The sequence below is a fragment of the Musca domestica genome, unplaced genomic scaffold, assembly GCF_030504385.1.
Source record: "Musca domestica strain aabys unplaced genomic scaffold, Musca_domestica.polishedcontigs.V.1.1 21, whole genome shotgun sequence".
Classification (NCBI taxonomy): domain Eukaryota; kingdom Metazoa; phylum Arthropoda; class Insecta; order Diptera; family Muscidae; genus Musca; species Musca domestica.
This window is the reverse complement of record NW_026712258.1, coordinates 11,986,582-12,273,686: the sequence shown is the minus strand read 5'-3', so window position 1 is coordinate 12,273,686 and position 287,105 is coordinate 11,986,582. Positions and strand designations below refer to the sequence as shown.

Genomic DNA, 287,105 nt, shown 5'->3' with positions numbered 1-287,105 from the left:
GTCCCCATATAACGGTACCTTCCGATATTCGGTATTTTGATGATTTAAGCTACATTATTCACCGATTTTTTTTGTTAAGTTTCGCATTTGAATATTATAATGGCTTATGACAAAAGTTACCTATGCAGGTATATGTCGTCGTATAGACCCTAATGTAACAGCTACATTCGGTATTTTAAAGATTTAACAGAATTTTTAACGAATTTTATTATTTTTGAGAATTGCCAAATTCGTTCCAAATGGTGGAGGGTATTCAAAGTTCGGCCCGGCCAACTTACAGCTTTTTTACTTGTTAACGTTGGTATGAAATTAATCCTACCGATGAAAATCTCATTCTTGAGTGATCTCAACGTTGATATGACTCCGTCGCATTTACCCTATCGTTGCGACGGTACCATGTGGTACCACTTTCACCTTCCACTACGTCAAGGTGATAATTTCATTACATACATTAGGCAGAACACTGAACAGCTTCAACCAACCACCTCAGTTTACCTTGACCGTCTAATGGACAATTCAGCTTTCGGTAATAAGCCGTTAACGCATTTGGCAAATAATTTTCATTAACTTGGTAATGACGTTCACATATAGCGTTCGTTGCAGGGGATAGCTACTGCAGGGGATAGTTAATGATTTTCTGTCCTTCGACTGACTATGAATGGCTCTCATAAAGTTAATTGTCCGCCTAATCATTTACACAGGGGCCTCAGCTCTTTTCTCTGCAGGAGTTTTAGCTCGCATTGCTCGCTCGCAAACATTGGTAGTGGGTTAGAGGTAGTAATAAACCGTAGTGCTAACTTGAATTTTTTAGTAGCCGTGACCGTTGCAGACGACCTAAGTGGCTTAATCCGAATATACCCACAGTGAAGTACCAAACCCGAAGGAGACCCGATCCATCTACGAATGCCTACGTGACGTCACTAAGAGCACCAACCTCGCAATTATAGCTTAAGCTGTATGGCTACAGAGGGTATATATCATTTGACACGGCCAAAACGTGCCTCATCGAAATAACGGTTTTAGATTCTAGGTATCTTTGGACCAAATTCGTTTCAGACATTTGGAGTCGATCTAGCGATGTCCGTCCGTTTTTCTGGATGGTGTGCACTATAACTTTTGAAGGCAGTATACGGTACATCGTAAAATTATTATCAAACTTAGATCGAGTTCGGATATGGACAATATCGGTCCACTCCCTCTGGAACCTACCAAACAAAATGTCAACATTTTCAAAGAAAATAATATACTACACAAAAAGAGAAAGGATAATCCGATTTTGCTCCAACTTTCCTAATATTTGCATCACGGCTAGGTCAGATGCGAAAATGGACATTGTCGGTTTACTCCATCAAGTACCTCTCCCACAAATGGTTAAAAATTTGAATAATTATAACTCTTATAAAATGTGACGTATGTATCCGAATGTCTTCTACTTACGCACATCATAATATTTTTATTAACTCAAGGTCTGGTGTGAAGATGGAATTTATCGGTCCACTCCTCTTGGTACCTCCTCCACAAAGGGTCAACATTGTAAATATCTACGAAGCATATAAAACGAAAAATTAACATCTGATTCCGTTCAGACCTATTATAAAGATAATAGAGATCGGAACATTTCTTTTGGTACCTCCCTACATAGGGTTCCAGATTTTAAAAAACAAAACGCTAAAAGAAACCGAAAAGCATCCAACTCTCCAACTATTATTTACCATAACTTACGAAATAAGTCAGCGATTTTTCTAAAAATTATCACATATCTCATATAAGTGAAGGAAGTAACCAAAAAATTCCAAACCTGGCACAACACAATATTTATATCATATTTATTTAGGTTTGATTCGAAATGGAAAATATTGACCCATTCCTTCGGAACTTACTCCATGGTGGCTCAATAATGTGAATAATCATAACTGATGTCAAAATATATTTAAATAGACGAACATGTGCTGTCAGTATACACCTGTCGGAAAAAACCGATTGCTTCTTATAAACTTGTTATAATAAAATAAGACAAAATCGAGACAGATTTTCCTAGTCAAGTTCAGGGATTTTAAGAATTTTCCTGAAAATAAATTATGAAGTGGAGTAATCACCATATTAATAATTGACAAATTGGACCTATGCTTTCGTGTAGTTTTATGCAATATTTGTACCAAACCATCTTATGGTGGATATAAAGAAATACCTATACAGTGGTCAAGTCAATAAAGTGATTATGACGTCAAAGGACAAATTTCAGGTCAATATGCCTATTTTACTTTACACGTATATATTTTTGTATGTAACAAAATATTTAAATTTTTAAATTATATATACAGACTGCGAATTTAAAATGGCGACTATATATTATACACATATTTACTATATGCAACATACATACGTGTATATACTATACTACTATACGACTATATACTATACGCATCATATTTTTTTTCGGTGGCAATAACCAACTTTACTTGGTTACTTCAAAAACTTCCTATTCTTTACTGCAATTAAGACGCCATCCATCATCGTTCAACCCTTTGAAACCTACAACTTTGGCTCGGCAAATGTTTACTTAAAGTTTCATCAAAACTTTTTAATAATTTCACCCTCCATCGGCTGTTCTTCTTGGCAAAGGGACAAAAAATTGGAATTATTTGACGATGTTTCTTCGCCAAATTGAAAATTGTATTTTTGACAACATGTGTGGAAGAAGTAAAAACTTAAAATTTTGTTAACATTATTCGTTGTAGTAGATACGTGAAGCTGGCATTTTGCAAATATTTCCTTATTAGTTTTAAGCATTCAAATAAATTAGCATACTTTTAGGATGAATATTTAAATGCGTAATCAACAGGGTGGTACCAAACTAAAACAAATACGAAGTAACAAATATTAATTAGTTTATTGTTAAGGGTGACAAAATAAATAAGGAAATAAATATTCAAATTAAATTAGTTAAGACATTTTTAGAAAAATTCCTTCGTTTCCTCTTCAATTCGTCAACGAAAACGCACAGTTTGTTGAGTTTTACAAAATTTGTGCATCAAAAGTTCATACTAAATTATAAGTCTTTTAACGTTTTATAAACTTTTTAGTTTTTTCCTTTTTCGGAAAGAGTAAAAGGAAATTGTTTACCTCTATTACAGCAAAAAGTTTTCAAAATCGTTCATTTTATGCTTACCGAGGATAATATTAGTAATACCATTGCATAATGAACCCACTTACAGTTTTTATGTCCAAAACTAGTTCAAAGCCTGCATATGTTAATCCTAGACACCAACAGCGACATCAATGTCAAATTTCAAAATTTCAGCTCATATTTTTTAATATATGTACATATTTTTAAAAACCATCTAGATACAGATACCCCTAGAGAGCTCAATATCAAATTTAACGGTTCCAACCCCATCAATACCACTTAGTACTTTTCGTACAAATATAAGACGCATTTTCAAACTACCGTCAAATCTCAAACACAGATATAATCAGTTGTCTAAATACCAAGTTTCAGAATGGCATCTCTATCCCTTCACCCAACACCAAATATAGTACCATTCAGTCCATATGTCGAGACTACGTATAAATAGCGATCTAATGTCAAATTTCAGATTTAAAGCATTATTTGTTTACCAAATACAAAATTAAGTACACATAAGTACGAAACTCCAAAATTCCTACATTCCCCAATTCTACACTCCAACGGAAACCTTAATTTCGAAGATTTCCACCCCTATTGGTTCACTGAAATCCAAGTGTAGTACTATTTAGTACACAGTATGGATTTCCAAAGCTTCCTACATTCCCTAATCCTTCAATCCAACAGAAACCTTAATTCCGAATTCCTACCAGGATACCAGCTCTATTGGTTCACCCAAATCCAAATTGTACCAAGTTTAGTACATATAAGTACAACTTTCTAAAACTACCTACATCATACAAACCAAAATACTACAAATTCTACCAAATTTAGTACCATTGAGTACACAAACATACCACAAACCTCCTACACTCCCATAGAAATTCCAATTATAAAGTTCAGTATTCCATCCTTGTCGTTTCGCCTAAATACAAATTGTATCAAATTTAGTACCATATAGCACAGATAAGTACGAATTTCCAAAACTTCCTACATAACACTCCAACAGTAATCTCAAATTTCGGGATTCCATCTCGGATAAAATGTAGCACATATAAGTACAAATTTTTACAACTATCTACATATTTCATTCCTACACTCTGTCATTAATCTTATTTTTAAATTTCAGGATTCCTGGTTCTCCCAAGAATGTTATTGTACCAAACAGTTATCTTATTTCTAAATTCAAGAATTGCAGTTCTATCGGTTAAACCAAATCGAAATTGTACCAAATTTAGTACTTTTTGTGCGCATAAGTACAAATTTCGAAAATTACCTCCATATTCAAATCCCACTCTCCGCCAGAAATGTTAAATTCAAATTCCATTTCTCCAAATTGAAATTGTTCTAAATTTAGTACTTTTCGTATACACGAGTACACACTTCCAAAACTATCTACTATTGGTCACCTTTGGCACGAATTATGGCCTTCAAACGGTCAATAAAACCGTCACACGCTGCCCGAATGTCGCTCTGTGGTATTTTGGGCCATTCCCGGCGAAGCGCTTGCTTGAGGTGATCAACACTTTGGTATTTTTTGTGCCAACCTTGGTGCTGAGTCTTGTTGGAATGCGTGCCCAAGGCTTTAATGCACCCTCCAAAAATTTTTTGCGATAATATTCGGGCGATCATCTGTTGTTATGGCGGCCCACACCATCAACATGGACGGCGCTTGAGTTCTGGTGGCCAACCGAAGGTGCACATTTTCAGCTGAACGATCATTTTGTTTGTTTACAATTGGCAGTTGAGTTCGGCGGTTCACCACTTTCGGCCAAGCGAAGCAACTCTTTAGCTCTTTTGAGTCTATTTTTTTTCTATTGCGGTGTAAGTCCTTGCACTTTTTGGAATTTCAATGCTTCACCCCGAGCTGTTTTCAAAATTTTCCGTATGGAATATTGCGATATGTTCAGCTCACGAGCCATTTTTCGGCCACTGCGACGCGGGTTTCGAAGTCGAAGTCGCTTCTTTACTTTTCGAAGCATTTGCTGATGTTGCTGTTTTTTCCCTCCACTTCCTTGATGTCGGGCTACGCTACCAGTATCACGATAACGAGCGGTGGTACGAGACACTAAAGATTTATTAACATTTAAATGCTGGAGTGCTCTAAGGATAGCCACTTGTGGTTTTCCAGCCAAATATAAAGAAATCACACTATCACACTTGAATTCCATCACGAATAACTTTTATTCTGGAAAAATCTCACCAAAATGCTTTTGTACGCTTGCAAACAATGTAATGAGCTATCACTGGAATAATTTTAGGAGCTGTCGGACGAGTAGCTTAGAAATGACAGCAGTCTGAAATTGGTTGCAATTGGATTGGTTGCAGTTGCAATTGGTTTTAATCTCACCCTGTACTTACATCGACTCTACTCCTCAACCTTGATGCCCATTCCAATTTTTAGCTCCAACCATTCACATGATACCAAATTGTACAAAATGTAGTACATTTTAATACTTTTCGTACACTTAGAGTGTGGATTTCATGGAAATGAGTTTTAAAATTTTATTTCTAACGGTAAACTTCACCTCTGCGCCAAAAATTAGCAATTTCAATATGCTATTTTGACCGGATTATTACAAAATCTTATCATAACAATCTTAGAATGAGTTTTGTACTTACATGAAATTAACTTTTTCAAATTTATGCCACTTTCTAGGGGATCTACTGGTGGGAGTAAATCTTTCTATTTAATCTTGAGTATAGTAGTATGTTTATTGTATCATTGTTTATATAATGGAAGTTATTAAACCCCAAAATATACATTATCACTTTTTTCAAGCTTTAATATATTTAATATATTTATATTTTTTTTTTGCTGGCCTACCTTAATCGCTGAACATTTTAATGTGTCCCGCAACAGCTTCATATCGTAAAATTACTTCATGAAATTTTTCCAACAGAAATTATTGATGAGAAATCAATACTGTCTCGCAATTTTAATAGGCGGCTGCTATAAATGTTAATGTTTATTGCTGTCACGTGTAAACGATGTGTGTTTTGCGAATGTCGTGCATGGTTAGAATGAATATTTTACTCCTTTTCCCCCCTCTTTCCCCTTTTTGGATTGCCTGCACAATCAAATATTGAAAAACATGATTTTGAACATTTAATCGGAAATCTTAAACAAAACAAAAACATGGAATGTGGTTTGACATTCCATTTTTGTGGTTTCTATAACATTTTATTGATTGCCAGGTGCACACACATACTGAGAGAATGGGACAGCCTCTAATTGGAGGGAGATGTGAATACATGTGTATATAAAAGGACAGGAAACGTGCAGTAATTGCACAAATGCTCTTAACTGAGATTGTGTGGCAGTAAAAAGCCATAGGAAATAAAGAAGGTTATTTAAGTAAACCTAGAATAAACTCTGAACTTCTACATTAGTCTTCTGAAGAGTAAGGTTTATTTTACTGAAACGTTTAAATAATTTCATGATTATAGTTTTATTCCTCTGCGACGCAGGTGAATTAGGAATGACAAATTCTTTTGACTTTTAAAGTACTTAATTTATTATTGGTTGAAGGGATATGGCTGGAATCCCTAAAGTATTTTTAATTCCAATTTTATGGATTTTAAGAATACAGATTTCAAATGGATGCCTTTCGGTCCGTTGTGATCACCCTGCTTGAAAAGAAAACCAGTAAACAAAGACTTAAAGTCGGGCGGGGCCGACTTTATGATACCCTACACCACTTTGCTAATTTAGTAGAGCTGCGCATAACAAATAAAAGTTTTTGTGGGAGAATTTAATCATACACGCTGTGATTATGATTTAATTTAAAGTTCAAAGGACTAAATATGCCGAAGCATTTGTATCTTTTAAATTCGGACTTGTATTGCCCATTTGGCGCACAATTAATTTGAAATCGGAATTCGGTGGTAAGTGTCAAATTTCATCCAATTTGGACAAATATTAGACGTTTGGTGCACAATCAAAGGTAAATCGTACGAAGTTATATATGGGAGCTATATCCAAATCTGAACCGATCTCTATAAAATTTAGCAAATGTATTTCTGAGCTGTATTTGATATATTTTCCCAAATATTGTTGTTACAGAGTGCATATTACTACTGCGGGGGACAAAAATAACAAATCGGATGAACAATATATATATCTGAACCGATTTTGATCAAATTTGGCATACTTATTTTCAGGTCCAATGAGCGTACGTGCAAAATTCCATACTGTTCGGACTTATATTACACATTTGATGCACAATAAAAGGTAAATCGGGCGAAGATATATATGGGAGCTATTTGTAAATTTTGACCGATTATCTCCAATTTCAATAGGGTCCGTCCTTGGGCCAAACAAATGATTTGTGTAAAATTTCATTTGGATAGGGCAATGAATGCGAACTGTACTTTGTTTACAAAAATACATGGACAGACGGACGAACAGACGGACGGACGGACAATCGACTCAGAATGTGATTCTATGCAGATCATCAAAAGGAACTATGGGTCTATCTCGTTTCCTTTTGCCTGTTACAAACAAATACACAAAGACATAATACCCTGACCACCTTGTGGTGTAGGGTATTAAAAGGGAGGAATAAAAGTTGAGAGAGATAAATGGTAATAGTTTTGCTCTCGCTAAAGTCATTATCTGCTAGTGTAAGTAAATCGTATGATTTCTTGTGTAGGAAGTTAAGGACTTTGACGACCTTGTATACAAAGGCCCTGCCGAACTGCTTATCCCTTTGGTTTGTCTACAACCATGGCTTTCTTCAGACTTCCTGCGTAACCAATGACTTTTACCGATTTCCCCATCGGGTCAGATCTAGTAGGAGAACGTTTCTTTCTATTTGGACCCGTGGGTAACGAAGCTGACATTCCTGTAGTAGCCTTGGCTTTTACAGTACTCCTACTTTCCTTACCACTTTTTCCAAAAGATCGTGCATAGGAGACAAATGGAGTGATGGGGTAATTGATCTGATAGGGTCATATATATAAATAGGCTTAAAAAACTAAAGCAATAACCCCCAAATCATTAATGATCTGAAAATGGCAATTTATAGAGATTTTTCAAACGTAAATGGCATTAGGTTGGCTTAGACAAATCAATTTAATTTAAAGATTGGGTGAGTAATACCTATGCTATTCAAATGTCCAATGTCTGAAATAAGTACCCAAGTGAAGGGTGGCGTTTTACGCCAACGACATCCAAAGACGGACTAAACCTACATAATGAGGAAATACCAGACCTCATGGATGAGATGCTACCGAGCGATTCCAGCTAACTGACCCACCCAATGAACTAATGAAAAATCTGATCTTCGCAGACGACGTCCTGAATGAGATAAGTCAGCGAAAGGTGGAATTTGAGGAGGACTGTCTGGACTAGCGAATTGTGAAGATCTCAAATCCTGTGGTCCTATATCGGCAGTAGCCCAGCCGCGTCTACGCCTAAGGGAATCAATTTAGCCAAATAGGAATCAATTTAGCACCAAATGCGGAACAGCACCTCTTCACGCAGAAAAGCTGCAAAACGGATCGTCCATAACGACTATAAAATCCGAAATGAGCATCCGGATCTCTTCATATTTTACATATCCCATTATTTCTACTAACACAAAATTTGCTGTGAAGGTGGGATATATCGGCCCATTTCCTGTGGTACCTCCCCCACAAAGGGTCAACATTTTGAATATCCATGAAGCTCATAAAACGCGAAATTAACATCCGATTCCATTCGGACTTGGTACATCTGAATATTTCCATCAACACAAGATCTGTTATAAAACTGGTAGAGATCGGACCATTTCTTCTGGTACCTCCCCCACATAGGGTTTAAGGTTCTAAAAAAACAAAATAAGCATCTCTTAAAATTTCACACATACAAACATTTTTGCTAACACAAGATATGTTGTGAAGTTGATATATAACGGCGCACCCAATTTCAACACTTATCTGTCATAACAAGTCAGCGATTCTTTACAACTCACTATATCTAAATATTTCTCTTAAACAGAAATCTGATATGAATATGTAATTTATCGGAATTAATGATTTCGCATTAAAGTGGATATAAATGCTCGATTTCCTTCAAAATTTGCACACACTCAAATGGAATACTTCGGTCCGCTGCATCTGTTACCTCACGCATGTTTCCACATTTTCCAAAAATGTGCACATATCTCATATAAAGTATAGGAAGTAGCCGATATAGTCCAAATCTGGAAATGTTGTAATTTTTATATCAGTTTTAGGTCTGATACGAGTTTATCAATATTGGCCAACTGCTTCGGAAGGGTAAACAGTTTGAATAATCATAACTCAAGATTTGGGGGTATACATCTGTCGGCAAAACGGACTGATACTATTTTACTTGTTAAGTTTTTTATTAGCATATTTTTTCTGTAGCTTGAAGGTTTAGTTCACCGAATCGGTAGAAACTTCTGAAATAAATCCAATGATATGGGCTGTATGACCTCAACCATTAGATGGGGTAAATTATTTTACCATTATTTATCATATCACAAAATATTCTTTGGTGAAATAGAGAGTAGGTCCCTTGAGGTTATAAAAGAAGGTCCCATATTTAAACAGATTTTTGAAAATAGTAGAGACATATACAAAATTCCTATACCCATTTATATAATTTCACCGCCTTCGTCAATTTGCAAGTTTCTGCCACAACTTCCGAACGAGTTAACTCTAATATCCAGTTTTTATACCCTCCACCTTGGAAAGGAGGATTTATTAACTTTGTCATTCCGTTTGTATAATCCTTAAATATTCGTCGTAGATCCCATAAAGTATATATATATTCATAATCAGCACAAAATTCTAAGTCGATTTAACGATGTTCGTCTGTCTGTTGAAATAACGATGCAGCCCACATTATTTGACGTAGAGTGCCAAAATTTAGAAGGGCAATTTGTATTGTCTAGGATGGTTGGTATTGAAAATGAGATATATCGGTCCACGTTTTGGTATAGCCGCCATATAACGGTACTTCCCGATATTCGGTATTTTAATGGTTTTTGCCAAATTTCTTCGCGGATTTGTCTAGAAATTGGTATTTTTTTGGTCTTAATGGGTTCTAGCTCTTTTGGCGAAACACTGTATGTATAGGTTTTTGTATAGCCCTATATAGCCTATTTCCCGATATTCGGTATTTTGATGATTTTTGGCCCATTTTCCCATGAATATGTCAAAAAATTGGTATATAGGCTCTAATGTTTCCTTTACCCTAAGTTGCAGGGTATTAAAGGTTTGGCCTGGCCGAACATAATGCTTTTTTACTTGTTTTATATCATTCTCTTAATTATGGTATATGTTGATGCACTGACATTGCCAGAAATACCTTTCGCGATCATTTTCAAGGGTCCAACAGAAAAAATACGACAAAAGAAATACAAGAAAATTATTTTAAAGTTTACCTGACTACGAGGGTGTGCTGCTTTCCTTTTTGGCATAGCCTCCAATTATCGGTGCCTGCAGATTTTAAGTATCTTGATGCTTCGAGGAATATTGTCCAAATTAGTATTTAAGCCTTCCAGGTTCACAGAGGTGCATTTATTTTTTATGGCTCTCTTGGTATCCTTTATGATATCCGTCACTTCACTAATACCATTCCATCCCAATTTCCAACCAAATGAGCTGCAGTCAAGTATTATGGTTTCTCATTGGATGAAAGAAGGCCCATGTTTTCATCTATTTATAGATGCGTCGGTCCTTTTAGTATTGAAATCACAATTACCATCTCCATGTGCAATAATTTTTGTTTTTTTTTTTTTTTAATTTTTTAATATGAATTCAAAACCGAATTAAAACAAAATTTAAAATTCAAAAGTAAAATTGAAAAAATTTGATGTGATATAAAAAAATGACATAAAATATAAGTGACAAATTGTAACAAAAATTATTCACATTTTTAATGTCGTATTTTATGTGATTTTTATACCCTACAGACTATTTGTTAGGGGTTTTATAAGTTTGATTGGGCCAAAAATTATGTAACACCTCGAAATACCTGTGGGTTGTTTTATGTGAGCACCTATCTTGCGGTCTATCTCACAGTGGTCTTAGCACCGGGTGAATACAATGCGTCTACCAACGCCCCCATAAAAGTGAGTGCCAATTCGCTCGCACATTATTTGGACGCGGTCGCCTCCTTGGTTAGGAGCGGAGCCTATCTAAAACCCCTGCCTTTCTATGGGTCAGGCACCCGGTTGATAATGCAACTCCACATTCGAGCAACACACTCTCCCTGCGATTTGGGTTAAAACCACAGCCACCGCGATGCTCCCACAAGGGGGCCAACACCAACTGCCAGGCTAGATCCGAAGATCTAGGGGTACCTGGCACCCGCGTTACCAGAATATAGCCTCCGGTCAGGCTTCGTAGCATCGCTACTACCAGTTGAACTCCAAACAGTCCGGGACTGGTCACCCACCAACAAAAAATCAGCAGAGAACACACACTCAAAGCACGACAATTAACATGCTGTCCTCACGGACTGCACAAAGGGCCCACTGGGACTACCCTCACGGATAGCCCACACAACATACACAGAGGAACACCAACACTCGTCCCAAAGGTCCAAGGACCAAAAAGGACCAACAGCCAACGGCCCACCGTCCACTATGTGCGGGGACCTCCTCCACTAAGTCTTGTCCTTCTACTAAATACTTCACGCGCAAAATTAATTAAACATCTAAAGGTCCGATCGTCTTCAAGGACACTATTGAAATCCCATCTTGCCCCTCCATACGTAATACCCATATTAGCCGTCAGTACATGCACCCAGTACTCGGTCATCCCGCACCCACATGTAAATTATGTAACACCTCGAAACCGACATATGAAACTATATAAAGGTTAAGAGGAAAAAACTGCAACAAAATTTAGACTGCTGTCATTTCCAAGCCACGCGTCCGACAGCTGTTAAAATTATTTCAGTAACAGCTTATTATATTGTTTACAAGCGTACAAAAGCATTGTGGTGAGAATTTTCCAGAAAAAAGTTATTCGTGATAGAATCCAAGCGTGATAGTGTGATTTCTTTATATTTGGCTGGAAAACCACAAGTGGCTATCGTTAGAGCACTCCAGTATTTAAATGTGGATAAAGCACTTGTGTCTCGTACCATGGCACATTACCGTGATACTGGTAGCGTAGACCGACGTCAAGGAAGTGGACGGAAGAAAACAGCAACATCAGCATAAATGGTTGGAAAAGTAAAGAAACGACTTGATCGAAACACCCCGCGTCGCAGTGGCCGAAAAATGGCTCGTTAACTGAACATATCGCAATATTCCATTCGGCAAATATTGACAAATCGGGATAAAGCCATTGAAATTCCAAAAAGTGCAAGAACTTACACCGCAACAGAAAGAAAATAGGCTCAAAAGAGCTAAAGAGTTGGTTCGCTTGGCCGAAAGTGGTGAACTGCCGAATTTGGTTTTCTTCGATGAGAAAATATTCGTTGTCCAGCAGTTTGTGACCAAAGACCATTTTCAAAGGTCAGCTGAAAATGTCCACCTTCGGTTGGCAACCAGAACTCAAGAGCCAGCCATGGTGATGGTGATGGTATGGGCCGCTATAACAGCCGATGTTCGTTCTCCGCTCGTATTAATCGACCGTGACATCAGAATAAATGCCGAATATTATCGCGAAAATATTCTGGAGGGTGTATTAAAGCCTTGGGCACGCAAATATTTTGGCCGCAGACCCTTGGGCATTCCAACAGGACTCAGCACCATCGCACTCAGCACGAATGGTTACAAAATGAGGTTCCTCGCTTTATTTCCAGCGCACAATGGCCACCAAAATCTCCAGATACCAATCCGTTGGACTATTGTGTCTGGAGTATTTTGGAAAGCAAGGTTGGCACTAAAAAATACCAAAGTGTAGATCACCTCAAGCAAGCGCTTTGCCGGGAATGGACCAAAATACCGCAGAACAAAATTCGGGCAACGTGTGACGGTTTCATTGGCCATTTAAAGGCCAAAATTCGTGCCAAAGGTGACCAGTTCGAACGAATCTAAACTTTTTCTAAAATATGTTTTTTTTATAAAAACAACGTTTGTTTATTAGTGGAGAACGATTGTGATGTTTACCAGGTGGTAAGGCAGGTATGCCTATGTTTCGGAAATAGCCACCAATCCTCATCAGTACCCTTGATTTTTGTCTGGGATATTCTCCTGGGATATTCTCTTTTTTTACCCAAGTGACGAGATCGTAAGCTCAATAAAAGAGGAATCAAAGAATTAAATAAAACTAAAATTCTTTTGGAAAATCTTCTAAATCTTACAACCGCGCTTATAAATATTTTCATCCTTCTCCACTTGTTATGCTTTCGTTCAACCTGAACGAAGTAGCACAACCATGTAAGTTGGTTTTGTCTGTTATAACAAAACCCCTTTCGTCGACCGTGCCTTGTCTATTAATAGAAGTAATAATAAACAAACTTTGTTTTTATAAAAACCACAATAATCCCTTAAGCCTGACCATTTTGCAACAACAAAAAAATGTAAAAATTATGGCGTTTGACTTTGTGAATGTTTTTTTTATCTCACCCTGTAATCTGTCGGAAAAACCGACTGATACAACGGGTCAACATTTTGAATAATTATATCTCTCATTAAACGGGGAATAAGCAACCGACTCTTTTCAATTTTTATACCCTACACCACAAGGTTGTCAGGGTATTATGTCATTGTGCATTTGTTTGTAACAGGCAAAAGGAAACGAGATAGACCCATAGTTCCTTTTGATGATCTGCATAGAATCTCTTTCTGAATTGATTTATGCTTGTCAGTCCGTCTGTCCGTCCGTCTGTCCATGCATTCTTGTGAACAAAATGCAGGTCGCATTTATTATCCGATTGAGATGAAATTTTGCAAACGACATTTATTTGGCCCAAGGACGAACCCTATTGAAATTGGAGATAATCGGTAAAAATTTAGATATAGCTCCCATATATATCTTCGTCCGATTTGCCTTTTATTGTGCACCAAACGTGTAATATCTGTCCGAATTGTATGGAACTACCAGATACGATCAGATTGGACCTGAAAATAAGTATGCCAAATTTGTCCTCCGCAGCCGTAATATGCACTCTGTAACAACAATATTTGGGGAAATATATCAAATGCAGCTCAGAAATACCTTTGCTAAATTTTATCGAGGTCGGTTCAGATTTGGATATAGCTCCCATATATAACTTCGTCCGATTTACCATTTATTGTGCACCAAACGTCTAATATTTGTCCAAATGGGATGGACGACCGAATTTAGACATACGACCGAATTTAGTCTAGAAGGTAGTATGCCAAATTTGGTGAAGATCGGTTCAGATATAGTTATAGCTCCCATATATATTGTTCATCCGATTTATTGTATTTGTTACCCACAGCCGTAATATGCACTCCGTTACAACGATATTTAGGGAAATATATTAAATACACTTCAGAAATATCTTTGCCAAATTCTTGGATATAGTTCCCATATATATTTTTATCCGATTTCAAATTAATTTCGCACCAAATGGGCAATACAAATCCGAATTTAAAAGATACAAATGCTTCGGTATATTTAGTCCTTTGAATTTTTAAATTATAATTATAATCATAGCGTGTATGATTGAATTCTCCCATAATTATTAAGTGGAGCTCAACTAAATAAGCAAAGTGGTGTAGGGTATCATAAAATCGGCCCCGCCCGACTTTAGGATTTTCTTTACTGGTCACTTATTCAAATATTTCTACTAACACAAGACGTGGTGTGAAAATGAAATATATCGGTCCAGTCCTTCTGGTACCTCCCCCACAAAGGATCAACATTTTGAATCATCATGAAGCTCATTTAATTCAAAATTAGCATCCGATACGTTCTAAACTTCACACATTATAATATTTCTAGCAACACACGATATGTTGTGAATATGGGATATATCGCCTCATTGCTTCTGGTACTTCCCCTCAACGGGTCAAAATTTTGAATAACCAAAACTCACATACATTAGAAGCAGGCATCCTATTCAATTCAAATTTCACTGATCTCAATATTTTTTATTGACACAAGATCTGGTGTGAAGATGATAGATATCGGCCCACACCTTCTGGTACTTCCCCCACAAAGGGTTACAATTTCCAATACTTATATCTCTAATAATTTGCGAAACAAGTCAGCTATTCTTTTAAAATTTGGTAATCAGAAATGTGATGTGAATATATACTTCATCGGCTCATTCCCTCTAGTAACTCCCCCACAAAAGGATTCAATTTTTGTTAACAATTGTACGCACAAACTTGGAAATAAATGTAGATATTCTATAAATTCTGCTCATCCCAATATTTTTATCAGTTTATTAGACGAAGTGAAATGCTTCAGTCCACTGTATCTGGTACATTTCTACATTTCCCGAAAAAGATTACATATCTCATGTAAAGGTGAATGAAATGAAATAGTCGATATTGTGAAAATCTGGCACATTTATATTAGATTTAAGTTAGATACGTTATGGACAACATTGGTCTACTCCTTAAAAACGTCCTATAAAGGGTAAACAGTTATTTAAACATAAGTCAAACTATATTTTTAAATAAACGTACAGTTGCTGAGGTTATACATCTGTTGAATAAACCGACAGATACTTTTTAACTTGTTTGAATAGTAATAACTCGCAAAAAACATGAAATTAGTGCCTGACTGTTTATATTATATCCTGTTAAGATCCATCCTGTAAAGATGGTATATATCGATCCAATCTTCAAACGAGCCCACGAATTATTGCTTACATTGCTTATCGCACTATAAGAAAACTATGGTTGAAACATACTTTTGGGTCGCATATGGTTCGCATATATACATAAAAAAGTGGTCGTATGCCGTACCTGTACAAAATCTGGCAATTGTTCTAGCTATGCTTTGCATCTACAATAAAAATATCCCTCCATTTTATGGCAAAAAATATAAAAACAATCGACTTACCTTTTGTGTTTGCATTATTCTTGGGTTAACCGGATTTGTGTGGAATTTTACGGCACGACATGCTGCAAAAACATATTTCATTGTTAATATTATTTTTCCCAATAACAACGAGAATTTTCCTCATTTGTTTTTGGCCAAGAAAAAAAAAACAGTGACGAGAAAAACGGCATAGTTGTGTGCCGACAATTTATGGTATTGTTATGGTCCAGATAGTTGTTATTCGACTAAATGGAAAGAAGAAGGAGACGGCGATGCGCACAACCACCATCACCACCACTTTGGACTGAAGTTAAACAAACAGGAGGCTGGACCGAGCACTTAACACACGTTGAAAATGAAAACAAATGTCCGATACAACAACAGCCACGGACAACAACATGGAGCGAATACAAACGAAAAATATCTTTTGTTGGCCAAGGATGTGGAAAACAAACAGAAAATGTTTAAATCACTTTCAGTGTCGTTATTGTCTTTCCCGAAGATAGGTAGTTTGGCACACACGCCGATGGAGGTGAGCAATGCTTCTGGGCTGGATTCTTCTACCTGAATGGCTTTAATTTTTGTTTTTTTGCAGAAATTTATATTCGCCGAAACATCCAAATAGTTGGACTGCGCTTCGTAAAGACAAAGAATATTGGCGTAGATTTGTATGTGATTAAATCGGGGATGGTAAAGAGATATACTACTACACTCAAATTGAACTCATACCAAAAAAGCGCCAAAGTGTTATAGCCAGTGTGTCCTTCGGTGTTAATCTGAATTTGTATGAATTGCCAAGTAAATATTCCAAAACAAAATAAAGGTAAATGATTTCCTTGAGTTGAGGTGCTTAAATCCCGTACACGTGCACATCTTTCTTAAATATATTCATTTCGCTTTCCACAGAACTACTAAGACCAAGTAGGTGGTCGGAGTCACTTGAAATTGGCGGATAATAACCCTTGCATAGGCATTGCGACATGAAATGTAAAATAAATATGGAACCTATATCCAAACTTGAACCCATCTCGACAAAATTTGGTACAATTTTGGTAAATTTAAAAATTTGCAATAAAGGTGCATTTTAACCGATTTTCAAAAAGTTATCATATTTGTTTAGAGGCTATGGACGTATGTGTAAAAATGTATCAAACTTTGGTATATATTACACATGTGGTGCAAAAAAACCTCAAACCGGTTGAATATAAATAGGAGAAATCGGAGTCTGAACCGATTTTTATATCCCCAGCCATGTGGTTAAAGACGGCCAAAATGTGCCTCTTCGAAACAACGGTTTTAGGCCCCAGGCCTCTTTGAACCAAATCCGTTTCAGGACATTTGGAGTCGATCTAGGGTGTCCGTCCGTCCGTCTATCTGTCTGGCTGGCTGGTGCGCACAATAACCCTTGAAGCGAGTATCCGATTTGATATAAACATCGAAATATTATTATTAAACTTAGATAGAGTTCGGAGATGGGCAATATCGGGCCACTCCTTTTGATAACTCCACACAAAAGGTTGAAATTTTAAAAAAATATTTTTCTGCACAGAAAGAGAAAGCATAATCCGATTTTGCTCCAATTTTGAAAATTCTAATATTTGCATCAGTGCTAGGTCATGTGTGAAAATGGACAATATCCTCTACTCCATCAACTACTTCCCCTTATAACTATCTCTTGTAAGATGTGATGTAAGTGTCCAATTATCTTCAAATTACACACATCACAATACTCTTATTAACCCAAAGTCTGGTATGAAGATGGAATATATCGATCCTCTCCTTATGGGTCTACACAAAGCCTCAACATTTTAAATACCCAATAAAACGTGAAATTAACATATGATTCCATTTAGACTTCGCACATATCAATATTTCAATATTTCCATCAACACAAAATCTCTTATAAAGATGTTAGAGATCGGGCCATCCCTTCATCATAAAGGGTCGAAGTTTGGAATAACTGAAAGGATCATAAAATCCGAAATAAGACTCCGGTTCTCCTCATATTTCACACTTCTCATTATTTCTACTAACACAAGATCTACCGCGATGATCGGATATATCTGTCTATTCCTTCAATTACCTCCCCTACAACGGGTCAACATTTTTAGTCGCTATAAAGCTCATAAAACGCGAAATTACCATTCGATATCATTTAAATATGAAGCAATATGTCCATAAACATAATATCTGTTATAAAGATGGTAGAGGTCGGATCATTTTTTCTGGTACCTCCCCAACATAGGTTTCTAGATTTTGGAAAAAAAGAAAGAAAGAAAGAAAGCGAAATAAGCATCCAACACTCTTCAAATTTCATACAGACAAACATTTTTGTAAGACTAGATATGTTGTGAAGATAATATATACATCTGTCGGCAAAACCGACTGATAATTTTTATTTGTTTTATCAGTATTAGATGAATTATGAAAATACTTCAGCCCTCTAAATCTGGTCCCTAATACCCATTTCAGCATTTTGTAAACATTATCACATATCTATAAAAGCGGAAAATGTTTGTATGTTTGTTTGTAATTTATGAACTCCAAGACTTTATGAACTCCAAGACCGCCGCAGAGATTTTCCTGAAAATTTCCAAGTATACTACAACATCGCCTGAAACATTTTTTAATTTTGATATGGTATCAGAGTCGGAGGTACCTCCCAAAAATTTAGATTTTATATGCACAAATCTATTGATCGATTACAGATAAGGTCTCCAAATTTGGTATGGGTAACAGAATTTGAAACAAAAATAAATTTGCAAAATTATATTGAAATCGGTTTGGATATGGATATAGTTCCCATATATATTTTCGGCCGATTTAATGTATCTGAGGTATTTAACACGCTGTGTACGTTGCATTTCAATGAAATTTGAAATGTGTGATGCAATTTGTCTAAAAAAAATATTCCCCAAATTATATTGAAATCGGTACAGATTTGGATACAGATCCCATATATATTTTCGGCCAATTTCACATATTTGATGATGAAAACACAAATACGTATGTCCGATTCCAATTAAATTTGGGATGACTGACTAAATTTGGTACAAAAACAAATGTGTCAAATTATTTTCAAATCGGTTCAGACTTGGATATAGCTTCCATCTATATTTTAGGCCGATTTTACATATTTGATGCACCCAACGCGATATGGATGTCAGGTTCCAATGAAATTCAAAAAAATAGATGAAATTTGGTACAAAAAAATTGCCAAATTATATTTAAATCTCTTGAGGTTTGGGTATAGCTCCCATATATATTTTGGCCGATTTCATGTATGTTATGCGGAATTTGGTTACAATTATAAATTTGCAAATTAATTAGAAATCGGTTGTGATTTGGATATAAATTCGGCGAATTCACATATTGGATGCACCAAACACGGTATGTACCTGCAATGGTATTAGGCTAACACAAAAAAACTACACAACAATTTAATTGAGGTTACGATTATTACGGGGAAGTATGTTGCTACCTCAAATTCTCTAATTTCAGCAGAAATGCTACCCAACTTTTAAAGGTTCGAGTTTCCTGCACACTTATCATTAGCTATGAAATTAATAAATCCGTAGGACAAACCCGAACGAAATATGCGGACTAAATTTGGCATATTTCTGCTTTTCTCATGGTCAGCTGTTCCGGACATGTTCACGCGTTGGTAGACCTAGCTAATTGTTTGAAGAAAGTAGTGGAAATTTTGTCATATATACTTCAGACTTAGATCAGATATAAAATGGACATTATTGGTCCACTCTTGTTGACCTTCCCACGAAGGGTCTACATTTTGAATAATCATAACGGAATATTTAAAAAAACCAACATAGACTTAGGGTATATATCTGTCGGCAAAACCGGCTAATACCTTTTTTCCTTAAAACACTCTAAAAATCTCACTATTTGTCCAATCAAGAGTTGCTGTTGAAACCAAAATTTTGCCAATGCCATTCTGTTCATTTTTTTGTAAAAAAAATTGTTTAACATGGCTGGATAAAGTTGATTTTCAAAGAAGAATGATTCAATTATGCTTCTGGGTCGAAATCCGCACTAAACAGTGGCTCGTTTTGGCTTTTTAATGTATCCATGCGAGTTTTCTGTGTCCCAAATTTGACACAGCGTTGTTCAAGCATGTACACAACAATTTTCATTCAGCAGAAGGATAAAACTATTTATCTTTCAAATCAGACATGAATTAAGTGTTAGCATTCACAAAATAAGCACTACTTAAAAAAAACCGAGAGATTGCGGACCCTATGTTACAAACTTGCGACCGCGATTCACTTAGAGACTAGAATCTATTCTTTCACTCAGATTAGTACAAAGTTCAGACATAATTGAGACTAAAGTTACATTTGTTGGTTTTTTGTCTTCCAAATTGTCTGTGCAAAAAAATTTCTTAAATTTGTTGTTTAACCTAAAATATTTTTGAGTTTTGCCTTGTTAAGGCGAAGATCATATGTTTTATGATTTATGTGTTTGTTTTCTCTTTCGAGACGAGCTTAATGATCTGAAATTTGCAGTGAAAAGGAAAGCCAGATAGACACTATCACACACTCACCACTATGCGACGCGTTTCGCCGTTGGTTAAGCGGCTCATCAGGCATATTTGGTGTGGATGATGGCTTACAAGGGCCGTTCTCTGGAAAGTAGTATATATTTCGAACTTATTGCAAATTAGCATATGCGAATTTTACACTAGAAACTCTCCAGGTTCGACTCAAGTTCTATTGGCAGATCTTTTTCACAGCAAAGTTTTGTTTTTGTTGTGATGGATTTTTTGTCCACAACAACTACATTGCTTCCAATGCATACACTTGTTTTAGTGCTGCTTTAGGAAGACGGGTTAATGGCTCTGAACGTAGAGACGGCAACTTTTAGTTGGCTGCACACCGAGGTCCTTTTCACTGCAAATTTTAGATCATTAAGGTCGTCTCGAAAGAGAAAACAAACATAAACTAAAATATTTTTGTCTATCCCTTATTCCCTTTTCCCCAAACCAAACATTTTCTTTACCAATTGTTTGAGCAACATTAAATGCCTTTTTACAAAGCCGAATGTTCTGTGGACGTGTGACCAATAACTCAAATAAATCATTCAATATTCACTTCAATCTTTTGACAAATTGGGCACCAACGCCATAAAATTGGCATTCTTGGTCAGTGACTCTGACCAGTTGATGCGTTGCAGTTATCTACCGTTCCCAAAAGGTGTAAATTCGAGAAATGACTCTGACCGTTACTCCAATGGCATAAATCATTCAATACAGTGGAGATGTCAGCCACAGATAGTTCGTAACAAAGGACACGATGGCGGAATAATATTGAAAGAAAAACAATTCTCACCTTGCTATGGTTCGGTGTTTATCTCCGTATTTTGGTATTCAGTAAAGAATTGCGGGCAACCGTTTGTCAATAAAAGAGTTCGTGGTAAATAAAAAGGATTGTGTTTTTAGCAGTTGTGTGCGTGTGTTTCTTCAACAATTTAAATTTTAATGGTACAGCTGACAATCCGAAAAGAAATATTATTAGTTAAGTCGAATTGGTTGTTTTCAACAATTCATTCAATTCATTTAAAATCCATACAAATAATTGAATCTATCTAAGATAGTTGAAGACCAAATAAAGTCTATATGAATGTTTACATTAACTAATACGGAATAGTGCCAATATATGCTGGCTAATTATGTAATATTTTTGAAGCATCAAAGATTTTGATGCTTTTTTGTTGAATTTATAATTAACTAGCTGAGCCGATCCACATTACGGGCTCACTGTTTTAGTTTTTATACCCTACAACACCATGTGTTGGGGGTATTATAAGTTTGATTGGGCCAAAAATTATGTAACACCTCAAAATAATGGCTTCCCACATAGGAAAGTATATATGGATCTTCCTATCTCGCCGAGCTAATTCGATCTAGCTATGTATGTCCGTCCGTCCGTCTGTCCATGATGATTGCATAATATTTAGGGGTTAAAATGGAGCAAAAAGTGAAGTTAGCATGGGGCTAGAGCTTTGGGCTGGGCAGAAGCCTTCCAATTTTGATGGTCATCGGGCAATATTTAGTGGGTGAAATAGACCATAACATTTGTGATAAATAAAAGTCAAGTTTACCATTAAACCGCGAATAATTTTGATCCCTGCGAAACCACAAATAGACAAACAGGTCAATTTTGACCGTTACGTCGATGCCGATAGTAAATATATGGGATATATATAGAGATATATGTACAATGTGTTGTTAGCTAGAATGCTTATATCTCAAGAATGGCTGGTGTGATTTTGGCAAATTTTGTCAATTCAGAATGCCCTCTTGCCATAAAAGAGTAAAATCTAAATAAATCACATAAAAAGATGCCTAAAATGATGATAATATTTTTGTGATATTTTTTTACCATACAACACAGGTTGGGATCTGTATATAATACAGATTTCAATTATCGTCCGATCCTCAAAGATGCCCGCAATATATTTAGGGGTTGAAATGGACCAACAACTAAAAATGTTTCTGATTTTGTAGCCGTTAAAAAGGTCACAAATAAATAAATGAAACTATTATAACTAAATGTATTTTGTTTACTTCAAATATATTGTCAGCTATCTTTGTGTACAATTTCGCTAAGCAAAGATGATTTATTCTAATAAAAATTAAATTTTTGTCTGTGAAGGTCCTCAACAATCCATATTCTTAAAAAAAGTACAATAAAGACGTCGAATCAATTTAACTAAACAAAAATATTATATTTTAATGAATTAATTTATTATTATTATTATTAATTATTCTTACAAAAAAATTTGTATGCCGACTTTCGGAAAATGCCATACCGACAATTGGCAAGTGGTGCCGACTGCTGGCAAAAAAGCATTGTTTTATTAAACCTACAAATTTATGAAATTTAATAAAAAGTTATTAAAACTTTATTTATTATTGCAAAAACTATACAAAATTTCGAATCTGAATAAATTAACTTTGTAATAATTGAAAAGTTCCACTCAGAATGGTGAGCGATTAAAAACGCGAAAATACTAAAAGTGCCGACTACTGGTACACTTACCCTACTTCGCTTTTCCGAATGTGGTGAACTGCCGAATTTGGTTTTCTCCGATGAGAAAACATTCGTTGTCCAGTAGTTTGTAAACAAACAAAATGATCGTGTTTACTTGGTCGCTCTCCGCTCGTATTAATCGGCCGTAGCACCAGAATAAATGCCAAATATTATCGCGAAAATATTCTGGAGGGTGTATCAAAGCCTTGGGCACGTTTATATTTTGGCCGCAGACATTTCCAACAGGACTCAGCACTATCGCACTCAGCACGCGCCACTCAAGAATGGTTACAAAATGAGGTTCTTCGCTTCATTTCCAGCGCACAATGGCCACCAAAATCTCCGGATACCAATCCGTTGGACTATTGTGTCTGGAGTATTTTGGAAAGTATTTTAAAATTTAAAAAAATTAAAATTTATGGCGTTTGACTTTGTTGCAGTTTTTTTATCTCACCCTGAATATCAACATGCAGGTCCGCATCATCGTACAGCTCCAATATAACTCTGCAACTCTATATCCAGTATTTAGATAATTTTATCCATACTTTCCACAGAATTATTTAAAATTCTGGATTTGAACTTCGCAGTGAAAACTACTTCCTATGACAGAAAATTGTACATGTAAATTAAGGACTTCGTGAAGTCCCCATATAACGATACATCCCAATATTCGGTATTTTGATAATTTTAGCTTAACAATTTTCCAACAGAATTATATTAAACTTGGTACTTGGATTTTTTTCTCTGGCAGATGATTGGCTGATAGAAATTCGGAAATTTTAAAATTATAGCGATAAATTTCAAAGGATTTTCTTTTTTCAACTTTTGCAAGTTCCTTCCAACGGGTGGAGGGCAATAAAAGCTCTCCCTAGCTTAACTGCTTTTTACTTGTTATACCCTCAGCCATATGGCTACTACTATATATCATTTTAAACGGTCAAAACGTGCCTCATCGAAAAAACGGCCTCTTTGGTCCCAATTCATTTTAGAACATGCTTGTCTGGCTAATGCGTACCATAACTTTTGAAGGGAGTATCCGATTTGATCCAAACATGGTACTTCGTAATATTATTGTCAAACTAAGATTGAGTTCGGAGGTAGACAATATCGGTTCACCCCTTCTGGTACCTCCCCCACAAAAGGTCAACTTTTTCACAGAAAATAATTTACTTCATAGAAAGAGAAAGGATCATTCGAAATTGTGCAAACTTTGCAAATCACAGTAGTATTGTAAGTCCTAGGTCAGGTGTGAAAATGGACAATATCCGCCACGTCATCAAGTACCTCCCCCACAAAGAGCCAAAAATTTGGAATAATTAAAAAATGTTAAATGAGTAAGACACTTTCAGAAATCCCAATATTTTTGATGACCCATGATCCGGTGTAAAGGTGGGATGTATAGGTCTACTTCTTTTGGTACCTCCCCATCAACGGTTCAAAATTTTGAATAATGACATCTCTCATAAAATGCGACATAATCATCCGATTCAAATCGCTCGAATCCCCGCATTTCTATTAACACAAGATCTGTTGTGAAGATGGTAGATATAGGCCAATTTCTTCTTGTACCTCCCCCACAAAATTTTGAATCAGATTTTCACTAAATTTCACACATCTAAATATCTTATATATCGGCACACCCCTTGTGGTTCCTCCCCCACAAAGTGGTCAAACGAAACACACATTCGAAGCAATTCTCTATATGTTTCACACATCCCAATATTTTTACTACATAAAAATATGTACCTTTCGGTACCTCCCCCCAAAGGGGGTAAATTTTTGAATAGCCGAATGCTCATAGCATTTGATTCCTTCTAAACTCACACATTCCAATATTTATGCTAACACAAAATTTAGCGTGCAGATGATAGATATCGGTCAACTTCTTCTGATACCCCCCACAAAAAGGAAGACAGTTTCCAGTATTTATCTCTCTCTCTCTCTTTCTTTCATTATAATCTGAATTAGCCAATCGATATAGTCGTTTACTGATTTTAAATAAATCAAAGAAAGTGGGCGTAGAAAGAAGTAAGCGTGGTAAATTTTTCATTTCATAAAAACCTAATTTGGGGTATGGCGAAAATTTGGAAATAAGGTTATACAAATCGGTTCAGCCGTTCCCAACAGATTCAATTACTAACGAAAAAACAGTTGATTCTTATACATGTAGATAATATGCTAAACAAGTGATTCCAAATTATCGTATATCTAAATAAATCTCCCAACCCTATGTTTTATCTAATTTATTGGACATGTCGATCCATTACTTCCGATACCTCCACTACAAACGGCCAAAATTTTTATTAACCACGTAAATTGTAGTTATACTTTTTGTACGAATTCGCATCATTTCTATAAAATTTATCAAATTTTAATAGACTAGTGTGTGGATATAGGAACCGCTCATTAATAGGTCTTGTCATCAACTCCATTTCTGCACCCACTTTCAAAACATTGTCTTTTAATCACATCATTCAGAATTGGCCTTTTCGCTCCATCTTTATTATACAATCACAACCTCTTTTGGACCTAATATCTTTTAACATGTATTTCGGTAAGCTAGTTTATTTGTAATATAATGACCCCTTCCCCCCATTCCGCCTTTAATATCTCCTCTGGTGGCAAATAAAAAAAGACACCGACATGAACATGAAAACGTTACCATTCCCATGAGTATCCATACCAGCAGCCGAGTAGTAGGTAGGTAGTCCCGGCAGGTTGTTTATTGATGCTGGTGTTTTTATTTTCCCTGCAACCCCCCCCGCTTTGTGGCCGCCATATGTTTTTACTTTTTTTTCCAAACAAAACGAAATTAAAGTTTCACTTTACGTGTTGTTGACTTTAATTGAATTTCGTGCAATTCCATTCAGATTTCTTTTGATTCGCATGAGACGAGTGACTGGCTGGCTGACTGTCGTTGTCGTTGTGGCAGTGGTAGTGGCTGGTTAGGCTGTTTTCCTTTTCCTTAATGCTTTCAGCGTTAACTTCGAGCGTTGAGCACGTGAACCTAAAAAAAGAAATGGAAAACGAAATGAAACGAAGAACCATGTGCAAATAATGTGATTAAGTGGATGTCTTTTTTTCTTGCCTTTTTTCCCCATTTCAGTTCATTGTTGAATTATAAATAAATGGAGTACTGCAGTGCGGTTCCAGGGCTTTGCGGCGACGGCGGCTTATTGGCATTAATGAAAAGCAATGAAATGCCTGTTATTAACAATTATCAGGAAACAGCTACGTCGGTACGTCTTTTGGTGCGTCTTATTAACATTTTAATAAGACTTTTTGTAAATGTGTGGGCATTTTATAAATGTCACTTGCATCTGGAGTTGTGTCAATCCAGTTCATGGTACACCAGCACCTGAACGTATGAGTGATTTCGTAAAGTTCATATCACTCATACGTAGAGTTTTCATAGAAACGGCCGCAGACCACTGAACTAGATAATGAACTAGTTTGTTCGATCGAACTAGATTGACACAACTCTGCCTATTTCATAGAAATATAGGTTTGGGGTGAAATCTATTTCAGGACATTTTGAGTAAATCTAGCCATGTGATATAAATTTAGCCATTTTTGTAAAGAGTGTTCAAAGTAGAAAGAAGTTTTTAAATTTTAAATAAAACACAGAAATTAAAACAAAAATCGTGGAGCTTTATTATTTCGCAAAGTAGACAGATTGAGGTTATGTATGGAACAAGATAACGTGCAGATGGCCCCTTTGGCTTTGCTGGCACATACCCAATCTTTAGCTAAATTTATACTGATCGTTTTGCATATATATTGCATATTTCAATAATTCAGCGTCTAATTTCCCTTTTTAAGGCATGAGTCGTCGTCAGCTTAATCGCGTAAACAATCGACTTCAAAAATACCCAAAGAAAAAATCTAAACGTGGCAAAAATCTGAAACAACACAACCGGGAAATTTTGAAACCACATACCCTCCACATTCATTTCTTCAATTTTAGGAAAGAACAAAATTGGTTATTATTTAACGATGCCGATTTCCACACTTTAATATGGCTTTGCTTCTAACTACAAATTAAACAATTTAAAATGTATCTGTCGGTTTTGCTGTATACCCTCAGTCTTGCGTTATGGTTGTTCAAACTGTTGACCCGTTATGGGGGTGATTCCGAAGGAGTGGGCCAATAGATTCTATATTCACGCCAAATCTTGTTTTAGTACGAATATTAAAATGTGTGATTTTTAGAAAGTATCAGATCTTGTGTTGGTAAACATTTAGAGATGTGCCAAATTTAAAGAAATTTGAATTATTATTTTGCATTTTATAGCAACTGAAATTTTAACCGTTTGTGGGGGAGGTACGAGAAAGAGAGGGCCAATAAATTCAGATCAGATCTCTGGTTAAAAAAAAAAAAAATATTGAGACATACCAAGTTTGAAAAGAATCACTGAATTATTTCCCAAGTTATGAGAGATACAAATAATCACAGTGACCCTTTAAGGGAAAGGTACCAATATATCCCATCCAAACACAAGCTATTGTGTTGCTATAAATATTGAAATGTACGAAATTTAGAAGGAATCAGCTGCTTATTTCGCATTTTTGCTATTCAAAATTGTAACCCCTTTGTGGGGGATGTAACAGAAGGAGTTGACCAATACATCCCATATTCACGCCAGATTCTTCGTTAGTAAAAATAGTGGGATGCGTGAGCGTTTTGTTATTCAAAATATTGACACATTTGTGAAAGAAGTACCAGAAGAAGTAGGCCGATACCTATGATTTTTAAAATAGGTCTTGTGTTCGTGGGAATTTGGAAGTCTGACGTTTGAAGAGAATCTGGTACTTATTTCGAATTTCATGAGAGATGTAATTATACAAAATTTTTGTCCGTTGTGTTTGAGGTACCAAAAGTAGTGGATCCATATATCCTATACCCACACCAGATCTTGTGTTGGTAAAAATATTGGGATGTGCAAATTTGCAAAAAATACAAAAACAATCACATTTTATAAGAGTCATAATTATTCAATTTGATCCCTTTTCGGGGGGAGGGGGGGTACTTGATGGACTTGGCCGATGTTGCCCATTTTCGTACCTAACCTGGAACTGATGCAAGTATTAGGATTTGCAAAGTTGAAGCAAATTCGGATATCCTTTCACTTTTAATTAAGTAAAATATTTTCTTTGAAAAATACGACCTTTGTGCGGGAGATACCAGAAGAAGTGGGCCGTTCTATCCGTTCTTTATAGAATTGGTAGAAATAATTAGGTGTGCAAAACTTGAAGACAATCGGACTCTTATTTCACATTTTATATAATAATTCAAAATTTTGATCCTTGGAGATGTTACTTGATGGAAAGGGGTTGATGGCTGGGCCTAGTATTGGTAAAAATATTAGGATTTGCAAAGTTTGCACAAGATAAATTATTTTCTGTAAAAATTTTGAGGAGTGGACCGATATTGTCCTTCTTCAATCTCGATCTAAGTTTGACAACAATATTACGATGTACCAAGCTTGGGACAAATTGGATATTCTCTTCGACGGACGGACAACTCTACATCTCTTCAAAATATCCTGAAATGAATTTGGTCCAAAGAGACCTAGGGTCTAAAATCGTTATTTCCATGTGGGAGATTCTGTAGCCATATAGAAGCCATATGTTGCCAATGTATAGACCTGTATTATTTTCGTTCATAGCGATACGGGTGTTATGTGAGTGGTTTTTGCTGGGCATTTAAATAGAAGCAGTTTGTCAGGTGTTAATCACATTGTTGTCAATTCGAATCACATTGTTGTCAATTCAGATCTCATTTGTGCCAAAACTACTACTGTTTTCGAGACAGCTCTCGTTCTTCAGCTACGATGGGAGGTGGATGATCTCCGAGTATCACATTCACTCTGAAGTTTTCCTCTATAACTTCTGTCACCGCATTAGATATCAGATCGGATAGTATTCACTATTCAGTCCTGCTTGATAGGTCTGTCGATATAGAGCAGGGATACCTAACCACTACCAACACAAAAGTTTTGATTTTGATTGTTTCACAGACATGAACATCGAGAAAGTAACTCTCCCTCTCTCGGTAAAAATCAAGCGACCGAACTTCTATTTCGTTGAATGCTGAAAAGCTTCTTTCTGTCTGCAAAGCAAATATGTTCTTGACAAACAAACGAGCAGATCTGGTTGCAGTTTTAACGGCGATGTTCTGGCAGGACTGAATGTTTTGAATGTAGAAGTTAATTGGTTCCGGAGATATAACCCCATATAGCTGGAATTACGAAATTTGATACCGAGGTATCTGTTGGTATCAGGAATTAAGATATTGAGGTGGTTTTGGAAGTATGTACTATAATTGTACGAAAAGTACTAAATTTTGTATTGGGTGAAGGAAAATGTGGAGGAGGTTTATTAAATGCGTTCGATATTTTTACGGAATGTTCTAAGTGGTACTGAAGTATTGGGTGAGGGGATAGACGTTGTGATATGCAGGTGGTTTTGGACATGGTACAATGAAGAGAAGGTAGGTCAACTTTGAAAAAATTGCAAGTATAGAGGTCTACCTGTTTGGCTTGTAATGTCAGAAATAGTATCAAAACAATAACAAAATCAAACAACTTGTTGAATTTATTTTGAATAAATAATTGAAAACCGCGAAAACTGAATGAAAGGTCAACGCTTCTTCATCATTCAAAACCATGTTCTATATATCTTTAAGTGATTATTTCGCTACAAAAAGTCTAGATTTTGTCGATGCATACGATGAAAAAAACATTTTGAAAACATCCGAATTTGAATGTTTTCTGAACAATTTTTTTGTTATTGAAAAGAAAACACATACATAAACAAATAAAGATGACATTAAGCCAAGAAAATAAAAAAAGTTGAAATCATATGGTATCATAGCCCTACCTTAATATCATTGTACCATGGTTTTGGAAATGTGTACTACAACTGTACAAAAAGTATTAAATGGTACTAAGTAGGGTATTGGGTGGAGGAATAGAGCGGAAATCCTGAAATTTGATATAGATGTAACTGCTGGTGTTTGTTTTGAAGATATTAAGGAGGTTATGGAAATGCGTCCTATATTTTTACGAAATGTACTAAATGGCACTTAATTTCATATTGGTGAATTTGGAATAGAGCCCAAATTTGACATAGAAGTCACAGTTTTGGAAATGTCTTTTACAATTGTTCGAAAAGTATTAAATGGTACCAAATTTGGTATTGGGCCAAGGTGTAGAATTCTTCATTTTGCCCTGTTATTCTCGGGTTCTCTATAAACTTTAAACAATTAGCGCTGTCACTTTTAAGCCGTTGAATGAGACAAATCATACATTTTTTCAGGGTTCGATAGCAAATAGACAGTTGGTCTCAGTTTACTTTATACGGTACTGATTTTGCAGTGCTTCTGATGTTCTTTCAAGTTTTTCCGTTTTATCTCCAGAGTTAATTGCCTGACTATGGGAACATGGAGTTTAGTACACAGCTCAGTTGCTAGTTCCGCTGTCACTGCTAGGAAAATTGGTCTTGTTTTGTGTATTACACTAACAGGTATATAGCGATGGCTATAACTTTGATGGTGTCCCAGAAACACCTATCTGCTACCTAAACTTCAAATGGGTTGGGCAGTTCTCTGAAGTAGCGATTTGTGTATTCTCTGAATTCTTGTCAATTGGCTTTCAAGAATTGACGTCTCTAATTAGAATCAAAAATACCAAATTTTAGCTTATTATCATTGAAAATATAGTCAACATCTTTAAAATATTTGAAATTGGATGATTCTGGTATATCGGGGCTATAAAAAAGTGTACCGATTTAATTTTTTTGTACAAACTTAACATATATTGTGAAAACCTCGAATACCAAATCTAAACCATCAAAAGACTTGTTGTTGGGTGTTGGAGCTATACCAAAACGTGGATCTATTTCGAATTATTTTCGTACAGAGTTGATGATCCCAATGCAAATACTAAATTATATATATATATATATATATATATATATATATATATATATATATATATATATATATATATAATGCTTTTTGGAAAGTGGAGTCAAATCCTTAAAAATAACTAAATTTGGGTGATAACATTTCGCCAAGTAGACAGAAATGCATTTCTAAACCATTTTGAGCGGTAGTAAAAAAATAGTTTTCCATGTAAAATATATAAATATTGACAAAAAAGCAACCAATTCGGAGAAGGCCCGGTCCCACACTGTGGATTGGATTTAAAATTCCATTCTGAAATACCCGTATTAAAGAGAAATTTTAAAAAATATGATTAGAAATTATTCAAGACTGCTAATAATTGCTAAAAATCCATTATTTTTGTACTCTCTGCTGGGGAGAATAAAACTTCAAATATTCAAATCAAATCTTCGAAATCAACTTTTCATTGATGTACCAACAAGAATTTGGTTTTCACTTCTGTAGCCCCCTTCCCCAGAATTAAAACCAAATATGCGAAAATCTCTAAAAGGTAACCGACTGCCAACTGACACAGAAATCTATTTCCATTGTACTTCACAGTTTCATTGCATTTGTTGGCTACATTGAGAACCGACACCTTCTTCCCTCCCTTGCATTCATCACCGCTGGCCAACCTTTAACTTCAACCGCACATACACAGGTATATGAAAAATGCATTCCATGCGCACACTTTGCAGGAAATGCACAGTAACAAAAGCAAGAACAACAGCAACAACTGAATCACAAGAAAGAGTTAAAAGTGTCTTAAATTCTTGTTGTTCCTTACTAGGCCAAGACAACAAACGAACGAACGAACAAACAAAACCGAAGGGAAAAAAGGCAGCTGTTGAGAATACCCAAGTGAAGAGCATGAAACCGAAAAAGTGAATAAAAATGGAAACATTCCACTCGAAGATCTGTGACAAATTCCAGGGTCTAGAATGTACAGTATTGGACCATTGAATATTCGAAAGTGGTATTTTGCAGATGGCAGCAAATTTATAGAAAAACAAGGTAAAAAATATCTCTCAGCTAATGTTCGGTAATTAAAAAAAATATATTTTGAATTTCGTTATGATTATTCAAACTGTTGACCCTTTATGGGTGGAGTGGGCCAATGTTGTCCATTACTTATCTGACCTAAGTCTGATATAAATGTGTCAGATTTGGGTTATATCGACTATTCACATTTGCATGAGAAATGTAATAATTTTCCAAAAATTAAGAAATGTGCGTGATTCAACACATGCAGGGTGAGATGAAAAAACTGCAACCAACTTCAGACTGCTGTCATTTCCAAGCCACTCGTCCGACAGCTGTTAAAATTATTCCAGTGACAGCTCATTATATTGTTTACAAGCGTACAAAAGCATTTTGGTGAGAATTTTCCAGAAAAAAAGTTATTCGTGATGGAATTCAAGCGTGATAGTGTGTTTTCTTTATATTTGGCTGGAAAACCAGAAGTGGCTATCGTTAGAGCAATCCAGCATTTGAATGTGAATAAATCTTTTGTGTCTCGTATCATCGCTCGTTACCGTGATAATGGTAGCGTAGCCCGATGTCAAGGAAGTGGACGGTAGAAAACAACAACATCAGCAGAAATGGTTCGAAAAGTAAAGAAGCGACTTGATCGAAATCCGCGTCGCAGTGCAGATAAATAGCACGTGAGCTGAACATATCGCAATATTCCATTCGGCAAATATTAAAAAAATGAGCTCGGGGTAAAGCCATTGAAATTCCAAAAATGCAAGAACTTACACCGCAACAGAAAGAAAATAGACTCAAAAGAGCTAAGGAGTTGCTTCGCTTGTCCGAATTTGGCTTACTCTGTTGAGAAAACATTCGTTGTCCAGAAGTTTGTAAAAAAGCAAAATGATCGGATTTACTTGCCAAAGAGGTCAGCTGAAAATGTGCACCTTCATGGTCATGGTATGGGCCGCCATAACAGCCGATGGTCGCTCTCCGCTCGTATTAATCGACCGTGGCATCAGAATAAATGCCGAATATTATCGCGAAAATATTCTGGAGGGTGTATTAAAGCCTTGGGCACGCAAACATTTTGGCCGCAGAGCTTGGACATTCCAACAGGACTCAGCACCATCGCACTCAGCCCGCGCCATCCAAGAATGGTTACAAAATGAGGTTCCGCGCTTCATTTGATGCTATTTCTGACATTTTTTGCTTTCAATCAATAAAATTTAAACAAAAAATGTAAAAAATATGGCGTTTGGCACTTTGTTGCAGTTTTTTTTTTATCTCACCCTGTATAGTGGACTGAAGAATTCCACTTCATCCAATATAAAAAAAAAAAAACATTGGGATGAGTTTCTAACATTTAATTCTATGTTTATGCAAATAATTAATCAAAATTTAAACCTTTTGTGGGGAGGTACTAGAGAAATGAATTTTACATTCAAATCAGATCTCATAAAGAGATCTTATAAAAGAATCGCTGACTGGTTTCGCAAAAATATAAGAGAAAATTGTGACTTATTGTGGGGAGATACCAAAATGGGTGAGCCAATATCTATCTATATTCACACCAGATCTAGTTTTAATAGAAATATTGGGATGTGTGAATTTTGAAGAGAACCGAAGCTTATTTCGTATTTATTATGCGTTTTGGTTATTCAAACTGTTGGCCCCTTTGTGGGGAAGGTACCAGAAGGTGTGGCCCGATACATTCCATCTTCACGCCAGGCCTCGAGTTAGTAGAAATATTGGGATTTTTAAATTTTGAATAGAATCGAGTGCTTATTTTAAAAATTTTATGAGATATAACTATTCAAAATCTTAACATTAGACCTTGCGATGGTAGAAATATTCGGATGGGTCAACTTTGAAAATTGTCGGATGCTAATTTCGCGTTTTATGAGCTTCATAGTTATTCACATTTTTTACCCCGTTGTGGGGGGTACCAGAAGTAGTGGATCAAAAAAATTGGGATGTGTGAAATTTGAAGAGAATCGGAAGCTTTTTTCGTAGATTATTAAATATATAATTTTTATTTATTGACCTTTTGTGGGGTGGGGGGTGTGGCCGGAAGAAGTGGACCTATATATTCCATCTTCATATCAAGCCTTATATAAGTGGAAATATTGGGATGTGTAACATTTGAAGATAATCGGATGCTTATTTCGTATTTTATTAGAGTTATAATCATTCAAAATTTCGACACTTTGTGTGGGAGGTACATTATGTAGTGGGTCGATATTGTCCATTTTCGCACCTTACATAACACGGATACAAATATTGGGATTTACAAACTTTGAACAGAATTGGATGATCCGTTCTTGTTGTATACGAAAAATTATTTTCTGACTTTTTGAATCATATCGGAAACCATTCGAGAGGAAACTCCCGTACTAGTACCGACAGATAGAGAGACAGACGGGCGGACAACTATAGATAGACTCCAAATTTAATGAAACGAATTTGAGCCAAAGCGACCTAGGGTCTACAACCGATATTTCAATGAAGCAGGTTTCGGCCGTATCAAAAAATATACATATACCCTCTGTCGCCACGTGGCTAAGGGTAATTGCAGACATAGTTCGACTTTCGGAGTTGATTTTTATATTGTCTGTATGAGTTATTTAATCGGCTATAAATATTATAAATGACGTAATAAGTGCAGTTGAGGATGTTTGATAGAGAGCAATATTAGGAAACCTATTGTGATCTGTTGGTATCCGAAAATATGATATTTTTATCACAATGAAATCGTGTAGATTTCGTCTGCATTTCAAATAAATGCCTTTTATAGATTGGTGATGCAATCTACGAACGAGGGCATAATCCAAAAAAATCAGATAATTCACTTTTGGTCAAATAATTCGCATTTGGAATGATAGTACTTTAATGGGAGGGGAAAATTGAAAATTTTTAATAACTTGTATCTACCTGTACTCTTTTCACGTATATTTTTAAAATTGCAACAACAAAATAAGTACGGCATCCAACAAATGAATGCCAACATTTTTATACCCTCAGCCATATGGCTACAGAGGGTATATATCATTTGATACGGTCAAAACGTGCCTAGTCGAAATAACGGTTTTAGACCCTAGGTCTCTTTGGACCAAATCCGTTTCAGAACATTTGGAGTCGATCTAGCGATGTCCGTCCGTCCGTCCGTCCGTCCGTCCGTCCGTCCGTCTGTCTGTCTGGCTGGTGCGCACGATAACTCTCGAAGGAAGTACTCGATTTGGTCCACACTTTGTACATCGTAATATTTTTGTCAAACTTAGATCGAGTTCGGAGATGGGCAATATCGGTCCACTCCTTCTGGTACCTCCCCCACAAAAGGTCGAAATTTTCAAAAAATATATTTTCTGCATAGAAAGAGAAATGATGATCCGATTTTGCTCCAACTTTGCGAATTCTAATATTTTTATCAGTGCTAGGTCAAGTGCGAAAATGGACAATATCGGTCCACTCTATCAAGTACCTCCCCCACAAAGGGTCAACATTTTGAATAATAACAACTCTTATAAAATGTGAAGTAAGAGTCCGATGGTCTTCAAATTTCACACATCCCAATATTTTTATTAACCCAAGGTCTGGTTTGAAGGTGGAATACATCGATCCACTCCTTCTGGTACCTTCCCCACAAATGGTCGAAATTTTCAAAAAATATATTTTCTGCACAGAAAGAGAAAGGATGATCCGATTTTGCTCGAACTTTGCGAATCCTAATATTTGCTTAAGTACTAGGCCCGGTGCGAAAATGGACAATATCGGTTTACTCCATCAGGGACCTCCCCCACAAAGGGTCAAAATTTTGGATAATTATAACTCTTATAAAATGTAATGTAAGGATCGGAACATCTTAAAATTTCACACATTCCAATATTTTTATAAACCCAAGATCTGGCGTCAACATGGAATGTATCGGTCTACTCCACCTGGTACCTCCCCCACAAAGTGTCGAAATTTTGAATACCCAGAAAGCTCATAAAACGCCAAATTAATATCCGATTCCATTTAGACTCTCAATATTTCTATCAACACAAGATCTGTTATAAAGGTGATATAGATCGAACCATTTCATCTCCCCCAAACATAGGGTTCAAGATTTTGGAAAACCAACCCCTTCTGGGGTCACAATTTTCAATAATTCTATCTGTCATAACTTTCGAAACAATTAGAAAATTCTTTACTACTTGCTATGCTCAAATATTTCTCCCAATAAGAAGCCTGATATAAATATGAATTTTATCGGAACTTACGATTTCGCATAAAATTGGACATAAATATCCTTTGCAATGTTGCCCAAGATTCCGCTCAATATTTTTATTTTTATCAGATGAAGTATAAATGTGGAATATTTCGGTAGATTCTATCTTGTAACATTTTAACATTTTCTAAAAATTATTACATATTTCCTATAAAGTGAAGGAGTTAGTCGATATAATCCATACCAGGTCCGATACGAAATATACAATATTGGCCCATTCTTCCGGAACCTGCTCCATAGAGGGTCAAACGTTTGAATAATTGTAACACTAGTCAAATTATATTTAAATAATCGAACACAGGCTGAGGGTATATATCTGTCGGCAATACCGACTGATACTTTTTAACTTGTACTTTTTATTTAATTTATTTTTTAATTTTTTTCTTTAAAGTTTCAACTGAATTACAAACATGAAGGAAGTCAAGTAAAGCCATGTCTTCTGAGGACTTAAGCTAACCGTAAAAGTCCGGAAAAGAAGTCAAAATGACAACGCAAACATTGGAGGGATCTCATCATTTTTAGGTGGCAAAAAAGAAGCATTCCATTTACCAATAATCATTGTTGAATTGTTATTAAGAGTTCATAATACAATAGTCAAATACTGTATAACGTAGAAACGGTTCATTCTTCACACACTTTGTGGCATATGTGTTCTAGTTTAAGTACTTTAAATAAAATCAAAAAGTAACAAGTAAGCAAAGGCTACAGTCGAGCGGGGCCGACCGTTGAATACCCTACAACACTATAATAAACGATACAGTTTATATAGGCACAAGATATTGTGACAAATAATAAAAGAAAACCATCAGGTTTCGTTGTCTAATTTTCGAATAATAGCAACTTAAACTAATTTGCTCATTTCCAATTTATTGGTAGATGTTGCACCTAAACGGTCTTCCTAGATCTGGAACCAATATTTCCCAAAGACCTATAATCCCTCAGAAGTGGCAAAAGATTAACATTTATTATTGGTTTTTGACTGAAACGCATCTATATGGAATACAGCCATTTGACTATATTCTTCAACGAAATCAGCGTTAAGGAAATAGTCAGAAGTGCGTCTTTCCTGCATTTGTGAATTCTCCAAAAAGTCGCTGGAATGGACATTTTCGTATTTAGTCTACAAAAGTTGGCAAACTATTTCACACATTGAATATTTTTGGATGGCCATCCGAAATTGCTTGGCTTTTGCAATGTGCGTTAACCCCCATTCAAATGTGCGTGAGGATCGAGCGATAATTACGACCTGCCGACAATTTTGCAGTTTTTTGGTCCATTTCAACCCCTAAATATACGGCGATAATCTCCAAAAAGAGTAGGTTTCTATTCTGACCCTCATCTTATCCCCAAGCAAAATTTCATAAGGATCGGGCCATAAATGAGATCTGTATATGATATCCTGATATCCTAACTACTTAGTTTTGTTAACTGTAGAAATATTACCAAATGTTTAATTCAAAATGAAAATATGCCAAAAATATGACAAAATTGAAAAAATATGAGAAAATGTTACAAAATCAATATTTTCATCATTAGAGAGATATTTTTATGCGATTTTTTTAGACATTTTTTCTTTCCTGCCAAGAGGCCATTCTGAATTAATGAGAACTGTCGAAATCAGTTCAGCCGTTCTCGACATATAAGAGATCTTTCAAGCATACCTCCTTTGATAGACATATATATCGCACATATTTTGCTATATATCCGATTTGTTGGATAATAACATCAACGTAAAGGTCAGAAGTAACCTTGATGGCTTTGTGATTTCGCCGGGATTTAAAATATTCGCGGTTTAATGAAAATTTTTGAATTTTTTCAACACAAAATATATGGTCTATTTTACCCGCTAAATATTATCCGATGACCACCCAAATTGGTAGGCTTCTTCCCCGCCCTAAACTCTAGCTACATGCGAAATTCCGCGTCAATTGGTCTATAATTGCGACCTGTATAGCTACTGCAAAATCCGAAATTTTTTCAGTATTTGGTCCATTTCAACCCCTAAACATTTGGCGATCATCTCCAAAAGAAATAGGGTTCTATTCTGGCCCCAGACCCACCTACATTCTAAATTTCGTGAAGATCGGGCCATAATTGCGACCTGTAGAGTGATTACAAATTAACATGGACAGACGGACAGACGGACAGACGGACAGACGGACGGACGGACATACATAGCTAGATCGACTCAGCTCGGCGAGCTAGGAAGATCCATATATACTTTCCTATGTGGGAAACCAATATTTCGAGGTGTTACATAATTTTTGGCCCAATCAAACTTATAATACCCCCAACACATAGTGTTGTAGGGTATAAAAAATGAAAACAACATTACGATGGACAACAAATATTCAATAAATTCTTTCTATAAATTTTAATTCATTGGATTTAATATTGTAAACCACTATAGAAGCAACACGTATTGGATTTGGATTCACAATTTGGGAACAAATTAAGTTGTTGTATACAATTTTACTCAAAAATAGCACTGAGTGACAAATTTCAACATTTTCAGTAATTACAGGGAAAATCCAGCAGATTATGAAAGTAGAGTAAACAAAAGAAGACACTTGCATTGCATTTGAAGGTTTACATCGCGAAGTAAATAAAATAGAGGAGGCAAGTTCCCCTCTTTTTGACAATTTTCAGAATTTGCTGATTTTAGGTATAAAGTGTTTCAGAAATATTGCAAATAAAAACACGAAAGCTATTTTTGTTGAAGATTTTAACCCTCAAACGAGTCAACAAACGAGTCAACAAACGGGTCTTTTTGGTTCTTCTTTGAAAATATGGTTAAAAAATCCCTTTGAAAATATTCTACCAGGAAGCCATACCTTTTTGTAAGTTTATACAAAAATCTTCAACAAATCTTGATTTTAAAAGGATAACGTCAAAGATAAAAATATTTTCCATTAAATTTTGCTGTAAGTCACCAACGAAAATATTTTCTAATTTTATTTATCAATTTTTTCTTTTGACTTTCGAGTTGACACCTGGAAGAAACATAAAATTTCGTTTAGGCGAAAGATGTAAAAAGAAGCTATATTCTGCATAAAATGTCACTATAAATTTTAGAATGAGCTGTGTATATTAAATATATGTGAAAATTATGTCTTTACTTTTTTATACCCTCCACCATAGTGTGGAGACGTTGAGACGTTGTTAAGTTTGACATTCCGTTTGTAGCACCTCGAAATATACATTTTATGGCCCACAAAGTATATATATTTTTGATAAGTATAAAATTCTATGTCAATTTAGCTGTGTCCGTCTGTCTGTGGAAAACACTCTAGACTCCGAACAAATTGAAGTAGGTTGATACAATTTTTCTCCGACGTGTGTTTGGTCTGCAGGACTTTTGGTATTTAAATAGGCTATATAGGTCCACGTTTTACATTGGATGATTTTGGCGACATTATTCACCGTAACTGTTTCAAATTTCTTAATGGGTACTACAGCCTGTTGCAGAAAATTGCCTATGCTGGTCCAGGTCTTCGTATAGCCCCCATATAACGATACCTCTATATATTCGGTATTTTTTTAATTTTAACGTTATTTTTCAAGGTTTTTTTTTTTTGTAATTTCCAAATTCGTTCCAAGTAGTGGAGGGTATTGAAAGTTTGGCCCGGTAAACATACTATTTTTATACCCTACCTCACATAGTGGTAAGGGTATTAAGTCTATGTGCATTTGTTTGTAACATGGAGAGGGAAGCTAGATAGATCCATAGTTACTTCCGTCCGTCTGTCCATGTATTCTTGTGAACAAAATGCAGGTCGCATTTATTATCCGATTTAAATGAAATTTTCCAAACAACATTTGTTTGGCCCAAAGACGAACCCTATTGAAATTGGAGATAATCGGTCAAAATTTAGATATAGCTTCCATATATATCTTCGTCCGATTTGCCTTTTATTGTGCACCAAATGTGTAATATCAGCCCGAATAGTATGGAATTTTGCACATATGTACAACCAAATTAGGTCTGAAAATAAATATGTCAAATTTGATCGAAATCGGTTCAGATATAGCTATAGCTCCAATATATATTGCTCATCCGATTTGTTATTTTTGTCCTTCGCAGCCGTAATATGCACTCTGTAACAACAATATTTGGGCAAATAAATCAAATGCAGCTCAGAAATACCTTTGCCAAATTTTATCGAGATCGGTTCAGATTTGGATATAGCTGCCATATATATCTTTATCTGATTTCAAATTAATTTTGCACCAAACGGGCAATACAAATCCGCATTTAAAAGATTCAAATGCTTCGGCATTTTTAGTCATTTGAACTTTAAATTATAATCATAGCGTGTATGATTGAATTCTCCCATAAAAAATTTTAATTGTTATGTGGAGCTCTACTAAATTAGCAAAGTGGTGTATGGTATCATAAATTTGGCCCCGCCCGACTTTAGGACTTTCTTTACTGGTTCTTACTTGTTTACTATTAATTTAACATTTATCCAATCTGAGTGAAAATCTCCCTTTATTCTTATTATACCCTACAACACTATGTGGTGGGGGTATTGTAAGTTTAATTGAGCCAAAAACACTTCGAAATATTGGTTTCCCACATAGGAAAGTATATATAGATCTTCCTATCTCGCCGAGCTGAGTCGATCTAGCTATGCATGTCCGTCCGTCTGTCCATGTTAATTTGTAATCAATCTACAGGACGCAATTATGGCCCGATTTTCAAATTTAGAATGGAGGTGGGGCTGGAGCCAAAATATTGTTTTTGAATGATAATATTTAGGGATTGAGATGGACCAAAAACTGACAAATTTCCTGAATTTGCAGTTGCTCTACAGGTCGCAATTATAGACCAAACAAGGCAAATGTTAGAATGGGGCTACAACTTAGGGCTTGGTAGAAGCCTTCCAGTTTTGGTCAACAGGTCAATTCTTACCGTTACGTAGATGCCGACAGTAAATATATCGGATATGTATGGCGAAATATATAAAATTTATATATAAAGGAAGGGGATGTTACCTAAAATGCTTATATCTCAAGAATAGCTGGACCGATGTTGACAAATGTTGTCAATTCGGAATGCCTTCATGGCATAAGAGTATAAAAAATCGCATAAAAATATGCCAATAATGATATTAATATAGATTTTATAGTATTTTGTGACATTTTTTTTTTATTTTTTCAAATGTTTATCGCATGCGATTTTTTCAATTTGACTGTAATATTGAAATGTATATTTTGTAATATTTTTTCACCTTACAACATAGGTTGGGGTTATTATATACAGATTGCAATTATGGTCCGATCCTCACGAAATTTTCATAAGGGTAGGTTTAGGCTCAAAAGGGCTAACCCTTTTGTTTTTAAATATGTCCGAAATATATTTGGACCAATGGACCAACAGCGAGAAATGTTACTGATTTTGCAGCTTTATAAAGGTCACAAATATAAACCAAAGGAAACGAAATCTCGCATGAAGTTAGAGTTTAAGACAGGGAGTAGAATGGACCACTACTTTTGTGTGAAAAATTCCAACATTACTTACAGGCGATATCCGAAATACACAAGAGGTGAACTTCTGGCTTGTTTATGCTGGCATATATTTTTGTTATATTCTCGAAGAATTTTAGCACTTTTCGCCAATTTGTTTTTAAATCAAAACTCTTAAAGAGTTCTGGGTTCTGACGTCAAATGTTGTTAAGGGTCCAATATAGTTTTGACAACATCTATAGTTTAAGATAACTCGCAATATTTAGGATATATCTTTGAAATTTGATAGATATCTTTGGGTAACATCTAGAATCATTGGTTTCCAAAAGTGTGGAAGAGGGGGAACTTGCCCCCACTATTTAAGTTATTTTGCGTCATACGTGTATTCTACTTTTAGCTCTACTTTCATAATCCGATAGATTTTCCCCGTAGTTACTGAAAAAAATTAATTTTGCCGAACAGTGTAATCATATGACCGTTATAAACGTTTGATAATCTGTTCACACAAGTATTGCGGAATGGGAATCGTAGTCTTTGAGTCGGATTCGGACATTCTTGCTGGAATCGGAGTCTGTGATAACCATGTATATGCTTGTTCAATAATTTTTTTCTAAGGATGAAGGAGGTGTTGAACGTAGGGGTATTTTAGTTTGCAGCAGAGCTCGATAAAATTTTAAGACAAAATTCTAAGAAAATCGTCTCCGATATAGCTATAGCTCCCATATATATTTTATCCGATTTGATGTTTGAGTTTCTGTAATACAGCTTGAAAATATCTCTACCAAATTTTATCAAGATCAGTTCAGATTTTCATATACTTTGCATATACATTGTCATCGACATCGATTTCACGGTTATTATTCACCATATATGTAATATCAGCCTAATTTGAATAGATTTTTTATATTCAACCGAATTTTTCCATTTGGTGAAGCTCGGTCCGTTATATATATATATATATATATATATTGCTCCAATAAATATCATTTAATATAATTCTTATCGCAGCCATATCATGCCCTATACAGCAATGTCATATAGAGGTACAAAAACTCCCGTCAAATTTGTTGAAAATCGATTCAGAGTTGGATACAGTTTCCAAATTGTGACTACTCTAAAACTATGGTACGCATTCAACTAAGGCATGATCGAGTTCATATAAATTCGCAATTGTAACGGGAGCTCTACTAAATACGAATCCTTACTAGTTTCCAACTAAATTAGATATAATTTGGTGATTCAAATTCTCCAAAAATAAAAGCTCTCTCAAAAATGTTCAATATTGGTTAACTATTTGGTATAGATATTATATCCTGATATTCGATACTTTATGTTCCAGCCCCCAATTTCCATTTTGGATAAATTTTCGCTATACGAAAGTATTTCAATGGCGGTCCATGTTTTGACATTAGCTTCATATTTTTTCTAAATTCGGCATTAATTTTTACAGACAAGGTAGTTTTAATTTGAATTCTGGAATCATAAAAGGACATATCCTTGACAAATATATTTAGGGTAGACGGGATTTGGTATTGCCCCAATGTAATAGTATTGTCCAATTATTGGAATTACTAAGAGCTGACTGAAAATTGTCTGAATATGTTTGACTGGAATTGTTAACAATAATACATGCATTTTTTATATTTACATGTATAAACGGATAACTAGTGCAAAAATCGGAAAACTGAAAAAGATATGAGTTATTTTAAAATAACTTCTGGAAGACAAAAAACAAGGGAACTGATGAGGATTGGTGGCTCATTCCGAAAACTAGATATTCCTTGCCTTACCCCCTGGTAAACATTACCATCGCTCTCAACTAATAAATAAACGTTGTTTTTATAAAACCAACAATAAAGGGATCAAGCCTGATCATTTTGCAACAGCAAAAAAAACTCACTGGAAACTTTAGAAATTACTTATTTCTCAAATAGTTAACTATGGAACACCTAAGCATGACACCGACGATGTATTGCTGCCGATTTAAGTTCAAAGCTACCGAACGCCGTAAAATGTTTGGCACGAGAGACTTTATAAAAACCCAACAAATGCCACTGTAAAATCATTTCAGAGACATAATTATATGTTTTGTACCTAAATGGTTTGTTGCGGATTCTAGACAATTCAGTAGAGCTTAAATCCTGAAGTATTAAGAATGAACATTAAAAGGACAAAAACTCCAGATGTTTGTAGCTCTTAACATTATTTTTTTCCAAAAACTATAAAACAAATATCCATACATTTGTTATACCCTACAACACTATGTGTTGGGGGTATTATAAGTTTGATTGGGGCAGAATTTATGTAACACCTCGAAATATTGGTTTCCCATATAGGAAAGTATATATGGATCTTCCTAGCTCGCCGAGCTGAGTCGATCTAGCTATGTATGTCCGTCCGTCCGTCTGTCCGTCTGTCCAAGTTAATTTGTAATCACTCTACAGGTCGCAATTATGGCCCTATCTTTACGAAATTTAGAATGTCGGTGGGGTTAAGGTCAGAATAGAACCCTATTTCTTTTGGAGATTATCGCATAATATTTAGGGGTTGAAATGGACCAAAAACTGAAAAAAATCCTGATTTTGCAGTTGCTCTACAGGTCGCAATTATAGACCAATCGACGCGGAATTTCGCATGTAGCTAGAGTTTAGGGCGGGGAAGAAGCCTACCAATTAGGGTGGTCATCGGATAATATTTAGCGAGTAAAATAGACCATATCTTTTGTGTTGAAAAAATTCAAAATTTTTCATTAAACCGCGAATATTTTAAATCCCGGCGAAATCAAAAGCCATGACAAGGTTACTTCTGATCTTTACATTGATGTTAACATCCATCAAATCGGATATACATATAGCAAAATATGTGCGATATATATGTCTATCAAAGAAGATATGCTTGAAAGATCTCTTATATGTCGAGAACGGCTGAACTGATTTCGACAGTTCTCATTAATTCAAAATGGCGTCTTGGTAGGAAAGAAAAAACGTCTAAAAAATATCTCTCTAAAGATGAAAATATTGATTTTGTAACATTTTCTCATATTTTTTCAATTTTGTCATATTTTCATTTTGAATTAAACATTTGGTAATATTTCGACAGCTAACAAAACTAAGTAGTTAGGATATCAGGATATCATATACAGATCGCATTTATGGCCCGATCCTTACGAAATTTTGCATGGGGATAAGATGAGGGTCAGAGTAGAAGCCTGGAGATGATCGTCATATATTTAGGGGTTGAAATGGACCAAAAAACTGCAAAATTGTCAGCAGGTCGTAATTATCGCCCGATCCTCACGCACATTTGAATGGGGGTTTCCGGACATTGCAAAATCCAAGCAGTTTTGGATGGCCATCTAAAAATATTCAATGTGTGAAATAGTTTGCCAACTTTTGTAGACAAAGTACGAAAATGTCAATTCCAGTGACTGTTTTGCAAATCTCAAATACAGGAAAGACGCACTTCTGGCTATTTCGTTAACGCTGATTTCGTTGAAGAATATAGTCAAATGTCTGTATCTCACATAGATGCGTTTCAGTCAAAAACCAATAATAAATGTTAATCTTTTGCCACTTCTGAGAGATTATAGGTCTTTGGGAAATATTGGTTCCAGATCTAGGAAGACCATTTACGTGCAACATCTACCTATAAATTGGAAATGAGAAAATTAGTTCAAGTTTCTATTATTCGAAAATTAGAGAACGAAACCTGATGGTTTTCTTTTATTATTTGTCACAATATCTTGTAGAATTCTTTCGAGTATCTGGCCTATATAAACTGTATCATTTATTATAGTGTTGTAGGGTATTCAACGGTCGGCCTCGCTCGACTGTAGCCTTTGCTTACTTGTTTATATTTACATTTATACATTGCTAAGTAGTGCGAAAATCGGAAAACTGAAAACAAAAAAGCAAAAAAAAAAAAAAAAACAATTAAAAAACCTGTAAGTTCGGCCGGGCCGAACTTTTAATACCCTCCACCATTTGGTACAAATTTGTCGATTTTCAAAAAAAAAAAAAAATAAATAAAAATAAAATAAAATCCGTTAAAGATTCTGTTAAAATATTAAAAATACCGAATGCCTTTTGTCATAAGTTATCACAATATTTAAATGCGAAACTTGAAGAAAAATCTGTTTATAATGTAGCTAATATCATCAAAATACCGAATATCGGGGGGTACGGTATATGGGGGCTATATGAAGACGTGGACCTACATGGCCCATTTTCAGTTTTATGCTGCAGTATCTATTATGAACTTAAAATACCAAATTTTAAACGATTCCGGTAAATAATGTCGCTAAAATCATCAAAATATCGAATATCGGGGGGACCGTTATATGGGGTCTATACGAAGACGTGGATCTGCACAGATAATTTTCTGTCTTAAGCTGTAGTATCTATTACGAACTTCAAATGCCAACAATAACTTGGACCTACATGGCCCATTTACGAACTTAACCTGCCTACTTGCAAAGTATACATGTGTGCAAAATTTTAGCCTTCTATCTCAATTTGTTCGAAAGATAGCGTGATTACAACAGACAGATGGACAGACAGACAGACACACAGACGGACATGGCTAAATCGTCTTAGAATTTTACGCTGATCAAGAATATATATACTTTGTTGGGTCTGACATGAGTATTTCGAGGAGTTACAAACGGAATGACAAAATTAATATACCCTCCATAGTATGGTGGAGGGTATAAAAAACTACGCACCGGAAAACTTTAGAAATAACTATGAACTATTACTATTAGAAATAACTATGAAACACCAAAGCATGACACCGAAAAACTACCGAACGCCGTAAAATGCTTGGTACGACACTTTATAAAAACTCAACAAATGCCACTGTAAAATCATTTCAGAGACATCATTATATGTTTTGTACCTAAATGGTTTGTAGATGATTTTTAGAAAATTCAGTGGGTTATTAAGGCGTTCATCATGCCATTGGATTCTATATACTTGCCCAATGATGAGACCTGCCACATTTAGATAATACCGGTAAACATATATAAATTAAGGTGACTGACTTGTAGCTACGGCAGAGCTAAAACCCTGAAGTATTAAAAATGAACATTAAAAGGGACAAAACTCCAGATGTTTGTAGCTCTTAACATTATTTCTCCAAAAATTATAAAACATAATGCTTCCAAATGTCCATACATTTGTTTTAACATAAAATTGTAGAATTTCAAACAACCCGTCCAGTGAATGAAATAAAAAAAAACTTCTTTGTCCAGCATTCAAATACTTCCTAACACTATGCTTGTGTCAAATCAAGTGCAACACTGACTGAATTGGACTGCTGACATTGTCCATTTAGGCAGCTGATAGACCACCCACTCAAAAAGCAAACAAAAAATTTATATGATTTCGTTGTTGTTGTTTATATTGTGAATGTGTGCGTGTGTATGTGTGCCAAATGTTTTTAATGGTCTGTTTGTTACTTCGTCAAGACCACAGTGGCAAGTGTCCACGCGAGTTACAGAAACAACATCAACAACAACAACATTAACACAAGCACCTACAAAGCCACCAAGGTTAAATCAAGCAAATAAATAATAAAAATTATTAAGAATTGCTAATAAGTCAATAACCGTATGAATTGCTACATATAAAATTAGTAAGAATTTTAAATAGTTCAACAGACCGAAAAAGAACTGTAAAATAAAGAATTGTTCAATAAAAGAATTGTTAAATAAGCATATATTTAAATTTCAAAGAATTGTAAACAGGCCACCAGCTATAGAATTACTAATAATTTTATAAATTGTCAAAATGCAATTATTGCAATTTTCACTTTAAATAAGTTTATAATCGTAACTTTCATTTTTAATTATTGTTTTCAATAAAGAGGAGTAATTTTTGAGCAACCAACGAATAAACTTGTGTTTTTTTTTTAATACTCGGATTACTACAAGAATTAACTGGCGCAGTCGGGTAGTTCTGGTTCCTGCGCTACAAAAAAAAAAAAAAAAAAAATTAAATAAGTGTTGTGACGGTTTATCGCAAACGAAAAAAAAAAAAAAAGCGCACGGAATTACATAGAAGACGAAGGATAATCGTCTGAAAAGAACAGAACAGAACCAGCATCCGTGACGGATCATCACGAGGAAAAGCAGAACCAACAAGAGAGGACATCTGTACGGACATCTGCCAAGGAAAACTACTTTAAGGACAACCGATTCCAGTCAACGTTACCAACAATAATGTCAATAAGAACTATAATTTTAATATTGTAAGTGAAAATTTCTATTATTACCAAATTTATTGTGGAAAAGTGCTAGAAACAAGCAATACTATTAAATATTTTACTAAAAGATAAAATAGAAACATATTTTAAAGATTCAAGATTCAGTTTAAAGACTAATAAAAGTAAAAGTGAAAACTTATATTGTGAACAAATATAAAACAATTTAACCGTGTTTTTCAAAGAAAAGAAAAAATAGATAATATTTTAAATAATTTACCTATTAAATATTATTTAAGTGAATATATTTAAATATAAACATATATATTTCGATATTATAAAATAATTTTGCTTTCTAAAGAAAATAATTGATTGAATTAAAGAGAAAAAATAAGCATATGCGTAAATTTCGTCCTTATACTATCCCAAGAACCCTTATTCCTATCCCAGAATCTGAAACCGATATGAGTATCAGTCAAAATAATCAAAGTGGTGTAATGAATTCTACGAACAGTTCACCCTCGACAGAAAGAAATATACTGGATTCCTTAAGAATCCCAGATGCTGTCAAGGATCTTCCAAAATTTGATGGAAATCCGAGATTGCTATACGATTTCATAAGCAATGTGGAGGAAATACTTACAGTATTAACACCCATTGATGGCACCCCTCTTGGCAAGATGATTTTAAGGTCTATACGTAACAAAATTGAAGGAGAAGCAAATGAGATTTTGAATATGTATAGCACAGACTTGAGCTGGCAGAGCATTAAAAATAATCTCATATTACATTACTCTGATAAACGAAATGAAACTTCATTGATTCGAGACTTACACCTACTAAAACAAAATAATAAGACACTTGAGGAGTTTTATAGTTCAGTTGTAGAGATCCAAGCTTCAATTAACAATAATCTGATGATACACGAGGTAGATGCCAACATAATAAAAGCTAAACGAGATTTATTTGATAAAATGTGCCTTAACACATTTTTATCTGGACTTAGAGAACCATTAGGCTCTTCCATTAGGGCTATGAAGCCAGATACTTTACCGATAGCTTTTTCATACTGTATTACCGAACAAAACATGTTTTATATAAGACAAGAAAACAGGAACATTTTGAAAAGGCAAGAAACTCATAGACAGTACAATTCACAACATTCTTACCCTAACATTAAAAAACCATTCACTCCAAATCATTATAGACAACAAAACGCGATTTATAGTCCACCTATGCATTTCAATAGACCACAATTACCAATGAATCAACCATTTAATAGACCCCAATTAAATTTACCAACACCAATTAATAGACCTCAGTTAGCACAGAGTTTTTTACCAACACCTATGCAAACACAATACCCTACAGCCACAAACAATCAAAACCAATTTAGCAATTTTAGACAACAACGTTTAGACAGTAACACAAATCTTCCACCACCAGAACCCATGGACACTAGTTCAGGCTATACTCATCTAAGGAATAATAGTGGACAAACACGTAGATTTCCAAGAGAAGTACATCATATTGACCATAACTATAGGAACTTTAATACCTATTCAGATCCTGTAAACTATAACATTCCTAATTATTTACCTGAGTTGGACAATTACAACGAGATAGAGGATGTACAAAATTTTCAATTAGATGCCTCCAAAACCCAACAGGATACCTAGACATAAACAAACATGGCACTAACCTGCCTTACATAAACATTTCATCTCCATTTGGGCGTCCACTCCGTTTTCTTATAGACACAGGCGCATCAGCATCCTTTATAAACCCAGAATATACAGGAAAATTAAACATAGAAAACTGTGCACCAATAATCATAACCACTGTGTTAAACAAACACCAATTGAATACAAAAGTTAACATCCCTATGTTCATAGAATTCCGAGAATGTGGAATCCTGGAATTCTTTGTCTTTAAATTTCATAACTATTTCGATGGTCTCATTGGACTCGATATACTTACTAATTTAGGTGCAAAAATAGACCTCGAGAAAAAGCAATTAATTACAAACAATTGCTGCATCCCTTTGTCTTTTAAACCAAACTTAACTTCCGGTAAATTTCTTATATCACCAAAAACTAAAGCAATTATGAAAATTCCTGTAGATTTAGAAAGTGGCGATTTCCTAATCCCCGCAATATCAATTAACCCAGAAGTAACCATTTCACCTGGTATGTACAAGGCTGAAAACTGGTACAGCTTCGTTGAAATAAATAATAAGTCAAACTCGGACAAAATAATTTTAATCGAAAACCCAATTAAAGTAGATCCAATAAAAAATTCATATTATAGGGAAATTAATAATATAAGCTTCGAACATATTCCTGAATTTCAAAGCCCTCAGTTACTGGACAATCTTAGAATTGATCATTTGAATATGGAAGAACAAAAGGTTATCACAAAACTATGTAAAGAATTTGAAGATATTTTTCTTCAAGATAATCAGTCCCTTACCTTCACCAATAAAATCAAACACAACATTGTCACAAGAGACGACATTCCTATTTACACAAAATCATATAGATACCCCCATATCCACAAAGAAGAAGTAAAAAAACAAATTTCAGACATGTTAAATCAGGGTATCATACGGGAAAGCTACTCACCATGGAGTGCACCTGTTTGGATAGTCCCAAAAAAAGCAGATGCTAGTGGGAAAAAAAAGTGGCGTTTAGTTATTGATTACAGGAAACTAAACGATAAAACAATATCAGATAGATACCCAATACCAAACATAAATGAAATACTGGACAAACTTGGCAAGTGCATGTATTTTACCACATTGGACTTGGCTAGCGGATTCCATCAAATAGAAATGAATCCAAAAGATATTCCCAAGACAGCATTTACAGTAGAAAATGGGCACTACGAATTTGTGAGAATGCCCTTCGGCTTAAAAAATGCACCATCAACATTTCAACGGGTGATGGATTGCGTTCTTAAAGATTTGATAGGAACAGTGTGTCTTGTCTATTTAGACGACATCATTGTCTATTCAACCTCACTCCAAGAACATTCGGAAAATTTAAGAAAAGTTTTTGAAGCCCTTAGAGAAGCTAATCTTAAGATTCAATTAGATAAGTCTGAATTCTTACATAAGGAATGCGCATTTTTGGGCCATTTAGTGACCACAGAAGGAGTAAAACCAAATCCTGACAAAATAAAGGCGATCCAAAACTTTCCTATACCCACAAATCAAAAAGAAATAAAATCGTTTTTAGGTCTACTAGGTTATTACCGTAAATTTATTAAAGATTTTGCCAAAATAACAAAGCCATTTACAGCTTGTCTGAAGAAAAATAAAACTGTTATAGTCGACGATAACTATAAAAAAACGTTTGAAATTTGTAAACAACTCTTGGTAAATGACCCTATCTTACAATATCCAGATTTTTCTAAGCCTTTCAATCTTACGACAGACGCAAGTAATTTTGCGCTAGGAGCCATTCTTTCGCAAGGACCTATAGGGAACGACAAACCGATTTGTTACGCAAGTCGCACACTCACGACATCGGAAATCAATTACTCAACAATAGAAAAAGAGCTCTTAGCCATAGTTTGGGCTACAAAATATTTTCGACCATACCTATTTGGTCACCAGTTCAGAATCATAACAGATCATAAACCACTCACATGGATTATGAGCCTGAAAGAGCCAAACTCTAAATTAATAAGATGGCGACTGAAATTAGAAGAATTCGATTATGAAATTATATACAAAAAAGGCAAACTAAACACAAACGCCGATGCCCTTAGTCGCATAAAGACTGACACATCAGTCAATCTAAACATAAATGCATTTGATACAACGTCAAATCAAGCCACTTCTGGTAGTACTATTCACTCTGCAGAGGAAAACTGCGATGATGGTATTCCGATTTCGGAAAAACCAATAAATGATTTTAATTTACAAACATTATTTAAGACAGGAAACTCTAATTCTCACATAAAACAAGAAGTAGTTTTTAAAAACAAATATAGAAAAACATTTACATACCCCAATTATACAGAGGAAATTATAACACAAATTTTTAAAAATCATCTAGCGCCCAATAAAACCACGGCAATTTTTACAGATAATGAAACTTTTCGCATTATTCAAAATGTATATTCCAAACATTTTGCACAAAGCAAAATTTTTCTTTTAGTTAGGTGTACTGAAATAGTAAAGGACATAAAAGAAAACGATAATCAGGATAAAATCATTCAAGACTATCACGAAAACAATAATCACAGAGGCATACAAGAAACCTATGACCACCTAAAACGCGAATATTACTTTCCATACATGAAATCAAAGATAGCTCAAACAATAAATAATTGTACTTCATGCCAAAGACTAAAATATGATAGACATCCTCCGAAGAATAAGTTTGAAAAACCTCCCACACCTGTAAAACCATTAGATATAATACATATAGACATTTACACGATTAACAGCAAAAATATTTTAACCATTATAGACAAATTTTCCAAATTCGCCGCAGCATATACTCTAACAGCGAGAAACAGCCTTTGCGTTATTAAATCTTTAAAACATTTTCTTAGCCTGCATGGCATACCTAACAAAATAGTTTGTGACCAAGGAACCGAATTCACATCAAACATATTTAAAGACTTTTGTCAGCAATACCAAATTGACCTACACTTTACATCTTTTCAACAATCTTCTAGCAATTCCCCCGTAGAAAGACTCCATTCAACATTAACTGAAACTTACAGATTAATAGTCGAGAAAATTAAAGAAAAAAAGTTAGAAATGGATCATGACGACATCCTAACAGAAGTTCTTATAACCTATAATAACGCAATACATTCTTCTACTAAAATTACACCTTTCGAACTTTTCTATGGAAGAACCTATAAAATTAACCGTCAAATTACATTTAACAATGAACACGAATATCTTTCTAAAATTAATCAATTTCGAACACAACTCTACGAATCTATTAAGGAAAAATTGGAAACCGACACGGACAAACGCATAGAAAAACTTAATGCAGACAGACAAGATCCACTAAATTATGATGTAGATAACTATATATACAGGAAGGAATGTAGGAGAAACAAATTAACACCGAGATTTTCTAGGCACAAAGTGAAACAAAACAACAAAGCAACATTACTTACTACACAAAACACGAAACTTCACAAATCAAAAATAAGAAAAAAACAATTTTCATAATCTTTTATTTCAGATTAATACCCATGATACACACACAAACACTGGAGATACACAATTTAAAAGACACCCAGGGATTATTACAAATAAAACTGGGAACTGCTAAAACAATAATTGACTATATCAACCTTATACATATAATAAAATTAGATTCTTATAAAGATAATGTCATGAAAATTGAGGAATCTGTCAAACAATTTACTCCCACATATTACAACAGAGATTCCTTAAAGGTAACAAAATTTAAACTTAAAGACCTTAAGGATAAATTGAATTCAATAACTCCTAAATACCGCAGGAAAAGAGGATTATTTAATGGTATAGGTTCAGCAGTTAAATTTATCACAGGTAATATGGACGATAATGATGCTCTCCGTATTAACCAGGCTATATTTAATCTAACAAATAAATTACAAACTGAAACCAGTAAACAGAATATACTTAGTACTAGAATCATTGAAAGAATAGAAAATATCACAGACCACATAAATAAAGAACAAGATATAATAGTAGAGTCAATAAAGAATTCTCAAAATAGCATAAATTCCAACTCAAGACTTATAAATGATATGCAGTATTTAAATCAGATTAATTTCCACATTGATTTACTGACAAATCATATTAAAGATGTTTCTGAAGCGATGACATTGTCTAGCCTCGGAATTATACCCAAGATGATATTAAATACGCAAGAGTTAGAAGAAATAGGGAACAATTTAGAGAATCAGTCAATTAAAATTGATACAACAGAACATTTATATGAACTCTTACAATTACAGGCATTTTACAATGATACCAATATCGTTTTCAACATTCAAATTCCCCACATCCCATTAACCAATTACACAATTTCCCATACAATTCCTATACCAATTAATAAAACAAAAGAAATAGTTATAAAACCTTACACAATTTATAATAATAATAAAATTCAATATTTCGAAAATTTATGTAAGAAAATCGAAAACATATATTATTGTAAAGAAAGTTCACTACAAGAAACTATGGAAAATTCTTCATGCTTTGGAAAAATCATAAGTAATTTAGAAGCTAATTGTAATCTCAATAATATAGGCCAAATTACAGAAATATCACAACCTGAACAAGGACTTGTGTTAATAAAAAAATTTACCGACCACAGAAATGAAAACATCATGTAACTCCGAAAAACATAATATTGAAGGCAACTTATTAATAAATTTTAAAAACTGTAATGTTATTATTAACGGAATTATCTACGAAGATAACCCAAACATATATTGGGACGATTTTATTGTAAAACTACCCACAGAAATAAACATAAAACCTTTGTCTACAATAGAAACTTTAAATATACCTAAACTCAAAGAGTACCATCTAGAAAATAAGTTAGCCATCGAAGAGTTATCAAACAATACAGAACTTCACAGACACATAAATTATGGAACTTTAATGTTAATAATTGGAATTGTAATTTTCACCTATATAATGAAACAGAAGACAAAATTAGTGGTAAATGAACTTCCCGCCAATACTGTTGTCGCTTCTGACCATCAATTCTTTTGGCCATCGCTCCATACTAAGGGGGGAGGAGTTACAGAAACAACATCAACAACAACAACATTAACACAAGCACCTACAAAGCCACCAAGGTTAAATCAAGCAAATAAATAATAAAAATTATTAAGAATTGCTAATAAGTCAATAACCGTATGAATTGCTACATATAAAATTAGTAAGAATTTTAAATAGTTCAACAGACCGAAAAAGAACTGTAAAATAAAGAATTGTTCAATAAAAGAATTGTTAAATAAGCATATATTTAAATTTCAAAGAATTGTAAACAGGCCACCAGCTATAGAATTACTAATAATTTTATAAATTGTCAAAATGCAATTATTGCAATTTTCACTTTAAATAAGTTTATAATCGTAACTTTCATTTTTAATTATTGTTTTCAATAAAGAGGAGTAATTTTTGAGCAACCAACGAATAAACTTGTGTTTTTTTTTAATACTCGGATTACTACAAGAATTAACTCGCGCGTGTCCTAGTCTAGTGCCATTGTTAACATAACAGCTGCCAGTGATTCCTGACAAATTGATTTGACATGTGCTCCCGAAAATAAAATCGGATAAAGGGGGGGAAATCCGAAACAAATACAGGAGTTGTTGTTTGTGATGAGAGGCAAACGAGAATGGCGAAGAGAAGAGAGATACACAGTCGGAGAAAATCCATATGGTGGTGTATTTGTAACATTACAAAGGATAACAGTCATGTTTAAGAGCCTGCCATTTCTCTTTGTAACCCTCTTTATAAAGTTTCTCTCTTTCGTGTTTGTGGTTTTGCCACCAATGTTCGTTTGAAAACGTATGGCCTTTTTTAAATTTGCTGTTTTCTTTTTTTAAATCCGTGTCGCTGCCCTTAAAAGTCCCCACAGAGTCTGAGTTGAGTGTTTAACCAACAACACGACACGACACAACAGAACACAAAAAAGCTTTGCTGTCAAACAAAAGTAACAGAGCATTGCCGAATGCCAAGAGAGCAATAAATTCGTGGAAAAGGACGGACGACTAAGTTCAAAGCTCTTGTTTTGGTTTCTCAGCTGCTGTTGTTGTTCAACATTTGTGGGTGATTTGTTTTGTGTTTCTGTTGATGGGCTATTTACACACACACATCTTGCTCTTCTTGTACTTTCAATGTTTGTTCTTTTCTTGATTTTGTTTTCGTCCTTTGCTCTTCTTGGGCTCTTTGCATCATTTTGTTATCGTTGATATTCGTCGTCTTTTGCTTCGTCGTGTGTGTGTGTGTGTGTGTTTGTTTATTTATTGATACACCGAAAATTGACTGTTATTGACATATGTATGTACGTATGTAGGTATGTTGCTATTTTATTTGTTTGTTTCTTGTTGTTGTTCACAATTTCTTCGTGAATTTCCATTATTCTTCGGCTGCTACTTCACAATACGACTTTCGTTGATGTTTCCTTAGTGAAAATATCTACACACGTATTTATTTTTAAACACTCACACATACACACACACAAATAAAACGAATTTGAGACTGCTGCCATTTCAGTCATCTTAAAGAGTAATCTTGGCGGCTCATCTTTAAAATTGGATCACAAGAAACAACTTTATTTATTTTTTATGGTTGGGCAAGCTGATGTCTTAATTTTTTGATTAGAAAAATATAAAGAGTTATGGAATTCAACTAGAATTTTATAAAAACTTGAGAGTATAAAGTTGGTTATGTTCGGATTTTTTTTTGGATTTTTGCGCGATTTTTGCGAAAAGACGGGCGGGACCGACTATATAAAACTCTACAACACTACGCGTTTTTAATAGAGCTCCCGTAACAAAAAAGTTTATATTAAGAATTTTTGTGAAGTAAATCATACCGACTATGAACCTTATTTGAATGCGTATCACGGCTTTAGAGTAGTCACAATTTGGGGGCTATATGCAACTTTGAATCGACTTTTGCGCCTCTAATGCGAAGTGTGCCTCTAGTGCATGATATGACTTCTATAAGAATTATATTAAAAACCAGTAAGGAAAAGTCAAAATTCGGGCGGGTCGAATCTATGATACCCTACATCACCATGCGTATTTAGTAAAAAGATAATTTATATTGGAGTAGATCTACCACCTATCAACCTTTGGCTTTAAATTAGTTATAATTTAGTTTCAGAGAATCGATTTTCACCAAATTTTGATGGAGACATTTTTATACCCAATAACATTGCAATAGAGTGCATGATATCACTTCGAGAAGGATTATATTAAAACAATATATATCGGAACCGATTTTCACCAAATGTTAACTTATGTCCCGAAATCCACTACATTTGGGCTGATATAAGCCATTATTTGAACAACAAACCTAAAATCGCATTAAATCTAAACCCATCTTAAAAAGATTTGGCCGAGGTATTTCTGATATCTGGAACCAAATATCATTCTGGTGCAGTGCATATTACGAATGTGAGGGAGATATAGCTATATCTGAACCGATTTTTACCAAATTTGATATTAGGTAATTTGGACTTATATTGGCCATTTGGTGCACAATTAACTCGAAATCGGTTGAAGATTTATGTGTGACCTATATCTAAATTTAAATCGATTTTCACCAATTTCAGTAGGGTTCGTCTTGGGCCAAACAAATATTGTTTGGAAAATTTCAGCTCAATCGGATAATAAATGCGACCTGCATTTTTTCAGAAGAATACATGGACGGATGGACAGACGGTCTGACATGCAAAAATCGATTCAGAAAGTTATTCCATGAAGATCCTCAAAAGTAACTATGAGTCTATCTCGCTTCCTTATCCTCGTTACAAACAAATGCACAAAGGCATAATACCCCTACCACTATGTGGTGTAGGTTATAAATAGATATGCCAAATCCGAGTATATGGTTACATACTTAACACCAAAGTTTCAATAAAATCGGCTACTTCCTACAATTGATATGAGATGTGATATTGGACTTTTTCCAATAATTTTCAGAATTTCGAAACAAATCAGTCAACTTTTTTCCAATTTTTGGATAAGCCTATCAAAAATACTCAGATTTCTTCCGAATTCCGGACTAAACATCGGAAATTTGTCAGAATTTCGTATCAAACATCCTATATTTCTAAGATTTTCGGATAATAATTAATCAAATTTGTCCCGATAACAGAAGAAAACATGTTAAATAATATCAGTCAGTTTTATCCCAGTCTTGCGTTATGATTATTTAAATATTATTACGCTGTGGGCAAATTTTCAATTTTTTCAATAATTACGAAGAAACCCAATCAGATTATAAAAGTAGTTAAAAATCAGCCAATATCTCTTCGTTTACATATATATTAACTTGCATTATGTGGAGGTTTCGGAAAGGGTTAGCCAATATTTTTCATTTCGTATTTGACCTAAGTCTGATATAAATATTACAAGGTGCCAGATTTCGTCTATATTTAATGAAAATCTCTGTCTTTTGTTCGCCTCTTATAAGGGTTATAATTATCTATGGTGTTGAACGCTTGTGAGGGAGGTCCAAGAAAGAGTGGACCGATCTCTACCTTCTTTACAACAGATCGTGTGTTGATGGAAATGTTGAAATGAACTAAGTCTGAATGGGATCGGATTTTTTTATGTTTTATGAGCTTCGTGGATATTCAAAATTTGAATAATCATAACAGAAGTCAAAATATTATATTTAAACTAGTCAAATAGTAGTAGATGTATACCCTCAGCCTTGACTTATGATCATTCAAACTCTTGACTCTTTATAGGGGAGGTTCCGAAGCAGTTAGCCAATATTGACAAATTCGTATCTGACCTAGGATTAATATAAATATTACAACGTGACAAATTTGGACTATATCGACTACTTCCCGAGCTTTAAATGATTTACGTGATCATTTTTGGAAAAATGTTGAAATATGTGTGAGGAGGATATAGCGGACCGAAGTATTCCGTTTTTATACCCTCCACCTTGGAAAGGAGGTATATTAATTTTGTCATTCCGTTTGTAACATCCTTAAATATTCGTCTTAGACCCTAAATTCTAAGTCGATTTAACGATGTCCGTCTGTCTGTCTGTCCGTCTGTCCGTCTGTCTGTCTGTCTGTCTGTCTGTCTGTCTGTCCGTCTGTTGAAATCACGATACAGCCCACATTATTTCACGTAGAGCGCCAAAATTTAGCAGAGCTATTTGCATTGTGTCTAGGATGGTTGGTATTGAAAATGAGATATATCGGTCCACGTTCTGGTATAGTCCCCATATAACGGTACCTCCCGATATTCGGTATTTTGATGATTTATGCCACATTTTTTCACGGATTTGTCTGGAAATTGGTATTTGTAGGTCATAACGGGTCCCTGAGCGTGTGGCAAAACATTGCATGTATTGGTCCACGTTGTGGTATAGCCCCCATATAAAGGTACCTCCCGATATTCGGTATTTTAGTTTTTTTGCCACATTTTTTCACGGATTTGTCTAAAAATTGGTATCTGTGGGTCATAATGGTTTCCAGCTCCTTTGGCAAAACATTGCATGTATGGGTCCATGATTTGGTATAGCCCCCATATAACGGTGCCTACTGATATTCGGTAATTTGATGATTTTTGCAACATTTTTTCACCGATTTGTCTAAAAATTGGTATTTGTGGGTCATAAAGGGTCCTAGTTCATGTGGATAAACATTGTAATTATAGGTCCACGTTTTGGTGTAGCCCCCATATAACGGTACCTCCCGATATTCGGCATTTTAATGGTTTTTGCAACATTTCTTCTAATGTATCTTTTACCCTAAGGTGGAGGGTATTAAAAGTTTGGCCCGGCCGAACTTAATGTTTTTTTACTTGGTCCGATCCTTATCATCTTTATAACAGATCTTGTGTTGATGGAAATATTAAGATGTACTAAGTCTAAATGGAATCGAATGTTAATTTAACGTTTTATGAGCTTCGTTGATATTGACAATTTTGACACTTTGTGAAGGACATACCTGAAGGAGTGGAGCGAATATGTGATCACCTCAAGCAAGCGCTTCGCCGGGAATGGGCCAAAACAAAACCGCAGAGAAACATTCAGGCAGCGTGGGACGGTTTCATTTGCCGTTTGTAGGCCACAAATCGTGCCAAAGGTGACCAATTCGAACAAATCTAAAATTTGATGATTTCCGACATTTTTCGCTTTCATTCAATAAAAATTAAAAAAAAAATATGTAAAAATTATGGCGTTTGACTTTGTTGCAGTTTTTTTATCTCACCCTGTATATACGTAAAATGCAAGGAATCTTAATCCGAAAATTTCCAAATGTGTTGAAGGTTACTTGCTATGCTAAACGCCGATACAGGTATATTTTATTTGTAGCTCCACTTTCACAATCTGCTGGATAATCCTTCGCTTATTGAAAAAACTGAATTTTGCCACACAGTGTAATAGGTTTACAACAATGAATACTTAGCAGAAATACTTAATTGAATACTATGATTAAGGATTTCTGCTAATCAAAGAAAACCCGGTTGCCACGCTAGAACAAGAAACCGTTTGTTCATATTGTTATGGAAAATTCCTTTGCCAAAAAAATGGATATTAGATTCTGGTGGAAAACCATATCCATTAGTCTCTAACATTTTCTAAATTTCATTTTTATCTTTTTTTTTTTTTTAATGGAATTCCTTAGTGAATAAAACTGCTCTTAAAGTATGCTGTATATTAAAATATGAATCATTTTAAATGAACCAAACAAAATTGCAATTTAATATTATTTATTTTCAACGGAAAATATACACAAATTAAGGACGACGACGGGATCCATTCCTCAGAGACGACCCTATTTTATTGAAATCGACATCATTAACGATAACGCTTTGAGTGACTACTTTCATCATCACCATCAGCAGCGGCAGCAGCACCGAATTTATTTTGTCTGAGACACCAAGGAGGAAGAGGACGACACTGGCGAAGAAGTTGCCGGCCTTCGGTGTAGGCTACCAGCCATCATTCTTATCAATGTCAGTCAATTTTCATAGATGAATAAATAAATAAAACGAGATGGCAAGCAAGCAAACACCAAACAAAAGAGCACGAAAAAAAACGAAACGAAACGATGAAAATAAATAAAAAAAGAATGAAAACATCAGCATTAACTACATTACCATAAACATCTGCTGATATGATATTCCCTCCACTTTGAGGACTCGACAAACTGCCAAAATCAAAGAGACGAAAGCAATTATTAAAGAAACGCACATTTCGTAGGATACCGAAACGAACTTGGGTCGATTTTTGAGAGTTTACATTCCCATGTCCCACCCATTTTTGGGAAACAATTTATGTATGTACGTATGTGTGTATTCACACACTTAAATAATGTTCAGAATCGCAGAATTGCTTTAACAATTTTAATAGATTCCATTCAATTTACAACTACAGCACCAACAATATCAACAACAACAACAACATCTCCACGCACACGCACACGCACACACAAACCCATACATCAACACTAACAACGACAACAATGTCAGCAGCAACTTCCGCTGAACAGTAGTTGGCAACTTCCGTTTAAACATAAAAAATAATTTAAATCAAATCTGTGTGTGTATGTGTGTTTGTATTGCGTGGCACAGTGTTGCGATGTAGAAAAAGTGACACACATTAATTACATTGGGAGTCGTAGTCAAGTTTAAAAAATTATATATTTGTGTCATATTTGCATATGTCTAAAGAAGTGTCAGTAGACGTGACGCGAAATTAAAAACCTTAGCCAAGAATTGGAATCGGATCAAATATAAACTTTTCTATATAAAATACTACCTGGCTCGGCCGGCAGCGTGGACATAATAATTCAAAGATCTTGCTCATATAAGTGGCACAATTTTTATACCCTCCACCATTCCATGGAGGGTATATTAACCTTGTCATTCCGTTTGCAACTCCTCGAAATATTCATAATAGACTCTACAAAGTATATATTCTGGATCAGCGTAGAATTAGACGATCTAGTGATGTCCGTCTGTCTGTCTGTTGTAATCACGATATCTTTCGAACGAATTGAGATAGAAGGCTAAAATTTTGCATATGTGCATAGTTTTCAAGTAGAAAGTTTAAGTTCGTAAATGGGCCATGGCTGTCCACTTTTTTGTATAGCCCCCATACAACGGTACATCCCGATTGTCGGTATTTTGATGTTTTCTGCAACATTATTCACCATAATCGTTTCAAATTTCTTATTTGAAGTTCGCATTGGGTACTACAACCTATGATGGGAAATTTTTTATACAGGTCTAAGTCTTCGTATAGCTCCCATATAACGGCACCTCCCGATATTCGGCATTTTGATAATTTTAGCCACATTTTTTAATGGAATTATCTGAAATTGTACACTAGGAGTTTCTTGTGAGTACTTTATCCCCTGGAAGAGAATTATGTATATAGGTCCACGATATCGTATATCCCCATGTATCGGCACCTCAGGCATTCGGCATTTTGATGATTTTAGCCACATTTTTCAACGGAATTGTCCGAAAATTCACACAACGAGTTCCTTGTGAGTACTTTATCCCCTGGAAGAGAATTATCTATATAGGTCCACGATATCGTAAATCCCCCATACAACGGTGACATTTTTCAATGAAATTGTCTGAAATTGTACCAAAGGAGTTCTTTATGAACACTTTCCCCATGGCAGAGAATTGTCTATATAGATCCACGATATCGTATATCCCTATGTAACGGCACCTCAGGCATTCGGCATTTTGATAATTTAAGCCACATTTTTTAATGGAATTGTCTAAAATTGTACACAAGGAGTTTTTATGAGCACCCTCTGGCACACTTTACCCCATATATCGGCACCTTCCGATATTTGGTATTTTTAAGATTTTAACAGAATTTTTAATGGATTTTATTTATTTATTTATTTTTTTTTTTTTTAATGTTCCTAATTCCTCCCAAATGGTGGAGGGTATTCAAAGTTCGGCCCGGCCGAACTTACTGCTTTTTTACTTGTCATACCTGACATAGCGCTGATAAAATATTGAGATTTGCAAAATGTTAACAAGATTGGATGACGCGTTCTTGTTGTACACGGACAATTATTTTCTGTGAAAATTTTGACATTTTGTGGGGGATTACCAGAAGGTCTTGACCGATAATGCCCATCTCCGAACTCGATTCGAGCTTGTTAATTATGTAACGATGTACCAAGTTAAGATTAAAGCAGATACTCCCTTCGAGAGTTATCGTATGAACCAGCCAGACAAACAGACGGACGGACGGACATCGCTAGATCTACTCCAAATGTCCTAATACGGATTTGGTCCAAAGAGACCTAGGGTCTAAAACCGTAAATCCGATAAGGTACGTTTTGGCCGTATCAAATGATATATACTCTCTGTAGCCATGTGGCTGAGGGTATAAAAACGGATCCTTTTTTCCATTCAAGAGCTCAGCTTTATTTATATACCCTCCACCATTCTATGGAGAAATACTCATATACCCTAAAAAGTACATATATTCTGGATCAACGTAAAATTCTAAGTTGATTTAGGGATGTCCCTCGGTCTGTCTGTTTTAATTACGCTATCTCTGCAACGAATCGAGGTAAAAGGCTAAAATTTTGCACATATGTATGCGTATTTTTTCAGGTAACAGGTTAGGTTCGTAAATGGGCCAGGTCAGTCCACGTTTATATAGCCCCCACATAACGGTACTTCCCTATATATTTTAGCGAAATTATGCGCCGGAAAGGTTTAACATTTCGTATGTGAAGTTCCTATTGTCAAAAAATTGCCTATGCAGGGTTACGTCTTTGTATAGCCCAGATATAGCGGTACTTTCCTTTTTTACGATATCAGCGACATTTTCACCGAAATTGTTTCAAAATTTTGCATTTGAAGTTCGGAATCTGAATTACAGCCTATTACAGAAAACAATTTATGCAGGTCTAGTATTTTTCGACGGTTTTTTTATATATTTTTTTTTAAATTGTGAAGTTCCTTCCACGTGGCCTGAAACTTGGCTGCTTTATTACTTGTTAGTATTGTAAAAGAGCTAAACAACTCCTTCCATTCAAATGAGCTGTAATTTGGAATTTGCAGCGCTTGAAAGATCGTGTAACATGGCATTTAGTTTTGCTCACCTCATTCTTGAGGAGCCAAGGTTAATATGTTAAAAATCAAGAGGTACCTTTATATGGGCGTTACTCCGAAACATTTTTTTACAATGAAATTTTTCTGCGAAGATTTTATTTGCCCCCTTAGAAGCAAAAATGAGGAGCAAATCAATTGAAAAATATCGGCAAGACCCTGGAAGGCAGAGAATACATTCATGTGAGGTGTGTGCCAGTATTTTTTTGAAAGGACGTTTTCTTCTTTCTAGAAACTCAAATAACCAAATTTGCCAGAATTGGTTTAAAAATATGGCTAAATTATAAAAAAATCTTGAAAACGTGGTATAACCCCTATATATGGGGGCCACACCATAACGTAGACCGACATGACACATATTTTGTTCAAATGATTCCACCTGTAACCCATAAAGCTATATCAAATTTAAGACCCTATTGTAAATTTTGCGAAGTTAAGAGCAAAATATTTTAAGTCATTTGTGCATGGTTAAGGCTATAAAATGGACCCTAAAATGTTTGGTCTGAGAACTGAGATTTTTATTTGGAATTTTTATCTTCTAGGCACCTACTATCTACTTAGAATTTCCCAACCCCAATGTAATTACTCGCTATTTCGCACAGTCATACGGTGGAACAGTGACTGCGATTTCAGTATCTTCAAGGTTTCGGAAGCATTTTCGGAGAATATGAGTTTTTTTTGCTAAATTTTCGATTCGCACAATTTGTATAGTTTACATGTTGCACGGCCTCTTTATACCCTCAACCATATGGCTTCCTGGGGTACATATCATGTGATACGGCGAAAACGTGCGCCTTAGATCTCTTTGGGAACATTAGTTTCAAGATCTAGAGGTGTCCGTCCGTCGGTATGTCTGTCTGGCTGGTGCTAACGATAACTTTCAAAGAAAATATTTGACTGCACAGAAGGAGAAATAATCTTCCGATTTTGTTGTTGTTCAACATTTGTGGGTGATTTGTTTTGTGTTTCTGTTGATGGGCTATTTACACACACACATCTTGCTCTTCTTGTACTTTCAATGTTTGTTCTTTTCTTGATTTTGTTTTCGTCCTTTGCTCTTCTTGGGCTCTTTGCATCATTTTGTTATCGTTGATATTCGTCGTCTTTTGCTTCGTCGTGTGTGTGTGTGTGTGTGTTTGTTTATTTATTGATACACCGAAAATTGACTGTTATTGACATATGTATGTACGTATGTAGGTATGTTGCTATTTTATTTGTTTGTTTCTTGTTGTTGTTCACAATTTCTTCGTGAATTTCCATTATTCTTCGGCTGCTACTTCACAATACGACTTTCGTTGATGTTTCCTTAGTGAAAATATCTACACACGTATTTATTTTTAAACACTCACACATACACACACACAAATAAAACGAATTTGAGACTGCTGCCATTTCAGTCATCTTAAAGAGTAATCTTGGCGGCTCATCTTTAAAATTGGATCACAAGAAACAACTTTATTTATTTTTTATGGTTGGGCAAGCTGATGTCTTAATTTTTTGATTAGAAAAATATAAAGAGTTATGGAATTCAACTAGAATTTTATAAAAACTTGAGAGTATAAAGTTGGTTATGTTCGGATTTTTTTTTTGGATTTTTGCGCGATTTTTGCGAAAAGACGGGCGGGACCGACTATATAAAACTCTACAACACTACGCGTTTTTAATAGAGCTCCCGTAACAAAAAAGTTTATATTAAGAATTTTTGTGAAGTAAATCATACCGACTATGAACCTTATTTGAATGCGTATCACGGCTTTAGAGTAGTCACAATTTGGGGGCTATATGCAACTTTGAATCGACTTTTGCGCCTCTAATGCGAAGTGTGCCTCTAGTGCATGATATGACTTCTATAAGAATTATATTAAAAACCAGTAAGGAAAAGTCAAAATTCGGGCGGGTCGAATCTATGATACCCTACATCACCATGCGTATTTAGTAAAAAGTTAATTTATATTGGAGTAGATCTACCACCTATCAACCTTTGGCTTTAAATTAGTTATAATTTAGTTTCAGAGAATCGATTTTCACCAAATTTTGATGGAGACATTTTTATACCCAATAACATTGCAATAGAGTGCATGATATCACTTCGAGAAGGATTATATTAAAACAATATATATCGGAACCGATTTTCACCAAATGTTAACTTATGTCCCGAAATCCACTACATTTGGGCTGATATAAGCCATTATTTGAACAACAAACCTAAAATCGCATTAAATCTAAACCCATCTTAAAAAGATTTGGCCGAGGTATTTCTGATATCTGGAACCAAATATCATTCTGGTGCAGTGCATATTACGAATGTGAGGGAGATATAGCTATATCTGAACCGATTTTTACCAAATTTGATATTAGGTAATTTGGACTTATATTGGCCATTTGGTGCACAATTAACTCGAAATCGGTTGAAGATTTATGTGTGACCTATATCTAAATTTAAATCGATTTTCACCAATTTCAGTAGGGTTCGTCTTGGGCCAAACAAATATTGTTTGGAAAATTTCAGCTCAATCGGATAATAAATGCGACCTGCATTTTTTCAGAAGAATACATGGACGGATGGACAGACGGTCTGACATGCAAAAATCGATTCAGAAAGTTATTCCATGAAGATCCTCAAAAGTAACTATGAGTCTATCTCGCTTCCTTATCCTCGTTACAAACAAATGCACAAAGGCATAATACCCCTACCACTATGTGGTGTAGGTTATAAATAGATATGCCAAATCCGAGTATATGGTTACATACTTAACACCAAAGTTTCAATAAAATCGGCTACTTCCTACAATTGATATGAGATGTGATATTGGACTTTTTCCAATAATTTTCAGAATTTCGAAACAAATCAGTCAACTTTTTTCCAATTTTTGGATAAGCCTATCAAAAATACTCAGATTTCTTCCGAATTCCGGACTAAACATCGGAAATTTGTCAGAATTTCGTATCAAACATCCTATATTTCTAAGATTTTCGGATAATAATTAATCAAATTTGTCCCGATAACAGAAGAAAACATGTTAAATAATATCAGTCAGTTTTATCCCAGTCTTGCGTTATGATTATTTAAATATTATTACGCTGTGGGCAAATTTTCAATTTTTTCAATAATTACGAAGAAACCCAATCAGATTATAAAAGTAGTTAAAAATCAGCCAATATCTCTTCGTTTACATATATATTAACTTGCATTATGTGGAGGTTTCGGAAAGGGTTAGCCAATATTTTTCATTTCGTATTTGACCTAAGTCTGATATAAATATTACAAGGTGCCAGATTTCGTCTATATTTAATGAAAATCTCTGTCTTTTGTTCGCCTCTTATAAGGGTTATAATTATCTATGGTGTTGAACGCTTGTGAGGGAGGTCCAAGAAAGAGTGGACCGATCTCTACCTTCTTTACAACAGATCGTGTGTTGATGGAAATGTTGAAATGAACTAAGTCTGAATGGGATCGGATTTTTTTATGTTTTATGAGCTTCGTGGATATTCAAAATTTGAATAATCATAACAGAAGTCAAAATATTATATTTAAACTAGTCAAATAGTAGTAGATGTATACCCTCAGCCTTGACTTATGATCATTCAAACTCTTGACTCTTTATAGGGGAGGTTCCGAAGCAGTTAGCCAATATTGACAAATTCGTATCTGACCTAGGATTAATATAAATATTACAACGTGACAAATTTGGACTATATCGACTACTTCCCGAGCTTTAAATGATTTACGTGATCATTTTTGGAAAAATGTTGAAATATGTGTGAGGAGGATATAGCGGACCGAAGTATTCCGTTTTTATACCCTCCACCTTGGAAAGGAGGTATATTAATTTTGTCATTCCGTTTGTAACATCCTTAAATATTCGTCTTAGACCCTAAATTCTAAGTCGATTTAACGATGTCCGTCTGTCTGTCTGTCCGTCTGTCCGTCTGTCTGTCTGTCTGTCTGTCTGTCTGTCCGTCTGTTGAAATCACGATACAGCCCACATTATTTCACGTAGAGCGCCAAAATTTAGCAGAGCTATTTGCATTGTGTCTAGGATGGTTGGTATTGAAAATGAGATATATCGGTCCACGTTCTGGTATAGTCCCCATATAACGGTACCTCCCGATATTCGGTATTTTGATGATTTATGCCACATTTTTTCACGGATTTGTCTGGAAATTGGTATTTGTAGGTCATAACGGGTCCCTGAGCGTGTGGCAAAACATTGCATGTATTGGTCCACGTTGTGGTATAGCCCCCATATAAAGGTACCTCCCGATATTCGGTATTTTAGTTTTTTTGCCACATTTTTTCACGGATTTGTCTAAAAATTGGTATCTGTGGGTCATAATGGTTTCCAGCTCCTTTGGCAAAACATTGCATGTATGGGTCCATGATTTGGTATAGCCCCCATATAACGGTGCCTACTGATATTCGGTAATTTGATGATTTTTGCAACATTTTTTCACCGATTTGTCTAAAAATTGGTATTTGTGGGTCATAAAGGGTCCTAGTTCATGTGGATAAACATTGTAATTATAGGTCCACGTTTTGGTGTAGCCCCCATATAACGGTACCTCCCGATATTCGGCATTTTAATGGTTTTTGCAACATTTCTTCTAATGTATCTTTTACCCTAAGGTGGAGGGTATTAAAAGTTTGGCCCGGCCGAACTTAATGTTTTTTTACTTGGTCCGATCCTTATCATCTTTATAACAGATCTTGTGTTGATGGAAATATTAAGATGTACTAAGTCTAAATGGAATCGAATGTTAATTTAACGTTTTATGAGCTTCGTTGATATTGACAATTTTGACACTTTGTGAAGGACATACCTGAAGGAGTGGAGCGAATATGTGATCACCTCAAGCAAGCGCTTCGCCGGGAATGGGCCAAAACAAAACCGCAGAGAAACATTCAGGCAGCGTGGGACGGTTTCATTTGCCGTTTGTAGGCCACAAATCGTGCCAAAGGTGACCAATTCGAACAAATCTAAAATTTGATGATTTCCGACATTTTTCGCTTTCATTCAATAAAAATTAAAAAAAAAATATGTAAAAATTATGGCGTTTGACTTTGTTGCAGTTTTTTTTATCTCACCCTGTATATACGTAAAATGCAAGGAATCTTAATCCGAAAATTTCCAAATGTGTTGAAGGTTACTTGCTATGCTAAACGCCGATACAGGTATATTTTATTTGTAGCTCCACTTTCACAATCTGCTGGATAATCCTTCGCTTATTGAAAAAACTGAATTTTGCCACACAGTGTAATAGGTTTACAACAATGAATACTTAGCAGAAATACTTAATTGAATACTATGATTAAGGATTTCTGCTAATCAAAGAAAACCCGGTTGCCACGCTAGAACAAGAAACCGTTTGTTCATATTGTTATGGAAAATTCCTTTGCCAAAAAAATGGATATTAGATTCTGGTGGAAAACCATATCCATTAGTCTCTAACATTTTCTAAATTTCATTTTTATCTTTTTTTTTTTTTTAATGGAATTCCTTAGTGAATAAAAACTGCTCTTAAAGTATGCTGTATATTAAAATATGAATCATTTTAAATGAACCAAACAAAATTGCAATTTAATATTATTTATTTTCAACGGAAAATATACACAAATTAAGGACGACGACGGGATCCATTCCTCAGAGACGACCCTATTTTATTGAAATCGACATCATTAACGATAACGCTTTGAGTGACTACTTTCATCATCACCATCAGCAGCGGCAGCAGCACCGAATTTATTTTGTCTGAGACACCAAGGAGGAAGAGGACGACACTGGCGAAGAAGTTGCCGGCCTTCGGTGTAGGCTACCAGCCATCATTCTTATCAATGTCAGTCAATTTTCATAGATGAATAAATAAATAAAACGAGATGGCAAGCAAGCAAACACCAAACAAAAGAGCACGAAAAAAAACGAAACGAAACGATGAAAATAAATAAAAAAAGAATGAAAACATCAGCATTAACTACATTACCATAAACATCTGCTGATATGATATTCCCTCCACTTTGAGGACTCGACAAACTGCCAAAATCAAAGAGACGAAAGCAATTATTAAAGAAACGCACATTTCGTAGGATACCGAAACGAACTTGGGTCGATTTTTGAGAGTTTACATTCCCATGTCCCACCCATTTTTGGGAAACAATTTATGTATGTACGTATGTGTGTATTCACACACTTAAATAATGTTCAGAATCGCAGAATTGCTTTAACAATTTTAATAGATTCCATTCAATTTACAACTACAGCACCAACAATATCAACAACAACAACAACATCTCCACGCACACGCACACGCACACGCACACACAAACCCATACATCAACACTAACAACGACAACAATGTCAGCAGCAACTTCCGCTGAACAGTAGTTGGCAACTTCCGTTTAAACATAAAAAATAATTTAAATCAAATCTGTGTGTGTATGTGTGTTTGTATTGCGTGGCACAGTGTTGCGATGTAGAAAAAGTGACACACATTAATTACATTGGGAGTCGTAGTCAAGTTTAAAAAATTATATATTTGTGTCATATTTGCATATGTCTAAAGAAGTGTCAGTAGACGTGACGCGAAATTAAAAACCTTAGCCAAGAATTGGAATCGGATCAAATATAAACTTTTCTATATAAAATACTACCTGGCTCGGCCGGCAGCGTGGACATAATAATTCAAAGATCTTGCTCATATAAGTGGCACAATTTTTATACCCTCCACCATTCCATGGAGGGTATATTAACCTTGTCATTCCGTTTGCAACTCCTCGAAATATTCATAATAGACTCTACAAAGTATATATTCTGGATCAGCGTAGAATTAGACGATCTAGTGATGTCCGTCTGTCTGTCTGTTGTAATCACGATATCTTTCGAACGAATTGAGATAGAAGGCTAAAATTTTGCATATGTGCATAGTTTTCAAGTAGAAAGTTTAAGTTCGTAAATGGGCCATGGCTGTCCACTTTTTTGTATAGCCCCCATACAACGGTACATCCCGATTGTCGGTATTTTGATGTTTTCTGCAACATTATTCACCATAATCGTTTCAAATTTCTTATTTGAAGTTCGCATTGGGTACTACAACCTATGATGGGAAATTTTTTTATACAGGTCTAAGTCTTCGTATAGCTCCCATATAACGGCACCTCCCGATATTCGGCATTTTGATAATTTTAGCCACATTTTTTAATGGAATTATCTGAAATTGTACACTAGGAGTTTCTTGTGAGTACTTTATCCCCTGGAAGAGAATTATGTATATAGGTCCACGATATCGTATATCCCCATGTATCGGCACCTCAGGCATTCGGCATTTTGATGATTTTAGCCACATTTTTCAACGGAATTGTCCGAAAATTCACACAACGAGTTCCTTGTGAGTACTTTATCCCCTGGAAGAGAATTATCTATATAGGTCCACGATATCGTAAATCCCCCATACAACGGTGACATTTTTCAATGAAATTGTCTGAAATTGTACCAAAGGAGTTCTTTATGAACACTTTCCCCATGGCAGAGAATTGTCTATATAGATCCACGATATCGTATATCCCTATGTAACGGCACCTCAGGCATTCGGCATTTTGATAATTTAAGCCACATTTTTTAATGGAATTGTCTAAAATTGTACACAAGGAGTTTTTATGAGCACCCTCTGGCACACTTTACCCCATATATCGGCACCTTCCGATATTTGGTATTTTTAAGATTTTAACAGAATTTTTAATGGATTTTATTTATTTATTTATTTTTTTTTTTTTTTAATGTTCCTAATTCCTCCCAAATGGTGGAGGGTATTCAAAGTTCGGCCCGGCCGAACTTACTGCTTTTTTACTTGTCATACCTGACATAGCGCTGATAAAATATTGAGATTTGCAAAATGTTAACAAGATTGGATGACGCGTTCTTGTTGTACACGGACAATTATTTTCTGTGAAAATTTTGACATTTTGTGGGGGATTACCAGAAGGTCTTGACCGATAATGCCCATCTCCGAACTCGATTCGAGCTTGTTAATTATGTAACGATGTACCAAGTTAAGATTAAAGCAGATACTCCCTTCGAGAGTTATCGTATGAACCAGCCAGACAAACAGACGGACGGACGGACATCGCTAGATCTACTCCAAATGTCCTAATACGGATTTGGTCCAAAGAGACCTAGGGTCTAAAACCGTAAATCCGATAAGGTACGTTTTGGCCGTATCAAATGATATATACTCTCTGTAGCCATGTGGCTGAGGGTATAAAAACGGATCCTTTTTTCCATTCAAGAGCTCAGCTTTATTTATATACCCTCCACCATTCTATGGAGAAATACTCATATACCCTAAAAAGTACATATATTCTGGATCAACGTAAAATTCTAAGTTGATTTAGGGATGTCCCTCGGTCTGTCTGTTTTAATTACGCTATCTCTGCAACGAATCGAGGTAAAAGGCTAAAATTTTGCACATATGTATGCGTATTTTTTCAGGTAACAGGTTAGGTTCGTAAATGGGCCAGGTCAGTCCACGTTTATATAGCCCCCACATAACGGTACTTCCCTATATATTTTAGCGAAATTATGCGCCGGAAAGGTTTAACATTTCGTATGTGAAGTTCCTATTGTCAAAAAATTGCCTATGCAGGGTTACGTCTTTGTATAGCCCAGATATAGCGGTACTTTCCTTTTTTACGATATCAGCGACATTTTCACCGAAATTGTTTCAAAATTTTGCATTTGAAGTTCGGAATCTGAATTACAGCCTATTACAGAAAACAATTTATGCAGGTCTAGTATTTTTCGACGGTTTTTTTATATATTTTTTTTTAAATTGTGAAGTTCCTTCCACGTGGCCTGAAACTTGGCTGCTTTATTACTTGTTAGTATTGTAAAAGAGCTAAACAACTCCTTCCATTCAAATGAGCTGTAATTTGGAATTTGCAGCGCTTGAAAGATCGTGTAACATGGCATTTAGTTTTGCTCACCTCATTCTTGAGGAGCCAAGGTTAATATGTTAAAAATCAAGAGGTACCTTTATATGGGCGTTACTCCGAAACATTTTTTTACAATGAAATTTTTCTGCGAAGATTTTATTTGCCCCCTTAGAAGCAAAAATGAGGAGCAAATCAATTGAAAAATATCGGCAAGACCCTGGAAGGCAGAGAATACATTCATGTGAGGTGTGTGCCAGTATTTTTTTGAAAGGACGTTTTCTTCTTTCTAGAAACTCAAATAACCAAATTTGCCAGAATTGGTTTAAAAATATGGCTAAATTATAAAAAAATCTTGAAAACGTGGTATAACCCCTATATATGGGGGCCACACCATAACGTAGACCGACATGACACATATTTTGTTCAAATGATTCCACCTGTAACCCATAAAGCTATATCAAATTTAAGACCCTATTGTAAATTTTGCGAAGTTAAGAGCAAAATATTTTAAGTCATTTGTGCATGGTTAAGGCTATAAAATGGACCCTAAAATGTTTGGTCTGAGAACTGAGATTTTTATTTGGAATTTTTATCTTCTAGGCACCTACTATCTACTTAGAATTTCCCAACCCCAATGTAATTACTCGCTATTTCGCACAGTCATACGGTGGAACAGTGACTGCGATTTCAGTATCTTCGAGGTTTCGGAAGCATTTTCGGAGAATATGAGTTTTTTTTGCTAAATTTTCGATTCGCACAATTTGTATAGTTTACATGTTGCACGGCCTCTTTATACCCTCAACCATATGGCTTCCTGGGGTACATATCATGTGATACGGCGAAAACGTGCGCCTTAGATCTCTTTGGGAACATTAGTTTCAAGATCTAGAGGTGTCCGTCCGTCGGTATGTCTGTCTGGCTGGTGCTAACGATAACTTTCAAAGAAAATATTTGACTGCACAGAAGGAGAAATAATCTTCCGATTTTGCGCTAACTTTGCAAAACCTAATATTTGTATCTGAGCTGGGTCAGTATCGGTCCACTGTAATAATTATTGGTTGGTGATGTAAGGGTCCAATTGTCGCGAAATTGACATCAGATTCCGTTCAAACTTGGCACATTTCAATATTTCTATCAACACAAGATCTGTTATGCATATGGTAGAAATCGGACCATTGCTTCTAGTACCTCCCTCAAGCTCATATAGAATTATAACTATGCTTATAATTCAAGAACGCATAACTAACATAACTTCCTTTTACATATGTATAGGTCACACTATTATTGGGTGAACGCGGAATGGCCGATATTCTGAAGAAAATATTTTCGAATATCACAGCATTTTTTTCCTCCACTTAAAATTGGAACACTGTAAACATTTTTTCACTCTCTTCCTTTCATCATTATCGTTGGGAGTTGGGAAAATTGGAAATTTTGGGGTGGATGAATGTAATAAGTACCCAAGTACAAGTAGAACCATGAAAAAGAAGAAGAAGAGGCATAACTGAAAAGTGGAAATGTAGTTACAGTCAAGGAGGAGTTGGTGTGGGTGGATGGATGGATGGTTGGTTGGCTGAATGGATGGATGGGAATGAGTACGAAAATTGTTATGAAAATGGCAGAGCTTTAAAGTGAAGAGGAAGTTTGATAATGACTGTTTCTAACCTTAAACGGAGGTGTTGTTGTGTATCGTTGGGTGGGCCAAGCGAATGGTGGGTTCACAAGATTTGATGGTGATGGTTCCGGCGTTGTTGGCGATGAAGATGACGAGATGATGATTATGACAATGGCGTTGGTGGGGTCTGGAGCAAAAGAAAAAAAAAAAACAGAAAACCAAAAAAGTTTCCTGCAGTTTCGACAAGAAGTGCTACTCAGAAAAGGGCAAGACGGTGTCATAACAATGAACATTTTCCACAATTACCTCAAATCGTTTAAATTCGTTCAATATTCCGGGGGGTTGTTGATTGTGGTGTTTTCTGTCGTACTCTCAACACATAAGCGAATATGCATTGTCCTTTCCATCTACACCCCCGCCCTCCTTATGTTTTGAAATCATTTTTTTCTTATTCATGCTCGATTTGTTTGTTAACTTATTTTTAAATAAAATTTCGTAGCATTAATTTATTCCAATGGTGGATTTTGTTTGAACATTTGACAAATATGAAATAAATTTAAATATCTCGGCAATCAGATGTCCAAGGCATACGTTTTTTTTTGTTGTCTGCCAACAAATATAAAATTTGAATATTTTATCACAGTTTTCGTATGTATTCGGTTTATGTGGAAATTTAAATTAATTATATTGCCTAAAGTTTATCGTTGATACAGATAACATTGCTTATCCCTCAGCATTACTGTTGCAGACGTACCCGATATGATATGACCAAGATGTGCCTCCTCGAAATAACGGCTTAAGATCCTAAGTATCCTTAAAATAAATCTGTTTCAGGACATTTGAAGAAGATTTATCTGGACTTCAGGGTGGAAGGTGGGCACTATATCTATCCAAAGGACTGTTACATTTATTATGCATGTCGTAATATTTATACCCTACAACACTATGTGTTGGGGGTATTATAAATTTGATGGGGCCAAAAATTATGTAACACATCGAAATATTGGTTTCCCAAGTAGGAAAGTGTATATGGATCTTCCTATTTTACCGAGCTGAGTCGATCTAGGTATGTATGTCCTTCCGTCTGTCCGTCTATCAATGTTAAATCAATGTGTAATTACGCTACAGTTCGCAATTATGGACCGGCTCTCACGAAGTGGAGAATGGAGATGGGGTTAAAGTTGGAATAGAACCCTATTGTTTTTGGAGATGACTGCCAAATATTTAGGGTTTAAAATGGACCAAAAACAGAAAAATTTCCTGATTTTTCAGCTGCTCTACTGGTCGGACCAACGGACGCTGAATAGCATGGGGCTAGAATTTTGGGGCTGGGCAGAAGCCTAACATTTTGTTTGGTCATCGGACAAAATTTAGCGGGTAAAATATACCATAACTTATTTGTAAAAAATACCGAAATTTCCACTAAACCGCGAATATTTTTAATCCCAGCGAAATCCCAAAATGATACTTCTGACGATAAAAGTGATGTTGATAATCAAGGTATCGGGTACATAGAACTATAGGTACAATCTATATATTCAAGAAATTTATATCAAGAACTACTGGACTGAGTCTGACAATTCTCACCAATTTGGAATGGCCTCTTGCCAGAAAAGGATAAAATCTAGGAAAATCGTGCAAAAATATGCCATTAAAAAAGTGAATATTTTTTTGTGAAAATTTTTATCGCATGCGATTTTTTACCTTTTGTAAAGTTTTTACATTCTACAACACTATGTGTGTATTATATTCAGGTCGCAATTATCCGTCCGATTCTCACGAAATTTAGAATGGAGTAAGGTTAGGGTCAGACTAGAAACCTATTGTTTTGGAGATGTATATTTAGGGTTTCAAATGGGCCAAAAACAAGTTAAAAAGTATCAGTCGGTTTTGCCGACAGATTTATACCCTCAGCCAATATTTGATTAGTTAAATATATTTTGACTTCTGTTATGATTACTCAAATTGTTGGTAGGTAGCAAAATAAATGGTCCGATCTCTACCATCTTTATAAAGACCTTGTGTTGATGGAAATATTTAGATATACCAAGTCTTCAATGGAATCGCATGTTAATTTCGCTGTTTATGAGCTTCAAGGATATTCAAAAATTTAAGACTTTGTGGGGGAGGTACCAGAATGAGTGGACCGATATATCCCATCTTGACAACAGTTCTGTTGTTAGTGGATATAATGGGATGTGTGAAATATAGGGAATCTGATGCTTATTTCGGATTTTATAAACGTTTTGGTTATTCAAAACTTTGACCCTTTGTGGGGAAGGTATCAGAAAAAATGGTCCAATCACTACCGTTTTTATAACAGATCCTGTATTGATAGAAATATTCAGATGTGCCAAGCTTAAATGGAATCGGATATTAATTTCGCGTTTTATGAGCTGAATGGATATGTAAAATTTCGACCTTTTGTGGGGGAGGTACCAAAAGGAGTGGACTGATATATTCCATATTAACACCAGATCTTTATAAAAATATTGGGATGTGTGAAATTATAAGACATTCGGATTCTTACATCACATATTATACGAATTATAATTATTCAAGTTTTTTACCCTTAGTGAGAGAGGCACTTGGTTGAGTGGACCGATATTATCCAATTTTGCGCCTTACCTAGAACTGACGCAGATTTTGGGATTTGAAAAGTTGGAACAAAATTGGATTATTGTTTCTCTTTCTGTGCAGAAAGTATTTTTTTGTAATTAGTAAAAATTTTGACCCTTTGTTGGTGAGGTCCCTGATGGAGTGGACCGATATTGTCCATTTTCGCACCTGATTTAGCACTGATGAAAGATTAACTCAGCTCGAGCAAAATCAGTTTATCCTTTCTCTTTCTGTGCAATAAATTATTTTCTTTGAAAATGTTGACATTTTGTGTGGGAGGTACCAGAAGGACTGGACCGATATTGCCTATCTCCGAACTCGATCTAAGTTTTATTATAATATGTACCAAGTTTGGCCCAAATCGGATACTCCCTTCGAGAGTTATCGTGGACATCAGCCAGCCAGACAGACAGATGGACGGGCATTGCTAGATCGACTCCAAATGTCCTGAAACGGATTTGGTCCAAAGTGAACTAGACTCTAAAATCGTTATTTCGATGATGCTCGTTTTGACCGTATCAAATGATATATACCCTCTCTAGCCATGTGGCTGAGAGTATAAAAAATCGACCATAAAAGCCCAATACATTATTGACAATTTTACCCGTTGTTTGGGAGGTAACAAAAGGAGTGGTTCGATATATAATATCTTCAGAGCACCGGACTTTTATTTCAAATTTTATAAGAATTATAATCATTTAAAATGTTGATCCTTTGTGGGTGAGGCATTTGACAGCCGATATTGTCCATTTTGGCATCTGACTTCCACTGACACAAATATTAGGATTAGCAAAGTTGGAACACAATTGAATGCTCCCTTATTATTATATACGGCAAATTGTTTTCTATGAAAGTCTTAACCTGTTGTTTGGGTTGATACCTGTTGTTTGGGTTGATACCTGTTGTTTGGGTTGATACTTGATCAAATTTTGATAATAATATTACGATGTCCCAAGTTTGGACCACATCACTTCCTTCTAGGGTGAATGTACGGACGGAACCACTAGATCGACTCCAAATGCCCTGAAACGGAATTGGTCCAAATATACCTAGAGTCTAAAACTGTTTTTCCAATGAGGCATATTATGGCCGTATCAACGATATATACCCTCTATAGCCGTATGGATGACTGTAAATACTAGGCGATTGTTGGCGTTTACTCTGATCAAAGCCCTGTCGGCATGTAATTCCGCGAGGAGCGGCCCCTAACCGCGACGGGGATAGAAAGTCAGACATGGCTAGAACGACTCAGCCCGCGATTGTTGGCGTTTACTCTGATCAAAGCCCTGTCGGCATGTAATTCCGCGAGGAGCGGCCCCTAACCGCGACGGGGATAGAAAGTCAGACATGGCTAGAACGACTCAGCCCGTCGGGACATTATGATCCGTGGGTCTTTTTGACCCAATCAAACTTATAGTTACAAATCAAATAATATGGTGTTGTATGGTATAAAATCGGAAAAGATATTTGAAATTGTCCGATAAATTTGAAAAGATTTACGAATAAATTTAAATGTAGGTTTCTTGTCCGCCAGAAACAACATGTTTGTAGAACATTTTGATGTAGAATAATGTCCTTATGTGGTACTTATATTCAAGGAATAAAGAGGAATAATCGAGATGGAGGGACAGAATTTCCTAAAAGAACTCAGCCCATTTATTAGAACTTTTATAATGTTTGACTACATATCGTGAATTGGCCACACATCAAGAGCATCATCACATCAACATATGATTATGATTCTCATTAACGTGACTATGGTAGTAACATATAGAGTATAGAGGCTTATCACAAGAGTGGTACATTGGCCTGTCCTGCAATCAACAGAATGGTTTGCTGGAAATCTTGTTGCTTTAAGCTGGCATTCATTGACTTGAGTTACCAGTAATACACAGCTTCGGCTCACGGTTTCAACCGAAATCTAAATCTGGTGACCTAGATATAATCGGTCATCAACTAGTCGTACAGTGCGAGCCGAACGCCGATATACCAAATCTATAGTTAACTCGAACAACCGAACATCTAATGTCCACTCGCCAGAGTTCCCTATTATCTTCAAATCACCTACATCCCGAACGTTATCAGCGTATTCATAGGACACCCGACGCCAATTCTTCAGATATAAAATTAAATAAAACAAGTAAGCAAAGGCTATAGACATGTCCAAATTCATTTTGGAAGATTTCGATATTGAAATAATGTCATAGAGTCCTGCCCAAATGTTACCCTTATTTACGCACTCTGCCGCGTTGTTATGTACTCGAAAAAAAATTACAAAAGCCATGATCCATTTTACAGCCATGGTCATTCAATATGCTCGACTTCTTTCCTCTTTCAGGATAATGTTTTTTTGATCCTCTGAATTTAAATCTCTATAACAGTAGGCTTTAATTCTAACCCTAAAGCTACCCCATGAAAAATATCGTGGGGATCGGACGATAATTGCGACCTGTATATAATACATTCAACACATATATTTTTTTTTAATTTACAATTCAAAATTGTAACTCAAATTGAAAAAATCGCATGCGATAAAAAATATGACAAAAATTGAAAAAACAAAATGTAACAAAAAATATTCACTTTTTTATTGGCATATTTTTACGCTATTTTCTTTGATATTATCCTTTTCTGGCAAGAGACCATTCCGAATTGATGAGAATTTTGAAAATCAGTCCAGCGGTTCTTGTCTTATCAGCGATGTAACTAACATTCCATACTTTTGCTATATATGCGAGATTTTAGATATGAGCATCAATGTAACGGTCAGAAGTGACATTTTCGTGTATTTGTGATTTCGCCAGGATAAAAAATATTCGCGGTTTTTTGAAAAAAATTGTATTTAAAAAAAAAAAAAAAAAGTTATGGTCTATTTTATCCGCTAAATGTGGTCCGACGACCATCCAAATTGGTACGCTTCTGCCCAGTCCGATTGGTCTATATTTGTGGCCTGTAGAGCAACTGCAAAATCAAGTATTTTTTCTGCCTTTGTTCCATTTTAACCCCTAAATATTTTGCGATCATCTCCAAAAACAATATCGTTCTATTCCGACCCTAACCCCACCTCCATTTTAAATTTCGTGGGAATCGGGCCATAATTGCGACCTGTAGATTGATTACAAATTAACATGGACAGACGGGCGGACATACATAACTAGATCGACTCAGCTTGGCGAGCTAGGAAGATCCATATATACTTTCCTATGTGGGAAACCAGTATTTCGAGGTGTTACATAATTTTTTGTCCAATCAAACTTATAATACCCCCCCCCAACACATACTGTTGTAGGGTATAAAAATTTCTGCATAATTTAGGTTTTCATTTAACTTTCCTTTGCTAGGTTCCCATGAACGAAATTAATTATTGCTTAGTTCCAGAACCTACAATTTTTCGATATCATAAAGGGAAAATCGGTTATCATAATAAAAACTTCTAATATTTATTTTCAACAACAGTCAATATTTTCCAACATAATTTAGTGTTATTTGTAAATCAACTTAGTAACTCAGTTCGGGTTTCCTTTTAATGCTTTTTTGCACTTCTATTTCCAGTCGAAGTGTAATTGAAGCGTCATCACAATTGATGACCCACATTTTTCGTTCCATGCTTTCCTCATTTACTTCCATTACAATTTTTTTACTTACATTTTTAACGCAGTTATGTAAAGCGATTTTGTAATAAAAATGCAATTATATTTCACAGCGGGCTACACAACTGCCATGCCGCAGAAAAGAGCTGACCTTTTTCTTTTGCGGCAAAAGAAGCTTCTCTTTTTAAGAAAATTAATGGCACGTTCTATCCGTCGTTGCGTCGTCAATGGGAAAGGGTGTCGCAATGATTAATATCGTGTTGGCGGCCTTTTACTTTGCGGATTAAACTTGGGCTGTTTATTGTTCCTTTTTAAGGCAAAAGACCAAAAAAAGAAGAAGAAGATTTTGTGGTTGTAAAATTCACATAAAACGTTAAACAAAATTATTTTTATGTTTTTGGCAAAAAATGGAAATTTTTATGTTCCGAAATGTCCATAATCGAATAGACATATTTATTGCTTTGCAAATAGATGTTGCTTAAAGGCAAATAAAAACGATAATAGCAGGGAAGTTAAATTCAATAAAGTGTGTGCTGTTTAAAACTTTTTTGTTTCTAACTAGCTTTTCTTAATATACATGCAATTTATGGAGTCATCATTTGAATGGAAAAATCGATCAAAAATTAGTTGAAAATCTAGGTCCCTTAGGGTCCTTCCATCATTACTAACCATAAAATTTATGATCCCACAAAACTTTATAAAAATTAAAGAGGAGAATTCTTCCTTTTCTGAGTTAAATACCAAATTACCTATCTACTCGCGTGTAAATGCGATAATATGGAATAACGATTTGACGAATTGAATTCAGAAAAACTCCAGAACTCAATATACACCTCAAACGCCATAATTTTTACATTTTTTTTAAATTTTATTGAGTGAAAGCAAAAATGTCGGAAATAGCATCAAATTTTAGAATAAGTTCAGATTTGTTCGAATTGGTCACCTTTGGCACGAACTATGGCCTTCAAACGGCCAATGAAATCGTCACACGATGCCCGAATGTTGCTCTGCGGTATTTTGGTCAATTTCCGGCGAAGCGCTTACTTGAGGTGATCGACACTTTGGTATTCTTTAGTGCCAACCTTGCTTTCCAAACTACTCCAGACACAACAGTCCAACGGATTGGTATCTGGAGATTTTTGTGGCCACTGTACGCTGGAAATGAAGCGAGGAACCTCATTTTGTAACCATTCTTGGGTGCCGCGTGCTGAGTGCAATGGTGCTGAGTACTGTTGGAATGTCTGTAGAGCAACTGCAAACTGGGCTAAAATGTTTAAGTGCCCAAGGCATCAATATACCCTCCAGAATATTTTCGCGATAATACTCGGCATTTATTCTGCTGTTATGGCGTTCCACACCATCACCGTGGCAGGCGCTTGAGTTCTGTTGGCCAACCGAAGGTGCACATTTTCAGCTTACCTCTTTGGCAAGTAAACACGATCATTTTGTTTGTCTAAAAACTGCTGGACAACGAATATTTTCTCATAGGAGAAAACTGAATTCGGCAGTTTACTACTTTCGGCCAAGCGAAACAACTCTTTTGAGTCTATTTTCTTTCTATTGCGGTGTAAGTTCTTGCACTTTTTGGAATTTCAATGGCTTTATCCTGATTTTATTTTTCAATATTTGCCGAATGGAATATTGCGATAAGTTCAGTTCACGAGCCATTTTTCGGCCACTGCGCTTCTTTACTTTTCGAACCATTTCTTCTGATGTTGCTGTTTTCTTCCATCCACTTCCTTGACGTCGGGCTATGCTACAAGTATCACGGTATGGTACGAGACACAAAAGATTGATTCAAATTTAAATGCTGGAGTGCTCTAGCGATAGCCACTTGTGGTTTTCCAGCCAAATATAAAGAAATCGCACTATCACGCCTGAATTTCATCACGAATAACTTCATCACTTACTTCTGGAAAATTCTCAGCAAAATGCTTTTGTACGCTTGTAAACAATATAATGAGCTGTTACTGGAATAATTGTTACATCTATCGGACGAGTGACATGATATCAGTCTGAAGTTGGTTGCAGTTTTTTCATCTTACCCTCTATATAGGAACAGATAATAAGGTGCGTCCTAAGACTCGGACAATTTAAACAATGGCGTAGCTAATTCTGCGAAGCGAAGGAAGCAGTGTCTACGTATTACTACGTTTGGACTTCGAACCACTTGATATCCAAGTACTTTACATTGACGTCAGGGCCAGTAACAACCCACCTTTGTACGGCATAACAGGTAAGAAGATTGTGACAAAGTGCTAAATGCTTCAAAAATAAACAAGTGTTTTTATACTCTACACCACAAGGTGGTCAGGGTATTATGTCTTTGTGCATTTGTTTGTAACAGGCAAAAGGAAACGATATAGACCCATAGTTCCTTTTGATGATCTGCATAGAATCACATTCTGAGTCGATTTATGCATGTCCGTCTGTCCATGTATTTTTGTTAAGAAATTACAGTTCACATTTATTACCCCATCCAGATGAAATGTTGCACAAATCATTTGTTTGGCTTAAGGACAAACTCTATTGAAATTGGAGATAATCGGTCCCATATATATCTTCGTCCGATTGGTTTTTTTTTGTGCACCAAAAGTGTAATATCAGCCCGAATAGTATGGAATTTTGCACATACAACCAGATTAGGCCTGAAAAGAAGTACGCCAAATTTGATCGAAGTCGGTTCAGATATAGCTACAGTTCCCATATATATTTTTCATCCGATTTGTTATTTTTGTCCTCCGCTGCCGTAGTATGCACTCTGTAACAACAATATTTGGGGAAATATATCAAATGCAGCTCAGAAATACCTTTGCCAAATTTTATCGAGATCGGTTCAGATTTGGATATAGCTCCCATATATAACTTCGTCCGATTGGCTTTTTATTGTGCGCCAAACCTCTAATATTTGTCCAAATGAGATGGAATTTGGCACCTTCGACCGAAATGAGTCTAGAAGCTGGTATGTCAAATTTAGTAAAGATCGGTTCAGATATAGCTATAGCTCCCATACATATTGTTCATCCGATTCGTTGTATTTGTTATCCACAGCCGCAATATGCACTCCGTAACTACAATATTCAGGGAAATATATCAAATACAGCTCAGAAATATCTTTGCCAAATTTTATCGAGATCGGTTCAGATTTGGATATAGCTCCCATATATATCTTTATCCGATTTCATATTAATTGTGCACCAAATGAGCAATACAATCCCGAGTTTAAAAGATTCAAATGCTTCGGCATATTTAGTCCTTTGAACTTTAAATTATAATTATAATCATTTTAATTGTTATGTGGGGCTCTACTAAATTACCAAACAAAGACATAGAAGTATAAAGATGGGACAAGACAGAGTCAAAATATGGCAACCCTGTAAAAAATACCTCTGTTGTTATGATATCGTAACAACATAGTTACCAATGTTAAGCAATTTAAACCGCTAAGGCAGCATGCAATTATTTGGGAAGGTATATGGAATAAAATTTCGAGACCAATATTTTGGATTATCCAAACTTTTATTTGTCATTCTTTCCTATAATTGTGTGTTTTTATATTAACATGCCTCTGTCATGAGCTGTTATTCAAGGTAGTATAGCCACAAACCATCTGCTCAGAATGCATTTTGTCTAGTCTTTACCATTTTAGGTCTTTGTACCAAAGTGGTGTAGGGTATCATAAAGTCGGCCCCGCCCGACTTTAGGACTTTCTTTACTGGTTAATCTTATACAATTTTTTCAATTTGACTTATAATATTGAAGTGTACATTATGTAATATACATCTTACAAAATTTCCATAAGGGCATGGTTAGGCTCAGAAGGGCTAGGCCTGTTGCTTTTAAAGATGTCGACAATATATTTTATTTTTTTTATTTTTTTATTGTAATGGACCAACACCTAAGAAGTTCTCGATTTTGCAGCCGTTATAAAGGTCAGAAATAGAAACCAAAATACACGAAATCTCGCATGATGTTAGATTTTTGGACAGCGGGTATAATAGACCACTACTTTTGTGTGGAAACAATACCAAGATTTCCATTCTATTGAAACGCTGCAAATAACTTACAGGCGAAATACAAAATACACAAAAGACGAACTTCTGGGTTTTTATGCTGATTTAGTTGACAAATATAGCCAAGTATCGTAGACAAGCAAATCATATAGATAAGTCTAATTTTGGATATACAGAGGGGCCTCTTGCATTTGGCCCCAAGATGATCGTAAAATATTCAAAAGAACCAAATGTAGAAAAGTTTTCCTGATCACACAGTTGAAAGCAATCGACACGAAATTTCACATGAGAAGAGAGTTAAGGACAGTAAAGAATTCTAATATTTAGGATGATCAATGGATTGTATTTAGCTGTAAAATGGACCACAACAACAAACAGCACGACGGAGTGCGTACATATTGGGAAAATGTGTCTTGTCAAAAAGCTATGGGTTATATCTGGGCAGTGCTCTATGACATAATTTCAGAAGCGAAATCTTCCAAATTGCATTTGGACATAAGGGGGCTTCTATCATATTGTAGTGTTGTAGGGTATGACATGGTTTGCCCCACACGGCTATAACATTTGCTTACTTGTTTATTAACAAAAATTGATTATATTTTTTATGGTACATAGTGAATATAAAAATAAAAATTTGATCTGCAATAATTCCTTTAGGAAAAGTTTTTTCCTAAAATAATAAATTTTAAGGTTTTAAGAGTTTGACTTTGATTGAAAGCATGTCAAAATTCTCGCTTTTACCTGGAATTTTGCCGAAAACCCAATATAATAAAAATCAGCGGATTCTAAGAAATCTTAATCGGAAAATGCCCAAAAATGTGGAATATGCCCTCCATATATCAGTTACTATGCGATGTAAACATTCAAAACGCCAATACACGTTCTTTTATTTTTTTGATCTACTTTCCTAATCTGCTGAATTTTATAGAAACAAAAATAATTTTTTCACGCTAGATCGGCTCAAATTTCCCTGAAACGGATTTCTACCAAACATGCGTAGGTCCTAAAACCATTTCTTTCCGATTTTTCTCATCCCGAAAATACGAAGAACCCCTCTTAAATGATATTGCCAATAATTTGTAATAATATTTTTTATTAATGCAATTAAATGCCATTCATTCGTTTCACAAAAACAATTAAACGATTTTGACTATTTGCTTAATACTTTAGGCATATAACTCAATGTTCTTCGGATAAATCCAAACAAAACAAAATGACGAATGGCGAAGGTTGGCAGTGGAAACATAAAACCATAACAATCCATAAATCTTTGAAATTATGGCATAACAATAACATTACTCATACCACCTTCACTATATCCCCCCATCTCCATTCGCCATTCTTCCACACTTTATCCGGTTTCACCACATGCTAACGCAGACTAGACGCATTTTCCCATAAGAAAAATTGAAAAGTGAAATTTCCTTTGGTTTTGGTGGTTTGTCTATTTGTTTGTTTGGTTATTTCATCCCCCCACCGCTGTGATTCGATTCCTTGCCAGACATAAAATACAAATGATTTACTTGCTATTGTTGTTGTTGCTTTAGCATCTCTTCTCAATGAGTCTACGTCACGACCCCGTCGAAGACACTCAAATTCCCATAAAACTGATATATTGTGTCTCTTAGGAGAAGATACAAAACCATTATTTAGCTGTTGTTTTTATTTAGCAAAAATCTAAAACACTGCCTGACTGACTGGCAGGCTGACGACCCACTCCAAATCGCCACACTTTTATATCCTCTGCCTGTCGATGATGACCACCACACGGCGACACCACCAAGCGCGCCATCTCCATTAGTATTGTCTTCCGTTCGCTTTCTGGCTGGCTGGCTGACTGGATGGTTGAATGGCTTGCATTGTTTTGTTGGACGACCTCCGCCCTCCCACCAAGTGTTCTAAAAATGATTTAATAACATTACTTTGACACTGAGCGGTCATCTTTTGTTTGCCTATCAAAGTTGGGTGTCGGCAGTGCGTTAGAATTTATAGCGAAAACAGGAACAGAATTAGGGTAATTAGTAACGGAAATCGTAGGCCTTTTTCACAAAGACGGTTAGGGGCGATTTTGACATTTGGGGCCCCTGAAATTTTTCACTATAAAAATGTAAGAAATTTCTTAAATGAATCGTCTAAAACTAGAATTTGGTCTGTGTTTTACGAAAAGGTATTGAAGAGTGCTAAACTTAAGTTTTTGCAGTTAAAAATATTCATGCTTAGAGCTGAATTATTGAAGCTGTAATTAAATATAAGAGATTTTAAAATAAAAACAAGTAAGCAAAGGCTATAGTCGTGCGGGGCCGACCATGTGATACCCTACAACACTACAATCTGTAAGAAGCCCCCTTATGTCCAAATCCATTTTGGAAGATTTCGCTTTTGAAATAATGTCATAAAGCACTGACCAGATTAGACTTAGCTCTTTAGCCGGGGACATTTGATCAATATTTACTCACTCCGTCGTGCTGTTAGTTGATGTGGTTCACTTTTCAGCTACATATACCAATTGTTATCCAAAATACTAGAATTGTTCCCTGTTCTTAAATCTCTTCAATTGTGTGAGCAGGAAATTTTTGTTTGTTTTTGGTTCATTTGAACCCCTAAATATTTTGCGATCAACTCCTCATCTATATGATTTGCTTGTCTACGATATTTGGCTTTATTCATCAACGAAATCAGCATAAAAAAGCCAGAAGTTCGCCTTTTGTGAATTTCGGATATCGCCTGTAAGTAATGTCCATTCTACCCGCTGTCCTAAACTCTTACTTCATGCGAGATTTCCTTTATAACGGCTGCAAAATCAGGAACATTTTTAGTTGTTGGTCCATTTCAACCCCTAAATATATTGCGGACATCTTTGAAAACCATAGGCCTAGCCATTCTGAGCCTTACCCTAACCTTTTTCGTGAGGATAATTGCAATCTGTATATAATAACCCCAACCTGTGTTGTAAAATGAAAAAATATTACAAAATGTACAATTCATTATTATAAGTCAAATTGAAAAAATCGCATGCGATAAAAAAATATGAAAAAATAAAAAAATGTCACAAAATACAACAAAATCTATATTAACATCATTATAGGCATCTTTTTATGCGATTTTTTCAGATTTTATACTTTTATGGTAAGAGGGCATTCTGAATTGACGAAATTTGCCGAAGTCGGTCTAGCCCTTCTTGCATTGTAGCTAACATCCCCTCCCTTTGTATATATACATTGTATATATTTCGCTATATATATCTGATATATTTACTAGCGGTATCTACGAAACGCTCAGGATTGACCTGTTCGTCTATTTGTGATTTTGCCAGGATTAAAAATATTCGCGGTTTAATGGAAATTTTGACTTTTATTTAACACAAATGTTGTGGCCTATTTCACCCACTAAATATTATCCGATGACCATCAAAATTGGAAGGCTTCTGCCCAGCCCTAAGCTCTAGCCCTATGCTAACTTCCGTTTCGATTGGTCTATAATTGCGACCTGTAGAGCAACTTCAAAATCAGATTTTTTTCAGTTTTTGGTCCATTTCAACCCCTAAATATTATGCAATCATCTCCAAAAGAAATAGGGTTCTATTCTGACCCTAGCCCCACCTCCATTCTAAATTTCGTGAAGATCGGACCATAATTGCGACCTGTAGAGTGATTACAAATTAACATGGACAGACGGACAGACGGACGGACGGACATATATAGCTAGATCGACTCAGCTCGGCGAGCTAGGAAGATCCATATATACTTTCCTATGTGGGAAACCAATATTTCGTGGTGTTACATAATTTTTGGCCCAATCAAACTTATAATACCCCAACACATAGTGTTGTAGGGTATAAAAAATAAATAAAACAAGTAAGCAAAGGCTACAGTCGAGCGGGGCCGACCGTTGAATACCCTACAGCACTATAATAAACGATACAGTTTATGTAGGCGAGATACTCGAAAGAATTCCACAAGATATTGTGACAAATTATAAAAGAAAACCATCAGGTTTCCTTCTCTAATTTTCGAATAATAGCAACTTAAACTAATTTGCTCATTTCCAATTTATTGGTAGATGTTGCACGTAAATGGTCTTCCTAGATCTAGAACCAATATATCCCAAAGACCTATAATCTCCCAGAAGTGCAAAAGATTAACATTTATTATTGGTTTTTGACTGAAACGCATCTATATGAGATACAGACATTTTACTATATTCTTCAACGAAATCAGCGTTAACGAAATAGTCAGAAGTGCGTCTTTCCTGTATTTGTGAATTCTCCAAAAAGTCACTGGAATAAACATTTTCGTATTTTGTCTACAAAAGTTGGCAAACTATTTCGCACATTGAATATTTTTGGATGGCCATCCAAAACTGCTTGGGTTTTGCAATGTCCGGTAACCCCCATTCAAATGTGCGTGATGATCGGGCAATAAGTACGACCTGCTGACAATTTTGCAGTTTTTTGGACCATTTCAACCCCTAAATATATTGCGATCATCTCCAAAAAGAATAGGCTTCTATTCTGACCCTCATCTTATACCCATGCAAAATTTCGTAAGGATCGGGCCATAAATGCGATCTGTATATGATATCCTGATATCCTAACTACTTAGTCTTGTTAGCTGTAGAAATATTACCAAATGTTTAATTCAAAATGAAAATATGCCAAAAATATGGGAAAATTGAAAAAATATGAGAAAATGTTACAAAATCAATATTTTCATCTTTAGAGAGATATTTTTATGCGCTTTTTTAAACGTTTTTTGTTTCCAGCCAAGAGGCCATTCTGAATTAATGAGAACTGTCGAAATCAGTTCAGCCGTTCTCGACATATAAGAGATCTTTCAAGCATATCTCCTTTGATAGACATATATATCTCACATATTTTGCTATATATCCGATTTTTTGGATGCTAACATCAATGTAAAGGTCAGAAGTAACCTTGTCATGGCTTCGTGATTTCGCCGGGATTTAAAATATTCGCGGTTTAATGAAAAATTTCGAATTTTTTCAACACAAAAGATATGGTCTATTTTACCCGCTAAATATTATCCGATGACCACCCTAATTGGTAGGCTTTTTCCCCGCCTTAAACTCTAGCTACATACGAAATTCCGCGTCGATTGGTCTATAATTGCGACCTGTATAGCTACTGCAAAATCTGATATTTTTTCAGTATTTGGTCCATTTCGACCCCTAAATATTATGCGATCATCTCCAAAAGAAATAGGGTTCTATTCCGACCCTAGCCCCACCTCCATTTTAAATTTCGTGAAGATCGGACAATAATTGCGACCTGTAGAGTGATTACAAATTAACATGGACAGACGGACGGACATACATAGCTAGATCGACTCAGCTCGGCGAGCTAGGAAGATCCATATATACTTTCCTATATGGGAAACCATTATTTCGAGGTGTTACATAATTTCTGGCCCAATCAAACTTATAATACCCCCAACACATAGTGTTGTAGGGTATAAAAATCGTTCTAAAATGTCCTGCATATAAACAATTTTACATTAAAATTTTATTCTATTTGGACTGGAATCTTGAAATTATTCTTGTAGGTTATTGTTAATGTGGTGGTTTTGTGGAAATTCGAATCTAAACTATACTAGAAAGCTAAAAAGTTCTAAACATTGCACTTTTAGAGCAAGAATTCTGAAATGTTACATTTGTTCGCCTGACAATGCAAAATATGTGTTTCAAATTCAACCTCCACCATTCGAAAGAAACTTGAAAATGTTTAAAAAAATTCCATCGAAAAATACTGCCCAAAGCCTTTATATGGGGGCTATACGAAAACGTGGTGCTGGACAAGCAATTTTTTGTCATAGGCTGTAGAAACGATTCAAATACGAAATTCGGTAAATAATGTATAGCTAATATCATCAAAATACCGAATAAAAGGAGGTACCGTTGTATAAGGCCTATACAAAGGCATGGATCTGCATAGACAATTTTCTGTTATAGGTTGTAGTACTCATTATGAACTTCATATGCGAAATTTGTAACAATCCCGGTGAATAATGGAAATACCGAATATCTGGGGGTATCATTGTATGGGGGCTTCCCGTTTTTCGACGCTGATTCTCGAACTCATAACCTACGGTTTTGTAATCGGACGTTCGGCCATTACTTGGTAGTGGAGAAAAAAATGTATTTCTAATTTTTGAGGAATCATCTATTATTTTCTACCTATTGGTACTACAGAAGGCAGTTTTATACCCTACACCACATAGTGGTAAGAGTACTATGTCTTTGTGCACTTATTTGTAACATAGAGAAGGAAGCAAGATAGATCCATAGTTGCGTTTTGAGGATCTTCATAGAATCCCTTTCTGGGTCGATATATGCATGTCACTCCGTCTGTCCATGTATTTTTGTAAACGAAATGAAGGTCGCATTTATTTTCCGATTGTACCAAGGACGAATCCTATTGAAATTGATGAGAATCGGTTCAAATTTAGATATAGCTTCCATATGTGTAAGTCCAAATGACCTGAAAATCGGCACACCCGACCAATTCAGTCCAGAATCAAGTACATACAGGTTCAGATACATATACATATTTACATATTCATATACCTTCGATATACATTTTCATCCGATTTTACAGTTGTTGTCCACCATAAATGAAATATCATCCCAACTTGGATAGATTTTTTCATATTCAACCGATTTTTTCATTGGGTAAAGCTCAGTCCGGCATAACTTTTGCTCCAATAAATATTTTTTAATATAATTTTTATCGAAGTCATATCATGCACTACATCGCAATGTTATAAAAGCCTGCGCCAGATTTGTTGAAAATCGATTCAGAGTTGGATATAGTTCCCAATTTGTGACTACGCTAAAGCCATGATACGCATTCGAAAATATTTCATGATATGGTATGATCTACTCCATATAAATTCTCAATATAATTTTTTGTGTGTAGGGTATTATATAGTCAGCCCCACCCGATTTTTGACCTTTTCTTACTGTTTTAATGGTTAAACTTGTAAGGAAAGACAAAAGTTGGGTGGTGCCGACTACATTACACCGAAAGTAGATGAGCAACAAAAATATATATATTAAAAAAAAGTAGCTTAATTCGGGTCGAACTTTTAGTACCCTTCAAGGAAGGAACTGCAAAATTTAAGAAAAAAAAATCCTTTGACAAAGAGACTCTGAAATTATTAAAATAATTTAATATCGGTTGGTGCAGTTATATGTGGACTATATAAAAGCGTGGGCTTATATGACCATTTTCAATATCAGAGGTTGTGCAGAACTAAAATTCATCCCAGCAAAATTTATTTTGTTTACAGAGATATAACATTGAAATAAAAAAATCGTTGTAATACTTAGATGTCACCTTAAATACTTAATTAACCTTTAAAGAGCACACCAATCACTATGCGATTCGTTTCGCCATTAGTTAAGCTCATCTAGCATATTAGACGCAGAAATTTCGCACAGGTGCATGGATATCGCAAAATCGACATAGAATTTCATGCTGATCAAGAATATATACTTTATATGGTCTAATGTGGATATTTTATGGTATAACGAACAGGAGAACAACTTAATATACCTTCCATACTATTGCGGATAGTAAAACATGAAAATGTATAAAATAAATTGGTAGCATTCCTTTTTTCCCAATTTGGAGCTGGAAATTCAAATTTGTATTTCAACTCAATTTAAGTTTGATAAAAATATTCGAATGTAGCAAATATCGATTGTTTGAGCGTTAGCAATAGTTCGGCTCGACTGGAATAAATGTTTCTCTCTGTGTATAAAGTATAGAAAAATAAATAAAACCAGTAGGATTAGTTTTAATTTTAAGATAAATTACTGTCCATTGCATGTTGTGAGAGCTGTCGACCCGAGTTGACAGATTACCGTTTTTATATTCAAACAAGAGTGTGCAGTTAGATTTGTACTCAACCTTTTAGCTACAGAACATATCTCTATACGATCCGTACTAAGCGAATGTAGACTCTACGGATACTTTGCCAATAGATGATTATTTTTTCTCAATTGTTTGAAGGCCCTTAACTGTAGTTGTAATTTAATCTAAAGTGTAGTCAAGTTTAAGATAAATTAGGCCGTATATATAGGCCAGAAAAATATATGATTTGAATAGGCTCTAATTGATATATATTTCTCGTGTAAGTGCTCCATCCTATTTCACATATTCTGTAGGGAATCCTACGATATGGGTTATTAGATGTAATTTATTTTTCAATCTGGATAGCCAGAGGCTGGCTCTCTAAAAACTGAGATGCGGATTGTCTTCTCTATTTACTTTTGGGATTATATTTAGGCAAAACAAAACTTATTGTTGACAACCCTTAGCACGCTCTCTTCCTTCCGCTTAAAGTGTGTAAGAAATACAAACACACACAAACACAACCATCCTCCCACCACCATACCACTGAGAATCTAAATGTGGGGAGCATTCTTTTGTGTGTCGAGATGGTATTTTATGATAGTTATGGCTATTGTTAATGCAGGAAATTAATTGTTGCTCGGTGGGTCAGTTAAGCCACTCATCATATTGCGGCCGCCCCCCCTCTTTCTATTCCAGAATGTATGTCATTCTTTGTTTTATGTTTCTATACCTTTATGACAACTTGGTGCGTATGAACAAATGAAAATCAAATTTATTATTTTATGAGTTTTAGTTGGATTTTTTTTTGGGTGGGGGTTGGAATAATTATTTCCTTTGTATTGCAAGCCTATCTAATACCCAAGGTACACCTTTGATCTTTTTCACCACAAGTGTTGAACAGATGTATGTGTATGAATGTTACCGAAACAGGTCGACTATATTTTGTAATTATTAAGCTACCCAGACGTTTTGTTTCTTGTTTGGTACAAATCTTAAGGACATTTGTTATTCAATACCAATTTTCTCCCACTTTGTACTCTTGGTATATTTTTTATTACTATAATATATGCACTCGAGACAAATGATGGCGGTTGAAAGTTCAACAGATCGCATCTTATTGCACTCTTAACCATCAGAAAAACTTGAAGGGCAACCTGTTTTTTGGGCCTCTTTAACAATTTGGGATGAGTGTTTAGTCTTAAAATAAAAATTTTATCATGAAAACAAGCAAAAGCAGTAATGAGAAGTCAAAAGTCAGGCTATATGATACCCTACACCAATATGCATATTAAGTAGAGCTCCCGTAACAAAAGAATTTATTTGAAGTAGATCATACCACCCATGAACATTTGGCTTTAGAGCAGCTACAGTTTGGTGTTAGAGGGAACTAATACATGGGAGGCATATACAATTCTGAATCGATGTTCACTAAATTTGCTATAGAGTGCATGATATCCCTTCGAGAAGAGGATTATATTAAAAAAATATATATTGGTGCAGAGTTCCACAAAATGGAAACCTACGTCCGAAATTAGCTCCATTATTTGAACAATAAACCTTTAATCGGATTAAGGATATATAAGGGATCTATATCCAAATCTGAACCGATATTGATAGAGGTATTTCTGGGTTGTATTCTATAACTGGTACAAAATATTATTTTTTTGGAGTGCATATTACACATATGAGGGACTTTAACACCAAATCGGATGAAGCATATATATGGGAGCTATAGCTATATTTGAACCGATTTTCACCAAATGTGATTTACTTGCTTCTAGACTGAATTCGGTCGGATGTGCCAAAATTTAGGTCATTTGGACTGATATTAGCCATTTAGTGCACAATTAATCCGAAATCGGTTGAAGCTATATCCAAATCTGAACCGATCTTGATACAATTTGGCAAATGTATTCCTGGGCTATATCTGATATCTGAAACCAAGCATCATTCTTTTGGGGGTGAATATTACCTTCAAAATACTGAAAATAGCGACGTGCCATTATATGGGGGCTGTACCAATTAGTGAACCTTAATCGAACATTTTTTGCTAAAACAGACCTGCCGAGAACCCCAATTCTCAAGATTCATGTAATATGGTTGGGAATTGTGGCAGAAACCTGCAAAATGCCAAAAATCGCTAGTTTGGAGTTCTTGAAAGGTCCGTTCTCTTCCTGCAATTTTTTTTTTTTGCTACAGGTCCCCTAACTATTCGTCTTCGACGAATATTTCGGGTTGTTGCATGGTGCAGGGTGTATGGTGGAGGATATAACAATTTTTTTTTTAATAAAAGTCAATGACACATTTTTACGTATGAGTGATATTTGGCAAAAACCACAAAAACAATTACGTATACGCTCCAAGGACTTGATTAATTGGCATGACTAATAAGGTTATAATATTTTGCCATTGTATACCAACAACCACACAACAATTCAATGCTCTTGGCTTTTTGAAGGAAGGCTGGCATATATTTAAATGAAATTCCTCATTACAGACAACTAATGTGCGCCACGATACCCATTTATCATGTAAACCAGGCAGGGGCTAAGGAGGCATTGCAGACAACTTTGATGTACTTGCTTCGAAATTTGTGTCATTTAAATTTTGGGTGAAAAAGAAAAAAAAAAACGAAAGGAATACATATTTTAATTTAACAAGTCAAAATAAATTTTAAATTTCAACAATTGTTAATCCTTGAAATTTGAAACATAAAGAGAGAAGGAATGCTATGAACGCGAAGGACTCTACAATTACTTATAATAAAGTATGTGGATGAATAGAAAAATGTTAACCGGGAATTTACATATACATACTTCTGATGCTAATAGCTATTGTGCCAAGAAGAGGACGAGCCTCGAAGATCGTTATATGTGAGTAGAAATATAAAATCGCATAAAATATATTCGCTAGGAAAGTGTGAAGCAGAATAAGGAGGAAAATCTTCAGAAAAATCTTTTGTATTAATAAATTTTTTTGAAGAAAATACGTGTAGGATGACAAACAAGCGGTTTATAAAGGGATCATCAGCAATTCAGTTCTGAAGATATGCCAATGAAAATTCTTTACATAAAAATTGTGTGAGAGTCAATCGCTTGGTATTTATACCCTACACCACAAGGTGGTCAGGGTATTATGTCTTTGTGCATTTGTTTGTAACAGGCAAAAGGAAACGAGATAGACCCATAGTTCCTTTTGATGATCTGCATAGAATCACTTTCTGAGTTGATTTATGCATGTCAGTCCGTCTGTCCGTCCGTCCGTCCGTCCGTCCGTCTGTCCGTCCGTCTGTCCGTCCGTCCGTCCGTTTGTCCATGTATTCTTGTGAACAGAATGCAGGTCGCATTTATTATCCGATTGAGATGAACTTTTGCAAACAACATTTGTTTGGCCCAAGGACGAACCCTATTGAAATTGGAGATAATCGGTAAAAATTTAGATATAGCTCCCATATATATCTTCGTCCGATTTGCCTTTTATTGTGCACCAAACGTGTAATATCAGCCCGAATAGTATGGCATTTTGCACATACAACCAAATTAGGCCTGAAAATAATAATGCCAAATTTTATCGAAATCGGTTCAGAGATAACTATAGCTCCCATATATATTGTTCATCCGATTTGTTATTCTTGTCCTCCGCAGCCGTAATATGCACTCCGTAACAACGATATTCAGGGAAATATATCAAATACAGTTCAGAAATATCTTTGCCAAATTTTATCGAGATCGGTTCAGATTTGGATATAGTTCCCATATATATTTTTATCCAATTTCAAATTAATTTCGCACCAAATGGGCAATACAAGTTCGAATTTAAAAGACACAAATGCTTCGACATATTTAGTCCTTTGAATTTTAAATTATAATTATAATCATAGCGTGTATGATTGAATTCTCCCATAAAAACTTTTAATTATTAAGTGGAGCTCAACTAAATTAGCAAAGTGGTGTAGGGTATCATAAAATCGGCCCCGCCCGACTTTAGGACTTTCTTTACTGGTTTTCTTTGGCATGTTGATTTCTTGTTGATTCATAGTTTTATTATTCTACAATTAAATGGACGTGGTTGTAAAACCCTGGTAAAGGCTTTAAGGGCTGCAGTGGCACCAAATCATTGATGAAGCCAAAGCCTTCCACTGAGGTACTTCACAATTTCAGTTAAATTTCTCCAACATTTTTTATTGTAAATTTAATTGTCGCATACTGCCTCAAAAGATTTAAAAGTTACTTATTAAAATATGGTCGGTGGTATAATTTAAGTGCTATCAACTGAATTTTTATGCCCTCCAACTTGGTATATTAACCTTGTCATTCCGTTTGTAACATTCCTAAATATTCATCGTAGATCCCATAAAAGGACAGTTCCAGAACCTGCAAGAATCTCCTAATTTTGCAATCGAAATCGGTTTTCATAGTAAAAACTTGTACATTCTTGCAATTCTGGATTTTCGTCACAATTTTTTCACGGATTTGTCTAAAAATTGGTATATGTAGTTTGTAAAAGGTTCTAGTTTCACACGTGGAACATTGCATGCATAGGTTCACGATTTGGTATAGACCCCATATAACGGTACATTCCGATATTCGGTATTTTGATGATTTTTGCCACATTTTTTCGTAGATTTGTCTAAAAATTGGTATTTGTGGGTCATAATGTGTTTTAGCTCTGGTGGCGAACATTGTATGTATAGATCCACGTTTTGGTGTAGACCCATTTAACAATATCTCCTGATATTCGGTATTTTGATGACTTTTGACACATTGTTTCACGGATTTGTCAAAAAATTGGTATTTATTGGCCATAATTGGTATTTATAGGACTAGTGTGTATGTATAGGTCCACGTTTTGGTATAGCCCCCATATAACGGTACCTCCCGACATTTAGTATTTTCATGATTTTTGCGAATTTTTTTCACGAATTTGTCTAAAAATTGTTATTTGTGGGTCATAGTGAGTTCTAGCTCGTATGGCGAAATATTATATGTTAAGGTCCACGTTTTGGTATAACCCCCATATAACGGTACCTTCCGATATTCGGTATTTTGATAAAAATTGGTATTTGCAATTTATGATGCGTTCTAGCCCGGTGGCAGAACATTGAATATTTAGTTCCACGTTTTCCTAAAGCGCACATATAACTATACCCACCGATATTTGGTATTTTGATAATCTCACTCTGATTTACCCACTTAATTGTTTCAAATTTGGTATTTTAGAAGATTTGATTGATGACAATCCTTGAAGTATAAGATTGTCTACAGAGGTTCCCGTATAGTGGCCCCATATAACGGCCTCACTCACTTTATGTTTTTTTTTGATATATTTAACTGCATTATGCAAACGGTCTTACTGGTATATGAAGTCCGGTTTAGTTCCAATTTCACATATCCCAAAATTTAACTCATGATCTGGTGTGGTCCACTCCTTCTGGTACCACTCCACTCCTTCTGGTACCTCCCCCATAGCGATTCACACCCCAATATTTCTATCAACACAAGATCTGTTATGAACATTGTAGATGCTGACTCAATCCATTTGGTCCTCCACCATAAAGGGTCAAAATTTAGAATAATTATATTACTGATAAAATGTGAATTGAGCACCCAATTCTCTTAAATTTCACTCATCACAATATTTTTACTAAATCAAGAACAAAAATGAACATCCGATTCCTTTCAAACTCGTCACACCCCAATATTTTTATCAGTTCACTCCATCTGATAATTCCCTCAAAGGGCAAATTTTTATAATAATTATAAACATTATAACATGCAAATCAAGTCAGCAATTTTCATCAAACATCGTGTATCTAAACATTTCTGTTAACCATAGATATAATAGGTATTTCGGTCCACAGACCAATGTTGGCTTGTTTTTTTTCGGGATACCATAGTATTTTGTTGTTGCAAAATGGTCAGGCTTAATCCCATTAATGTTGTTTTTATAAAAAGAACGTTTGTTTGTTAGTACAGAACGATGGCAATGTTTACCATCTTTCTGATTGAACTGTGTGGTTAATAATTATTTCAATAGAATTGTAAATAAGTGTTCGATTTTCTTTAATATTTTTTTATCAGTATTAGAAGAAGGGGAATACTTCGGCCGAGTGTACTGCTACATCGGGCGCATTTGAAAAATTTCCACAAATTATCACATATTTGAAATACAATATGAGTAGCTCTTATACCAAACGTTCGATTTCATATTACACCTCTCAACAAAACTCAATGACAACAAATTTATGAGCTTTTTATATTTTCTAAAATTTCTAAAATTTTTAAAATCTTTAACTTATATTACACACCTCTATATTAGCTGACTTCACTAGTTTTTGCAGTTTTAAGTTAAGCACCCTACAATATCGAACACCGATGCTTATATTTACAAACGTGAGGTAAAACATGATAGAGATTATCAAAAGTTATGCCGGTTAATTTTTTTTTTGCTTGATCCTACTCTTTCAGTGAAAATTGAAAATTACCCCACCATATCTTACCCCTTCACGCCAAGAGTACATGCAAAGTTCAGCCGGAAAGATCCCAATGTGGATGCCGTGCCATTTCGCCTTTTTCTATGCTTTTTCGTACGCTTTAAGTACAAATTTCAAAACATACCGCCTAATCTAGGTTAGGAATAAGTCCCATGTAAAATATTTAAAGTCCTAGCTCTTGCCTATTTATAACAATATTGTACTATTTTTATACCCTACATCACAAGGTGGTCAGGGATTTATGCATGTCAGTCCGTCTGTCCGTCCGTCCGTCCATGTATTTTTGTGATTGAACAATATGCAGGTCGCATTTATTATACGAGTGAGATGAAATTTTCTAAAAAACATTTGTTTGGCCCAAGGACGAACCCTATTGAAATTGGAGATAATCGGTAAAAATTTTGATATAGCTCCCATATATATCTTCGTCCGAGTTGCCTTTTATTGTTCACCAAACGTGTAATATCAGCCCGAATAGTATGGAGTTTTGCACATACAACCAAATTAGGTCTGCAAATAAGTATGCCAAATTTGATCGAAAGTGGTTCAGATATAGCTATAGCTCCCATATATATATATATTTTTCATCCGATTTGTTATTTTTGTCCTCCGCAGCCGTAATATGCACTCTGTAACAACAATAATTGGGGAAATATAGCATATACAGCTCAGAAATACATTAGCTATATTTTATCGAAATCGGTTCAGATTTGGATATAACTCCCATATACAACTTCGTCCGATTTACATTTTTTTGTGCACCAAACATCTAATATTTGTCTAAATGGGATGGAATTTGGCACTTACGACCGAATTGATAATCTAGAAGCTAGTATGTCAAATTTGTTGAAGATCGGTTCAGATATAGCTATAGCTCCCATATATATTTTCCATCCGATTTGTTATATTTGTTACTCACAGCCGTAATATGCACTCCATAACAACGATATTCAGGGAAATATACCAAATACAGCTCAGAAATATCTTTGCAAAATTTTATTGAGATCGGTTCCAATTTGGATGTAGCTCCCATATATATTTTTATCCAATTTCAAATTAATTGTGCACCAAATGGGCAATACAAGTCCGAATTTAAAAGATACAAATGCTTCGGCATATTTAGTCCTTTGAACTTTAAATTATAGTTATAATCATAGCGTGTATGATTGAATTCTCCCATAAAAACTTTTGTTATGTGGAGCTCCACTAAATTAGCAAAGCGATGTAGGGTATCATAAAGTCGGCCCGCCCAACTTTAAGACTTTCTTTACTGGTTTTAACTTCAAGAACTCAAAACACTATTAAGATATGTACTTCACGACTTATCCCACTTAAGAGGGGACCTTCATGCTAAATTTATTTTAACTATTTTATACCTTTTAGTACCATTTAAAAAGGAAGTTCGGATATTTCCGCTGTGTGTCGAATCTCTTAAAAAAATATTGGTCATTAAAAATTCACATTCTAGCTTCTACGTCTTTGAAAAGTATAAATGGCCTAAAGCGACCTAAAATTTTTGGTCAGACGTGGAGTTGAGAAGGTTTCCGATGGTTTACTCAGCTTCAAAAACTGATATGACTACAAAAAAAATTATTAATAATTTTCCCGCTTACTTTCATATATATCCCCAAACATTTGCCAAGAAACAATTTTATGTCACAAAACATGTGTACGGTTCACAGATGCTGCCACGATTAGCAGATTTACAACCGGAAACCGGTTGTTTAAACGCCATAAAGGTCATTTATCATGGAAATTTTAAACCTTTGTGTAAACGACTAACCTTACACAGCCTTACCTAATTCCGCCATCCAGATGAGCTAAGCCTTTAAGGCAATAGCCAGAAATGAGGATTCTAAAAGTAAATGTAATTGTGGTGAATTGGATTATTTCCCCCCTTTTCCTCTCATCCACCTTCCGAACCCACATTTGCAACATATGCAGAGAATTACTTCTGTTGTGTTTTATTGTAAAAGCTTTTTTACATTTTCACATAGTTTAGTTAATGCTAAAGCTAATTATACTGTTAATTGGGAATGTGTGTGAGTGGGTACGTGTTATGGCACACACACACACACAGATACACATGTAACGTCATTATTAATTATGAACATCGAAAAATGACGTTGATATTGACACGGAGGCAAGGCATTCGAAAAACAGCGGCAAACCAGCAATGGGCTATGAAGCTTTTTCGTGGCATATTTCTCAAAAGCCGAACTATGACGATGACGATAAAACAACAGCATCCGACAACAATGGGAGAAAGAGAGTGGAACCTTACAAATTGTGAAAAAATCATATGTTAACCTAAAAAGAGAGAGCGAGAGAGAGGCACCAGAAATTGTAAACAATAAAAGCTTGGGCCACACGAACCCATTTTGTTGGCCTTTTAGCCAACTTAAGAGAATCCGCCAAAGAGAATCCAACACCGCTGGTACTAAAAAAGAAAGCATAAAAGCTTTCCACATAATTTAGGCTCCCCAGCATCCATACATTACAGCTTATGAGCCTCTTTGCATTTTACATTGATTTTCAGTCAGGTGGAGACAGTTGACGTGTACGGTTGTTTAACGGTTAATGAGTTTTTGTGTGTAAAAGTTTGCAAATATCCAAGAAAAGCAAAAAAAAAAAAAAAAAGAAAAATTACCACACACACATACAAATATATACAATTTTTTCCTACAAAATATCTGAAAGAAAAAATGATTGAAAAAATGTAAATTTTAAAAGAAGAATTATTAAAAAAAAATCTGAAGTGAAGTTTAAAGAAAATTTGTAGAAAATTGAAAAGAAAAATGTCAAGAATTGTAAAAAGTTAAAGAAAAATCTAAAAAAAGAAAAGTTGGCCTGTGAAAAAAAAAAAAACGGTTAAGAAAAACCCAAAGTTGAAAAAGAAACACACACACAAGTATAGAAAAAAGCCTTTGTTAACATCTTTGCAAAGCTGCTGCTGCTACAAACACAAACACACACAAGAAAAAAAGGTATACCAAAGTTAACGAGTAATGTGAGATGCTGAAGAGGACACTGATGATGACGATGCTAGCTGGTGCTAGAGGTGATGGTGGTGGTGGTGGGAAAAACTTGTTAAGTGAGTTGTGGTGTGGTGAGGTTAAAAGTAAAATGGACCACCCCCACTTCCCAAAAAGGGCTCGAATAGAGGGATATGTTTAAAGCTTTTGCTGTGGCTTGCTTAAGTTGTCAAAGGCAGCAGGAGTATGTCACAAGTGTACACACATACATACATACATATGAATATATGTATGTGTGTTACATATATACATATGTACTCACCACACCCTGATCCTAGTTTAGCATAACAGCAAACATCATAAACGGTTATGGTTTCGTTTGACTTCCTTCAGAGAAGGAAGAGAAGTTGGGATGAGAGCAAAATCAAATATGTACGTGAGAGAGATGATGCAGATAAAAAAGGGAGTTTTAAGAGATGAAGTTTGACAACAAAAGAGTTTGGTACTAAAACATATAAACAATTCTCTTTCTCTCTCTCTCTCACTCTCCGTCACTCTGCAAGTTATGGACCCACCACTTGAGTCTCTTGTACTAATGTTGTGACGTTTTTATGTTTTGTTATATGGCTTAGCATTCTTTTGCAGAGATTTGGTTTTTTGGGCCATAAAATACTCAACAACGGATGTGTTTGCTTTATTTGTTTTTGTTGTGATACTGTGCAACTTTACAACAGCATAGAGCTGTGGTGGTATTTATTAGGCACTGTAAGCTCCAAAGGACCAGACGTTAAGATTTTTTAGTGAAAACTTAAACAAAAGAAAAAAGTTGTGCTAAAGATAAAGTGAGAAGAAATAAAAAAACCAAAGGAAAAAAATTAAAAAGTGATTGAGAATACATAAAACTAAAGTGGAAGCAAATAAACAAAACCAAATATTATTAAATGGAAAAGCCTATAAATACCCATTTTCAAACCAATGCTGTGAAGCATTTGCAAAACTATAAATAATTTGTGCTAGATTTTTTTTGTTTGTGTGTGCTCTTTTGTCTTCTCCGTGACAAATGGCCCAGTTTAGTTTTTGCCCAAGTCTAAAACTCGGCTAAAAGGCTAGAGACCCACAAAAGTGCCTGCAATTTCTTTTGTTTTTTCTTTCGCTTTTTTTTTTTTGTTTCTGTTCATAATTTTCTTCTGCAAGCATGATAAAAAAGTGAACACAACAGTAGAACATAAATAAATTTTGCTCAAAGCAAAAACAAAAAAATAAAATAAAATAAAAAGAAGAAAAAGCTTGATAATAAAAATTAATGGAAAACTAACTGAGAATCAGAAACTCGAGGAGATATATAGCGAAACCTCTTTGGAGGAGTTTATATCGATAGCCTATAGGGTGAGGAGTTAAATAATCTCGAGTTGGAATTGTAGACCCCCAGACTGACAAAATTAACATAAAATAGACTTAAACCTTATGTGGGAAGCTATCAAACCGTGTTCTTCTTTGGGTACTTGGTATACCAAAACCTATAAAACACATATTCTTCATTACGATTTTCATTCATTATTTTCATTACGATTCATTACGATGATTTTCAAAATCTTTGACTATTTGTGTGAAAGGGATCATGCGAAATTTAAAGCCGAAATCGGAAACTGATTTCATATTCTATGATACTTATTATTCAACATTTTGGCATTTATAGGTAGGTACAAGAAACACCTGAGTAGGAACAACTTTTGTATTATACCTTAATTGAAAATTTTTAACTTATGTGGAAAGATATCACAAAGTATGAATCGATGCATTCCAATTTTAACACTTATTCTAATATTGACTGCACAGTGGGCTCCCTTAGTTCATTTTGATACCTTTTTTGTACCTTACGCCACTCTGCGGTACAGGGTATTATTTGTGTAATTGTTTGTAAATAGACCCATACCCAACGAAATAGACCCATACTTCGTTTTGATGGTCTCCACAGAATCACATTCTGAGTCCTCTCATCATTTTTTCCAAACAAAATAGAGGTCGCATTTATTATCTGATTGAGATGAAACTTTCCACAAATCATTTGTTTGGTTCTAGGACGAACCCTATTGAAATTGGTAAAAATCGATCCAAATTGAGATATAGTTCCCATATATATCTTCGGTCGAACTCAATCAATATTCCTTTAAATGGGATATATTTTAGCACATACGACTTAGAAACAAGTGTGCCAAACTTGGTGGTAATCGGTTCGAGCTAAGGCTTTCATATATAAGTATGTTTCATCCGATTTTGTGTTTAGGTTCCTCACACTCGTAAGGACCATTCGATTTTGTGCAAACTTTTCAAATCGCAACATTTTTATCTGTGCTAGCTCAGGTGTGAAGTGCCTCCCCTCCCACTCCGTGCCTCCTTCATAAGGGGTCAACATTGGGAATAATTATATCTCTTATAAAATGTAAAATAAAAGTCCGATTGTTTTCAAATTTCACACATCCTAATATTTTATTACTGCAAGATCTGGCATGGAAATGGGATATGTCGGTCCACTTTTTCTGGTACTTTCCCCACGACTTTTTGAATTGCCATGAAGCTTTTAAAGCGCAAAATTAACATCCGATTATTTTTAATTGGCACATTGTATCCACACAAAACCAGGTGTGAAGATGGAATTTGTTGGAACAAATTCCCCCTCACAAAAATTTCAAAATTTTGAATAATTATATGCGAAATAAGCATCTGATACTCTTAAAGTTTCACATATCAAGTGAGGAGATGATATATAACGGCCCACTCCTTTTGGTACCACTCCCGCAAAGAGTCAAAATTTTTAATATTTATATCTCTTATAACTGGCGAAACAATATATTTTTTCAACCAGGGATATATTGTGAATATGAAATTTGTCGGCTCACACCTTATTGTATCTCCGTACAAAAGGTTAAAATTATAATCAACAATTATTCTAAAAAAATTTGTAATAGGTTCTGATTTTCTTCAAATTTTGTACATCTCAATACTTTTATCAGAATTTTATCCACTATATCTAGTAGCTCACGCATATTTTAACTCCTTAGGTATCTCCTCCACCCTACATGTACGTTTATTTGTTACATCGTCATATAGTTGGCTCGCCCGACTTTTTATATTTCTTTGCTGGTTTATTTTGCAAACATTTTGTGGAGGAAGTACTGGGAGGGGTGGACAAATATTGTCACCTTTCATATGTAACATAAGTCTTATCTAAATACGATGTGATATGTCTGCATTTAACTACATCGAATACTCCCTTTGCTCAATATAAGGTTACACTACATTTCTATCTTTTGTGGGGCAGGTACCGAAAATAGGTGACCGATATTCTCCATCTTCCAACTCGATTTAAGTTTGGTGAAAATATTACGATGTACAAATTTGGGCGAATCGTATACTCCTGTCAAGAGTTATCGTACTGGGTGGGCTCCAAATTCCATAAAATGTTTTGATTAGCCATATTTTAATAATATCCAATGATATACATTCTGTAGGCACCGAGGGTGTAAGGACCGGAGTATTTTTCAGTTTTTATACCCTCCATCATACATAGTATATTAAGTTCGTCATTCCGTTTGTAACTCATCGAAATAATAATTTTAGACCCAACAAAGTATACATATTCTTGATCTACGTAAAATTCTAAGACGATTTAGCCCTGTCCGTCGGTCTGTCCGCCTGGTGTAATCATAATTTTGATGATTTTAGCGACATTACTTACCGGAATTATTTTCAATTTTGTAATTGAAGTTCGTAATTAATACTATAGCTTATGCCAGAAAATTGTCTGTGCAGGTCCACGTTATATAACCCCCATGGTACTTCCCTATATGATGATGATTTTAGCTACATAATAAACAGATTTTTTTCATGTTCGCATTTTAATATTGTAATAGCTTATGACAAAAGTTGCGTATGCAGGTTCACGTCTTCGTATAGACCCCAATATATATACGGCTACATTCGATATTTTTAAGATTTTAACAGAATTTTTAATGGATTTTATTTTTTTTTCGAAAATTGCCAAATTTGTACCAGCTGGTGGTTCAAACTTTACATGTTTTGTTTTTAATTAAATTATTAGCATTTATGTGTACCTTTTAAATTGGAGTTATTCTAAACACTGTCTATATCAAATTTAATGTCTGTTTCTATTCCGGTTTCTTTTATGAAATAGTTTTTCTTAAAAAAAACTCTATTTTTGGGTTTTGTGTTGACATATCCAGCTTCGATTATATGGGCTCATCTAAACCTGATCAATCTCCAATACAAATTCAAAATTTGTTTTGACTCTTCTTTAAAATTGTAAGCATTGAAAAAAATATTGAAAGTGGTCACCCTATTTGGGAGAGGTAACCGAAGGGTTACACCAGAACTTGTGTTGGGGATATATTTAAAAAGTATCGAAAGCTGATTTCACATTTCATGCCTGTTATAATCATTCAAAATTTTAACCCTTTGTGGGGGAAGCACTTTTTTGAGTGGAATCCATTTTCGCACCTGGCTTAGCATTGATAAAAATTTTAGGATTTGTGATGTTTGCACAAAATTGAATAATTCTTTCTTGTTCTATAAGTTAAATTATTTTCTTTGGAAATGTTGACCTTTTGTGGGGAGTCTAACAGAGGAAGTGGGCTGATATTACCTACTCTGAGCCAGATCTAAATTTAATAATAATATTACGATGAATTAATTTTGAACCAAATCACATACTTCCTTTAAGAGTCATCGTGCGAACCAGCCGGACAGACAGAAACAGACACCGCTTGATCGACCCCCCAATGTCCTGAAACGAAATTCGTCCAAAGAGGCCTGGGATCTTAAACAGTTATTTCTATCGGGCCATATGGGTGAGTGTATAAAAAGTGAACCGGTAGTGAAGTTTAGTATCAAAATATTCCAACAGACGAACCACGTTTAAATCTAAATTGTTAATATGGGCTCGTCTTAACCTAGCTAGATTCTGTACGATCAATTTAAATTTTGTAAATTCTTGTTTGGAACATGAAAAATATGTGTGGAAATTATCAGCTCAAAAATATGCATTAAATGTCTCAAAATTTATAAAATTTCTTAAAATAGCGTCTTTTTCATATATCTCAAATTTATCGTAATGTTACTTTAAAAAATATTTGATTTGATTAATTGAATATGGACAAAAATCTTTAAAAAATTCCACTCCTGTTAAATGTGTCTATTATGTTGTTAAAAATATCGTATCAAAATCCCAAATGAAAGAATTGTTTGTGTAAATGTCTTGTAAAAGGCCTATCAAAAAATACCCCTAAAAACACACGAAGAATGTTTTTACAACTTACAAGCAGAGAAATAGACAGGGAGCTATTATATAAAGATCTTAAAAGTATTTTTTTTTTGTCTATCGAGTCTCTTTTTTCACAAATAGGCAAAAACATGGCACGGGATAAAGTAGATAATCTCTCTTTTACAGCGACTAATAGCTCTCTTCTCTTTCTCCTTAATTAGTGTTCATCACCAATTATGTTCCTAATCGAATTAAGTTTAATTTTTAAAATCTGATTATAGTATCATAATTAGTATCTTCATTTTATTTAGCCAGAAAGTGGAAAATCTTCTCTGTGGAAAATTAGGAAAGGGAATTCCACTCAGTTAATTTTCTAATATAAAAAAATATATTAAAACGGGCTACTGATATTTTTATACCATCCATGAACGAAGGCTAAAATTATCTCAAGAAGGCTAAAATTTTGCATGCATGCATAGTTTGCCAGTAGGTCGGTCCACGTTTTTGTAAAGCCCCCATATAATGGTACCTCCCGATATTCGGTATTTTCATGATTTTAGCAACATTATAAACCGGAATTATTTCAAATTTCGTATTTGAAGTTCGTAATGGGTACAACAGCCTATGGCAGAAAATTCGTATGCAGGTCCACGTCTTCGTATAGCCCTATATAACGGAACCTCCCAATATTTTATTTTCATGATTTTTGCGTCATTATTCACCGTAATTGTAACAGACTTCGTATTTCAAGTTCGTAATGGGTACTACAGCCAATGACAAAAATTTCGTAAGCAGGTCCACGTCTTCTAGTCCCGATATAATGGATTTCATTTAAGTGGTAATTTTCGGATTTTTAAACGGTGGAGGTTATTTAAAGTTCGGCCCGGACGAATATAGCTGTTTTTTTTTTCAGTTTCGCACAGTGTTATCAAACAATTTGCAGTAATAATTTCAAAAATTATTTAATCACCAAAAATTACTGAAGATAGTAAATAAATTTTGAAAATTTGAAACATACTGAATGGGAATGACAAAATTTTCAGAATTAAGCTGTGCGATAAAATCCGTTTTGTTTTTCAATAATTACGGGGAAAATCTAGCAGATTATGAAAGAAGAGCAAAATAAGAAGACACGTGTCTTCTTATTTTGAAAGTTTATATCGCAAAGTAAGCTAAATAGAGGCGGCAAGTTCCTCCCTCTTCCACGCTTTTGGAAATTTTCGGATTAATTTCAGATTCCTCGGAATTCATGCATTTTAACTATGTAGTCTCCAACAAATCGTCATTTTAGAAGGACAACGTCAAAGACAAAAATATTTTTCATTAAATTTCGTTATGAGTTACTAGAAAAAAAATTCTATATTTTCATTGAAAGCCAAAATATTAAAGGAAGTATACGTTTAAAATGCGTTATCATTTAGATGAGCTACAAGGATTGACAATGTTATTGCATATTTATATTGCGGGTATAAAAATAAATATTAGCCAACAAAAATTACACATAAAATTTGTTGATAATTCTGGAAAATACCAACTTTGGAGTCTTTCAAATTGTGAGAGATTTCATCGAACAATAATAATAATTTCTACACGAGTAATAAACTATTTTCATATCTTAAAATAGTCAGTACTTCACTGTTGAGAAACTTCAGGTAGTCTGTCTGGTGACCTGGTTATGTACACTGAATCTCTGATGAAGTGGTCGGATAGTTTAACTATCATGCCGCATACTCACACCATACAGTTACTAATCTAGAGCCTCACTTCAAACTTAAATTCCAGCCAGTGTTTTCCCTATTCCACACATAAAAAAGCCCGACATAAAACTTGAAAAAAAAAAACTCCCAACCGAGCAACAACAACAAAAGAGCCGTAAAACACCATCCTTTTGCCATAAAGGAAAACATATCAAAGCAACGACGACGGCAACAACAACAACAAAATGAAATATAGAAAAATTACTCCGGCTATTCTTAAGGCACTTCAGCTGTAGGCCATCGCACAAAGAAAGGCATTTCCAGACATCTCTTTGTTAGCGGGATTCGTTTTTAATATGCACAGGAAGACAGAGAGGAGTATTTGCCATTTTCTTTTTCTCTCCTTCTTCCTCTTCTCTTTTATTTACCATGCTTACCTTTCTGGCCCAGATAGAGGAGCATAACAAAGAAGGGGAAACTGGCATGTCAATCAAATCAAATTAAAAATAATTTTCTTAAAAGCCATAGTAGAATCTTGAAAAAAGAAAACAAAAACAACAACAACAACAAGCTAAAGAAAATGTAGAGAAGAAAAGGAAGAAGTAGAAGAAAAAACGAAAGCTTCAGCAGACACAGATAAGTATAGATAATTTTATGTCCCTTTTCCTCTTCTTCATCGTAAAAAAGTGGCAATAAAGATGTTGAACTCTGTTGAAAATAGGTTCAGGAGGGGGGAGAGGATACACACACAGGGACACATATTTTTGTAATGATGAACATGATAAGAAAGGTACATAGACCCAAAATCTGGGATACTATGTCACTTGACAAAAAATTCATTAATATAAAACGGATATACGAGCACAAGTAAATGACCGGAAATAAAAATGTTAAGAATGAAAAAAGGTTTGGAAAAAGTGAATGATGAGAATAGTGGAAACACAACACACACACACATGTGTACACAAAATGTTTCATTTTAAATTGAGATATTATACACACACACAAACATGCTTTTCCCATTAGCCAAACATTTTGTGACCTTCCACCTGACATGTTTTATTCTTTGTAATTTAACCCAAACTCCCTTGTCCACTAAATACCGACTTAGGTTGAAATTACAATTAATCAAGATTTAACAAATTTCTAAACTTAAGTGATCTACGATAGACCACAAATGTGGCAATTTAGTTTAGGATAATCACGAGAGCAGGAAAATATTTTCATTGTAGTAGAATTCATGGAACCATTAGTTGTAATTACTGAAGTGTGTGGCGATTTTCCGCCCTTATAAACTAAAACCAAATGTGATGCGAAAATTTTCAAATCGGTAGTCAATGACATAATTAACGACAATTATCGATAACAACAACTTTTTGCAAAAAATGCTGGCTATTAAAGATATTGTCGGCAAGTTAGAAACGACAAGTAAAAAAGTATCGGTCGGTTTTGCCGACAGATTCATACCCTCAGCCAATGTTCGATTATTTAAAAATATTTTGATTTCTGTTATCGCCAAGCTTCGACGCCGACCTTGTGTTGTTGCCATCTGTTTTGTCACTAACACAAGGTCGGCGTCGAAGCTTGGCGATATTTTGTAAAATTTTGTTATATGTTTAAACAGTATTGTTCCTGACGATGTCTTTCGTTGGAGGACGAAATATCGAAAATAATAAATAATTAAACAACAACAAAGACCTCGAGCTCGTTTTTTATTAAATTTGACATTTGTAACAATATATAATAAAGGTCGAATTAAATATCTAAAAATCAAATGATTATTCAAATGTTTAACCCCTTATGCAGTAGGTTCCGAAGTAATGGGACAATATTGGCCATTTCGTATCGGACCTAAATAAATATGATATAAATATTGCAACGTGCCAGGTTTGGACTGTGTTGTGTTGATGGAAATATTGGTATATACCAAGTTTTGAATGGAATCGGATGGCAATTTCGCTTTTCATTAGCTTCATGAATATTCGAAATTTTGAGACTTTGTGGGGGAAGTACTAGAAGGAGTGGACCGATATATTCCAATATATTTTTGAAAATATCCACTATTAACACCAGACCTTGGGTTAATATAAATATTGGGCTGTGTGACTGCGCACGATACCTCTCGAAGGGAGTATCCGATCTGGTCCAAACTTTGTACATCGTAATATTTTTTTGTCAAACTTAGATCGAGTTTGGAGATGGGAAATGTCGGTCCCCTCCTTCTGGTACATCCCCCACAAAAGTTCTAATTTTTCAAAAAAATATATTTTCTGCACAGAAAGAAAAGGGATAATCCGATTTCGCACTAACTTTGCACATCCTAATATTTGCGTCAGAGCTAGGTCAAGTGTGAAAATAGACAATATCGGTCCACTCCATCAAGTTCCTCCCCCACAAAGGGTTAAAATTTTGAATTATTACAACTTTTATAAAATATGATGTAAGAGTCCGATTGTCTTCAAATTTCACACATCCCGATAATTTTATTTGACCAAGGTCTGTTAAGATGGGATATATCAGTACACTTCTACTGGTACCTCCCCCTCAAAGGGTCAAAATTTTGAATAACCAAAACGTTATTAAAATCGAAATAAGCTCAGGTTCTTTTTATATTTAACATATACAAACATTGTTGCTAACACAAGATCTGGTGGATATATATTTAAGCATACTGAGCCGTGATGAGAATAGTAGTTGCCTGAATTTATACATTTCAATAAAGTTTTTGAATTTACTGTTTTGGATGTTATAGCTTTTCTGGCGATCTTACTGTCCGTTAGGACGTTCACGGTAGCCGGTTTCGACATTGAGCCACTTCAGACACTCTACAAATGCCCGGACCTCCGCTTGAAGGGTCGTATTTTGATCGGGTGAGCGAAAAGAGATTACTGAATATGGTTCTTCAATAAAAAAAGTCCCAGTCCCGCTTTCCACCTAGCACTAAGACGTCTGTGTATCAAGAGTTTCTAATAGACATTATGATAAGAATCCGTCGATCTCCTAACAGGCAATAATTAATGTTTCGCACTAGGCAGCTACAATTGTTTCAGGCATCCCGTCCGACACAATGTTTTTCATTGATTCTCCCGTTGTTACCTCCATTTTTTTTATGATGGTATGTCACGTGGCTTTTAATTATTCACTCGTCCGTCTCCTTGAGCCGTATGCCCGCGACGGCCACTTCATTCCGTATCCGAATATCAATTGGGAGCACACATAAAATTACAAAGCCCTCAAATTGGCTACAAATATATTTTAAAGATTTTATCGAATTATTTTTATTCCCTACGTCACATTGTGGTCAGGGTATTATGTCTTTGTGTATTTGTTTGTAACATAGAGAAGGAAGCGAATTAGACCCATAGTTCCGTTTTATGATCTGTATAGAATCACATTCTGAGTCAATATATGCATGTCCGTCTGTCCATATATTTTTGTATACAAAGTGCAGGTAGCAATTATTGCCCGATCAAAATAAAAATTTTCAGAAAACATTTTTTGGTCCAAGGACGAATCCTATTGAAATTGGAGATAATCGGTCAAAATTTAGATGTAGTCCCCATATTTATTGGTCCAAATAAGATGGAATTCGGCACATATAACCAAATTGAGCGTTATCGTATAGACCCTAATATAACGGCTACATTCAATATTTTTAAGATTTTAAAAGAATTTTTAACGGATTTTATTGTTTTGAGAATTCCCAATTCTGTCAGGTAGAAGTCTAAGAAGGATATCTTAACATAAAATTTGTGTAAGCATTGGAGCCAAATTGCCATCCGTTAAAGGCTCTTTAAACTGTGACAGTGACAACAGATCATAACTAGAAGTTACATACTTATGCGTTAACTCCTCTTTAGCGGCCACAAACTATAATTTCCAATCCAAATTAAACAACCTAATCATGTATTCCTAACCAATTTTTGACAGCCATAGGTGTGTACACATCTACTGACACTTATTTTTACAAGGTCACGTCACCTGAAATGAGTAGTATTTTTGGCTACTGTAATGAACTGATAACATTCTGATTAGTAGTTACTGCTTGAAGTCTTACATCTACAACTCGTCGCAAATGAGCTGTCAACTATTGTATGAGATATGGCGAGCAACTCTTTATAAGTACTACTTGGCTTTAAAAATACGATAATGGGAATCAGCGACTAATAGTTCGTTGATTTGGAACGAAATTGGTCTGAGGACACAGTCCTCCATTAAATACAATATTAATATTTATAGCCTCAGGCATGTGGCTACAGAGGGTATATACAATTTGATACGGTCAAAAGTCGAAATAAGGGTTTTTTTAACGGTCGATCTAGCGATGTCCGTCCATCTGTCTGTCTAATAATTGCGTCAGTGCTAGGTAAGCTGTGAAAATGGAGAATATAGGTCCACTCCATCAAGTTCGTACCCCACAAATGGTCAAATTGTGAATAATCACAAGTTTATAAAATGTGATTTAAGAGTCCGATTGTCTTCAAATATCACACATCCTAATATTTATATTAACGCAAGGTCTGGTGTTAAGATGGGCAAAATCGGTCCTCTCCTTCTGGTACCTCCCCCACAAGTGGTCGAAATTTGCAAAAAAAAAATATTTTCTGCACAGAAAGGGCAGCAATCATCTAATTTTGCTTTAATCCAAGAAGAAGAACCCAAGAAGATGGTAGTAAGACGGAATATATCGGTTCACCCCTTCTGATACCTCCCCCATAAACGTTCAAAATTTTTAATATCCATGAAGATCATAAAAAGCGAAATCAACATCAACGTAAGATCTGTTATAAAGATGGTAGAGATCGGACCCTTTATTTTGCTACCTGCCCCACATAGAGTTCAAAATTTTGAAAAACATAACGCTCAACGAAAGCGAAATAAGCATCAAACTCTCTTCAAATTTCACACATGCAAACATTTTTGCTAACACAAGATCTGTTGTGAAGATATCAAAGAACCCCTTCTGGTACCTCACCCACAAAGGGACAACATTTTCAATACTTTTTTTACTTGTTTTAGTCCAGGTATGTATTCAGTCTTTTCTTCTCATTACGTTATCTAGCTAATGAGACGAAAATCCCACTTTTGCATAAATAACAATTTGAATATGCACCTGATATAGTTGTGCATTTAGTTTTGATGATAATCTAGAACCCATTGTTTTGTCCAGTTGAAAGCAATTTTGATATAGCAAAAAATGACTCAATAATCGGAGTTAACCATTCGTGTACACTTTACCGCAATTTGTGTCCTACACAATGATTTTAGCCAAATCGATTTCAATTTGTTTTCCACATTTTCGTTTTGTTCATATTTACAATGCAGGTATTGTATCTGAGTATAAAACAACTTAATTGGTTGGCAATATCCTGTTTCTTCAGATTTTTGGCACTGACACTATATTTCAGATAGAATAATTTCCTGCGGTTAATTTTTGAGAGGCTTTGTAACACAATATCCGCCACAACACTTTCAGGATGGAGCAGGGCCATTTAGATTTCATAAATGTTGATAAAGAAAAGGTATGTGTGTAAACGAAAGAGTTTTCTTTCTTATTTTCGCATCAAGTGGAGAGGGAAATTTCTTTTTAAGGAAAATAAACAGCAGCAACCTCGTAAAACATCAGTCAATTTATGTAACATATTAACCTGTGTTAAAAAAAATACAAAATATTTAAAAAAAATCTCTTTTTGTGTTTCTAGTGTCTTAATGCAATAAGTGATGTTCTCTGGTCCCTTGACTCTATGACAATTTTGCAAGTAAATCAAATATTTAATAATCCGTTTTTATTAAATTATCCACAAATTGTATAAAAGTTACTATTCAAATAACTAACTAAGCCAACCGCATTTTGTGACATCAACAACAACAACGGCAACAACAACAAACGGCAACCTATATAATTAACATTGTCGCCAGGCGAGCATAACAATACCAACATAATTAGCAGCAACAACAACTACAACAATAAAAGCATCAACATACCAACAACAACCGAATTACATTCATAATCATCGCAAGGGGAAATCTCTGCAGAATCTCTGGAATTTGCCAAAGACCACTGTGTTGACCACATACGGACACCCGCACACACACACACACGCAAGCACGTTCTCCCATACAACCGAAGTGGGAAATCGCAATTAATGTCTGTCATCTGTACATAGCCTGTAAATCAACGTCTACCAAATAACAACAGCAACGGCAACAACAATAACATCACAATTACAAAGGCCAATTAAAGCGTTTAATTAAGGTAAGTCGAACAATCGGACAAACAAAACAATTTAATCAGAAATGTGTTATCTCTGCAAATATGAATGGATTTTTTCAAAATTTAATTGCACAGATTGAAAATTGTGTTGGGGGACTACATACATGACAAGAGTAATGACATGCCTAGTGCTTTATAACTATAAGCCTGTATGTCGATACAATATTGAAGGCAAAGGTTTCAAAATAGTTTTTCAAAAGTTTGACTTTTATTCCTTATGCCATGCTGTGGTACAGGGCTTTATGTTTTTGGCATTTAAACCACTGAAAAACGGCAAATGTGAAGGTTCCCACATATGGAGGGTATACCAAACAGTTGGACTTTTAAACAATTATTTTCAAATAAATCGTTGAAAAAAATGTGAAAATCTTGAAAATCCTCAAATCAAAGTATCATTCGGCTTTACCGACTGATGTATACCCTAAGTCAATGTTCTATTATTTAAATATATGTTGACTTCTGTTATAATTATTCTAATTGTTGACCCTCTATGGGGTAGGTTCCGAAGGAATGGGCCAATATTGTCCATTTCATATCGGACCTAAATAAATATGATATAAATATTGTGACGTGCCAGGTTTGGTCTATACCGACTATTTCCTTCACTTTATATGAGATATGTGATAATTTTAAAAAAATGTGAATTTTATGAAAACGTGATTTAGCAGATACCGATAAAGTCGACAGATAAAAGTATTTGCATGGGCAAAATTACAAGAAAATGGAACATTTGTATCCAATTCTATGAGAAATCATAAATTCCATATTCATCTCAAGTTTCTGGTTGAGATAAATATTTAGATATAGCAAGTTGTATTGAATCGATGAATTGTTTGCAAGTTATGACAGATATAAGTATTAAAAATTTTGACCCTTTGTGGCTGAGTTACAAGAAGGGGTTCGCAGATATATATCATCTTCTCAGTAGATCTTGTGTTAGCCAAAGTGTTGGCATTTCTCGATTTATGAGCTTCATGGATGTTCAAAATTTTGACCGTTTGTGGGGGAGGTACCAGGAGGAGTGGACCGATATATCGTATCTTCACAACCTTGGGTTAATAAAAATATTGTGATGTATGTAATTTGAAGACAGTTGGATTTTATAAGAGTTATAACAAATTTGACCTTTTGTGGGGGATATACTTAATGCAGTGGACTGATATTGTCCATTTTCCACCTTTTGTGGGGGAGGTAGCAAAAGGAGTGGACTGATGTAGCGAATCTTTGAACTCCATCTAAGTTTAATACTAATGTTACGATGTGCCACGTTTGGATCAAATCGGGTACTCCTTTCGAGATTTATCGTGAGCACCAGACAGCTAGACAGACGGACGGGCATCGCTAGATCGACTCCAAATGTCCTGAAACAGATTTTGTCCAAAGAGACCTAATTTCTAAAACTGTTATTTTAATGAAGTACTTGTGGGCGTATCAAATGAAATATACCCTCTCTAGTCATATGGGTGAGGGTATAATTAAATATTTCGACAATCAAAAGTTTTGATTTTGCAAATGGACACAGTTATTATAAATTTAAATTCAGATTATAATTTGTTTAAATTAACGGATGCTATTATCAAGGCTGCGGAATCAAACCATTATTTTTAACAACTCCAACTAGGCAATATAATCCGAAAAATCCTATTCATTCTAGACACCTCTACAGAAATCATCTCAAAGAAAGGAAAAAATATGTTTAAAAGGCTCTTTTATAACTACAGAATGCAAAGAGAATATCTCCAAGTTGCAAAAGAGATTGCGAAATTATTTTATGAAAAGTAAATGGCCTTTTTAAACCCTCCACCATAGAATGGAGGGTATATTAAGTATGTAATTCCGTTTGTAATACCTCGAAATATACATTTTAGACCCACAAAGTATATATATTCTTGATCAGCATAACATTCTATATCCATTTAGCAATGTCCGTCCGTCTGTGGAAATCACTCTAGCTTCCGAACGAAATGAAGTAGGTTGATAAAATTTTACTCAAATGTGTATTATGTCTGTAGAAATGTATTGAAAATGTGCCATGTAGGCCCATGTATTCGTATAGCCCCGATATAACGGTACCTCCCGATATGCGGTATTTTGATTATTTTAGCGACATTAGTTACCGGAATTGTTTCAAAATTGGTATTTAAAGTTCGTAATAGATGCCACGGCTTAAAAGAGAAAATGGGCCATGTAGGTCCACGTCTTTGTATAGCCCCAATATAACGGTACCTTCCGATATTCGGTATTTTGATGATTTTAGCGACATTATTTACCGGAATTATTTCACATTTTGTATTTGAAGTTCGTAATGGATACTACAACCTGTACCAGAAATTTTTCTGTGCAGGTCCACGTTTTCTAACCCCCATGGTACCTCCCTATATTCGGTATTTTGATGATTTTAGCTACATAATAAACATATTTTTTACAAGTTTCGCATTTGAATATTGTAATAGCTGGTGACAAAAGTTGCCTATGCAGGTCTACATCGTGGTATATAATATAAAGGCTACATTCGGTATTTTTAAGATTTTAACAGATTTTTTAGCGGATTTTATTTTGTTTTAAAATTGCCAAAATCCTTCCTAATAGTGGATGGTATTCAAATATCGGCCCGGCCGAACTTACTGCTTTGTTACTTTTTTATATTAACGAATTAAAGAGTTTTATGTGTTAAAGTAAATACAGGGTTAAGTTTTAACCTCATTAAAATCCATAAATCTCATTGCATGTCCAAATCTGTAGAAGCTCTAAATATTTTCCGAAATAGTCTCGAACAGTTGATTAACATGTCTAGAACCTTGAAGACTGTCGTTGTATAAAATCAACTAATATACATAAGTTTCTTCCTACTTGACGCTTTAGAAATATCCAAATTATGTCTTTATTAAAAATTGTGACTGGGGTTACACACCCTTCCAATCACATGTTGTGCTTCCATTCCTTTTTCAGACATAAGTCCAATGGCGTCAAGTAATGCACAGTCCTTCGGTGACTGACTAACCCCCCTTTAAATGACGACAATTTACAATAAAACCCTTTTACACAATTCAATTGAAGGCTTCCGCAAAAGTGTCGAACGCTTTCAACAATTTTTATAGATTCTTTGGCACATTTTACGGTTTCGGTCATAAACCGATAAATGTTGAAAAAGCCACAAAATATGTAAAATGTCGTAAACAGCATCGGTGGCTATCAAAGCAAAGTGAAAGGGTGAAAGGGTTTTCTTTGAATGGTAGGTTCAATGCAAAACCACACACATCCATACATACATGCATACACCGATATGTAACTTTGTTTGTATTATTTAAGATATTTTGTGTGATTCCTTTACTTAAGGACATTTCCTCAGCAGCAACAAGAACAAAAGTCTTTGGCACGAAATGCACAACCACAACTGGCAAATTTGTGGTCAAGTCGTTAAGGTCGTAGTTATTTGGTCCGTTTTTGTTGGTCACTTGTTGACCAAATGAATCTTAAGGATAATAATTAGTGTCACCATAGGTTAGATGGTATGTCCACAATTATTGACATTTGATACGATTTGATTTGATTTGATTTCACAAAGGCGGCAGAGAAGGGAAGGATGAGATTTTGGGTTTATTATTAAGGTACATGTTGTTTGTGGAGAACAATAATTCAGGCAAATGTAACTCTAATATAATTTTAATGATACTATCAAATCGCAAAATGAGATGAATGAATTTGATGGACATATAGTGGAGTGGGGCTAACAATACCCAGCAAAGAAATTGATACAAATTCCTCAGTGTTTAGACAATGTTTTAGTGCCATTTTTTCTATTTGGTGCCATAACTCAAGGTACTATTGGTGAGCATATGGAAAAAATGTCCCATATATCCCTTTATGTATGCTGAACAGACCAAATGACAACGCTTCGTTGACATGAAAAATTAAAGCTTTAAGCTCAAAATTTTGACAAATAAAATCCAAGCAATGTGTAATCCAAACTTGGCACATGACACTCTAACTCGAGAGACTCATTCCAACAGTTCGTGTTAGACCTTTTTAGTACTCAAAATGCGCAAATTGGTCAGTTTAACAACATTTTTAAACAAAACTTCATAAATCGTACTGAATTTTAAGACTTTCAAGGTTTTATATATTATTAAAGTTTTTATTTTTTTCAGAAAAAATAATAGGCAAATGTTTACCATTTATACATAAAAATCTTCGAAATCTTTTATTTTGAAGTTTACCGAGGAGGATATAAGTAAAATCATTACACAGAGGACCTACTTCATATTATTCTGTCCAAAACTACTCCAAGATCTTTTCTTAATAAAAATTGGTCACCACCCTATCTTAATCCTAAAAAAGCAACGGTGACCTCAATAATGTCAGGCTCTGTAATTAATCAACAGCAAATGCGACACCATTTAGTACTACAACCATAACAACCATTTCCAAAAACCGCACCCACGTCTCAATCCCAGATACCAACAGGGACTTCAACATAAAAATTTGGTATCCCAACTCTATCCCTTCACTAAAACCCAATCTAGTGCCACTAAGTACTTTTCGTAAAAATATAGTACGCATTCCCAAAACCACCTCCATATCTCAACCTCAGATACCGACAGTGACCCTTATATCCAATTTCAGGATTTTAGCTCTGTAATTTCTCCCATTACCAAATTTAGTACCATCTAGTACATTGATAGTACGCATATTCAAAGCCAGCTCTATATCTCAAGCACATACATCAACAATGACATCGATATCAATTTGTGAATTTAAGCTCTATTCCTTCACCCAATAGAACATTTAGTACTACTTAATATTTTTAGTACATTTAAAGCTCACATTTCCCAAATCACCTCCACATCTCAGTTCCAGATACAAACACACGCTTTTCGAACAATTATAGCATACATTTCAAAAACCGTGTCTTAACCACTTAATAATTTTCGAACAATTTTAGTACATATTTCCAAAAACTACCTCGATATCTCAATTGCAGATACCAACAGAGACCTCAAAATCAAATTTCAGGATTTCAGATCTATTCCATTACCCAATACCCAATTAAGTACCACTTAGTACTTTTCGTACAAATATAGAACAATTTAGATTTGAAGTATTAACTGTTGACCCAATTATACCAAATATACTATATAACAAATATGCTTATAGTACACATTTCCTAATCCACCTCTTTATCACAAACCTAGGTTTGTGATTTGGTTTTGATAGCTATCACCAATACGAACCACAAGGAAGAACTTCAAAATTCTGTTCTAAAGTTTCAAGATTTTAGCTTCAACCGTTTCGTCTTGGCGTTAATGTTCGGCCAGTCAGTCACCAAACGGCAAATGAAACCGTCACACGCTGCATGAATGTTGCACTGCGATATTTTGGCCCATTCCCTGCGAAACGCTTGCTTGTGGTGATCGACACTCTGACATTTTTTAGTGCCAACCTTGCTTTCCAAAATACTCCAGATAAAATAGTCCAAAGGATTAGTATCCGGAGATTTTGGTGGCCATTGTGCGCTGGAAATGAAGCGAGGAACCTGATTTTGTAACCATTCTTGGGTGGCCCGCGCTGACATTATTCTTTCCTTTGGACATTCCTGTTGGAAGGCTTTAATACACCGAAGGCTCACATTTTCAGCTGACCTCTTTGGCAAGTAAACACGATCATTTTGTTTGTTTACAAACTGCTGGGCAACGAATGTTTTCTCATCGGAGAAAACCAAATTCGGCGGTTCATCACTTTTGGCCAGGCGAAGCAACTCTTTAGCACTTTTGAGTCTATTTTCTTTCTGTTGCGGTGTAAGTCGTTGCCTGTTTTAGAATTTCAATGGCTTTACCCCGAGCTCATTTTTCAATATTTGACGAATGGAATATTGCGATATGTTCAGCTCACGAGCCATTTTTGGGCCACTGCGAGGCGGGTTTCGATCAAGTCACTTCTTTACTTTTCGAATCACTTCTGCTGATGTTGCTGCTTTCTTCCGTCTACTTCCTTGACGTCGAGCTACGCTACCAGTTCACGGTAACGAGCGATGGTATGAGACACAAAAGATTTATTCACATTTAAATGCTGGGGTGCTCTAACGATAGTCACTTGAGGTTTTCCGACCAAATATAAAGAAATCACACTATCACGCTTGAATTCCATCACGAATAACTTTTTTTCTGGAAAATTCTCACCAAAATGCTTTTGTACGATTGTAAATAATAGAATGAGCTGTCACTGAAATAATTTGAACAGCTGTCGGACGAGTGGCTTAGAAATGACAGCAGTCTGAAGTTGGTTGCAGTTTTTTTCATCTCATCCTGTATAGTACTATTTAGTACTTTTCGTGTACTTATATTCCACATTTCCAAATCCACCTATTTGTCACAAACCTACCACCAATACGGACCCCAAAGCAAAATTTTAAAATTCTATCCAAAAATTTCAAGATCAGTTATATCACTACTCTTTTAAATATATTGAAATAAGATAGATTGGTCTCCTTATTCCTTTACCTCTCCTACTAAAGGTCAAAATGTCGAGTAATAGTAAATCACTTAAAGTGCATATGAACTATAAAGTTCACATATCGGTACACTGTTTGAAGCACCTACCCTCGTCAGAAAACCAAAAACCAGGAGGTTACTTGTGGGGCTTCACCTAAACGTCAACTGACCGGAGTAATACTAATGTTCGTACAATATTTACTAGCTTCATTTTTAATATTCCTCTCAACAAACAAATTTGGTCTCCGACCAATGAATTCTCTGCGAATTTAAATTTCTAATTTGAAGAAGTGAAAACTTAATCCTACAACACAATTAAATACTTCTTGTTATGGCTTTAATTGAACAATGTCCTTCAGTTTGGTCCCATTTCTTTCGAAGTGAATGCCAACTTTGTTTTTTTTTTTTTTTTGCAAAAGTTTTATCTGAATAACTGTCGATTAAAATGCCATTTCTTGGCAAGTTATGATTTCGCACAGAATTGCACACACATACACATAAACTGGGTCAGTGCGAAACGACAAATCTGGGTCATGTGATTTTCCCCTACCCCATCCTTTAGATGGTGGAATTAATTCAAAGAAAATTTTTACTCTGCAATTCAATGTAATTTCCATTGTAAGACTTAGTAATTGCACCAACACAACATCAACCGCCTGGGAAATGTTTTAATCACATGGACAACCCAATGCAATCCAATTAGGCTTTGATTTGGCACAACAACACATTTCAACATAATTAAAATAAATTAAAAGAACCAATTCGAAAAGAAATAATTAATAACTCATTCTGGGATCCTTACAACGAGCGGTTGCAATGGAATATTTTTCCATCCCTATCATTATGACAACAACATGCCAACAGGTATCGAGGGCCCTCCTTTTGCTAGTTGCTTAGTCGGTAGTCAACGCCTATTTCTCTCTATTCTCCTCGACATGAGAGATCCTGAACAGTTTCCGTTTGTCCTGAATAAACAAATTGTACCATTTCCTAAGTACATATCTGCCACATATTCATGTGAATACATTTCATCTAGGATGGTTGGCATGTCTCTGGCCATATCTGATCGGCTTGCCTGCCTACCTATCAACCACCACCGTTCATTCGCTCCTGCCAACTTGTATGAGAGGCATTTACATGCAAAACTCTATCATTACCGCAGCAACATGCAAACCGTAATTGTAATCATTTGACGTTTTCATTTTGAAAAACGTTTGTAAATTTCTCCGTCAATAATGGCAATTCAACAGTCGGTAGTCTTTGTCAGGGGTTAATGACCGTTGGTTGGGAAATAAAATGGAAAACATAATGGAGAAAAACAAACGTTTGCATGTGTAGAAAAATAAATGTATGAAGATATTTCCATTTTGTTATAGGGAAATAGAGAGTTGAAGGAATAGAGAAGTCTAAAAGAGAGTAAGGAAAACTTTGAAGAGTAAGAATAAAATCAATAAAATAATAGGGTAAGTGTACCAGTAGTCGGCACTTTTAGGCTTTTCAATATTTCAATCTTTCGACATTCTGAGTGAAATCTTTCAATTGCAGAAAAATAAAGTTGTTCAGATTCCATAATGCTGTACTACTAATTCAAAGTTTAATTAACTAATTTCGTTTTTAAATTTCATATAAAGTAAAGGGAAAGATGTAATATATATCAGAGTTATTTCGGATGAGAAGTGGATAATATTGGTTCAATCTTTCGGTAAAGGTAAAGGGTCTGCAATTTGAATAATGATAATTTGACTCAAAACCTATTTTAATACGCTGACATGACTTTCCAAACAAAGCAAATTATCAAACCAGTAAAGAAAGGTCTTTTTATACCCTCCACCATACTATGGAGGGTATATTAACTTTGTCATTCCGTTTGTAACTCCTCGAAATACTCATGTCAGACCCAACAAAGTATATATATTCTTGATCAGCGTAAAATTCTAAGTCAATTTAGCGATGTCCGTCTGTCTGTCCGTCTGTCTGTCTGTTGTAATCACGCTATCTTTCGAATGAATTGAGATAGATGGCTAAAATTTTGCACACATGTTTATTTTTCCAGTAGGCAGGTTAAGTTCGTAAATGGGCCATGTAGGTTCACGTTCTCATATAGCCCCCATATAACGGTACCTCCCTATATTCGGTATTTTGATGATTTTAACGACATTATTCACGGGAATTGTTTCAAATTTGGTATTTGAAGTTCGTTATAGGAACTACAGTCTGTGACAGAAAATTTTCTGTGCGGGTCCAGGTCTTCGTATAGGCCCCATATATCAGTACCTCCCGATATTCGGTATTTTGATGATTTTAGAGACATTATTCACCGGAATTGTTTCAAATTTGGTACTTGAAGCTCAAAATGGATACTACACCCTAAGACAGAAAATTGTCTGTGCAGGTCTACGTCTTCGTATAGCCCCCCTATAACGGTACCTCCCTATATTTGGTATTTTGATGATTTTAGCGACATTATCCACCGGAATTGTTTGAAAATTGGTATTTGAAGTTCGTAATGGATGCTACAGCCTGTGACAGAAAACTGTCTATGCTGGTCCAGGTCTTTGCACAGCTCCAATTTAACGGCACCTTATATACGATATTTTGATGATTTTAGCTACATTATTTACCGTTTATTTCAAGTTTCCAATTTGAATATGGTAATGGCTTATGACAAACAATGCCTATGTATGTCCACGTCGTATAGACCCCAATATGACGGCTATATTCGGTATTTTTAAAATTTTAACAGCATTTTTTAAGGATTTTATTTTTTAAAAATTTCCAAATTCGATGCAAATGGTGGAGGGTATTAAAAGTTCGGCCCGGCCGAACTTAGTGCTTTTTAATTTGTTATATTGTCGTACAGGGTATTGTGTGCTTGTGCATTTGTTTGTAACATACAAAAGGAAACGATATAGACCCATAGTTTCTTTGGATCATCTCAAATGAATCACACTCTGAGTCGATTTATGATAATTTCAGATATAGCTATATATATCTCAGACGAATAGGTTTAGGCTACAATCTTGAAAGTTTACACAAGGGTTCGTCTTGGTGCGTAGGCGTGTGCTAAGGCTGGGTTTTTGGAAATTCGTACTAAAAAGGTACGAAAAGTACTAAAATGTACAAAAAAGGATACTTTGTGTTGGACAAACGGAAAGTATTAAAATTCGGAAAGTTGGAATGAGAGCCACTGATGGAGAGCATAGCAGATGTTTCAAAGGGTGTTTGGAAATCCAAACTTTAAGGATACGAAAAGTTCTCAAATGGTACTAAAAATGGTCTAAAATGCTACAATTTGCAATTATGGGAACGGATAGAACTAAAAACTTAAAATTTGCCATGAGAATCAAGGAAAATAAGTTTGAAGGTGATTTTGTGTAAATGTGTACTAAGTGTGCCAACTGTACTAAATGCTGCTAAATTCGGAACAGTTTGGTTTAGAGTGAATATCTGAAGCAGGAATTTTGAAATTTTGTATTGGGGTCCCTATTTATGGGAGGATTGTGATAAGGAGCTGGTTTAAGAAATGTGTACTACAAATGTACGAAAAGTATTAAATAGTTCTATTTTCCGTACAATTCGGTATTGGTGAACAGATAGTGTTCAAATCGGAAATTTGTTATTAGGATCCCTGTTCATATGTAGCCTGGACATATGGAGATGGTTTCGGAATATATGGAGGTGGTTGTACGAAAAGTACTGAACGGTACACAGATACAATTTTGAAATTTGATATTTAGAAGACTGATGATATCTGTTTTTGAGATTTAACTGTGGTCTGGAAATGCCTCCTATATTTGTACGAATAGTTCTAAATGGTACTAAATTTGGTATTAAGTGTAGGTATAGGGCTGAAATCCTCAAATTTGATATTGAGGCCTCTATTGGTATGTAGTGCTCAAATTCTGAATTTTTTTATTTGAGTCGCTGTTCATGTGTAGCCTAAACATATGGAGGTAGTTTCGGAACATATCAATGTGATTCTACGAAAAGTACTAAATAGTTCTACATTTGGTATTTAGTGAAGGAATATAGATAAAATTTTGAAATTTGATATTTAGATTACTAACGGTATATATGTTTGAGATTTGGTGGTGGTTTGGAAATACATCCTATATTTGTACAAATAGTGCTAAATGGTACTTCATTCGGAATTGAGTGTAGGTATAGGGCTGGAATCCTCAAATTTGATATTGAGGCCTTTGTTGGCATCTGGAATTAAAATCTAGAGGTGGTTTGGAAATGTGTATTATAATTGTACGAAAAGTACTAAATTTCGTATTGGGTGAAGAAATAGAGCTAAATATAGGTGTCACTGTTAGTGGCTGTGGTTGAGGTATGGAGATGCTTTTGGAAATGTGTAGTAAAAATGTGCGAAAAGGACTAAATGGTACTAAATTTGGTCTTGGTTGAAGGGATAGAGCTGAAACTCTGAAATTTTATATTGCGATAATTAGGACTGAGATACGAAATAGAAATGTCATTTGCAAGAGTACTAAATTACGAAAAGTACTATTTTTGTTATTCAGTGAATGCATAGAGTTGGAATCCCGAATTTTGATATTGAGGTCTCTATTGGTATTCTGAGATTGAGATATGGAGGTGGTTTTGGAAATCCATACTATAATTATTCGAAAAGTACTAAATGGTACTAATTTTGGATTACTATTGGTGTCGAGGATGGAGAGATATAAATTGTTTTGGATATGCGTACTAAATGTTACTAAATATGGTATAGGGCGAAAGGATAGAGCTGTAATTCTGAAATTTGATATTGAGGTTACTAAGGGCTTAAATATGGAGATATTGATATATTTTGCATAAAAAATTTGAATATTATACAGAGTTTTTCTTACAAATATCCTCGTCGGTAAGCTTCAAAATAAAAGACTTGAAGACTTTTTGGAGTAAAAGGTAAATATTTTCCTATTATTCTTTCCGAAGAAGGAAAACTTAAATAAAACAAAAAACCTACAAATTTAGTACGATGTATGAAGTTTTGCATACAAATTCTGTCAAACTGAACAAATTGTCCATTTTGAGTACTAACAAGATAAAAAGAATCTGTCGGTTTTGCCGACAGATGTATACCCTCACCCAATGTATGATTATTTAGAAAGATTTTGACTTCTGTAATGATTATTCAAATGTTTAACCCCTTTTGGAGTAGGTTCCGAAGGAATGTGCCATATTGGCCATTTCGTATCGAACCTAAATAAAAATGATATAAAGATTGCGACGTGTGAGATTTGGACTTTATTGGTAACTTCCTTCACTTCACATGACATATATGATAATTTTTGGAAAATGTTAGCATATGCGTGAGGTACCAGATATAGTCGACCGAAGTTATAAATTTTCATGCTTCACTAATACATTTAAAAATATTGGAATGGGCAATATTACAAGAAAATCTAACATTTGTATCCATAAATCATAAATTTCGTATTCAATATATTGATATATATTTTTATGAGCTTGATTGACATTCCAAATGTACAGCCTATGTGGGGGACTTACCAGAAGGAGAAGACCCATATATCCCATCTTCACAACAGATCTTTTGTTAGTGGAAATAATGGTATGTGTGAAATATAAAGAAAATCTGATGCTTATTTTGGATTTTATAAACGTTTTGGTTATTCAAAACTTTGACCCTTTGTGGGGAAGGTACCAGAAGAAATGGTCCGATCTCTACCGTTTTTATAACTGTGTTGATAGAAATATTCAGATGTGCCAAGTCTAAATCGAATCGGATATTAATTTCGCGTTTTATGAGCTCAATTGATATTTAAAATTTCGACCTCTTGTGGGGGAGGTACCAGAAGTAGTGGACCGATATATTCCATCTTAACATCAGATATTGGGTTTATAAAAATATTGGGATGTGCTACATTTTAAGACAATCGGATTCATATAGCACATTGTATAAGCGTTATAATTATTCAAAATTTTTACCCTTTGTGGGAGAGGCACTTGATGGAGTGGACCGATATTATCCATTTTTGCACCTGACCTAGAACTGAAGCAAATATTAGTATTTCCAAAGTTGGAACAAATTTTTTATCCGGATTATCATTTCTTTTTATGTGCAATAAATTATTTGCTTTGAAAATTTTGACATTTTGTTTGGGACGTACCAGAAGGAGTGTACCGATATTGCCCATCTCTGAACTCGATCTAAAATATTACGATGTACCAAGCTGAGGGTATAAAAAGGCCTAATACAAACTTTTGGAACGTATCTTTCGCTGACGAAGTAGCAAGCACTTGCTAGTTTGATTATAAAGAGGTAAAGAATTAGAGCTTAAATAATATTAGAACCTAATTATTTTAAATGATTTTCGAATTTCTTCGAATACTATGTCTTCGAATAAAAGTATCTAATTATATAATGAAAACAATGTCAATCAATTTATTTTCAATATATGCTCTCTTACTTCACCAAAATTTTAGCAAAAAATTCCTTTGTAATTTTTTTCAAAGGTACATCAAGTTCACTCCACCATATTTTTATATTTTTGTGTTATATTTTCAATGCAACAAGTTCACTGCATATTTTCTTTTCTGAACGCCAGAAACAACTCAAAACTAAATTAAAATGGACCGGTGGAATTCGTGTTGTTTATTTATAATCCAAACAAATAGCCAAAAACACAACAAAATATATTTTTTGTTTGTTTTGTATCTTTCGAAATAATTTTTAATTAATAAATACTTTCAGAATACTGCACAACACATTTACTCCGACACACACATACAGGCATGTCACAGAAGTTTTACGAAATCGATTTATTTCACCTTTTCCAAATCGTTACGATTTGCTTTTGCTTCTTCAGCACTCGTACGTTTTGACTAATCCGGAAAAAAATCATTTCACATTTTTGAAATAAAATTATGGGCACTCCATGAAAAAAAAAAGTCGTAAACAAATTATTGACAATTAAAAAAGGAGTTTAAATTGTTTTTTATAATATAAACACCAAAAGTAAAAATGCCAGGGGCTTCAATACTTGCTGTAATGAATGAAGAAATAAATCAGCGGTCCGTCGCCGGACATTGAGGAACGCATCAGATCCTTTATCTCACTCAAATGCAGAGTAAGGATCCACCAGCAATGAGTTATTTTCAAATTTATTTTAATAATAATTTCTTTCTACAGATTTATAACTTATTATCGGCTAAATAAAGAAGCTTTTCTTTTAGTTTTGGAAAAAATTTCTCCCCACCTCAAACGTTCCAATATACCGGCTATTATCCATCTTGCAACAACGCTTAGGTTTTTGGCTACGGGTGCATTTCAAGGAGTTATAGGTAGAGATGTGGAGCTAAGTCTTGGGAGAAGTACAGTTTCTACAATTATGTGGATATACTTACATTTTTGCCCGATTGACTGAAGCGCTCTGTCTCAAACCAAACAATTAATTGTTTTTTTGTTTTTCCCCTTTCTTGCTTTTTGGTCTGTCAGTTGTACATTTCTACACCTTCTTCTTCAACACATATGGCAATAATTCAACAATACAAGTCTGCCGTTCATTTCTGCATATTTTTTTGCGTTTTCATCATGGATTAGAAAAATAATAGATTTTTTGTAAAATAAATTCCAAAAACATGTTCATTCTAAGAGAATTTGGTTAATACAATATTTTCTGTTAAATGTGTGTGTCTTCTGTTTATTTTTTACGTTAAAATCACTAAACATTTCAATTTCACCCTGCTTTTTGAAAGTGATATCAAAGCGCAAAATTTTTGCGTTTTCCGTTTTTTAGAGAAGCTAAAACCGTTTTCGTTTTCACTCTTGAACGATTTTACATTCTGTGACATGCCTGATAGCTACCTAATCGAAAAGAAAAACTACATTTATTTACATAATGTGCGATAAAATGCCTCTGTTTTGAATGCATTTTTAATGATTTGCTCTGTACTCGGTTCGGCTCGGCTGTGTGAGTTGCATTTCAAATGCGAATGAAATTCTGAAATTCTGCAGAAAAATATTATTTTTACAAAAGATAAACAAAACAAAATATAACTACGGGCTATGCCACAAATTGTGGTTGTCACGTTGAAGGCAAGAAGGATTAAACGACAACAACTACAACAACAGCAGTGGCAGTACAACAACAAAAAAGATTTAAACTGTTTATTAAAATAAATAAATCAAATATTTAACATAAATGCCATTTGGCCATCGGTGAAGTGTGGTAGAGTGCCAAACAGACCATTAAAAATATTGGCACCCAAAACTAATAAATATATTTGGGTAGACGAGCAGGCTGCAATACAAAGTGATACAAATGTGAAATGTGCATTGTTCTTTGAGGGAATAATATATTCTAAAGCATGCACGAGGTTCGGTTGATAATGAAGGTTAACATTTTTGTCCAAAATTCTCTTTTATAATGGTACCCCCCGATATACGACGTTTTAAAGAAATTCCCCACATTTTTAATGTTCTTTTAATAGCCAAAGCCGCACTATTTGTAACATGCAGAACGAATCGAAATATATCTATAGTTCCTTTTGATGTTTTTCATAGAATCATATTCTGAGTAAATCCATGTATTTTAGTAAACAAAGTGGTGGTAGTATTTGGAAATGATAACATTTTTCACAAATCAATTTTTCGGTCCAAGGACGAACCCTGTTGAAATTGGTTATGATTGGATCAGGTATAGCTCCCATAAACCAAATGCATAATGTCAATTGGAAACAAATGAATTTTGGCACACACGGCCAAGTTCAGTTCATAAATGTGTCTGCCAATTTTGGTGAACATCTGTTCAGATTTAGATATAGCTCCCATATATATTTTCGCCCGATTTAAATTTTATACTGCGCTATATGTGTAATATTCTTCCAAATGGAATGGATTTCGGTACATTCGATCAAATTCAGTTCTAAAGAAAATACTTTAAAGTTTTTGAAAATCGGTTAAGATATGGCTATAGCTCACACATATGTTTCATCCGAATCTGTGTTTTAGTCCCGAATGGGAGGGAATATTCACCCAACAGCAATGATATTTGATATCAGATACCTCTCAGATATGCCTCTGCCAAATTTTACTGATATCGCTTCAGATATGCTGTTTTTATACCCTCATCCTTGGAAATGAGGGTGTATTAACTTTGTCATTCCGTTTTTAACATCCCTAAATATTCGTCGTAGACCCCATAAATTTAGCAGAACAATTTGTATTGTACCCAGAATGTTTAGTATTGAAAATGAGATATATCGGTCCACGATTTGGTATAGCCCCCATATAACGGTACCTCCCGATATTCGGTATGTTGATGGTTTTTGCCACATTTTTTCACTGATTTGTTTGGAAATTGGTATTTTTAGGTCATAAGGGGACCTAGTTCGTGTGGTGAAACATTGTATGTATAGGTCCACGCTTTGGTATAGCCTACATATAACGGTGCCTCCCCATATTCGGTATCCTGATGGTTTACGTCACAATTTTTCACGGATTTTTCTAAAAATTGGTATTTGCAGGTCATAATGGGTTCTAGCTCCGGCGACGAAACATTTTATTTATAGGTCCACGTTTTGGTATAACTCCCATATAACGGTACCTCCCGACATTCGGTATTTTGATGATTTTCGCCACATTTCTTCGCGGACATGTCTAAACATTGCTATTTGTGGGTCCTTATGGGTTTTAGCTCCTTTGGCGAAACATTGTATGTATAGATCCACGTTTTTGTATAGGCCATATAGCCTATATTCGCAGATCACGTTGGGTCCGAATAGTTAGCCACAGGTCGACATACCGTGTTATAAGAGTTCAAGAAGTTCTCCCTATCCGTACCACAGGTGCTGTGGGCTAGCACCTTGAGGACCTACTTTTAATTTTGTCGTAGATAGCTATGGCTTGCGCTGACGATTTGAACATGGGACAGTTCGTGGTCTGTATTATATTTCCCTCGACCTGTACATCCAGCTCTTCTAATATCCGCTGCTGTAAAGATTGTGTCCGTTGATTTAGTGGCGGATATTTTCATATCTCTAGCGTCGAACTAGGCGGCAAGCTCCACGAGATAGGTGTTCAACCTTACAGTTGTCATCAACACCAGAGCCCGACGCCATGATCGTACCGAGGGTTAGCGTGACATCAACTCACCTTGAGGAACTCCCCATTTCACTATACGGGGTTTGGACTTCTTGTTCTGGAATTCAACGTACGACTGGCATCCACATATATATAGTTGATTAAATAACGTTTTAAACTTGGCCGGAGGGTAGATCTCTTTATATCCTCAGTCTGGCGTGATTGACCGAATAAAATGCCATAGGTCAAGGGCTACCAACACCATTCAATGACAAGTCTTATTCCTGTTTAATCCTAGACTGATATGTGTGGATATGACATGTAATGCTGTTGTGGTGGGCTGAATCCATCTTGATGGTTGGCAATTGGATAGCTTTCCCTGATGCGTAGGTGGAATAAAGCCTTAGCAGTCAACAGTTACCCACAGTTTACTTGGTTCAATTGTTGCAACTCTTTAGATGGTCTAGCCATCTTTTCCTCTTATGCTCCTGAACCAACCGGTTGATTTCCACTGTCAATACATTGATTCTGGGATCAGAAGGGTTTGAACTCATTTGCTAATCCCGCGGACTATGCTGGGAAATTTGGTCTTATTTCGGGTATTCGATCGGCAGATATATAGCGAGCGGCCCGATCATCGGAAGGGTTGGGCAGATCTCTGATGTTAAGGTTGGTGAATTCTCCAAATTCTGACCATTGTTAAGGAAATTGCGGCGTTTTGAAGTAATACAATCGGAACATCTTCCGATAATTGTCTCCATAAGCACGTCTGTGTAGACAATTGTCGGGAGAGGGTCTGACCCATGAGATATTACATTTGCCAAGTAATGTCATTTATCATACCTATGGTTAAGTTCTACGAACTGTGACATATCTCTCTTATTCGGGTAGGGCATCCGCATGTGGAGTAGCCAATGTGCTTTGCCAGCACTGATACCCTCTGGTTATTACTTAGGACCGAACGCCGCAAATCATGGTGGACATTAAAACCCTCAAGTACCAGGCGGTTATTGCCTACCAACAATAGGTTCTGGAGTCGGATTTGCTGACTCTGTGCCGCCATTACTCATTACTTGGCATAATAAAAATATAACTAAACGTGTTCACGTGCTTATCAAACGACATCATATTTCATTTACGGGAGACAATATTCCTTCCTCGTCGCATTCAAGATACGATCGAGTTTTCCGAAAAATTTGATAAAAAAAATATAAAAGCAGGTAATTGACCAAATTTCAAAGTCAAAAATGCAGAATTTTAGTGTTTCCATTTGAAAAATGTGGATGAGGTGGAGATTTGGAGACTTGGAGGTATATATCAACCATACGCATATAACATAGTGTAAGCAGAAAACATACGTAATATGAGCTTCATGAGAAGCTAAAAGGTCAAAGTGCAGCTCACTCAGTTGGAAATCGTTGTTGAGAATTTTAAAATGCGGGAAATTGAGAGATATCAGCTGATGGCATTCTATTATTTTTTCTTCGATTTCCGACGCTGAGTCTTGAACTCTCAACCTTCGATTTTGTGGTCGGGCGTGGATATCTGTACTCATTACCTGGTAATGTAAGTTTTTTGCTATGTAATTTGTTGACGTCATCATTTAATGGGTTTAGGCGGTTCCCAAGTTTTTTGCTGGGTAGGAAAAAATTGTGAAACTTTAACACACCTTGTTCTATTTTTATACCCTCCACCATAGTAGGAGGGTATATTAAGTTTGTCATTCCGTTTGTAACACTTCGAAATACACATTTTAGACCCCTCAAATTCAGATCCGTCTGTCCGTCTATACATCTATCCATCTGTGGAAATCACTCTTGCTTCCGAACGAATTGAAGTAGATTGATAAAATTTTACTCAAATGTATATTATGTCTGCAAGACTTTTGGTATTGAAAATAGGCCATGTAGGTCCACGGTTTGGTATAGCTCCCATATAACGGTACACCCCCCCCCCCCCCATATTTGGTATTTTGATGATTTTAGCGACATTTTTCACCGGAATCGTTTCAAATATTTAATATTCGTAATGGATGCTATAGCCTATGACAGAAAATTGTCTGTGCAGGTCCACGTCTTCGTTTAGCCCCCATATAAAGGTACCTTCCAATATTCGGTATTTTGATGATTTTAGCGAATTTATTCACCGGAATTGTTTCAAATTTGGAATTTGAAGTTCGTAATGGATGCTACACACTATGACAGAAAATTGTGTGTGCAGGTCCACGTCTTCGAATAGCCCCCATATAACCTCCCGATATTCGGTATTTTGATGATTTTAGCGACATTATTCGCCAGAATTGTTTCAAATTTGGTATTAGAGATTCGTAATGAATACTACAGCCTATGACAGAAAATTGTCTGTGCAGATCCACGTTTTCGTATAGCCCCCTATAACGGTACCTCCCAATATTTGGTACTTCGATGATTTTAGCGTCATTATGCACCGGAGCAGTTTCAAATTACGTATTTAGAGTTCGTAATGAGACTATAGTCTGTGACACACAATTTTCATATATCAGTACCTCCCTATATTCGGTATTTTGACGATTTTAGGTACAATACTCACCGAAATTGTTTGAGATGTCGTATTTGAAGTAATGGATGCTACCCTATCTATACCCTATATACGGTATTTTGTTGATTTTAGCTACATTATTCACCGTTTATTTCAAGATTGGAAAACTTATGTAGGTTCACGTCGTAGAGACCCCAATATAATGGCTATATTCGGTATTTTCAAGATTTAAACAGAATTTTTAACGGATTTTATTTTTTGAAAATTTCCAAATTCGTTTCAAATGATGTAGGGTATTCAAAATTCGGCCCGGTCGAACTTACTGGGTTTGAACTTGTTTGTTTTAAATTAAGGCAAAATTCATAATTTCTAATTTTTTGCCATAAAGTCGAAATAGCTAATAAGCCACTTATGTCATTTGCAATTTCACCTAGCCAACATGTTCCACCCCTTTAGGCTCGGTGCATAGAGATACTTTTTTTATTTATTTTTATGATAATGTTTATTTACAGTTCTGTGTTGTGTGTGTGTGTGCGTATGTATGTGTAACGAACTCAAAAGAAATGTTGATCACGGCGACAATGAAACGTGCCCATTTAAAAATAAATTCAAAATTAATTGTTTATTTACAAATGGGGAATGGCATTAATAATGCACAGATGCAACTGTCAATTTACCTCAATTTTGTTACATTCTGTGTTTGGATAGATTGGGCTAGGCTGGGCTGGGCTGGTCTGTGGTGTTTTTCTTTTTGGGTGACATGGAACTGAATGTTAGTTTTGTAAACAGTTTTTGCTGTTAATGATAAAATGCACGTGCGCTTCTAGGGCTTATGATATACTAAAATGACAGAATTCATGGGGAAAAGTACAGAAAATTTAATTGTACCACACAACCATTTTCAATTCCTGACATCTTTCATAAATGTTATCTTCAACATATCGAGAGGCATGTGATGTATAATGTATTCTCCATTAATACCTACATTACCATTATGAGTACTTCCTGATTTGAACATTTTCGTTACAAATGCACACACACACTCACAGTTATGAAATCTCTCGCCCATTAGTAATTCTAAAAATGTCACGTACTTTTTCACCTCTTGAAAATCAGCAAATTATTGATTAAAAATGAAAAAAAAAGAAAAACCCAAAGTAAAATTGGAAAAATCTAGTTTTCTATTTCGTGTTTGTTATTATATCCGCCCACACACATACGTCTGGCAGTCCTTGTCTGACTAACTGATTACCTGGCAGAAAAATACAAATATTTTTTGTTGGCAGTAGCAATTCGTTGAATATGACATCGGCCATTTATGGCAGCGTTCCAGGCAAAGCGAAATGGCTATTACTAAGAATTCATTATTTTGTTCGCTTTTATTTGCTGTTGATGGCGTTTCTTGTAATATTACCGTGGCAAAAACAAAATGGGAAATATTTCTGCAATCAGAATAATTGGTTGCAGTCTGATTTCCATGTTGAATATTAGGCTATGACCGAAATCAAATTGATTACAAATATCATGATTTTTTATTCTTATTAATTCCTTGGAAAGTTTCGGGAAAACTTAAAAAGAATTGAAATTAATGAATTAACAAATATTACCATCGAGAGTTCTACAATAATCCTCACAATCACATACAAGAACATATAACACTTCAGTTTAATCTATTCAACTTAAGATTTTAGTCAACAGATCTGGGTATATATAAAAGTCAATTTGTGTTTGAAGCCGAAAGTAGTTTAGACTTATAGGGTAAGTGTACCAGTAGTCGGCACTTTTAGGATTTCGAGTTTTTAATCTTTCAACATTCTGAGTGAAATCCTTCAATTGCAGAAAAATAAATTGGTTCAGATTCCAAATTTCGTTTACTTTTCGAAATAAAAGCCAAAAATTGAAATTGTTTTTATTAAATTGGCAAAATTTGCAATTTTACTAAAATAGTAGTTTTTTGCCAGTAGTCGGCATCATTTTCCAATGCTCGGCATGTCTATTTGCCAGTAGTCGACATATGATATTTCAGTAAAAAAAATATTATTTTGTATATTTTTTTATTTCAAATAGTATAAAACAATGCTATTTTACTAATTCACAGTTTAATCCAGAATTTGAAATTAATTTCGTTGTTAAATAGTGTTTTATTTATCATTCTAAACCAAATATAGGTAGAAAATCAAGAATAGTATGATTACCTTTAGAAACATATGGATTTTCAATTAAAATAAAAATGAGATTAAAAAAAAAAATAAAAAAAGTACCTTTCATATATTTGGAATTTGTGAATTGCTCTTTTTCCTTAAGATAGCCAACATTTTTTTTTTTCAAAAATGAGACCGCTATCTAAAACTTCAAATAGCTGATTTAAAAAATCTACTTAATTTAGAAAAGTTGGTCAAAAAGCACAAATAAAAACAACTGCCGACTCAAAACTATTTTTTTATTTGTGTAGTTTTTGGATTATTTTTTAATACTTTTCTCAAGTTCTGGTGAAATTGGTCAAAAATGATATGTTTCTAGTAATCGGCACCCCCTGCCGACTACTGGCAAATCTCTTTTTTTCTGTTCCTAATATCGGCATTAAATAATATAACAGAAGAATGTTTGATTTGTATGTTTTTAAGTTATAAAATGATCTTTAGACTTTTATTTACTGTTATACAATATTTCCGATTCCAAAAGTATTAAATTTAATTTACTTAAATAGATTATTAAGTTGACGCCACCACAATTTTTTTCTTTACAAACAAGCACTATCGCACGCGTTGGAGACACTTACTGACGAAAACCGTTATTCTCTCGTAATAAATGATCGGAGCTCATTGTTTTTTTACAGAGAGAGAGAGAGAGAGACGTTTTTTTTTGCAATTATTTCATTATTTGGCAATTCAATTCTTAGTTATTTAAGTTTAAATTTCAAAACTGCCGACTACCGGGACTTGCCGAACTTAGGCGCACTTACCCTAGGAGCCTGAATTTAGCGGTAGTCCAAATTCTATCCCCACGTCTCATGGGGACTTTTTGATTTGGCTCTCACTTTCTGAGTGAACAATCGCTGTATTTATATTTAAAACCTATATGACCGATAAAAACCTTTAAATTTATGTGTTGGGATAGATCTTCACTATTTTTACCTACTTTGCAGGAAAAATAGTGAAGATTTATTAAAGCTTTAACGAAAAAAACAAAAACAGGTAATTACATCTGGAAACATATTAGATTCTCGCAGCTCGACCTTTTTCCTCCTTCTTGCCCTCGCCAGGATAATATGTAAGGTAAAAATTTGTTTGTTGTTTAACTTCTTTGCTTTCCCTACCATCGACTAAGTTGTTCACACAGTACGCTCTTTGTACGGGAGAAAAATACAACTATTTGTGGCACTGATATTGGATTTCTTAAAGTTCAGCCAAAAATTTGGATCAGTATATGGGATAGCAACATATTTATATCCTACACCACAAAGTGGTATGGGTATTATGTCTTTGTGCATTTGCGAGATAGACCCATAGTTACTGTTGAGGATCCTCATAGAATCACTCTCTGAGTTGATTTATGCATATCAGTTCGGTTGTCCATGTAGTTTTGTGGACAAGATATAGGTCGAATTTATTATCCTATACAAATGAACTCTTCTAAACAATATTTTTTGGGTCCAAGAACGAACCCTTTTGAAATTTGAGAGAATAAGTCAAATTTAGATGTAGCTCCCACATATATCGTCAAACGATTTCGGGTGAATTGTGCACCACATGGCCAATATCAGTCCAAATCACTTGAATTTTGGCACATCCGACCGAATTCAATCTAGAAGCAAATACAAAGTACAAGTATAATCAATTATAGCTAAAGCTCCCATATATATGTTTTAACCGATTTTGTGCAAGTACATAAAATTCGGAAAAATCTGTTCAGGGAGCCATAGTTTTCCATATCATCCGATTTGGGGTCAAAGTCCCTCACATGCGTAGTAGTAATCCACAACACTAATCTTTGGTACCAGACATTCGAAATAGCTCAGAATTTTGTGCACATAAGGGCTAATATAAGCCCAAATAGACTGAATTTTGGCACTTCCGCACTTCAGGAATGGTTCGAAAAGTAAAGAAGCGATTTGATCGAAACCCGAATAAAGTGGCCGAAAAATGCCTCGTGAGCTGAACATATCGCAATATTCCATTCGCAAATATTGAAAAATGAGCTCGGGGTAAAGCCATTGAAATTCCAAAAAGTGCAAGAACTTTCACTGCAACAGCATGAAAATAGACTCAAAAGAGATAAAGTGTTGATTCGCTTGACCAAAAGTGCTGAACTGTCGAATTTAAAATGATCGTGTTTACTTGCCAAAGTGGTCAACTGAAAATGTGCACCTTCGGTTGGACACCAGAACTCAAGCGCCGGCCATGGTGATGGTGTGGGCCGCCATAACAACCGATGGCCGCCCTCCTCTCATATTTATCCACCGAGGCATCAAAATAAATTCCGAATATTATCGCTGAAATATTCTGGAGAGTGTATTTAAGTCTTGGGCTCGCAAACACTTTGGCTGCAGACCTTGGCGTTTTAACAGGACTCAGCACCATCGCACTCAGCACCTGCCACCCAAGAATGGTTACATAATGCGGTTCCTCGCTTCATTTCTAGCGCACAATGGCCACCAAAATCTCCGAATATCAATCCGTTAGACTATTGTGTCTGGAGTATTTTAGAAAGCAAGGTTGGCACTAAAAAATACCAAAGTGTCTATCACCTCAATCAAGCGCTTCGCCGGGAATGGACCAAAATACCACAGAGCAACATTCGAGCAGCGTGTGACGGTTTCATTGGCCGTTTCAAGGTCATAATTCGTGCCAAAGGTGACCAATTCGAACAAATCGAAACTTATTCTGAAAGTTGATGTTATTTCTGATACTTTTACGTTCATTCAATAAATTTAAAAAAACGTAAAAATTATGGCGTTTGACTTTGTTGGAGTTTTTTTTCAGCCTGTAATCCGAATCGAAGTCATATAATGTTTATTTCGTTCACAGTTGGTATGATCTACTTCACATAAATTTCAAATATAATTTTTTTTTGTTACGGTAGCTCTACTAAGTTCGCATATCGGTGTAGTCAACCACTCCTCCCCCCACTCCCTTTGATTTTTCATTCCTGGTTTTATATTGGATTTTTTCTGGGGCCATATTTTCATTTATAAACCAACCACAATTTTGTATTTTAATATTTCGAATTTACGGATAAGATTCTCAAAGTTCTTGATAAAATTTAAGTACTTTCCATAAAAAGGCATTTCCCTAAAAAAGTTTACCCGAATTCGATAGTCAAATTCAGTCCTTTGTGCTTAAGTTGTCTAATGGTACAAAAACCATGAAATTGCCGAACATTAGCAAAATCATTGAAGAAATCACCAAAGAGAAAAACATAAAATTTTTATTCAATTATTTTGAAAGTTTTTTTTTTCAGTTTTGTATATTTAGGTAATTGATTTTCATTTATTTATCAGTGCTGCACAAGATGCACTTTCAATTTAGTATTATGGAATACGTAGTCGGTTCAATAAATGTTCAGTTTAGAAAAATAAATGTAAGCCAGCTTTCAGTGACTATTTTAAGACTTTATGTAACTGAGTATGAGAGTCTTAGTTTGATACACACCGATCCTTGAATATAAAAATTACCTACCATGTAAAAATGTTTACATCTTTGTAGATAAAACTCTCGGTTATGGTATTTTATTTTCGGAAAATCAAAAACCATGACAAGCGACAGCTCTACAGATTTGATTACAAAACCAAATCAATCCGTTGCTGTTCCTTTCCGATGGGTCGGTATGGGTGAAACAATATGTTTTTCTACGCTCTTGTTATTTTATGGTTTTCTATGTTGGACCTTATCGCTAACAGGTTCCAGGTTTCAACATCAATTCCCTGTGAAAGCAACAGCTAAAACCACAGCAGTGACCTGTATTTTTCTCACAACAAAGTCCACTTAAATATATTAAATCAGTATTTTTTTGCTAGTTGTGGCATGGCTCAGTTTGATTGCTCTCCCTCGCTGTCGTTGTTGTTGTTGTTTTAGACAACACAACAATAAAAAAAACATCCAATTCCATGCAATGCTGCAACGTCATGTCCAGTTATCAGAGTCTGTAGCTAAGTTTGATGGCGATGGCGTTTCTAAATCCTTTTTCGAGTGACATTTTATAAAGGTGAAGAGGCGGGTAGTAGAGGGGGGAGGGAAGCGGGTGGCAGATAAAAGCTTAATTCTACAATCTCTGTGAACGTTAACGAGAATTGCGAATACGTGGAAGCGCAGCGCACACAGTTGACATAACAAATGACCTTTGACTCGGTAAATGGATGAGGTACGTTTTTGTCTGTGCTCATGACATGTAAACCAATAGTCTCTGTATAGCCCCGCATACCACACCGCCCTCACTCACACCACCAAGTGTACATTGCAAGTGCATTTTATGCAACTTTATTAATTGGTTGAGAGAGTATGTTCATGGCGCTGGGGCTAGTGGAGGCCGGGAGTGGGGCTGAGCGACGACTGTAGCCATGGAATATTTAATTACGGTGTCCAATATTAACCTTACTTCACATGCAACCACACACACACACGCATACAAACAAACATGCAGCAGTGTTTGCATTTAAACCGTTTTTGAACTTGAGCTTGCTTTACCATAGCCATCACCACCATCATCATCGTCATTGGCAGCATAGCCTTGGACATCATGATATCAATTGTGGCAAAATAATTTGTATATTGGCCTGCAGTGTCAATATTTTCCTCCATGCGAATAGCTAAATACGAATATTAAAATTTTGAAGAATATTTCCAAGAATACATTTCTGTCATGGATTCGAGGGCAATAAGGTTGTTTTTCGTTTCCTATTCTGATATCCGATGGAAATTCTAATTCAGTTATTTAGAAGATATATTTAGCCGATATTCTTGATAAGGTGAGGTTTAAGGACCGAAAAATGTAGGTTTTCGGATTTTATAATGTGTTAGAAATTGCCCGCTACTTTGTCCGCGAAAAGTCCACCTGAAAATGTTGGATTAGTTCCAACAATTCGTGTTAGGCCTTTTTGTACTCAAAATGCACAATATGTTTATTTTGGCAAAAAATGTTAATCAAAACTTCATACATCGTAAAAAATTTCAGATTTTCCAGGATTTATATATTATTTGAGTTGTTCCTTTGTCGGAAAGGATAATTGGAAAATGTTTACCTTTGACACAAAAAAAGACTTCGAAATCAATAATTTTGAAATTTACGGAGGAGGTTTTTAGTAGAACCATTGTACAATGAACCCTCATCCAATTTTCCTGATCAAAATTATTTTAACGGCTCCATATGTAAACCCTAGAATCTAAGAGTGACCTCAACATCAAATTTAAAATCTATCCTTTCACACAATACCAAATTGAGTAATATTTAGTACAAAAATCCAAAACAATCACATCTCTCCATCCACGACACCAACATTGTTTCAAAACTAGTAACATCTAGTACTTTTCGAAAAATTATAGTGTGCATGTGCAAAACCACCATCAGATCTTAACACCAGATGCAAACAGAGACCTCAATATCAAATTTTCGGGATTCCAGCACTTAAGATTCACTCAATACCAAATTTAGTAACATTTAGTACTTTTCTTATAATTTTTAGCACTCATTTGCAAAACCGTTTCATATCTCAATCCGAGACGCAAACAACTATTGCAATATAAAATTTCACTGTTTCAGCTCTATACATTCAACCACTACCAAATTAAGTACATTTTAGTACTTTGCGAACAACTGTAGTACGCATTTCCTACACTCAATACCAAAAATTATCTAAATATCAAATTTACCCAATTTTACCAATATAGTACAACTTGGTACGTTTCGAATAATTATATTACACTTTTCCAAAACCATATCCTTGTTTTAACCACAGACTCCAACCATCTATATCAAATTTAAGGATTTTTGCTCTAATCGTCACCCAATAGAATAATTTAGTCCTATTTAGTACTTAAAGTACAATTATAGGGCACATTTCCAAAACCAATTCCATATCTCAATCCCAGATACCAACAGAAACCTTGATATCAAATTTCGGGATTACAACACTATTCCTTCACCCAATAGAAAATCAAGTGCCATTTACTACTTTTCGTACATTTATGGTTCACATTTCCAACACCACAATCCCACATGCCAACAGAGAGAGACCTCAATGTCAAATTGTAAGATTTCTGCTCTATTCCTTCACTTAACACCAAATTTTGTACTACATAGTACTTTTCGTCAGATTATGGTACATATTTCCAAACCCACCTTCATAACTCAACTCTACATACCAACAGAGACCTCAATATCAAATTTTAAGATTTCTGCTCTATTCGTTCACCCAATGCCAAATTATGTACTATATAGTACTTTTTGTACAATTACAGATCTGCAAAATCACCTTCATATCTCAATTCCAGATACCACAGAAACCTTGTTATCAAATTTTGGAATTAATACTCTATCCCTTTACTCAATAACCAAATTAGTACCACTTAGTATCAAATTTCAGATTTCAAGCTCTATCTGTTCACCCAATTCCAAATTGTACCAAATTTAGCACAATTTAGTACTTTTTGTGCACTTGTAGTACACATTTCCAAAACCACGTCTATATCACAAACCGACCACCACCAGCAAGTTTCTCAATACAAATTTTCAAAATTCCAGCTTTATCTGTTCTCCCTAAAATCAACTGTTCACATTTAGTTCTATTTAGTATAGTTCGTAAACTAAGTACGCATTTCCAAAATCACCTTGATATATAAAAATAACTTTCTAACCTCGATTATTTTTTACTCTATCCGTTCACATAATACAAAATGGTACCATTTTAGCACCTTAGGTTCGAATTTCCAAAAATCCTTTGGTACATCTATCCTACACTCCATTAGTAACTCTTTCGGAGCCCTTGAAGTACGACCTGCTAAAAATCAGGCCTTTTTTAACAACTTCACACCAACAGTAACCCTCTTGAAAATGTTAATACTCTTCTATTTTTTTACCCTGGGCCATTTGGCTACAGAAGGTATATATCATTTGATACGGCTAAAACATGACTCATCTAAAAAACGTTTTGTAGATCCTAAATCTTTTACAGGACATTTGGAGTTGATCTAGGGGTGTCCGTCTGACTATCTGGCTGGTGCGCACGATAACACTTTAAAGATGTATCCGATTTGATCCAAACTTGTTACATCGTAATATTATTATCAAACTTAGATCGAGTTCGGAGGGGGGCAATATCGGTCTACAACTTCTGGTACCTCCCCCACAAAAGGTCAATATATTCAAGGAAAATATTTTACTGCACACAAAGAGAAAGGATCATCCGCCTTTGTGCGCTTTGTAAATCCTAATACTTGCATCAGTGCTAGGTCAAGTGTGAAAATGGAAAATATTGGTTCACTCCATCAAGTACCTCCACAAAGGGTCATTATTTGGAATAATTCTCTTTAAAATATGACATAAAAGTCCGATTGTCTTCAAATTTCACACATTGCAATATTTTCATTAACACCAGATCTGGTGTGAAGATGGGAAACATCAGTCCACTATTTGTGGTACCTCCCCGCACAAAGAGTCAACATTTTTAATATTCATGAAGCTTATAAAACGCCAAATTAACGTCCGATTTCTTCCAAACTCAGCACATGTCAATATTTCTATCAACACAAGATCTGTTATGAAGATGGTAGAGTTTGGACCCTTCCTTCAGGTATCTCCCACACAATGGGTCAAAATTTTGAATAACCAAATCGATCATTAAATTGGAAATAAGCATCCGGTAGGAACATAAGATCTGGTAGGAAGATGGGTTATATCAGCGCATTCCTTCTGGTACCTAACCGTGAAATAAGCATGCCAAATTTCACATCCAAACTTTGTTTCTAACGCAAGATCTGTTGTGAAGATGAGCGTTATCTGCCAACAATTTCTGGTACCTCATCCAGAAAGGGTCAGGATTTCAATACTTATATCTGTCATAACTTGAGAAACAAGTCGGCGATTCTTTACAGCTTGCTATATATAAATATTTATCTCAACCAGAAAACTTGAGAGGAATATGTAAATAGTCGGAATTTTTGATTTTGCATAAAATTGGATAAAATATTTCGATTTTCTTGTAATTTTGCCCACACTAATATTTTATTTGTACTAAATGAATTGTGAAAATGGAAAACCTCCGCAAATTTCAACATTTCCTAAAAATTATTACATATTTGAAATAAAGTGAAGTAAGTGGTCGATATAGCCCAAACCTGACACGTGGAAATATTTATATCATATTTATATAGGCGCGATACGAAATGGACAATATTGGCCCATTCCTTTGGAACCATCTTCATGGAGGGTCAAAAATTTGAATAATCATAACAGAAGTCAAAATATGTTTAAATAATCGAACATTGACATCTGTCGGCAAAACCGACTTTTCCAAGATTTCCCATAAAGTAACCCCAAAAATATCCCTAAAATTTCGAATTCTATCTCAACATTATTGCATTTTTTTGATCGGGACCTTCTTAGTATCCAAAATAAAGTTCAGATTGTGGATCTTTCAGTACAAAAATTAGTACCTTCTAGTACTAATTTCTTTAACCTCCAACTTATGTCATATTTGTCAACATTCCAAGGTCTGTAAGCTCTATTTATGTCTGCAGACTTCGTTGCTCCTGCTTTTATAATGGAAGTGGCCAGAATTGTCCTTTTGGAAGTAGTTTCCCCAAAGAGGTAATCGTTTAAAGCTTATCCTTCATTTCGCTCTTATATAAACTTAAAAAAAGCAAGTAAGCAAACGATATACTCGTGCGGGGCCGACCATGTTATACCCTACAACACTACAATATTTTCGAACCACTTATATAAGAATCCATTTTGGAAGATTTCGTTTTTGAAACAATGCCAAAGAGCCCCGCCCAGAGGTTACCCTTAGTTTTTTGGCCCGGAGAATTTGGCAAAAGTTGTGCATGTTGTGTTCCATTTCACAGCTAAATGCAATCCAATGGTCATCCCAAATGCTAGACTTCTTCACTGTCCTTAACTCTCTTCCGATGCAAAATTCCGTGTCGATTAGTTTTCAATTGTGGACTATAGAGCTACTACAAAATTAGATAAAAATAATTTTTTTTAGTCCATGTGCACCTCTAAATGTACATCTTAAGAACAATAGGCTTTAATTCTGACCCTAACCCTACAGTCATTCAAAATTCCGTGAGGATCGGACGATAATTGCGATATGCATATAATACCCTCAAAACGTAGTGTTGAGGGGTGTACAAATTTAGAAAATTTACAATTTAAAATTGTAAATCAAATTGAAAAAAATCGCATGCGATAAAATATATGACAAAAATTGAAAAAATTCGACAAACGATATTCACTTTTTTATTGGTATATTTTTCCACGATTTTCTTAGATTTTATCATCGACCATTCCATTCCGAATTGATGGGAATTGTGAAAATCGGCCCAGCGGTTCTTGATTTATAAGCAGAATAAATAAGATCAATTCTTTTACATATATATCGTATCTATTTTGCTATATATCCGATTTCTTGGTCATTAAGCATCACTGTAATGGTCAAAAGTGATCTTTTAATGTATTTGTGATTTGGCTGAGGTTGAAAATATTCGCGGTTTAGTGGAAATTTTCCTATTTTTTTACATAAAATTTAGGGTCTATTTTACCCGCTAATTATTGTCCGTACTTTGAAGAAATACTTTATCTGTGCCAAGAAGTTTACTTGTACAACATAAGGTTTAAATCCCGGTATAGTGGCCTACACTGAAGACTAGCAACTTTCCAAGGAAAACCATTGAATGTGTGGAAAACTCATATGTCCATAAATTATGGCCTTTGTGGAAATCTTCAATTTCCTCTTCGCATTACATCCGAACGAATTCTTGGTAGTGCTCCACTTCAAAGGCTTTTAGTGGAATCAAATTCGGTGACCTAAAAATATGGCCAACATCAACAACATCCGGAACGGCTTAAATCAACGAATTCAACATTCGTTCAGGTGAACAATGTAAATTGTCTTCTTTGAGTGAGCGAGAAAGAGAGGGGGAGAGAGTGTGTGTCTGTAAATTTGTTTGCGATTGTATGGGGGCTTTGTGTGTAATCTTTATACTCTCAGTCCAATGGCGGTGTGTATGCGTGTGTTTGTGTGCTGATATCCTCACGCATACACCTGAAAAAAATTATTACTCAACCAGGTAAATGTGTTAAACAAAATTGCACACTCTATAAACGGATGTAGGAGGAGGAGACCAATACCCAACGCGTTGCCAGATACGTGAACTTCAACAGTATTGTCCCGCATGATTTTGGAAAATTAAATTACATGGCTTAGTCTTTCATAGCCTTTTACATTTTAAACATATTTTGTACAGTCAACTTTTGGATTTTCCATTGGGCGTTCATATTTTTTTTTCGATTTTTACGATCTGGCATCCCGTAGTGCAAAAGTTTCAAAGAAAAAAAGCTACCAACAGCAACTATCACGTAGAATAACGAAACGGTGCAAATGAATTACATGTTAAGTGCGGAGAATGAAAATATCCACATCATCCCTCCCCAAAAACAACAAAGTCTCCACCAGGTCAACATAGCATATCAATATATGCTAAGGCTAGACCGCCAGTGATATGGAAATATCATGGTCATTGAACGTTGTTGCCGTTTTAAAGTTTAGCCTTCTTTTATGTCATACATAATGAGATAGTCGAAATGTTAATTTTCGCTCTAAACTTATCCGAGTCATAAGTGCAGAATAAGAAAGATCGAAATTATTTGTCCACCTAACCAATCGTTAAAGCTGGAGCTTAAAAGTCTTGGCGTCGAAAATTCCGTTTAGGAATAAAAGCCTTTTATGAATATATTCCAAACCTATATATGGCGTATCATGTTTTTGCGGTGGATCATCTAAGGTGAGGATATTTTTATACCCTCAGCCATATAGCTGCAGAGGGTATATATCATTTGATACAAACAAAACCTGCCTCATTGAAATAACGGCTTTAGTCCCTACGTCTCTTTGGACTAAATCCGTTTCAGGATATTTGTTGTCGATTTAGGAGTGTTCGTCCGTCCGTCTGCTTCGCTGGTGCGCACGAAGAGAGTATCCCAACAACGGGTCAAAATTTGGAATAACCATAAAGCTTATAAAACGCAAAACGAGCATCCGATTATTTTCAAACTCAGCACATCGCAACATTTCTATCAACACAAGATCTGTTGTGAAGATGTATCGGTTCACTCCTTCTGATACCTTCCCCACCAAAGGGTCAACATTTTGAATACCAAAACGTTCGTAAAATGCCAATTAAGCCTTAGATTCGCTTTAAATTTCACACAACTCAATATTTTTACTGACGCAAAATTTGGTGTGAAGTGATATCGACCCACCCCTTCTGGTGTCTTCCCCACAAATGGTCACAATTGTCAATACCTATGTCTCTCATAATTTGGTGTATCTAAATGCTCCTCTCAACCAGAAATCTTATGTGAATATGGAATTTATAGGTCCAGTCCTTTTTGTTAACTTCCCCACAAAAGATTAAAATTGTTTGCATTAAATTGAAAATTTATGTCCGTTTTTCTTTAAATATTTCACATCCTGATATTTTGATCAGTTTTTAATGAAATGGAATACTTCCACTATCTTCATATAGAGTGAATTAAGTAGTCGTCAAGTTCAAACCTGGTACGTTCTAATATTTATTTCTATCAGACTTATGTCAGATACGAAATGGACAATATTGACCCACTGCTTTGGAATACTCCCATAAATGTTCAACAGATTGAATAATCTTAACTCAGGTAAAAATTTATTTCAATAAACGAATATAGGATGAGGTTATACATCTCTCGGCAATACCGACAGATACTCTTCTACTTGTTCATGTTGTTTTTAGTTGACCTACCCATGAGGATGAATAGCCCGCATAGAGTGTTTTTAGAGTATTTTTTGCAAAGATATCATGCGAAACCTTGTACCTCCGCCAAAAATGTTAAACAATTAGAGTATTTGAATTTCTTGAAACTAAGCACAACATAAAATTTCCCTAATCTTAAGAATTCTAGCTTAAACAATTTTCATTATACCATTAAACATATGGCAACAGAGGTTATATATCAATTGATATGGCGAAAATGTCCTTCATCGAAATAACGACAAGATCTATTCGGACTAAATCCGTTTCAGAATATTTTAAGTGGATCTAAGGTTGTCCATCCGTAAAAACATTAACATTCGAAGGGAGTATCCGATTTGTTCTAAGCTAGGTGTATCGTAAAATTATTATCAAACTTAGATCGAGTTCGAAGATGGGCAATATAGGTCCACTCCTTGTGGTACCTGCCCCACAAAGGGACGCAATTTTCAAAAAAAATCTTACTGCACAGAATAAGAAATAATCATCCGATTTTGCTCCAACTTCAGTGCTAAGTCAGGTGCGAAAATGGACAGTATCGGTCTACTCCATCAAGTACCTCCCTCACTGAGGGTCAACATTTTGATTTAAGAGTCTGATTGTCTTCAAATTTCACACATCAAAATATTTTTTTTCAACCAAGATCTAGCATGAAGATGGATGATATCGGTTCACTTCTTCTGGTACAGCCCTTCCCCCCACAAAGGGTAAAATTTTTTGATTAACCAAAACAATCATAAAACCGATTTAGAGTCAAACAAGGTTTGTTGTAGTTTTTTTTTTTTTTTTGGTAAAAATTTCCAAAAGTACCGCCTTATCTGCTGCCTTACGTCCGTAATAACAAACATTCAAAACTTTAGCCACAGAAATATAGAATATTATATAAAATAGCTAAAGAAACACAATTTTTTGTATTATTTAGTATCTTTAAATATAAATTTCCAAAACCCAGTCTTATCGCCCACTTATTTTCAATTTTTTTCAATATTGTTTTTAAAATTGCGTAGCTTACTAACTTAAAGCGCATTTTAACTTAATTTTAATCAATTTTATTAATTTGTTGTGACGCTTGAAAAAATAAATGACTTTGAAGGCTATGGCTAAAAATACATATTTATATATTTTATTCCAGTCACCAGTCTCTCTATTGTCATCTTGGGAATAGTAAAAGTGGCATATATATTTACGTGTATTGTTAGTTTAAATTTCATTACAGTTGCCTTTTTTATAGAAGAGAGGGCATTATTTACGTTGGCAACATAAAAATAAAGTGTGCAATAAAAGTAAAAAGATAAACAATGACGGACTGTGGTCTGAGACAACATTCTAGTTAAGCCGAGCATTTTGATGAAAATTGTAAAAAAAAATTTACTACGCAATAAATAACTTTGAAGCAAAGAGGTTCAAGGCTATTATTCAGTGAACAACAATAAACACAACCCTATAGATATTTGAGTCTTTTGAGCGGGTATTTGTGAGGGAGTGATTTACATTTTATAGGAAATTTATTTGTAGGCTTCGGATGCGAATCTGTTGGAAATCGAGAAAATTAAAGTGACATTCATAGTAAGTAAAGAAGACAATATAGTTGAAAAAAAAAAAAAAAAATAGAAGCCTTTAAAGGAAAGAGAAAACATTTTCAAGCAAAACTTTTGTCTAAGCATGGAGAAGGTATCAAATTAATGAGCATTCGATCTGAATTTTTAACTTTTACAATGAAAAATTTAGTTGGAAAGAGTAAGCTAGATTGACACCCATAAACTACGAGAATTTATAGTTTAGCAGGGAGAAAATAAAACAATAAATGTCGAGTATTCCACTTTTTAAAAAACACGCGTCACTCGCCAATTGCATTATCTTATTTGTAAAACATTCAGAGCAAAATAATAATTAAATATTTTTTTTTTTGTTTCAGGTAATTAAAAAATGTGTCCGAATAGACATACAATTTTTTTTGATGTAAGTATACAGAATACTATTTTTCAAGGTAATCCAAGAGAAAATATATGTTTGAATTGAAAAGTTAAATTGGGGCCATAGTCAAGTTTTCAAAACTATCTGAATTCATCTAGAATATTCAGCTTGTTATTCAGCTCAATCTCGTAATCTGTTCTTCTTTTCACCTTGGAAAATATTTAATATTTAAACCTATTTTCAGTGCAAAATGTAGTTCATTTGCTTTGTCTTAACTCAATCTTCCGAACAAATTGAAGTAGGGTGATAATATTTACTTGGCTGTTTTTTAGGTCCTAAGATTTTTTGGAATTGGAAGATATATGTACCGTTTTTATAGCGGCAGATTTTTAGTTTTTTTATATTTTAGTCACAATATTAAACTGAAATTGCTCTAAATTGTTGCGGTGTCCAGCATGTGGGAAACATCCTTGCAGAGAACTGTCAATAAATGTCCATATCTTCGTATAGCCTGTATATATATATACAGGATGAGATAAAAACAAGTAAAAAAGCAGTAAGTTCGGCCGGGCCGAACTTTGAATACACTCCACCATTTGGAACGAATTTGAAAATTTTCGAAATACCGAATTTTAAAAATACCGAATATTGCCGACTGTACGACGTGCACCTACATAGGCTTTGTTTGTCACAAGCCATTACCGTATTCAAATTCGAAACTTGAAATAAACCTAAAATCGTCAAAATACGGAATATAAGGAGGTACTGATATATGGGACCTATACGAAGACCTGGACCTACATAGGCAATTTTCTGTCACAGACTGTAGTTCCCATTACGAACTCTAAATACGTAATTTGAAACGACTACGGTGAATAATGACGCTAAAATCATCAAAATACCGAATATAGGGAGGAACCGTTATATGGGGGTTATACGAAGACGTGGACCTGCATAGACAATTTTCTGTCTTAGGCTGTAGTATCCATTGCGAACTTGAAATACCAAAATTGAAACAATTCCGGTGAATAATGTCGCTAAAATCATCAAAATACCGAAAATAGGGAGGTACCGTTATGTGGGGGCTATATGAAGACGTGGACTTACATGGCCCATTTATGAACTTAACTTGCCTACTGGCAAAAAAAAACATGTGTGCAAAATTTTAGCCTTCTATCTCAATTTACTCGAAAGATAACGTGATTATAACAGACAGACGGATATCGCTAGATCGTCTTAGAATTTTACGCTGATCCAGATTTGTAGGGTCTATTACAAATATTTCGAGGAGTTACAAACGGAATGACAAAGTTAATATACCCTCCATGGTGGTGGAGGGTCAAATTTGTAAATCATTTCTAAGAAAGAATGAAAAACTTTTAAAAATAATTTTCCTAAAAGAATACACAACATATTACTATTCTCGTCCCGAATATATTCTCTTAATTACTTATGTTCTCATTTGGTTCTTTGTTTTTTTTTTTTCGCAAAATTTCGAATAGTTTGTTCATGCCCTTGGATCGTGTGTAACTGGCAAAAAAAACTGCCATTCTTTCGATTTCGTAGGTAATTGACACTTTCCAAGTGGTACAGCAAGCGTATCATTGCTGTAGTAAATGGTAACAATATCCGACTACCTTGAACAGAGCAGAGCATACCATTTTGCAATAGATATCACTGCGTCCATTCAAATGCAATGTCCCAAAATCTGTTACCCATCATAGAATTGTGCATTTTCTTTAGAATTGTGTTTTTTTTTTTGGTTCGTCGCTCGTCCGCATTCACAGGCGATTGACAGGCGACGACAGGCGATAGTTGGGGCAGGCAATTGTTGCCAAATACTTAAGTGCTCCTTACAAAAGCTTGTTGAGCTGCTAATGCCACATCGTTAAGACGATGATTGCAGTCTTTTTTGTTTACAGTTGGCTGTGGTGCGATGTGATGCACATCCATTTCGTCAATTAGTGATGGCGATGCAATTCATTGTCTTTTCTCTTTTGTTTGCCAATCTCTCGCCCTGCGAACATATCTATGGGTCGTGGTGGTGGTGTGTCATTAACAACTTGCCATAAAAAATAATAATTATAATGAAAAATATTTAAAATTCATTCATTTGCGTATTTACAATAAATATTGAATATTTTCCTTACTGAAGTGGTCTCTTGGCAAATATTTGCAGTTGAACTATTCAGAGAACGCTAATTGAGGTTGGTGAATTGAAATTGCTATGTTGACCTACTATTTCGTGGACTAAAGAATTTTCAAAAACTTGTTATGTTTGTCAATGACATTAAAAATGGCATCATCTTAAAAGCAGAAACTACTTTTAATATTCTGAAGCATTAAACAGCTTACGACTTTACTCATTATTTCGTATAGCTGGCGGATTTTTCCATCGATATAGATCCATAAATTCTCTACGGGGTCTAAGTCAAGACTCTGGGCAGGTGTATCCATGACTTGGGACAATTATATAGCAGCCATGGCAGCACTTTTTAAGCCTTGTGTTTCAGATCATAAAAATAATAATCTTCGCCAAGGCTTTAAAATGTTAATGTACATAGTCTGATCCATAATTCAATACACCTGGTCCAGAGGCTAAAAATGAACCCACACCACTACTGACCCACCACCGTGCTTCACTATAGGCTTCATATTTTGGGCAAGGAATACTTTATTTGCCGTCCTCCATACATAAGGTCTGCCATATGGACCAAAAAGGTTGAATTTGCTCTCGTCCGTGAAAAGCACATTTTTTCAAAATAAAAAATCTTTTGATATGTAAAGGGTGAGATGAAAAACTGCAACAAAGTCAAACGCCATAACTTGTAATTTTTTTATAAATGTTATTGAATGGAAGCAAAATATGTCGGAAATAGCATCAACATTTAGAATAAGATTAGATTTGTTCGAATTGAAATCGTCACACGCTCCGCGAATGTTGCTCTGCGGTATTTTGGCCCATTCCCGGCGAAGCGCTTGTTTGCGGTGATTGACACTTTGGTATTTTTTTTAGTGCCAATCTTGTTATCCAAAATACTCCAGACACAATAGTCCAACGGATTGGTATCCGGAGATTTGATGGCCGTTGTGCGCTGGAAATGAAGCGAGGAACCTCATTTTGTAACCATTCTTGGGTTGCGCGAGCTGAGTGCGATGGTGGTGAGTCTACGGCCAAAATATTTGCGTGCCCAAGGCTTTATTACACACTCCAGAATATTTTCGCGATAATATTCGGAATTTATTCTGATGCCAAATTCGGAAGTTCACCACTTTCGGCTAAGCGAAGCAACTTTTTTTTTTCCGGTGTTGCGTAAATCTAGTGATCCTGAGCGATGGCTATTTCCGCCCTGCCGATATACGTAACTTCGCCCAGATAATTGAAACCAATATTCGCCGATTCGAAAACGATCGGTATAAGGACTCTCCCGAATGGATTTCGGTCAATTCCAAAAACTCAGATTTAGATTCGACGTACCCTTGAAAAGGACAGGAAATGAAGTTCTGTCCTTTTTATGATAATCTTCAATAATAGGCTGAATCAATGGTACATTCCCACGGATTGAAAGAGGTCAAGATATTTCTCATACTGAAGCGGAGTTCTGATCTCTGTGGCTACGTTTCAGGACTATTTCTCTTCTATCCCTGCTTGGAAAGTTATTCGATTCTTTTATCCTGGTGAGGATTTGAAGAACAATGGCAGTAAGGATTGTCAGTTCAGATTTTGGCTTTTAGTAGCTTTGTTGACAAAGCTTCAACAGGAAGTATGGAACTACATCCATCTCCTTAGATATCGCCAGAGCCTTTGACTCTGTCTGGCACGATGTAAATTGAAATAAATCCCAATCGTTCGGATTTGTCAGTCAACCCTGTAGAATGGTTGATAGTTTTCTTAAGGATCAATTCATCAGAATTAAAGTGGATGAGCGACTCTTTAGCCGCCGCCGAATGAGGCGTTCTTCGACGTTCCCTACTTGGCCTGATGCTATACAATATATTTTCCTGCGACATTCTGGCTCCTCCCTTTGATAGTTTCCTCTGTCGACGATGTCCTAACGAGTACCTCGATCCCCACCATCGGTACTTCGTTAGATGGTGCAAAAATTTGAATGTAGGGAAATGTTGTGGTACGTCCCCCCTCATAATTATAAAAGGTCTCTGCCGGTTCTGAAAACAAGATAAGAACAGATTCCTGTCTCGGATAAAATGAAATATTTAAGGACAATATTTTAGCAGAGGTTCGAATGTATTCGTCATATAGACCATGTCCTCTCAAGGGTCAAACGTCTGTATTTCGCATAAAGTGGAATCCTGATGATGAGGGGTTGTCTTTCTCAAGTTGTTCGACTCTTGATCTATTGATAGATGATCATGTCTATCGTCGCCTATGCCTTCCCCGTCTGGTTTGACATCATTCACATCCGATGGAATGGCTTAGATTGTGGAAGAGGCAAATACTATCCCCTGGTCTTGGCCTCCGTCCCTTCCGTAGGGCACATGGCTCCTGTATAGCCCATTTTACGATAGGGCGGGCGCTAATAGATAGAAAATACGTTTTTATGACGAAGACCGGATTGGCATTCTCAGAGAATGACAAACTGAATATGCCCTGCATACAATGGCATAAAAGTTTGTGTTCTAAAAAATATAGCTTTAATATTTAAACCAGTAAAGAAAGTCTTAAAGTCGGGCGGGGCCGACTTTATGATACCCTACACCACTTTGCTGATTTAGTAGAGCTCCGCATAACAATTAAAAGTTTTTATAGGAGAATTCAATCATACATGCTATGATTATAATTATAATTTAAAGTTCAAAGGACTAAATATGCCGATGCATTTGTATCTTTTAAATTCGGACTTGTTTTGCCCAATTGGTGCACAATTAATTTGAAATCGGATAAAAATATATATGGAAGCTATATCCAAATCGAAACCGATCTCGATAAAATTTGGCAAAGATATTTCTGAGCTGTATTTGATATATTTCCCTGAATATCGTTGTTACGGAGTGCATATTACGGCTGTGGGTAACAAATATGACAAATCGGATGAACAGTATATATGGGAGCTATAGCTATATCTGAACCGATCTTCACCAAATTTGACATACTAGCTTAAAACAGCTATTCCTGTGCTCCATCTAATACCTGGTACCAAATATCACGGTTGTGGAGTGAATATTACGAATGTAAGGGACTAAAACACTAAATCGGATGAAACATATATATGGTTGCTATATCTATATCTGAACCGATTTTCACTAAATTTGATATACTTGCTTCTAGGCTGAATTTGGTCCGATGTACTAAAATTCAGTCCATTTGGGCTTATATCGGCCATTTGGTGCACAATTAACCCGAAATCGGATGAAGATATACATGGGAGTTATATCCAAATCTGAACCGATTTCGATAAAATTACAAACAGCTATTTCTGGGCTGTATCTTTTATCTGGTACCAAATATCATTCTTGTGGAGTGCATATTACGAATGTGAGAGGCTTAAACACCAAATCGGATAAAACATATATATGGGAGCTATAGCTGTTTCTGAACCGATTTTCTCCAAATTTGTTGTATTTGCTTTAAGCCTAATCTCGGTCACATGTGCCAAAATTCGGGCCATTTGGACTGATATTGGCCATTTGGTGGCCAATTAACCCGAAATCGGATGAAGATATATATATGGAAGCTATATCCAAATCTGAACCGATTTCGATTAAATTTAAAACAGCTATTTCTGTGCTCCATCTAAAACCTGGTACCAAATATCACGGTTGTGGAGTGCATAGTAGGAATGTGAGGGACTTAAAGATCAAATCGGATGAAAGATATATATGGGAGCTATAGCTATATCTGAACCGATTTTCTCCAAATTTGATATACTTGCTTCTAGGCCGAACTCGGTTGGGTGTGCCAAAATTCAGGTAATTTGGACTGATAGTGGACATTTGGTGCACATTTAACCCGAAATCGCATGAAGATATATATGGGAGCTATATCTAAATTTGATCCAATTTCAATAGGGTTCGTCCTTGGGCCAAAAAAATATTGTTTGGAAAATTTCATCTCAATCGGATAATAAATGCGACCTGCATTTTGTTCACAAGAATACATGGACAGACGGACGGACGGACTGACATGCATAAATCGACTCAGAAAGTGATTCTATGAAGGTTCTCAATAGTAACTATGGGTCTATCTCGTTTCCTTCTCCATGTTACAAACAAATGCACAAAGACATAATACCCTTACCACTATGTGGTGTTGGGTATAATAAGCAATTCCAGTTATTTTAATGTCTATTATTGTTTACTTATAAAAATCACCACTTAAGCCAACAATCAATAATTATTCAAGGTAAACTTGACGCTGGCATTTAAATTTAATCGAATGCCATAATTTGTGACCGAAATGTATCCAAAAATTAAATACACACACACAAATCAATAAACCCGATTTGACCATCACCACACAAAGGAAACCACAACACTTTCGAAATTTTCCATAACATGTCCGGAAATTCAATCAGCAATTTGTGTAACTTTCCTCAAAAGGTCTACATAACTTTTGACCTTTATGGCTGTTGGTTGTTGCCACAGTTGTTTTTGTGCACTTTGGCTCAAAAGCATTAAAGTTTCGTACAGGCATTTTAAATTAATCTGAAGCTCAAATTCATAGCCATACCATCTGCAGAGCTCTAACCACATCTTCCATTCCCTTGTCCTGCCCTTGTCGATGCTTGGAAACACAGTAAACTGAGCAAATACGACAAAATTGCATTTTGCAAATCAATTATATCAGTTTCATATTTCAAAAGAGTATTATCTCGCTCACCTGCTCCGTCCGGTGCTATCTGAAGCATGAACTTTCCATTCACTTTTCATCTATTGTGTGTTGACTTTGTCGTCATCGGGCGGGAGCACTTGATGATGGTAGGTAATCTATTTAACAGTGGGTCATTTGAATGGCAGCAAAATTAATATTAGGGTGCTTTGGGTTTTTATTACGATTTTTGGGAACAATTATTCCAAAGCTTCTTCATTCTTTAAAATTCAATGAAAGTTGTTTTCGATTCTATTTTATATTCTTTTTTTCAAGAAACCTTTTTTTAATGGCTTCTTTCCTTTCATTTTTTTCCTTATGAAAATTCGTTTGAAAAAATTATGTTTCTTTCAAATAAAATTTCAACCGCGCATCACTGTGCACATGTGTTTGTATGGTTGTACGTGTGTATGTGTGTTTGTTTATAAAAGGTGATGTCTCTGCGATGACGCCTCTTGCAAGCCCGATGAATTTAGAGCATCCTTTATTTAGTTTAAACTTTGGCATTTGCCTGAAACAATAAATGCAAATGTCAATATTATTTTTTCGACGTTGCATTTAAAAGGCTTTCGTTTTAACATTTTCAACTTTTCTCTAGTGTTCTCTTCTACTCTTTGGCGGGTGACTACCTCTTTTCTCTCTCTCTCTCTCTCTCTCTCTCTCTCTCTCTCTCTCTCTCTCTTTTATGCACTTTGTTATTTTTTTCATTATTATTATTATTGTTTTTTTGCTCTTTGTGCAATGATTGCTAGAGTCCCTAGAGGAGGAAGTCCAAGTGTTATTGACATTTAGGATAAAATGCAAATAAGCACCAACAAATGCCATAGATGGGAGGAAGGGGGAAGAAAATGATAGAGATAGAGACGAAGGCGGGACTTGCAATGAAACCTAATTAATCTCATTCATTATGAATGAATTGCAACATCTATATTTCTGTGCATTCTCACGTGTTTGGGGATTGGTAGGTGGTGGGGATGAGGTGGTTGCATACGACAATTGAACCAAATGGATGGCACACTTGCATGCCATCGTACATTGGATGGCTTATGACATATCACCGACCCGGTAGAGACATTAAATGGCATGTGACACGTGTTCATGGCATATGTACCTGGAATTACGTACGAATACTAAATTCCGCTTTTTTTAATCTGTAATATTGTAACACCCTTCCAGAGGGGTTGGGTGTCTCGTAACTGCTAAAAGTAATTATAATTACTTTTACAGTATAACAGCCAATCTGCTACAATATTCCAATTAAAGTTATAATAAAGTAATATTGGTTTAGTGTTTTAAGTTTCCAATGTTATTGTGGCCTATAGAGGATAGGACACATAATATAGGATTAACACTCTATATATAATATATATAATGACAAACATAATATGTTTTTACATAAGAAACATATTCCCTTCAATACTCTCACGCCAGAAATCCATTTCGAAATTCCGCGCCTAACGAGTTAATAAATTAAAAAATTCCTCAGCTTTGTATTTCTGCAGGACGACTAAATGATTTAATACGACCATAATAATAACAGTTTTAGACCCTGGCAGAAATTCTTGTGCGCACAATAGCTTACGTGGAGGGTATCCGATTTTGTTCAAACACATAGCACATGGTATTATTTCAAAAGAAAATCAATAATAATAATAAATAAAAAACAAGTTAAAAACAGTAAGTTCGGCCGGGCCGATCTTTGAATACCTACACCATTTGGAAAGAATTTGTACATTTTCAAAAAATAAAATTCGTTAAAAATTCTGTGAAAATCGTAAAAATATGGAAAATAGCCGTTATATTGGGTTCTATACGACGTGGACCTACATAGCATTGTTTGTCGCCGTAACCATATTCAAATTCGAAACATTAAATAAACCGTGAATAATGTAGATAAAATCATCAAAATACCGTCAGCCTGTCACAGGCTGTAGCATCCATTACGAACTTCAAATACGACATCTCAAACAATTTCGGTGAGTATTGTACCTAAAATCGTCAAAGTACCGAATATAGGGAGGTACTGATATATGGAGCCTATACGAGACCTGCACCTGCATAGACAATTTTCTATCACTGTAGTTCCCAATTCGAACTCTAAATAAACTAATGACGCTAAGATAATCAAAATACCGAATATTAGGAGATACCGTTATATGGGGGCTATACAAAGACGTGGACCTGCACAGACAATTTTCTGTCGTAGGCTGTACTATCCATTTCGAACTTCAAATATTAAAATTGAAACAAATCCGGTGTATAACGTCATCAAAATACCGAATATAAGGAGGTTATATGAAAACGTGGACCCACATGGCCCATTACGAACTCAACCTGTCTACTGGCAAAATAAACATGTGTGCAAAATTTTAGCCTTCTATCTCAATTTGTTCATGATTACAACAGACAGACAGACAGAAAGGCGGACATCGCTAAATCAACTTAGAATTTTACGCTGATCAAGAATATATACACTTTGTTGAGTTTGACATGAGTATTTGGAGGTGTTACAAACGGAATGACAAAGTTAATATACCATCCATACTATGGTAGAGGGTATAACAAGCTAAGAAGTATCAGTCAATTGTACCGACAGATTTATATCCTCAGCTAGTTCGATTGTTTACATATATTTATACCCTACACCACATAGTGGTAAGGGTATTATGTCTTTGTGCATTTATTTGTAGCATGAGAAGGAAACGAGATAGACCCATAGTTCATTTTGATGATCAGCATATAATCACATTTTGAGCCGATTTATGCATGTCCGTCCGTCTGTCCATGTATTTTTGTAAACAAAATGCAGGTCGCATTTATTCGATTGAGATGAAATTTTCCAAATAACATTTGTTTGGCTAAGGACGAACCCTATTGAAATTGTTGAATATAGGACCAAATTTAGATATAGCTCCCATATATATATTTATCCGATTTTAGGTTTCTTGTGCACCAAATGGCTAATATCAGTTCAAATGATGTGAGCTTTGCTACATCCGACCGAATTCAACCTCCAAGCATGTGCTTCAAATTTGGTGAAAATCGGTTCAGATATAGTTATAGCCCCCATATATATGTTTCATCCTTACATTCGTTATATGCACTCCACAAGACAGATAATTGGCACCAGATATCAGATACAGCCTAGCAATTCATAGATCAAATTTTATCAAGATCGGTTCAGATTTGGATATAGCTCCCATATATATGTTTCATCCGATTTTGGTGTTTCAGTCCCTCACATTCGCTATATACAACCCATAAAAATGATATTAGGTACCAGATATTAGATTCATCCTAGCAATACATGATTCAAATTTTATGAAGATCGGGTCAGATTTGGATATAGCTTCCCTATATATATTCGTCCGATTTTACGTTTTTTGTGCACCAAATGGCCAATATCAGTCCAAATAGATTTTCGCACTTCAACCGAGTTCAGCATAGGAGCAAGAATTTCAAATTTGCTCCCATATAAAAGTTTCATCCGATTTGGTGTTTAAATATCCAATTTTCGGAATATGCACTCTACCATAATCATATTTTTACGAGAGCTGTACTAAATATGCATAGTGGTGTAGGGTATCATATAGTCGGCCCCGCCCGACTTTTTAGCTTTCCTTACTGGTTTGATTTGCGTTAGGATTATTCCAACTGTTGAGCCTTAATGGGGGACGTTCTGAAGGATTGGACCAATATTGTGCATTTCGTATCTCCTTCGTGGTACCAGAAGGAGTTGTCCAATATATTCCATTTTCAAATCAGTTTTTGTGTTGATATAAATATAAATTTCGCATTATATGATCGTACTTTGAAGATATTAGAAGGAGTAAGCCGGATATTAACCCTAGATCTTATGTTGACAGAAATATTAGAAAATGTAAAATTTGAAGAGAATCGGATATATATTTCGAATTTTATAAGCGTTTTAGTTATTTACATTTCATATCCTTTGTAGAGGAGGTACGAGAAGGAGTAGACCGTTATATCCCTCTTCACACCAAATCTTGTATTGATAGAAATTATGGGTTGTGACGAGACTGAAAGGAATCGGATGGTCATTTCGAGTTTTATAAAATTCACGGTCATTAAAAATTTTAACCTGAAGTGGTCCATTCCTCATATCTTGCGTTGGTAAAAATATTGAAATGTGCAAAATTTGAAGACAATCGGACTCTTATTTCACATTTTGTAAGAGTTATAACTATTTATAATTTTGTCCATTTGTGGGGGAGGTACTTGATGAAGTGGGCCCATATTATCCCTTTTTATACCATCCACCAAAAAAGGTATGGAGGGTATATTAAGTTCGTCATTCCGTCTGTAACTCATCGAAATAATCATTTTAGACCCAACAAAGTATATATATTCTTGATCAGCGTAAAATTCTAAGACGATTTAGCCCTGTCCGTCCGTCTGTCCGTCTTTTGTAATCACGCTACAGTCTAAACGAATTAAGCTAAATAGGAAGCTAAAATTTTGCACTTTTTGCTCTTTTGTCTGCAGGCAGGTCAAGTTCGAAGATGGGCTATATCGGTCCACGATATCGTATAGCCCCCATATAATGGTACCCCCGATATTCGGTATTTTGATGATTTTAGCCACATTTTTCAATGGAATTGTCTGAAATTCCACAAAAGGAGTAACTTGTGGACATTTTACCCCTTCAAAAAGAATTGTCTATATAGGTCTACGATATCGTATATCCCCCATATAACTGTACTCCCCGATATTCGGTATTTTGATGATGTTAGCCACATTTTTCAATGGAATTGTCTTAAAATCCACACAAGTAGTTCCTTGTGAGTACTTTACCCCCTGAGAGAGAATTGTCTATACAGGTCCACGATATCGTATATCCCCCATATAACGGTACCCCCAATATTCGATATTTTGATGATTTTACCCACATTTTTCAACGAAATTGTCTGAAAATCCACACAAGGAGTTCCTTGTGGGTACTTTATACCTCGGCAGAGAATTATCTATATAGGTCCACAATATCGTATAGCCTCCATATAACGGTACCCCCACGGTATTCGGTATTTTTATGATTTCAGCCACATTTTTCAATGGAATTGTCTGAAATTCCTCAAAAGGAGTTCCTTGTGGACATTTTACCCCTTCAAAAAGAATTGTCTATATAGGTCCAAGATGGACAGTATATAATTATAACTCAAAAAAAAAAAAAAAATGGGAAATAAAAGTGCCATTGTCTCCGTTTACTACCCAAGAGGTCACGCTTTTGAATAGCAAAATGTTCATAATATACTAAATAAACACCCGTTTCTCTTTAAATTTCCCTCTTCACAATATTTCTTCTAACTTAAGATCTGTTGAGAAGATGATAGATATCGGCCTACTCTTTCTGGTACCTCTACAAAAGGTCACAATCGTCCAAATCTGGCACGTCATAATATTATCAGATTTGTCCCACTACTTCGGAATCCATCCAATTAAGGATCAACAGTTTAAATAATTATAACGCAAGTCAAAATATATTTTACTAATCGGAAACTGGCTGAGAATATACATCTGTCGGCAAAACTAGCTGGTACATTTAAACTTGTTTTGTAGAATAAGGTATTTTTATAATTTGGGAAAAACAAAAAAATGGAATGTTTTGGTGTTACTATACCCTAAGTAAGTTTGATTGGGCCACAAATTATATGCTTCAAGATATAGGAAACTATGTATGGCTCTTCTCTTCTCGCCTATTTTGTTGAGCTGAGTCAATATAGCTATGTATGTCAGTCTGTCTGTCCAATCACGCTACAATTCTCAACTATGGTCCGACCCTCAAGAAGTTTTTCGGGAGTTGGGATTATGATCAGAATTACTTTTGGAGATGATCGCAAAGATAGAAAAATGTATTGGTTCTGCAGTTACTCTACAGGTCGAAATTATAGACCAATCGAATTTACCATGGAACTAGAATATAGGGATGGGCTGAATCGTACCAATTTGGATGTTCATCGGATAATATTAAGCGGCTGAAATAGACCATAACTTTTATGTAAAAAGATACGATAATTTACATTAATCCTTGAATATTTTTAATTGATAATAATATCCAAAATATCCAAGATTTAGCAAAATATACACAATTTCTCATATTGAAGAAAGGGATGTTAGTTAGACCGCTTCTAACTCAAGAACGGCTGCTTTCAAAAACGAAATCGATCAAAATGGGTTTGAACTTAAGGGGTTTTCCAATATATTATAGTGTTGGGGTTAAAGGGTATCTGTCTGTCCGTCTGTCTGTTGTAATCACGCTATCTTTCGAACGAATCGAGATAGAAGGCTAACATTTCGCAGACATGTTTATTTTGTCAGTAGGCAGTTCGTATATGGGCCATGTAGCCCCACGTTTTCCTATAGCGCCCATATAACGGTACCTCCCGATATTCCGTATTTTGATGATTTTAGCGACATTATTCACCGGAATTGTTTCAATTTTGGTATTTGAAGTTCGAAATGGATACTACAGCCTAAGATAGAAAACTGTCAGTGCAGGTACACGTCTTTGTATAGCCCCCGTATAACGGTACCTCCCAATATTCGGTATTTAGATGATTTTAGCGTCATTATTCACCGGAATTGTTTCAAATTACGTATTTAGAGTTCGTAATGGGAATTACAGTCTGTGATAGAAAATTGTCTATGCAGGTCCAGGTCTTCGTATAAGCCCCACATACCAGTACCTCTCTATATTCGGTATTTTGACGAGTTTAGGTACAATACCCACCGAAATTGTTTGAGACGCGTATTTGAAATTCGTAATGGATGCTACAGCCTATGGCAGAAAATTGTCTATGCTAGTTCAGGTCTTCGCACAGCTCCGATATAACGCTTCCTCCCGATATACGATATTTTGATTTTAGTTACATTATTCGCCGTTTATTTCAAGTTTCGAATTTGATTATGGTAATGGCTTATGACAAACAATGCCCATGTAGATCCACGTCGTATAGACACCAAAATAACGGCTATATTCGGTATTTTTAAAATTTTAACAGAATTTTTAAAGGATTTTATTTCCAAATTAGTTCCAAATGGTGGAGGGTATTTTGCTTTTTAACTTGTTTTTAACTAAAGCCTCCTCGAAGTCTAAAGCAATGTTATTTGGTACGAGAGGCACACATTTCTCTTTCAAATTTGGTGGAAATAGAAATTTTAACTGCTTTAAAGCCATAATAAGCATTCCAAAAAGGTTCATTATTTGCAACGGGTAGTTCTGATAAATGTGAATGCTGTGTTGATATCAGGACAAAATATTTCTACCTCTTTGGTATCATGAACAATGTTTTTCTTTCCCTATTCCAATCGTACACTTTGGACAATGAGAATAATATAATTTACTTGGATAATGTGTTCTTACTCTTTCGGAAAAGTCGAAAGGATGTTTATTCCTTTAATGTGGATTACGTATTCTTCTAATGTGGGCAACGATTTATGATTTATGTGGATAAGGTTTTCTATTATTTGTATAATGTGTAGACGTTTCTTTTTTGTATTCGAAATAAGGATAGCATTTTATATCATTTGGATAACATGGAAAATATTCCATGTTAGTGGTATACATGACCAGACACTTTTTTAAGGCTTGTGCTTGAATATCCCTGTTAAAGTTCGTCTTAAAAACTCCCTTCTCATTTATCAGTAAAGTCTGTCCTCGGTTGGTATATAAATGCTTTATTCGCCTCGACGTTAAATACTTTCTTCAATTCGTCATTAAAGACTCTTTAAATTACTTCCTTTAATCGAAAATATTTCCTTAGCTCTTATTCTATGAAAATTGGCAAGTGAAAATTTTAAACAAAACTTTTCTTTGGCGATTCTTTTAGTTCTGAGCTAAAGCAAAAAGATATCATATCGCATATAGAGTCTCCTCCCAGATTGTGTATAAAGACAAACTGAAGGGTCCTTCTCTAAAGATTCATAAAAACTCCCTTCAGCCTGATTATAAAAATTCCCATTAGCAGCTCTATTGAGACTACAATTGGCTTTTCTATATACGTTCGTCTCATCTACAAAAATTCCACGGGTAATATCGAAATTGTCGTAGGAAACGGGTATGGCATCTTGATATTGAACATTAGGGTCTCTGTTGGTAGGATATAACCCTTGCGTTTATTCTAATACTAATGTATTTTTTTTTCATTACAGGTAATGACCTACTCATACAATTAAAATAAACTATCTGTAAGTATCTTTTTGTTTCGAAGTGTTAATATATTTAAAATTATTTTCGTATTCTTTGCCTTAAGCTTTCTCTTCCCTATTAAATATTTTTAAAAACAAACATGAAATTTTTGCTTATTTTTTATTATCATATAATGTCCCTTAAAATAATTGTCTAAAGTAACTCACTTTAATGTCTGAAAACTTTAAGCTTTAAACTTTTAAAATTTCTCCTATTATTTTGCCTGCATTTCAAAGATTGCAGATATTTTTGTTCTACTTAAACCAATAATTCGAAATATTTCACATCTTCCAGGCACATTCAAATGAGTTAAGAAGATTAAAAGACATAAAAACCCAATAAAAACAACCAGTTCCATAAACACTCCACTCAATTGCATGCAAATCCCACTTTATGTACTTCTTCGTGTGGAGTGCCACGATGATTTCTAATTTGAAATCCAAATGTTTTGAGTCACCAGACAGCAGCGCGGCTTTATTCGGTTATTATTTGTGGAATTCATCCGATTAGAAATACTTCAATGGAATTTTCGTTGAGCTCCTCCAAATGAGTAGTGGAACACACAGTCTACACCGCAACATCAATGAATGTGTGACATAAGTAGATCAGGACGTATCCCATTTTGATGGCATTAACAGGATGTGTGCACATCTTTTTTTATTTCTGATGTGGTAGACAGAGATGCTTTTCAGTATCTATCTCACAAAAGTTAAAAACAGAGACTTGCGCTAGTTTGTTGTTTGTGTAGATGTGTCAATACATATTTTTGAATGTTGAACGGAAACTTCGTTTTAACGAGGTTTAAGTTAGGCATTTATATCATTCATACAATGCAACCATAAGCTTAGTTCTCAGAAATTTTCAAAAAAATAAAATAAAATTTGGACTTTTGCACAACTTTTGTTAAAATTGTCTAAAGAAATCCTTGCGTCACAACAATGAGTTTTGCGAATATGCAAATAGCCTCAATTGTCCTACCAGAGAAAAAAGCAAAAACTGAAAAAACGTTAACGAACAAAGCTACACACTAAGACTATAAGGAGTACTTCATGGCCAGCCCTATACACAGGGTTTAATTATTCTCTTTGGAATTTTAAATGAGGGCCAGCATCAGTTTGGTATTGTCATAAATATGTTGAAAATGCTTGAAGGAAAATATGCACAATAATACAGTAAAGCCTCATGAACATGACTGTAGATTCTTAAATTGGAACACTATTATAAAAAGGAGAAAACAAACAAACTCCGCCAAGAAAGTCCGGAAAGTAGTTCTATATCCGGAAAGTAGTTCTATATATCTGATATATCCAAAAACCCGTTAAAAAGCATCAGTCAGTTTTGCCGACAGATGTATACACTCAGCCTGAATCCTTTTAATATAATCTATTTTGACCTGCGTCATAATTATTCAGAATATTGGCTCACTATGCATCTGACCAAAGTGTGATATAAATACTACGACGTACCAGTTTGGACCAAAGGTTAAGATGAAAAAACTGCAACCGACTTCAGACTGCTATAATTTCTAAGCCACTCGTCTGACAGCTGTTAAAATTATTCCAGTGACAGCTCATTATATTGTTTACAAGCGTACATAAGCATTTTGGTGACAATTTTCCAGAAAAAAATGTCATTCGTGATGGAATTCAAGCAGGATAGTGTGATTTCTTTATATATTTGGCTGGGAAACCACAAGTGGCATTTAAATGTGAATAAATCTTTTGTGTCTCGTACCATCGCACGTTACGGTGATACTGGTAACGTAGCCCGATGTCAAGGAAGTGGACGGAAGAACACAGCAACATCAGCAGAAATGGTTCGAAAAGTAAAATAGCGCAGTGGCCGACAAATGGCTCGTGAGCTGAACATATCGCAATATTCCATTCGGCAAATATTGAAAAATTAGCTCGCGTTAAAACCTTTGAAATTCAAAAAAGTGCAAGAACTTACACCGCAACAGAAAGAAAATAGACTCAAAAGAGCTAAAGACCTGTTCGCTTGGCCGAAGGTGGTGAACTGTGGAATTTGCTTTTCTCCGATTGTAAACAAACAAATTTATCGTGTTTATTCGTCAAAGAGGTCAGCTGAAAATGTGCACCTTCGGTTGGCTACCAGAACTCAAGCGCCGGCCAGGGTGATGGTGTGGGCCGCCATAACAGCTGATGGTCGATCTCCCTTTATCGACCGTGGCAGTAGAACAAATGCCGAATATTACCGCGAAAATATTCAGGAGGGTGTATTAAAGCCTTGGGTATGCAAACGTTTTGGTCGCAGACCTTGGACATTCCAACAGGACTTAGCACCATCGTACTCAGCACGCGCCTCCCAAGAATGGTTACAAAACGAGGTTTCTTGCTTCATTTCCAGCGCACAATGACCACTAAAATCTCCAGATACCAATCCGTTGGACTATTGTGTCTGGAGTATTTTGGAAAGCAAGGTTGGCGCTAAAAAATACCAAAGTGTCGATTACCTCAAGCAAGCGCTTCGCCCAAAATGGGCGAAAATCCCGCAGAGCAACATTCTGCTGCATGTGACGGTTTCATTGGCCGTTTGAAGACCATAATTCGTGTCAAAGGTGACCAATTCGAACAAATCTAAACTTATTCCAAAGTTTGATGTTATTTTGCGATATTTGTTGCTTTCATTCTAAAAAATAAAAAAAAAAATGTAAAAATGGCGCTTGACCTTTTTGCACCACTTTCTCCAAAATCTCGACATCTCTGATTGGTAAAAATATTATGATATACAAAGTTTCAAAAAAATTATGTTTAATGACGTCATGGTTATTTAAAATTTTGACCCGTTGTAGTTCTTTCTATCTGTTATTCATACCATATCTTATGTCGCTAGAAATATTGAGATGCGAGAAAATTGAAGATAAGTCGAATCTTATCTATATAATATTGAGAGTTATAATTATTCAAAATTGTGTCCCTTTGTGGGGAAGGTTGTGGGGATGGAGTAGGCCGATATATCTTATTTTCAAATCAGATATTGTGTTGGAAGTAATCGTAGGCTCATTCCACGTTTTATGGCTACTCAAATAAGACCCCTCCACCTGTGATTATTTAAAATGTTGACCCTTGTGGGGGAGGTATTTAATGAAGTGGGCCGATATTGCCAATTTTTGATAAAAAAAATATTAGGATTTGCAAAACATAAACAAAATTGGGTGATGCTTTCTTGGTAATTACTTTCAGAGAAAATGTTGACCTTTTGTGGGAGAGGAGTGGACATATTTTGCCTATCTCCGGACTCGATCTAAGTTGACAATAATATTACCATGTACCAAGTTTGGACCAAATCGGATACTCCCTTCGAGAGTTACCGCCAGACAGACGGACACACGGACGGACATCCCTAGATCGACACCAAATGCCTTGAAACGGATTTGGCCCAAAGAGACCCAGGGTCTAAAACCGTGATTTCGATGAGGCACGTTTTGGCCATATCATAAGATATATATCCTCTTTAGCCATAAGGCCGAGGGTAAAATGAATCTCTTCCAGATAAGTTCAATACATGAGGATCGATTCATTAGACGAAGTTCGATTCGCTAACTAGCCTAGAGGGAGTATAAAATACAAAAGGAATGAAGTCTTTATTCACGAGCTGAAGGGTGAGTCCCTACAGACAACCAGAGCTGGGAGTCTTCATATACGACCCGAAGAGAATCTCTATATACGAGCTGACCTGGGAGTCCCTGTAGACGAGCTGAGCCATAAACTATTGAAAATATAGACAACGAAAAGTTAGTTTTGCCTTTTTGGGTGGCTCTTTTCAGGTGGCTCTCAGCATGTTTTGCATTGTCAACATACTGATTAACGCAGTCGCCCCACTCGACTTCGAAAACGTTTTTCATCGTTTTTCAGGATTTTGACTTGATTATTCCGGTATTATTCGACGTCATCACGTAATTTTCACTTTTCTTTGATTATGGAACAATTTTCAGCTGACAAATATTCTAAAGTTTTAATTATATTTTAACATTTTAGAATTGACTGACTTCAATATTTTCATTCATATCCCTGAAACGATGTAGACATCTTGTGATCCGATATTCTTCAAAGATAAACGATGAGGGCATTTCATCGTCTTTATTTTCATTAGTCCATGGCTGAGCTGGAAGTCTCTATAGACGAGCTGAGCTGGAAGTCTCTATAGGCCAGCTGAGCTGAAAGTCTCTATAGACGAGTTGAGATGGGAGTCTCTGGAGAGGAGCTGAGTTGGGAGTTTCTGTAAACGACCTGGGCTGGGCGTGTCTATAGACCACCTAAGCTGGAAATCTTTCTAGTCACTATAGAGGAGCTTAAGGTCACGAGCTTAAGGTCGTCGCTATGACGAACGTCGTCCTTATAGACGAGCTTGTAGATCGTCGTTATAGTCGAGCTTTTGGGTCGTTGTTTTAGACGAGCTTTTGGCTCGTCGTTATAGACAAGCTTTTGGGTCGTCGTTATAGACGAGCTTTTGGATCGTCGTTACAGAGCGGCATTTACATCGTCGTTATAGACGAGCTTTTACATCGTCATTATAGACGGGCTTTTAGATCGTCATTACAGACGAGCTTAAAGTGGTCGTCCTTATAGCCGAGCTTAAGGTCATCATTAAGGACGATTATTGTAATAACGTAAGTTTAATATATTGTCACCTGATGGAAAATTTCGGCCAACACTGCTGCATTCAAATGGAACCGATTCCTTTCAATTCATAACTCATTATGGCTTTTCGTTAAATCCTGCCCAAAGTCGCAAGCATTCTGTCTCATTATAGTTGCCACAAAAGCTGCAATAGCCATGGTGACAAGACAACGAATACAATGTAAAGAACACACACATACACACAAAAACAACTACAAAAATCATTGCAAATTATGCCCACTTTTGTACAAACCAAAAAAAAGAGGAATCGACAAACAAACAAACGAACGAACAGACTTAACATTGACAGCACTTCAAACGCATTTCTCACCCACAAATGAACAGACCGACACAGAGACAAACAGAGAGACAAACAAACAATTGAAGTCCTTGTAGTTTGGCTATTATTCTGTTTGTGTGTTTCACACACACCCCCTCGACTGTGAATGTGTGCGTGAGAGCAAGAGCGAGGAGAGTGAGCCAGCAAATGTGTGAAAATATAAATTGAACGCAATCTGCTTCAAAATGATAACAAACCACAAGACCGCCGCTGCTCATTCACAAAAAACTGGACAGAACAGAAAAGCAGAAAAAGAAAATGAGAAACATTTATCTGAATGCATTTGCAGCTGGGCATCAATGACAAATGTATTCAGAGCCCTTGGCATATTGAAAATTATACCCAGCTCCTCCCTAGCCATTGCGCGGCCACCCACCCACCAATGACTGGCAAGGCTGCCCTTTCAAGCCACCCAAGCCCAACCGGGCGAAATAAATGCGGCACTCAAATACATTTCACAAAAAATTCTCATTATTCATTCGTCGTCCGAAGGAGACAAAAAATGATATTTCTTCAATTACAATTGAATTACGTAGTCAGGGTGGGGGACGCTACTTTATTGATACTCTATTTTCTGCCTGCTCGGCCTTTTGTTGTTGCGTATTCAGTTGAAGATAAGGAGAGAGTTTTAATTGCCAGCTTATACCTTGTCCAGTTAATTGTTTCGCGTTGCAGTCGCCATTCAATCACGCTCCCTTTTTGTTCGTTGTAGGTTATTTTTTTTTCTGTTTGTGTTATTTCATTCTATTGTTCGTGATCTGTGGAGTGAAATCATTGTTGTTTACGTCAGAGGCCTGTTATGCAAATTGTATATGGAAATTGCTCAATGATTTTATGAAATTTTATTGATGGCGAGCAAATAATTAGTAGATCATAGCACTGGGCAACCATGAATGTCTGGGCGAAGGGAAGCTTCAATTGAAAAATTGCGAATGTGTTACTCACAATTCTTACACATTTGGCTGTATATTGAAATATTAATTTTTCAGTAGATTTTCCATTAATTCATTTAAAAATATTGCGTCCGTTTGCAAAATCGGAGGTTGTGAATTCGAGATACAGAGTCGACAGCCGAAGAACACGGATACTAAAATCCGTTAAGTTGTTGATGTTGAAGTAAGACTTAACACAACTCGTTATGTTCGTAACAATGCACAGTGGTGCCACATACAGGGTGAGATGAAAAAACGGCAACCAATTTCAGACTGCTGTCATTCCTAAGCCACTCATTCGACAGCTGTTAAAATCATTCCAGTGACAGCTCAATATATTGTTTACAAGCGTACAAAAGCATTTTCGTGAGAATTTTCCAGAAAAAAATTATTCTTGATGGAATTCAAGCGTGATATTGGGATTTCTTTATATTTAGGTTTGGAAGAAAACAGCAACATCAGCAGAAATGGATCGAAAAGTAAAGAAGTGACTTGATCGAAGCCCGCGTCGCAGTGGTCGAAAAATGGCCCGAGAGCTGAACATATCGCAATATTCCATACGGCAAATATTGAAAAATGAGCTCGGGGTAAAGCCATTGAAATTCCAAAAAGTGCCAGAACTTACACCGCAACAGAAAGAAAATAGGCTCTAAAGAGCTAAAGAGTTGCTTTGCTTGGCCGAAAGTGGTGAACTGCCGAATTTGGTTTTCTCCGGTTGGTCACCAGGACTCAAGCGCCGGCCATGGTGATGGTGTGGGCCGCCTTAACAGCCGATGGTCGCTCTCCGCTCGTATTAATCGACTGTCGCGAAAATATTCTGGAGGGCACGCAAACATTTTGCTCGCAGACCTTGGACATTCCAACAGGACTCAGCACGCGCTACCAAATACCAATGTGTCGATCACCTTAAGCAAGAGCTTCGCCGAGAATGGGCCAAAATGCCACAGAGCAACATTCGGGCAGCGTGTGACGGTTTCATTTGCCGTTTAAAGGCCATATTCGAGCCAAAGGTGACCAATTCGAACAAATCTAAATATATTCCTTATTCTTATTTTCGACATTTTTTGCTTTCAATCAATAAAATTTAAAAAAATGTAAAAATTGTGGCGTTCGACTTTGTCGCAGTTTTTTTTATCTCACCCTGTATATGGGAAGAAGTGATAAAAATGTTTCTATAGAACTGATCGATCTGGGGTTTTAGAGAAGCTTTGAAGTTTTGAAAGGGAGAGAGATACAAGTTTTGAATATTGTTATCCTTTGTGGCTCGCCCAAAAGAGGTAGGCCGATATTAATCATATTCACACCAGATCTTGTGATAATGGAAATATTAGGATATGTGAAATATTAAGGGAATCGGATGCTTACTTCGCATTAGCATGTGCCCACTACTTCGTCAGCGAAAAGTACACCTGAAAATTTTAGATTCCTTCCAAATGTTGGCCTTTTTATATCCTCCAACCTTCTTTGTCATTCCGTGTGTAACATCCCTAAATATTCGTCGTAGACCCCTTAAAGTATATATTCATGATCAGCATAAAATTCTTTGTCGATTTAACTATGCCCGTCTCTTTGTTTGTCCGTATGTCTGTCCGTCTGTTGAAACCAAGATACAGCCCACAATTATTTGACGTAGAGCTTCAAAACGTAGCAGAACAATTTGTATTTTGTCTAGGATTGTTGGTATTGAGAATCAGATATATCGGCCCACGTTTGATGATTTTTGCCACGTTTTTCGTCGGATTTGTCTAAAAATTTGTAATTGTAGTTCATAATGGTTTCTAGCTCGTGTGGCGAAACATTGTATGTATAGGTCCAGGTTTTGGTGGATATAATGGTACTTTCCGATATTCGGTATTTTAATGATTTTTGCCACATTTTTCTACGGATTTGTCTGAAAATTGGTATTTGTAGTTCATAATGGGTTCTAGCTTCGGTGGCGGAACATTGGAAATTTATGTCCACGTTTTCTTATAGCGCACATATTGATTCCCATTGACATTCGGTATTTGGTGGTGTTTAAGATGACAATCCTTGAAGTATAAAATTGCGTATATAGGTTCGCGTTTTGGTATGGCCACCATTTCGCTGCCTCACCCACTTTATGGCTTTTGGAAAATTTTATCAGCATTATCCAAACGGGTTTACTTTGGAACGCGGAAGTAGATTACTTTAATAAAAAATAATTTTCTTTACCCAATGGTGAAGGACCGAACTTAATGTTTTTTTACTTGTTAGTACTTCAAATACACAATTTGTTCAGTTTGACAAAATGATTTAATCAATACTTGTACTTGTACTATTATTATTCAGATTTTCAGGGTTTTATTTATCAATCAAGTTTATTTATTTATTTATTTTTTTTTTTTTGGAAAGAATTTCATAATTTTATCTCCATTCCTTCACTAAAAACCAAATTTTGTACCAATTAGTGCTTTCGAGCAGTTATGGTACACATTTCCAAAACCTTCACCAGATCTAAACACAAGATATCAAAAGAGTTCTCAATATCAAATTTTGGGATTCCAGCTCCATCCTTTCACCAAATTTCAAATCTTAACAAAAGTCACCCTAGTGCCTTAACATAAATTCGGTTCACCCACACCCAAATTGTAAATGTACACATAAGTACGAATTCTCAAAGCTTTCTACATACCTCAATCCTATGCTCCCGCAGTAATCTCAATTTCAAATTTCAGTATTCAACTCCTATCGGCTCGCCTAAATACAAATTGAACCAAATTTACCAAGCAGTGCACATTTCGAAAAGTACCTCCATATCCAAATAATACACTCCAATAGTAATCTTAATTCCAAAATTTAGGATTCTAGCTCCATTGGTTCACCTAAATCCACATTGTACCAAATTTGGTACATTAAGTACAAATTTTCAAAACTACTTACTTATCCCAACACTCCGACACTATTCTTATTTCCAATTATCAGAATACCACTTCCATTGGTTTACCCAATTCTAAATTGAAATTTAGATTTAGAATAATTTAGTACACTCAAGTATGAATTTTCATAACTACCTACATCCTAAAAGCCAATGGAAATCTTATTTTCAAATTTCAGGATTTAGTACTTTTCGGGTACATAAATACAAATTTCGAAACTTTCCTCCAAATCCAAATCTTACTCTCCGCCAGTAAGGGCAATTTTAAATTTCAGTATTCCAGCTCCATTCTAGTACGAATTTCCAAAAACCCAGCCTTATCTGACTCCTTCGGACTCAGAGTAACCCTCACCCAAATTTTCAAGACTCTAGCTTCAACCGTTTCGTCTGGGCGTGGATAAGTTCTTAAGTCAGTCATTCAATTACTTAACTCTTTTATTAATATATAGTTATTCTGAATTTTGACCAGTTGTGAGGGAGGTACCAACTTCACACCTCATTTTGCGTGGATAAAAATGTCATAATGTGTCGTGTTTGAAATCAATCGGATGCTCATTTCGAGTTTTATGAGATTATTGGGTATTCCAAATTTTGACCCTTTGTTGTCCATCTCCATACTCGATCTAAGTTTGTCAATAATAATACGCTGTACCAAGTTTGCACCAAATGGCATACTCCCTTTAAGAGTTATCGTGCTCATCAAATAGACAGACGGACTGTCAACCATAGATCGATTCCAAATGTCCTGAAACGAATTTGTCTAAAGAGATCTATGGTCTAAAATTGTTATTAGGATAAGACACGTTTTAGCCGTATAAAATATGATATATATATGATATAAAATATATGTTTATATACCCTCTAAGCCAGTAGGCAGGTAAATCTCGTAAATGGAAATTTTTAAATTTATTTAGTTATTTATTTATTTATTTATTTTATTTTTGGAAAATTTAAACATTTTCTTGAGCTCATATTTTGTTAACTATTTGGAACTTACTTCAAAGGAAGATGTGCAGCAATTGTCCTGGGCTACAATTTCTCTGAACATATTACTTAGAAAACAACTTTCTTTTCACAAGGTCTGAGGGAGGGTTAACTGTAGGCCAAGCAAAGAAAACCCGTTCTGCTAGTGGAGAAAAGCTAATAAACAATTCAAAATCCTTTATAATTTTGTACGAACATTAAAAATGCAAAAAAAAAAAATTGTAGATGCGATTTCTTCAAAATTATTAAAAATTAAAAATCAATTTTTTTTAAGAACTGCCACTGACAACGTCAGCCTATATTTTCTGTATGAAAAATTAGTTTTTGTGATGGTTATTCACTTCCTTTCATTTATGTAGATTTCCTCTTGAACAGAGGTGCTTATGAATGAATTACACTACCTTATGCACATCCGCACACATACACACCCGCCCACAAACATAGCCAGTCGTATTTGTGTCATGACTTTCCGTAACATTTTATTCATTTGAATAGCCATGTTCACCCTCGAGACATTTTAAATGTTAATTTAACCAAATTGAAATAGCCTTCACCTCTTTTGGCTATCTTGCGTACCGACCGAACAGCAGAACAGCCCGGCAACCAACCAACCAACCGAAAATCTCGCCCACATAACCCCAAGACCAGGAAATTTGATAAAAGTGACTAACATGTTCGCAGAACTATTCAGAGGTGAGCAAGAGGCCCAAAACAACGAGTCATTTTTGACTCCTGAACATTGTCCATATAAGCAGCTGTGCATGAGTGTGTGTGTGTGAGTGTTGTCTATTTATGTACTTGTGAAGAAATGTATTCACCACTTGAATTGTGGGCAGATGGGTAGGTCCATAGGTCGTATGATGTACACCTTTACAACCGTACAATAGTTGGTTGTGGGCTTAGATGAGCGGTTGCTTGCCTAAACATTTGGCAAGCCTCAACCTTGCTCGCACTCTGTCTCTCTCTCTCTCCCCCACACTCACTCTCCATCAACCATTTTGCATTCACCTTTTGTGAAAACATGTATTCAAATTTCATTTTAATTTCAATGGCCTCTATTTTCGGGGGTATTGAGTTGGGTTGACTTGAATTTGGTTGGCTGAAATTGAATGGTCCACAATAAAGGGGGCCTGGAGACGACATAAGCCTTCCAAAGCCATGGAAATGTAAATGACTTGGAATATTTGAGAACTTTGATAAAGGAGTGTGCGAGTGAAATTCAAATTCTTCGTTGTTGCTGTCCAGTTTGACAGGCTTCGGGTTTGAATTAAAAATGCATGTCAGATGAACTTTCCAACCTTTTTTTGTTGTTGCCATGCAAACTCATGTTTGTGATTATAATTAAAACATTTTCGAAGAAAATTAAACATCAGAGGAAAATGTTGAATGCATATTAGAGTATGTGGATACTTGGCAATTTAAGGTTATGTCTTAGTTTAGCTGATAAAGTTCAGAAGTCTTTTCAAGTGAGAAAGTGTAAAGGAGGAATGTTTTGAAAATTAAGGATTCTGGGCTCACAGTCAGATATTAAACTTGGAAATACATGATGGATGTACACAAGGGTTTTTGGAAATTCGAACTATAAGTGTACGATAAGTACTAAAATGTACTACATTTGGTACAATTTCGTATTATGTAAATGCTTAGAGCTAAAAACCTGAAGTTTGGAATGGGAACCACGGTTCAGGAGTAGGGCCAATGAAAAAAATAGTTTTGGAAATGTGTAATCGTGTATACGAAAAGTACTAAAAGGTACACAATTTGGTACAATTTCGATTTGTTTAACCGATAAAGCTGAAATGCTGAAATTAGGAAATAAGATCAATATTGCATTGTAGAACTCAGGTATGTAGGTAGTTTTGGGAATTCGTGCTGATGTGTACTAAATGGTAATAAATTTGGTACAATTCTAATCTCGGCAGAACTGATAAAGTTCGAATCCTGAAATTTGGCAGAAGGAAAAGTGTTATATTATTGGATTGGAGTATGTAGGAAATTTGTACGAAATGGTACTAAATTGGGTATAATTTAAATTTTGGGAGAACCAGTAGAGATCGAATTTGAAAATAAGATTTCTACTGGATTGTATGATGCTATAAATAAATGGTACTAAATTTGATAAAATTTGATTTGGGTGAACCGATAGAGCTGGAATCCTGAAATTTGGAAATAAAAGTACTGTTCGGAATATAGGATTAGGTGGTTTTGGTTGAGGTGATTTTTGAAATTTGTACTTACATAGAATATTCTAAATTTTGGTTCCATTTGGATGGATGGATCTGGAATCCTGATGTATGGAGCTGGAGTCCTGAAATTTGAAATTAACATTACTGGCGGAGTATAGGATTGAGTTTTGTAAGAAGTTTTGGAAATTCATACTTATATGTACTATATGGCACTAAATTTAGTACAATTTGTACGTGGGTCAACCAATAGGGATGGAATCCTGAAATTTAGAGTAGGAGTTACAGTGGAAGTGTAGGATTGTGGTATGTAGGCAGTTTTGAAAATTCGTACTTATGTGTACTAAATAAATGTACTATATAAATACGTATAAATTTGGGGTACACAGGCGAACCGATAGGAATGGAATCCTAAAATTTAGAGTAAGAGTTACTGTGGGATTGTGGTATGTAGGTAGATTTGGAAAATCGTGCTTATGAGTAGTATATGGTACTAAATTTGGTACAATTTGTATTTAGACGGACCGATAAGGATTGGGGCATATATGAAGCTTTTGAAATTCTTACTTATCTGTACTATACGGTACTAAATTTTGAACATGGACGAACCGATAGGGATGGAATTCTGAAATTTAGAGTAAGAGTTACTGTAGATGGATCTAGAATCCGGATGGATGGATCTGGAATCCTGATGGGTGGAGCTGGAGTCCTGAAATTTGATACATAGGTCTCCCTTGGTATATGGAATTGAGATGTGGAGGTAGTTTTGAAAATGTGTACAATTATTGTACGAAAAATACTAAATCTTATTATATTTGTTATTGGGTGAAGAGATAGAGCCGGAATCCCGAAATTTGATATGGATGTCACGATATGAAGGTACTTAGTGGTACCAAAATGGGCATTGGGTGTAGGGATAGAGCTGGAATCCTGCAGTTTCATATTGAGGTCTTTGTTGGTATCTGAGGATGTCATTTTGGAAATGAGTGCCATGAAAGTACGAAAAGTACTAAATAGTACTAAATTTGGTACTCGTTGAAGGAATAGAGCTGAAATCCTGTAATTTGATATTGATGTCACTGCTGGTGTCTGTGACTGATAAAATGAGTTAGTTTTAGATATGCGTACTATAATTGTACTTAATGGTACTAAATTTGGTAATGGGAGAAATTTCAGAGCTAAAATCATGAAATTAGGTTTGTTGGTTTCAGGGTTTTACATAGGAAGAAGTTGATATATTTTTGTGTAATGGTTTACAATTTCGCATAACATTTTGGCCTCGTTAAGCGAAACTAAATCTCAAATTTCAGAAATCTGGATTAGGAATACTTTTTATACCCTTCACCATACTATGGAGGGTATATTAATTTTGTCATTCCATTTGTAACTCCTCGAAATACTCATGTCAGACCCAACAAAGTATATATATTCTTGATCATAAAATTCTAAGACGTAAAATTCTAAGACGATATAGCCATGTCCGTCTGTCTCTCTGTGTGTCTGTCTGTGTGTCTGTCTGTCCGTCTGTCTGTCCGTCTGTCTGTTGTAATCACGCAATCTTTCGAGGCTAAATTTTGCACACATGTATATTTTTCCAATAGGTAGGTTAAGTTCGTAAATGGGCCATGTAGGTCCAAGTTATCATATAGCCCCCATATAACGGTACCTCCCGATATTCGGTATTTTGACGACATTATTCACCGGAATTGTTTCAAATTTGGCATTTGAAGTTCGTAATGGATACTACAGCCTAAGACAGAAAATTTTCTGTGCAGGTCCACGTCTTCGTATAGCCCCCATATAACTGTACCTCCCGATGTTCGGTATTTTGATGATTTTAGCGACATTATTTACCGGGATTGTTTCAAATTTCGCATGTGAAGTACATAATGGATAGTTAAGCCCATGCCAGAAAATTGTCTGTGCAGGTCCACGTCCTCGTATAGCCCCCATATAACGGTACCCCCGATATTCGGTATTTTGATGATTTTGGGTACATCATAAACAGATTTTTTTCAAGTTTTGCATTTAAATATTGTAATAACTTATGACAAAAGTTGCCTAAGCAGCTCCACGTCGTCGTATAGGCATCCGGTATTTTTAATATTTTAACAGAATTTTTCACGGATTTTATTATTATTATTTTATTTTTTTTTTTTTTTTTGTTTTTTTTTTTTTTTTTTTTTTTTGGGGAATTGCCAAATTTGTACCAAATGGTGGAGGGTATTAAAAGTTCGGCCCGGCCGAACTTACAGCTTTTTAACTTGTTAGTAACTATTATTATAATTTTCCAAAAAGTCTACACCAACCATGACTCTACGCAGTATTGTAATACTTCTTTCTAAATCTGGTTATTGTTAGAAACTCTTGCACCCTTAAAGTATGAATTTTGACAAATCAGTGTTATCCCATACTAGAGTAACGCTCATGAAAAATAAATAGATTTCTGGTTTTCAACTATCTCCAAATTACAATATTTTAGTATTTTTAATACATTTCCTACCCCTGAAAATACGAATTTCTCTAAAACAGGAATTTCCCAATAACTTGCATGTGTCCATCTCAATACCAACTCCGATAAAAAATTTTAAATTTTTGTTGTTGCAAAATCGTCAGGCAAAATCCCATTATTGTTGTTTTTATAAAAACAACGTTTGTTTATGAGTGGAGAACGATGGTAATGTTTACCAGGGGGTAAAGCAGGGAATACCTAGGTTTCGGAAAGAGCCACCAATCCTCATCAGTTCCCTTGTTTCTTGTCTGGGATATTCTCCCCAGAAGTTATTCAAAAAATAACTTCTATGACAAAAAAAAATTTTTTTTACCCAAGTGACGAGATCGTAAGCTCCATAGAAGAGGAACAAAAGAATTACATAAAATTACATAAACATTTTAAAGTTTTATAGACAAAAAAATAAAATTAAAACGTTGTCGCATTGTCGGAGTATGAATTTTCCTCTTTATATTGCCCGGAAAATATTCCAACCCTTATGATCGATAAAAAAAAAAACGGTGTTCCTCTTCTATTCCCTAGAAATAGCTGCCTATTTCACCAATGCTTAAAAACCGTTAACTCCAACCTCACACAGCGAAGGAGCTAATATCCTCATTCATCTTTATCTCAACAAAGTTTATGGAATGCCAATATTGATCCTCTTTCCGCCCTCTGTCAAATCAAAAACAATTTCCGCAATTATTCATTTAAATATGTTCAAATAAATATTCAATTCTATGACTGTCATTGCAAACAAATGACCTGGTCAATATTTAGTTGGCCACATGACCTGAGCAAATCACCAATCATTTGGGACAATTGTCAACCAGTCAGATTGACAAATTGCAAACGATTAAACGTCAATTGTGTATTTTAATTTACCCTCCCGCTGATGTTGTTGTTGGTTGTTTTTTTTTTTTTCTTTTCTATTCATTCGTTGTCGTTTTCGATTTTGTGTTGCTTTAGGTATTTTTATGAATTTCCTAATTACTTTGCAACGTTGCAATTGTTGTGTTTTTCTGTGTTGACAATTAACTGAATATTTGAATGGCTAAATTGCATTCGTCCGGTCGATTTTTCGTTCATACCTTTTCACAGGCAATCGGCACCCAATTTTATATAACGTTGCAAATTCAGAATTTTGGGATATGGTTTTAATAAAAGAAATTCTAAACCGAAGTAATTAGTTGATTTGTTTCATCACTGCGAGAGGCAAAAAAAAAATGGTTGCATATTACAGGGTGAGATAAAAAACTGCAACCAACTTCAGACTTCTGTCATTTCCAAGCCACTCGTCCTACAGCTGTTAAAATTATTCCAGTGACAGCTCATTATATTGTTTACAAGTATACTAAAGCATTTAGGTGAGAATTTTCAAGGAAAAACGTTATTCGTGATGGAATTCAAGCGTGATAGTATGATTTCTTTACATTTGGCTGGAAAACCACAAGTGGCTATCGTTAGAGCAAATGTGAATAAATCTTTTGTGCCTCGTACCATCGCTCGTTACCGTGATACTGGTAGCGTAGCCCGACGTCAAGGAAGTGGATGAAAGAAAACAGCAACATCAGCAGAAATGGTTCGAAAAGTAAAGAAGCGACTTGATCGAAACCCGCGGCGCAGTGGCCGAAGAATGGCTCGTGAGCTGAACATATCGCAATATTCCATTCGGCAAATATTGAAAAATGAGCTCGGGATAAAGCCATTGAAATTCCAAAAAGAGCAAGAACTTACACCTCAACAGAAAGAAAACAGACCCAGAAGAGCTTCGAAAGGGTTAAACTGCCGAATTTGGTTTTCTCCAATGAGAAAACATTCGTTGTCAATAGTTTGCAAACAAAACAAAAAAAAAAAAAATGATCGTGTTTACTTGCCAAAGAGGTCAGCTGAAAATGTGCACCTTCGGTTGGCCACCAGAACTCAGGCGCCTGTGGTCGATCCTCGGTCGTATTAATCAACCGTGGCATCAGAATAAATACCGAATATTATGGCGAAAATATTCTGGAGGGTGTATTAAAGCCTAGGGCACGCAAACATTTTAGCCGCAGACCTTGGAGATTCCAACAGGACTAAGCATCATCAAACTCGGCGCGCGCCACCCAAGAATAGTTGCAAAATGAGGATCCTCGATTCATTTCCAGTGCACAATGGCCACCAAAATCTCCGGATACCAATTCATTGGACTATTGTTTCTGGAGTATTTTGGAAGGCAAGGTTGGCACTAAAATATACCATGTATATTCAAAAATGTTCAATAAATATAAGAGATCAAGAGAGTCGTTGAATAACAAAGTATTGTGAACCCCTCGTTCTGGGTATGTATATAGAGTTGGGTCAATCTAGTGGGATCCAACTAACTATGTAGTTTATTATCTTGTTTCGTGGAAAACTTTGCGTATGAGTGGTATGAAATATATGGGATTTATAAAATCACTCATACATTTAGGAACTGTTGTGCTGGACTATGAACTAGACCAGCGAAGTGTATAAACCACTTCATCAATCAGTAAACTTACCAACATAGTGGGATTCTCTAACGCATTTTTTGAGTTACTGACAAATATCGGTAAAATTAAAACGGAAAATTATGAATGAAAAGTACAACATTGTTGCTATCGGTAGCACTTAACGACTACTTCATTTTGGTCGGTAACTTGATAAACAATATCGTTAATTACCGAAATTATCAGCATTTTAATTTTGTCGTTAATTCAAAAAATTTTGTTAAAGAATATAACACTTCGTTTGTTTACCATTAACAAATTTGATGTGTAGACAGACAGTAGCTGTTCAGCTTTCAATGAAGTAGGAGGCCCGGTTGCTTGATTTCATGATTTTCAATTTCGCATAGCATTACTACACAATATTTACTGAGAGTGAGAGAGAGAAGGAGTTACCTTCTCGATATTCACGCCTGTGAAAAATACACAATCAAAGCTTTCTCGTTAGTAGAGGCTAGCCATGAACTGATATTTAATATTTAATTTGTCCATTCGTCTGATGTAATCACTCTAACTTCCAAATGAATGAAAGTTGATAAAAATATTGCTAAGGTCTGAAGGTTTTTTGGCATTGAAAATGGACTGTATAAGTCCACGTTAGCCCCCATATAACTGTACCGACAGATGAAAAGTTTTTAAGCTGCTTATGATTTTAACCCGAATTTTCTGTAAATCGGCAGCATTTGTTCTCATTATCTAAGAAGTATCTTTGATTTTGATGATTTTAGTGACCTTATTCGCCGGAGTTGTTTCAAGTTTCGTATTTGAATATCGTAATGCCTATGGCATTTATAGGTTCACGTCTTCATATAGGCCCCAAATGGGAGCAATTAGAGTTACATATATTAGAGTAACTCCCTTTTTTTGGTATTTTTATGACTTTAGCAGTTTTTTCAAAAGCTTTTTTCAACGTTTGCAAATTACTTCCACATGGTGGAGGGTATCCAAAATTCGGCATGCCCGAACTTACTGCTTTTTTACTTGTTTTGTTTTTTTGTGATATGACAGTCGTTGGGTAATAGCTAATATATATATATGGGATGCATAGCCGGATCAATTCGGTAAAAACGTGGCGGGAATATTTTTAATCGGAACATAACCGTATGATCGAAAATGCACACTCGTTGGACAGCAAATAAGAGGCAAATATATGTGCAAGGTTTTGTCGAAATCTTAACCGATTTCAGCACTATTGGTAGTGACATTTTCCAACTGCAACAGAAGTCTCGAAACTACTTTATAACGGCATAAACAACATTTGGCTTTTGGAGTTTTGATTTAAAAACGATTACTATCAAGTCTACTTGGCATTTTCCACAACTTTTACTCGCTATTGTGGAGTGAAATTATAAGAAGATTTGCTGCGAACTATAAAAAAGTTCAATTTTTTAGAAATAAAATAGGTTTATTATTAACAAAAATTGTTGTCATTTCATAAATACTATGGTACCTTAATAGATTGTTTATTCTAAAATTTTGTGCAGAATATTTCTTTTTTTTTGACATTTTTGCCTAGAACGAAATTTTATGTTACTTTCGGGCGTCAAAATCGAAAAAAGACAGAGGACAAATTTATGAAAAAAATAAACTTTGATGCAAAGAAAAATTATATACAGTGGAAATAGGGATTTATCTTCCTTGTTAACTTATAGTGAAATTTGATGAAGAATGTTTTTGTATTTGATGTCATCTTTCTAAAATGATGTTTTGTAGGAGATTTTTGCACAAACTGAAATAAAGTACACTTTTAAACCTAAAATTTGTATGTAATATATTGAATTCCTGGCGTTTAGGTAAGACTTAGCCTCTTGATGTCTTCTACGACTTATAGTAGAGTTTTATGACAAATATTTTTTAAATGTAAAATATTATATTATATTTTATTTTTTGTAAGTAATTAAATGTAGAATATGTTCACTTGCTAAGATCCTGTTAAAAAGGGAGTTTTTAACCATATTTTAAAAAAGCAAAGAAAAGACCCATTTTTGTTTCGATTGAGAGTTACATTTTTCGATCAAAATATTGCCTAAAGCACTATACACCTAAAACTCACGAAGTTCGAGGAAACTTTATCTGAAAATTTCTAAAAGTGTTGAAGGGGGGTGAACTTGCCCCCTTTATTTAGTATACTTTGCGATGTAAACTTTAAAAACGCCGGTACACATTCTTTCATAATCTCCTGGATATTTCCCGTAATTATTTTTTTATGTTGCACAATGTTATAAATCACACCTTAGGTTTAGATCAGGGTTGGGCAATTGAATTTTCTGTCAAAATGTTTTTTCATAGAATTTTAAGCTCTTTTCGAGCAGTTGATGAGAAAGATACTGTTGGATTTTTTATATCCTCCACAATACATAGTATTGTGGGTATATTAAGTTCGTCATTCCGTTTGTAACTCATCGAAATAATAATTTTAGACCTAACAACGGATATATATTCTTGATCAGCTGGTGTGTGCAGCAGGTCAAGTTCGAAGATGGGCTATATTTTTGGTCCATGATATCGTATGGCCCCCATAAAGGGTACCCCCCGATATTCGGTAATTTGATATTTTTAGGCACATTTTTTCAATGGAATTGTCTGAAATTCTACAAAAGTAGTTCTTTGTGTATACTTTACCGTAAGATAATGTATATATAGGTCTACGATATCCTATATCCCATGTAACGTTACCTGCGGATATTCGGTATTTTTGATGATTGTAGTAAGTTTGTTAATGGAGTCGTCTGCAATTCCACACAAGGAGTTCCTTCTGAAAACCTTGGAAGAGGGTATACGATTTGTCTATGCATGACACGTCTTCGTATAGCCCACATATAACGATACCCCCCTTTATCCGGTATTTTTGATGATATAAGTAACATTATTCACCGGAATTATTTCAAATTTGATGATATTGGCAACATTATTCAACAGAATTGCTTCGAAGTTCGGAATCGATACTACAGCCTATGAGAAAAAATTACTTATGCAAGTCCACGTCTTCCTATATCCCCATATGACGGTTTTCATTCAAGTGGTATTTTTCGACGGATTGTTTTGAAATTATTCAAGATCCTTCAAAATGGACGGGTCGAACTTAGCTGTTTTTTACTCGTTATAGATAGAAAGTTTCAAGATATTGATTGATAAATTACAACATTTGACCTTTAACTTCTATAAAATGATATGTACGATATACTTGGCAAATGATCAGCGTAGAATATAAATCCAACATTATCATGGTTCGAACAATTGGATCCTTAAACTTACGGAAAGGCAACTGCCATAATTAGAACTATCTTCCTATAAAGTCTAGTGCCACATTTAGTGGCACGAAAACTAGGCACATTTCACCGGAACACAAATTTAGTCCTGCCACAAATACATAGAAACAAAACGTCATTTTAAGTGCTGTCATTTTGATTTATTTAACGATTTGTCACAACATTTTGTGCAGATTAAACCATAACGGAACACGGAACAGAACAACCATTGGAAATGGCTCAAATATGATATTCGTTTCCTTTATTTTTATTTTTGGTACCGGATAGCAGGAACAATTGTCTCCAGCCATGCAAAACAGCAGCAACTCTCATATTCCAATTTATATTCAAAATAGACAATTCAAACAAATCAAATGCATGTGCATATGTGTGTGTGTGTGTGTGTGTGTGTGTAAATATGTTTGCATGTTGTGTAGGACTTTTTCGGCGGCGGACAATAACAACAACAGCGCAAATTGGCAAATGACAGCAATAAAAAAGCGAGTTAAATGTTTTCTAGATGACAATGACAATAAAAATATAAATTATTTCGCTTTTATGGAATTTTAATATCCGGTTGCACACAAAAATTATTCGGGAGAGCGGGAGGAGAGCAAGGGATGTGGAGACCTGCTGTTGCAGCCGTATTCAAATTATGCCATGACAAATTACAATCTAAATAACATTTGATTTGTGGCAACATTCTGGCGAAAATCCTTCTCGTCATTGCAATTCAAGGGAAATTAGCCAAGCCATTAGCCGGTGGCCATGAAAATAAATTTCGTTTTTAATGTGACATTTTTTGTTGTTGTGTGGAAAATCGTGGAGTGAAATTATGGCCCAGAATCGATTAACTGCATTCATGAAAATAAGCATTTTATTTGCCTCGGTGAATATGCAAATGTGAATTGTAAAAAATTATTTAATCTTTTGTGGTTTATAGTTTAGTTGCGCTGTTAATCGTTTGGAAGTTGCCATGAAATTTAAGTTGTGTAAAAATTGAAAAGGTTTAAATGTAACTATTTAATTTAATTGAATCTCCGTCTCATATCGTCATAAAAAATACAATTTTATATTCAAAAGTGTTGTGAAAATATTGTCAAGATAAAAATTTCACTTGGACTCGTGAAAGAACATAAAATATAACTGTGATCTTGCTTGGAATCCAGCATTTGGGGTCTTGCCTGAAATGAAAGAAGTAAAAAAGCTTAGGTTGTAGTATCCATTACGAACTTCAAATACCAAATTTGAAACAATTCCGGTGAATAATGTCTCTAAAATCGTCAAAATACCGAATATCGGGAGGTACCATTATATGGGGGCTATACGAAAACGTGGACCTGCACAGACAATCTCCTGTCATAGGCTGTATCATCCATTGCGAACATCAAATACCAAATTTGAAACAATTCCGGTGAATAATGTCGCAAAAATCATCAAAATACCGAATATTGGGAGGTACCGTTATATGGGGGCTATACGAAGACGTGGACCTGCACAGACAATCTACTGTCATAGGCTGTATCATTAATTGCGAACATCAAATACCAAATTTTAAGCAATTCCGGTGAATAATGTCGCTAAAATCGTCAAAATACCGAATATCGGGAGGTACCGTTATATGGGGGATATACGAAGACGTGGACCTGCACAGACAATCTCCTGTCATAGGCTGTATCATTCATTGCGAACATCAAATACCAAATTTGAAACAATTCCGGTGAATAATGTCTCTAAAATCATCAAAATGCCGAATATCGAGAGGTACCGTTGTATGGGTGCTATACCCAAATGTGGACCTACATGGTCCATTTTCAATAACAAAAGACCTGCAGACATAATATACATTTGAGTAAAATTTTATAAACCTACTTCATTTTGTTCGGAAGCTAGAGTGATTTCCACTGATGGATAGATGGACGGACATCGCTAAATCGACATAGAATTTTAAGCTGATCAAGAATATATACACTTTGTAGGTCTGAAATGTATATTTCAAGGTGTTACATATGGAATGACAAACTTAATATACCCTCCATACTATGGTGACGGGTATAAAAAGGATATAACAAAATACAGAACGCGTCCGCCACAATACTGATGGAAAACTTTTAACTTGAACAATTTTCAAGAATCAAATCGAATCTCAATGACAATTTAATTTGCATCGTTTCCGACATATTTCGTTATTAACTGAAATTATTAGCAGACGAGCCTAGTTTACCAAAATGTGCCCCATCGAATATGGGCCCACTTTTTCTGGTAACCAAATAAAGTCAACATTTTTACAAGTTTGCTATAATTTTTATCGTTCTCTTGTGAACCTTACACATGGCAATTTTCATGTTTCATTATCTGTCCATCAAGAGTTCGCATTTTGATATGTTTCTTCAAACTTCCTCACAAACCTAAGCAAATTTCGGATCCCTATCCCCGAAAATGGCATTCTTGTATAATTTTGAATCTCTAACTTCCTAAGCGTCTGTGGTCGCAAGCCTTGACAAAAATCCAAATCATGAATACAAGAACATTCAGCAAAATCGATTGAAAACATACGATAAAAACCCTTTAAAGAAGTAAAATCGGGGGTAGGGTTATATGGGAGCTATATCAAATTGTGAACCTATATTAACATTATTTTACAAGAACAGCAGGTATTCATTAAGATTTCAAATTTTTTGTTCATTTCAATTAAAAGATACCTAAAATCTTCAAATTTGTTTAAATCGGAGGTTACAGTTGGAAAAGTGGACCAATCTTCAAAAATTTTTTTGATTACATTATGCTACTGTAAAGATCAGATTGATTAGTTTGTCACACCTTCCCATACATGTAAGACCACTGTGCATTGGTTGCGTGGGATGATTATTCACCGTTCCACTTTTCATCATCTTCGATATTAATAGCTCTTTTCCTCAGAAACGTCGATTTACCGGCTACTGTCGATGTAGGAGAACTGGATCAGAAATCTTTCCAACTTGTTTGCCCAAACATTCCTCCTCAACTTCTGGCTAAGACCGGTCACTTTTCGTTGCCTTGCTTGGAATTATGGTCTAATTCAGGTCGTCGTCGGTGAGTGTGAGATTGAGAGTGCTGAGTCCTGTTGGAATGTCCAAGGTCTGCGGCCAAAGTGTTTGTTTGTTACACTCTTCAGAATAGTTTTGCGATAATATTCGGCATTTATTTTGATGCCACGGTCGATTAATACGAGCGGAGAGCGACCATCGGCTGTTATGGCGCCCCACACCATCACCATGGCCGGCGCTTGGGTTCTGGTGGCCAACCGAAGGTGCACATTTTCAGCTGTCCTCTTTGGCAAGTAAACACGATCATTTTGTTTGTTTAGAAACTGCTGGACAACGAACATTTTCTCATCCGAGAAAACCAAATTCGGCAGTTCACCACTTTCGGCCAAGCGAAGCAACTTTTTAGCTCTTTTGAGTCTATTTCCTTTCTGTTGCGATGTAAATTCTTGCACTTTTTGGAATTTCATTGGCTTTACCCCGAGCTCATTTTTCAATATTTGCCGAATGGAATATTGCGATATGTTCCGCTCAAGAGCCATTTTTCGGCCAATGCGACAAGGGTTTCTCTCAAGTCGCTTCTTTACTTTTTAAACCATTTCTGCTGATGTTTCTGTTTTACATCCTTGACATCGGGTTACGCTATCAGTATCACGGTAACGAGCGATGGTACGAGACACCAAGTTTTATTCACATTTAAATGTTGGAGTGCTCCAACGATAGCCACTTGTGGTTTTCCAGTCAACAATGCTTCCGAAAGCGGAAAAATGGTATCTGACCGCCCACTTTTTCTAACGTGGGTTTCTCTTCGGCTGAGGTATGCTTAGTCGCAGCCGAGGTCTCCATAAGGACCCACTAATCCTTATGAAATGAAAATAGTAGAATTCTCCTATAATATATATGTTTGGAATTGACTTCAGATATACTAGGGAATTCAATATTTAGCTGTTCAGTTGCTATCAGAACGGGTTATAGACTTTAGGGAATATTCGTAGACTTCGGTCGGGATTACGTTGATGATGGGGTTGTAGATGATTCCGCTGCTCGAGCTATGATCGGGAATTCTGGTGAAAAGCGATCGGCTCACAGGTTTTCGGGTTGCGTATCGAGTATTGGATAATCGGGAACTCGGAAATTAGTTAGGCTATGCTACGGTCTACGCCTACCCTTACGCTACTATTCTAGATTTCTGTTGGGAACTGTGAGCCCCAAGCTCCAGTAACAATTTATAAATGGCCACACAATTAATGAGCCCATCAAAAACACCTTCCTAGCTAACAGTTCCTGTTAGTATTAGGACACTAAATTATTGGAAAATCACCACGTACCTCTTGAGGCAATCCCCCTGAAGTAGCAATCCTGATCCGTCAGCCGAAAACAGAACTATAAATGTATACACCATAGTAAAATTAATAAGAATTATTATTCGTCTTTTGAATGTTGCTTCGAAGAGTGTTAAATCTGACCGGAAATCTTAAAGGGAAATTTTGGTTATCTAATGGGTGCAGAACGACAACTCCTCTTTTACCATGAATTCTCGCTCTTATGAAACTTTGCATAATTGCTAACTTATTATAATTCCTTTTTCCTTTGTTTCTTTGCAGTAACGCCTAATTCCAAAAGACAACTTCAAGGATCGCCATTATCACGCATCACCAGCACCATTTGTAACAACAACAACAACATCGGCAAACACATAACGCGCAGCTAAAACATGGGAACCGGTCATTTCTTCTGGGTGATATTTTACTTTGCCAGTTTATGTAGTGCATCACTGTAAGTACACTCGAAGCCACAACTATTTTACCACCAAAATTTTGGGCTCTTCTTTCGTCAACCAAAAAAAAAAGATGTACAGACATTTACTATTTATTTTCAAATATTTCCGTACTAAAAAAAAAAGAAAAACAAAACTGAAAAGAATAGAAAACTATTTTGCACAGGATAACTGTTGTCAACACCGCTGTAAATAAACGAAACGTATTCTTTGAGATTCCACCAATTTCAAACGCTTAATTTTATCGAATTAATTTTTTATTAATTTTTTTAATTTTTGTCGGATTAGACATTTTGGAATTATTGCAAATTTTTAAATCAAATGAAATACTCAAAATTAAGCATATCTTTGATTTCATTTTGAAAATACACAAAATGCGCCACAAGCTTACCAGCTGGACTAGACAGAGAGAGACACAAGACAGCAACACAATTAAGCACTCACACAGACACACAAGAGAACACAAACGCTGTAGAAAACACAATCCACTTCATCACCTGAGCTTTGATAACTTTCACACAGTAGCCGTCAGCCACACAAGTTTCCACAAACAAACACGCATGCATTTCATCACTTATTCACTCACCCACTCACCAGCAACCACTGACTGACTGTCCGACTGCCACCAAACCAACTATACCACACCTGAAGATATGCTTAAATTTTTATGATATGTGCGGCTGTATAATATTCCAATAATAACATATTTGTTCGACACATCACTGTTATAATTGGATTGTCTGTTTTTTTTTTTTAATTCCATGGCTTTTTCTGTTCACATTCGCAATTTGTCAAAATTTTATTATTTCTTTGTATGTGTGTGTGACATATTCAGTTTGCATAAAAGCTCTGAGCTCTGTGGCGGTATTTGCTAGTTGCAGAACATATTGCTGGTTGTTTCGTCCCTAATAATCATCGTGACAGTGACAAAGATAAGGTCCACACATAAGTTTGACACGTTCCACTTTAACTTCGAGAGTCTAGTCAATAACGGATTGACACCTCGGGCATCTCCTCGGCAAACTTCTCTCTCGGGGGAAATTTTTCTCTCCTTGCTTTATCCTTTCTCTCATTGGAATTGCAGGAATCTTTGCGTTCACTTGTCGTTCTGTACTTGAAGTGTACACTTGTCGCGCGCTAATCCCTCGTTCGTGGTCACAATTTCAAATGTATAATTCGGATTGCTCGCTTTATAATAATGCTGCAAAATGTTAAACATTACTACACCTCCCCCTTATCTCACCCAAGAGTGACCCTCACACAAAACTTTATAGCTTCAGCTATTATTGATGGTTTGATAAAAATTTTGCACAATTTTATGCCTTTTGGTACTTTTTGGTATTTTCGTACACTTAAAGTGCAAAGTCCCAATGATCCTGGCTTATTTTAACATTTGCATCAAGTTTGGTCTCATGCTAAATCTTAAAGTTTCACTTCCTACGAATGGGCAAATAACAATTTTGTAACTTTTAGAACCTTCTAGTACATTTGGTACCCCTAAAGTAGAATTTTTTGATAATGCGGCCTTATCTCAATCTTTGCTCAAACAATTTTAGGTTCTAAGTTTTCCGGCCAACCTTTTGTACCTTCTGTATCCCTAAATTATAGATTTCAAAAGTTCACCATATATTTCATTCCACTTTCGAAATTTCGAGATATTACCTATTATCTATATCTCAGTAACAACATTGTACAAGTCAGAAATCTTTTGTTTCCTCGTGGCACATATTCCAACGTTCTAGCTTTTGTCGATCGAGCAAAAACAAATATTTACCCCTATTTATATATTTGTACTTTTTGTGCCCTTAAAATATGGAGTACCGAAAACATAGCTGTATCTCGCCGCAAAGAGTGATCTTCAATTAAAATTGCAGTTTTAGTTCCTACCGATCGTTAAATTTTGTAAATAATTTAACTTTTCGTGGCCTTTTAAGCAAGAGTTGCCCTTCTACCAAATTTCAAACGTCTAGCTATTTCCGATCGCACAGTAATTGTTTTGTACCTCTTAGGACTTTTTATGTCCTTAAAGTACAAATGTCCAAAAAATCCCCCTCCATATCATTTGTCATATTGGCCCGCGTCAGCGAAATAACTTTTATACAAAAATACGAAAGCCCATTTCCGGTCCATGTACCGTCTTGTACATGTGTTTTTCGTACCCTTTGAGTACGAATTTCCAAAAAAAAAATTTACCATTTGGTACATGTTAGTATTTCCTAGTTAATACTTTTTTTTTGTTATTACTTTATAATTCAAAAATTTTACCGACACTACAGTTGATTATACCTTCACAACAAAAGAGACTACTACTTATATTGCCTTCTACTAATTTCTGAATCTCAGAAATCGTAGAAAGAGTATCCACATTGTGATCACCGTGTTGTCTTGGCCCATTTAAATCTTCTGGCTAATTGAATTGGACAGCGACAGAGTAAGTGCTTGACAGAGCCTGCAGTATTCAGTGTCGTCGCCCCATTTCAAATCATGGCCCTTATGTTACAGTGTTCCGTAATTTGGCCTACCATAAGCTTTACTTCGGATTTCTTCAAGGAGATGAGTGGCGTTGGTCTCCGTTCGGAGACAACTGGCCATATTTTTTGGAGATATTACAACCCTTTCCAATCTGCCAATTCTGATTGAATCTCTCAAGATAGAGCTTATGTAATACTTGGAAGAAGTGACACAGTGGTGGCTGCACTGAGCTATGGATCTCTTGATCTACTGACTCAGATCCGCCCATGGCCAATTCATCTGCCGATTCAATGCCGGTTATTTTGCAATGACCCGGAAACCAACAAAGTTTGACAGACGTCTTATACTTTTCCAGAGCATTTCTGCATTCCAGAACAGCCATAGATTTCATTGTAACAGAATTAAGAGCTTCCAAGGCCACCTGACTATCGACATATACAGTCGCCGGTCTGTTTATTTAATTGAATCTATTTTCCAACAGCTCAATAGCTTTCCTGATAGCAAAGATTTCTGCCTAAAAACCCCTGCAATCGTTGTTTAGTTCAAAGAATCTTCGGATATTTAAGATTTCACAGAAGACTACAGCTTCCGTGGCACTTTCCATTTTTGAACCATCAGTATAAACAGTTATACCGTTAAAAGGTAGTGTGTTCCGGGTCCAAATGTCCCAGTGATTCGAAACTTTGCCTGTGTGATATATAATCACTGGTTATAGCCGACCTCCTATACTCTCCACATTTTTAAAAATAATAGATACTTAAGGGTTTTAAGTTTAGTAGGGTATAAAGTATAGATTGGAGTGTGCTTTTATAGGCAGCTGTAATTAGCAACGATGCTACTATTTATCAAAGTTTTTTTCTGACAGTAGCTTCCTCTAAAGCATGTCACCATACTAGCCCTCCGTACGTTATTATATCATAAATGATTATATGTGGTTTAAGTACCCAACTGTTTCCTATAGAGTTTCTACAAAGACAAAAACTCGCTCCTTAATGTTCCTCTTTCAATTTCGTTTTTGATCAAGGACAGTACAGCCTAACTCCATCCAGCATAGGTAGCGAAGAATCTGGGATTTTCAGCTCCTTGTGAATAGTACGAGCTCAGTTTAAGATGGGTTCACGCCGAGTCCATCTAGATAGTTTACAAGAGTTCCCTGCATAAGATCTGAAACAGTTTGTAATAATTTACCCGCAATCTAGAGAACCACATCGTCAGTGTAAGCCGCTACTTGCGTTCTGTCACGTTCTAGGTCCATTAGAATATCGTTTATCACCAGAAGCCAGAGTAAAAACAAGAACACCTCCTTGTGGGGTACCCCTAGTAACCGATTTCCTGACAGACCACTCCCCAATGCATGAGTTGATAATTCTGCTACTGAGCATTACATCAATCCATTTAATTAGGAGTGGTGGTAAACTAAGTTTTGTAAGAGAACTATGAAGTGCCTCAAGTGTAACATTTTATTGAATGCCCCTTCCATATCTAGAAAAGCTGCCAAGGTGAAGCACGAGTCGTTCCGGTTCTTCTCCATAAAACCAACTACATCATGCTGCGCTGTTTCAACAGATTAAGATTTCATGTAGGCATGTTGAGCACTGCTGATCGAAGGGTAGTAAAGATCTGATCTCAATATCTATCAGTCTCTCAAGAGTTATCAACAGAAAACATGAAAGATAATAGGCCTGTATTCTTTTGGAAGTACATGACTTGGCTTCCCCGCTTTGGGAATATAGTGACTGAAACTTCACTCCAAAGTGATGGAATGTGAGAGAGAAAATTTGATACACTTATTTCAGAGCTGTATCTGATATCGGGTACCAAAGATTATTGTTGTAACCTAAAATCGGATAAAACATATATGTGGGAGCTTTAGCAATATCTTAACCGATTTACACCACAATTTAAGTACTTGAAGTACTTATTGACTCAATTCGGTCAGATGTACCAAAATTCAGGTCAGTTGGACTTATATTGGCCATATGATCCAATTATCACAAATTTCAATTGGGTTCGTCCTTGGGTCAAATAAATTTTGCAACATTTCATTTAAATCAGATAATAAATGCGACCTGCATTTTGTTCGACTCAGAAAGTGATTCTATGAAGATCCTCAAAAGTAACTCTGGGTCTATCTCGCTTCCTTCTCCATGTTACAAACAAATTCACAAAGACATGATACCCCTACCACTTTTTGGTGTAGGTTATAATTACGTACTAGCCGACAAATTCGGAATTTTCAGTGTTGCTACTCTTTATATTCCCAATAGATTCGGGGATCTTTGAAAAAATTTATTCAGGGTTTAGAGGCTTCCTGATTTCGATTTTGTAATTTCTTAAGGCAATATTAACAACGCTTCATTCCAATAGTATTAAGGTATTCCTTTTCTATCATAATGTAGCCACGCCTAAAGAGCCCATGCAAATTGAATATGAAAAAACAGCATTTAAATTGTTTCCACCTTTTTCCAATTTCTTCTCTAAAAAAAAAACAAATTTGCTCTTCACTAAATTTTTGTTATCACTCAAAATTAAAAACAAAAAAAAAAAAAAACACTTATTATACGTTCGTACCTATCATAATTTCAGAGCTAATAATGCCAAAATAAATTTCCGAGAAAAGGAGAAAAAAGTCTTAGATCAAATTTTAGGTGCAGGCAAATACGATGCAAGAATACGGCCATCCGGTATCAATGGAACGGGTAAGAACAACAATTTTCCTTTTACACAATTATACAGCTACTGCTACTCCTTAACTTTATGCCACAACAAAAAGATATTAATATTTTTTTCTCAAAAATACACAAAGAAATCTTACAAAAAAAATGTTACAGAAATTTTAGGGAATTTATTATGATGTTAATTTTGTGTTTGTTTTTAAAATTTTAAATATTTTGATCTCGATTTTTAGAAACAATAATTACGTTTTTTAACACATATTGGTTGTAAGTTTTAGTTGAAAAAACCAAATCTATTAGAATATAAATATAGGTCAAGATCAGGAATATTTACAACATAATCAAGCACTTCTAAAACTTAAAAATTGCCGTATGCCACAGAATAATATTAATTATTACTATAAATATATAATTTTATTTTTTTTCAATGAAATTTATGATTTTTAAAGTTTATTTTCCCGTTTCTTTTGCATTATGACATATAAAACAAATATTTTTTTAGATAAATTTAAATTTATATATTTATCATTATAATTAAATTTAAAACCAAACAAAAACCAACAATAAGATCATCTTATAATCATATCTATTTATTGAGTATTGTATTAAAAATTTATTATCCCAAAATTCAAAACTACAAATCAAACCAATCAACCTAGTTAAACCTTTCTACTAATCCAATAATTTCTCTCTATATTACTTACTTACCCACTTATTTTGTATTGATGATCAAAATCAATAATTGTTATTTGAAAACCAAAAAAAAAATCAAATCAAAAAAATCATTGTATCCATACTCTACCTCTACTACCTTACAAAACCAACCAACCAACCAATCAAACCAAACCAAACAAAAAAACGTCATACTGTACTGTTGTAAACCGAAAACAAAAACAAAACAAAAAAAACTTGTGAATCTGTCAAACTGATCAAAATGCTAAAAATGCTAAATGAAAATGCAAAATCCAATATATACATGCAACAACAATGTATATATGTGTGTACAACTATTAAAATCTAACATACAGATGGTCCCGCCATAGTCAGAATCAATCTGTTTGTTCGAAGTATTATGACGATTAGTGACATTAAAATGGTAAGTCCTCACCAACAACCTGGCAAAAAATAAACCAAAAAACTCACAAAGAATTGTTTTGCTCGGCAAACAATTCGAGTGTGTTTTTTTCTCAATTATTCGAAATGCGAAAGTATCCCCGTCCCCTGTCAAGCCAAAGAAAAACAAAATAAAAAAATTATCAAAAATTATTGCCCCCCTTGACCAAAAGCAACAACAACTACCAAAATAGTTAAAATCCCCTACTAATAATAAAAAAGCAAATCTCAAAAGCTAAAACTCCCATCCATTTGAAAATGTAATCAACATTAGTTTCTCACTCTGCTCCTCTGCCTTTGAAAAAAATACATAAAATTTTGTGAATGTCTAACCTTGCCACACCCACCACCAACCAACCACCTAACTACCCACGTACATCTAAGTAAGAAACTAGATCAATTGCAAGAGTATTCGAAACAAACAAATAATTCACTTACTCCATATTTATACCAAACGAAAAAAAAAAAAAACAAATCGAAAATTCGACAACTTCCAAAGCAAAATCATTCAGCATTGAATTATAAACCAAAATCTCTCACCCCCTCCCCCCTTATCTGTCTTTCTTTAAAAGTTAGTTGCAATTTCGAATCTATTTGTAACGAATTTCGCCTAAATCATAAATCGAATCAAAATCAGAAAAAGAAAAACAAAATCGATACCCATAACGTATTGGATCGAATTGATTAAAAATTATATCACCTAACATTCTATAAAGAAAACTCCAACAACATTTTCACATGTAATTTTAAGTTTACAAAAAAAAAGGGATCTAATATTTATATATAATCAGCAGTAGAACAAAATGATTAGATATTAGAAACATAAGTTGAATTCAGAATGGAAGATCATAGACACTTCTTTTGGATCGTCTATTTGTTGATATTGATCTCAAGCACCTAAGAAAGTTCAGGGATAAGATAATGAAATTTGAAATTGATATTAGAAACTAAGTTATATCATCCTATACGCAATCAATTTGACGCGTTTGATAAGCCAGGAGCGGTAAAGTCGGTAAACGCATTGACGAGCAAAACTATCCAAAAACGTACGTTACTGGTACTGACATAGACAAGAAAGGTATAGACTAAAAAGTTTTGAAATTTACCCCTTCCGGCAGATGTCACTAAGGTTGATCTTGGGTCAGTAAAGTCACTCAGGGCTAGTGAAGTCACTCGACTTCGAAAACTATTTATTCATTTTTCTGCTATTTATGTTTTATATCTTTATATTTCACGATATAGTTGGGTAATGTAAATGAAAATAAAGTCACTGTTTCAGTTTCAATTGATAAATAATAAGGAATCATAAAAATATTTAATATTTTGTATTTTGAGAGAATTGAGTGAGTCTACTGAACCTCTCAAAAGAGTGAAAAGGCTAGCAAGTAGAATATAAAAATGGTATCAAACTGTTCGAAATAAAGTTCAGAGTTAAGTGAAAAAATAGTTTTTTTAGTTCGCTTGTGTGTTGTAGCAGTAGATATGAGAGACATCTCGCACGAAAGCCAGTTTTTTGTAAACAAAAACTAGAGAAGCAACAACACTATGATATGCTTTGTTGGTATAGATTGGCGACAACGCTCTCTTTTCTATATCCGCAAGAGTCGGTTGAGAAAAGATCCGTATTTAGAAATAAAACAACGGTATGACAATAAAATCGCTAACAAAGTACTCGACAAGAGAAAAATCGGCTCGATGCTTCACTCCCACTCGAAAACGATCAAAGCATACTCGTTCATATACTTGTTATATAATACAGACTAAATGGCAATGACCAGGGACATTCAGTATCGAAAAACCCGTATGCTTTAATACATAAAATGACTAAACGCATTCGTTCTGTTGTTCTGCTAAGGCCTCTAGCCTGCTATACTCTCTAAGCCCACGATACAATGAAGGCGCCTTCCGTTATTTCGTGTCTAGTACGTTCGTATCGAAAAGCCGCACATTTCCTCGCACAATAATAACTTTATGTTAGTACAAAAATGCTCAATTATGCCTGATAAACCATTTGTCGTATTAAGTTGTGTGCTGGTGAACCTTGCAAAGCCAATTCTTTTCAGAGCTCAGAAATATATCCTCGAATTTGAGTAGAGAGTAAACTTCGATCGCAACCGCTTCAACATAAAGTAAAAGAGTGGAGAGTAAACTTTTTGTTAATCTTAAACTCTTCAACTGCATCCACTAACGAGCTGGTCCATTCCCGGCGAAGTGCTTGTGTGAGGTTTTCGACACTTTGGTATTTTTGAGTGTCAACCTTGCTTTCCAAAATACTCCAGACACAATAGTCCAACGGATTAGTATCCGGAGATTTTGGTGGCCATTGTGCGCTGGAAATAAAGCGAGGAACCTTATTTCGTAACCATTCTTGGGTGGTGCGTGCTGAGTCCTGCTGGAATGTCCAAGATCTGTGATACGGGTTTTCGATCAAGTCGCTTCTTTACTTTTCGAACCATTTCTGCTAGTGTTGCTGTTGTCTTCCGTCCACTTCCTTGACGTCGGGCTACGCTACCAGTATCACGGTAACGAGCGATGGTACGAGACACGAAAGATTTATTCACATTTAAATGCTGGAGTGCCCTATCACGCTTGAATTCCGTTACGAATAACATTTTTTCTGGAAAATTCTCACCAAAACGCTTGTAAACAATATAATGAGCTATCACTGGAATAATTTTAACAGCTGTCGAACGAGTGGCTTAGAAATGGCAGCAGTCTGAAGATGGTTGCAGTTTTTTCATCTCACCCTGTATGAGAGAAGAGAAAAATCTTCTTTACAGCATTTTATTCCTACTCAAAAGTCAAATAGAATATATTCGACTCGTAATTTCTCCTCGCAGGATAACTTTCGCTCAAATTCTAGTCGAAAGTGAAACTCCCTCAGGTGTTTTGTAAGGTGTTTTGTTGTGTCAACCGATGCAGAACAACGTTAAATGTTTGATTTATATGCTATAGCCTTTGATGCTAAAATCAGATCAGATCAAAGCATAAATCGTGACTTCAGCGTGAAATTACAACAGTGTTGCCATTTTTTATCTTCACGAAACGTTAAAGTACCATAATGTTGTCAGCTGCGAGTGGTTGATATAACCGGAAACCTTCGAACACGTTAATCGTTCAATTCATAGCGTTCGATGAGTCGACTTTCGTGAAATTAATGTTTGCTTTTATTGACAAAGAAAAATTGAAAATTGATCAAAGAAATCCCAAATCGACAAAATCACATCGAAAATCTAAAAAATCGTTATTTTATTTGAGATGGATATATACATTTCTAGAAGTTGTCTCCAATTTTTTCTGGTTGTGGGATCCTTCCAGTTTTCTCGAATTATGCCTTAAAACGGATGATGAAACAGTAATCAGTATTGGGAGATGTTAATGGTAAATGGAATGGAATCACCCGAACCAATTTACAGGTTGTTTCATTCATTCCTTCTTGCCATGGTCTGTTGTGCACGAACCTGTAACTGCTTGACTATTGACATATAAAGTTCGGAATTCTATGACCACCAAAGTCCTTTGACATTGCTGCATTACCGATGTCTAGAATTTTGGCATGAAAACGCTAAACTTCGATATGGCTATATGAGTGGTCCAGATGACACCAATATCTTATTTCCTGTCTTCACCTAGGTTTCGACCATGATACAAGCAAAGCAGAGGTGGTTCATCACCGAACTAATTATCTTTACTTAGCGTTTCAACCTGAAACAAAAAAATTAAAAATAAGTAATTCCATCAGTTGCACATGATGGGTACGGTCTCAAAAAGTGGATGGAAACATCAATACAACTAAAATCAGTCAGTACTTCTATATGGGGCTTATGCCTAGAAAGTTGACAACCTATAAGCTTGTTAAAATTGATAATTATTTGGATTGTCAGCAGAATTTATAGGAAGGAGTACCTCTTTGGCCTAATCGGTCTATATCCTGTTTGCAGCATATGTCTTGAACTACACTGATTTGCGCTAAAAATACAGTGCAGGTCTGTGGTATATGGGAATCGATTATATTGTACAGAATTTGTGTCGATCGTTTTTATCACTTTTGCATGTCACAACCTTCAAAAAGTGTTAATTACTGACCGCGTGGCATCATTAAACTTTTAGCATATAGAATAGGAAATAAAATTCGAGAGTCTCAAGTACGTACTATATATATTTATATATTTAAAGAACCTTAGAATGTATAAACATATTGTATTTCAAACTCCAAGCAAGTTTCACTCTTGCGAGTAAAGAAAGTTGATTTTATACATATTTTATTTTACGCTCGTTTTCTAATGAGAGACAGATTATTTCCGGTCGATTTTACTCTTAAAGTAAATGCTTACTCTAGTTTCTGACTCCCACACTAATTTTTCAAACAGAATTACTGTACAGCGCTCTTCGCTCGTAACTAAAATCAAGCAAATGGGAGCTCTCCTTCATTAATTACTTCTATACCCTCATCAAAGTTGATCCGAGACTTAAGTTTAGCCTTCTTTCCTTCATTTTGCCTTATCGTAGACAATGGCTTTTCTTCACTAAGAGGTAGCATTTTCGGGATCAAAAAATTTACGCAACTCTTAAGAATAGAGGTCAATTTCATTACTCTGCTGTAAACGAAACAAACACGGTAGGGAGAGCCGTTTCTCTCTGTACATCGCAAATTTAATCTGAAGAGAAAAATTTATCTCTTCTTCTGACATGATGTGAATATTCTTGAATTTCATAAGTGTTAATTTACAGTCTCTGACTTTCTCGTTATCCTTCGAAATTCTACTTTCCTAAGAATATGCCACAAATCCAAGTTTTTAGAACTAGGGGCATTCGCTGACACCTGGAAAATTTTTATATGCAGCCGGCAATGCAAATTAACGCCTTTTTAATTGGCGTTGTCGGCTGCATATAAAAATTTTCCAGGCGTCGGCGAATGCCCCTAGTTCTAAGCCTCTCTTTGGTCTATGAAGGAGGAAATCCATAGAACCGAATGTGTGATGAAATTCTAAATTGAATGACACGTGGTCTTAACCTCCAATTCTTGCTTATGAATTTCTTACTGGAATAAAAGGCGATTAGACCCCTTTTTGTGGGTTTATCAATATTTCTATTTGGCCCAGATATTATGTTAGCAGTTAACAATAAATTCCATTACTAAAAAATGAATTTCACAACCAATTTTTGTAGGTTGTAACTAACAACCTACTAACTTACTTGCCTACTAATCCATTATTTTTACAAAAAAAAAAAAAGTCGGCAAATGAATAGAAAAATATTTTATTTTTATACATTTTATATTATCCTCTGCTGTTATTGAGCTTGCACTGCACACTGTGTGACGATTAGGAAAATTAAGGATAATTGCTAGGGTTACATTTACATCGGACTCGCACACGATGGGTCGACGTTACTCATTACTTGGTAATAAGCATAATAAGGTCTTATGCATTGTAGTTTTTTATAAAATAACCCATTAGACTCAATCTATTGGTAATACAGAACATAGTTTGTTAACATTACAATGTTACGAATTATTCGGGCCAGATAGCTTTGAAATTATTGCTGCGTGCTAACATTAGTTTCGTTTAAAAAAAAGACTTTGGTGTAGTTTAAATCATTTTACACTCAAATTATTGGTGTCCTATTTGAAAATGAAAAGACCTTGCATAAGAAACATTTTTATTACGCGCTATAGCAGGAGCTGCTAGAAAAGCTTGCTACCACAAAATCAAACGCTATTCTTCTTTTGAAAGGTTAGAAATTTTTTTTAAATGATAAGAAAAGGAACCATTTTGTAATTACATGTGAAAATGTCGTCATGTCCATCCATCCTTTCATTATTAAAATCAACTAAATATTAACAACAAAACCGACATCTAATACCAAAAGCGAAAAAAGAAACAAATCCAACCAATATCCCTAAAAACCAAAGTTATTTAATTATTTTAAATGTAGTTTTATTTTTTAGAGTTTTTCTTGCATACGTCTTATTATTTTGAAATGCATTTGAAAAAAAAAAACAAGAAAAAACAAAAAACTTTGAAATATGTCAAAAGAAACCAAACAATACTTTCCATTAAAAATCCACTCAAAACTAAATTTAAAACTTAAAGTTCTTTAAATAATGACAGCTGTACGAAAATATGATGTTATATGTACTTTAATCAGACGACGTTTAAACTAGGAAAATATAGGGAAATAGCCGCTGGTGAGAGAAAACGAAAAAGATTTGAGAGCAATCAGCGAAATACTCGCCTGACTTTTGTGGATATTTTGTAAAACGCAAGGCAGAACTCGAATGCTGCGCCATCAACATTGCTTTCGTCGCTGTGATTTGGCAAAAACCACACCCCCCACCCCCATTAGTTGTCCCTATCGGGGATCGTTAACTATTTACTATGATTAGTTAACATTCTCCAGACTTGCAATCGACCCTTGTTTCCTTGTTTTGTGAATCACGGCGTGTGAATGCAAACCAACGAGGGCAGTGCTCTCGTCAATTCCTCCATTTCGCACATGATCAACATCTTTGAGGCAGTCATTCGATCTGGTCATTTTCTTAACAACAACAATAGCTTAACAAAATGACAATAGTTTTGCATTGGAAAAAAGTGCTGTTTTGCTTTTTACAGAATATTGTTTTTCTTTTGTTTTAATAATTTTGAATACGGACTTAGTGTGTAACGTAACTTAAGCTATTAGAGATAACTCCCCCTCGCACTAATTTTAGAAGTAAGAAATTAATGTAGTTTCCCGGTCATTGTATTTCGAATGCACCCCACCTAGAATGCCACTAATGTATATTTAAACTTTGAAAGACTGGACATTTCATGAACTATTTAGACGGATACATTCGAGAAAAAAAAATTGTTTTTCAAGGTTCTTCCGTATATACAGCATGTGTTCCACATGTATTTAGACCACTCAATGTACTTCAGCTCAGAAAAAAAATCTTCGAGTTTTTATACTGCAGTCTACTATTCTGATCGTAGTTTGTACCTTGGCGTTTCTTATTTTACTTTTGACATCAACGTCTGCGCCACCACCTTCAGTTTTATCGCTTGTCGGCTGAGGTAAACTCAGCTATATCCACGGTCTTCATAAGGACCTACTCAAAATCAGATGTTTTATTGATTTAAATATTATAATACAATCTACGATAAGTTGAATATGGGATGGCGAAAGGACTTCGGAGCCCCTCGGGAATTCGAAGTAGACTTGTTCAGTTGATAAATGGAAATTCAACGTTTACGATATCTCGTAGTCAAGAGGTTGAACGACTTTTGGAGAATCGGGAACTGTGCTGTAGCGAGGTGAGATTGCTCACGATTGGTACTCGGGTGGCTAATGTGAAGTGTTATTTGCCGATGATCCGAAGGTAATCGGGCAATAGTTAACGTTGGATGTTAAAACATGAGGAAGATCAGAAATTAAGATGTTTGTGTTCAGGTGATGCTGGCGTTCAGAATGGTGACAATTTGAAACTAATGGCGAAATTGTGAATGGTCGCCAGATGTTGACTGGAACGAGCGATCGAGATGTTGATCGGTACAATGGTGATTTGAATGTAATCGGGTCGCCAGATGTTGATTAGAGCTGAAGATTGGGAATTACTATGTTTATATTGGGGTGACGCTGGCGTTCGGTTTAGTGACAATTTGAAGCTAATGGCGAACTTGTGAATGGTCGCCAGATATAGATGGGTATGAGGGTTCAGGAATTACAATTATTTTTTCAGGTGACGCAGGTGTTAGGGTTGATGATGATTTGAAGATAAGATCGGGAATTACGACGTTGCGTTTGGTTGTTGCTCGCTAAAGATATGTTCGGCGGCCGATGTCTAGGCCTTTGCGTATAAATCGAGATTCATTGGAGTTGGTCAATTTACTGTGGATATGATAGGGGGCAGCTGTGCAGGACTTCGTACACGGGTTGTGATTCGTTCGGGCAGAAAAACTCACTGTGGATATGCTCGGGAGTGCACGTCTGCGCCTTCGGGGTTCATTCTGATTCGGCGGCTCCTTGAAAAAGTGTTTTTGACAGCCGATGCCTAGGCCTTTGAAGATAGACCGGAGCTCATTCGGGTTCGCAGCTCTCTTTGGAGCAGATGTATGCCACTTCACAAATGGATCAGAGTTCGTTCGGATTCGCTAGTTCGCTAAAGATATATTCGACAGTCAATGTCTAGACCTTTGCAGATAGACCAGAACTCGTTTGGCAGCTTACTGTGGCTATACTCGAGGGCCGATGCCTAGGTCTTCGCAGATGGATAAAGGCTCGTTCTGGTTTGGCAGCTCGTTGAAGATATATTCGGCGGCATATGGCCTTTGCGTATAGATCGGGATTCGTTGGGGTTCGTCAACTCACTGTGGACAAGTTCAGGGGCGGTTGTCCAGGTCTTCGTAGACGGCTTCGGATTCGTTTGGATTCGGCAACTCACTGTGGATATGCTCAGGAGCAGATGTATGCGGCTTCACAAATGGATCAGAACTCGTTCGGATACGCTAGCTCGCCGATGTCTAGGCCTTTGTAGATATATCGGAACTCCTTCAGGTTCGGTAGCTCGCTGTGGGTATACTCGAGGGCCAATGTCTGGGCCTTCGCAGATAGACATAGGCTCATTGAGGTTCGGCAGCTCGCTGAGAATTGGTTTGGCAGCTCGTTGCGCATATGCTCGGGGTCGATCTCTAAGGCTTCGCAGATGGATAAGGGCTAGGTCGGGTTCAGCAGATGTTCACTGTGGATATGCCGAGGTCTAGGTCTTTGCAGGTGGATCGAAACTCGTTCGAGTTTGGCAGCTCACTGTGGGTATTTTCGGGTTCAACTATTTGGGACGTCTGCAATGGCTAAAAAAAACTAACTATGATATAGAACTGTGAGCCGAAGCTCATGAGGTACAACGAGCTAGAACTAAGCCTTATGACAACCTCTACACCACTACAAATGTTTGAGATATGATACGGAATAGCGAGCCGAAGCTCATGCAGAACAACGAGCTGAAGCTTCTGTGGAACAGTGAGCCGAAGCTCCTGCGAAACAGCGGAAGCCTCTGGGAACGGAAGAAGCCTCTCCGAAAAAAACGAGCCGATGCTGCAGTGTAAATGAATTATCATCCACTCAACTGAATGAGAGCCCGTCTTCGAAAAAGGTATTTCCAGCTAATGATTGTGTTAGTCGGAGGACAGAAAATTATTCAGTAACAGAAATGATTTAGAAAGTCCTCTGCAGTAGCAAGCCTATCTCATCGTAACCCAAACACAATATGTGACCGGCAATACCAAGTAAATGAAAATTATTTGTCTTATGTGGTAAGCGGCACATTGCAGAAAACTGAATTGGAGGGAATACTGGAGGGAATATCAACATTTGCGTGGCCGTTTTTACTCAGATAAATTTTCCCAGTAATATATAGGAAAATCAATTAGCCTGTTTAGAAAAATATTCGAATTTTATACACTTGCTCTTGCTTCCCATTCTTAACTTCTATTAATTTTTGTCACTTGACTCAGCTTGAAGCTGAAGTTTGGTCCTTCCCAATCTCGCAGCTTTTTCGCTATAAATCTAATTCTTTTGTTAAGGCATTAGTATTTTGAAGAACATTTGATGGGCAATAAAATTTTTCTAATAATATCATTCACAACTCATTACAAAAAATCGGTTCTCAGGAAAACATAGACTATTAGACTATAGGTATAAAAGTACATATAACATCATTATCGTTAGTTTTCTAAAACAAGCACACACACACTCATATAACATTTCCAAGCATATCTTATTTAGAGAACTTTGAAATCTTTATTCTATTGGTCACTCATCCTGTCGCTTTAGATACCAACCAATTCATGAGATACCAAAGAATTATTCACTTATCTTAGATGAAAATAATAAAAAAACAAAAACGAAAAACCAAATATTTAATATTTATTCTGTTGATGATTTACAATGAAATGTTATTTACTATTAATGTTATTTCTTATAAACTAAATGCCTACTAAGTGAATTTAAACCAAAAAACAAAACAAGAGTTGATTATTTATATTTATTTATTTTACATTTATAATAATTATTCATTTATTTATTTATTTGTCAATTATATTTATAACTGTTATTTTGTAATAGATTACTTTAAATTTAATAACTAATTTCCAGTATTACTTCCTCTTTACTTTGCCAATTTCATTCATATTTTCAACTACGAATACCAAAACCCAAAAATATAAAAAATAAAATCAGCCCAGCTAAAGTAACCTAAATCCTAGAGCAGTTAAACATTTTGCATTTAAATAAGAAGTTATTTAATTTTTTTCGAACTTATTTTGCTTTAGACATTTGATTTTGTTTCTTATTTCGGTTTCATTCCTTTCGTTTTTTTTTCGTTTCATATTTCATTTCGACATTACCATTTAGCCAGAATGATACAAGTTCCCTGTGGAATTTCTATGAAATGTAATTAGGGAGTAATTTATAAAATAATTCAATTTCAATACAGATACAGGAAATAGTTATCATCTATTCTTCGTCCAAAACCCACACTGCTCCAACTCCAACAGGCAATGGAACGCATTTTAATTTTATGGAAAATATCTTTCCTAGAGTAAATCAAATAACTAAATACGAAAAGAATGTTGAAATTTTAATTTGTTCTTAAGTTTGGTTAAATTACTATTTATTTGTTATGTCATAATTTATAATTATTTTATTTTTTTTTTTTTTGAGTTTTATAGTTTTGTCACAAAGTAAAAGTACGTTTACATGCAAGTTTTTATCCAGATTAATCCTGAAAATTGACCAATCACAATATGTTTGTTTATGTGATTAGTCAATTTACCTGGTTAATTGGAGAAAATATGTTATATGTAAACACGCTCTAAAAATCATAATATAAGAAACGTAAAGTTTTGGGCAATTTAAAACAATGATCGATATGTAGACCAGTAACGACATTTTATATTTAAATTTATTAAAAGTTTTGTTTTGAGAATATTTTGTTCAGGCTCGGTGCTATCTCGTCTTATACCTCGTGTACTTACAACATTTTTACCCACGAAAAATTTTAATTAACCAACCACAATATATTTAAGGCATGAATTCGGTAGAATAGAAACAGAAATCAAGCTTTATAGAAACATATAAATTTTTAACTCTAAAAACTCTCAGTAAATAAACGAGATGGGTGATTCCAGAACAAGCAACAAAGCATCAGTTGTATTTACATACACTGTACGTCCAAAAAAGAATATAATGCAACATATGAATTGAGAGACGCCTTCGCCGCTTGTTATTCCTGATGAAAAATTAATAAACTATTTTCAAGCTAGAGCAAGCAGCCAAATCAACGCAAAGCCGAATAATCATGACACTAGGGTTACTTAAATGTTTTTTTTTTACTACGATCTGTAATGTCTTATCCAGACAATCACAGTCATATACGACTAGACATAATGATTTCAAAACATTGAATCACGTATTCCGTGCATTCCGACTACTATTTGGTTGGATCGATGAGAAACGTACTCGGAAGACGGTATGGGAAACTTGGTGGATTCTTAATATCAGAAAAAAAAAAACGAGTAGAAAACCAAAAAGTTCGGCCGGGCCTTTAACTTTTAATACCCTCCAGCTTAGGGAAGCATTAGAACCCATTATAACCCACAAATACTAATTTTTAGTCGTATTGGTGGGAAAATGTGGCAAAAATCATCAAAATACCGAAAATCGGGATGTATCGGGAGGAGGCTATACCAAAACGTGGACCTATACATGCAATATTTCGCCACCGGAGCTAGAATCTATTATGACCCACAAATACTAATTTTAGACAAATCCATGAAAAAATGTGGCAAAAATCATCAAAATACCCAATATCGGGAGGTACCGTTATATGGGGAATATACCATCCAATATTTCGCCACCGGAGCTAGAATCCATTACGACCCACAAATACTAATTTTCAGACAAATCCGTGGAAAAATGTGGCAAAAATCATCAAAATACCCAATATCGGGAGGTACCATTACATGGGGACTATACCAAAACGTGGACCGATATATCTTATTTTGAATACCAACCATTAAAGACACAATACAAATTGTCCTGCTAAATTTTGACGCTCTACGTCAAATAATGTGGCCTGTATCGTGATCTCATCAGACAGACGGGCATCATTAAATTGGCTTAGAATTTTATGCTGATTATGCATATATATATACTTTATGGGTTCTACGACGAATATTTAGGGATCTTACAAACGGAATGACAAAGTTAATACACAACGGAATGACAAAGTTAATACAGGGTATAAAAAGATATTTTGAAAAAAGATGGCAAATATGTGGCGAACTATGGTCAATACTTAAAATATTATATTAATTAATTATTAATTATTGGGATATAGAGTCTATATAGAATTTAATAATTAATTATTTATTATTAAATATGCCTAATCGACACACCAGACTCTAGATCTCTTTGGAAGAAATCTTTGATCTAGCCATGTGAAATCAGAGTCTGATTTTCTACAAACTTAGGTCATTCAATTATTTTGGCATATAATAAAGTGTGAAAACGGTCCACTATAACCAAAATGTAATAAAAAAAAATAATATTGAGCGATTCATGAAGTTTTTCTAGGTCCGAGACAGCCTCATGAATTTCATTTTCGTGCAGACCTCATCTGTTACAAGATCTCTGTGGCCAATCATCACCACATCTTCGAGATATAACACGGCCCTGTAATTCTTCTATTGGTTTCGTTATCTGAAATGAAAAGTTTTCACACCAAAGACTCTTGGGCAAAGCTATTTCTAGACTATATATGACATATTGTGCGGTATATCATTGTTATCGAGTGCAAACTATGACTTTGGGGAAGCTTATAAACAAATTCACCAAAATCGACTGACTTACTGCATCGTATCAAAGGTATAATGTCATATGTATCATAAAACTGCGTAAAAATAAATAAAAAAGTCAAGAAGTGAGTATAATTCTCATTCACTTCTAAATGCTCCTATAGAGCGTCGTTACACCAAAATCGTCACATCAAAAAGGTGAAAAAGCCAAGTAATTATTCTCTTCGTCGGGATGAAATCATGATATTGGTAGCGATCAGCAAACATTGTAAAGCTGTCAATTTCGCTTTGAATTAATATTGTTTTTTTTTTTAATAGAGTTAAGACAAGGGGGGAATACTCCAGACTTAAGCAATCATCTAATCCAATACTAATATTTTCATTGGCAAATTTAGACACAATGAATAACTTAAATTTGAAGGTACCTTCATAGGGAGGCTATAAAAACATCTTCATATTTTGAAATATTTCAATCACCAAATCTACATTTTTGGATTTCCAAGGAGAAATTTTACGCCAAGTTAAAATGCCAGTTCAAAAATGAACAACATCGGCTAACTACAACAATTACCTCCACCACAAAGATTCAAATTGGGAATATTTATAGCTCTCGAATAATAGAAACAATCATACGTTTTGTCTTCAAATGTCACACATCTCAATATTTTGATTAACACAAGATTTGAAGTGAAGATGGGTTATATCGGTCCACTCCTTTTGCTACCTTCCCCACGAGGGATCAACATCGGCAATACCGACTGATACTTTTTAACTTGTTTTTTTTTTTTTTTTTCATAAATTGTTCTGTGTCTTAACTGGCATGTTCAGAGTAAAAGCAAAAATCATATTTTAGGTTTAATTCACGACTTTAAATATATATACCCAGTCAAAAATCCTATTACCAAATAAAGAGTTTTCTAAAAAAAAGTATAGCATTCGAAACAGCTTGGTATTACATTACATTTAATCAGTTACTTGACTCATACACCTGTTACATTTCTATCGGGTATTAGATGGAAAGCTTAAATTATATTATATATATAATATATTAATATTAATTAATATTATTAAATATATTACAGTAAAGTTAAAACGCCGTTCTCCTTGAATTGTGCTCTAAAGAAATACGTTTCAGGTACAAGTCTCGCAGGCGAAAGAATAGAGCTATTGAAACAAATTTTCGATCATTGTTTTAATTCTAACATTGTCCACAAACTATGATATCTATCAATACATTTTATATAGATACGATCTTTGAAACTTTACAGAAGACGTTCAAATCTAAGAAAAAGAACTTTTCAGACTTCAAAGGCTATTTAACCTATTGTAATTTGTTATTTTATTTTTACATTAATTTTTTTTCTTAATATTATTTTACTTATCAAGAACCAAAATAAATATATACTCAAGTTTCGAAAAGTATGCGTAACTGAGAACAAGAAACGTCAAATGAGGAAAAAAAAATAACATCAACAACAACACGACACACATTTATTTTTCTTGTCCTTCATGTTATTTATGTATTTCTGTATGTCATCATCCACCTCCTTTTATTGTACTCTACTCTCAAACACAGATGGTCCGGCTGTTGTGAGCGTCAACATTTTCGTAAGAAGTATTTCAAAAATCGATGATGTTACCATGGTAAGTGCGCGTTGGATAATGTATCGCTTTATTAGAGAGAATCTAAAACCAAGTACAAAAAAAGAATATCCCTCTAATAGTTAGAGCTAGAAATCAGTCATAAAGATGATACATTATCTTCGATGAATATAGTGTCAGTGTCACTGCGTATTATAGGAACTGGAGGCTTAGTTATAGTGTCGTCTACGTCGTACACCTATCCTCATAAGCCCTACTCCCCAAATGAATGTTTTGACCATTGTAACCCCTACAATGTTTCTCTCTCTCTCAATTTTTACCTTCCCTAAACACACTACGTGAAGCAACAACTTTTCTCGCTCGCGAAATAAACACGAGAGTATCTGATTAAGTTTGTAAACAAGTAGGCACCTCTTCAATTTTGAGAAAATATCCTCTTTAAGGCGAAAAACCAACACTTTTGTGTTGATCCCTACGATATTGCGTTCCAATTCCAAGTGCCGCCGCCAGCCCATACCTCTTGACATGAAGTTTTTCTTTCTTAAACTCTGTACATATTCGTTTTTCTTCTACTTTGAAATTATTTCTACTCGTTAATGCCAACATCATGTTATCGATTTGAGTTACAACGTCTGTGAATGCAGTGATCGAACCTTTTTTTCTAGACTACTTCTACTATTACTACTACTACTTATTAAATACAAAAGAAATCAATTAACAATTTATAATATTTATATAGAGATATGAAGATATGTTTATTTTTAAATTTAATTTTTATTAAGAGCAAAAAAATATTACACAATACAAAAGGAAGTTGGATACTTCCATTTAAAATATTTGAATTTTGAAAATATATACACATAAACATAAGTCAAAATATTCACTCAATAATAGGTGTATTTTGGAATATTTGCATTTTGGGTGAATATGCATAAAATATAATTCAAATTAGTTAATCACAATGAAGAACAAAAATTTTTCCGAATTGTGAATTACGATTCCAGATTGCTATTTTGAGTTTCGAAGTTTTTAAATATAGCAGACATAAATTTGGTATGGAAAGCGATGTTTACAAACACTTTGGAAGGCAACAAATAAACAGGAAACGCTTAGTTCATAATGAAATAAAAATATAACAAATCGTTTACAAAGCATTTAGCTCGAAAAAGAGCGAACATGCTTCGGTACTGTTAGAAATATAAAATCGAATGTGACATACTCTGAAAAATAGACTGACCTCTGAAAAACTCGATCGAATTCGAGGGGAAACAATTCTGAAAGTAGAATTATTGAATTCGGGTAAACATCTGTACAGGCAGACCTCCGAAAAACTCGATCGGATTCGAGAGGGAGTGCTTCTGGGAGTATATATATTTTTCAATTTAGCTCAAACAAGTAAAAATTGAAGCTAAGTTTGGCCGGGACAGCTTTTTATACCCTCCACCATTCGGAAGGAAAGTGAAAAATTAACAAGTAAAAAAGCAGTAAGTTCGGCCGGGTCGAAATTTGAATACCCTCCACCATTTGGAACGAATTAGGAAATCTTCGAAAAAATTAAATTCATTAAAAATTCTGCTAAAATCTTAAAAATACCGAAAATCGGAAGGTGCTGATATATTGGGAAAATATGCGATATTGTGGACCTATAAAAAATCATCAAAATATATAAAATCATCAAAATACCGAATATCAGGGGGTACCGTTATATGGGAGCTATAGAATTTCGGACAATTCCATTGAAAAATGGGCCTAAAATCATCAAAACACCGAATATCGGGTGGTACCGTAATATGGGGGCCATTCGATATCGTGGACCGATATAGCCTGCACACAAAAGACTGATCTGTGAAAAATTTCAGCTTCCTTGTCTATCACTTGTAACAAATTAGAGGGAAATATATATGAGAGCTATATCTATATCTCAACCCAAAATTTGTAAAAAGGCTTTTTTTCAGCTGTATCTGATGAGTGATACTCACTTATTAACAATCACTATTATAGAGCGTATATTAAATTTCGAATCTGATGAAATATATATAACTGAAACTGCCTTCGTTTATTTTCTCTTTCGAGTAGAGCTTTAAATGACCTTAGGAGATGGCATCGAAAAAATTGCCCGAATATTGTTCTGCGGTATTTTGGCCCAATCCCGTAGAAGCGCTTGCTTGAGGTAATCGACACTTGGGTATTTTTAATGCCAACCTTGCTTTCCAAATAGTCCAACGTATTGTTATCCGGAGATTTTGGTGGCCATTGTGCGCTGGAAATGTAGCGAGAAACATCATTTTATACACCCTCCAGAATATTTTCGCGATAATATTCGGCATTTATTCTGATGCCACAGTCGATTAATACAAGCGGTGAGATACCATCCTCTGTTATGAGACCCACAACATCACCATGGCCGGCGATTGAGTTCTGGTGGCCAACCGAAGGTGTACATTTTCAGCTGACCTCTTCGGCAAGTAAACACGATCATTTTGTTTGTTTAAAAACTGCTGGACAACGAATGTTTTCTCAACGGAGAAAACCAAATTCGGCCAAGCGAAGCAACTCTTTAGCTCTTCTGAGTCTATTTTCTTTCTGTAGCGGTGTAAGTTCTTGCACTTTTTGGAATTTCAATGGCTTTACCCCGAGCACATTTTTCAATATTTGCCGAATGGAATATTACGATATGCGGGTTTCGATCAAGTCGCTTCGTTACATTTCAAACCATTTCTGCTGATGTTGCTTTTTTCTTCCGTCCGTGTAACTAGCGATGGACGAGACAAAAAAGATTTATTCACATTTAAATGCTGGAGTGCTCTAACGATAGCCACTTGTGGTTTTCCAGCCAAATATAAAGAAATCACACTATCACGTTTGAATTCCATCCGAATAACTTTTTTTCTCGAAAAAATCTCACCAAAATGCTTTTGTAAGCTTGTTAACAATATAATGAGATGTCACTGCTTTCGGACGAGTGGCTTAGAAATGACAGCGGTCTGAAGTTAGTTGCAGTTTTTTCATCTCACCCTGTATATTTGGAAAAGATTTTCTCAGTTTAACCTGCATGTCACTTTTACTGAGTATCAGACCTAATTCGAGGTTGAATTCGGTCATATTTGCCAAAATATATACTATTTGATAAGATTGTAAGCAAAGACGTGAAATCGGGTGAAAATACATATCAGAGCCGTATTCAAATCTGAAACGATTACCACCAAATTTCTGTAATTTGATTACAAAAGCACGTAGACGGACCTTTAAAAATTTGGTTCTATGTTGCTCACCGAAAGCAACCATAGCTTTATTTAGTTTTCACAGTGTGAAATAGAGCATAAACACACATGCATCTAAATGATCAGCTGATTTACCACATATTCTTACTGGAAAACGATTCCATTTAATTAAATCCTTTTTGACTCAGTAAAAAGAAGCTACCGAGTTAATTTAACATGAGAGCTAACTGGACCCGTTATTTTCCAACTTACCATACCATTATATCTGTCATATAAAAGACATTCATTCAAGTAAACAAACAACAAACAAAATGTATTATACAATATGTTTTAATATTTTTTTAATAATAATAAATATTAAATTTTTTGATCTAGTTCAGAACATATTAAGAATAATCAAACCAAATTTTAAAAATTTCTAACTTTTTTTCTCCGAGAGAATGATACTGTAAGATACTAACTTTATTCCAATGCCAATACAACATAAAATATAATTAATTAATATTATTGATATGTTAAATTAATTTTCAATTTCAAAAAAAAAAAATGTCGTTTGGATCTCTAACATCTTTTTTATCTCTCTCTATACATATTTTAATTCTAACTATCTGTCTATATAAAACTCTCTCTCTCTATCTTTTTACCTCTCTCTCACTAGTCCTATTTCCCTCTATACATATATATAACTACTGTCTGTCTATGGAAATACTCAATACTCTGTTAATTTAATTTGTTTTCACTTATAAGCTACGTTTTTCAAATTTCCCAAAAAAAAAAAATAGTTAAATAAATAAATTATTATTATCAATACTAAAATATAACAATGCAAAGTATTTATTTTTAATCAAAAACAAAGATATTTATAATAATTTATTATTCCGACATAGAGTATGCAAATGATAAAATGTGATTTGATGTTAACACCATGTCAGAAAATAAAACAGCAACAAAGAAAAAAATTACAAAAATAATATATTCTTTAAAAATTAATGGAGAGTGCCTTCATACTTTGTTTTTTATAAATTAATTATTTTTGTATTTTATCGGAACCAAAAAAAATAACAACACTCATATATTTATTGTGTTTTTTGAATATATTATTTTAAATATGGAAACTCTATGAACAAATAAATGTGCTTTAGACGTAAAATTAGTTTGATATCATTTAATGGATTAATTTTTTAATTTATTTATTATTTTTTTACAAAATTTCCAATTGAGTTTTTAAAATTCTTAGTTTAGTGTTATTTTGTTTTTGTAATAACCAAAAGAAAAACATTCGTAATTTAGCCATGAGAACCCAAGTAATTGTGTTTTTGCTTTCCATTGCATATATGGAGAACAAGATGAGTTTACCAGTGAACAGAACCCAACAGAACCTCTCTCCAGCTCCGAATGAAAATGTTGTGTGGCATGCATTTTTTTCAATTCCATGATAAACCTCTACAAAAAATTAACAAAAATTTAATATTTTTTCAATTTAATTTCTTATTTTTTTGGTTCTTTTTTTTAATGAGATCCATACAGACATTTTTTTGGTTTCCTTATATATTTACAAATTATCATAATATCATTTCCTATTTTTTTTTTATTAAATTATTACGTTTTATCAATTATCATTGCGTTCCCTCATTTGGTCATCTCAACAACGGCAACAGAAAACTAAATGGTACACTTTAGGTTAAATGGAAATTTCCTGTGGAATTTCGAGTCCTTCATCAGCCCCATATACATAGTCTTAAGTCTAGTTATTAATTGAAAAATCATAAAAATCAAACTATTTATTTTATATATAATAAGTTCCATAATTTAAGTTAAACTTTTTAATTAATTTCATATTTAAATCACAACTCACTCATGGAAGTCTACACTTGAGAAAAAACCAAAACCAAACCCAAAACACAGAAATGGTCGTTAAAAAAATCACTTCTTCAAAGGAGTCATCGAAAAAAATCATTTTTCTAATTTCCATTTTTTGTTTTTTTTCTTTCACATTTCAAAAACAATAAAAATGAACCCGTCGTTTAAATAGAAAACTTACCCACCTATGTCTACGTCAACATGTTCCTACGGTCAATTTCAAAAATCGATGATTACAAAATGGTGAGTGGGTTTCGTATCAAAAAAAAAAACTATTAAACTAAAATCCCTTCCTTCTTTTTTTTCTTAAATTACAAATAAAATTACTAACCAATAACTTTTTATCAACACTTCCATAAAAAGTGCGATACTCTACGTCTCCCCCAACTTCACACGTGTCTGCGTCTAATGAGAGCAACAAAAACAATGTTTACACTAATTTACGCTGTGATCATTGCGCTTTTTTCGCGTTACACCCTTCAACGTTGAGTTTCAATGTCTGCTACTAACCAATACAGGATTAATTCCAAATGCCGCCTATTTTCCCAACCCACAATCACTACGGCCAATGGGTCGGTCACAAGCTATTACCAACTAAAAATATTCTGTATCAGCTACTATATATTTTTGGGGTTAACAAAAGAATACAACGAAGTCAGTGTAAAATACGCTAAAGCGAGCTTTGTGTCCTTTGTACTTCCTTTGATTTTTTCCTTCCTATCCTAATATATTTTTTAATTTTTTTTCTCTCTCTTCAAAATCGGTATTCTACAACATGCGTTTGAATGTGTAAACTATTATATATGAAGGAGCTCTTGTGTGCTTGTATAAATTAAATAATAATCCAAATTTAATTTGAAAAAAAAAAACACAAATCGAGCGGCCAACTACCTGGTGAACCATATTCCAACATATTTTTGGCAACCAAGCAAACATTCTCATTAACAAATAGTGAGTGTCCCATCAGTTTTTGGCACTTTTAGGGAAATGTGTTACAAAGTTTCGGTTGGTGATCCGTCAGATATACACTCTCAATATTTGACAAAATCAGTTATCAAAGTTGGAGCAAAATCGGATTATCCTTTCTCTTTCTGCGCAAAAAATATATATTTTGAAATTTTCGACCTTTTATGGGGGAGGTACCAAAAGGAGTGGACCAATATTGTCCATCTTATCACCAGACCATGGGTTAATATAAATATTAAGATGTGTGAAATTTGAAGACAATCGGACTCTTACATCACATTTTATGAGAGTTTTAATTATTCACAATTTTGAATATTTGTGGGGGAGGTACTTGTCCATTTTCACACCTGACCTAGCACTGGTGCAAATATTAGGATTTGCATAGTTGGAGCAAAATTGGATTGTCCTTTCTCTTTCTGTGCAAGAAATATATTTTTTGAAAAATTCGACCTTTTGTGGGGGAGGTACCAGAAGGAGTGGACCGATATTAACCTTCTCCGAACCCGATCTAAGTTTGACAAAAATATTAGGATGTACCCAGTTTGGATCAAATCGGATACTCCCTTCGAGAGTTATCGTGCCCACCAGCCAGACAGGCTTACGGATGGACGGACGGACATCGCTAGATCGACTCCAAATGTTCAGAAACGGATTTGGCCCAAAGAGACCTAGGGTCTAAAACCGTTATTTCGACTAGGCATGTTTTGACCGTATCAAATTGTATATACCCTCTGTAGCCATATGGCTGAGGGTATAATAAAGGATGGAGGAATAAAAACTAATAAAATAAAACATTGAGTTCAGCAGGGCCAAACTTTTTATACCCTCAACATTGGGTAAAGAAAACAATAAGTTTTATTGAATGAAAGCAAAAAATTCGGAAATAGCATCAAATTTTATAATAAGTTTAAATTTAATCGAATTTGTCACCTTTGGCACGAATGATGGCCTTCAAACGCCCAATGAAACGGTAACACGCTGCCTGAATGGTGCTCTGTAGTATTTTGGCCCATTCACGGCGAAGCGCTTACTTGAGGTGATCGACACTTTGGTATTTTTTAGTGCCAAACTTGTTTTCCAAAATACTCCAGAGTTCTGGTGGCCAACCGAAGGTGCACATTTCCTGCTGACCTCTTCGGCAAGTAAACAGGATCATTTTGTTTGTTTACAAACTGCTGGTCAATGAAGGTTTTTTCATCGGAGAAAACTAAATTCGAAAGTTCACCTCTTTCGGCCAAGCGAAGCAACTCTTTAGCTCTTTTGAATCTATTTTCTTTCGGTTGCGGTGTAAGTTTTTGCACTTTTTGGAATTTCGATGGCTTTGCTCCGAGGTCATTTTTCAATATTTGCCGAATGGAATATTACGATATGTTCAGCTCACGAGCCATTATTCGGCCACTGCGACGCGGGTTTCGATCAAGTCGCTTCTTTACTTTTCGAACCATTTCTGCTGATGTGCTGTTCTTCCGTCCACTTCCTTGACGTCGAGCTACGCTACCAGTATCACGGTAACGAGCGATGCTACGAGATACAAAATATTTATTCACATTTAAATGCTGGAGTGCTCTAGCGATAGCCACTTGTTGTTTTCCAGCCAAATATAAAGAAATCACACTATCACGCTTGAATTCCATCACGAATAACTTTTTTCTGGAAAGTTCTCACCAAAATACTTTTGTACGCTTGTAAACAATATAATGAACTGTCACTGGAATAATTTTAACAGCTGTCGGACGAGTGACTTAGAAATGACAGCAGTCTGAAGTTGGTTGCAGTTTTTTCATCTCATATGGAGTGTATATTATTTTTTTTTAAATCAAGGAAGAGTTCAAACGGTATGTGAAAAGAAGCAAAATTTGCATGGAGTTATCTTTTGTCTGCAGTCAGGTCAACTTCGAAGATGAGCTATATCGGTCAACCTTATCCTTCACAGACAGAAAGATGAACGCACATGGCTATATCGACTCAAAATTTCCCCAATTATTTTATTTTTAGAGACCCAAGTTCAAAAAAGTTTTCCTTTCATATCGGTATAAACAGATCTAATAGATAAATCTATCTAATCGATAAATCGATTTAATAAAACTAATACATTAAACTGTTTAAAAAATAAAAAAAGGTTAGAGTTCAATTTCTTGCAGGGCCCTTTAACGCATGTTGTGGAATACTCGTATCCAAATTTTCGTTACAAACATAAATTTTGATTGTTTTCCATTGTCTTCAATTGTGTCACAAAAATAAATATCATGAAATACATTTCATATAAATGTTCTAATACTACGGTGTAATTTGTTTAAATTTTTTATTATTTTTGTAAACATATAGAATTAACTATCATACCTATATAAATATTGTCTATATGCCACATACATATCTACATATATTTTATAAACAAAAAACTATGTAAATCTGTTTTCGAATCTAATCAACATTTTATGCAATTGGATTATGATGACAACGAAAGAAAAAAACACGAAAACATTGATTAAAATGGAAAATATATTTGGAATCGTTGGATAAACAAATGTTCATGCAAAAATGTAAATGAAAAAGATTACACACAAATGTGTTTTGCAATTAATTAAACGATAAATTAAATGTAGAATTTTTCTATGGTGATTTAAAAATACATTTTCCTTTTTATCAAAAATTTCATTTCTGTGTAAATTATTGAAAGTTGAAAAGACATTTCAAATCATTTGCCACAAATTTTGAAATGTCTTTCCAACACACACACACAATTTATCTAATCGTCGTCTATATGCTAGTGTACCTAAATTCTATACTTCATACTATTCTATATGTCTGTCTATATGGATCGCTTATCCAATATAAATTCAGTGTTTCATATCAATTATGGTTTCAGTTCTCTTCTTCTCCCAATTCCTTTCCAACTCCCTCCAACTAACTCTCGCTCTGCCTCTCTCTCTCTCTCTCTCTGTCTCACACTTGCCCTCGTCCTATTTCTGTCTGTATTTTTGTCTATAAAATTTGAATTTTCGTTAACTGTCTGTGAAAACAAATCTGTTTGGCTCGTTTGAATAACTAAACGGCAATCATGTTCTTTGTTTTAAATTATTCGTTTCGACTTCCGTTTCCTTTCGTTTTTCATTTTTCCATCTATGTTAATCATGGATATTCACACAAAATTTTGAAAATGTTTTTTTTTTTACTTTTTTCCTAAATTGTTTTTCATTTTTAATTTCACTGGCTTTGCTTTTATCACCCATTATTTGTGTTTTCAGTTTTCAATGTACAGATTTGATTTTCCAAGTCAGGGGTTTATTGTCATCCATCATATCATCATAAACAGAATCAGTGTCACACTGTTTATATATATTGAAATCGATGAGTGAGATGTGTAAAACTTGATTTTTTTTCTAAAATAAATATAAAAATTAAAATATAAAAAAAATATTTCAAGTCTATCATACATTCCCTCACCATTTTCAAATTATAAACGAAGTGTCCTTTTCCATTGTCATGACGTTTTTTTGTTGTATTCAATTTATTTATGTTTTACGTTTTCTATTGGATAAGTTTAGATATGTAAAGGGGTTAAATACAAATCTTTTTACGTTACGAATAAGTTAGGTTAAGGAAAAATATTGTGTGTCCCGCGAATACGTTTTTGCAGCATGCCAAAACCAATGCGTCGTGATACCTTGATCCAACGCGCACTTTTTTATGTCACAAAATTTCCATTATCGCTAATGGAATGATGTTTTTTTTTTTTTTTAATGAAAAATAGTTTTTGTGTATTTTGTGAAATGCTAGAAAGAATTAAAAAATAATTATGAGTTGTTGTCACTGCTTAAGCGTACTTTACACAATTATTCTTATATCTAATGAAAAGTCTATACAATATAAATTTAGAATATACCATTGAAGGCGATGTATGTGATAAAGACAAATAATTATTTTGATATAAAATTTATAGAATAAAAGCAAAAGGTATTTGTATTAGGAGGAATATTTATTTTGTGCAGTGTTATGGAAGGATCCATAGCTCGACAACTTCTGAATTACCACTCATAGATTTTTATATAATTTCCATAAGAGCCGAAAAGTATGCAAATTTTTGTTAAATTCGTCCAAATGCCAAGAATCTGATGTTTTTTGCTCGCTGGGGCAACAAACTGTCGATTTACCGGAAATACCGATTGAAAAATTAGACTAAAACTTCGGAAATACCTTAAATGGTATGGAACTTATATATGAATGATATAAAAAATCAGGCATGATTTTTAGTAGCAAAATTTTTACAAAAAAAAAATCCCTCTAAATCATTCTTTTCGAAAACTAAAGTGATTTCCACAGAGGTATAGACAGAAGAACGGACAACAACATAGGATCTTATCCTGATCATGAGCATATGCCCTCCCCAGTACGGTGGAGTGTAGAAACACAATATGAAATGGAAATCAGAGGCACTTTTACAAGACCATATACTTTTTATAAAATTCTGCATAATCAAATCGAATTCCATCTTTGAAGTCTTTTATGCAGGCTGGGCTGGAAAAAATTTCAACGTGCAAGATCAAAAGATCTCGGTGGCCAATTGTGTTTACCTTGCAGAGAAATAACACTATCCAGCGACTTAACGACAAAAAGCAATGTTTTCGTTGTTTGTGTGACGCTCGAGGTGGAAAAGGACATTCCCATTCTCAAGATGACTTTTTGGCAGAATTTCTGATCATCAGCAAAGACACGACGAAGTTGATGATCGACTTCAGCCTTGTGGTTTATTCTACACGGCCAAAATGGGCCTCATAGGTTTTCGTTACTTTGAACAAACTTTGGAATCGATCTACCCATGACAGTCTGATCATTTCTCTATTTGTCATTCTGCCTAAGGGCAAGGTAACTCTCGAACTAAGTATCCGATTTCGTCACAAATTGATACATCGTAATATCTGTACCAAACTTTGGTCAAGTTCGGAGATGTCCAATATCGATTCATTTCTTCTGGTAAATCCTAAAGCCTATTCTCGGCGAAGCGCTTGCTTGAGGTGATCGACACTTTGGTATTTTTTAGTGTCAACTTTGCTTTCAAAATACTCCTGAAACAATAGTCCAACGGATTGGTATACGGAGATTTTGGTGGTCGTTGTGCGCTGGACATGAGGCGAGGAACCTCATTTTGTAACCAAAATTTGGTGGCGTTTTATGGCGGTCCACAACCTCACCATGGCCGGCGCTTGAGTTCTGGTGACCACGCGGGTTTCGATCAAGTCGCTTCTTTAATTTTCGAACCATTTCTGCTGATGTTGCTGTTTTCTTCCGTCCACTTTCTTGACGTCGGGCTAAGCTACCAGTATCACGGTACCGAGCGATGGTACGAGACACAAAATATTTATTCACATTTAAATGCTGGAGTGCTCTATCGATAGCCACTTGTACCTTTCCAGCCAAATATAAAGAGATCACACTACCACGCTTGAATTCCATCACGAATAACTTTTTTCTGGAAAATTCTCACCAAAATGCTTTTGTACACTTGCAAACAATATAATGAGCTGTCACTAGAATAATTTGAACAGCTGTCGTACGAGTGGCTTAGAAATGGCAGTAGTCTGATGTTGGTTGGGCTCGCTAAAGCGGCGAATAATTTAAAGGTAGTATTTCTTATTGGTCGTAGTACATGATGCACCACATCGTTGCAGTCGAAGAAAAATAGTATCCAAAACACTCATATATGACGAACTGGACATTTCCATCGGAATGATGTGGCTTTAGCAATTTTTTTACAAAGAACTGAATACAAGTCTTTAACGTATTTTTTCAATACAAAAAAAGTCGGAGAGTGTCCCAAAAAAGATCTAACACTAAGATGCGATACAACAGTCCAGCCCTTCTTGCACATCTTCCACAAAAGGGCCATTTTTTGTCAGAATATGCGAAATTATTTCTCGGCGATTTTTATGATATGAAAACAACAAGATTTGATTTTCAGACAAACTTTACAAGAAGTGGTTTTGTCTAAGGCTGTGTTATCTTTAGTCGCAGCCAGGGTCTACTTAAGTAAAAAACACGAGTGTTGGATTAGTCAATTCTTTATAATCTCCTCGTGTTGCTTTGGTGATGCAGTATAAGTTTTCAGTAAGTGGTTTATTCGTCTCAGCTGGCAGGATTTCTACGGGAATCATCGTCGGCTAGATGAGAGCAATAGATGGGACAATGTTGAATATGTCGGCTCATTGGTTATTGGATGATAATGATCGCTCGTTATGATGTCGCATCCACGGTTTAACACCAGCACTTCAAAAATTTCAAACAACCATAAGTCTGAACTACTAATCCGGGTTGTCATAAAGTGAATGAGAATTATTTCTCACAACTCGGAAATAATTAATAATGAACTACAATAACTTTCACCAATAAGACTGGCAATCGTTGCATACTTTTTGGCTCCTAGGAAATGAATGAATCGACGGAACGAAACTTTGGTAGCGCAAATTTATTTTACGAAAGTCGAAAGTCGTCGATAAATCTTTTTTATTAAAAAAAAAAATATATATTTTTCTCAATGTTTTAATAGAAACTAATCAGGAAATATAGGTGAATTTAAAAACCCTCTAAAGACTATTTTACACATAATGTTATGGTCATATGTAAAGTGGCTTTTCGAATTTTTAAAGGCAGACTTTTAATTGCTCCTAATAATTTCCAGAACTAAAGGAATAATATTTTAATACCAAATGTATACTACATTTCTATGTTATGTATGTATACCATAAAACATTTTTTGCTCAAAAATTGTTGGGACATCCTAAAAGTATGCTTGGGAAATGCTTAAGTTGAATGTGAAAAAGTCACTTTACATATGACTTTAATTCATGTGTAAACTACCCTTAATATACAAATTTCTAAAGGACATTTTTCACATCGTGTTAGGGTCATAAGTAAAGTGATTTCTTCACATTTTATAATTAACATTTTTGTAGCAGACTTTTAAGCACACCCAAAAATTTTTAAACTAAAACGACTTTATAAAATATATAGTGTACTATGATATATAAAATAATTATATTTATATTACACTTGTACTATGAGTATGTTAATGTATAATTTACCACAAAGCCTTTCCTTCTGCTAACAAATTGTAAAAACCCCTAAAAGTATGTTATAAAATTGCTAAACATACATTAAGAAAATGTAGCTTTACATATAACTAACACTTTGTGTATACAAGCCATAAGAAGGGGTTCGGATTTTTTTTCACAAGATAGCATTAAAACTCCTGTGAATTTTGTAAATTTCTCAAATAATCTGTCACCAGTTTCTGTGCAACAACAAACTGCTGTAAAAAAACAACCAAAAATTCAATATCTTCAACACCAAGTCACCACGAAATCATTCATTGTTGTTCAGTTTATTAAATCAAAAAACATGAAACTAAAATTAATATTTTATTTATGTTTGTCCAAGTCTGTTCTGTTGATGTTCTTCTGTTAATATTTGTAAAAAAGTTATTTTCTTTTTTCAAAATAATTTAAAAATAAAATATTTGATGAAAAAAAAAAACAGAATACAAAATGCTTACCACACAGGCCCAGCAGGCCAATGACAACAGCAGCTAACAAAGGTCGACCAAAAAAATTGCCAACACAATACCAGTAAAAAACTTTATTTTTAACTCCCGAATTTGTAATTTAAAAACAAACAATGCAATTTTTACCCAAAAAAGAAAAGAGAAAAAAGAACACGAATAACAAAAAAAAAAACGTGTATTAAAGAACAAATTTTTTAACACCAGCAAAGCTAATTTTTAGCAGAACCAATGTAAATTTAAGCTTTATTTGTAAGTCCTTTTTATGAATAGCAAATCTTAAGCAGAAATACCACCACCAAAAACAACAGCAACAAGTGAAACAGAAACAGTTTAGGAGCACCAAAATCATCCACTTAATTTAAGTTTTAATGTTTTTCTTCGTTTTTTATTTTCTCAGTTATTTATTTTTTGCTTTTATTGTACTTAAGCTAATTTTTTTTCTAATATTTTATTTCGGTGTATGTCTGTTTTATATATTTAATTTTTTTAATAATTTAAAAATGTAATAAAAAAACTAACGAAACAAAAAACATGCCACTCAAATGAAATTTAACTATTTTGCAAATTTTCACAAATGGACTGAACAAGTCACCCAAAACCAGTCGCCCGCCCGATCGGTTCACCATCATCTCTAACACAAGTTCAAAATAACGCTTTCGATTTCAGTTCGAATTCTATACATCCACAAAGGTATAGAAATATATTGTCTCACATCACGAAGAGTACCTTCGTCCCAAAAACAAATGAAGTACTCAAATGAAGTTCATAATTTCATTAATTTTAAAATATTTAACTTAATTTCGTTGGTTGTGTTTTTTTATACTCTTTGTTTTATAACAATTTTTTTGGAGGTACACATACTTCCAGTGATAATTTTCATTTAAATTTTTATTGTCATTTGATTTTATAATTTTGTTACTTTTTCTGATTTTGATTTGTTTATTGAGCATGATATCCGTTTCTGTCTCTCTCCCCTCTCTCTCTCTCATTTTTGGCTTGTTCCTCCAATGATAATAATAATAATTAAGTGATTGGTGTCAAATGCATATTATACAAACGTTTCTCTCAACAAGGATATTTGTTTATGTAATTTTGTTCCTTTTTCAGTTTTATTGATATTTTATGTTTAATTTTAGGTGTTTGTATAATGGGCAGTACATGAAAAAACAAAAAAGAATAAATTAAAATTGAATATTTCTTCTTTTTCAAGAGAACATATTTTTCTATCTTTACTGCATTTAATCAAATATGGCATTTCTATTATCGTATCCTTTCCGAACTCATTCGCTATTTGGTCAATTTTGTATTTTTCGAATAAAATGATGCTAAAAACTCAACTTGGCGTTATAGCGTATTCAGAAAAATAAAATGTATTTTAAAATTCTCCAATGAAATGTAGCTTAGGGTTATTTTAAGCTTGCGTAGTATCCAACACACTTTTAGTTTGTCCTCTAATCAGCCATCCTTTGACATTTTGCAACGGGTTTTTTGTTCGAAATATTTCGAATTTTATTGACATTTTCTAAGAGGACTTTCCGATACTATTGATGTATATTTCTCGACTAACTAACGTTGTACTATTCTTAATGTTTTGGAATTGCATATTGGCAAGTAGTGTGCTCGGGAAAGTGTGTGGATTATTCAACCTAATTTTCGAAAAGTTTTCTTTAAGTTGGAAAGAAATCCACACTAAGTATTATGCTTAAACTATAAATAGTATTTGTATTATATTTATCTGCATATATCGATATTCATCTGCAGAACGATTTCGAATCTATCGATCTCTGCTCCCGCACCATTTGTAGTGGAGACTTTGACCTGTTGTTGGAAGTTCAATGCTTGGTATTTATCTCTTATCAACTTTACTTGATAATCAATACAATGAAAACTCATGGTTACACGTGTACGTTGTCCAAAACGGTGCCCAATTCCTAAGATGAACTGAATCACATTTTGCCGTTTAGAATAACATTTTGTCATTTTTCCGCCAAATTTTATACCAACAAAAAGTCTTCGGTTTGTTAGCAGATTTTGAACTCGTTGGGAATCTTGATTTACTACGGCTTCTGAATTTCCTAAAGGGACCAATCTGCGTAAAAATTGTAAATTATTTCCACTGTAATGTATCTAAACGAGTAACTGAAGAAAGGAAACTTACCTTGTGGGCTATTTATTCTAATTTTTCTACACCTTCACTAACGTAAAAAATTGTTTTCGTTTGCGAAGTCGTTGAATTAAAGCCTGGTGCTCAATGCCATTTTAGACCTTAATCCTGAGAAAATAGTTATCAATAGTTACCCAAATTTCACACAATTGTTCGGAAGGCTTCTTGTTCGCAAGTCTAATATTAGTGAAAGATTTTCCTCCGAATCGGCGTAACTTCAAGTTAGTTTTCAATTAAAAATATTTTAGATGTTTCAACAGGATGGTCAATTGTGATATCTCCTACCTTCTCCATCATATTGTTCTCTATTAATGTGAAGTCGAAGGGGATTTTTTAATGATGCGTAACTCCAGACCTATAGAAGTTCGATTAAAGTTACTTAAACCAGACCAGCAGATCGCAATGCCAACATAATGTAGCGTTTATGGCCTCTCACGAAACTTCCATTAATGAGCCTGCAACGCTCGTAACTATCTGGAATTCCTTTCAGTTCTTGACAGTTCCGTTTATTTCAAGTCAAAGCCAAGGCCTATATAAGGTCTGGCAATAAGAGGACTGTTGACAACAATTTTGAGTCTCTTTGGATTTCATTTCACAATATGTTTTTTGACAGAAAAATTTATTGTCATATGGGCTACATAAGCCATGTTTCACGTGATGGATTATTTCCAATGACAAATGGAAGTGGATACATTATTTGGTAGTCTTTTTATAAAAAGAAATGCAATGCGATGTTAATAGATAGCACAATTTAAATATGTCTTGATCGAACAAAAGTGCCATCATTCCACCAATTCATGCTGGACATGGAAAAGTCGCGCCGACATGTCACAAAAAGGGTATTATCGCGCTTTATCCTGTACAAAATTCCTAAATTTTTCACATTCAACATCTTGTTTGAAAGGCCATACATTTTGTACTGAACTGTCTATCTCATTCCTTCTCTTTAGTCAAACGAGGAAACTCGTTTTTTTTACAACCTTCCAAATTTTTCCAGATTTTCCATGGGCCGTAGTAAGTTCAATGCTCTCTGACATTTTTTTTTCGGTCGTTGCCATGGTACAATTCAATATTGAAAATATTTTGAGACATGTTCCTGTTACTATATTTAATTTGCCCCCTTTCAAATGGGTATTATGGTGTTGGAAATCTTCAGGAAAGATTTCAATTTTGATCACCTTCTGTAGTTGATAGCACAGTTTCTCATTCCTTTGTTTTAATTACCTGAATCTCTGCACAAAGAGTTAGTTCATACAATGTTTATTTTCTATTCTGACGTAAGATAGGGATTTCTATACAGTCTTTCCTTTTTGTTGTTCTTGTCTTGATTTCCATCAAGCAAAAAAGGAGGAAAGCTCCATTTGATTTTCAAAGGGTTTGCAACACTCTCATCTTTAAGATATGTGAACTTGTTTCAGTGTGACTCAGTCGTTCATTATATTTTTTAGATTTATGGTTCGTCTATCCTATAAAAACAAGTAAGGAAAGGTCAAAAGTCGGGCGGGGCCGTTTATATGATACCCTACACCACTAGGCGTATTTAGTAGAGCTCACGTAACAAAAACGTTTATATTGGGAATTTATGTGAAGCAGATCATACCAACTATGGACCTTATTTCAATGCGTATCATGGCTTTAGAGTAGTAACAATTTGGGAACTATATCCAACTCTGAATCGATTTTCAACAAATTTAATGCATGATATGACTTCGATAAGGATTATATTAAAAAATATTTATTGGAGCAATAGATATACCGGACCGAGTTTCGCCAAATTATAAAATTCGGTTGATTATAAAGACAGTAAAGAAAATCCTATAATACCCTACCCTAATTTAGTAGAGCTCCACATAACAATTAAAAGTTGTAATGGAAGAATTCAATAACACGCCATGATTATAATTATAATTTAAAGTTCAAAGGACTAAATATGCAGAAGCATTTGTATATTTTAAATTCGGACTTGTATTGCACATTTGGCCCAAAAATTAATATGGAATCATACAGGGTTGCCCATATTCGACGGACCTTTGGGCCGGACGGACTTTTGACCCCAAGGCATTCCAATCGACGAGGCTTGTCCGCAGGCAACATTCTTTGCGTCAATTGAATTTTTTACGGGAACAAACGCAAATCAATGCGAATAATCCGTTGTAAAGTGGACCGAGCCATGCCCAACTGCTAAGAACGGCGTTTTTGGGATGTTCTTGGGGACCTCTCAACACTGGCTCGTACGGCAGCGATATTCTCGGCCGATCGCCTCTTTGGATTAGAAAAAGCCTTACCAGTCGAAAATTTTTCGTATAAATGCTTAATGGTGTTCTTAGAAGGCGCACTTCTCACATTTTTTAATGTTTTAAAAGCACGTTGAGTTTTCTGACTTCTACTGTTGAATGTAAATTTCAACTATTTCAGAGCGCTCGCGTGGCGTGTATTGTTTCACGGTAAAAATCAAATGCAGTATGTCATTAAGCGATGTGACATCTCTGTCAAAAGTTATGGCGTTGCCAGATGGGTCCGTCGAATATGGACAACCCTGTATAATGAGTTTGTCCGAAACTAGTTCAGTTGTTCCTTTCAATGATTCGTTCAATTGTATATTTTGATCTCAAATTTCGTAAAAAGTTGGTCAGTGTTTATCAGAAGATATTTTGATTGCTGATTATTCAACAAAAATGGGCGATTTAAAGTCGCTCGATTTAGTGAATTGTTAGATGGAACTAGATCATTCGGGAACTACACAACATTATTGTGAACCTCTCCTCACAAGTTATGCTCGTACCATGATTTCAATCACAATAAGTGTTTTGACAACTCGGTAAAATTATCAGATCGTGTCATTTCTTTTAGTACCTTCCTTGGAAACTGAATCAAAATTTAATAGCTGCTTTTGTATTTTCTTATTAAAAATAATTTCAATTTGAAACCATGTTAAAATTGTTCATAATACTGTCCAATATACAAACATATATATATTTTTTTGCATTATTTAATTTTGTTTCATTTAATATTTATTTAAAAATAGGCTATTTGTTCAATGTTGTTATTAATTTATTGCGGTTTTTTTGGTTCGGTTTAACCACATTTTTTGTGTTAATTAAAATGGAAAAATTTAATTACGTTTAAAACAAAAAACCAATAAACGAACGACTATATTATACATTCGATAATTATTGATTTTCAATTATTGCTTGAAATATGAAAACCAAAAACAAAAAAAAAAAAATAAAACAAAACTCAGTAATAATAACAACAATAATAAAACACCTATTATATAAACCAACAACAACTACAACGAACTAAATATTTATATGCATAATAAGGACATTCAAAAAAAGGATGTATCTCTGTGTGAATGTCAAGCCATTTGGGTTTTTTCATTCAAAGACCTTCAGACCGAGATAGATTTATGGCATGGATGTCCTTATTATTACATTTAATTAAATTTTTATGTAACTATAAATCTTATTAAAATACATTCTGCTGACGCATGTAAAGTTAACAGTTGAATATAAGTGTATTACCAATTATTAAATTATATTTTTAGCTGTAGATAAGCTTAAGAATTTTGTAAAATTTATTTTAAATGTTTTTTTTTGCAACTGTGTGTGAGTGGAGTTATTTATATATATTTCTGTGAATGCCTGTATATTAATCGACTGTTTTATGCTGCAAGCCACAGTAAAATGTTTGAAATTGCTTTGCTTGACCGCCTGCCTGTCTGCCTGCCTTGCCTTTCTTATTCTTTTTTTTTGTTTCTTTCTATTTTCTCCCTTAACTTTTATTGCTATTTCTTGTTTCTCTGACATGCTCTTTACTCCATTTTACTCTATCGCTTCTTGCTTCTTTAATTTTACGATTTAAATGAAATGCCTTAAACTTGAATTAAAACGAAACAAAAAACCAAAAACCGTATTACGAAGTAATAATTAAACCAAAAATAAAACCCCATTAAACAAGTTGTTGCCATGCGCTTTGGAATGCTCGATAACATATCAGTAAACCAAGAAATCCCCCCCGAATCAGAATCAGATCAAATTCTAATCAGACACAAACTCAAAAAACCTCCTCGCCACGTAAACCACAAAATTCTCAAATTCGAAATCATTGCTAGAATTGCCAATGCAACCCCTGCCTCTCTCTCTCTCTCTCTCTCTCTCTCCATATTGGGCCTCAAATCTGCATCAAACAATCAATCAATCAATCGGTACTGAATCTCGCCAACATTGTTCTTTGAAATTAGTAGCTCAGGACCCAAAATTGCTTATTACCACCAACCACCAACAAAATCTGAATCAGGTTGAAAACCATCTTTCGCCAAAAATTATCCCCGCCAAAAACCAACAAAAATTTGGAAATCTGGATCCCTTCTCATGCTTATCAGGTCACCACTACTAACAAGCAAAATCGAAACAATCAAACGAAATTGACACCCCCCTCTTAGCTCTCCCTCTCCCCTTTAATACTAATAGAAACGCATCTAACCTCTTATGATATATATACATATTTTTAATAGATTTATATATTATTTTGTTTAAAAACAAAAACATATTTATAAACGCAATATATTAATGACAACTTATGTATTTTTTGTATCCATCCCCCATTGTCCTCCCAAAAAAAAAAAACAAACTCAACTCAAATTCAAATCGCCCGCCCATCGCCATTTTATATCACCACCAAAAAAAAATTAAATCAAAATAAAAAAAAATAAATCACCAACGTTCACACGACCACCAACCAAAACAACTACCAAAAAAAAAAAAAAATTCCACCACCTTCACCACCAACAACAACAACGCCATACAGGAATACAGTGTACAGCTAACATTCCGTGAACAATGGACAGATGAACGTTTAAAATTTGATGATATACAAGGTTTGTATTAATTTAAGACAAGTTTACACTATGCGATTGAATCGTACGGTTTTCCAGTGATCCACTGAAATCACTTGAAATGTCTCTCACACCCAAAAGAAAAAAAAAAAAAAACATTAACCCACAAAGCCACGCCTATACACCACGCTCTCACCCTAGCCGACACACCCGGGGCACACACTTGATATCCAAAGAAAAAAATTACAACAAAACAGAAAAGAAAGAAAACACCTACATAGATGTCTGTTCTACTCTATTATAAATAGTATATTTGTATATCCGAGCTATCAGCTTGATTTCGCAAAATCTTAAACTCTTTTTTGTCACATGTAAATATTGTATGTACGAAACTGTGAAAATATCTCCATTTTTTAACGATATCCTGAAATGAGAATTTTTTTGTAAAGGGTGGGTCGGTGTACCATATATTTCGATTCCTTTATATATGTATGTGTTTTCATTTTACTTACACCATCATATATACTTTTTTCTAATACTTCTACATTCACCTTTTTTCGATGTATATAAAATATTTTTTCAATATATGTTTTGTAAATAATCGCGAGAAAAAAAAATTAAATTAAATAAAAAATTTAAAAAACCCTAAAAACCCTTTGTTCAGAAATTTTGAAAATATCTTGAAGATTTCTTTAATTTGTATCGAAGAAAAAACTAGGATAATAAAGTGCAGCTTTTAAGAGCAGGTTACTTTCAAGCAAACCAAACGTCATGATCTGGAGAGAGACATGCAGAGGTATAAGAGAGAGCCTCTAGATCAACAGGCCTATCACTATATCACTATAACGCGGTCTCAGAAGTGATTGAAGGATATACGGTGAATACTGTACCATCCCCCTCCCGTCGTAGCTGAAAAACGAGAGCTGCCACGACAAACCCGAGTAGTTTTGGCTCAATTACGATCCGGATGGTGCAACCGCCTACATTCCTACAGGGCCCAGATTAACTGCGATGTGCAGAAAATCTGCTGCACCTATTTCGCTGTCCAGCCAAGCCTACTCACCAAACTCCAGTCTCGTTGTGGACACAACCCATACAGGTTGCATTCTTTTTGAGACTGGACTTAAAGGCAGAAACAGATTGAATAGAGTCAGAAAATGGAAACAGAACGAACACAGCTGTATGAGCTTCTACAACAACAATATATGTCAGATTTGTCTAAATCTTTCCTACAAACAAATAATTTCATGAATATATTAGTGTAGGCATTGGACCCTTGTCATAGATTTCTAATGTCGACAAGAATACTTTGAAAAGGATGAGATTATACTTCATTACTGATAGGTCATATCCGAATTTCATTCATAGCTTTTTAATGTATTTCTAAATTCTTCAGAGCCCTTACCATATTTGGAATCTTAGCTTATTTTGCCTACTATGTTGAGTATATATGGTTACGATGTATCCTGCGATCGTTTTATAAATTCAAATCGTAATACTAACATAGGTTAAATGACTTAAACCTTACTATGTCTACTTGATATTAACTGCAAGTGCCACAGCCTCTCTGAGGACACAACAAATTACAGGATTCAACTACACATTATGCCTCGAAATTAATGACGGACTGCTATGGAAAACTCACCTCATATTTACAATACACTTTCACCAACCTAACACCAACTGAGGTGGAATTGTTATACATCAGGATGCTCTAACCCGAAGCTAAAAATTTCCTACGGTAAAATCGAAGGCCCTCATCTTCATCCAACTTGCAAAGAACGGTAAATATTTTGCATCCTCATAGCTTCTACTCGTACCCTCAACGATGCGATTATCTATGGACTGACATTTGGCCAGAGCAGTTCTAAGTTAGTTCGACACACAAGAATAAGATCTATATAAGATTCTTCCCAATAAGCTTAGCCTTTCAATCTAATGTTAAGGGGAGGGATAGGCGATGATAAATCTGGCTTCCTGTCGGTAGATCGAGAGCCTAACATCTTGGAAACGACTACCCTTTAACCTCAATATTCCACATTATACGAAACACATGTGTTAAATTTTACATTCTAAATCTACATTAAACTTAAAGTAAAGAAATGCCAATAGATGGTAGCTAGGTACCCGGTGGCAAATGCATCCGATCTTGATGGTCTATCAACTTATTATTATCTATCAACTTCCAAGTAGACCACAGCAGTTTGTGTCATGAATACGTTTACTCTGTCTACTGGCGCCCAATCATAGATGGACAGAACAGACATCTATACCATAACCTAGCCATTCCATCGGTAAATCAAGAGCCTTACATTCTGCGAAAGACCACTCCTCATCTTTAAGATTCGACTGTAAACGTAATACCGACATTTGACCCTGAAAAGGACTTGGTGAAGTTCTACTTCAAATAATTTCATTTTATCCGAAACAAGGACCTGTAATGAACCTTATGATGCCAATAAAACTTCCTAAATTGGGAAAGACAGTGAACAAGTAATACCGTAGCAAATTTTCCTGCATTTAGCTTAAAGTTTGTTCTTACGAACACCAGTTCAGTGGAATCAAGGAACACGTAATGCAAATCGACCTACCGAAACGAGATCTATAGGCAGGAGGAAATGTTTTTTGTCTTTCCCCCAGAAGAGACATATGCGTCACTCGCCAATAGATCAAAAGCCTTACATCTTGGGAAATACCATCTCTCATCCTTACTACACTGTAAACACAATATCGACGTTTGAACCTGGACAAGTCTTTGTCTATATTATGACAGCAATTCAATCTATCTTGAAGTTCTGATTCCAATCCATCCATCTTATCCAAGACAGGAAACTGCTATGTACCCATCTTCAGATTGCGCTAAACTCCCTTAACTAGGGTAGACTATCAGAAAAAGCTAACAGGACATCATCCGTATAGATCAGGAGAAAACTGCCAGAGAGAAGGATATTACAAGAAAAAATGTTATATAATATCAGACTGAGAAGAAATCCCAGAGGGATGCGGCTGAGGAGTCTCTCATCCACTATTTTTCCTAAAGAAGCGTTACCAAAGAAAAGTATCTGCCAACAAAGTTACAGAAAGCCGTCAAGGCATAGATCGTGTTGAGACCAGGTATAAAATCGAACTGACAAGCCCGTAGAATTCACCCTATTTCCACGGTTGTTCTAATTCCCTCCGTAATAAAGGCTCAACTAACTTTCCGAACAGGGATATAAGGGAAACATTCCATTATGTATTTCGTTCACCCCAATTTGCCGCATTAGTTTTCATTCTATTTAATAAAATTTGGAGTGATACATTAGTTGTGAATAGGTCGTCTATTGAAGCAATACTCAAACAGATCCAAGAGCTTATTTGTCTTCTAAGCTCTGAATAACAAACTAAAGCTAGACGGCCACGTTTACTAAAAGGATCAATGTCTCTCAATCTGGACAGGGACTATGCTGTCGTTTACGACAATGAAAGTAAACCGTGTTGGAAGTTGTTCTACATTAGTTTCTATAACATCGGAATATCCAACTGCGATCCCACTGATACGATCATGTTTGAAAATATCAGTCCTGGTCTAATTATATTTAATTTTTACCACTTAGCGTTTGGTTTGCTTGAGAGTCACACTGTCACACAACTTCATGTTCTTGAATCAGCTCTATAATAGGAGTATGTCTTTATAAAAAATCATTTTAACTTATTTCATCTGCAGTTAGACGAACATTTCCTACATAGCGGTGGCAGGAACAATCTTAAATTTTTGCTAGCGAAAGAAAAGTAAACATCCATCTCAATCTAACTCGGGTTTATTTTTATAGCCAACTGCCATTTTACCATCATTGCATTTCATCGTCGACCGAGAGGAATGATTCTTTTAATAGATCGTCTGATTCAGTCGCATAGTTTAAACAAACCTTTATTCCTTTCAAAGGCTAGTTTACACGATACTATTGAATTGTACGATTTTATAGAAAAATCTTTAGTTATACGGAATATTTTACAAATGAACGGCAAGAGTAAAATTTTTGTGTGGGAAACCTGGCTCAGTGTTACTTTATATACGGAAGATAAATGCATTATCATTATTTGAGAGAGAATACACAATAAATCATGAACTACAACCTCGGCAGCTTTGTTTTCCGGAATCGATTCCTAAAATGAGAAAATGTACGGATTATAAGCAGCAATAAATTGAGCACCAAAATAAAACTTATTAAAACGATTTATGGGCAACGGTAACGAGAAAACTTCCTTGTTAAATGCCTTTGGTATGTGATTGGATCTAATTTTTCTCTGTGTCATGGTGCCCAAAGAAAAATCATACCGATGGATTCCTAGAAAGACATACAGTTTAGAAAGATTTTACATTTAATGGAGTATAGTTATGGACAAACATAACTATAAATGGCAGCTCTTGATATCTGCGGCTAGATCAAAATGTGTGTGGAGTTATGACACAGTACCAAATCGGTGGTACCCACGATGGTAGTATATTCGTCGATCTTCAGCTGCGGGTTGCAGGTGCTTCCTTCAGTTTGAGTTGAAGAGTCCCCCTTTATATTCCAGGAATTACTCCACTATCCTATTTTCTAAGACTTGGCTCCTACCTTTGTAGTTGAGTGCACTTCTCATCATGAAGACGTCGATACGACTAAATTCTATATAGATATTCTTATTGGGCGGCCGTCTGTCAATTTCATTGTTATCAATCATTGGCCTCATTCCTAAACACGATGCCAAGATCCTTCTTTACATATCCATATTTTTTCCATTTGAGCCGAAGATGTATCAGCCCAAGCGACAAATGAACATTTAGATAACTTGCTTGTAGATTTGTAGTATTACATCCGACGACAGTCCTAACAGCCTTTCATAATTCATATTTTTGGAAAGAAGTTGAATCTGTCGTATGGGATGACATTCCAACATTGAGATTAAGTCTCAATTTAGTTACGCTTTCAATCTTCTTTCCACAGTGCTTTCGCAGCTATCTTATTTCTTATTGCGCCAATAAAATGTCTTCGGCATACATTAACAGCAGTCCACAAGTTCTACAAGACTGGTTCCTGTAGTAATCCCCGCTTTGACAACTCCTTCCGAAACCGTTTATCATCAACTCTGACCTGGAGGAAGCTTGTAATCATGCGAGAGGTTTGTTCATAGAATCCAAACGTTTACTTTTTGTATAGAATGCCATACCGTATCAAAGGCTTGGGTGAAGTCCAGACCAATTGCTATTGTTCCCATTTCGGACTTGAAAACATCATGGACGTATGTTGTAAAGGCTCCTAGGTTAAGGGTTGTTGAGTGTTTTGCTCTGTATTCGAAAAAGCAAGACTCGGTTGATTCTGCGCAATAGCAAATTTTGAATAAGCTTTTCAGAGGGTTATATCTAGGATATCGGTTTATAGCTCCCCTTAAGGATTTAATCTGCTCCGGGCTTAGAAAATTTTACCACAAGTGACTTCTTCGGTGCTCCTCTTGTTATAGTTGATCCGACCATGTCTGGATCAACAATTTTCCTCCCAGCGAGATGCATTGATGCTTCGAATTCACAAAAGGCCTCGAAATTTCCACTACCTTCCACTGCTGTGTTGATCACGTTGCGGAAAAAATTGTCTATTATTTCCTCGGACTGATAATTGTCCTGTATATGGTCTGCGAAGATCTCAGCTTTTTGTGTTTTATCCGAGGTGAGCATCCTATTAATGTTTATAATTCCATTTATAGACTTCACAGAAATATTGGCCAGTGGTTCTCTTGACCTACCCATATGTCTTCGGGATCACCTCATTGTTCTCTAAGTAGCCTCTGAACCGATATGTGGATAGTTACTAGTTGCTAGATTACAATGCTTAGGTTCCTTGACCTACTACTCACTCGCATTTATAGGTCATTATTATTATATTATGTTCCTTATGAACTGTCCTCCTACTCACTCGTATTTATACGTTATCCTATCTAGAATTCGAACATTCTACAATATTCTGGGAACGACTTAAGCTAAACAATAAAGGTTACCGTAATTGTCAATACCATCATACATATGGTCTGCGAAGGTCTCAGATTTTAGTGTGATATCTGAGATAACCCCTCTATCATTGTTTATAATTCCTTTTGTTTCCGAAAAGATAGTCCAGCGGCTCTCCTAACCTTTCCTTATTTCTTTGAATTCACCTCAATGTTATCGAAGTAGCCTTTGAAACAATCGTTCTTTGCGGATTGCAATTAATTGCTTGATTATTATGCTTAGGTTCCTTATGAACATGCCTCCTAACAAAAAATGTCAGTTTAACTTTACGGAAAAATATCAAAATTAAGTTAACTTTACCGGTTGCATTCGTGACAATATTTTGAGTGATCTTTGCAATTTTAGAGCTCTCTAGAATGAAGGCAAACTTATTACATTTCCTCTCCATGAAATGAGAGTAACACTCTGAGCTGCCACTTTGGTTTCCCTTTTTTTTTTTTAATAATATATTGTCAACTGTAGAAACAGTTATATACCGCGTGCGTGGATAATTTAAACAGAAAATATCAAACAATGTATCTTTGTATTTACATATTTAAAGAAATATACATAATTTAACGTCCATTAAATGAGAGCAAGCGCAAGAGAGAGATATAATACAAGTCTTAAGGCTCGATTAGTAAAAACGTATCGTACACACAACCTTGCGTTGTGTTTGTACAGTACCAACCTAGGTAACAAAACGCAATAATAACTAGCTACGTTTCGACTAATCGAGCCTTCCGAGACTAATCACACTACACTGCCCAGCACTGTAAAGTTCGTCGTCGTCGCCGTCTTTGCCTTTGAAAATGTGAATAACAGATCGTACGACTGGCATCGTGTAAACTAGCCTTTATTGTATGTAAAGGTTATCTATATATTATACAAATCAGCTATGTTTGCGTTTTGTTTACATCAATTAAATGAAATCATCTGATTCAAACGCATTGTGTAAACTAATCTTATACTCTAAGTGAAAATTGAAAAAAACTAAAAAAAAAAAGAAAATCAAATCAACCTAATTTTCATTTTTTGATTTATTATCGTTTTGTTTTAGAAATATATTTTATCAAATCATTTTCCATAGAAAATGTATTTTGTATTGTAGCTGAAGTTTTTGTTATTAGTATTCATAAAATATATTAATAATTAATTAATTAAATAATTTTTAGTTTTTTGTAGATTTGCCAATATACAAAATACTTATCGATTTTCATTTCATTTGTGTAATGTCTCTATTAATAAATACATATGTATATGTGTGTGTGTATGTGTAAACTTATGATAACAACTTTTAATGAAATATATTAATCCATAAACTTTATACAATTTTATAGGTCGTTTAAAATATTTGACCCTAACAGAAGCAAATCGTGTCTGGATGCCTGATTTGTTCTTTTCAAATGAAAAAGAGGGTCATTTCCATAATATCATTATGCCTAATGTTTATATCCGTATATTTCCAAACGGTTCTGTTTTATATAGTATTCGTATCTCATTAACATTGGCTTGCCCTATGAATTTGAAATTATATCCCTTGGATCGACAAATTTGTTCACTACGTATGGCCAGTTGTAAGTATAAGTTGCTCAAGTCTCTATCACATTATTTCTGTTCTGTTCTGTTCTTGTTTCTGTCTTTCTTTCGATCTTGAAGGCTTTTCCACACTACGATTGTTGTCGTTTTGGAGAAACTCATTTTCACAACCACACACACACAATTCTCCAACTCCAACTGTTGCAATGTACCGCAAAGTAAAAATAACCTTATTTATTAACATGATTTTCCTTTTCTCTCTCTTTCTCTCTTTTTTGTGCATCTTCCTTTTTTTCATCTAAAAATGTAACTTGATCTTTTCATCTATAATCCATAAATTATACGACGACGTTTACGACACTCTCACCCAGATGGCTGGACAACAAATGATCTTGTCTTCCTGTGGAAAGAAGGCGATCCCGTGCAAGTGGTAAAGAACTTACACCTACCTCGCTTTACACTCGAAAAATTCTTGACTGATTATTGCAACAGTAAAACCAACACGGGTACGTTTACATTTGTTCGTTTTAATTGTTATCTATATTTGTCAGATTTCTGCTTAAAAAAATATATAAATGAAATACTCTCAGTTGGATTTGTTTGAAACGTAAACATAACCTTAAAAGAAAAACAACAAAACATTAATTTCATAATATTTTTGTTAAAAAAATTTAATTATATTCATTAAAAATGATTTGCATATAATTTGTATGTTTTGTTTGATTTTTTTTTTGCCTTTGATTTTTGGAGTAATGTTTTTCTGGCTCCATAATCGCATTTCTTCTTTAAGTACGAATAAAGTTTTTAGCAAAAATATATTTTATCAATTTTGTTCAATGTTAGTTCATTACTTTTTCAATTAACTTCAGAAAATCAGTTCACTTGAGTTTAAGATTCTCTTTCCTATTTCTTTTTTCAAATATAATTTCCACTTCTTGCTTGTTTCTTTTGTTAACGTAATTCTTCATTGAGTTAATAAAAAAAACAGAAAAAATGGTCGGAAAATCCAATAGATTTTTAAACCAGCAGCTCCCAAACTAGTGCCTATAAAAGAAAAAGTTGTTTGTTACAATTTTCAAATATACACCATTACCACACACCATTTCCAATACACTGATACACACATATAAACACAAATATATATTCTACTCATATACAACATACACTCTACACTAAATAATAGCATTAAATATTTGCCAGGATTTGTAAAGAAAATGGGTAAATCTCAAAGGATCAGCTGACAAGACCATACGTTTGGTAGTGAAACTGTTATAATTAGGAGAGGTAACATTTATTTGTTATGCCACATGCACCATGCCACCATTAAACAAGTAAAAAAAAAAATTTAATACCCTCCACCATTTGGAAGGAACTTGAAAATATTCAAAAAACTTGCGGAAACTACCACTTAAATGAAAACTGTTATATGGAGACTATACAAAGACGTGGACCTGCTTACGAAATTTTTTGTCATAGGCTGTAGTACCCATTACGACAGTTACATACGAAATTGTTACAATTTCGGTGAATAATGTCGCAAAAATCATAAAAATACCGAGTATTGGGAGGTACTGCCAAATGGGGGCTAAACGAAGACGTGGACCTGCATACAAAATTTTTTCATAGCCTGTAGCACCCATTACGAAATTTCAAATCATTCCGCTAAATAACGTCGCTAAAATCATGAAAATAACGAATATCGTGAGGTACCGTTATATAGGGGATATACAAAGACGTGGACCTTCATACACAATGTTTTTTCCGTAGGTTGAAGTACTCATTAGAATCTTCCAATACGAAATTTGAAACGATTCCGGTGAAAATGTTGCTGAAATCATGAAAATACCGAATATCGGGAGGTACCGTTATATGGGGGCTATACGGGGACTTAGACCTGCATACAAACATTTTTGTCATAGACTGTAGTACCCATTACGAACTTCAAATATGAAATTTGAAATAATTCCGGTAAATACTGTCGCTAAAATCATTAAAATGCCGAATATCGGGATGTAACGTTATATAGGGGCTATACGAAAACGTGTACCGATATGGTCCACTTACGAACTTAACCTGCCTACAGGTAAACTATGCATGTATGCAAAATGTCAGCCTTCTATCTCAATTCCTTCGAAAGATAGCGTGATTAAAACAGACAGATGGGCATCGTTAGTTCGTCTTAGAATTACGTCGAGAAGTTACCAACGGAATCACATAGAATGGTGGAGGTTATATAACTCGTAGTTCAACTGAAAAAAAAATTTGACATATTATACGCGCAGTTTCAAACAGTATAACAGTGTCCTGCAACCAATCAAACATTCAATGTCACACCATGTCATGGTGACTCAACCCAAAGGCAGTGTTTATGCATTGAGCAACCCATGACCATGCCATATCATATCATGCCATGTATTCTTGTGAACAAAATGCAGGTCGCATTTATTATCCGATTGAGATGAAATTTTGCACAAATCATTTGTTTGGCCCAAGGACTTTGGAGATAATCGGTATAAATTTAGATATAGCTCCCATATATATCTTTGTCCGATTTGCCTTTTATTGTGCACCAAACGTGTAATATAAGTCCGAATAGAATGGAATTTTGCACCAACCAAATTAGGCCTGAAAATAAGATATAGCTATAGCTCCCATATTTACTGTTCATCCGATTTTGTCCTCCGCAGCCGTAATATGCACTCTGTAACAACAATATTTGGAGAAATATATCAAATGAAGCTCAGAAATACCTTTGCTAAATTTTATAGAGATCGGTTCAGATTTGGATATAGCTCCCATATATAACTTCGTCCGATTTACCTTTTATTGTGTCGTTTAATATTTACCCAAATGGGAAGGAATTTGACATATAAGACCGAATTGAGTCTAGAAGGTAGTACGCCAAATTTGGTGAAGATCGGTTCAGATATAGCTATAGCTCCGATATATATTGTTCATCCGATTTGTTATATTTGTTACCCACAGCCGTAATATGCACTCCGTAACAACGATATTCAGGGAAATATATCAAATGTTTTTAAAAGTCTTTAGTAATGGAACGATAAAGATTGGTACTCTCAGTCATGTAGTTTGCCACTTCTAGGCCTCCCTTCAGGCTATCGAACAGGCAATGACATTACCAGTCAGCACCTCTATAAAATCCTATCAAATTTTTTAATGACAAAAAATAACACACACACGCTCACTCACACACAAACACCTTCGAATGAACACATTTTAGTTAACTTTTTTTATTTCAAATAAATGATTAGAAATTAGTTTTGCATGAAGTTGACTTTTTGATACGATTCTTAAGTCGTATTTTTTTACCAAAAATTTAACAATTTTTGATTTAAAACATATCATTGTTTCAATCCCTGATTAATTCAAAAATGTTACACGGTCTTCTTTTCCCGCGATATTGCGTAGGAACGAGCGTCGTATACTTTCAGTCTACTCATATGTAACGGGTGATTTTTAAGAGCTATGGAACATTTTAGTGTTCAAATAAAGAACACTATTTCGGTATCAAATGCTTATATTGTGTCATCCAATGTGTCAATTTTAACCTCTATATAGTCAAGAGCTTTAACATAGCCCCACAAAAAATAGTCTAAAGGCGTTAAATCAACGTGAAATAAATTTTCACCGACCTCACTTCTCAATAAGACACTCGTCACAGTCACAGTAAAACTCTCGGCTTCCTCGAAGAAGTATGGTCCACTAATGCCACGAGACCATACCTCGAACCATACTATGGTTTATCTGGATGTATTGGTGGCTTTTGCAATGCTTCTTCACTACAAAATAGCCAATTCCGCTTACTAATGTACCCATTGAGTCAAAACCGAGCTGACCATAAAATGGATTATTCTAGTCGGAACTTGATTTAATGGTCTAATGGTTAATCTAGTTAGACATCAGTGCCAATTGGTTCTTCTATAAAATTAAGGAAATATATTTTGGGATTCAGATCTAATTCCGAACCAGTTCGTATTTGATTTTACAACCTTGAGGGACATGAAGAACAATTGGAATTCAAGCTAATGGCACCAAATATAAAAATCTTACGTATAATCTAGGTTAGGTCACATATGCAAAGTATTTCGTTAGATATTATACATTTAGATATTGCAATGAAAGTTGAAGGTCGGCACATGCATATATCAAATATGAAACAGGAAGTTCCCCAAGACGGAGGGGGGGGGGGGGGAGTGAGATCTCCGGAACCTTTTTAACCTCTACCCTTCTGGCATTCCGCGCCCTGCAGACGTAAGTAAAAATAAGGACAAGTATATAGCCATCGGTCATAAATTTTGACTTTAAACACCCCCTAGTTTTTCTAAGACCTTGCTAATTTGAAATTTAAATAAAACACATGCCAAATTATGAAATGTCCCAAAAATGTTTTATTTGGATGATAACTTATTGTCATTTAATATTTAAATTTATTTTGTTATTCTGGAGGTCTAATTTTCAAGCAGATTTTCAGGGACTTGAGGGTGTATTTCAGCAATGACACTTTGAATATTGGTCAATCTTTACGGGTTAATCCACGTAAAGTAATACCTTCAGGAATCCCCACAAAAAACAATCGAGTGACGTCAAATCATCCGAACGCGGAGGCTTATTCACCGGCCCATTTCTCGAAATAATGTTGTCGTTAAAATTTCTTTTTTGAATATGTCCATTGTTTCATTATGTTATGACAAGTGGCACCATCCTGTTGAAACTACATTTTATTTACATCCATATCTTGAAGTTTTTGCAGCAAAACTTCATTGATCATGATTCTGTATCGTCTTCGATTCACGGTAACGCGTCGTCCTTTTTCCTCATTTTTTAAGAAATAAGGACCGATGATTTCACCAGCCCGGACCAAACAGTACACTTATCGTTATGCAATGGTAATTCTTGAACGGATTGTGGATTATCTTTGCTCCAAATACGGAAGTTTGATTGTTGACATATGCATTTAACCAAAAATGCGTCTCGTTACTGAAGAGCATTTTGGGGTAAAAAAGCGGATCTTCCTCTAATAGATTAAGCGATCAATTACTAAATTCACTGCGCATATGTTGCTCGTGTTGCTTTAATTCTTGCACCAATTGAATTTTGTGTGGCACCAAACTAAAATCCTTACGCAATATTTTCCATGACGACGATGGAAAAAGTCCAACGTCTTGAGCAGGGTGACGAATCGATAAATTGTCGTTTTTTTTCGACACTGCCCTCAACGACAGAACGCACTCTTCTCATTTTTTCGGCGACTTGGCATACAAAAGAGTGAATGTAGAACGAAATATGGTAATTACGTTCTTTATTGTGAACTATGTGCACCATAAAATTCACGAAGTGCTCTATAGACATTTTTAGCCGAACTTTGAAAAATTTTAAATAAACAGTAAATATTTTGTTGTTCCCAAAATAGTCAGACTTAATCCAATTATTTTTGTTTATATAAAAACAATGTTTGTTTATTAGTGGAGAACGATGGTAATGTTTACCAGGTGGTAAGGCAGGGGATACCTAGGTTTCGTAAAGGGCCACCAATCTTCATCAGTTCCCTTTTTTTTTGTCTGGGATATTCTCATCAGGAGTTATTTTAAAAATAACGGCTATGACAAAACAAAAAAACACATTTTTTACCCAAAGTGCCTTATCCCCTGGTACTCCACTAATAAGCATTGTTTTTATAAAAACAACAATAATGGGATTAAGCCTGACTATTTTGCAACAACAAAATACTATGGTATCCCGAACAAATATGACAACACTGTTCTAAATTGTAAATAAATTTTCACGGAAGCGTTCTGGAGTTAACCTATTCATGATGATTTGCCAAACAATATTGAGTAGAGACGTCACTTTAAACGCCAAAACACTTGTAAAACAACAGAGGGATTCATATTAAAAAAATCTTTATAAAAACACCCTTTATAAAAACGGGAGAAGGGGGCTATATCTACATTTTTACTTAATTTACCCAAATGTTGTTTCTTGCTTTAATAAACTTGCCCATGATGTCCTCTTGGGCACTGCTTAGAATGTAATTACTACAGCTTATAAAAACTGTGGTTTTCACAGTTCGCTTTTGATTTCAAATCCTCGCTTTAAGAAGGAAGGAGCTGCTTGTCATTATCAAGGCTAAACTGAGGATACCGAAAGCGTAAACATTAATTTTTTAAATAATGTCAACTTTTTCGTGAATGAATGATAGCAGAGATAGGCTAAGTTCAGGTTATAATTATTAGTTATAATTTAAATATTTTTTGAGATTTTTTTCGAGGTAATAAAAACAATTAAAAACCACACTCAACCTAAATGCATGCAATTATTTTTGATTACAATAAATATTTTCTATTAGTTTAGATAATTGATATGAATTTGATTTTTAATTAGTTTTGTTTGTGTTTCTTTTGATTTTTGGAATACTTTTTCATATATCACCCTCAGAGCTGTTTCAGAAAAAGTTTTTACAAATATTTTTGAATAGATTTTTTACACAATATTGGGTCCCTCCACAAGGGTAAAGTTAATTGGAGGACCTACTATTTTTCAAGTGTTCGTTCAATTAAAAAAAAAAACTCATACTAAACAACACACATGAAAACAAATCTCAGAGAAACAACAGGAACACCACAACAACAAACAGTTGAGAAAAGAGAGAAGAAACTCTGCGACAGAAAAAAAACATCTAAATCACAATGCAACTACAACAAATAACTCCAAACAACAACATCAACAAATAACAGCAACAGCAAGCGATCATTTGTGAATTGTTTTTTTGAAGGTTGGAATTTGGAAGGATTTGCCTGCCAGATGCATTGATGAGATAAATTCAACAGACTTCAATGTTGCCAAAAAAAGCCAAACCTAAATGAAAATGGAAAATCGAAAATACAAAAACAAAAAAATATGAGAATAAATGTGAATGAAAAACAAGGAAAATGAAAACAAAATATATTACATTTCTTAAGAGCAGCAACAAGAAAAAAAACTTAATATAAATTTTTTTTTATCAAAAAATAAACAACAACTTTGTCTTGAAGAGTATGGAACGCCCTGGCAACAAGTTAACGGAAATGAACGGAACTCAATTTCCATTTCAGAATTCTTTCATTTCCGTTAAATTTTTGTTGTCACAAACACATAATTTTGCCATGGATGTGTTGATTCTACTTGCCTATGAAAGAAAAAAACCAACAACAACAACAACAAAAACAACCACATGATGTATAAATATTTTATTTTCATTTGAGAATATTATTTTAAACTCTTTTATTTTTGTTTTGGTTTTAATAATTTCCGCCTTTTTCAATTTCAATATTTTTTTTATTCTCAATTGAATTTTGTTTTCATTTCCTTTTGAATTTTTCTTTCAAATTAGTTATTTTATGTTGTACAAATCTTACTGACTGCCAAACAACCAACACCACCACCTTTGTACCCCGAGTATTTTACGTTCTATCATTTGTTTCCGTATGCTTTTTTTCGTACCTTGTATACTTCATAGGTGAATACAGTTGCCTCAAAGTCGATCTACTATTCAAGCGAGAATTCTCATATTACTTAATTCAAATTTATATCCCATGCTGTATGCTGGTAATTGTCTCATGGGTGTCATTCTGGCTAGATCAAGGTGCTGTACCAGCTCGTGTGTCCTTGGGTAAGTTGTAACAAACAAGCTTTTGCGCTCGGCAAAACGTATGGCCAAATGTCAAATGTTGTTCGCAATGGTAGGGTAGTTAATTCACTTGCCGAGCGTCGCCGCCATACGAAATACATACACAAACACACAACTAAACTTAGCAAATTTAAAGAGAAAACTAACTCGTACATTATAAAACATTCCAACGTAACACTTTTCCAACGAGATCTTCCTTCGATTTCTTCGATTTGTTTTAAAATTTATTGAGAACAAAAACTAATCATTTGCAGGGCTGCACAGCGTAAGTAGGTGATCGATCATAAATTCAGTGTCGCGACAAACCTTAATGATTGCTTATGTTCTCACCTATTTTATATATTAATGCGTTGAAAGAGAAGAAGAAGTGAAGTTTCCAAACTTAATTATTTTTCCATTATTATTTCAGATAAATAATCCTAGAAGAAAAAAGTGGCTTATGCATGTTTTTTTTATTGTTGTTTGTATGTTGTGAGTTTTGTGTCATTACTTTCAAATGTTGTTGGGTATTCTATAAAGCTACTTTAATATAAAAATAAGTCTTATATATTCGTTTGTCATCCGGTCTGGTTAATGAAATAATTATTAAACACAAGAAATTAATTGACCACCTTTTATACCACTTTGATGTGGCATCGAGCCCATCCATATATCTTGTGGGACTATTTTCCAAGAGTGACTGCATATTGAAAACATTAACATGGTAAACGTTTGTCCCCTCAAAAATTTCAATATTGACATTAAAACGGGGAGATATTGAGTATGTATATTAAGCACGATAAATTAAATTGATATTCGGTCCTTGGGGAATATAGAAAACTTCCTAATGGAAAAAGCACACCTAACTAAAATGGTGTCCTAGTAACTTCTCAATATTCTTTTATACATTACATCAGCAATTTGCACTTTTAAAACATTTGTAGCGAATAATGTGTCCTGAAATATGAACTAATATGCATGACACTTTTGAATCTGAGAAATTTTGCAAGCTTATCTACACATATAAAATTGTAAAATATTAGTGACTGACAATGTCAGAAGAAATAGTTAGGGCTGGAATATTAAAGTTTGGCACCTACAATTAGATAGTTGTTGGTGGTGGGTAGGACAATGGTATAATGAAAACAATGTAAGTCAAGGCAACCACTTGAAAGAATCTAGCTTCAGTGTTGTGTTTTTAAAATGTAAACATCCTGCCCTACCCTTTTAACGTAGGTTTTTGTCGCAAAATTCTAGACTTTTAGAGCTAAAATCTTGAATTTGAAGGTTCCATTCGTCCGAGGCATCATGTACAGTGTTTTTTTTTTGTGAATTTTGTATTGTAAAGTATACTAATATTGTACTGCTAAAGCAAGTATTCTGAAATTTATATTTGCCTGGCGAACCAAAATTATTTTGCAAAATTCGTTTGAGTAGAGCTAGAATTTCTAAATGTAGTACGGTGCCACTCTGGTGTAAAGGAGTCATTGAAATTTGATATTTTGCACTATTGATGTAAAATATGATCTCAAAATGAAATCTTTTAATTTTAAGTGATTTGAAGGAAAGGTTGCGATGTTGCTCTTAAGGGGAAAAGGTGAGATAATGCAGAATTTTTTAACTCCTTGTTGATTTGAGTTGGTTCGCATAAGTAGTTCGGTTTTTAATTTTTTTTCAGGCTGCACGAATTGTATTTTTGGTTTGGTTCGTTTCAGTGTTATGTGTAAATAAATTTATAGTAAAGATATATTTAATTATATGAATTTAAAAGGATGTTATGAGAAAAAGAATAAATACGAGTTGTTTACAAAACACAAAATCCCTAATCCCGATGAACCGATCCGGTCCATTTTTTTTTTTTTTTTTTTTTTTTTTTGAATTGTAGCATGGGTTTTAGTTCGGTTCAACAGTTTTTTAAGTCCATGGTTTGTTTCACGGTTCGGTTCAATTACAGAAAAATCGGTTCGGCTGAACCCCACATCGGCTTATAATCCCGCAATCCTATTTTAGAGAGCATTAAAAGAACTAGAAGGTGTAAAATAGTACAGCACTATAACTGAGAGATCTGGAAGAGCTAATGCTTTGAGATTTTGAGTGAAGGTTAACATACCTTTAGAGATATATAGAATATGATTTTGAAAAAAATACCTTTCATTCAGTTTTCGCGGTTTTGAATTATTTATTCAAAATCAATGCAACAAGTTGTTTGGTTTTTTGATTGTTTTGATACTAATTCTGACATTACAAGCCAAAAGGTAGACCTCCATTTTCGCAATTTTTCAAAGTTAGCCTACCTTTTCTTCATTGTACAATGGACAGATCTTACTTTTCTTTTTTTGTATGTTGGATATAGAAATTATTGTTGTTACAAATTTTTACAACTGGGTGAATTTAAAAAATTATCAATTTTTACGCGTTCTTATTGCGTAGATTTGACGATGTGGTCCTGTCTTATTTGGGTAATACAAACGTCCAAATCATTTTACTATAGTAGTGAAGATGAATATTTGTGTACGCTACGTCGAATTTTGGGTAACGCTACAAATGATATGAATTTATGGATTTATTTAGTTCAACGACAGTTACTGTTAAATCAATGTAGGCGTGCTGGGATACTTAGAAGTACAACATATTATTTATTGATGAGAGCAAGGGCTATGAAATTTGACATGAGAGTCACTCCTTTTTAAGGCAAATAAAATATATTTTAACTTTTTGTGAATAATATTGAGAAGGTAAAAATGTTATACATTTGTAGAAAATATCTATAAAACATTGAAATCTTGCTAGGATTTCAGCCTTGAGGAAAAGGAAAAATTTGAAGTCCATACACATTAGAAAATTGTGCAATGGTTTATTGCGTTATAGAACTTCAAATTTTGAAAGAGACGAATTTACGGAGAATTCGCCATTTTTAGCTATGAACAATACTAAAAGATTTAAATTGAACGAGTTGTAAGGCCTACTCCTTTGCCAGAAGATAAGTCTTGATAAGAAGATGAAGAGAGTTTAAACTTATGAAATTTTATACCAGACTATTTACGCAGGATTTTTGAAAAGTCACTTTTTATATGTGTGAAAGGCACAAAATGGTATTATTATTAAACAAACTAGTGAGTTATCTTTGCATTTATGCATTGAGACTTCATATATCAGGGGTACAAATATGCTATACAAATGGTTTGGATTAGACTGCAGATTTTATTTATTTGAGAAGATTTTTAATTGGTAAAAAGTTTCTCTATTTTTCACTATTTCCACTAAGTAGATGGAATTTGTTATTTTTTAATATGAAACAATGCTTTGGGAAAATCAGTTCCAAGGTCAAGAAATTTTCTTAAAAATAAATGAATTTGTTTTAGAGCAATGTTGGTATTTCGAAGTTATATAAGCTAAAGTCTTAGATCCCAAGGAATATGCGTAAAAAATACAAAGATTTGAATAAAATATTGAGTCAAATAAAAATATAACAATGTACAAAAAAAAAAAAAAAAAAAAAAAAGGAGAAAAGAGCAGCAGATTATGAAAATAGAGCTGACAACGAAGACATATGTATCAGCGCTTTGAAAGTTTGCACAGAAAAGCTTCCTCAGAATCACTGCTTTTTAGACATATAGAGCCTTCGGCAATATTGCAGATAACAATACACTACGAATACGAAATATTTTGGTAAAAAATTTGAACCTCCAACAAAGGTGTCTCCTTGGACCTTTTTTAAAATATGGTTTAAACCGTCCTTTAATTTGAACTTGCAATGATTCAAATATTTTACGAAATTATTTGTCATAAAATTCTACTATAGGTTCTAGAAGACGTCAAGTGTCTAAATCTTACCTAAAGGCCAGGAATTTTATATATATATATATTAAAAACACATTTTAGGGTTAAAGCTGTACTTTTTGTCAGTCTGTGTAAAAATCTCCAACAAAGCATTGCTTTAGAATGATGTCGCCAAAGACAAAAAAATTCTTCATCAAATTTTATTACAAGTCACCAAAGTAGAGAAATCTCTATTCCCACTATATATCAAACAAATATTGGCATCAATGTTCCCAGAAAATATTCTTTAATTTTTTTAATACATTTTTTCTTGGACTCTTATCTAGTTGACGCCACAGAGAATTATAAAATTTCGATTTGGGCGGAAGGTGTCAAAAAAAGAATTATTTTTTACAAAATTTTACTAAAATTTTCGAACAATTATATATTTAGGTATAATAATTTTTATGAAAATAACATTCGAAATTTATGCACAATAAGTGAAAATTTTGTGTTTACTTTTTTTTGCTGTTAATTTAACACGTATACATTACGAGTCAGAATCTCCCTTTTGATTTAATATTTTGGTTAAAGTCTCAAATTAAGAATTATTATCAAATTTTATTGTGAATCTCTGAACAAAAGAATATTTAATTAAATACTTTGCATGAACCACAAAAAATTGCAAAAAAAATCCTTTTAGAGAAAGTTTAAAAAAGGTCCAAAAAGACTCCTTTGTTGACTTCCCGCCAAATTATTTCTCGAATTTTTTCATCTGCAATATTGCCGAAGACACTATATATTTAATTCCGAGGAATCTTAATCCGAAAATGTCCAAAAGTGCGGTTATTTTGCGATGTAAACGTCCACAAGGACGACACACCTGGCTTCTTTTTTAGCTCTACTTTCATAATCTGTTGAATTTTCCCGTAAGTATTGAAAAAATTGAATTTTGACGCACAGTGTAATTAAGTCATTGATGATTAAATATTAAACAACTCATTTCGTATCATAAAACACATTGCATATATACTGTTTGATATACGATTTAAAAACAGAGAAGAATATTTTGGCGATTAGCATAGCTACACCTAACCCTGATGATGGAGCATCAAAGCCAACAACAATTTAAGAATTGTTATAAGAACCTCATTATAGCTTAGCAATGTTTTCTGTCCACAATTTGTTATTTAATTCTTTACAGGTTCCCAAGTCATAGCTCATAATATTTCAACCACATGAAAGAGTTGGTACTTTTAATGGTACTATATACGAAGACCCTTTTATATTCAATAGCATGGTACCAGAGTCCTCTTATTGGAGAGATATCTCCACTTGTACAAACGGTACCCAACCATTGCACTCTATATCCTGACCAATACCCAAGGTAAGTTATCCATTGAAAGGTCTTTTGTATTTTTTTGCAACCAAAAGAGGTTCATTGCATTGTGGTGATTTTCTTAAATTTTGTTTTCTTCCCCCAGCCCAAAATAAATAAAAAAATTACACCCGCTTACAATCTGGGTTCTTTGAAATTTCAAAACCTGTACTATAATGCACGGGAGATTTGAGTTTTCGGATCTCCCTCCACCCCATTTTTTCGTTTTGTTTTGTCTCAATTTATGTTCACCCGGCGAGATGGGCAATTCTTGTGTTGGTTGCTATCTGCAGAGGCATGGTGTAGCTATGGCGGAGACCAAACGATGTTGGCTTCTGTCTCAAAATTTGAGGTACGAAGCTCGTCTTCAGTGGAGATGTTTGACATCTCACAAAGTTTTCTGTTTTTTTTTTTTCGTTGATTTGAGCTGAGAATTGGAGTGAGCGATATTTTCAATTTTGTTTTGCTAATATTAGACTTTGTTTGCACCATGTTAGGTCCGAACGAAGAATCAAGGTAAGTTATGCGGTCCGCCGGTATGCGGACGTTTGTAGATAAATCCCCCCATTTGATAGAAATCGATCCCAATTAGAATGAACTCCAAAAGAAAAAAAGGGGCAAAATTCGTAGCTGATTTAGACTTGTTCGATAACAAGTGTGGCCTTTGTCGCACACACCCTCACATACAAACAAACAAACATGTAGCCACTTTAATCTTCTAGGAATTTTACACTTGAAATTCACAACATTCTATTTTTTTTTTGTAACCCATCCATCCAAACAAACAAACAATCAAAATCGTTGGTTCTCACATTGTTCCACTGTCGTTTTCTAGGTGTCACCACACTGCTCACCATGGCAACGCAGACATCCGGTATCAATGCATCACTGCCACCGGTCTCCTACACCAAAGCCATTGACGTCTGGACTGGTGTGTGTCTAACGTTTGTATTCGGCGCCCTGCTCGAGTTTGCCCTGGTGAACTATGCGTCCCGCTCAGGTTCGAATAAAGCTAGTAATTGAGATTTTATATGCTTCTTATTAACTGTATTTAATTAATTAATGGTGTTTTCTATTATTATTTTTTCTTATGTACGTACAACTACTTACCACCACAAACACATATCAAAAAACAAAAAATAATAATAATATTTGTTCTATACATACATATACTACATGTGTATATTATACATTTGTTTTGTATAAACATACAAACTATATATATATTTTTACAACTTGTTTTTCGTAATTCAACACGACCCATCCATCCAACCACCCACCCACCAACTAACCAACCACCAAAATCCACCCATCCATTCTCCAATGTCATTATTTTCATAATTTCATACATACACTACATGCATACACACATACATCATTCTTCTTACACCCGACTGACTGACCGACCGACCGATTTGATAACAAAATCATGGAGCTAAACTTACATGTCCAAGTTACCAAACGGGAGACCGACCGATCCCGACCCTCCGGGAAGGGACGTTACTAAAATGTAATACGATTTATTTATTTTTGACAATCCAATCCACAATGGGAAAATCGGCAAAAAGTGACAGATGATGACAAATTACATGAAATTCGATTAAAATATGAAAATCCATGTCATTCGAGACGCAGTGACATTGTTTTTCGACCAAATTCCATGATGCGATGGATAAACTGAAAATCCGAAAAATAACAGAGCTATATTCAATCGACACCGACACATGTCGCCGTTTCAATTCATTCCGACAGCCATTCGAACAATCAACATCAACAACCGCCCCCCCAAAGCACCAATATAATCAGAGAAAAATTGAAATGTCAAAGATGTGAAGAAGAAATTGAGATTTCTTTTTTTCGTTTGGATGAGCAATCAGAGTTTGATATTTATAATTATGGGCATTTTTTTAGAAAGATAAAAAATTTGTTAGTTATATTTGAATATGGCAAGAATTAAGAAGTAAAGAAAACGATGTTCATGGGTCTACACTCCACATCTGTGCCTCTACAAAAGAATCAGTTAATTGGGAAGTGACTGTTTCATAAATGTTCATGCTAAGTGCTTGAAGATAAAATATTGAAAGTTGTCATAAAGATCAATGGTGAACATAGTGGGATATTTGGAAATCGTACAGATAAGATACAAAATGTACTAACAGAAATATATATAATCTCGCTTTTTTGAAAGGATTTAACTTTGCCTTGTCAAAATGCTACATTATGCACCCACCGTAAATATAAAAAAAAAATCCGACATCGTTGGTGAGTTAGAATTCTGAATTACAGAAATGAATATTTGGCAGTATTAAAAGTTTTTTTCCTTCGTGCCCACGTCCCTGACGATCGAAGGGAGCGCGTACACACCATAGTCCGGAAAATGTCGGGTTAATTGTGATTAGTATAGCCTCTGTATAAGTTATCAGCAACTTGATATATATAAATATAATTATTAACCTACAAATTTATAAAAAGTCAAAACTATACATAATTCATCGCTCTTTTGGCTAAATTCCAGTCTTTCCGCGAATGGTATCGCAGTATTGAAAACTCGAAATGGAAACCAATTTAGAATCAAATACGAAGAGACGTCTTAACATTTTCATATTAATAAGAGCTTATATAATAGCTAGAGAAAACATTTTGATCCCAAAAAGATAGCTTTTTACATTTTTACACCCTCAGCCATACAGTATTTACGATAACGATTTTTTACGATTTTGTAATAAAACACATAAAATTTTATTTTAAAACTTATTGAGAACTACTCATTATACGAAATACATTATAATAATTTGGAAGTAAATGGGGAGTTGGAGAACACGTGAGCTTATGAGCAAGAGAGAGACAAAACAAGAATATAACCATAAGTTTCTCAGAGAGCAGTAGCAAATAATTAAGAATTAAAGAAATTGGATTATTAGAGAGATGTTTAAGTAGGTTTGTAGCAGCGCTACTCTAAAAGCAGCGAAGTAGAATTTCTCTATTTTTTTTAAATGAGTCCAGTATCCGATAAAATACAACTTATGATATGGGAATATTTATATCAGACTTAAGTCGGGGGCGGACACTGTTCCGCATGACACTCCTCCTGTTACTTCTTTCACAAAAGATCAACATTTGTATACCTCACACCACAAGGTATTATGTCTTTGTACATTTGTTTATAACATACATAACATACAGAAGGATTCGAGATAGACCCATAATAGAATCACAATAGAATCACTGCGGCCGTCCCGCTGTTTTTGTATTCTGGTCTAGAAGCAAGTATACTAAATTTTGAAAATGGTTTATATATACCTATACATACAGGGTTGCCCATATTCGACGGACCCATCTGGCAACGCCATAACTTTTGACAGAGATGTCACATCGCTTAATGACATACCGCGTTTGAAGCGTCAGTCCAAGCAGATTTTTACCATGAACCAATACACGCCACGCGAGCTCTCTGAAATAGTTGAAATTTACACTCAACAGAAGAAGTCAATTGTGAAAACTCAACGTGCTTTTAAAACATTAAAAAATGTGAGGCGCACGTCTTCTAAGGGACCGTAAATAAGCAAAATTGCCGTTTTTACGCCACTGAAAATCCTCAGGAGATTCAAGAAGTGCCTCTTCATGACGAAAAAGTCACAGTTTGGTGCGGCGTTAGTGCGAAAACGGTCATTGGGCCGTTTTTCTTCCAAAATGAAAATGGCCATGCTGTTACCATCAATCAGGAGCGTTATCGCGACATGATGACCAATTTTGTGATGCCAATTATTCTTCGAAAGCGTATGAGGCAGTTCTGGTTTCAACTAGACAGCGCTCCACCGCACACAAGTCGCATAACAAAACATGGGTCCGTCGAATATGGGCAACCCTGTGTTTAAGTCCCCCAGAGCTGAAATATGCACTCTATAAGAACTATATTAGGTTCAAAATATCAAATACTGTTCAGAAACACCTCTGCCAAATGTTATGGGCATCTGTTCAGAATTAGAAAGAGCCCGTTAAAATTTCTCAATTTCTTTATCTATATTCGATTTATTGAGCACCAAATGTCTAATATGAGCCCTAATTTGGTGAAAATCGAAATCGATAAAGATATAGCTACGGCTCCTATATATATATGTTTTAATTTAAGCGCTGCCGAAGTCATATCATGCACTCTGTGGCAATAGTATTTGGAAAGAGAGTTACAAATATCTCCGTCAAATTTGGGAGAAATCGATTCAGAATAGGATATACCTCCGTAATATTAGATCATATCGGATTCAAATAATAACTGTTCTAAGACCAAAATACGCATTCAAAAGCCATCATTTTTTGTATGATCTACTTCATGTAAATTCTCAATATAAACCTTAATTTTCGCATTCGTTTCGATTATACCATAAAAAAGATTTTAAGTTAATGTTTTCAAAATTCGCGTGGGATGAAAGAACTTCTATTTAGACTCTGGCGTCAGAGAGAGGGAGAGAGCGAGAAAGGCCATTCTAGAAGCAACAAAACGTTGCGGCATCGATTCCACTAGTGTTTCAGCCATTTTTTATCCGAGTCCTAATTCGGAATCGTATTTTTAAACGATACCGGAATAGACTCTGAAATATAGGCAAGAAACTATCCCTAAAAACATCAAAATATACCCCGAATATCAGGGGGTAGCGTTGTATGGGGGGGTGTATGCGTTATAGTGGTCCTATGTAGACAATTCTATTCCAGCACTCAGAAAGAATTCCATGAGTGGATTTTCAGACAATTCCATTGAAAAATTGGCTACAATCATCAAAATACTGAATATCTGGAGATACCGTTATATGGTGGCTATAAGAAGACATGGACCTGCATGAGCAAATTTTTGGTCATAGATGGTAGAACATATTAGGAACTTCAAATACGAAATTTGAAACAATTCCAACTAAAAATGTCGCTAAAATCATCATAATACCGAATATCGGGTGTAACGTTGTATGGGGGCTATACGATGTCGTGGACGTATATAGACAATTCTCTTCAAGGGGGTAAAGTACTCAGAAGGAACTCCTAGTGTGGATTTTCAGACAATTCCATTGAAATTCCATGTCGGGAGGTACTTTTATATTGGGAATATACGATATCGTGGACCATATGTGCAACATTTTAGCTTCCTATCTTAATTCTTTTTGACTCTAGCGTGACTACAGCAGACTTACAGACATACGGACGAACAGGGTAAAATCGTCTTAAAATTTTACGCTAATTAAGAATGTATATACCTAGTTAGGTCTGAGTCATAAATTTAATATACCCTTCATACTATGATATGGAGGGTATAAAAATATTACCCGGAATCGACTGCAGCAAAATTGTTCGATTCTGTTCTGGTTTTGACAAACTGCATAAGGAACATTTTAAACCCACAATGCATTCTGTAACCATTCATAAAATCAAACTCTGATTCTCAACCAGAAAAAAAGACAAACACTTCAAATCAAACGCCCACCAAAAAAATTGCTCATACATCATTTGTTTGAATTTCATGAATGTAGAATTTTAGAAACTTCAAATATTTTATGAACTAACACAGTTTCTTTTATTTCCTTTCTTATTATGCCACGTTGTGTCAACGCACATCGATGTTTTGTACATAAATAACGAACTACGAACAACAATTAAAAACAAAAACAATATTTCAACGAATGACGAATGAATTTCAACGATTCCAACCAAAAACAAAACTTACGACGATGACGACAACTTTAATGAACGAATGAATCAATGAATGAATAAAACCACAATCCACACACTCTCGGACGCTGAATGTAAAAAAAATCACGCTGAAAAATGGGACAACACTTTTGCACACCACTGTTAAAAAAAATTATCAATGAATTAAAATCCCCCAAAAAACAAATGACTCTTCACACACATCACTGACATAACTATCATTTACTCACATCAAAATTGCTTTGATTTTATTTTTGTTTGTCATTTTGTGTTTTATTTTCCTTTTGTTTTGCCTCTAATTGTGTCATTTTATGACTTATTTGCAAATAACAACAATTATAATATATGTGGATTGCATTTGTATTATTTTTACGTTTTACATGTACATACAAATTATATAAATTAAAAAAAAAAAAAACATTATAATTGTTTGATGTTCATTGTTCATTAAAATCATAACAAAATATTGAAATTAAAAAAAAATCAACAAAATTGCTTTTGAATGCGAAAAAAAAAACAAATAACTAACCAATAACAACAATAATAATTATATTAAAAAAACCAAACTCATATTATTTTTATAAATTGAAAATGATTTACTTTATGGCACCATTATTTATGCTTTATTTGTCTTTTATTTTCATTTTTTCGTTTCATGATCAACCATGCCTTTCTTCTTCTTCTTGTCAACATCACAAATCAACATGAAAAAATTAACAAAAAATATAAATTTGAAATTTAATTTATTTAACTGTAATTTATCTATTTCTGTAACTGTATATGTGGATGTAAATCTCCATTTGTGTGTGTGTAAATATTAAAACCGTAACGCCGTGCCTTAATCACGTAACGCGACGATCATTGTGACAAATTTTCTTTTTATTAATTTTTATTTTAATTTTCGTTGTTCTTCTATTAATTTCCTTTTTTTCATAATTTAATTCAATTCAATCGTCACTACTATCATCAAACAACTGTTAAACAAATCTACTACTACTACCATTTATTGCAACTATGTTACTACTAACCTCAACAACCAACAAAAACTACTACTACCACCAATATTTTGAACCACTTGTATCTGTGTGTGTGTGTGTTTTGCAACAATGTTGTGTTAATTTTCGAAACAAACAAAACCTGTCAAATCTGCCACCCTATCGTCGAACAAATAAATTCTTGTGCAAATTTCTCTCCTTCCCCCTCAATGCAACATATACGGATCGGGCCGCAGACATGCACAAGGAGAACATGAAAAAGAAGCGACGCGATTTGGAGCAGGCGAGTATAGATGCTGCTTCAGATCTATTGGATACAGATAGCAATGCCACATTTGCCATGGTACATATAAATATTTGTGTTTCTCTCTAAATGTTATATGTTTTGCATTGTTTTTGTTTTAGTTTAGTTATTATTTTTCTTAACAATTATTCATTGATCATGCATCCCAGGGATGGAAACATGGCAGAAGAATACAGGTAGATGCATCAACGCTTGGGAGCATTGATATGTCAAAAAAATTTAAATGTTTTTCAAATATAAGTAGATTTTTATATGTTTTCTTATACGACGTCACTCGGAGGTTATTATAACTCGCGTTTTTTTAAATTTTTTACAAATTTAAATATTTTTTCATTCAACATTTTCAATTCCGAAATTGGTTTGACAGTTCATTGTCCCAGCAGCTATGTTGAAGCGTCTACCTATATTATTCTACCATGGATGGAAAGTCATTTTGATATTTTATGTATATTATTTAAAAATATATGTGATATGGTAAAACTAGCAAAAGGCAACAAGCAAAAAAGCTATAAGTTCGGTCGGACCGAACTTTGAATACCCTCCACCACTTGTTACAATTTTGGCAATTTTCAAAAAAATAAAATCCGTTAAAAATTCTGTTAAAATCTTAAAAATACCGAATGTAGCCAAATATTAGGGTCTATGCGACGACGTGGACCTGCATAAACATCTATTGTCATAAGCTATTACAATATTCAAATGCGAAACTTAAAAAAATCTGTTTTTAATGTAGCTAAAATCATCAAAATAACGAATATAGGGAGCTACCATGGGTGTTATAAAACGTGGACCAGCACAGACAATTTTCTGTCATAGGCTGTAGGATCCATTACGAACTACAAATAACAAATTTGAAACAATTCCGGTGTATAATGTCGCTAAAATCATCAAAATACCGAATATCGAGGGGTACCGTTAAATTGGGGCTATACGAAGACGTGAACATGCGCAGACAATTTTCTGTCATAGCCTGCGGTATCCATTACGAACTACAAATACCAAATTTGAAACAATTCCGGTGAATAATGTCGCTAAAATCATCAAAATACCGAATATCGGGATGTAACTTTATATGGAGGCTATACCAAATAGTGGACCTACATGACCTACATTTTAAATACCAAATGTTCTGCAGACATAATATACATTTGTATCAACCTACTTCATTTCGTTCGGAAGCTAGAGTGATTTCTACAGACGAACGGACATCGCTAAATCGACATAGAATTTTATGTTGATATATTGGTCCTTTGAGCCTTATCAGTAACAGAGAGCGAATTAGAAAAAAACTTCAACAGAAGACTATAATGAATGTGACGGATAGCGGAAAAGTGAATAAGGCTTCAAAACTGCTGCAGATAGAAGAGATGAGGCTGCGAATTCTGATTGACGACTCGGATTAAAACTAGGCACCAACCAAAGAAAAGATGGTGACAGCGAGCAAAGGAGCATACCGAAGGCTTTGAAGGGATCAGTGCCGAGGTAGATTATACATACGAGTATTTCTTTGCCTGATAAGCTGGGCAAATAAACTAATGAACGATTCGTTCAAGAGAGAATTAATGGTCTTTTATAAATTAACTTCCGCCTGATTTTGGAGTCAGGCATTGATAGGGAAACCCGGGAATCTTGAGTTTGAAAATTCGACCAGGGCATTATGACTTTGAGCATTTGTTTGTAACATGGAGAAGGAAGCGAGATAGGCCCATGGTTACTTTTGGGCATCTTCATAGAATCACTTTCTGAGTCCATGTATGTAGGCCATCCGTCCGTCTGTCCATGTATTTTTCTGAAGAAAATGCAGGTCACATTTATTATCCGATTGAGATGCAATTTTCCAATCAATATTTGATTGGCCCAAGAACGAACCCTATCGAAATTGGTGAGAATCGGTTAAAATTTAATATAGCTCAAATGTATATATTCAACCGATTTTAGGTTAATTGTGCACAAAATGGCAAATATCAGACCAAACTATCCGAATTTTGGCACATCCGACCGAATTAAGTCTAGAAGCAAGTACATAAAGTCTGGTGAAAATCGGTTCAGATATAGCTACATATGATTCATCCGATTTGATATTTAAGTCCCTCACATGCGAAATTTGCTCTCCACAGCAAGGGTATTTGGTACCAGATACAGCGCAGGAATACATCTGCCAAATTTTATCAATATCGGTTCAGATTTTGATATAGCTCCCATATATATCTCCAGCCGATTTCAGGTTAATTGTGCACCAAATGGCGAATATCAGTTGAAATTTTGGCACATCCGTTCGAATTAAGTCTAGAAGCAAGTACATAAAATTTGGTGAAAATCGGCTCAGATATAGCTATAGCTCCCATATATATGTTTCATCCGATTTAGTGTTTAGTCCTACACATTCGTAATATGCACTCCAGAAGAATGATATTTGGTAGCAGATATCAGATACAGCTCAGAAATAACTCTGCCATATTCTATCATGATCGGTTCAGATTTGGATATAGCTCCCATTCATACCTTTTTCCGAATTCAGGTTAATTGTGCACCAAATGGCTAATATCAGCCTAAATAGAGTTAATTGTGGCACTTCCGACCGAATTCAGTCTAGAAGCAAATACATCAAATTTTGTGAAAATCGGTTCAGATATAACTTTAGCTCATCCGATTTGACGTTTAAGTCCTTCATATGCGAAATATGCACTCCACAACAGTAGTATTTGATACTGGAAATCAGATACTGTTCGAAATACCCCAGCCAAATTTTATCGAGATGGAAATCAGATACTGTTCGAAATACCCCAGTCAAATTTTATCGAGATGGGTTCAGATTTTTATATACATTCGGTGCACATCTTCATCCGATTTTACGGTTATTATTCACTTTACATGTAATATCAGCCCAAAACGGATAGATGTTTTCAAATTCAACAGAATTGTACCATTTGGTGAAATTCGGTCCGGTATATATATTTCTCCAATAAATATTTTGCATGCACTATACAGAAATGTTTTTTTTGGTACTAGAGGTACAAAATCCTCCATCAAATTTGTTGAAAATCTGTTCAGAGTTGAATATAATTCCCAAATTGTGACTACTCTAAACCCATGATATGTATTCAAATAAGGTTCATAGTTGGTATGATCTACTTCACATAAATTCCGAATAAAAACTTTTTTGTTACGGGAGCTCTACTATATACGAATAGTGGAGAAGGGTTCTGATTGAGGCTGTTGAAACAATAGTGGATAATGAAGGAGTGAAAACGACTAGCCAGGAAGCAGAGCGCTTGACCTGTTCGATGGAGACACGGAATGAAATCGAATGTGAGGACGAAAAGGTTAGAGAAGACCCGATTACTGAAGTTGAAGTTCTTGGAGAAGAAACAGAATCAATACCTTAAGGCGTGAAATTGTATCAAAAGATACTCCGAATCGTGTATAAAAGCATCAGTTAAGACGTTGGGCACGTAATTTCCTATAATAACTCCGATAACATCAATAGAAAAAGTATCAATCAAGGGTCTCTTTTTAAAGAAAGTATGGGTACTAGAGATATTACCATCGGTTAGCAAAATCTCTTGGCTGATCTCCGACGAGTGTTGGGACATTACAACATGGCAGGATTCTTATAGGGTCCGCGGCTTCGAAAGAAGACCCAAAGTCGAATAAAGAGTAATCAAAGAGCCCCTTATTTTTTTACCATAAAAAGCTCAGCTAAAACAGAGGAGCTACCTCGCAAAAAAGAAATGGTTTTTACCCCTTTTAAATATCAAAGTCATTCATGCTTGTTTTTTTGTTTAAATATATTTTTGTTCACCATCATCTCAAACATTTCCATAATATATATTTACTTAACAATTACAACTCATGATTTTTATTTTGTGTTCTATTCGAAATAATCAAAATAAAATATTGGCCAAATCGAAAAATAATTCTTACTAAAACATAATCACCTCTTCTTTGTATCTTTTAACCTACTTGTTTTCTTGCCTACATCTTCATGCTCCTCTGTGTATATCTCAATCATCATGTGTCCCAAATGACATTCGTCAAAACGCCTTCCATTTACCTATCACCATCATCGCCATCAATCAATGACAACAATCATCATTACAAAAACAACGACAACAAAAATTAACAAAAAAAAAATAATAAATTTGTAAAAATCAAAAAAACAAATACTCGAAAAAATAACGCTCACTAATGTTAATTGGAAAATGATTGGTAACAAATATTTCATCTGAATCACAACAACAACAACTCTCACAATCAACCTAGAAACCTTTGGTACGTCATCCGGGTGATCCATTGGCACTGGAAAAGTTGAGGCAATGTGAAGTTCATATGCAGGCGCCCAAGCGTCCCAACTGCTGCAAGACGTGGCTATCGAAGTTCCCCACAAGGTAAGCCAGCCAGGTCCTTTTCGTTGTTACTGTAATTTATCGTTCATTGTTCGTTTTTGCGTGAAATGTGAATGCCAAATAACTTTTTTCGTTTTGTTTTCGCCATTTAATCATCATTTAATGAATTTTCTTTATCACTTTTAGATTTTCTTTTTGCTGTTGAGATTTGTTCTGCTTTAATGTCAATAAAAATAATAATAATTATCTTTTTGAAAATGTTCATTCCAAACGTTGATTGATGGTTTTATCCCGCCTAATGCCTGTGTAAACTGCTTAAGTATTATTTTCTTTGATTCCTTTTTAATGCTATCTCTCTATTTTGCTCTACATTTTCGTTTGCCTGAACTTTGGTAACTCAATTATTGATATTTTCTATGAAATTAAAAATTAAAGTTGCTTAAAGTTTTTGATATGCTTGAAATATATTAACAATTTGTTTGCTTTTCATTGAGAATAATTAAATGTTAAACCAAATTATAAACTTTGTTATGCATAAACCAGTAATTGATATTTTATAAAGTTTTCGGTTTTTGATACAAATACATTAACATAACTTTTTAATTTAATATACTCTACACCATATTTATGAATGTACATATATACGTCTTGATAGACAAACTCTCAGAAATGCATTCCGATATAATTTCGGGTGGTCCGGAAAGAAACTAATTTTTCTATGTAAAATGTACAAAAAATGTCAAAAGAGTAACCATACCGGTTGTGTTGGGCCTTTACTAATGGTAAATATTTCCACTCGTTCCGAATATCAGCAAATTAATAGAACATTTTAAAACGAAATATTTAAAAATGGCACAAATTACAAGATACAGAGATTAAGTATTTGATTCTCTCTACAGGGTGGGATAACAAAACTGTAACAAAGTCAAACGCCATGATTTTTACATTTTTATTAATTTTATTGAATGAAAGCAAAAAATGTCGAAAATAGCATCAAATTTTAGTTTAAGTTGAGATTTGTTCGAATTGGTCACCTTTGGCACGAATTATGGCCTTCAAACGACCAATAAAACCGTCACACGCTGCTCGAATGTTGCTCTGCGTTAATTTGACCCATTCCCGGCGAAACGCTTGCTTGAGGTGATCGACACTTTGGTATTTTTCAGTGCCAACCTTGCTCTCCAAAATACTCCAGGCTCAATAGTCCAACAGATTGGTATCCGGTTTGGTATTCATCGAACTGATGAAGATGTGCGTGACGACTGCCCGGCATGTGTTGCAGGCGCGCACAATACTCTGAACCTCTTTAATTGCACAGCCAAACCTATCCAACTCACTCCAGAAGATCTCTGGCCGATCAGCCCATCAAAGTAGCTGAATTTCTAAACCTGGAGCTGGAATCAGATTAGCAGAACGCAAACACTTGCATGTAATACTGCACCACAAGTGCTGCTGGCTTACGCCTTTCATTTTGTGACCACGAGGATCTTGGAGTAGTTCATTGTCGGTATTATATTTCCCCCAACTATTCAGCTCTAATTTCACCTCCGCAGACCATGTGGTGAGGAATGTGGCATATGATTTAGTGTCGGATATTTTTAACACCACCCATAGTAAACTGGTGTTAACTCCCGGCGAGAAGACATTTTTACGACGCAGAACTCTTTGCATCACTTTATCTCTCTCGAAATGCTCGACGAAATAACGGTTATTATAGCCAGCATGCCTCTTCGGATCAGTCAACTTTCATAGGGATTAAGAGTGATTTAGCGCTTTACTCACATCGGATCCCGTGTTGCAACACTTCAGATGGTCTACCCAGCTTTTCATCAGGTAAATTCCGTGCCCTGCTGGATTTTTTTTTTATTTTTCGGGTGTCAAATCCCAGGCATAAGACGAGCGACTACAGCTCTGATAATGATAATGAATTTTTAGCAATCAATCTGCTCTGCCAACACCGAACCTCTCTGATTGTTGCATAAGATGGAATGTCACAACTTATGATTGACTTTGAAATCTCCTGGTACCGGAAGTTAGCTTATTAACCTTTTAACCAGAAGGATATACACATTAAGCAATTCGACATCGGCAATCCCACTCTTGGCTGTTGGCTACATGTGGGGGTCCCTAGAGACTGATTCAAGCAAAATAGAAGCAGTGTGTCAATCAAAAAACGATTATAAAGATGTCAGAAGCTATTGGAAAATAAATTAGAGCCTCTGCTAGTCCACTTCCTCCATGAGACTATGGGATCTGGTACTAAAAAAAGCACGTAGTGTGATTTTCGAAATACTGTTCAACATACCACATACCAAGTTAGATAGAAGCTACACATAAATGAACTGAATAGAATGGTGCAAATTGGGCTACTTTACATTTTACAATATTTTGCCAGTTTCTTCATCAAATGGCGCCGAATGAGTGAATTGGTTTACTTTATTAGACTTTTCTAACCAACACAATATGACAAAGCCAACATTAATTTTATTTTTCCATTTGCAACACTTTTTACCGACGGTGTAATATAACACCATATCTTCAATGAAATTTACGCACAGAAATATTAATGTTCCACTTGCATTCGATTTTACGGAGGGTTTCTTAAAATATCATTTATAACCATTAAGTGGCGCCCAGTGAGTATAGCCCCTGTCAACTTCACGGTAATATGAAAGCTATATAAATAAATACCAGATATCAAAAAGTCATAACAGTTACTACAACTTGTTTGAATTAAGCGGCATTTTAGCCACTTCTTTTAAAAATATCGTTAATTTGAATTAAATGGCGCCCAACGTGTTAGCCCAACAGCTAACATCATGTGACATTCACACTACACAATAATTGGAAGGCCACATTAGTTTTCTTTATTCCCTACGCAAAACCTTTAAATATTTCTTAGGTTTTTCATTTAATAACAGCTCCCGAGTTAAGGTATTCTGAAATTAAAAACACATATTCCAACTGCTTAACTGTGACTTAGTATTTTTAACTCACAGATGATTTAAGCATTCTTTGCTGAATAATTACAATATATGGAAAAAATCCAAATTTTCCCAGTTTTCAAGCTTTCAGAAACAATTGTTAACCCCATTTTTAGTAGAAAACAGTCAATATTACAGTACAGACTTATTTTAAATGGTTTGCAGGAACCACGTACCTTTTAAGCTTAGGTGGTATTGGTTTCCTGATTTGAAATCTTGACAGTAGTTCTCTTACCAAAAAAAAAAAAAAAATTGTGGGTCTAGGTTTTAGAATAAGGTTTGAAATTTAGTTTCCAAACGAATTGACTGCAAAAATCTATTGAGTTCTTAATTATAATAAAAATCGCAGTTCTATATATTTGTACCCTACACCATTTGTTTTGTAACAGGCAGAAGGAAGCGAGATAGACCCATAGTTTCTTCTGAAGACTATTCTATGAAATCACTTTCTGAGTCGATGTATGCATGTCAGTCCGTCTGTCCGTCCGTCCATGTATTCTTGTGAACAAAATGCAGGTCGCATTTATTATCTGATTGAGATGAAATTTTGCAAACAATACTTGATTGGCCCAAGGACGAACCCTATTGAAATTGGTGATAAACGGATCAGATTTAGATATAGCTCCCATATATCTTCAACCGATTTCGGGTTAATTGTGCTCCAAATGGCCAATATCCATCTAATGACCTGAATTTTGGTACATCTGACCGAATTCAGTCTAGAAGCAAGTACCTCAAATTTGGGGACAATCGGTTCAGATATAGCTATAGCTTCCATACATATATTTCATCCAATTTGGTGTTTAAGTCCTTCCTATTCGACAACAATGATATTTGGTACAATATATCTTATAGAGCTCAGAAATACTTTCGCCAAATTTCATCGAGAACGATTAAGATTTGGATATAGCTCCCACATATATCCTTAATCCGATTTCAGATTTATTGTGCAAATAATGGCTAATATTAGCCAAAATGCAGTGAATTTCGGGACGTACCTTTCCATTTTGTGGAACTCGGCTCCGATATATAATATTTTAATATAATTGTCCTTGAAGTGATATCAGGCACACTATAGCAATGTTGTGTGGTACAAAACATTAAAATAGTGAAAATCGAATCAGGATTGGATATGCCACCTATATATTATTAGTTGCCTCTGAAACCAAACTATAACTGCTCTAAAGCCATATATTGATAGGTGGTATGATTTACTTCAAATAAATTCGTTTGTTACGGGAGCTCTACTAAATATGCATAGTGGTGTAGGGTATCATATAGTCGGCCCCGCCCTACATTTGACTTTTCCTTACTGGTTTTTAATACAGCTACATGTTTTGACAAAATTGCATTTCTTAAACATCCACAATTTTCGAACGAATTCGAAGGAGTGTTTGGGAAATATGGCGCCCAATGTGTAGTGCAATCACACACTTTTTATACGCGTGTTGTCATCTTATTCATTAAGATTTTCATTCCAGTGGGCATTTAAGACCCCGCAAAGTATAAAGCTCATGTCTATACAGACGAGCCCACTTTAATTGATGCCTTGGAAGACAACATTGAAGCATCTACTTGTAAGATACCGGCCAAACTTTTTGCCAAAATTGGGCTTATCGGATAGACTATCCACATTCTACACGAATCAACGACAAAAGTTTATAACATTTTTAAGCCTTCCTACAAATATGGTGTAGAGTTCTGAACAACACTTATTTTTTAATTTTTAAATAAACTTTAATATTAAATAATTATATACATACATATATCTATGTGTAATTTATAAATGCTCTTATTTCGTTTGAAATGTTATTAAATTTTTAAATGTTTTTCGTATTAACATAAAACAAACAAATTATTTAAATAAATGTTCATAAAAAACCCCTGCTGGAATATATTTTTGCTTACAACCACCAACACAAATCAATACACCGAAAAAAAGCCAATCTAAAATGTGATAATTAATCAGCAAATTCCTTCCAAATATTTATTCAAGACAATGTTCTAGATCGAAGCGGATCGATGTTATATCACGAATAACGTTTCCCCTGGTCTTTGCCCTGTTCAATTTGGTCTACTGGAGCACCTATTTGTTCCGGGAGGAGGAGGATGAGTAAATGCCAACATTATTTTGTTTTATTTTAGTTTTTTCTTATTATTACGATTATTATAATTATGATGATGATTATTATGTGTAATTATGTATTGAAATTATGATAATTATGAAGATGTGAGCTGAATTGAAAGAAAAACAAACAAAAAATTAAATATTAGGGTTTCTCTCTCTTTCTATCAACAAAAATAAGGCTTAACTAACTACTAATCAATTATTTTAATTTCTGTTTCTTTTCCTTTTTTGTTTTGTTTTAATTTTCATTTTTTTGATTTTAATTTGCCAACATGATTTATGTTTTGTGTGTGTTTCGAAACCAAAATAACAAAAAAAAATCAAAATTGGGAAAACAATTAAAATTTTTTTTACTAACAAAATTTGCATGAACCAAAAATAAAATAAAAAAACAAAACAAAAATCATAACAAATATAGGACTTTCTAAAGACCATTGATGATGATGACGAAGTTCATAATCACAGCAATGATGATCATGATGATGAGGCTAATATGGATGATTGATGTTAATAACAAAGAATGGCTATGTAGAATTCTGTCGCTAAAACCACTAACGAATCCAAATCTTCCTTCAAAATGCATTGAACAATGCGCCCTCTCTATGCATTCTGCGCAAACTAACAAACTTCGTAACAAACCAAACGAAAAAAAAAATAATTTTTAATTCCCATCAAATCTAAGTAAAGGTGTGATTTGTTAGAGCATAAACATTTCATCTTCCCCACCACCACCCCCCATCAAATAATCTGCCTCTCCCATCGGTCCCAATTTTAGAAATTATGAAACCGAAACAAACAAACCGAATTAATTAACCAACTAAAATGTGAGCCAAGGATGTTATATATTCTAGACGTACCGTACAGATGATATAAGAATAGGTTTAAAAAAAGAATATAAAAAAATTCAAAACAACATGACAACCTATGACGTAGTTAACAAATTAAGGATTAGCAATTAAGTTAAGGAAACTAATTTTCAGAATTCAAAAAACCCACAAACCCTTCCCCCTCTACCCCCTTAATTTTAAGGTAATTACCCCCAAACAACCAACCACAAACTTTGGACGTATTCATGTGCATATATGTTTGGAAAAATATATATGTAGTACATAGTATTGTAAGTACATAACATATATATATAAATAAATATATATAAAAAACATATGTCGAAGACAACAAATAACATATGTATTTATTTTATAAGAATTTATATATAATTTAAAATTAAAAATCAACAACAACAAAACATAAATAATTTCCCATAATAAGATAAAAAAAAAAAACAAAAAAATAAATAAATTTAAAATCATTTTAAATCGAATTTTAACTATAAGGCATGTTTCATAAAAAATATATATTAAAAAAGAAAACAATGTTTTTAAAAAGAAGAAAACTGTTAATTTATTGTTTAACAAAATAATAATTGTTGTTTTATTTTTAGTTTTTATTTTTGTTAAAATCAAGCATACCTAGACACACACATACATACGTACATATTTACAAGAATTGTTACACCTGCTTCTTATTTCCGAACACACACACACACCACTACCCCAGACATACACAGAAAAACACTCCCTAGCTCGAGAATGCCTTAAAAACAATTGATATTTTGTTGATAATGTTAAATAAGTTTGGTAAATAGAAAGAAATGATTAAAAAATAAAAAATATATTTTATATTTTCATGCCCTCAACCCTATGGCTGCGGAGCGTAACGGCTTTAGACCATAGGTCTCTTTGGATCAAATTCATTTCAGGACATTTGGAGTCAATCTAGGTCCGTCTCTCTGGCTGGCACTAACGATGACATTCAAAGGGAGTTTCCGATTTGGTACAAACTTGGGGCATAGTTTTACCATTATCACCTTCCCCTTAACAAAAGGTCAAAATTTTCAAACAAAAAAAAATACCTCAGAGAAAGGGAAAAGATCGTCCGATCTTTGCAAATTCTTATATTTGTATCAGTGCTACGTCAGAATTGAAATTGGTCAAAGACAATGGAGGTGGACCATCCTTTTAGTACCTCCCCACAAAAGAATCAAAATTGTGTATTATCAAAATACTTATAAAATGTGAAATTAATATTTCGCACATCCCGATATTTCTACCGACTTTAGGTGTTGTGTGAAAAACAGATAGAACCGACCGCAACTTCTTGTACTTTCCCCGCACTCCTTTGGCTTTGACTATTATATCCCTTATGCATGCAGAAGAAGCCGGCGATTTTCTTAAAACAGCTGGTATCTCAATATTACCATCTACGGTATATCTAATGTAAATATGGAATATGGAACTATATCTATCTCTTTTTGGTACCTACCCCATAAAGAGTTAACATTTTGATTTTATGATCTGTAAACTTTGTATATCGAAAAATTGTTTTTGGGGCCTCCCGTACAAAATATCAACTTTTTCAAAAAATGGGTCAATATTTTTTATAATCCAAATGCAGGTCAAAATATATTCAAATAAAGCAGATCTCGAAAAAACTCACTCGTATTTGAATAAAGAGTGGAACTCGATCGAAATCGGACAGAAGCACTCCAGGGAGCAAAAATAATAGAAACCTTTAGTTGTGAAGATTAATTATGGGGGGAAATCCACGTTTACGATGTTTCTTAGGCAATCGCGGATTCTAGGGTTGATATTCGGAGGGTGAACGGTTAATGGATAATCGGGAACTAATGTTCACGATCGGTATTCGGGTGATTAATGTGAAGTGTGATTAGCCGGGGATATTGTTCAGGTTACCGACGAGTCGAAGATGATCGGGTACTCGTAGATGATCGTCGGATGGCGACGATCTGAAGGTAATCGGGTACCTCAATGAATGGTCGTCGGGCTGACGAGTGGTAGATAATCAGGGAATACGATGAAGATAGTTGGGATGTTGACGTCCAGCTCTTCGGAGACGGGTTGAGAACTCGTGGTTTAATCGTTCGAGGACAGCAGTTCACTGTAGAGGTACTCGGAAGAAGATGTCCAGGTTGTCTTAGTTTGGGTTCTGAAGCTCACATTATGTACGATCGGGAGCAGCTGTCCAGGCCTTCTAAGATGGGTCGCTGCTCGTTCGAGTTCGTTAGCTCGCTGTAGATATGTTCAGCAGCGGATGTCTAGACCATCTGAAATCGATCGCAACTCATTCGTGTTCGGCAGCTCACTATGTGTATGTTTGGATTTAGCTATTTGAGTAGTCTACAATGGCTAGGACACTATTCTAGATAGCACTACTGTTACTGACTACCTCTAATTACCTAACAATGTTTGACCTACGATATGGTACAATAAGCCGAGGTTCCTGCGAAACAGCGAGCCTCATCTCCTGCGGAGCTATAAACCGAAGCCCCTGTGTAAAGGAAAAATCGGCCACTCAACCTTATGAGATCCAATTCTGTCAGTGGTAGAAGAAAAATTGATTCAGAAAATCACTAACTACCCTCTTGGCAAAACCCCAAACCGAACACTATATGTGACCGACTTTACCAAGTGAAGACGAATTATTCGCTACATGTGTAAACGGCATATTGTCGAAGCCAGAATTGTCGGTTACGTGGGCAACTAATACGAGGGTGGGTGGTATATGCTGTCCTGCTATTGACGCATGTTCTTTTTGTTTTTGCTATTACCAGGTTTGCTGTTACGCACATACAAATCGGCAAACAAATATTTTTTTTCACTCAATATAACTTTTGGAGCACACTCTCACTCTATTATGAGCAATTCAGCTCCCACTCTAATTTTTCAAACAGGTTTGACTGGGTAGCACTCCCAGACAAAAAAATAATAGTGAATATATAAAACTCCCACTCACCAGCAAGTTTCACTCCCGAGTGAAAACGAGCAAATCTGTGCTCTGAAATAGTCGGACACTGGCTGAGGGTATACATTGATTTCCTGCTGGACAATAAGACTCTCTGCCACTAAGCAAACGTAGGAAATTTCCTGAAGCGATTGTTACTGTAATTTTTTATTGGTGGCCTTTAACATTTCCATGGTTAATAAGAGCACTGGCTTCAGAGTTTAGGAATATGGTCCGATATAGCGAACTGCGGCTAAACGCAGCGACAGTTACATTTATAGTTCACATTTTGTATACCCTCCACCATACATAGCATGAAGGGTATTTTAAGCTTGTCATTTCGTTTGTAACTCGTCAAAATAATAATTTTAGACCCAACAAAGTATATATATTATTGATCAGCGTAAAATTCTAAGACGATTTAGCCCTACCCGTCCGTACGTCTTTTGTAATCACGCTACAGTCAAAACGAATCAAGATATGAAGCTAAAATTTTGCACAGATCTGTATTTTGTCTGCAGGCAGGTCAAGTTCGAGGATGGACTATATCGGTCCACGATATCGCATAGCCCCTATATAATTGTCTACATAGGTCAACGTTTCAGTATAGCAGCCATATAACGCTACCCCGAGATACTCGCTATTTCCACGATTTTCGCGACATTATTCACCGGAATTGCGTCAAATTTCGTAGTTTTAGTTCATAATCAGCACTATAACCTATGTCTATGCAGTTCCACGTCTTAGCATAGCCAACACACAACGGTACGACTCTTTACTCGATATTTTGATAATATTTACGACATTATTCACCGAAATTGTGTCAAATTTCGTACTTTAAGGTCGGAATGGTTACTACAGCCTATCACAAAAAATTACTTATCCAGCACATCGTATTCGGATAGCCGGATTTTTTTTTTAAATTTTCGACGGAATTTCTTTTGAATATTTTCAAGTTCCTTCCGAATGGTGAAGGGTATAAAATTTACGGCCCGGTCGAAGATATAGTTCAATTAAATGTTTTATAAAAGCGATAAAGTAAACTAGTTCATTCGTGATATAAACTATTCTAAGTCGCCAGCCGGGTGCGCAAAATGTAAACAAAAACTTAAAATCTGTAGATGCGACGCAACTAAAAATATGTTGGAGGTTTCCTTAGCTTTGAGCAAAAAATCTGCAGACTAGTTTTAGGGATTTTAAATTGTTTCGAAAATAGCCACTTGTTTTTATTTCAGCAGTTTTATTGGACTAGTCCATTTTCTAACTTCTATAGATCGCAATTTTTGTGCGACCTATACCCCATTCATGAAAATGCAAAAATCGACTAGATTTGCGTTTTGCATCGACAATTTGAAAAGTGAATTTCAGGGTAAATTTCTAACATTTTTTCATAAATTAGAGAAAAAGGACTAAATAATTAACAAATTATTCGAAAACACTTACCAAACTTATTACATTAACAATTACAACAGCAAATAAATTCTGAAGTTATATTATATTTTTTACAGAATGTAATATATTTTATTTGACACACACACCCCCTGGCTTATCTATCTTTGTCCCCATCCCATAAATGTACTTAAGTTAAAAAAAAAAAAATAAAAAAAAATCAATAAATTGTTATTGTCAACATATATTTGTAATCACACACTGCGTATGTCCTAAATTCTGTTAATGTTTCTTTTCTTTTGATGATGTAAATCGTAAACGAATAAAATCCATACAATATTCATATCCGATAAACATAAAAAAATATATCATATTATATGTATGCTTGTTTTTGTTGCATTTTGTTGTAAATAATTTCATCAAAAGTGAAAAATAAAAAAACAAAACGAAAACCACAAAATCTCAAATAATGTGTAAATCAAAAATAATTTGTTTTCTCATCTTTAAAACAAGACGATATGTTTCTTCTATTTTTTATTTAATTTCAAATGTTGTAAACCTTTGTTTAGTTTATATTGAAAATATAAATTGGAAAATGTTTTGTATGTAAATTAAAAAACAAAAACAACAGAAATAAATTGAGTTTTAAAAAACATGATTTTTCTTTGATTTCATTTCTTTTGCTTTGCTGTATTCTTTGAATGTTCCTATCCATCCAGAAAAAAAGAGAAGAAAAAGGCTACAGTCATCAAAGTCGACCATGTGATACCCTACACCACTGCGTTCTAAACTTTGCTTAAATTATTACCCTCAGTTACTGTTGAATTTTTTTGGGTGGTGAATTAAATTATCTCAAATTTTCAAGATGGAGAGCGAATTCCATACTTACTATACTTACTCATAAAAAGTTCCTCAATGAAGGACCAGGTTCAATACATTCCAAAAAACTTGTTATATTCTTATGAAATTAAGTCTCTCCCTTGATATAATATTAATAATAATAATAATAATAATAATAATAATAATAATAATAATAATAATAATAATAATAATAATAATAATAATAATAATAATAATAATAATAATAATAATAATAATAATAATAATAATAATAATAATAATAATAATAATAATAATGTTTAAATCAAATACAATTTTGAACTTCTTTATACATTCAGTGATATATCTGTCATTTAAAAAAAAGTATCCCTTGAATTTTCCCTTACACAATCGCGCCATTAAACAGAGATTCTCTGCCAACTACAAATTTCTAAAATCCGCAACTGTCTTATTATCCGATGAAGAAGCACATACTCCATACTTACATTAAGTCTCCAATTTTGATTCTCTTAAAGAATTCCACTTGTCTGATGAGAGTGCGATATCACATTTCCAGATGCAGTGGTGTGGGTTATACAAATAAAATAATACAAGGTAAATATTTTCATATGTTTGAGTGTATGTGTACATGTATTTTCGCATCTACATGTGTAAATAAGATGTCCAACGGAAACACGGTGGGTACAATTTCCTATTTCCCCCATCTTATCCATATCTTATAAGAACGCCAATGCTATTTTTGAGACGTAATGTGTAGCTTCGTATTAAATTATCAACAGATAATCGAGACAAATATTAACCAAAGAGTTTAATTGCCAATTTGTAATTTGGTACATCCGAGGTATTTGGGCAGCTTTTATATAACTACATGAGTTTTACTTGTGTGGTGAAAAAACGTCGACTGAGTACGACAAATTTTAAGTAACGCTGTAAAATCTGAAATCAAGACTTTGAAAATTCTATAACATGCTTTTTTGTCTAAGCTCCGCTGTTCGTTAAAAGACCTAAAGGGTTAGATAACTTCATCTTTTAATTGTTAGGAACTACTCCAAGAATTTAGAAGCAGCATTCCAGTTCTCTTCTGTTACCGTCATTTTTGCAGCCATATTAACGCTTGAAATATCACCTGTTTTTTTTTTGTTCTAGTTCTGATTGGAGGTAAATTGGAGAAGTAAAGCGGAAAATCGATTGAATTTACATAAATGTATTGGGAAGAGCTTCGCTGTCCACTATCCACAAACCTCTACGTTCCAGCGTGTCTGCCACTTTTAATATATCTCTTCTTCTATTAGCTAGTTTCAAATAGTATCTTGTGTCAAATCAATAGGTACCATGACCTCCATGGAATGAAGTGGCTGATGAATTAGATCAAGGCCAATCCCAGTCAACTGATCTACGGATCACTGAGACTTTTCAACAACTAATAATCTATTACGTTAACAGCTTCAAAAAATCTCTCATCGAAGAAGATGGAAGAAAATGGCACTTGGAATCCGGTTACGGTGTATCCAAGGCCATCTGGCCAGTAACTGAAGAAGAAGAACAAGCTCCCTTCCATTACTTAATAGGTCTGATCTCTGAATCATAATGGGCATACTGACTGGTTGCTGCAGTGTCAGATATGTGACCTCAAGATGGGACAACAGTTTTCCTGACTATGTAAAGATAAAGAAAAGGTAGAGGCGATTTAATACCTACTTTGCACATGCCCCATGTTATCCAATAAGAGACATAAGCTATTTGCAGGGGGAGAGAGAAACTCTAACATTCTTCTCAGACATAGATCTCACTTCTACATTTCCCCTATCCCAAAATTTTTCATTTCTTCCTTGGATGAACACAATGGACGAATTTCCACAGATTTTACTCCCTTTTCTTGTTTAGCAGACTCCGAAACCAAATTTCGATGTGAAGCGCTGTTTAACTTCCACAAAACGCTATTTAGTTGTCGAGTCTTATTCCAAAGTGATTTATAAAGTTTTACGTTTGGACGTTAAATCGGTACACATTCATATAAACTTATTCTGGGATATGTTATTTGGTTAAGAATGACAAATTCTCAGAACTTGCATTGGGCGCCAACTCTGTGTCCATTGCCTGAATTACGACGTCTATTTGGTCTGTGTATCCCAAAAAAGTGATCTCAGGCACTTAAGATATATTATAGCCGATGTTCCAATAGTCGGGACCGTAGATGAAACCTTGTGCTGCTGTGTTATATTTGAATACGTTTCCATTTAGGTAATATTAACATAAAATTCACATAAGGTATTCTAGTACTTGAATTTCGTTTCCACGACATATATCCATCCATCCATCCTTCCCAAGGAGGTTTGTTAGATCTCCTATGCCTTTATATCTCAATCTAAGGTTTCCTTTTTTTATGACGTTGAAACCCCTTCCTCTAATCTTCTTTAGTACTTTTGGTGAAACGCCATCAGGCCCTGGATTTTTTCTACAAATGGAGTAACTTACAAGATTTTAGTAACTCAACAAGTTCCTTCACAATCACTCAAGGTGTCAAATCTTTTTCGACATAATATGAACTCTAAATTAAAACAATTTTTTACACTTTTGCACTGTTTCACAATGTGCTTTGATAGCATGATTCGGCGGAAATATAGGCCTTGGTGTAGATAATAATAATAATTATCATAAAATAACGTTCACTCTCCTAGGCACTAATTTTTTGAGAGTAAATAACGTTCTCTCGACTATAAACAAAAGCGACTGCAGAATGTCCTTCATCGGCTACTCAAAGATGACTGATTGTGATTGTTGGATTTGAGTTTAATTTATGATTTCCTATTTATTAGAGACACAACTTTGAGTATCGCTTAAATAAATTCGTTTTTTAAAAATATCAAGTTATATATAAATGTATTGATATGTTTACTTATTTTCTCCCACATGTAATCAATTTCAAAAGTTGGTTTTAGAGGTGGAGCTTTCCTTGGAGTAGAAAAACCAAACACAAATTTTCGGCTTCGCTCGAATAAGAGCGAGCATGCTTTGCTCGTTTTAGAGTGGGAGTTTTTATTTTTCAAATCACAGCATCAAACGAAACAAGACCAAACATGTTGGAAAGCACTGTGTCGTTACTTTTGTACACAAAGTCCACGCGGCCTCTTTTTATATTTAGTACAAAATTACCCTCTCCCTTACCTTTCACAGCAACATCGACACCGTTTTGCTGTTGAACACACAAATCAGTAAACAAAATATTTTTTCCACTCGATTTCACTCTTAGAGCAAAGTCTCACTCTATTTCGAGTGATTCTGCTTCTACTCTAATTTTCACACAGGAATGACCCAGAAGCGCTCCCACACAAAACAAAAGAGTGAAAAGTAAACTCCGCATAAAGCTCCCACTCTCTAGGCAATCTCGCTCTGAGCTCTGGTTACAACAGATTTGGATCTCTTCCGAGAAATATTCGTGTTGCTCAAAACTCAAGGCAATACGCATAGAGGAGGGTAAATTAACAATGAAAATTACTCAGAAACTATGACCTACATTGATACTGTTGTAGACATTTTATTAAATTCTTCATCTCATATATACGTTGAGACAAACGACTAAAAACTCAATGAGATAGAAAAGTACCTTCAACAGAGATGGAATTATGCAAGGACATGATAAAAACACGTAAGTATTCAATAATTACATTTCAGAAATCTAATTTTTGTACCAAAAAAGTGTTGATAGAACATCAAGTTGTCTCAAATTGATTCCTTCTGATAGTCTTACCTATTAGAACGGTCCGCTCTTTTACTCAAAGTTTATTGTAACTCAAGGAAAAAAACAACACTTCATGAAATATCAATGTAGAATTAGAGCCCATGTTAGAGTTCATGCTGTGTTAAAATTTCATGTTGGAATCCCAAAAACCTTTTTCGATTACTTATTTAATAATTTACAAATCATAAAATCATGTTTGATCTTGCACAGATATTTAGAATAGTTTGCGTGAGTTTTTCAATTAAATTACTTTCCTTTGTTATGGCATTCTTTCAGTAAATGAGCGATATTTTAACCAAGTAAACAGGCATATGAAACTTTAATGGTAATGTTGGGCGCCAAAATTAATATGAAATATATAAATATTGTTGAATAATGAGGTACAGATTTCAATCCCACTCATTTTACTAAACAATTCAAATAAAAAGATAAAAAGGTGCCCAGTAGGGATTTAACCCTTTTTTTAAATTTACAAAAATAGACAGAGATTCAAAAAGACTTACCATGCAGAAAGTAAATTGTGTACCAAGTAAGATTCGATAATGAGGGAATACATTTATATTACACGATTCAAAACCACTGAGCACCAGTCAGGACTGGTCCGTGGGACAATTTTTTAAGGGGTTTCGACATTGGTTGGGAAAAGTATAGCTTACAATTCCTAGATAGTTAAAATAATTATTTTTTTTTAATCTATTAAACTTTAATTTTTAATAAGTTTGTGGGCAGGGGATATTTATTTAATATATTTGTATTTCTTGAATAAGTTTCAGCAATAATGTAAAAACATGTCTTTATAATATTTTATGATCATCACTGAAAATTTTTCTTTAAATGTTGTACAGCAAAGACACTACGACAACTCCTTGCACTCACATTACAAAATAACAAAACAATAACAACTGCTATAGAAAATCTCACCTTGACTAGTTATGTTTCAATTTTAAATAAAATCCAATAAAACCACTGGTTTCATACACTACATATGAGTTTATGTAGAGCCATTCAAATTAAGCCACAGAAAATCAAATATAAAACAACATCACTTCGAAATCGCTAAAATGGATATTAAACTTGAAAACAAAAAAAAAACTGCTTCAGAACCAAAATAGAAAACAATAAATTCTTCATATTTTATACAATTCTACATAGCACATTTTAGAAAAAAATCCAATGAAAATAATTAAGAAAAATAATATTATTTTTTTTTGTTTATTTTCAATTTTAGTATTGTGTGTGTTTCCCATTAAAAACTGCTTTTATTTAGAGTTTTTATTTGTTTTAAAATTTTTGTTTTTAACAAAATAAATACCCAAAGGCTTTCACAAAACAAAATAACTGATTAGAAACTAAAAGATAGATAAAAACACTTTCACTTCACTGAGAACAAACAAAAAGCAAACACCCCTATATGAAAATAGTTGATTGAAATCAAAAAAACAATATACATAAATAAATAAATAAATAGTATCCCAATAAATGTAACAAAATGTCCAGACATGCTTATATCATGTTTACACTATGGTCTAGTTAGCAAAGAGTTATTACACCTGTAGTGTAAACACGATAGTACTCTTATCGTTTAGCAGCTAAAAAAACAAACAAACCAAACAATAATCTATAGAAATGAGAATGCAACACTTAAACTACATACATACATACATACACATGTATGTGTGTATGTAGCAGAGGGTGAGACAAAACATAAAATAGCAAAAGAAAATGAAATATAAACTAGAATACCTTATAAGAGATTACAATGATGATGATGAAGAAGATGAAGATAATGACGACGATGATGATGATGATGATGATGTATTGTTATGGTGCTTTGAAATACAGCATTTTATAAGAAAACCATCAGCAACCAACAAAATTTAAAAAACAAAAGATACAGGGTTTTAAGAAAACAAAAGTCGCTTAAAAGACGCCAATAAAATTAAACCAAAAAGAGAAAAAAAAAACAAACAACAAAGAATGTTATTGCCTAGATTATGTACTTATTTATGAGTCTAAACGTACTAAACAAAAAGAGAGAATACGTAGTATATGTATGTATGTAAATGTAGGGTTTATACACACAACCAAAAAAAAAAAAGAAAAAAAAAAGCAAAAATTTTAATACAATTGAACAATAGCAGAATGAATACAAGAACAACTTCAACAAAACATACAATTAACAAAAGCTTTCGAAAAACAGAGACTTCTTTAAATGCCTCAGAGAATTGGATTTAGTTTGAAATTATTCAACATTGAAATTTTGTTTAAACTCCCTAACAGAGGATAAGAAATTAAGTAAAGAAAACTTATTTAAAAAAATTGTAATCAGTTAACAAATAAAACGAGTAAAAAAGCAGTATGTTCGGTCGACCCTCCACTAAATGGAAAGAATTTAGAAATTTTCAAAAAAAATCTCCAAAATCCGTCTTAAAATCTTAAGAATGCAAAATACAGGAGGTTAACGTTATATTGGGGTCCATTAGAAAACGTGGATGTACTGAGACAATTTGTTTAATGCCCCTTATAATATTCAAATACGAAACTTCGATAAATAATGTCGCAAGACCAATAAAAATACCGAATATAGGGAGGTACCGTTATATGGGGGCTATACGAAGACCTGTAGCTGTATGTGCAATTTCTTGGCATAGACTGAAGTATCCATAAGGAACTTATAATACAAAAATTAGAATGAAATCCGGTGAATAATGTCGGGAAATCATGTGAATGCCGAATATAGCAAGGTCCAGTTATAAGAGGGCTAAACCTGGACCTACATAGCACATTTAAGTAAAATTTTATCAACCTACTTCAAATCATTCGGAAGCTTGAGTGATTTACACAGAGGGACGGACATCGCTAAACCGACATAGAATTTTATGCTGGCGAAGCGCTTGCTTGAGGTGATCGACATTTTGGTATTTTTGCTTGCTTTCCAAAATACTCCAAACACAATAGTCCAACGGATTGGTATCCGGAGATTATGGTGGACATTGTGCTCTGGACATGAGGCGAGGAACCTCATTTTGTCACCATTCTTGGGTGGCGCGTGTTGAGTGCGATGGTGCTGAGTCCTGTTGGAATGTCCAAGGTCTGTGGCCAAAATGTTTGAGTGCCCAAGGCTTTAATACGCCCTCCAGAATATTTTCGCGATAAAGTTCGGTATTTATTCTGTAATACGAGCAGAGAGCGACTATCGGCTGTTATGGCGGCTCACACCATCACTATGGCCGGTGTTTGAGTTCTGGTGGCCAACCGAAGGTGCACATTTTCAGCTGACCTCTTTGGCAAGTAAACACGATCAATGTGTTTGTTTACAAACTGCTGGATAACGAATGTTTTCTCATCGGGGAAAACCAAATTCGGCACTTTCGTCCAAGCGAAGCAACTCTTTAGCTCTTTTAAGTCTATTTTTCTGTTGCGGTTTAAGTTCTTGCAATTTTTGGAACTTCAATGGCTTTACCCCGAACAGATTTTTCAATATTTGCCGAATGGAATCTTGGAATATGTTTAGCTCACGAACCATTTTCGGCAACTGCGACGCGAGTTGCGGTCAAATCGCTTCTTTACTTTCCGAACTATTTCTGCTGATGTTGTAAACATTGTAATGAGCAGTCACTAGAACAATTTTAACAGCCATCGGACTAGTGGCTTAGGAGCAGTCTGAAATTGGTTGCAGTTTTTTCATCTCATCCTGTTCAATAACAACACATATAATATTTTTGACAAAAATCTTTCTCCAAATATTCCCATATACAAATCGTCCTACCGTAAATTGTAATGATAACAGTTGGCTCTGATTCCCTTCAAGGGAGAAGGAATTGAATTTTGCGGCTGGGCATACCTGGCTATATTACTTTTGAATTTCTACTGATACATACATACAGTTTCTGATTTCATCCAAGTTGTAGTTCGATAGGTAGTAGAATTTAGATGTTTGCTTATTTTATGAATCTATAATAGTAGTTTGAAAGATGTCCAAATAGCTAAAGCAGAGGGTTTATTCATATAAATTTTCCACATTAAAAATTCTGAAGCTGTAAAACTACTGGCTCAAGACGCACAATGTTGGCTTAGTGGCTACAAATCCAAAAGTGGGAGTTTATCTTTATCCATTTCTTTTTTACCGACAGGAATTCCAGGTAAGTCGAGTCCAATAGAATTTTAATGATAAAGGGAAGCTTAGAGCATGGTTAGGTTAGAGTATGATACTATAAAAGGTAAAGTAGAGCTACAAAATGACTACTATTTTTTTCTAAGTGTGTCCGTCTTCTTTCAATTTTGCATATGTATTTATTTTTTTGCGGGTTGCGCAGTGAAACTCTGGTTAATACTTTGGAAAATTTGAACAGTTTGGATCATATTAATAAAATCCAAGCAATTCATTTATTTTTCGCGCTATATAACTCATATTAAAAACAAGGAAAAGATGAAAACGATTCGTTGCATACAATTTTGAATGATTCTGACAGGAAGCCGGCATAGCCTCAGGGCTATACTTCTGTAGTTTCACAAAGCTGTTCTAAAGCCTTATTGTTCCATGGGCTGGAGTATGTGTAGTTACAAATAAAATTGTTACTACCTTAGCCAGAGACAATCCGGTCAAGCAAGAACGAAGTGGAGAAAGAATGAAAGTGTCAGCTATAGAAATTGGTAAGAAAGGAAAAGACGATTTAACTTCGGTGCCAGAGCCACGTAGCCTTTTTGCAAGGGTCCTGTTGCTGAAAGCACTGTGAAGTCATGAGACGAATGTTCACCCATCTTTCGTAGTCTCTCCCTTGAAAAATAGAACAACATTCAATCGTTTTATTCTCTTCCTCATCCTCGCACAACCTGCAGTACTCGACGTTGGAATTATCCCATTTCGACGTTCTTGGTCGGATGTTGCAATGGCCTGTTAATGTCACCATCATTGTCCGTTACGTGGATTTGTTCACACTTAATAGATACAGTGTTCTATTGAAGAAGATGTCTGGCAAAATTTATTTTGATACCTTATACCCGCTCGGTTCGTTACACCAGATAATGTTGGCTTTCTCTCTGAATTCTAGTAATTCCAATGATCTGGTAAAATCGCAAAAAAGGGTTTTAAGGTGTCGGCGACCTGAAGGTGTACTGGCTGTGAGCCGTTTCTTGGCACTTCATCGGTTTTATCATTTTCCTCAATGTTGCAATGACCAGGTAGCCAGCAAAACCAAATAAGTAGTGTGCAAATTTTCCAGAGCCACATAATTATAGTTCAACATTTTGTTGAGAATATTGAAGCTATAAAAGAAAAATCTGAACACGCAACTTGACATTAACTAGGCATTTATAAATTTAATTTCACTATTTATAGATGTCTAGAAGATGAACAGCATAAACGACATTTGTCAGAATATTCCATAGACAGAGAGGAGTCTCTAAAGACCAAAAGAAGGGAATCACTAAAGGCGAACACCAAAAAATCTCTGTACAAGACCATTAATTTGTCTCTTAAGCAATCAAAATGGTTTTATCTGCCTACCTCTAAAACTAGATTCTTAGTATTTTCGTATAAATCCACTGATACTTTGAGTATTTGAGTGTTTTGGAGAGAGTGTTATGTAACCTCACCGAATATTCAAAACATTCAATATTCAGGTTCAGGTTCTAGGAAGTATATATACCAGCTGGACTAACATCTACTGATATTTGCGAACCAAAGACGGAGCTTATTGAATCCGAACTTCATTCCGACGATGATACAGCATACAGGGGAGAGAATACGCATTTAAATATTTTTTAAATGGTCAAATAAAGAGAAAATGGTCAAGTAAAGAGAATTGTCTGGGGATATATATTTTTTCTGAATTCAGTTAAATGTGCATCGCTCAAATACATTACATATACATTACTTCTTAAATTTCTAAAAACTCTGATAATCCAATTCTCTGAGGTTAATATTCAAGCGAACAAATAACAGAAACTGTAGTGAATAGGCGTCAACGGCATGACGTTGTATCCTTTTTATTTTCCAAAAAAGAAAAGCAAAATCAAATACATAAACCACAAATTTATATATAAACTATATGTAAAATGGGTTGTACTTACATGAAAACAAAGACAAAAACCAAAAAAGCAACAACAACAAAACTACAGACTAACTCATTAGCATAGTTTAATATATAAGCCAAAACGATGATGGTTTAAGCCAAACTTTCGACAACTAGCTATGATTTTACAACAATGAAATCAACAAAACTGACGATCCTCGTTTTTTTTTACTTTAAACAAATTTAGATACAAGGATACATTTCACATTCTGAAGTTTCTACAAAGAAAAAAAAATACGAGACATATCTGTTAACAGAAAAAATAAACAAAAAAAAACTAAATAATTTATATAAAAATGTATTTGTTATGTTTTTAAGAATTTAGTTTATGATTTTCTTCATTTGTTTTTATTAGTTTTAAAAAGAAAAAAAAAACTAAAAATAATAATTTTATGATAAAATGATAAAATTAAAAATGAAAATGTTTAAAAATTGAAATGCATTATTTTGATAATACATCAATGAAAAACTATATTGAACAGAAAATTTATATAAAATTTGGGATATTACTAAAAGAACAATAATTCCAAACAATGTAAATAGAATAATTGAAAAAGTCATGAGTCAAAAATAAGTAGAAATAAAATGCCTCAATGTAAAACATTAAATGGATTCAATAAATGAATACTAAATACCTAAGTTCATCCATAGCAAAACAATTCATTATTATTTTCATAGAAATTCAGTTCTTGCAAAACAGCAAACATTTCATACTCTCCAGAAACAAAATTTTATTTAGATTTTGAAAATCATAATTGTACAATTATTTGATTGAAATTGTAACTAAAAGTTCATTAAAAAATATTAAATAATAAAACACACGAAATCTTTATTGAATTGATATATAATTTAATAATTAAAGATTGTTTTATGCAAATATTGACCGCGACTGATTTGATCAATTTCTGATTTTAGACAAAAACAAGTAAAAAAGCTGCATGTTCGGCCTGGCCGAACTTTGAATACCCTCCACCATTTGGTTCAAATTTAACAAATTTCAAAAAAAAATAAACAGTTAAAAATTCTGTTAAAATCTTAAAAATACCGAATATAGCCATATATTAGGGTCTATACGACGCCGTGGACCTGCATAGGCAACTTTTGTCACAAGCTATTACAATATTCAAATGCGAAACTTGAAAAAAATCTGTTTATAATGTAGCTAAAATCATCAAAATACCGAATATTGGGAGGTACCGTTATATGGGGGCTATACAAAGACGTGGACCTACATGGCCCATATAATACACATTTGAGTAAAATTTTATCAACCTACTTCATTTCGTTCGGAAGCTAGAGTGATTTCCACATACGGACAAACAGATAGACGGACGAAAATTGATAAATCGACATAGAATTTTATGCTGGTCAAGAATATATATACTTTGTGGGGTCTAAAATGTATATTCCGAGGTGTTAGAAACGGAATGACGAACATAATATACGCTCCATTCTATGGTGGAGGGTATACAAATTTGGATATCTTCCCATTGTAGCGCTCACCATTCACAGTTATGCTACGATTAGCAGTATCTTTGAAGGAGTACTGCCCAATTATATTAACAGCCCTTGCTTTGTAGATTTCCAAATGCCTTGTAAAGCCTTCAGTTCAGCCATTTTGCGAAATTATCAATGACAGTGGTATCCGTGTCTGAATTCACACTGAGATCATAACATGATCGAATGTTCCCCCATAGCTCGTAGTCTAAACATTGATAGAGCAGGACAGCGGCATAATAGCTTTTCAATCGTATTAATCTCTTCCTCATACAGCCTGCCGTATTCGGCGTTAGAATCATCCCATTTGGACTTTCTTGATGTTGTAGTAGCCTGTTAATATCCATATTGTTATCCGTAACGTACATAATAGAGACTGAGGTCTACGCATGGAGATATCTGACCAAATTTGTTTTGGTTAGTTATACGAGATCACTTTGGCTTCCTTCTTGAAGATAAGTTCTAATGCTCTCGTAAATGATAAAGAGAAGGTTTTAACATGTCGGCGTGACGGCATGACGGTCTATTGACTTTGAGCCCATCCTTGCCAATTTATCGGCTTTCTTACTTTGCATCAATATTACAATGATCAGATATTTGGCTTCACAAGAGACCTTTATGACCACATCATCCAGCACTGGTCGAATTATTTGATTCGACTCGCGCTTATGTGTGAACAGAACCAACTCTGGTATTGTTGGGTTGGTCTCCAAGACGTTACTGCTTGGCTATCGCGACAGCTTTATAAGTGCAAACTCTGATAGAACAGAGGGAATTTCCCCGTGATTAATATCACAATGGCGTAGGCAACTATTTTCGTACCTACTTTTCCGAATTTCTATAGGGTATAGTTTACCACTAGCAGCCACAACAGTGACCGTAAAACTCCTCCTTGCTGCGTTCCTCTAGTTAATGAATTCTAAATGGATACCTCACCAATGCTGGTAATGCATCACTTCAGCTCCATAGAGTGTCATGAACCTTAACGCTAGCAAAGACATTACGTTCGGATTTGAGTTCTACATTGTTGAAGGCTCTATCTACACCAATGTGTAGTCTTCTTCTCCATATTTTCTTTAGTGTAACTGACTACCTCATGAAAAGCTGTTTCAAGAGACTTCCTTTTTATATAGGCGTGCTCAACAGTGGGTAAAAGTAAGCTAGTTCACTTATTATATGCAGGTCTATAAGCCCTTCTAGGGTCCTTATAAGACAGGATGCTAAGCTAATTGGTGTAGTGTGACTTGACATACCAGCTATAGGTATTTTAGTCACTGTAACCTCTCTCCACGTAAGAGGTATATGAGATAGAAAAACTGAAAAAAAGTCAAACGCCATAATATTTTTTTTTTTAATTTTATTGAAGAAAGCACAAAATGTCGGAAATAGCATCAAATTTTAGAATATGTTTAGATTTTTTCGTATTGGTCAGCTTTGGCACGATCTATGGTCTTCAAACGGCCAATGAAATAGTCACACGCTGCCCGAATATTGCTCTGCGGT

At 34.9% G+C, this 287,105-nt stretch overlaps 1 protein-coding gene across 24 annotated transcripts; it reads left to right on the top strand.

Annotated features, from left to right (window-relative positions):
* The first annotated feature begins 95,034 nt into the window (after positions 1-95,034).
* LOC101887288 (glutamate-gated chloride channel) lies at positions 95,035-269,401 on the top strand. Of its 24 annotated transcripts, XM_059122737.1 has the most exons (15): positions 101,454-101,910; positions 114,576-115,129; positions 165,116-165,151; positions 189,998-190,169; positions 195,229-195,341; positions 216,119-216,189; positions 231,441-231,510; positions 238,813-239,049; positions 239,383-239,517; positions 246,528-246,680; positions 252,650-252,829; positions 258,737-258,843; positions 263,068-263,192; positions 268,131-268,247; positions 268,681-269,401. In XM_059122737.1, exons 4-15 carry the CDS (start codon positions 190,108-190,110, stop codon positions 268,688-268,690), a joined length of 1,380 nt encoding a protein of 459 aa, XP_058978720.1. In that variant the 5' UTR covers positions 101,454-101,910; positions 114,576-115,129; positions 165,116-165,151; positions 189,998-190,107; the 3' UTR covers positions 268,691-269,401. The 24 variants fall into 24 exon arrangements, with proteins under 24 accessions (XP_058978719.1, XP_058978736.1, XP_058978733.1 ...); XM_059122736.1 differs by lacking the exons at positions 101,454-101,910; positions 165,116-165,151 and adding an exon at positions 95,035-95,303; XM_059122753.1 differs by lacking the exon at positions 165,116-165,151 and having other exon boundaries at positions 101,453-101,910; positions 252,650-252,814; positions 263,113-263,192; positions 268,143-268,247.
* Positions 269,402-287,105: the final 17,704 nt, after the last annotated feature.

Bases quoted from the DNA above. Each gene is read 5' to 3' on its own strand.
- LOC101887288 (XM_059122736.1), top strand. From the start codon at position 190,108: ATGGGAACCGGTCATTTCTTCTGGGTGATATTTTACTTTGCCAGTTTA. The intron at 190,170-195,228 runs GTAAGTACACTC...TCATAATTTCAG, and splicing joins AGTTTATGTAGTGCATCACT to AGCTAATAATGCCAAAATAA. The intron at 258,844-263,067 runs GTACATATAAAT...CAATCAACCTAG, and splicing joins GCAATGCCACATTTGCCATG to AAACCTTTGGTACGTCATCC.